Source organism: Bufo bufo, chromosome 2 (assembly GCF_905171765.1).
Source record: "Bufo bufo chromosome 2, aBufBuf1.1, whole genome shotgun sequence".
Lineage (NCBI taxonomy): Eukaryota > Metazoa > Chordata > Amphibia > Anura > Bufonidae > Bufo > Bufo bufo.
In genome coordinates this window covers 549,565,181-549,853,538 of record NC_053390.1, presented here as the reverse complement: position 1 = coordinate 549,853,538, position 288,358 = coordinate 549,565,181, and the positions used below count along the sequence as shown (strand labels likewise).

At 44.4% G+C, this 288,358-nt stretch overlaps 2 protein-coding genes and 1 long non-coding RNA gene across 4 annotated transcripts; 2 read left to right on the top strand and 1 right to left on the bottom strand.

Moving 5' to 3' along the window:
- Positions 1-66,280: 66,280 nt before the first annotated feature.
- On the top strand, positions 66,281-126,774 carry PKD2 (polycystin 2, transient receptor potential cation channel). The gene is given in 15 exon segments (XM_040418095.1): positions 66,281-66,979; positions 73,800-73,913; positions 82,129-82,262; positions 83,129-83,379; positions 95,143-95,367; positions 96,772-97,000; positions 97,707-97,874; positions 98,929-99,110; positions 101,034-101,154; positions 103,340-103,438; positions 106,300-106,421; positions 110,026-110,143; positions 119,331-119,494; positions 123,985-124,132; positions 125,706-126,774. Coding segments are annotated over 15 exon segments (2,823 nt in total). The 5' UTR covers positions 66,281-66,471; the 3' UTR covers positions 125,946-126,774.
- A 362-nt stretch (positions 126,775-127,136) lies between these two features.
- On the top strand, positions 127,137-146,921 carry LOC120989779. The gene is made up of 3 exons (XR_005776320.1): positions 127,137-128,207; positions 137,773-137,783; positions 146,911-146,921. It is a non-coding gene; the product is annotated as an uncharacterized LOC120989779 (long non-coding RNA).
- Positions 135,689-255,890, bottom strand: ABCG2 (ATP binding cassette subfamily G member 2 (Junior blood group)). Of its 2 annotated transcripts, none has more exons than XM_040418096.1 (16): positions 255,771-255,890; positions 182,551-182,765; positions 166,132-166,191; positions 165,928-166,042; positions 163,944-164,096; positions 162,243-162,400; positions 160,007-160,158; positions 159,445-159,549; positions 158,802-159,043; positions 155,389-155,471; positions 155,182-155,271; positions 154,454-154,578; positions 150,215-150,369; positions 149,779-149,868; positions 147,807-147,892; positions 135,689-136,101 (listed from the first exon to the last, which is right to left on the bottom strand). In XM_040418096.1, exons 1-16 carry the CDS (start codon positions 255,819-255,821, stop codon positions 135,954-135,956), a joined length of 2,028 nt encoding a protein of 675 aa, XP_040274030.1. In that variant the 5' UTR covers positions 255,822-255,890; the 3' UTR covers positions 135,689-135,953. The 2 variants fall into 2 exon arrangements, with proteins under 2 accessions (XP_040274030.1, XP_040274031.1); XM_040418097.1 differs by lacking the exon at positions 255,771-255,890 and adding an exon at positions 189,347-189,388.
- Between the last annotated feature and the right edge of the window lie 32,468 nt (positions 255,891-288,358).

Here is a 288,358-nt window from a genome sequence, read left to right as displayed (position 1 = left end):
TCCCAGCCTGCCGTCCTGCTGAGTGCATGAAGCGCATGGCATCATTGGTTGCTATGACGCCGTACCCTTCGTGCACTCAGCAGGACGGGATTTCACGGACCATGCTCCATGGATGTCTGCATGATGCCTTAAAGTGTCATTGGATCCCCCCCTTTCCCAATAAGTACGGTACCGTATGTCAGCAGAATATCCCCCCCATAACATTGTGTTAGTGGCAGATCCCCCCCATAACATTGTCATCCACTGATGTTCTTAGCTACAGTACCCCCATAATTGTAGTGCTAACAGTTCTTCCATTACTGTATTCTATTGCAGAAAATTACCGTAGTCTCCTGCTACATACTGTACATTTCTGAGCGATGTCAAAGCAGAAAAGGCTTTCTTATAAAATCCCTTTTAAACTAGAGGTGATAAAGTACGCCAAAGAGCATGGAAACAGGGCAGTGGAGACATTTTGGGCCGCCTCCAACTGAAAAGATGATTCGTGCATGGAGGAAACAAGAGGATCAGTTGGAGAAAGCAGAGAAAAGTAAACACACTTTTCGTGGGTGTGCTGCAAAGTGGCCACAGCTAGACGTGGACATGAATGAGTGGATCACATGTCACAGGAACAACAGCTTCCCAGTATCCACAAAAATGATCATCTATGAAGCCAAACGTCTTGCTGCAGAGAAAGGCATTGACGACTTCACTGGATCGGCATCATGGTGCTACAGATTCATGAGAAGATGTGGCCTTGCTATGCGCACCAAAACAAGAATTGCACAAAAAATGCCCAAAGAATATGAGTCCAAGATTCTTTCTTTTCATAAATTTGTGCTGGATTCCAGAAAGAAACATGGCTATGAAATAGGCCAGATTGGGAACATGGATGAAGTTCCGTTAACCTTCGATGTTCCATCGAATAGGACCGTCGATGTGAGAGGCTCAAAAACCGTAACTGTGAAGACCTCTGGACACGAGAAAACGCATTACATGGTTGTCTTGTCCTGCTGTGCAGATGGCACCAAACTGCCACCAATGCTGATTTTTAAAAAGGAAGACCATGCCAAAAGAGGTGATCCCACAAGGAGTGATTGTCCATGTTCACGAATAAAGGGTGGATGGACAAAAATGGCATGAAAGTATGGATCGAAAAGGTGTGGTCCAAACGCACTGGAGGACTTCTGAAGAAACCTGCCCTACTAGTGCTTGACCAGTTTAGGGCACATATCACCAAATCCACAAAAACAAGATTTAAGGAAGTGAACACCCATCTAGCGGTAATTCCTGGGGGGCTTACCAGCCAGCTACAACCTCTGGACGTTTCCATTAATAAGCCATTTAAAGTGTTCATGAGGGAGGAATGGAACAAGTGGATGGCAGCCATGACCTGACTCCCACTGGACGGATGAAGAGGCCCACCATCACCCAAGTCTGTGAGTGGGTGAAAACATCATGGCAGGCAGTCAACGATGAAATCGTCGTCAGATCCTTTACAAAGTGTGGCATTAGCAATACCTTGGATGGCACTGAGGACAATATGCTGTACGACGAATCTGAAGGCAGCGATACTAGTGATACTGAGCCACAGAGTGCGATTAACCTGGACAGCAGTGATGAGGAGTTTTTGGTGGTTCCCTGATAGAGGAGTACTGTACCTGGACATTTAAGTAAATAATGGTTATTAATGCTGCTGGTTACTACTGTTAATGTTTACATTGTTAAAATATTGGTCTGTTATTTTATTAAAAGTTTTGACACACCTTTTGTTCAAATTTTTTTTTTCCTATTTTCACCCTCTAAAACCAGGTGCGTCTTATGGGGAGGTGCATCTTATAGGGCGAAAAATACGGTACTATGTTACTATGTTAATACTTGAAGTCAATCTAGCTTGAGTCTGGGTCAGTGTACTTTGCACATTGTCTAAAAATAAAAATGAAAAAATCTGAAATTTTTTTTATATAAATTTTTTTTTTACTCCAATAACTTGTCCATTGGGTAATAGGTGGCACCTTTACACCGCCAGATAATCGCTAACGAGCGTTTGTATGATTAAATGACAAATCGTATGATTGACGTTTGATCCTGTGTTGTGTCCTGGTAACCATGGAAATATTCTCAGGCTCCTCCCTCAGCTATAACCTCTTGCCTGACACTGGATGATGACATCAGTAGTCCGTAAAGTCAGAGCACAACAGCCATATTGGGAAGGTCAACGCACCAGTCAGTAAATTTACATAAAAAGCATTAATTGGGTTCCTGCTTTGGATATTTCCTACATGCTAGAATAACAACAAAAAGCTGACCACAAAGCGCTCCCTGCTGGTATTCCCAGCAATCAACTGCAGCCTATGAGGAAACAGCGGTAAATGTTCACTTTACCTGCAGTGCGACCACAGGAGAAATAAAGCATTACTTGTGTGTAGGACAGGACAGGTCCTCTACGCTTTTTGTAACAGCTCTCCACTCTGGCTAGCAGATGAGTGTCCTGAACTGGGGACCCCTCTCTATTAACAAAAATTTTCTAACTACAGTATATAATATCAAATAGATGACTACACGTATAACAAAAATATGCTATATTTTACAGCTATTGAACTGAAAATGAACACTGTATGTCATGAAACAAAAAGAATAATGTCTGGACAAAAGCAGCCAAGAAAAAATTCCATTCACTCAAGAATAACGCTTCACGCACACAACCATGTCTGTATTTTGGGCCACACACCACGGATCCGCAAAATACGGACACGTTCTGTGGACATTCCTCAGTTTTCTAACTCAGATCAATAGAAATGACTATTCTCATCTGCAAATAGGACATGTTCTATAAATTGCAAAACGGCCACGTGGATCCACAAAAAATACAGACCTGTGCATGGCGCCATAGAAATGAATGGGTGAATGTGCTGTCCGCAAAAAAATGGATAGAGCACATGGATGAAAAATACAGTTGTGTACATGAAGCCTAACAAATAAATATAGAAAAACAAAAATATATCTGGGATCAATTTTGGTCATAAGGACCTGAAGAATTTTTACATGTTGCATTTTTGCACTCTGGGAGCTTGTAGCTTTTTAGCATTTTTAGGTCATTGTATCAGAATGAGAACTTGTTTTACAAAAACAGTTTTACTTTTTATAGATGACACTTTGTGGTACATATACAATGCATTTAGAAAGTCTTGAGACCCTTTCACTTCTTTCACATTTTTTATGTTGTGGCATGGACATAAGTATTAAGACGACCCTTTGGTATGACTCTATAGTTAGCTCTGTGTGCCTACCATTTTGGGATATGTTTTTTTATATTTTAATAATATGGGTGTTTTTGCACATGGTGATGCTCATGATGTTATTTTTTTAATTGTCTATTTATTTTTATTTTGGGGAAAGGGGGCGTTAGAATTTTTAGTCACATTTCTCCACAGCATCTGAGAGTAGAGTTGAGCGGACACCTGGATGTTCGGGCTCGGCAGGTTCGGCCAGCCAGCGGTAGCAGTCAGGCCAGGAGTGACGGCGGGCACGGTGCTGGAGTGCCTCAGCAGGGGACGAGCCTTTGACTCACCTCGGTCTCCAGTGGAAGAATGGAGCCAGCAGCAGGATCGTAGCAGGGGAGTGCAGGCGGCCTTCAATGCGGTAGGCCAGAGCGGCAGGCAGCAGGAGCAGGAAGAACTGGGCGCGCTGAGGCCCCCTAGTGGGCCCTGGAGGCAATTGCAGCATGGGAGCAGTGAGTGGCAGGTGGCTCCGCCCCCTAAGAGGGCATCTGCGGAGGGTGCTGCATTTAGAGGACTTGTTCCTGGTGACGGCGCTGCAGCGGTTGGTGCGGCGCAGCCACCGTCCGGTGGGCCTGGACGCAGTGCGGATGTCGTCGCGGCAATGGATCCTCGAGTACCTGCTTCCGGTTTTCCTGCGGAGGGGTCGGAGGAAGAAGGGGGGCTTGCTCAAGAGTCCACAGAGGAGGAAGACGTCCAATGTGATTCGGCATATTGGTAGGTGGGAATCCGCTTGTTTCCGTTCTTATGTTCGGCCTCATTTACTGTGACAGGGTGAGCTGTTGGATAGCCGGTTGGTTAGGCTCGGTGGGGTTCAAGTATGATGGGTTGCGCTTTGTTAACTGCTGTTTTGTTCATTGGTTGTTCTTTTCTGTTTTGTAGTGCCCTCCGCGTGCCTGGCTCGGATTTTTGGCCACTCATATGTTTATTGGGGAGCCCAGAGAGCGGATGTGCGTCGGAACGGCAGGCAGTTGGGTTTTGAGTCCCATGAACTTCAGGTCCGCTGGATTAGATTGCGAGGTTTGTTGTGGGGACGGGTGTTGCCGGAATTCAGTTTTTATGTTTCTCTTGATCGCCCTCCGGATATAGTGGTCAGGTCATTCATGCTGCAGGGAATGATTTGGGTGTTCGTCGTTCCAGAGACGTCATTAGGGACATAAAATTGGACTTGCTGCGGTTGTGGGCTGATTACACGTCCTTGGTGGTGTGGTCGGATATAGTGGCAACCTTAGCGGATGGCGCGGTCCGTAGAGAAGTTGAACAGGGCTAGGGCCAAGGTCAATAGGGAGGTGGGCCGATTTGTGAAGCGGTATGGTGGGTTTGTGGTTCGACATAAAGATTTGGAGGATGCTTCCTCTTTGTTTTTGAGATCTGATGGAGTACATCTTAATGACATTGGAATTGACATGTGGATGTTAGGCCTGCGCGATGGTTTGGAGACGGCTTTGAAGGTGTGGAGGGACGAGCATAGGTGAGGTGACACCTATGTCGTCTGGTGGCAGTAAAGAAGGGAATCCTGGGAGGCAATATTTTGGTATAGGTGCATGGCTTTATCTTTACGGCGTGCATCTATGAGGTTTTGGTGGTAAATGGAAAACTGGGGACCCTGATGGGGCTAATAGCCTTGCAGGGATATAAATCGTGGATTTTGGGCCCTTGGGTCGGAGAGTGCGGCCGAGGGTAAAAAGTGATTTAAAAACATGGACCGGATACTCAGATTGCCTTCTAGGATCCCTCGGTGTCTTATGGTTATAATATATCTTAAAAGTATTAAGTTTAAAGTAGTTATAATATATGTTAAAAGCATGGTATTTTATTTATAGTTGTTTAATAAATTGCCGCTACGGCCTTTACACCAAGTACGGTTGTTGTGTTTTATTGACCAGGGTGGGGGGTAAAAGGGTAGGAGCCAGAATCTCTTCCATCCCATGAAGTCAGAAAAGCAATGGAGCGGGGAGCAGCCGTAGCGAAATGCGGCTTGACTTAGGGGGAAGTAAGTGGCGGATAGGGTTAATTATGTTATGAGGGGAGTGTTCCGGTAGGAGAAAGGAAGGGGTGGAGCGGGTTATGGGATGTGAGTTTAGAGGATATTGGGGTGGGGCTTATTCAGTCAGAGGAAAGCGGGGGTAGAAGTTGCCCACCCGCCCTCCCATATGTGTTGCTTATTTGTCGCAGCAGGCAGTAAAGAAAGGGATCCTGGGAGGCAATATTTTGGTATAGGTGCATGGCTTTATCTTTACGGCGTGCATCTATGAGGTTTTGGTGGTAAATGGAAAACTGGGGACCGTGATGGGGCTAATAGCCTTGCAGGGATATAAATCGTGGATTTGGGGCCCTTGGGTCGGAGAGTGCGGCCGAGGGTAAAAAAGTCATTTAAACACATGGACCGGATGCTCAGATTGCCTTCTAGGATCCCTCGGTGTCTTATGGTTATAATATATGTTAAAAGTATTAAGTTTAAAGTGGTTATAATATATGTTAAAGTATGGTATTTTATTTATGGTTGTTTAATAGGCCTTTACACCAAGTACAGTTGTTGTGTTTTATTGATCAGGGTGGGGGGTAAAAGGGTAGAGGGTAGGAGCCAGAATCTCTTCCATCCCATGAAGTCATCCTCTTTCTGAGCCACAGGCCTGAAAGTGCTAGAGATGACCCCTCTTCCTCGTCCTCGTCCTGGGCCACATCCTCTTCCATCATCGCCCTAAGGGTTTTCTCAAGGAGACATAGAAGTGGTATTGTAACGCTGATAACGGCGTCATCGCCACTGGCCATGTTGGTGGAGTACTCGAAACAGCGCAACAGGGCACACAGGTCTCGCATGGAGGCCCAGTCATTGGTGGTGAAGTGGTGCTGTTCCGCAGTGCGACTCACTCGTGCGTGCTGCAGTTGAAACTCCACTATGGCCTGCTGCTGCTCGCACAGTCTCTCCAGCATGTGCAAGGTGGAGTTCCACCTGGTGGGCACGTCGCATATAAGGCGGTGAGCGGGAAGGCCGAAGTTACGCTGTAGAGCAGACAGCCGAGCGGCGGCAGGATGAGAACGCCGGAAGCGCGCACAGACGGCCCGCACTTTATGCAGCAGCTCTGACATGTCGGGGTAGTTGTGAATGAATTTCTGCACCACCAAATTCAGCACATGCACCAGGCAAGGAATGTGCGTCAAACCGGCTAGTCCCAGAGCTGCAACGAGATTTCGCCCATTATCGCACACCACCAGGCCGGGTTTGAGGCTCACTGGCAGCAACCACTTATCGGTCTGTTGTTCTATACCCCGCCACAACTCCTGCGCGGTGCGGGGCCTGTCCCCCAAACACATCAGTTTCAGAACGGCCTGCTGACGTTTACCCCTGGCTGTGCTGAAGTTGGTGGTGAAGGTCTATCGCTGACCGGATGAGGAGGTGGTAGAAGAGGAGGAGGAAGCCGAGTAGGAAGTGGAGGCAACAGGAGGCAAAGAATGATGCCCTGCAATCCTTGGCGGCGGAAGGACGTGCGCCAAACAGCTCTCCGCCTGGGGCCCAGCCGCCACTACATTTACCCAGTGTGCAGTTAGGGAGATATAGCGTCCCTGGCCGTGCTTACTGGTCCACGTATCTGTGGTTAGGTGGACCTTGCCACAGATGGCGTTGCACAGTGCACACTTGTTTTTATCTGATACTTGGTTGTGCAGGGAGGGAACGGCTCTCCTGGAGAAGTAGTGGCGGCTGGGAATGACGTACTGTTGGACAGCAAGCGACATTAGCTGTTTGAAGCTGTCCGTCTCCACCAGCCTGAATGACAGCATTTCAAAGGCCAGTAGTTTAGAAATGCTGGCATTCAGGGCCAGGGATCGAGGGTGGCTAGGTGGGAATTTACGCTTTCTCTCAAAGGTTTGTGAGATGGAGAGCTGAATGCTTCCGTGTGACATGGTGGAGATGCTTGGTGACGGAAATGGTGTTGTTGGTGACACATCCTCTGTTTGCTGGGCGGAAGGGGCCAATGTTCCTCCAGAGGCGGAGGAAGAGGCCGAGGCAGCAGCAGAAGAGGGAGCAGGAGGGGCCTGAGCCCTTTCTTGGTTTTGAAGGTTCTTACTCCACTGCAGCCCGTGTCTCGCATGTAGATGCCTGGTCATGCAGGTTGTGCTAAGGTTCAGAACGTTAATGCCTCGCTTCAGGCTCTGATGGCACAGCGTGCAAGCCACTCAGGTCTTGTCGTCAGCACATTGTGTGAAGAAGTGCCATGCCAGGGAACTCCTTGAAGCTGCCTTTGGTGTGCTCTGTCCCTGGTGACGGTGGCCAGTAGCAGGTGAACTGTTTTGGCGACGGCTGCTCTGCTTTTGCACCCTGCTCCCTCTTTTGCTACGCTGTTGGCTCGGTCTCACCACTGCCTCTTCCTCCGAACTCTGAAAGTCAGTGGCACGACCTTCATTCCATGTGGGGTCTAGGACCTCATCGTCCCCTGCATCGTCTTCCACCCAGTCTTCCTCCATGACCTCCTTTTCGGTCTGCACACTGCAGAAAGACGCAGCAGTTGGCACCTGTGTTTCGTCATCATCAGACACGTGCTGAGGTGGTATTCCCATGTCCTCATCAGGAAAAATAAGTGGCTGTGCGTCAGTGCATTCTATGTCTTCCACTCCTGGGGAAGGGCTAGGTCAATGCCCTTGGGAAACCCTGCCAGCAGAGTCTTCAAACAGCATAAGAGACTGCTGCATGACTTGAAGCTCAGACAGGTTCCCCGATATGCACGGGGGTGATGTGACAGACTGATGGGCATGGGTTTTAGGCGCCACCTGTGCGTTTTCTGCAGAAGACTGGGTGGGAGATCATGTGAACGTGCTGGATCCACTGTCGGCCACCCAATTGACTAGCGCCTGTACTTTCTCAGGCCTTACCATCCTTAGAACGGCATTAGGCCCGACCAAATATCACTGTAGATTCTGGCGGCTACTAGGATCGGAGGTAGTAGGTTCAGTAGGACGTGTAGCTGTGGCAGAACGGCCATGTCCTCTCCCTGCACCAGAGGCTCCACCAACACCACCACCACGACCGCGTCCCTTAGTAGATGTTTGCCTCATAGATAGCATTCACAAAGCAAAGTAAAAAGTGGTTAAGTCTGTTAAAAATAATTAACCGCCAATAAAAACCCTGATGTAGGGTATTGCACTCAATTTTTTTTTTTTTTAACTCTATATGACAGCGGTATTTGTGGCCTAAATTTCACAGCAACTTATGCACGTCTAATCCCAGATGTGCAGTATATCAGAGGGTTTTTTCACCCCAGTAACCAAAAAGCTGTATTTCTGGCCTAAATGTGACAGTCACTTATGCACGTCTAATCCCAGATGTGCAGTATATATCAGAGGTTTTTTTTTAACCCCATTAACCAAAAAGCCGTATTTCTGGCCTAAATGTGACAGTCACTTATGCATGTCTAATCCCAGATGTGCAGTATATCAGAGGGTTTTTTCACCCCAGTAACCAAAAAGCTGTATTTCTGGCCTAAATGTGACAGTCACTTATGCACATCTAATCCCAGATGTGCAGTATATTAGAGGGGTTTTTCACCCCAGTAACCAAAAAGCCGTATTTCTGGCCTAAATGTGACAGTCCCTTATGCACGTCTAATCCCAGATGTGCAGTATATCAGAGGTTTTTTTTTACCCCAGTAACCAAAAAGCCGTATTTCTGGCATAAATGTGACAGTCACTTATTCATGTCTAATCCCAGATGTGCAGTATATTAGAGGGTTTTTTCACCCCAGTTACCAAAAAGCTGTATTTCTGGCCTAAATGTGACAGTTACTTATGCACGTCTTATCCCAGATGTGCATTATATCAGAGGGTTTTTTCACCCCAGTAACCAAAAAGCCATATTTCTGGCCTAAATGTGACAGTCACTTATGCATGTCTTATCCCAGATGTGCAGTATATCAGAGTTTTTTTCACCCCAGTAACCAAAAAGCCATATTTCTGGCCTAAATGTGACAGTCACTTATGCACGTCTAATCCCAGATGTGCAGTATATCAGAGGGTTTTTTCACCCCAGTAACCAAAAAGCCGTATTTCTGGCCTAAATGTGACAGTCACTTATGCACGTCTAATCCCAGATGTGCAGTATATCAGAGTTTTTTTCACCCCAGTAACCAAAAAGCTATATTTCTGGCCTAAATGTGACAGTCACTTATGCACGTCTAATCCCAGATGTGCAGTATATTAGAGGTTTTTTTCACCCCAGTAACCAAAAAGCTATATTTCTGGCCTAAATGTGACAGTCACTTATGCACGTCTAATCCCAGATGTGCAGTATATCAGAGGGTTTTTTCACCTCAGTAACCAAAAAGCCGTATTTCTGGCCTAAATGTGACAGTCACTTATGCATTTCTAGTCCCAGATGTGCAGTATATTAGAGGGTTTTTTCACCCCAGTAAGCAAAAAGATGTATTTCTGGCCTAAATGTGACACTCACTTATGCACGTCTAATCCCAGATGTGCAGTATATTAGAGGGTTTTTTCACCCCAGTAAGCAAAAAGATGTATTTCTGGCCTAAATGTGACACTCACTTATGCACGTCTAATCCTAGATGTGCACTATATGAAAAAAAGTGTTTTTTTTACCCCAGTAAGCAAAAAGCTGTATTTCTGGACTTGCAGACATGCAGATAGCCTGTGCTGGTGCACTATCGTTACATAAAATGGCTGCCGATTATGTGTAACGCACCTAGTTGATCAGTTAGGATCTCAACTGCGGAAGCAATGGACATGCACTATTATCCCACTGCCCTTGTTCTTGGCTGTGGGATTCGCGGTTACTCAGTATGTACCCCAGGCGTCTCTCTCAGTCTTGGGCGGAGAGTTTGGGGTAACAAAATCATTTACCGCTATCCATCTATTTAGTATTACTGCTGGAGAGGAAGATCTCCCAGTATTACAGGAGTCACAAGTTAGTATAAGCTTGTGCACAGTTCAGAGTTAGTATCTAGTATGCAATAGGTTCAGGGTTAGTATATAGCATGTCCTCAGTTTAGTATATTGCATGCCATAGGTTCAGAGCATGTCCACAGTTTAGTATATAGTATGCAGTAGGTTCAGAACATGTCCACAGTTTAGTATATAGTATGCAGTAGGTTCAGAGTTAGTATAGCATGTCCACAGTTTAGTATATAGTATGCAGTAGGTTCAGAGCATGTCCACAGTTTAGTATATAGTATGCAGTAGGTTCAGAGTTAGTATAGCATGTCCACAGTTTAGTATATAGTATGCAGTAGGTTCAGAGCATGTCCACAGTTTAGTATATAGTATGCAGTAGGTTCAGAGTTGGTTTGGGAGTATCGTCTCACACCAGTCAGGAACCACCCCACTCAGAGTTCCAGGACATTAATCAGAGCAGGTAACAGGCATATACTTGCGGTTAGTTGGTCCTGGCTAGGAAGCCAGCAGTGGGGAAGCCAGTGGCAAGAAGGTAGACAGTCCTTCACGCTGTTGTTAGGGATCCAGGTCTGGATATGTGGACAGAGTCCTCAGATGCAGTGGAGCTAGCAGGGTGCGCACTCCATTAGTGGAACACCCTGCTTAGCACCTGTCTTCTATTTAAGGGCCGGACGGTAAATGGGCGGAGTCACAGGAGGGCCCAGCAGCCACTGCGTTCCACGCTGGAGCGCAAGCCAGCGTAACAACACAGGCGGTCGCTGCGTTCCACGCTGGAACGCAAGCCAGCGTATCATCGCAGACAGCCGGTGCTTTCTACGCTGGAGCGCAAGTCAGCGTATCGTCACAGGAAGCCGCTGTGATCCAGGCTGTACTGTTACAGTACCCCCCCCCCCCTTAAGGGACCCCTCCGGGGTACCCCACTAGGAGAGGGTCAGTTGGGAAATCTTCTATGGAACAATCTTTGGAGTCTGGCAGCATGAACGTTTTGCACATCTTCCCAAGAGTCATCCTGGAGAAATGAGCAGTGACATCTGAGATACTGTTCCAGACACTGATTCACCCTTTCAGTCTGCCCATTAGTTTGGGGGTGATAGGCGGTAGACATTCTGTGGTCGATTTGAAGTCTGGAACAAAGTGCTCTCCAGAATTTGGATACGAATTGCGAACCCCTGTCTGATATGACCTGGCTAGGAATTCCATGTAACTTAATAATATTAGACAGGAATACCACGGCCGTTTCCTTGGAGGAGGGTAACTTCTTGAGGGGCACGAAGTGTGCCATCTTAGTCAGCAAATCCACTACCACCATGATGGTGTTGTTTCCTCTGGAAAGGGGAAGTTCAACTATGAAATCCATCGAGACCCATTCCCAGGGTCTGTTGGCGATGGGAAGACTCATTAGGAGACCATAAGGTCGGTTTCTGTCAGTTTTACATGAGGCACAGGTCTCGCACGTGGAAACGTATTCCTCAATTTGTTTGGTCATCTTTGGCCACCAGAAGTTCCTGCGTATCAGGGTTGTGGTTTTAGCAATGCCGGGATGTCCCGCGAGGGGTAAATCATGGCAAAGTTTGATCACCTGATTGGTGAGGGAGGGTGGTATGTACAGTTGGCTGTCCTTGTAAAGGAGACCCTGTTGGTTCTGCGAAAGACCAGGGGGGGTATTAGCATGGTCATTAATTAGAGCATCCTTGAGCTGGGTTTCCAACGTTATGGTGGCAAGGACGAGTTTCTTCGGTGTAATGATCCATGTGGGGGCCGTGTCTGAGGTGCGAATTTCAGCCAGTCGTGACAAGGCGTCGGTCTTCCCATTTTTTGAGCCTGGTCGGTATGTAATTTGGAAGTTAAACCTGTCAAAAAAAAAACTCCACCGTACTTGACGGCCTGATAATGTTTTATTGGTTTTCAGGTATTGTAGATTACGGTGATCCGTATAAATTGTGATGGGGTGTATTGATCCTTCAAGAAAATGCCTCCAATTTTCCAGGGAGCACTTTATGGCGAGGAGTTCCCTTTCGCCTATGGGGTAATTGAATTCGGCGGTATTTAGCGTCTGGGAGTAGAACCCGATAGGATGTAACGGAGTTGAAAAAGAGCTTCGCTGGGACAGAACAGCTCCTATGGCTGCCTGGGAAGCGTCTACTTCCAGCACGTAGTGATGGTTCGGATTTGGGAGAGTCAGTATCGGTGCCGTAGTGAACCTGTTCTTTAATAACTCAAACGCTGATTGGGCGTCCTTGGACCAAACGAACTTCGTGTTGACACTAGTTAAGCGGGTTAGTGGTTTAGTGGTAGCGGAGAAATCTTTAATGAATTTCCTATAGAAGTTTGAGAACCCCAGGAACCGTTGAAGAGCTTTCCTGGAATCCGGAATCGGCCAATTTTGGATGCAAGTGATTTTTGAGGGATCCATCTGGATACCTTTGGGTGAAATTATGTATCCGAGGAAGGGAAGAGAGGTAGTCTCGAATACACATTTTTCCTGTTTGACGTATAAGCGATGAACACTTAACCGTGCGAGAACCCAACGGACATGTTTCCTGTGATCGTGTAAGTTATCGGAATGCACTAGTATATCATCAAGATAGATGATTACACATACGTCCAGTAGATCCCTAAAGATGTCGTTAATAAAATTTTGGAATGTGGCAGGGGCGTTGCACAACCCGAAGGGCATCACTGTATACTCGAAGAGACCATACCGAGTGCGGAAAGCTATCTTCCATTCATCACCTTTTCTGATCCTAATTAAGTTGTATGCGCCTCTCAAATCCAGCTTGGTGTAGATTGTTGCTGTTTGTAATCTTTCTATGAGTTCGGATATTAGTGGCAAGGGGTACCGATTTTTGATTGTTACTTTGTTCAAGGCTCTGTAATCTATAATGGGCCTTAGGCTTGAGTCTTTGTTTCTCACAAAGAACATCCCTGCTGCTGCCGGGGAGGTTGAAGGCTGAATAAAACCTTTTCGTAAGTTCTCTTCTAGGTACTGTTTGAGGTGAACAAGTTCTGGTTGTGCCAATGGATAAATTCTACCCGTGGGTATCTCACTAACCGGCAGCAAGTCTATGGGGCAATCGTAAGATCTATGGGGCGGAAGAGATTCCGCCTTCTTTGCGCTGAATACCTCAGCAAAGTCTGCGTATTGGCTGGGGACCTGGTTCACTCCCACGTGCATGAGAGATTTGAGAGGAAAGCAGGTCTCCATACAATAAGGTGACGTAAACGGAACTCTCCCCTGTTTCCATAGGAGGGTTGGCTGGTGTATTTGTAACCATGGCAACCCAAGAATCACGGGAAACAATGGAGAGTGTATGATATCAAAGGATAAGAATTCTGTGTGGTTATTTTCACATGTCACCATGAGGGGTTGAGTCTGACTGTGGATAGGACTAGAAGTGGTACCGTCAATGAAACTCACGGATATCGGAACGTTTTTTCTCATGTGGGGAATTTTATTTCGCTCAACCAGATGCATATCGATAAAATTCCCCGAAGCTCCCGTGTCCACCATGGCTTCAACGATAATCCGGTTTTGGTCCCACTGTAAGGTGAGAGACGTGTATATGTAACCACCAGTACTATTTTTTGTACTGCCTAAGGTACAAGACATGCCGCTCTTACCTTCGCACTTCTTACGTATCGCGGGGCATCCGTCAACGGTATGGTCAGCAGACGCACAATATAAACAGAGGTTGAGGTTACGTCTCCTGGCTTTCTCTCTCTCGGTCAGAGGACCTCGGATCGCCCCAATCTCCATCATCTCTACAGCAGGACCCTGGCTGGACGGTCTTGGGTTGGGTGTGAAGCATGAGACTCTCTCGGCTCTGCGTTCCCTCAGCCGTCTGTCAATGGTGGTGGCCTTCTGCATCAAGGCATTAAGTGTAAGTGGGAATTCTCCTCGGGCTAATTCGTCCTTCAGGGCCTCGGAAAGGCCTAGGCGAAACTGATTCCTAAGGGTGAGGTCATTCCATTCAGTCTCCCGGGCCCAGCGAGTGTATTCCGCAATAAAGTCCTCTACAGGTCGTCTCCCTTGTTTAAGGCTGCGTATAGCGGTCTCAGCGGTCAGCTGTTTACTATGGTCCTCGTAGAGAAGGGCCATTTTTTCAAGGAACAGAGGGAAGGATTCCAGGACTGGGTCTTCTTTTTCTAAATAAGTATTGGCCCATGCTCTGGACTCCCCCCTGAGGTATGAGATCATGGTAAGTACTTTTGTTCTGTCAGTTGGGTAAGTCCGGTGCTGCAGCTCAAACATTAGTTTGCACGCGTTCAGGAAATCCCTGAACTGCCTTCGGTCACCCGCGAATATCTCAGGTGGGCTGACCTTGGGTTCTGGTCCATCACGGGGGTGTCCTGGCCCCTGAGTGACAAGTTGCCGTATTGCCTGGTTTTCTAGCTGGAGATGTTGTATAGTCACATTGAGGGTCTCCACCCTCTTAGTGAGGGTGACGAGGTGACCTGCAACCTCCGCTGGATCCATGTGGGTTCCACTAATATGTAACGCACCTAGTTGATCAGTTAGGATCTCAACTGTGGAAGCAATGGACATGCACTATTATCCCACTGCCCTTGTTCTTGGCTGTGGGATTCGCGGTTACTCAGTATGTACCCCAGGCGTCTCTCTCAGTCTTGGGCGGAGAGTTTGGGGTAACAAAATCATTTACCGCTATCCATCTATTTAGTATTACTGCTGGAGAGGAAGGTCTCCCAGTATTACAGGAGTCACAAGTTAGTATAAGCTTGTGCACAGTTCAGAGTTAGTATCTAGTATGCAATAGGTTCAGGGTTAGTATATAGCATGTCCTCAGTTTAGTATATTGCATGCCATAGGTTCAGAGCATGTCCACAGTTTAGTATATAGTATGCAGTAGGTTCAGAACATGTCCACAGTTTAGTATATAGTATGCAGTAGGTTCAGAGTTAGTATAGCATGTCCACAGTTTAGTATATAGTATGCAGTAGGTTCAGAGCATGTCCACAGTTTAGTATATAGTATGCAGTAGGTTCAGAGTTGGTTTGGGAGTATCGTCTCACACCAGTCAGGAACCACCCCACTCAGAGTTCCAGGACATTAATTAGAGCAGGTAACAGGCATATCCTTGCGGTTAGTTGGTCCTGGCTAGGAAGCCAGGAGTGGGGAAGCCAGTGGCAAGAAGGTAGACAGTCCTTCACGCTGTTGTTAGGGATCCAGGTCTGGATATGTGGACAGAGTCCTAAGATGCAGTGGAGCTAGCAGGGTGCGCACTCCATTAGTGGAACACCCTGCTTAGCACCTGTCTTCTATTTAAGGGCCGGACGGTAAATGGGCGGAGTCACAGGAGGGCCCAGCAGCCACTGCGTTCCACGCTGGAGCGCAAGCCAGCGTAACAACACAGGCGGTCGCTGCGTTCCACGCTGGAACGCAAGCCAGCGTATCATCGCAGACGGCCGGTGCGTTCCACGCTGGAGCGCAAGTCAGCGTATCGTCACAGGGAGCCGCTGTGATCCAGGCTGTACTGTTACATTATGTATTGATATTGACAAACTGAAGTAAAAAAAGTTCGTTTTCAGCAGTAGTTGGCTCAGGACAGGCTTAAAAAAATAGTGCACAGCACCCACAAAACACATTTGCTGTAGATCGCTGAGTAAAAAAAGCAGTTCTTGATAAGATTTCTCCTTGATCTCTCCCTCACAGCACCTGCAGCCTCTCCCTACACTAATCCGAGCAGAGTGACGGGCGGCGCTACGTGACTCCAGCTAAAATAGAGGCTGGGTCACATGCTGCAGTTGGCCAATCACAGCCATGCTAATAGTAGGCATGGCTGTGATGGCCTTTTGGGGCAAGTAGTATGACGCTTGTTGATTGGATGCTGTGCAGCCTTTCAAAAAGCGCCAAGAAAGCGCCGAACACCGAACCCGAACATTTACGTAAATGTTCGGGTCCGGGTGCCAAAAAACCTAAAGTTCGGGTTCGCTCAACTCTAGTAGCCACCGCTCTTGTTGAGTGAGCCGACCATCCTAGGAGAACCGGCTTCTGCAGGGAAACATAAGCTAAACAGATAGCCTACCTTATCCACTTGGCTTGTAAGGAACTCTTACTAGCTGATTTCCCTGTATTGGGGCCTGCAAACTGTATAAACAAGGAAGTTCATTTTCTCCCCCCTTTAGTAGCCTCCAAATAAGCCAACACACATCTCCTAAAGTCCAACTGATTGAATTCAACCTCCTTCAGATTTTTTAGGATTATTACAAAAGGAAGGGAGAACCACTTCCTGGCCCTTATAAAAATCTGAAAACTACTTTGGGGAGAAATGCTGGATCGGGACAAAGGGTTATCCTATCCTCCTGAATGGACATATAAGGAGGGTTAATGGAAAGAGCTTGAATTTACCTAATCTCCTGGCTGATGTGATGGCCACTAAAAAGACACATTTTAATGTCAGGATCTTGATGGAGACATCGGAGACGAGTTCAAAGGGCGCCTTAACAAGGGCCTGAAGAACAGGCCAAGGTCCCAAGGAGGGACTCTTGCAACTCTAGCCGGGATGTTCCTAGTAGCAGCCTTACAAAACCTAGCAAATAGAGGATGTGCAGCCCAACTTGAATCGAACAGGACACTTAAGGCCAACCCTCTATTTAACCCCCTCTGGAGAAATTCTAAAATCCTTGGAATGCTAAGCTGACAAGAAGGGGAAGGAGGGACCCCCAAAAACTTAAAGAAAACAGACCATATACTAGCATATATGCCAGTAATTACTTCCTTCCTACTCTTTAATAAGGTAGAGACTACCAAATCCGATAGCCCTTTTCTGAATTAGAAGAGACCTCTCAAAAACCCCACCGTCAACTGTAGACCTTTGATTGGCGGATGTATTACTGGGCCCTGAGACAAGAGATCCAGGACTTCTGGAAGCACCCATGAATCCCTTACCGACAGTAGTCTTATCCAGGTGAACCATGCTCGACGGAGCAAAAATCACAAATTAATCAATCAAAAACACAGAAACTCTGTCCTCCCTTATCTTATTTAATACTCTGGGAATTAACTGCAACGGAGGGAACACACACAGAAGACCCCTGCCCCAGGGTTGGAGGAAGGCATCTACTGCTGTGGGAGAATCCTCTGGACAAAGGGAAAATAACCTTTCCACCTTCCTGTTCCCTTTCGTAGCAAAGAGGTCTATATCTGGCAACTCCCACAGACTTACTATTTTGGCAAAGACCTCCTGATTTAAGGACCATTCCCTCTGGTCTAGCCTGTGTTGACTCAGGTAGTCTGCCCTTCAATTGTTCACACCTCTGATATGTAGGGCTAATAGTGACCCTGGCCCTGAATGCCAGCATTTCTAAACTACTGGCCTTTGAAATGCTGTCATTCAGGCTGGTGGAGACGGACAGCTTCAAACAGCTCATGTCGCTTGCTGTCCAACAGTACGTCGTTCCCAGCCGCCACTACTTCTCCAGGAGAGCCGTTCCCTCCCTGCACAACCAAGTATCAGATAAAAACAAGTGTGCACTGCGCAACGCCATCTGTGGCAAGGTCCACCTAACCACAGATACGTGGACCAGTAAGCACGGCCAGGGACGCTATAACACCTTTCCCTTCAACAAAGAGAAAATCTGACTCGCAATTCCTACCAATTCTTTGGACCAAGTTCCCCCCTGATGTTTCAAGTAGGCTACCACGGAACCATTGTCGGACAACATTTTTAAATGTCTGTTCTGAAGCCAAGGCAGAATCCTCCACAAGACCTTCAGAACCGCCGCCAATTCCTTTGCGTTGGAAGAAATCTCCCAATTTGAACTGTCCCAGGATCCCTGAAAAATTCTGTCCTAAACATGGGCCCCCCAACCAGTCGGAATGGCATCTGTACTAACTACTAGATTCGCCTCCAACAGGTCACTCCAGCGACTGATGGGTCTCCCTGGAGATGAGAATTTTGTTGTCCAACTCCTCCAGTTTCCCTGACCAAGACTGGAAAATCTCCCACTGGAGACACCTGGAATGAGCCTGCGCCCACAGAACTTCCGGAATGCAAGAAGTTAAGGTACCTAGGATGGACATAGCTTTCCTGACTGAAACGTAAGGATACAGAATCAGATCCTGCACCACTGACCTTACTTTCTCCAAGTTCTGTAAGGTCAAAAAGGATTTCTGGGAGGTCGAGTCCAACAATATCCCCAGGAACCTCTGTATCTGCTGCGTGATAATTCTGGATTTTTCCCTGATCACGATCCAATCCAATCCAATGATTCCAGGATCTGAATTACTTGATTTACCTGCGAAAGACAAATCTGCCTGGATGGGGTCACTTTTAAAAAATCATCCAGGTATGGGATAAATAAAATTTCTTTCTCTCTTATGTGAGCAGCCATCTCTGCTACCAGCTTGGTAAATATACGGGGAGCGATAGAAATTCCCAACAGAAGCACCTGGAACTGAAAGTGTCTTACTCTGACGGAGGGTGTGACCCCGGGTGGGACTCAAATTAAGGGCCACTAAATTATCTGTCTTAGTGACAGAGGGTGTGGCCCCGGGGAGTCCTGGCAGGACTATAAACTATCTGCCTGGAGTGGCGGAGGGTTAGTACTGGACTGGCTGACCAGACGTGGCAGCCAGGGAACAAAAATATTCTGCACAGGGGTGAGCTCTGCTTGGTGGAAAAAAGGGGAAGGTGTCGGTTGTTTTTGTCTTGTTTGTGATTGAGTGGTTAAGCTCATTGATTGTGTGTCTCCCCTGAGAGGAAGTACTGTCAAGAGTTGAGTCCGGCCCAGGTGCTTTTAATCAGCAGGAGACTGCATAAGGGCATAAATTCCTACCTCTCAGTTGGAGTTCCTAAGAGTATGTGATAGGGTGAGTTCCACACCTGTTCACATGGTGCAGTACTACACGGTGTCCATTGTTGCTTTGGTGCTGTCCTGGTGGGTTGGTGGGGCCCAGTGCCAGGGTGGCTTTGCCAGACAGCGAGGGCGCTGTTTGACTGCTGGGTCCCACTGCCTGCTGGGGTGGTGCTGCGGCATCGGTGGTCGCCATGCATTGCTGCACCAAATTTAGAATAGGGTCCCATTCAGGGAGGCAACCTTGTCCTGGTCAGTGGGCCTACGCTTTTTGATCAAATTGTATACTAATGCCTCATGTACAGCATGCAGCATAGGGGTAGGTATACGACAAATTGTGCAGAGAAGCGATGTTAATTATGCTGAGAAGCAGTTACAGTTGCAAGAAAAAGTATGTGAACTCTTTGGAATGATATGGATTTCTGCACAAATTGGTCATAAAATGTGATCTAATCTTCATCTAAGTTACAACAATAAACAATCATAGTCTGCTTAAACTAATAACACACAAAGAATTAAATGTTACCATGTTTTTATTGAACACACCATGTAAACATTCACAGTGCAGGTGGAAAAAGTATGTGAACCCTTGGATTTAATAACTGGTTGAACCTCCTTTGGCAGCAATAACTTCAACCAAACGTTTCCTGTAGTTGCAGATCAGATGTGCATAACGGTCAGGAGTAATTCTTGACCATTCCTCTTTACAGAACTGTTTCAGTTCAGCAATATTCTTGGGATGTCTGGTGTGAATGGATTTCTTGAGGTCATGCCACAGCATCTCAATCGGGTTGAGGTCAGGACTCTGACTGGGCCGCTCCAGAAGGCGTATTTTCTTCTGTTTAAGCCATTCTGTTGTTGATTTACTTCTATGCTTTGGGCCGTTGTCCTGTTGCAACACCCATCTTCTGTTGAGCTTCAGCTGGTTGACAGATGGCCTTAAGTTCTCCTGCAAAATGTCTTGATATGCTTGGGAATTCATTTTTCCTTTGATGATAGCAATCCGTCCAGGCCCTGACGCAGCAAAGCAGCCCCAAACCATGATGCCCCCACCACCATACTTCACAGTTGGGATGAGGTTTTGATGTTGGTGTGCTGTGCCTCTTTTTCTCCACACATAGTGTTGTGTGTTTCTTCCAAACAACTCAACTTTGGTTTCATCTGTCCACAGAATATTTTGCCAGTACTGCTGTGGAACATCCAGGTGCACTTGTGCAAACTGTAAACGTGTAGCAATGTTTTTTTTGGACAGCAGTGGCTTCCTCTGTGGTATCCTCCCATGAAATCCATTCTTGTTTAGTGTTTTACGTATCGTAGATTCGCTAACAGGGATGTTAGCATATGCCAGAGACTTTTGTAAGTCTTTAGCATACACTCTAGGATTCTTCTTCACCTCATTGAGCAGTCTGCGCTGTGCTCTTGCAGTCATCTTTACAGGACGGCCACTCCTAGGGAGAGTAGCAGCAGTGCTGAACTTTCTCCATTTATAGACAATTTGTCTTACCGTGGACTGATGAACAGCAAGGCTTATGAAGATACTTTTATAGCCCTTTCCAGCTTTATGCAAGTCAACAATTCTTAATTGTAGGTCTTCTGAGAGCTCTTTTGTGCGAGGCATCATACACATCAGGCAATGTTTCTTGTGAAAAGCAAACCCAGAACTGGTGTGTGTTTTTTATAGGGCAGGGCAGCTGTAACCAACACCTCCAATCTCATCTCATTGATTGGACTCCAGTTGGCTGACACCTCACTCCAATTAGCTCTTGGAGATGTCATTAGTCTAGGGGTTCACATACTTTTTCCACCTGCACTGTGAATGTTTACATGGTGTGTTCAATAAAAACATGGTAACATTTAATTCTTTGTGTGTTATTAGTTTAAGCAGACTGTGATTGTCTATTGTTGTGACTTAGATGAAGATCAGATCACATTTTATGACCAATTTGTGCAGAAATCCATATCATTCCAAAGGGGTCACATACTTTTTCTTGCAACTGTAGATAAAAGCATAGTATTGAGGATGTGCGATCCAGTTCTTTTTTTATATTTTACATGAGTCCAGTTGTGGTCCTCAGGGAGTGTTATGTCTGTCTGTCTATGTACCATGGGGCGTACAGCTTGCTGGAGTCCCCTGCCGCTAATGTGAAAGTACCCTAACAGCTTCAATTGCACTCTTTTTTTCTGGGCATAATTCTTCCACTACAGCCAAGATGCACTTTTTCATACAATAGTTTGCCTTCCTTACTCAATATATGAGCCACCCAAAAACTTGCATGAACTGCTGCTCCATTTTCTTTTCTCTTTTTATTGAACATTTTTGTTAATCCATCAACTTCTTCACGCCATTTGGCAATTTTCTGTTCACGGCATACACCAACATATTGGTCATATGTTATCTTGTGTTTGCTGTCATAGTGTTGTTTGATATTGTGCTGCTTTAACACTGAAACAGTGTCCTTACAAATGAGGCATAACGGCTTCTTGTCTTGTTGCACAAAAAAGTACAAATTTGTCCACTTCTCGTGAAAATTTCTGCACTCAGAATTTTACGTTTCTTCCCTTCTGCCATTTTCTACAGCTGCTGCTGCTCAAACCTTCCAAATTGAGTGCCAACACTTTTTTTGGAGCACCTTTAAAAAATTTAATAAAGAAAGAAATATTTTGCATTATATTGGAATTCCATGGTATGTGAACTACCCAACAACAAATTATGCCCCTATTTTGGTGCTGTTTCACATAGCGGCCACTAGATGGTGATGGGGCACAACTTAAAAAAAAGTATGCCCAGGAAGACTTATATAGATTTGTTCTATATACTGTATGCAGCACAGAGAACTTGTATGCATACCTCCAAACCGTCCCAGATCTGGCAGGACAGTCCCTAATCGTAGTGGCTGTCCCACTGCCCAGAAACGGCTGAGGTATGTCCCACTCTCAGCTGTCTCTGCATTCATAGGGTGTATAGACAGCCTGTAACGGTGAAGCAGGGAGCCATCCGCTCCACCGTTCAGTGTAGTTGCTCTCTCAGCTGTGTGATGCAGTCAAACATCCCACTGCCGGGCTGTGCAGGAGACACAGACCAGCAGCGTAATGTGTCACAGTATCCTGCTGCTGAGGAGCGCAGATCATCAAAGGAACTAGGTGAGTATTTACAGATTTTATTTTATTTTATTCCTGTGAAGGGGGCACGTGTGAGCATTACTACTGTGAAGAGGGCACATATCTGGCCATTATTACTGTGAGGGGGCACATGTGAGCATTACTACCGTGAAGTGGGCACATATCTGCACATAGCAAGACTAAGGAGTGGAATGCAAGAAAATCTCTCCACAAATGCCTTTGGGTGCAGCATTATGAGTTCTCTCTCCCTCATTAATATTGCTAAGTTGGTGAGGAGTGCTCCCTGAGGAGCAACCCAGACAGCCCACACAGGCACCAGACTAAGGGTCCATTCATATGTCTGCACTGTTTTGCGGATCTGCAAATTGCGTATCCGCAAAACACTGGACCGGCACCCCAATAGAAATTCCTATTCTTGTCCGCAGCTGCGGACAAGAATAGGACATGTTCTATTTTTTTGCGGAGCGGAAGTTCGGGGGTGCGGACCGGAAGTTTGGGGCCACGGACCGGATATGCAGATGCGGACAGCACACTGTGTGCTGTCCGCATCTTTTCCGTCCCCATTAAAAATGAATGGGTCCGCACCTATTCCACATAATTGCGGAACAGATCTGGATACAAAGTGCGGACGTGTGAATGGACCCTTAGTAAAGAAAAAGGCTCAGGTCCAATCACTTCCCACATATCTGGGCATTACGACTGTGAAGGAGGCACAAATCTGGGCATTATTACTGTGAAGGGGCACATATCAGCTTTATTACTGTGAAGGGGCACATGGGAGCTTTATTACTGTGAAGGGGCACATGGGAGCTTTATTACTGTGAAGGGGCACATATCTCTCCCTCATTAGAGCTAGTGAGGAGCGCTTCCTGAGGAGCAACCCAGACGTCCCACACGGGCACCAGACTTACCACCACTACCACATCTCGCCAATCACATCTGCTCCCTTCTGACTCGTCCTCACCTTCTCCGACGTGCTCTGATGAGATCTGTACCGACGGGTGTGGGGTCTCCAGTCTCTGCAGAAAATAATTGTTCTGCACCACTGCAGCGGCCCAGGCGTGTCCCTTCTTCTTCTTCAACTCAGCGCAAGCTCCGCCTTCGGTTACGCTGGGTTCACACTTGAGCGTACTCTGTATGCGCTCTATATGCGCGATTTTATCGGGCGTTTACATACGCGGGAGGGAAACAAGCAAACGCCCATTGCCTCGCGTTCCCGGAAGTCTATGGGCGGGAACGTGCGACAATACGCCCCAAAGAAGCTCCTGTACTTCTTGGGGCGTAGGGCGTTTTACAGCGCGTTCGTACGCGCTGTAAAACGCTCAGGTGTGAACCTAGTCTTACTGCGCGGGCAGCATGATACAGCTTCACGGGCCGGATGCTGTCCGCGGGCCGTAGGTTGGGCATCACTGTTTTAGAGGATGCCTTTTTTGGTTTATCCTGAAAAACAATACACTGCCATAAGCCAGTATTCAATAGAACAGAACATATCACCGTACATACCCTACATCCATACCACAGGCGCAGGGGTAGACGGTCAGCAGTTCTCTAGTCTCCATGACCTTTAGTAGCCTGGATCCGGACCTTCCCAACAAGGATCCTTGGCCTTTAACTGGGCATTTAAATTCAAAACAGTTTTTCCCGCACTTTCTGGGTGCAGGGACAAAATCTTGCAGGATTTCTGACGTTACAGGCCATCCTGAGCGCCCGCGAGCACGTGATGTAGCCCTGCCCCCCTTCCCGGCTTCTTGCCCTGCCGCATGAGAGACTGCCGCCGGCCCTCTGCTGAAGGCGTCCACAGATACCTGGACCTCCCCGCATCTGTAACACCGGTTAGTAAGGGAACCTCCAGGTTCCCTCTTTGCAACTCACTTCAGCACTTCCTGCCGATACCAGCAGCGCACCCTTTAGACGCACAGCGTCGTCCAGCTGCTTCAGCTTGCGTCTTCTGGGTGTGTGAAGCAGGGAACTCACCCGGCGCGCACACCCCAGCTGAAACAAAAACACTCGCTGCCAGGGAGAAACTACTCCCCTCTATGGCACAGACCTGTAGGATCCACTTCCTAGGACAGGAAACCACTGAGGAAGGGAGAGGCTCCTCCTTTTTTTATACCTGTGGGTTTCCTGTCCTGGGAGGAGGACCCTCTCTCCTGGTGCTGTCATGGACGATTGGGAAAAGATGGAATCTGATTGGTTGCTATAGGCAACTAAGCCAGTTCTACTTTACACCAGTTTGATAAATCTCCCCCAATGTGTTTGGAAAAGGTCATGGTTTGGTGTGGTATTTGGGGGACCCGTATCAGGCCTATTTTTAATGACGGATCACTTCATGGTGACCAGTAAGATGGATAAAACCGCAGCACTCCAACGATTCCAAAATGTCAAGGATTTATTCTTCACCGAATGCAGCAAAGTTTCGACCACACAGGTCTTTATCAAGCTCACACAATAATACACCATAGTGAGCATCTATAAATATACACAGTCTACATCTGATTGGATACACCAACAACCACCACCTTGCATATCCCCTCGCCTCAATTAATCACATATCACCTGTTCCACATACATCATATCATCAATGTTATATTAGAGTTCACTTCATAGTGAGATGTATCTCCAGATGTTACAGGATACCATATTACCATCTGTACTCAATGAGAATAGCGAGTTCTCACGTTACTTTCCACAGGGTGGCACACCTCTGCACTTTGCTGTGGCTGTACGTAGATGGCTGGATGTGCAGTTCCCTGGGCACTGGATCAGGCATGGAGATCCCATAGAATGGCCCTCAAGGTCGCCTGACTTTTGTCTCTGGGGTCATTTAAAATCCCTTTTGCATGCGGAAAAATCTGCAATATGGCTCGCCTGAAATGGCTAATCCAACAGTGATGTGAAGAAGTATCACCTGCGGTTCTTCTGCATGTTCAAGAAGACTGGATTAAACGTGCATTTGGCAGAACTGTGGATACATTTAACACATCATATAAAGCATTTTAGGAAACTTTGACCTCACTTAATGCCCAATCATGTAAAGATAGGTCAAAACTGACATTTCCAGTGTGTTTCTGAGTAAATTCTAGCCAAGACTGACATATCACATGACCTCCTTCCCATTGGGAAAAACAGAGCTTACGAGTAATTCAAAACCGCGGATTTCAAAATGGAGGCTAAAAGTGTTTCCTCCACAAAACAATGCAGACTTCCTACTTTTATACATTGGAAGTCAATTTTCTACAAATTATATCAGTTAAAGGGTGCATCTTTTGCCTCACCCTATATATATATATATATATATATATCTATAGTACAACTGGCTGAGTTGCCTATAGCAACCAATCAGATTCCACCTTTCTTTTTTTTTTTTAATAGCGTTTATTTAACATTTTTCAAGGTAATACAACAATCCCATAGGGAAAAAACAATTCTGCAAGACAGTCACACACGTAAGCAAGACCAGACAATTCCATCAATGTCATAACATACGACAGTAAGAGACATAAATGTATTTAGTTACAGAACATCCTTGTTGTCGCAAAAAAGGAAGGGAAATAGAGGTCTGTACACACTTACTCACATCCGCACACACAAACACACACTTGGGTGACACAGTCCCAACCAGTAATGGGCCTCAAACTGTACCCTCCGCCTGCACCCATATACCCCAGATTTTGTCAAAACGACCAGGGGTCCCTCTCGCTTCATAGGTCAACTTGTACATCTGAAGATCTTTGTTAATGTTGTACCCATTGGTTTACCGTGGGACACTTGGGAGGTTTCCAGTTCAAGAGTATGTTCTTCCTACCATACAACATTAAGAGTCGTAGCAGTATTCTACAATATTTGGATGGAGTCGCATCAGCAACTAGCCCCATAACACAAACAATAGGATCACAGATCCCTGGTAGACCCAGTTTAACATTAATGAAATTGCACACCCCCTTCCAATAAATTTGAAAAGACGGACACGACCAAACCATGTGGAAAAAGGATCCTCTATCGCTTTTACACCTGTCGCATCCAGGATTTGGTATCTGCCGCATCTGATATAGACGCACCGGAGTCAGATATACCCTATGCATCCATTTGACCTGAATGAGTTGATCTCGAGAGCTCACGACAGACCTCCTCCACCCCAGACGCCATTCCTCCAAATGAGAGTCCTCCAACTCTGGGATATCCGCCGACCATCTAACAAATGATCGCTGGATAGGAGAGTCCTGCATCTTAATGATTTCACCATAAAAGGAAGAAATTGGTTTATATGGTTGTTTCCTCCTAGCTACCGATTCCAGAGGACCACACTCCAAGCTCAGGGTCAAGGAGTGGAACTGTTTCTCACACGCGTGTCTCAGTTGGAGGAACCGGTAAAAACTCGTCCGAGGTAACAGGAAATCCGACCGCAAACCCTCAAAGGAGCGAAAGACCCCATCCTGGAATAACTGCGTCAAATATTTAAGCCCCTTCCTAGGCCAAAATTCAAAATCTGGCAAGTGTAAAAGCTCAGGGAGATGCTTGTTACGCCATAGTGGGATATACGGAGACCAAATATCCCCTGCTTGAGTATCCATATGTGTATTCACAAACCTCGCCCAAGCTTCTAGGACCGTCACCATAGCTTCTGTGTATCTCCCACTCACCAGAGTTCCACCTCCCCTATAAACCAAGTTTGTTAGAGCTTCATATGAACCAACTAACGCAGCTTCCAGCACCACCGCCGGATTATTGGAATCTGCTCTAATCCACCAGGAAGCATACATCAGGCGTGTCGCTATATAATAGACATATAAGTCAGGAAGTTGCAAACCTCCCTGCAAGTAGGAGGCCTTCAACGTCTTCCTTGCTATCCTAGGGCTCCGATGGCACCATAGGAATCGGGACATAACTTTATCTATGACATCAAAATGGGATTTCGGGACCCTCACTGGAGCCGCTCTATATACATATAACAGTTTCGGTAGCAGCACCATTTTGAAAATGTTGATCCTGCCTATTAAGGTCAAGGGGAGATTTTCCCAGGCTTCCAACTTGCGTGTGACATATTCCATAGTGGGCCTCAGATTCAGATGGCAGAATTGCCGAGGGTCTCTATGTATGTGAATCCCCAAATAAAGAAAGCTGTCTACCACCTTCAAGGGGGATACCGGAGAGATATCCATCCCTTCCTCCATGTCCACTATACATAAACTTGATTTAGCCCAGTTCACTCGTAATCCTGAATACCTACCATATCCATTCACCACGTCTAGCAAGGTTTCTAAGGAGGGGCCAGGGTCAGCTAAGTACACCAACAGGTCATCCGCGTATAGCGAAACTTTCTCTTGTATCCCAGCTACAGTCCACCCCTCTATCAAGGAGCTATTATTAATCAATTGAGTAAGAGGTTCCATTATCAGAGCGAACAACAACGGGGACAGGGGACAACCCTGCCTTGTACCTCTGTATAACTTAAATGGTTGGGAAAGAGAGCCATTTACTCTGATGCGCGCTGTAGGCGCCTGATACAATAATTGGACCCATTGAATGAAGGAGGGAGGGAAGCCAAGGCGGGACATTGTCTCCCAAATAAAGTGCCACTCTACCGAGTCAAAGGCTTTCTCATTATCGAGAGATGCCAGGACCCTTGACCCCGCATTATCATGCCTGACCTGCAAGTTCGTAAATAACCTCCTAAGGTTGATATCAGTTGTTTTCCCGGGCATAAAGCCAGATTGGTCAGGGTCAATAATGGATAAGACTACCCTACTAAGTCTCTTGGCTAAGATTTTAGCCAAGATCTTGGCATCAGTGTTCAGAAGGGAAATAGGTCTATATGATGCACAGTGGTCCGGAGACTTCCCAGTTTTATGAATTACCACAATGGTAGCCTCTCCAAAGGATAATGGCAACCCACCGGAGTCATATGCGTAATTAAAAAGATTCAGTAGACGTGTAGAGTGCAACTCAACATCTAATCTGTACCATTCGACTGGGAACCCATCCGGACCAGGTGATTTCCCTACTGCCATATCTCCGATCGCAGCTTTAATTTCTTCCACATCAATAGCTGCCTCTAAAAACTCCTGCAATACCAGAACGTCAGGATTATGATTTCGTAGAAAATTAAAGACCAGAGATCGTTTAATTTTGTCATTGAGACCCCTGACATTCCAGGAGACAAACCGACAAACCGACATTATGGTGGTCTATTGAGACAATAATCCCAGAAGTAACTGCACCACCCAAGCCATACACTCACACATCCATACCAACTTCCAAACTTTAGAGCAAGAGCTCCTGAATACGCCCGTAACATCAGGCAACACCCCCCACCCTGCCCAGATGACCCCAACATATCCAAGCCTAAAAACCCTCCCCCCATTTGCCTCTTTAGTAGAAAAAGGGGAACAGCAAACCCGTTCTCAACCCCACTGCTCTAGGTAAACCTAAAACTGAACCTATGCAGCAGGTTGCCACAACCATCACTCATTCAGCTCCGTTATTATTACGATCATCTGAAACACATGGTGAGACACCCAAAACATTAGATATGCGGCTCTCAGCCTCTGCGGTCTAGCCAGTCCGATGCCTCTTCAGGGGTGGCAAAGAACTTCACCTGCTCTCCCTCCTGGACTCTGAGCCGTGCCGGATACATCATCACATAGACAAGTCCCTTCTCTCTTAGCCGGGTTCTCACCGCCGTGAACTGTCTACGTTGCTTCTGCACTTCTGTAGAAAAGTCCGGGTAGAAGGAGATCCGGGTATTATCAAAATGAATGTCCTTTAGTCGGCGAGCTGCAGCCAGAATAGCATCACGGTCTCTGTAATTTAGGACCTTAAAGATGAAAGGACGAGATGGGGCTCCAGGAGGCAGGGGGCGGGTGGGAATCCTGTGAGCACGTTCAACTGCAAAAGTCCCTGATAGATTTATAGGATTAAGGGCTCTTTCACACTTGCGTTGGCCGGATCCGTCGTGTAGTCCATTTACCGGAATTACATACCGGATCCGGAAAAACGCGCGAGAACGCATCATTATTTCATTCCGGATGCGTCTTTCCGCTTTTTTTCCGAACAAACGGATCCGGACATCCTGAATGCAACCGTTACAGTTTTTTTACGGATCCGTCCTACGGATCCGGTATGCAGCCGGATCCGTCCTGCGGATCAGTATAAACAGCGGATCCGTCGTCTATTTTTGAGCGGATCCGTTGTGCAAAATAATCCTATCAATAAAATTATCAGAAACTAATCTAATCACAACTAATCTTATCACTTTATAGTTGTACAACAATAAAATATGCAAATATTAAGGTCTCACTGTTGAACAACAATAAAATATGCAAATAATTTGGTCTATAAAAAGTAAACCTTTAGGGACTAGCTCAGATTCTGCTTTGGATTGTCGCCAGGATGATGCCTGAACAAGAGTTTGCTTTCAAAGCCCTGATTTTTGTTTCAAGATGGAGGAAACAACAGCGAGATAGACGTCGGCGTTGTCTTCGTCGGTATTGGGTTCATCCAATTTCGTCTGCACGGATTACCGAAGGAGCATTTGAAGTCCTGTACCCGGAATTGCGTCATTATCCAGAAAAATTTAATAATTTTTTTCGCATGAATATGGCTAGCTTTGATGAGCTCCTAGACCGAGTATCACTGAGACTGGCCAGGATGGATACGTATTTCCGCAGCAGTGTGTCACCTACAGAACGACTCATGTTGACCATCCGGTAAGATTATGAGATATAGATATATTAATTTTACTTATTTATATGTGTTGTTTACTATTTATACTTCATTAACAACTTTTTTAGAAGATTTTTAGAGCAGCTATACTAATAATCTGTATGTATTTTAATATTACAGTTGTTAAATATGTATTGATTCTTTCAAGTATAGAGACATTTTACTCCTAACGATATTTTAGATAATTATATTGATTTAGGCCATATCAAATTTGACAAATCTATATTCTTAATTTTTTAAGTATTTCAAATTACTAATCTAATATTTTATTTATATTTTTTCAGGTTTCTGGCTACAGGTGACAGTTTCACCTCGCTACACTACCATTTCCGGCTTGGGATTTCAACGATTTCGACAATTGTAAAAGAAACCTGTAAAGTTTTATGGGAGGAACTGCATGAGGAGTTCATACCTACTCCGAATCACCAGAGATGGCTTAAAATTGAAAAAAAATTTTCTGAGGTGTGTCAATTTCCGCATTGTGTTGGCGCAGTGGATGGAAAACATATCCGTATTATAAAGCCACCAGGTACCGGATCAGAATTTTTTAATTATAAAAAGTATTTTTCAATTGTTTTAATGGCCATCGCTGATGCTGAGTACCGGTTTGTGGCAGTTGACATTGGTGCATATGGCCGCACCAATGATTCAATGATTTTTAAAAGCTCTTTCATGGGACGGAGCGTTTACAATAGGCAATTTGACTTTCCTCCTCCTGAACCTATGCCTGGAACCGACAGTCCACCACTGCCATACGTCTTGGTGGGTGACGAAGCGTTCCAAATGTCTGGAAATCTGATTAAACCCTACTCCAGCCGTCGATTGGATGCCACAAAACGGATTTTCAATTATCGGTTAACAAGGGCACGACGAATGGTCGAGTGCACATTTGGGATCCTTGCCTCTAAATGGAGAGTTTTTGCTAAACCGATTCAGTTGAAGATTGAAACTGTAGATGAAGTGGTAAAGTGTGGTGTAGTTCTTCACAATTTCATACGGACTAAAGAACCCGCCATTGAAAGAATAATCGAGGACAGCGAAATGACTAGTATTGAAACTTTTGGACCACGTGGTACTGTGGCGGTGTCCGCCATGCGTGACTCATTTGCTGCCTACTTCAGCTCAGATGCTGGACGTCTACAGTGGCAGGACCAGAATGTTTAAAATTGTAATTGTAATAAAATTGTGATTTTTTACTGCTGCTTTTTTTTTCTCCCAAAAATTTATTATTAATAAAGTTTAATAGCTTTTTCAAATATAGTAGTATGGTGTTTTTTTTAAAATAATTTTTATTATTTTTGTAAATAATTGGCTGGCTGCATTGGCTGGCTCCACAAGCGGTGTGAGAGCATGTCATGCCTTTATCCACCACACCCTCTCCCACCGCCAGTAGAGCGACAGTTGCATTGTCGCTCCCCAAGCGGTGTGACAGCATGTCAGGCCTTTATCCACCACACCCTCTCCCACCGCCAGTAGAGCGACAGTTGCATTGTCGCTCCCCAAGCGGTGTGACAGCATGTCAGGCCTTTATCCACCACACCCTCTCCCACCGCCAGTAGAGCGACAGTTGCATTGTCGCTCCCCAAGCGGTGTGACAGCATGTCAGGCCTTTATCCACCACACCCTCTCCCACCGCCAGTAGAGCGACAGTTGCATTGTCGCTCCCCAAGCGGTGTGACAGCATGTCAGGCCTTTATCCACCACACCCTCTCCCACCGCCAGTAGAGCGACAGTTGCATTGTCGCTCCCCAAGCGGTGTGACAGCATGTCAGGCCTTTATCCACCACACCCTCTCCCACCGCCAGTAGAGCGACAGTTGCATTGTCGCTCCCCAAGCGGTGTGACAGCATGTCAGGCCTTTATCCACCACAACACTCTCCCACCGCCAGTAGAGCGACAGTTGCATTGTCGCTCCCCAAGCGGTGTGACAGCATGTCAGGCCTTTATCCACCACACCCTCTCCCACCGCCAGTAGAGCGACAGTTGCATTGTCGCTCCCCAAGCGGTGTGACAGCATGTCAGGCCTTTATCCACCACACCCTCTCCCACCGCCAGTAGAGCGACAGTTGCATTGTCGCTCCCCAAGCGGTGTGACAGCATGTCAGGCCTTTATCCACCACAACACTCTCCCACCGCCAGTAGAGCGACAGTTGCATTGTCGCTCCCCAAGCGGTGTGACAGCATGTCAGGCCTTTATCCACCACACCCTCTCCCACCGCCAGTAGAGCGACAGTTGCATTGTCGCTCCCCTAGCGGTGTGACAGCATGTCAGGCCTTTAATTTATAGATCAGTAAAAAAAAAAAAAAAAGGACACATAAAAACTTTTAAAATAACTTTTACTGAATATTATAAAATATATATAAATATAACAATATTAATATAAAATTTGAAAGCAAAAATTTTTACAAATCCTGGTATTGTGGATTTGAAGGAGGAGGTTGGGGGGTGGAAGGCAGTGCACGGCTTGATCCCTCTCCACCTTCGTAAGTTCTAGTGGAGACTGAAATGTGCGATGTGGGAGGAGAGACAGCGGGAGTATGTAAACGGGATGGGGGATTGGGTGAAGGAGTTGTCCGAGCCAGCGAAGAAGGAGTGGTGAAAGTTGGTTGTTGGAAATAGTTAGGAGGAGAGAGAGAACAGTGTTGAAAAGACTCGGGGGTTGTAGAATGGGGAGGTGGTTGAGGTGGACGGGTTGGAGTTTGCGGAGGTTGGAAGGGGTGAGGAGGTTGGAAGGGCTGAGGAGGTTGGAAGGGCTGAGGAGGTTGGAAGGGCTGAGGAGGTTGTGGTGGGGGATAGGAATGGGAGGGGGGATAGGAATGGGAGGGGGGATAGGAATGGGAGGGGGGATAGGAATGGGAGGGGGGATAGGTTGGTGGTTGGGGGACGGAAGTCGTGCGGTGTCTCAAATCCCACACCGCATCCTCCACCCTACGTCTCAACTCCAACACCTGGTCGGGTGCAAAGTCCGCCACCAGCTGATTAACTGACAGCCAATAGGGTTGTAGCGGGCCCGGCAGAGAAAACTGCGCCATAAACTCCCGCTGACTTCTCTGCTCGGCCTCCAAGGCTACAATCCTATTGCTGTAACCACACAAGGTCTCATACAAGAGCCTTGTGAGGTCTTCATAATCAGCTTGGCGGCTTCTACCGGCCCTCTGGCGACGCATCAACGCCTCAAAAAGTGGCGCCATAACGGCCATTGTTGCGTCACCAGAGGGCACCAGTAGAGGACGATTTGGGTCCTGACCAGGTGCTGGAACAGGTGGAGAGGGATCCGCGGATGGCAGCTCAGCAGGGACCGCCTCTTGATGACCTTCACAAGGAGGTTCTGGCGCCCGAGTACTGCTAGTTGTTCTGTAAAAAAAAAAAAAAAAAAGAATTTGCATGTTTTTAGAATTAAACATTTTTCCTTTTTTTTTAGGGATATTTTTTACTTACCTTCGCAGCTCTAGGGTTCTACGTAGGAACCCTAGGGCAGCCGCATAGCGGTACGGCTGCCGGCGGGTTCCGCCAGACCCACTCGGGCGATTGACCTCCTCATTGTAATCCTTTTTGTAGCGGTCCCTTATTGAGCGCCATCGCACCATGACTGCCGTCTCTGAAAAATATAACAATAAACATTACTCTCAAATTACAGGCATTTACCAAACTGCAGCCCTAATGCTGTTTCAAAACTACTACTCCCAACATGCCTGGATAGGGCATGATGGGAGTAGTAGTTTTGTAACAGCTGGAGGGCCACAGTTTGGATATGACAGAACGAATCAATTTAAAAAATTTAAGGATACTTACTGCAATCTTCCTGTTTGCCTTCACTGAGGTCGTCCCAATCGGTCAGCATTTTGCCACAAATCTCCATCCACAGACTCCGGGTCAGGTGATGGTCTGCATGGCGGCGGTCGGTATGGTCCCAGAGTGGGACGCGTTCCTCCACCAGATGGATGAGGAGGTCATTGTCTATATAGAAACCGGATAATTCCTCCTCATCCGTTCTGGCAGAGGCCCTTGAACCTACAAAAAAATTGGAAAATTTTTTAATTTTAAAAAATAATTTAATAATTTACACATATGATATAACAACATTCAATACTGAGATATACTCACACGTCCCCGACCGCCGCGTGCTCCCCGGCGCCTTGTGGGTGGTTGCTGACGACCTCTTGAGGCAACAGTAGGATTAGACTAAAATAAAAGAATATAAATTTAATAACCATAAATTATAAGAATTATTAAAAAAAAAAATACATCTTTTTTTTTTTATAATTACCGACTCATGGTGTCCACCCCCGACTTCCTCCTCTTCCGCTGTCGGAGCTGGGCCAGAATACCTCTCCTCCGTTGACGATTGCTGTAAAAGAAAAAAATAATAATATTTTGGACATGGATGGGATAATAAAATAAAACTTTAAAACATGACATACCGTTTCCAAGCGAACTCGTCGCCTTGGAGGAGAGTTCCCGGACTCACTTGAATAGCCTATTGAAATAATTAAAAATAATTAAACAATTTATTTTGAATCATTAGAAAAAATACATAAAAAAAGATACTTACTGGACATTTTTTTTTTAATTTATTATTTCTGGTCTTTCTCCCAATACAAATAACCTAAAAGAAAAATGAGAACAAAAAGATAAAAATTTTAACACATTTATATTAAACAACAGTACCACCTTACTACCACTCACAACATCCACCACGCAGTCACCCCAGCCAGCTGCAGTCCCAAAGAAAAAGCACTTGGGACTGAAGCTGGGGTGACTGCATGCTGGTAGCTGGGGTGACTGCATGCTGGGGTGACTACTACCCCCAACATCCACCACGCAGTCACCCCAGCCAGCTGCAGTCCCAAAGAAAAAGCACTTGGGACTGAAGCTGGGGTGACTGCATGCTGGTAGCTGGGGTGACTGCATGCTGGGGTGACTACTACCCCCAACATCCACCATGCAGTCACCCCAGCCAGCTGCAGTCCCAAAGAAAATACACTTGGGACTGAAGCTTGGGTGACTGCATGCTGGGGTGACTACTACCCCCAACATGCACCACGCAGTCACCCCAGCCAGCTGCAGTCCCAAAGAAAAAGCACTTGGGACTGAAGCTGGGGTGACTGCATGCTGGTAGCTGGGGTGACTGCATGCTGGGGTGACTACCACCCCCAACATCCACCACGCAGTCACCCCAGCCACCTGCAGTCCCAAAGAAAAAGTACTTGGGACTGAAGCTGGGGTGACTGCATGCTGGTAGCTGGGGTGACTGCATGCTGGGGTGACTACCACCCCCAACATCCACCACGCAGTCACCCCAGCCACCTGCAGTCCCAAAGAAAAAGCACTTGGGACTGAAGCTGGGGTGACTGCATGCTGGTAGCTGGGGTGACTGCATGCTGGGGTGACTACCACCCCCAACATCCACCACGCAGTCACCCCAGCCACCTGCAGTCCCAAAGAAAAAGCACTTGGGACTGAAGCTGGGGTGACTGCATGCTGGTAGCTGGGGTGACTGCATGCTGGGGTGACTACCACCCCCAACATCCACCACGCAGTCACCCCAGCCAGCTGCAGTCCCAAAGAAAAAGCACTTGGGACTGAAGCTGGGGTGACTGCATGCTGGTAGCTGGGGTGACTGCATGCTGGGGTGACTACCACCCCCAACATCCACCACGCAGTCACCCCAGCCAGCTGCAGTCCCAAAGAAAAAGCACTTGGGACTGAAGCTGGGGTGACTGCATGCTGGTAGCTGGGGTGACTGCATGCTGGGGTGACTACCACCCCCAACATCCACCACGCAGTCACCCCCGCCACCTGCAGTCCCAAAGAAAAAGCACTTGGGACTGAAGCTGGGGTGACTGCATGCTGGTAGCTGGGGTGACTGCATGCTGGGGTGACTACCACCCCCAACATCCACCACGCAGTCACCCCAGCCACCTGCAGTCCCAAAGAAAAAGCACTTGGGACTGAAGCTGGGGTGACTGCATGCTGGTAGCTGGGGTGACTGCATGCTGGGGTGACTACTACCCCCAACATCCACCATGCAGTCACCCCAGCCAGCTGCAGTCCCAAAGAAAAAACACTTGGGACTGAAGCTGGGGTGACTGCATGCTGGTAGCTGGGGGCAGCATTCCTATGGAGACTACTACCCCCGAAATTAATTTACTGCCTCCTACATGCATCTACTATGTCTAGGACATAGTAGATGCATGTAGTCCATGTATTTAAAAAACAAAACACACATTGAATACTCACCTCCTGGAGCTGATGACACGACCTGTCCTCTCCCGCACGGGTTGTCTGTGCAAGTTCGCGGCAGCCAAGGCCTTCCTACTTCCTGGCGCAGGCGCAGACGCAACTTCCGGATCCGTTGTTGCGTCGTAACAACGGAAGATTTTAGGACGGATCCGGATCAATGCCTTTCAATGGGGTATTGATCCGGATCCGTCAATGCGGCAAGTGTTCCGGATTTTTGGCCGGAGCAAAAAGCGCAGCATGCTGCGGTATTTTCTCCGGTCAACAAACGTTCCGTACCGGAACTGAAGACATCCTGATGCATCCTGAACGGATTTCTCTCCATTCAGAATGCATTAGGATAATCCTGATCAGGATTCTTCCGGCATAGAGCCCCGACGACGGAACTCTATGCCGGAAGACAATAACGCAAGTGTGAAAGAGCCCTAAAGATTTGTTTTATAAGACGTTCCACAAACTCTTCAGGAGAGGGCCCCTCTGCTCTTTCAGGTAAACCCATAATGCGGATGTTGTTCCGTCTGTTACGGTTCTCGGCATCCTCTACCTTCGCCATCAGGGTCTTGACTTGATTCTGTAGCGCATTTATTGCAGAGTCATCACGCTGAACTCTGTCCTCCACATCACTCACTCTCCTTTCCACCTCAGTTGTTCTCTCTCTAATCTTATCAATATCATGTCTGAGAAGAGTAAGATCAGCCTGGACATGGTCGATTTTGACCGTAAGCGCCGTTTGGCAGTTAGTGATGGCCGCCATAACTTTTGCAAGGTCCACTTCTGGGCGCTCAGAGGAGGTCGCAACCTCTCGATCCTCTGTCTGGCTCATATTGTCCAGCATTAGTTTAGGTGGATTAGCTGGCCCTGAGGTGCCCGTTTTTCCGGCCCATAAGGTGATCTCCCCTTCACCAGTAATAGGAACACTGGCCCTTTAATTAGCTCCCTCACTCAGGGGCAACAGAACAGCAGTGGCACCACTCTCAATTAGATTCTTTTCCAGGATGTACTTGCCCTACTCAGTTGAGGCGCACTCACCACCCAGTATAGTTGCCAGATGGATGCAGACAGGAGAGCCAAGATCCCGCTTCAATCCTGGGGCATGAAGACGACTGCTCACAGCGTCGCAGGTAAGATGGCGCCCGCACCGCCAGACACGTGGGGGACTTCAAGCCGGCAGCCCAGCAGTGAGAGAACCGGGGGGATCACACCGATCAGCAGCTCCAGGACTCACCCGACCACCACCACCGGTGAGTAAGATGTTCTTGCGTCCCCACCTCTCCCGCTCTCACCGAGGGGCCCGCAGTGCTGGACAACGCTCCGCTCACAGGCCTCACTCAAAAGGATCCAGCAGACAGTGACCGCAGCAGACACAGAGCAGAAACTCCGGTTACCGGTAAACCGTGAGTTGCGGACCACGTGGGGGTGTCTCTTTCAGGCCAAACGCTCAGACAATCAGGATACTGCAGGATAATGTCGGAGCTGAAACGACTTGCTTCCTCACACCATGACGGCTAGGCCACGCCCCCCACCTTTCATTTTTGACTGCTCCTTTGGAAGGAGGAATCTGACTGGTTGCTATGGGCAACTAAGCCAGTTCTACTTTACACCAGTTTGATAAATGACCCCCTATGTCTTCTCCCATTTTTGCCCAGAAAGACATAGTTTTGCCAATATCTCCAAATCTTTTAAAGGCGATTCACATTCAGCCCTTCTACTCCAGAGTTCCCATGAGTATGTCATCTGCTTTATTTCGGAGCTGCTTTTAATTGGTACCATTTTTTTATGACTTTTTATTCAATTCTTTTAGGGGCCAGATGACCTAAAAACAGCAATTCGGGCATTTAGATTTTTTTTACAGCATTCACCATGCTAGATAAATACTTTTCTATTTTATTAGTTTGGATGTTTTTGAATGTGGTTATGCAAATTATCTTTATTTATTTATTTATTTTTTTGTTTGTATTTTTTATAACTAGAATACAACTATACAACTATATTTTTTAACAACTTGCACACACAAACAGCCCCCGGTGCTTGAGAACCCATTGAGCGCTGCAGGTTCCGGGGGTCAGCCTGATCTTATTGATATTGATGACTTAACCTGAGTATAGGTCATAAATATTAAAAAAGCTGACAACCCTTTTAATTAAGAATGGTGTAAACAGCAAATGTCCATATCACTTGGTTTAACCCCTTACCAGAGCTTTTAGTTTTTGCATTTTAATTTATCTTCTCTATCTTCTTGGAGCAATAATTTTTACGTCCACATATCCATATAAGGGCTTGTTTTTTGCGGGACAAGTTGTACTTTCTAATGCCACCATTTAATACGGCATGCAATGGGGTGGAATTGTAAACAAAAAACGCAATTCCTCAACCATTTTATGGTTTTGTCCCTATGGCGTTCCCTTTGCGGCAAAACAGACCTGTGCCCTTCATTCTCTGGGTCAGTACGATTACAACTATACCACATATATATAGGTTTTTTTTATGTCTAAATACTGTAAAAATAAATTAAAGCTATGAGAAAAAAAAGGTATTACCCCCATAACTTTTTTATAGTTATATTCACTGAGCTATGTGGGGGATCATTTTTTGCCCTGTCATTTACATTGATAACATTTTGGAGTGTGACTTTTTGATAACATTTTATTACATTTTTTGGGGAAGAGAAGCAATAAAAAAATTGTGAATCTGCTATTTTAACTCTTTTTTTCCGTTATGCCATTCGCCGCATTGGAAAAATATTTTTATATTTTAATAGTATGGGCGTTTTCACATGCGTTGATACCCATGATGTTTATATTTTTTGTTATTTATGTATTTGGTTTACAGAAAAGGAGGTGATTAAATTTTTTAAACTTTTTTTATGTTTTTGTAGCGTTCGAGCTACAAATTTTCTTTCTTCAATATTACTATGTTCCATAGAGAAGCCTGCCACCTGCTGGCCAAGATAAAAATGTCAGCTCTAATAAGATGGGTCTCTTTAGAGAGACACAACATATTAAAGTCAATTACCAGCATCCCCATTGGCTGCAGGAGATGCCAGTAAGGATCCAGTAGCGCATGCTTCAGAATTTTTTAGCTTTTAGATACCGTGATCACACTTGATCACAGCCTCTAAAGGCTTTAATGACCACAATCAGCATCATTGCTTGTCACGGCCAATAGCCGCTGGTCTCTTCTATTTGAAACAGTGGATACCCGCTAGCCATGGTGCCTGCTGCACGTGCGAGTGGGCGCCATGTTTACCCATCACTCCAGCGCCATACATGTACGGATCTGGCGGCGAAAGGGTTAAAAAATATGCCTACATCCACCTGAAAAAAGATGGAAAGTCATGGCCACAAGGGGTCTCACTTCCACATAAGTTGCAGCCCACTGCCTGTTGTCAGGCAAGATCTGTCCCTGTAAGGCTACTTTCACACTAGAAATTGAAAAATGGAAAAAGATATGTGGATAGCTCACCACCCTCCTCAGTAAGGTCGGGGTGCTCTAGCCGAAAGACTGCTCACTCAATCAGTCCAGAGAAATAAATAAAATGGGAGAAAAACGGCTGGCACTCGCTATGTGGTTTCACATCAAACAACAATTTATTATACCTATACCGCTAATTCAACAGTAAAATACATGTTATCTAAAACATAATAATTAAAAATCCCCCTAAAAGATAAATAATAAAATACAATATACTGTTATATTGGGTCATAAACCGCACAAGAATGAAGTCTCTTGGAAAAATGTGGTATTTCTTTGCCTGTTTGGGCAATGTGTGTCCAATTAGATATAACAAGGATACTGTCACTTTAAATGAAATGAAAAAAATGCAGCCAAGTCCACAAGCTGTATTAGGTACTGCTGGGGGATAATATCTCCCTCTCTATGATTCTCTTCAGCAGTTCTTATTTAGGTAAGTCTTGTAGATTTCAGTTTTTGGATATGTGGAGTCATATCGAACTAAAGAAACAAAAAGTGGACACCTTCTTATTTGAAGTTCCACTATTTGACAATACAGAAACCAAATCCGTACAGGATACATTTAGAGAATTAGAACATTTGGTCATTAAACAACTGAAACATAACTGGGAGATCAAATCCCTACGCCAATATCTAGACCAAGATAGGATCCCAAAAGGCTTACAACTATTGAAAACTCCAGCACAGGATTTATATGGGGAGGAGTTTAACCTTGAATGGGCTAACCTCCTGCATATGCAATCAAGGTCACTAGTTGAATTAATTATAAAAAGGAGAGCACAAATTTTGGGAAATATCACAGATGAAATTAACAAGATGAAAATTAAAATAGATCAATTACCTAAAGACAGTGTTCTAGATTTATGGCAGGACAGAATATGTAAGAGTTTGGATCGAATCGAATCCGAAATAATTACAAAAAAGAGTAAAAAACATAATTTTGTCCCGAAAATAATACAGAATGATTATAACAAAGTAGACAACAGAATTAGATCCCCTGTGGAACAAATAAAACTTACAATACCAACTAGAAATAGGTTTAAAACATTAGCGCAGCAGCCTTTTTTAGATGGGACCCCACCTCACCATTCACCAAGAGTAAAATCCAGACACGCACGGACACCAGAACACAACAGGAGAGCACAAACACCACAGAAACACCAATACAATTTGAGACACCACAACTATCACAGACAGGAGGAATCCTATTACACACCACACCAAGCACGTCCATCAGGACAGAGGGATCACCAGAGAACACCACTAATATACACACAGAGGGAAGGTCAGAAACAAACATATCACAATCACCAATTAGAAACAACAAGACACGAAGGGGGAGGAAAAAGAAGGGTTCACAGGTAAAGACACATAGCACAGAATTGGACAACATTATCAATTTGAGTAACACGAGTTTAACACCAGCACAAAGTTCCCTTTTAAATAAAGGATTAAAATTCGCTCCTAGCGCACAACTAAACAAATTTGATACCTACATCGGGATCCAAAAATTTATGAGGAACATATGTCTGAAAAAGTATTTTATTAAAAATCCGATCTCTACAACTGTACAGGCAGAAGCTAGATTCAAACACACGAATTTAAAGAAAAAGTCAAAAAAATTTCCTAGAAATGAAATTGGCCCAGAAATGGGAAGCTTCCAGAAAAATGTTGAAGTTGATCTCAGAAGAATAAAAGAAAAGCAATTATACAGAAAAAATTTAACCAATGGAGAAGTATCCGCAATTAAAGAATTCCAAAAAAATGAGAAAATTACAATTCGCCCCGCAGACAAAGGGGGGGGGCGATCGTAATTTTGGATACCGCTAAATATATACAGGAATGCTTGAGACAATTATCTGACAAATCGACATATAAAAAGCTGGATACAGACCCCACAAAAAAATTTAATGACAAATTAGAAGAATATTGCCAGAAAGGTGCCCAGACGGGCATCTTGTCTCAACAAGAATCTGATTATATTATGGGGACGCCGGGAAGACTCCCGGTCTTTTATTGCCTTCCGAAGGTACACAAGGACATGGAGAATCCTCCCGGCCGCCCCATAGTATCAGGTATCGGCTCTTTAACATCGAATTTATCTAGATACATCGACACATGGCTACAACCCATGGTTAAAACCACCACATCATACTTGAGGGATACTACACAAATTATCCAGATATTAGAAGGGTTAAATGTGGGAGAGGACTGGATCATGACTACACTTGATATCCAGTCCCTCTACACAGTAATAGACCATGAAGCTGGAATAAGAGCCATTAAAACCCAATTGGAAAACAGTAAGACAATAAAAAAACAACAATCAGATTTTATTTTAGAAGGTATTAAACACATCTTACAACATAATTATTTTTATTTTGAAGGATGTTTTTATTTACAGATTAGAGGAACAGCCATGGGCACCAGGTTTGCCCCCAGCTATGCAAACCGGTTCCTAGCACAATGGGAACAGGAAACTATTGATTTGCATAGAGGGGGTGACCTGGTGCTCTGGCGTCGTTATATTGACGACGTTCTTTTAATTTGGAAGGGAGATCAAGATAGTCTTAATAATTTTTTAACAGAACTCAATGCAAACAGCTTGAATTTAGTTTTTACCCAAAATATTAGGACGACAGAAATAGAATTTTTAGATCTGGCAATTACGAGGGTAGTGGATAAATACATTTGCAAGACATATCAAAAACCTTCCGCCCGGAATGCGTTTATCCTGCATTCTAGTTGTCATCTGCCCAATTGGCTGTTAAATGTACCCTTCGGACAGTTCCGTAGACTAAAACGGAATTGTACCGAAGAGGCCCAATTTGAATTAGAAGCAATGCACCTGAGGGATAAATTCCTGGCTAAACAATACCCAACCAATATACTAGAAGGATCATTGGAAAAAGTTAGGAAACTACCGAGGAGCTCATTATTAACTGTTAAAACAGCAGAGCAAAATGATGTAGATTCCCAATTCAGGATTATCCTTCCATATACAACACAAAGAAGGAAGGTGGAAGAAATCATTAAACGGCATTGGCACCACCTACTACAAGATAAAACAATAGGTAGGATGATACCAATCAGACCACAAATAATATATACTAGAGCAGCCAATTTAGGGATAAAAGTAGCTCCATCGATTAAAACTAGAAAGAGAGCTACATTGAATACCGGGAGACTAACTAATTTGAAAGGTTTTTATAAATGCGGACAGTGCATCTGTTGCAAAACTACAAGAATTCCCAGGAATACTAAGACGGTATCTTCCACACAAAATTCTTTTGTGTGGGAGATTGAACAATTCCTGACATGCAACTCTGTGAGCGTGATCTATTTAGCACAATGTCCGTGCTCAAGACAATATATTGGACGGACGAAAAGGGCCTTGAAAGTGAGGATATCGGAACACATTTCCAATATTAAGAAAGGGTACGATAAACACTCACTCTCAAGGCACTTTAAAGAAGCTCATGGACAAGACCCTACAGGTCTGTCCTTTGTAGCTCTAGAAAAAATTGATAAACACTGGAGAGGTGGAAACCACATCGAGCGGATGTCCAGGGCAGAATCCAAACAAATATATAACTTTGGAAGTTTGATACCAGTTGGCTTAAATGCAGAACTGGAAATTTTTGGATTCCTATAGATTAGGTGGTGTGCCCCTCATTCAATTGGGAATCACACGGTTGGCCGTTTAGCGGCACTGTGGTCCCCTCTTGTTTGATGTGCACGCCACCATCTACGTTATTCTCCAAGATTAATACCAACATTGCAAGATAGATAAGAACAGAATTTATGGAGGATGAGGCCCTTTACCACATAGACGTAATTTATAAGCTAGTATCTGTTATATACTATCATGTAGTTCTTGATTATTTAAAAAGTACTGATCTCCTGGGATATATTGTAAACTGTTTTTAATTATTTTTATAAATTTTATATATTGATTATTATTATGTGTTTTTACATTGGAGAATAACTGTGTTTGGGTAGACTTATACTAAACAAGAGGTTGCGGTTTCGATGCCATAAAAAACGCATATGCGATTTTAAAACCGCAACAGAAACGCACTAAAAACCGCATTAGGAGGAAAAGTGATTCCAGCCCAGATTTTGGGGATTGCTGAGGATGATATAAAAGGAGGGGATTCAAGAACAGGGATATAGCTACTGAGGAAGAGGATTGAAGTCCTCGAAACGCGTTTAGCGTTATATCCCTGCCAACAAGAAGCTTCTGGATATGACCGACGAAATTTGAAGTATTTTCTACAAGTGGAGCGCTCCATTCTTATACTTACTCTGCAGCTCTCACCAGATCTTCGGATTGAAACTTTCAAATCCCGCGATAACTCAGGCACATCACGTGCTAAACGCCGGAGAGCGGGGGACGCCGAGAGCGAGCAGCAGCGATCTAAGCAGACGGCCGGAGTTTCGTCTGGGTGGGTAAGCTGTACAATTACCCTGCAAATCAATTACATATCCAAAAACTGAAATCTACAAGACTTACCTAAATAAGAACTGCTGAAGAGAATCATAGAGAGGGAGATATTATCCCCCAGCAGTACCTAATACAGCTTGTGGACTTGGCTGCATTTTTTTCATTTCATTTAAAGTGACAGTATCCTTGTTATATCTAATTGGACACACATTGCCCAAACAGGCAAAGAAATACCACATTTTTCCAAGAGACTTCATTCTTGTGCGGTTTATGACCCAATATAACAGTATATTGTATTTTATTATTTATCTTTTAGGGGGATTTTTAATTATTATGTTTTAGATAATGTAAAGGGGGAATATTAATCACCAATATTTATGTAAATATCGGTAATTAATATTCATAAATAGGAGGAGTCAGCTATTGATAACTCCGCCTATTTATGCCTTTATATAACAATAACAATATTTTCACTATGCCTTACACTGATCACTACACTAGCTGCATGCGCCTTACTAACTATTGCCAATAACTACACGTTACACAGATAGATACAAATATAACAGTATTTATTAACAATACACTGCGCAATACACTAACAATACAGCACTAATTATACAGTACTCAACTACACTACACGTTCCCAATTCCACCCATAAACTAACTATACGATACACACATTCAATATTAACAGCCCACCCACCTAGTACTATAAACTGTCCCTATGGGGTAGACGAAGGTTGACGGTGGTCTTACACGGGTGTAAGCCGACCTCAAAGCATTAAAGGGTTATTAGGGGTATATAGGATTACCAGGGGAGGATAGGGTTACCAGGGGAGTATACCAGGGGAGTATAGGGTTACCAGGGGAGTATAGGATTACCAGGGGAGTATAGGATTACCAGGGGAGTATAGGATTACCAGGGGAGGATAGGATTACCAGGGGAGGTTAGGATTACCAGGGGAGGATAGGATTACCAGGGGAGGATAGGATTACCAGGGGAGGATAGGGTTACCAGGGGAGGATAGGGTTACCAGGGGAGGATAGTAGTGGGGTATATATATAGTAGTAGTGGGATATATATATAGAGTGGTAGGGGGTATATAGGGAGAGAGAATCATAATAGGGGGGTATATAGTGGTGAGAGTGGTATGGTGTATATAGGGAGAGAGAGTAGTGGGGTATATAGTGGGGTATATATAGTAATAGGGGGGTATATAGTGGTGAGAGTGGTAGGGGGTATATAGGGAGAGAGAGTAGTGGGGTATATTGCAGGGGGGTCCGGAGGGTAATGCAGGGGGGTCCGGAGGGTATATGGATACTTAGGATTGATGCTCGTTGGTCCAGGGGTCGCTCGTTCGTCTAAGGGGGATCTCCTTCAGCGGCGGGGGGGGCGGCACGGCTCTTCTACCCCAGTGCTGGGTCCGTGGGATATTTATATCCCACGGCCCGCACTGCCGCACCGCCCACAGGGTGGCGCGCGCGCGCACGCGCGCACACCACTATTGGAGACACGTGGGCCGGCGCAGTGAGATGATGTCACTGCGCCGGCCCGTGCGTCTCCTGAACGAGCGCATCGGGGCTGCGCTTTCATACCAACAGGCGGGGGAAGCCTTTGATCTCCCGCCTGTGGTATTTAGCATTCCGGCCAGCGAGATGTTAATTTCGCTGCCGGAATGCGCATAATAGAAGAAGGGGAGAAACCTCCTCTCCTTCTATCATGCATAATTGTCTCCAGCGGCGCTGGTGACAATTATATCAAAGGGCTCAGATTCTGTGGAATCTGAGTCCTTTGAAGTTATCAGGATGACCAGACCTTAGTCTGGTCATTCTGATACAATCAACCAGATTGCATCTGTGTGAATGCTTGGGGGACATTCACACCGATGCATCTGGTTTCAGATGTATGGAGGGGGGGAATATCATATAATATATATCTATATATGTGTATGGATACATGGGGCACATCCATACACATGTATACACCAACATAGGGGACAAATACACACACATCAGGGGGCATAAGGGGCCCAGTTATATACATGTATACATATCCTAATATGTATACACATGTATACAAGGGGCCACTGCCCTATACATATTATAAAGGGGGATTATGGAAATACATATACATATATATATAGAAAAGGGGGCCACAGTATATATGCTAAGGGTGCATATATTTCCCACAGGGGCCACCATGAGTCCCTGTGGGCACCCATGGGCAAACGCGCACAGATGCTTGGCACATCTGTGCACATCATCCCAGGATGCGGTAGTACATGTATGCATATATACCATACATGGCCGCACGTGATTGCATGCATGTATGGGTATATATGCATACGTCTCAACCCTTCCTCAACAATCCCCCTGTTGTCGGGAATACGACAATATCTTGGGAGAAGGGTTGAGATGTATTTGCCTCCCCTTCCCCCTCAACCCCATCTTCAGTGATAGTTCAGGAAGAACTGTAGTGTCCAACAGGGTCTTAGGTACCTAGACATCACCCCTCCAGGTTTCCTCTGACCTGCCGTTCACCGTAACCTACTCCTCCATCCACCGGGCACACCATCTTCTTCTTTAGAACTTTCTTGACCTCTTTTATCTTGATCAGTCCCTCCTACTGTCATCTTGGACTTCCGGAGCGGCTTGACCCTTGCAGTCTTTGACTGGTCTTCCTTATTGGTGACTGTCTTCCGTTGTTAGCCACCCCTGGGGTTGGGGTGACCACACTCTTACTGTCTCTCAGCAATGCTGCCGATCTTCAAGTCCATCCCGCCCCAAAGGAATCTGGAGCGGGTTGACCTTCGCAACCTTAGTCTTTTACTGCGCCAACCTTCAGGTACGACTTTTGCCAACATCTTGTGTTCAGTCTGGGTAGGTGCGGTACTCCCATGGACAGGTTAGTAGGTCTTTACTAGGCAGGTCAGTTCTTCCATAGAGCGGGGTGATGTCTCGGAACCCAAATTCTAACGGTGGAGAACACCTCCGCCACACTACACATCCAGCCCTTCCCTTATGAACTTCACTATTCCAGGGTTCAAGGTGGCAAATGACAAACAGAGGGGCCCTGTCCCTGTCGTGTCCTAATCTAATCCCCATTCATACAAAACATCTATCACAATTCCCCTTCCCCTCCTCCAACCCACCCACACCCAAAAACATTTATATGCAATACTATGAGGTCTCAGGATGGGCAGGGTGTACCTCCCAAAACCTCATACGCACCAGTCCAATATACATCACATAGGGTCTCAAGATCAATTAGAGATTTTCCATCCTGAATCCCCCCCCCCCCACATGAATTGTCCTGTCTTTAGAATCTTCCTCGGCTTCAGGGTTTGGTGAAATCAAGTCCTGAGCCTCCGGCGATTGTGTTCGTGAAGTGCTGTCTGGTTCTGGCTTAGTTGGTCCGTTAGTCTCTTGACCCTCCGGTACATCCACCCCAGTCCTATGTACATGAGACCGACCAGAACCAGTAGCACTATCACCGGGTGTATCAGCAAATTAAAAAACGAGGTTGCCTTAGGACTGTATCCAAAAAGACTCTCCCACCATGAGATCTTTGAGTCCTTGTCCAAAGCTGTGGCAACTGCGGTAATTTTCATTCGGTCATGGGTAAGTCGAATAGTGGCCTGTTTCTCCGTCTCCCGAAGATGTTGTAAGATTTCTTCCTCTTGGCTGAAATCCATCAGGAGCTGTTTAAGTTCTTTGCCGAGGCCAAGGGGAATCTTCTGAAGTCTCACGGGAACATCGGGGCGGATGTCGAGTCTTCTTTCCGGGGTGATTGGGGTTCTTCCTTGCTGTCCTGCGACGTCCAGACCTAGAACGGGGCTAAGGGTACAGTACGCTCCGGGGAAGAGTGTTCCTCGCTCGGTACAATTGAATCCATAAATTGTATATGACCCATTATTCCCTTGGTACCAACACCAGTATCCCTGTCCCAAGTATTTTAAAGAGGATGAAGGTATTGGGTTGACCTTCATCTCACAGGTCCCCTCGGTGTTCCAACACTGGTGCCCAAGCACCCGATCTCGACCACCCTGACATAGGATGGCATCCTCTCTCAACCAACATCCTTCTGTGTCAAACAAAGAAGGATGGCCTTCTTCATAGGTTAGAACGCTCGAGGGGAGCTGGGGATGAAGTACCGTTCGGTTGTTCATCACCGTACCTAGATTGATGACACTGTATCCCTGTCTAGTGCGACCGGACACAGGTGCCAATGACGAAGCAGTACAGGTTGAATTTCGACACCCATGCCACTGAACCGCCCACCAGTTGGTATGGTTGATGGCGAAAGGAGAGATCAGTGGACTTATTCGCTGGCGGAGGTTGAATGGGAAGTGGCCGTTGTGTAGTGCTGAGACAATATGTTTAAGGTTGTCCGAGAGTTCGCTTTGGACCTGCGTACACGCCAGAGCAAGCTGAGCCCGATCCTGCTCCTCTAACAGACCCACCACTAACCTCCTAAACTTCTCACGTATAGCAGAAGATAGAGAGGTGGTGGCATCAATGTGCGAATGCTGTAAACCCTCTAGGACGTGGTTTACATCAAGCTGGGTCCTGAATCCTTCCCCGGCATGTCGCGCAACTTCTCCAAGCTTATTTCTCAGGACTTCCATATCCATAGTGTTCAGGGCGCCCACTCCCAAAGCGCCTCCGCCAAGTCCCATAGCCACTAGATCTCTCCTCCCCCTGTTCTTCCTGCGTGGGGGGTCGTCTTTTCTTACCTCTTGTCCCGCCTCTATCCAACCTCTTACCATGTCAATTTGGTTCCTGACGAACTCCTCACACCTGTGATCCCAATGGTCAACTCGGAAGTCATCTACGGAAATTCTCCAGGTAAATAGGATGAATTTGGCGTCCGTGATGATTTTCCAGGGGGATGACAGTTGAGGAGCTACAGGATCTGCCAATTGATGGATAGGGGCGGTGCAAGAGTCGGAATGTGGTTTTACCGGTTGGAGATCTTCTGTATCGTAGGGGACCCTCACCACTGTTGTACAGATCTGTCCCCTTCCTTTGAAGGGGTACCACTGATCGTTTTCTCCAGCCTGTAACACTAGCTTCCCTACAGGTTTTGTTTGGGACAGATAGACCCACTGAGTAAAGGTCCAGCACCCCTCGTCTGCTGTCTCACAAAAAGGCCATTTAAACGAACCATCTATATTGATGTCAAAGTTAATATCTCTACCCCTGGGGTCCTTCCAATCGGAAGACACATACCTCCCCCGGTATTCTTCAGTCATAGGAGTACCATCCATCCATACATCCACCGTAGGGGTGTCTATCCCGTTGCACACCAAATCCCAACTCCAGGGATTAGTGTCCAACATCACCATCTGGGTTTCTTGCTCCCAGTGAGCATAGGTGACAAAATAGTATCCTGTCACCTCAGAAACACAGTTGTCTCTCATGATGGTGATCATGAAAGACCGTATGGATGGAGATCCCCTTAACCGAGCATACCTGGGGTCCTCTGCGTCGGTCCGTACCTTTAAAACTGTGGCTCGATATAAGCCTTCCAGTTTCACCAGACCACTCTGATCGTTCCAGATGGCTTGACCAGAGTCACTGCAGTTTAATTTTAACATCATTATATTGGTTCGTAAATAATCAGTGGACACATGTCCCTGAACGTAACTGGATTCCCTGGTGATAATCATCTGGGAATCTCTTAACATGCAATAAGCCTTCAGGGTGCCTTTTACTGGAATGGGCCAATCAAAATATGTCCTAACCCTTAACCTGTCTAGGCTATCCTTCTCCAGGAAGGTAGCCTTCAGGATGTGCCAACCGCTGTACTCTGCCCCAGTGACATCTTTAGGACTCAGTATTCCCTTCTTAGTGCATAACACCGTAGTAGTGTTAGCTCTCACTTGCTGGTATGGGTGCAAGTGTGGGTCTTTAGATACCCATCTTAAGGATTTGATAGGTGTAGGGTCTGAGTCCTGAAAATGCCTAAATTCCTTGAGACAGAGGGCGTGTAAGTCATGTTGAATGGCAGACACATTCTCCACTGGGGTATAATGCTGAATTACACCGTTGGCAAAACCCTCTCTTTGGAAACCATACAGATACCACTGACCTGAAGTAAAGGCGAAGTTCTCGTATGGTTTCCGGATTTTGCCACCCAAACATTCCACCATTAAAAGGCCGGGTCCATTAAGTGATATGTTTGCCATATCAATGTTAGTCCCCAGGCCCTCCCCTGAAGAGGCCGACCCTGCCGTCAACATGCTTACCGCCAGTGTCACAAGCTGGAGACATATCCCGTTCAGAGAATGCCTAGCTCTTCCCTGGTCAAGTGGTCCCATGGCGTGTCTCCCTCTTGTGTTCTGTAATTAGATGGAGTGTGATCAGTGGAATGGATTTATCATCGACCCACCAAGCCCTATTACCCCTCCCCCCCTTCACCCAACTCAGAACGGTATATGTTATTGAGTTGGGGAAGCTCGGGTGGCTTTGGCTTGGTCGATGTGAATCCACAAGAGTTCCTGCCGTCTATGGGATTTCTTTTTGTTGGTGATTGGCCTTTGCACTTTCAGCATGGTGTCTCCCATTACTTCAAGGACCTTGTATGGTCCTTCCCAGTTTGCGTCCCAGGGGCCAGCCCGACGGAATACTTTTACCATCACCATTTCTCCTACAGCAGGCATTGGCGTTTCCCCTTGTAGATACGGTTTGTGTAGCCGTATTGCTGCGTGAGGCAGTAGCTCTTTCAGGTTCTGTTGAACCTGTTGGAGAAACATGTCTCTGGCGATGGCGTCTTTCGTGGGCTCTGACACTTGAGGTTCGTTGGGGAGACATAGGGGCATCTTACGTCCGGTCATCAGTTCATACGGGGAGATACCGGTACTGGAGGCTTCGGTGGCTCGAATACCCATCAGCACTGCTGGAAGATAGGTTACCCAAGAGGAACCCTTCTCCAGCAGCGCCTTGGAAAGCCGGGTTTTGATGGTCCGGTTCATCCGTTCCACGATACCCGCTGACTGAGGGTGGTAAGGCACATGAAACCTTTGCTTTATGTCTAAGAGACCACAAAGCGCTTTCATTACCTTACCCGTGAAATGTGTCCCTCTGTCTGATTCTATCACTCTGGGGATACCCCATCGTGACAGAACCTGTTCCCAGAGAACCCGGGCAGTCGTGGAAGCCGTTTCATTGACCGTGGGGATGGCTTCTACCCATTTCGAGAAGACATCCACTATTACCAATGCGTAACGGCAGTTACGACTTCCGGTTGGTAATGGTCCAATGAAATCGATTTGTATCGCGGACCACGGACCATCCGCAGGTGGAACCCGTTGCAACACTGGTTTCAGGGCGGATGCCCTTGGGTTGACTTGAGCACACACCAGGCACTGTTGGGTAACCTCCTCTACTGAATGGGACATCCCTGGCCAGTATAATTTGTCTCTCAGGAGAGGCAAGAGTTTATTCCGGCCAAGGTGTCCAAACAGTTGGTGGTTCAATCGCGTCAGTTCTGCTTGCAGATGTTGCGGGACCACCGGAAGAGGAAGTTGCTGAGTACCGGTATCGTAACACAGGATCCCTTGTTGTACAGACCAGGGGTGTTGAGGTGATTTGATGTGTGTCATTAGAAGAGGATCCTTAGATTGTTCCTCTTCAAATGACACCGGGCCGTCACTCAGATGGGTACGTGCTGCAATCCGGTGAGTTGGTAGCGGCACCATGCCCGGTTCCCGGAGGGTACCAGACACTGCCGCTAGTTTAGCCAACTCGTCTGCCTTGTTGTTTCCCATTATCAATGGTTCATCGCCTTTTTGATGTGCCAGGATTTTGATAATGGCTGCTTCCGTCATATGTGCCATGCCCCACTCCCACAGCTCTTTCAGGACCGACACATGAGCCAGAGGTTTGTTTTGGCTGTCTACAAAGCCTCTCTTCTTCCATATGTCAAGATGCAGGGTGAGGGAGCGAACTACATACGAGCTGTCGCTGTATATAGTTCGTTTCCCTGGGGGCTGAAGAAGCAGAGCTTCTTTGACCGCCTCTAGCTCTGCACGCTGTGCTGACATGTGACCCGGTAGCCTGACAAGACTCTGGGTACCAGTGGTCTCATCCAGTACAGCAAAACCCGTGACATATTCTCCTTCCAAATAGAATCGAGAGCCATCAACAAAGATGACTCTGTCATCTGGACATCTGTCGGTTCTGAACATCTGTGGAGAGTCGTCCAGTTCGGGTTGGCCACAGTCATGTTCGGTTCCAGTCAGGTTTAGCAACTGAGACAGAACATACTTGGCCTTATGGTCCACCTGCAGATTCCGGCCACTGAGATCCATGATCCATCTCCCGAATCTCTGTTGGGAGACTCCAGGGAGAGTATCACGGAGCAAGAGGGCTAAAGGAGAATGTGGAGTCTGTAAGGTGAGGGGTCGGAAGCCTACAATATGCTCGGTAGTCTTGACGGCATAGTGTATGGCTGCCAATTGTTTGGCACATTCATCGAACCCTCGTTCGACGGGTGAAAGTAGCCTGGAGAAATATCCCAGCGGTCGGGCCTCATACCCTACTTTCTGAAGAAGGACCGCTGCGATAGACTCCATCCCTGCATGCGCCTGTATGGCCATTTCCCCATCTGGATGTGGAGTAGCCAACACAGGTGCAGAGGATAGGTCCCTTTTCAAAATTGAAAAGGCCTCTTCCTGTGTCTCGGACCAGCCTTTGATTGAGGGTTCTTCCCCTCTAAGGAGCTCATAGAGAGGTTTTGCTTTGGCAGCAAAGTCCTCTATGAATTCCCTCATAAAGTTGGCCACCCCCAGGAATTTTCTCAAATCCTGAAGAGTGCCGGGTCTGGGTAGCTTCACCATGGCTTCCACACGGGCTGTCATGATTCCTTTGGTTCCAAAGGAAATTTGGACCCCAAGGAAGGTTACCTCCGCTTTGGCCAAATTTGCCTTATGGGGACTCAGCTTGAGTCCTGACTTTGTCAGGAGTCCCAGCAGCTCTTTCAACAGAACCAAATGTTCCTCTATGGTTTCTGTATGCAAGAGCAGGTCATCCACGTATTGTAGAAGGCATTCCGGTCGTGAGAACACACTCAGTACGGCCGCCAATGCCTGATGAAAATACGTGGGGCTGCTGTGTAACCCCTGAGGCAGTACAGCAAACATGTACTGTTTGTCCCCCACCGTAAAGGCAAATTTGTACCGGCATGACTCCGTGAGTTCGATAGAGAAGAACCCGTTAGCAACATCTAGAGTCGAGAATACGCGGCTTTTGCCGCTTATTCTGGCCATGATGTCGGGAGTCTGGGCCACCACTGGAGCTGACATTGGGGTGTATTTATTGAGGATCCGGAGGTCTATGCTGAGCCTCCATGCACTAGTGTCCTTTTTCTTGACTGGCCAGAGGGCATTGTTGCATTTTGAATTACCCTCAATAACCACACCCCTAGTCTTCAACTCCTGGACCGTGTCCATAATTGAATGGGTGGCTTCTGGTGGAAATCGGTATTGGCGTTGAGGTGGAGGGTCAGGACCCTGAATGTCCACCTGAACTCCAATCAGTCTGCCACAGTCATTTTTGCTCTGGGCCCACAGTTCGGGATGCTCGTACACAATAGGCTCCAGGTCTAGATTATGTGAGACCTCAGGCCACTTGTGTTCGAGTATGTCAGTAGAATTTTCTACTGCTTGCAAAGGTGGTCCCAGACAATGGCGTTGGATAACAAACACCTTAGCTCGTCTGGGACCCTTCCACACAATGCAATTTGCCAGATCCAGGATCCACCCATTTTGTGTCATTACATCGGTTCCGATAATGTTGTCAGAACCGGGGTAATACCACATGGGGATCCTAAGGGTCATGTAACTGGTGATCTGGACCATTACTTCCTCTATTCTGTGGGCCTTCACTCCCCCTTGTTGGTGATCAAATCCGATCACCACACACTGAGGGCTGTTGGGATGTAAATCATGTTTGACATTGGTAATGGAGATTTCCGCACCAGTGTCAAGCATGATTTCAGTGTCCTGATTCTTTATTTTGGCTTTTATGTGGGGTCTTCCTGAAGAATCCAGTATGATAGGACATACTGGCGCCAGATCTTTAGGGATCCCTGATCTTCAGTCAATTTCCACCAGACTCCCCGTAGGTACCTGTGAGGTACATACTGCCACTTGTGGGTTCTTGCTATGGAACCTTGGTGTGGATTCCGGGGATTCCACACCCGTTACCGAATGTGCTGGAACGTTCGCCACAGACACACGTTTTGGTGTCTGGACCTGTGAATATCCCAGATTTCTCTCAACATATTCCCCCCCTGATTTGGCATAATTAGGTTTCATCTTGAAACCGTTATTATTGCCTGTTCTCTCAGAATTAGTCCGGTTATTACGTGACCATTGTGGACAATTCCTCTTTATGTGCCCATATTGCAAACATAGGAAGCATCGAATGCCTCCCATCCTTTCCAATGGCGGGGCTGTGGGGCGAATAGCCGAGTTACCTTTTGTGTGCTGTACCCGTTCATCCTGAGATGAATCGTGTACCGGCGCACGCTCCGTCACTTTGACAGATTTCTTATTGAGCAGTGTATCCTGTCTGCACTGCTCAATAATCATAGCAGCATCCGTGAGGGATGGCTCCCTAGCTGCACTCAACCGGATTGCAGTGTCAAGGTATGGGAATTTTTCCACAAACATACGTATCATACCCTGTGGAATTCCGATACCGTGATCTTTTGTAACCCTTCTGTACATTGCTTCAAACCGACTACACATAGACAGAGGTTCGTCATGTATAGTGGGTTTGAACTTGGACAGGATATCCGGAGTGACGTCCCAATGGCCCGTTGCCAGTCTCATGAGTATGGAGAGACGTTCCTCCTTGTCATAAAACTGTCCATTCATGGGTTGCGTCCTCCCCGTTACCTCATACCTTTGGTTTAGGTGTGTAGGTAACCATAACTTGAATAACTCCATGCGATATTCGTGAGCCACTGAATACTTGTTACAGTGACCCTCGAAGATATCACATGAAGTAAACGGATCTACACTGGGATCATATTTTGGGATCTCCTTGCAGATCCGTAACAGGAAGTTTATCCTTTCCATACTGGAATGGTTAGGATAAAAATCTTCCTGTCTTTCCGGACGCGTTGGCGGATTGGAAGTGGTAAATGGCCAACCACTTTCCTCTCTCCAATCGTTGCCCTGTTCCTGGGATCGGTTGCTACTATTCTCCCTGGGTGTGTGGGTGAAATGTATCGTCCGTTCCACCCGTCCCCTAGTGTCTACTGTATCGGATGTTTGATCCGTGGAAGATCTTGGCGCTGTCGCCGCTATCTCCCCCTGTGCCATTTCCGAAACACAAACCTGTTTCGTGGGCACCATACTGTTAGCACCAGGCCGTGACAGATTCGAGATGACCTGCTGCAAATCCGCAATGGTTTGCGTTTTTGCAGTCAGGTCCTCTCGAAGTTGAACAATCATGTTATCCATAGATACCGTATTGTTCCTGAACTGGTTTATCTCAGTGTACAGTCTGAGCAGTTCCTTATCCATGTCAGAGTAGAAACTCTCCTTGTCCGAGAGTCTAGACTCTAACACGCAAATTTCCCTGCCCCTCTCGACCGTACACTGGGATTTCTCTTGTAGTTGTGTTTGTAATGTGTGTAACTGTTTAATGTTCTCAACACAACAATTGCAGTGGAAGTTTGCAGTGTTGGAAACTTCCTCTGCCTTTGACGTGCTGTTAAGTGTTTCCAGATGTTCCGGCTTCCAAATGATATCCTCAAAGGTGTGAACCAATTTGGCTAACATTTGGAGCCGTTTTTTGTTTTTTTTAAACATGCTGCGATTAATGCAGAGTTTGTCATGAGCGTATGCCTGGTCCAATAAGGTGGACCATAGCAGCTCAGTGGATTTGTACGTGGTGGGGATGATGGGGTTGTATGTGCTATGTTTGCTGAGGTGTTGCAGTGTGGCGAAGTTCATACTTACTTTTTGACGAGAGGCCATCTTCATTGGTGTCGTTGTTGGTTGTGCTGTTTTGCTGCGTGGAGGAGGTCCTTCAATATTCGGAACGCCTTCTCCCGACCAGCCAGACGACTTCTGTTCGACTTCAATGACGATGGTTCTCTCTTCAGTGGTGTAGGTGATGACTTCTCCCCAGTGGGCGTGTAAGGGAATCAGAAAATATTAATACGGAAAAATCAGAAAATATTATAGATTCTCTGCTGTAGAGATTGCTCTGTGTCTGGTTCTGATTGAACAAACCGCTTTACCTGTACGAACTATCAGGCAATGGACGCTCAGAATCCACTGACCGCGTCCCTCCTGTCTGACTAGTTTACAGCGTAAGCGATTCTCCTCACCAAACCAAAACCCAGAAAACAAACTCTTAGCAGTGGGCCTGGCTCGCCAATGTAAAGGGGGAATATTAATCATAATAATAAATTAATATTTATGTAAATATCGGTAATTAATATTCATAAATAGGAGGAGTCAGCTATTGATAACTCCGCCTATTTATGCCTTTATATAACAATAACAATATTTTCACTATGCCTTACACTGATCACTACACTAGCTGCATGCGCCTTACTAACTATTGCCAATAACTACACGTTACACAGATAGATACAAATATAACAGTATTTATTAACAATACACTGCGCAATACACTAACAATACAGCAATAATTATACAGTACTCAACTACACTACACGTTCCCAATTCCACCCATAAACTAACTATACGATACACACATTCAATATTAACAGCCCACCCACCTAGTACTATAAACTGTCCCTATGGGGTAGACGAAGGTTGACGGTGGTCTTACACGGGTGTAAGCCGACCTCAAAGCATTAAAGGGTTATTAGGGGTATATAGGATTACCAGGGGAGGATAGGGTTACCAGGGGAGTATACCAGGGGAGTATAGGGTTACCAGGGGAGTATAGGATTACCAGGGGAGTATAGGATTACCAGGGGAGTATAGGATTACCAGGGGAGGATAGGATTACCAGGGGAGGTTAGGATTACCAGGGGAGGATAGGATTACCAGGGGAGGATAGGATTACCAGGGGAGGATAGGGTTACCAGGGGAGGATAGGGTTACCAGGGGAGGATAGTAGTGGGGTATATATATAGTAGTAGTGGGATATATATATAGAGTGGTAGGGGGTATATAGGGAGAGAGAATCATAATAGGGGGGTATATAGTGGTGAGAGTGGTATGGTGTATATAGGGAGAGAGAGTAGTGGGGTATATAGTGGGGTATATATAGTAATAGGGGGGCATATAGTGGTGAGTGTGGTAGGGGGTATATAGGGAGAGAGTGGGGTATATAGTGGGGTATATATAGTAATAGGGGGGTATATAGTGGTGAGAGTGGTAGGGGGTATATAGGGAGAGAGAGTAGTGGGGTATATTGCAGGGGGGTCCGGAGGGTAATGCAGGGGGGTCCGGAGGGTATATGGATACTTAGGATTGATGCTCGTTGGTCCAGGGGTCGCTCGTTCGTCTAAGGGGGATCTCCTTCAGCGGCGGGGGGGCGGCACGGCTCTTCTACCCCAGTGCTGGGTCCGTGGGATATTTATATCCCACGGCCCGCACTGCCGCACCGCCCACAGGGTGGCGCGCGCGCGCACGCGCGCACACCACTATTGGAGACACGTGGGCCGGCGCAGTGAGATGATGTCACTGCGCCGGCCCGTGCGTCTCCTGAACGAGCGCATCGGGGCTGCGCTTTCATACCAACAGGCGGGGGAAGCCTTTGATCTCCCGCCTGTGGTATTTAGCATTCCGGCCAGCGAGATGTTAATTTCGCTGCCGGAATGCGCATAATAGAAGAAGGGGAGAAACCTCCTCTCCTTCTATCATGCATAATTGTCTCCAGCGGCGCTGGTGACAATTATATCAAAGGGCTCAGATTCTGTGGAATCTGAGTCCTTTGAAGTTATCAGGATGACCAGACCTTAGTCTGGTCATTCTGATACAATCAACCAGATTGCATCTGTGTGAATGCTTGGGGGACATTCACACCGATGCATCTGGTTTCAGATGTATGGAGGGGGGGAATATCATATAATATATATCTATATATGTGTATGGATACATGGGGCACATCCATACACATGTATACACCAACATAGGGGACAAATACACACACATCAGGGGGCATAAGGGGCCCAGTTATATACATGTATACATATCCTAATATGTATACACATGTATACAAGGGGCCACTGCCCTATACATATTATAAAGGGGGATTATGGAAATACATATACATATATATATAGAAAAGGGGGCCACAGTATATATGCTAAGGGTGCATATATTTCCCACAGGGGCCACCATGAGTCCCTGTGGGCACCCATGGGCAAACGCGCACAGATGCTTGGCACATCTGTGCACATCATCCCAGGATGCGGTAGTACATGTATGCATATATACCATACATGGCCGCACGTGATTGCATGCATGTATGGGTATATATGCATACGTCTCAACCCTTCCTCAACAGATAACATGTATTTTACTGTTGAATTAGCGGTATAGGTATAATAAATTGTTGTTTGATGTGAAACCACATAGCGAGTGCCAGCCGTTTTTCTCCCATTTTACTTTCACACTAGCGTTATTCTTTTCCGGCATAGAGTTCCGTCCTAGGGGCTCTATACCGGAAAAGAACTGATCAGGCATATCCTCATGCATTCTGAATGGAGAGTCATCCATTCAGGATGCATCAGGATGTCTTCAGTTCAGTCATTTTGACTGATCAGGCAAAAGAGAAAACCGTAGCATGCTACGGTTTTATCTCCGGCGAAAAAAACTGAAGACTTGCCTTAATGCCGGATCCGACATTTTTTTCCATAGGAATGTATTAGTGCCGGATTCGTCCTTCCGGTCTGCGCATGAGCAGACCTTTAAAAATGAGAAGAAAAAAAATACCGGATCCGTTTTACCTGATGACACCGTAAAAACGGATCCGGTATTGCAATGCATTTTTCTGACTGATCAGGCATTTTTCAAACTGATCAAGATCCTGATCAGTCTGAAAAATGCCTGATCAGTCAGAAAAAATGACATGCGTTTGCATACAGTTTGCCTGATGGAATCAAACAACGCAAGTGTGAAAGTACCCTAAGGCTAGTTTCACACTTGCGGCAGGACGGATCCGACATGCTGTTCACAATGTCGGATCCGTCCTGCGGCTATTTCGCCGTGCCCCCGCTCTGTCCCCATTGACTATAATGGGGACGGGGCGGAGCTCCGGTGCAGCACGCCGAAAGCCGCCGGACTAAAAAACCTGACATGCAGTAATTTTAGTCCGGCGGCCTTTCGCCGTGCACCGCCGTGCTGCGACGGAGCTCCGCTCCCGTCCCCATTATAGTCAATGGGGACGGAGCGGCGGCCCGGGGGCACGGCGAAATAGCCGCAGGACGGATCCGACATGGTGAACAGCATGTCGGATCCGTCCTGCCGCAAGTGTGAAAGTACCCTAACAGAGACTCAAAGATGGCTGAGAGGAAGTGGGGGCATGTCAGAGCTAGCTGAGCACCTGAGCCTGATAAAAGAGCAGTACAGTGCTCGCAGATTTCACAGAAGAGATATGTCTCCTGCTTCAGAGTGAAATGCATCTATCTGTGCAGCTGAAACATAAAATAATATGGTTGAAAAAGACTTTAGGGAAGACCAAACATAACTATTCATTCAAAGCTATGATTGTGCAAAGAAACACAGCCATTATGCAAACTTTTTTTTTAAACTCAGGTAACGCTTTAAAGGGGAATTCCCCTTTGGGAGATTGATGGCATATCACTAGGATATGTCACTGATGTCAGATAGATGCAGTTCTCCCATGGCGCTTGCACAGTCACCCTCTGTTCACAGTTATGGGAGTTCCGAAAATAGCAGAATGCTGGCTCTGCTATTTTCAAAAATCCCATAGCGGAGAATTAAGAGGTGGCCGTGCACGTGCAGTGAGATCTCTTTCACTTTCAAGATCCCATTTTGGAGATAGCAGTGGGTCTCAGAGGCGCAAACTGCACCCGACACTGACTGCATATCCTAGCAATAAACCATCAATGTGCCAAAGGGAATACCCCCAGTTTACTATGGAAGGCCAATCTGTAACTTGTGATTTCACCATGCGGGGGCTGATGGGATGGGGGTCAGAGGGAGTCCACTCTCTCAGACTAAGGGCTCATTCAGACAGCCATAGTGTTTTGCGGTCCGCAAAACATGGATACCGGACTGTGTGCGTTCTGAGGACCGCACATGGCCAACACTATGATAGAAATGCTTATTCTTGTCCGCAATTGTAGACTGATTCCGGTCTTGGTGGCTGGGGGTCAGTTGTATTACACAGCTATCACCCGCTGTGTATGGAGCAGGCTCAGCTTGTCAGCCCACTCCAGACATATTTTTGTGGTGCTGTAGGGAAGGGGTTAATAATGTTTGTTGTCTCTTGTGCTGGCCTGAAATCTACCCCTGCCCCTGATATGAGCTGGCTTAGGTTTCCCTTACAATTACAGAAAAATTATAAATGTGTGCCCCCTCAACCACTTTTTTTTTTTAATATATATATATATATATATATATATTAAATTTGTTTATTGTTTTTTTTCTTACAATACAAAATTGGAATAAAATGTAAAAGTGCTGAGTCCGAGTACAACAATGCACAATCTGCCAACATTGCAAATATAAAGAGTTATATCACATTGAACAGACAGAAACATACAGATCTAGTGCATAATCTACACTATTTTAGGGGGTTCCACAAGCTCCCTAATCCCTTCTGTATTACTTTTGACTTGGATCATCTTCTGTTTATCCAACCTTATCGCCCATCTCTCCCCCCCCCCCCCCCGATGGTCATTTCGGTGAACTTCGCTGGTAGCTGCTCCGATCCCTCTCCCCCCCCCCCCCCCCCCCCCCCCCGAGACAAAGATAATACTCATTCAGGACGTACCACACATTCCTCATATCTCTCAATCAATGCAAGAAGATTTTCCATTGCCTAATATTCGGTACTCTTTTTGATCCCCATTCTCTAGCTATAATCACTTTTGCCGCCATGAGGCCTCTTGTCCAGATTATTTTCTTCTCTCTTTCCCTAATTGGTGACGGGAAACAACCTAGGAGAGCCACCTCCGGTTTATATGGAAGGGATATTGAAGACTCTGCACTTAGAGCTCCAAAAACCTCTCGCCAATACGATTGCATACTTGAACAGATCCATATCATGTGAATATAATTGGCAGACTCTTCACTGCATCTCCAGCATTTTGGTTCTCGTTCCTTATAAATCTTACTTAGCAATATTGGGGTCAAGTATATTCTGTGAATAATATTAAAACAGATAATCCTAAAAATTACTAGAAATCGTTGTCTTTTTTTATATTTTTGTATATATTCCCCTATTCAATTGTGTTTAATCCAATGTCCTTTACTCATTTTTCCTCACTGTAACGGAACGCCTAGCACCCCGACCGGGTACCTCCGTTAATAGATGCTCTTAGTGCTTCCAGAGGACTCCAAGCACTCCACTTGACACCGTCAGCACTGCAGACCCCACGAACCGCCGAAGCTTGGTGGAGGTCTCGCCGTCTCCTACCCACCCTGGACCTACAACAAGGCTCCAGGCTCCAGTGGGTGAACCTCTCCTAAATGCAGAAAGCAGGAACCATGAACAAGCTCTTACAAGGGCTTATACTCAGGGGAGTATTGTGATATAGCAATCCCCAAGAGTGTAGTTATCCCATTCCCCAAACATGAGCCAAAACTTCATGAAGGTATAAAAACAGGAACTATCTTTATTTGAACACACAAGCATTGATTTATACACATCTTCCAACAAGGTTACCACCCACAGGGTTTTGTAAAATCAGCCAATCACATGCATTTACAGTATTCAAACCTTCCCAGTAATTGTACACAAAATCCCCTTACCTCTGTCTGTAACGCAATCAACAAAATACAATGAGCATTGTCTGAGACGCAATTAACTAACACACTTGCATTGTCTAAGACGCAATCAACAAAATACAATTACCAAACGTAATGGGCTAACTTAATCACTACCAGACAGAAAAAAAATTTTTTTCCCCAAAACACAGAAAACACCCCAAAACCCCACATATCCCCATAATGTATACATCCATGGATAGCTCTGATCTGGGTGAACAACATATCCAAAAATCACCCAGATCCGAGCAGGGGTTCCCGAATTCCATGGAAGTCACATTTGGCCGGCCGCAAGCATGGCTTTCCTGCCCAAAACAGTTCCACAGATTTAAGCTGTGCGGCCGGTCTGCCTTCTCCTTCAAAGTTAGTATGGGCCATAATCCTGGGGCAGGAGGCTGGCAAACAGCCCCCTCCAAAACACTGTGGCGACGTTGGTTTCGCCACACATCTCCCCCTCCCAGGGAAGACTAACCAGATACCTGACCTCACGGTCAGTACCTGAGTTAGTCTGGCAGTCCAACCACAACCCAATACTGGACCTGTTGAATTTTAGGGCCTGGCTCTGTTCTGTATGTCCCCAGCTGTTGAGTGGGCATCTGCGACTCCTTGCGGTTCTCTAGCTTGGAGCTGTAGGTACTTTGTGGGCAGAGGCTGACTGCGCTCTGCCCAGATGCCAGCTCTTTCGCTGGGGTAGCCTGGGGGAAGTCCGGCTCTGGAGAAGAGGATAGGGGAGGGCAGAGGCCAGCGGCGCTCTGCCCTGATGCCAGCGCTTCAGCTGGGGTGCATGGTGCCAACTCCTGCTGGGTAGTAAATGAACGGTTAGGGCAGAGGCCAGCGGCGCTCTGCTCTGATGCCAGCTCTTCTGTTGGAGAGGGGTCAGTGGGGTTTAAAGCCTTACCCAGTACCCTCAGTATTGGGCTGGGAGAGAGCTGTGGAGGGGGGCTATCACTTACCCCCTCCTCTGGATACCCCATCTGCCGCTGGGGAGAGAGACCAACTGTCTCCTCTCCCTGTAGAGTATACTGCCGCTGGGTAGTAAGACCGACTGTCTCCACTACCAGTGATTCTGGTTGTTGCAGAGATGAGGGACCGACAATCTCCTCTCCCTGTACTCCCAGTGACAGTTGGGGATCTGGGCCGCCTGCCCAGCCACCCTGTTGGGCCGGTGGAGTGACTACAGTCTCATCTTCACCTGCCGACTGGGGTTCCTCCCAGTACCAGTCTATGAAGTCCCCTACCTCCACAGTTGGTGAGGAAGTAGGGGATACCTCAGCTGTGACTTGCCAGGGGAAGGGCTGCAGGTCTGGGCCTGGTATCCAACTGTCTTGTATCTTGCGCTGGGCTTGAATGGAGCGAAACAACTGTTGATAATCCTGCTCCAGCTCCCACTCCCTTTGGACCAGAAAGGTCAGATCTGCCCTCACCCCACTAGTTGTAGGCCAATTGTGCAAGTCCCACCTGTAGTCAGTAATGTCCCAAAATCTAGACTCTTCTGTGCTCCCAAAGTCAATATCTTCAAAAGACTCCCACAATAAACCAGGGCAATTATATTCCTCACCTTCGGGCTTGGCGTACTCCTCCATCCATGAAGACTGTCGTACTGTGTCCCACCATAGTGCTTGGTAAGCGTCATCCAGCCAGGTTTCCTGCCATACCAGTGTCTCAAGCTCTGACACCCACTCCATCAATGGTTGCTCTCCCAGTAGAGGTAGTCACAGCGCCAATCGCATTCGTAATCTCTGCTCCTCACTGGGAAGACTCTCACCCCTCCGACGCTGCACGTCCTCCAGGACCTGGTGCCATACGCCTTTCCGCTCGGCATCCCTGTAATCCGGGTGATCTTCCTCATGGAATGCTGTGCAGGAACCAACGGCATCCATATTGCTGTAGCCAGAGGCGCTGTACGGATACTAGCGTTGCCCTCAATTGTAAAATCCACGAACGGTGTCTCCGAGCCTGCTTCTCCTCTCACTAGGACACCATTCCCACTGCTTGCGACCAATGTAACGGAACGCCTAGCACCCTGACCGGGTACCTCCGTTGACAGATGCTCCTAGTGCTTCCAGAGGACTCCAAGCACTCCACTTGACACCGTCAGCACTGCAGACCCCACGAACCGCCGAAGCTTGGTGGAGGTCTCGCCGTCTCCTACCCACCCTGGACCTACAACAAGGCTCCAGTGGGTGAACCTCTCCTAAATGCAGAGAGCAGGAACCATGAACAAGCTCTTACAAGGGCTTATACTCAGGGGAGTATTGTGATATAGCTATCCCCAAGAGTGTAGTTATCCCATTCCCCAAACATGAGCCAAAACTTCATGAAGGTATAAAAACAGGAACTCTCTTTATTTGAACACACAAGCATTGATTATACATCTCTTCCAACAAGGTTACCACCCACAGGGATTTGTAAAAACAGCCAATCACATGCATTTACAGTATTCAAACCTTCCCAGTAATTGTACACAAAATCCCCCTTCCCTCTGTCTGTAACGCAATCAACAAAATACAATGAGCATTGTCTGAGACGCAATTAACTAACACACTGGCTTTGTCTAAGACGCAATCAACAAAATACAATTACCAAACGTAATGGGCTAACTTAATCACAACCCCAGACAGAAAACACACATATCTTCCCCAAAACACAGAAAACACCCCAAAACCCCACATATCCCCCATAATGTATACATCCATGGATAGCTCTGATCTGGGTGAACAACATATCCAAAAATCACCAGATGCGAGCAGGGGTTCCCGAATTCCATAGAAGTCACATTTGGCCGGCCGCAAGCTTGGCTTTCCCTGCCCAAACCAGTTCCACAGATTAGGCTGTGCGGCCGGTCTGTCTTCTCCTTCAAATTTAGTATATGGGCCCATAATCCTGGGGCAGGAGGCTGGTAAACAGCCCCCTCCAAAACACTGTGGCGAGGTTGGTTTCGCCACACTCACTTTTAAATTTTTGTATTTTCCCCATTCCCTTCCTTATTATCCTGTAAACTTGAGAAATGGTCACCCGTGTTGTCATGTGTTGGTGACAGAAATCTATAAATTCGTGTTTTATTGTGGTAAAATATTCCCTATTTTGTGTAGCATCAAATGCGTGTTTTATTTGATAATAGCGGTATTGACTCATTACATCTGTATTTTTACCAGGACATAATTCTTTACTAACTCAACCACTTTTCTTAAAACGAAGTCACACACTTCAGACGTTTGTGTAAAAATTTGCTATTTTTATATGGCAGAAATCTGACCTACAACTTAGATAAATGTGCCTCTTTGTGTGAATGATGCCAGGGGCGTAACGATCGCCGAGAGTGCGACCGCGACTGGGCACCCGGCGGGGGGAGGGGGCCCGCTGAACTCACATGTAATGGGATCGCTCTAACGGGGCTTGGCATGAAGTACAGTGAGAACGCCGGGCCCCGTCAGAGCGCCCTTCAAACATAAGGGGATGCAGAAGCAAGCTTACAGCGTTCGGGTGTCCGCCTGGCCGTGCGGAGCCAAACGGATCCGTCCAGACTTATAATGTAAGTCAATGGGGACGGATCCGTTTGACGTTGACACAATATGGCTCAATTTTCAAACGGATCCGGTCCCCATTGACTTTCAATGCAAAGTCAGGACGGATCCGTCTGACTAACTTTCACACTTAGATTTTTTGGTGAAATATAATGCAGATGGATCCGTTCTAAACGGATCCCATCGTTTGCATTATAGGAGCGGATCCGTCTGTGCAGACACCAGGCGGATCCGCTCCGAACGCAAATGTGAAAGTAGCCTAATCCGCTGCATGAAGACAGCCAAGCCCCGCTCCGGACAGCAGAGACACGGAGCAGTAACATGACTGATAAATGCTCTTTGCCTCTCTGATCTTTTTACTACAAAATCACGGTGACTACTTTATCTCACTGTGATTTTGTAGTATAAAGATCACAGAGAGGAGAAAGAACATTATCAGTCATGTTACTGCTCAGTGTCTCTGCTGTCCGGAGCGGGGCTTGGCTCTCTTTCACGCAGCGGATTACCCGCACGGCATTCCGCCGGGGGGCGATCCAAAGCTTGCACTGGGACCCATAACACTAGTTACTCCCACTGAATGATGCCCACAGACTTCTCAAAAATTGAAAACGCCCTGGAAAAAAAATAAAAAACCTTAAGAAAAAGAAAACTTGGCATGACTTTTTTTTTTGTCTTTGTAACTGGATGGAGGTAGGTTTATTCTTGTTATATACAAGGCAAACCCCCAGGAGAGAAGGAAGCTGAGGTAAACGGTTACTTATCAGCTGCCCTCCCCCCACTAGGGGGGGGCTGTATTTGCCCTGTTGTTGCCTGGAGACCAGACTCACAAACATTCCTCCGGGGCTGCCATGTGGGGGGCGAATTCCCCGCCGGCTACGGAGGGGTTAACGAGCTCGTGTCCAGGAGCTGCGGCAGTGACGGCGGGAGCGCAGCCCTCTCCTGCCCCCGGATAACGGACGGAGGGCGGAGATACGCCGAGGGAAGCAGCGGAAAAGAGACCCCGAAGAGCAAAATGGCTGCTGCGGCTGAGAGCAGCGAGAGGCTCCCGTGCAGCATGGTGAACCCCAGCAGAGTGAAGCCTCAGCCGGAGGGAGACGACAGGAAGGCAGTGCCAGCTATGCTGGAAATGGATACCCTGCCCCCAGCAGCAGCAGGGCTGCCCCCTGGTGGATCCACCCCGTCACCGCTCTCTTCCTGCTCCCGTCAGGCGTGGAGCCGGGATAACGCGGGCTTCGAGGCTGAGGAAGACGGGATGGAGGAGGAAGAGGACGGAGAGGAGGGCATGGTGGTGGAGATGGACGTGGAGTGGCACCCCTCTGGAGCGGGCAGGAGGTCTTCCTCCCTGGTGTCCCTCCAGTAGGCGGGGGCAGCACAGGGCTGGGGGGGTATCACCCTCATCAATCCCCAGGGCCAGAGGGGCCGCAGAAGAAGGGGCGATGCTGGAGGGGGCAGAGCTGGCCAGGGCACGGAGCAGCCCCCGGAGCTGCAGGGAGTTGGCAGAGTCCTGCACTGTGTGAGAGGTAAGCCTGGCACCTGCCCACAGCAATGGCATTTCCTGCGCGCACATCTGGCGAGGGCCTGTCCTTTAACCCCTTCTAGACTGGACCAGCTTTCCGTTCTGTTCCTCCTCTATAGAACTTTTTTTCATTTTCCATTCACATAGCTGTATTAATATATTTTTTTCTAGTTTACCATTAGTGTTGAGCGAACTTGTGTTTTAAGTTCGGCATCTAAAGTTCGGGTTATCGAAGAATCGCGTTATGGATTCTAAATAACGCAAACCTGAACTTTAGACGCCGAACTTAAAACACACTATTTACCGTGGCTTGTATTGGAAAACGGGGGGAAAAAAGTTCTTTGTGGGGTGGAAAAAAACAACAACAATATCACCGCCATGGTTTTTGGGTTTTTATGGCGTTAACGGTATGCTAAAACATGACATGGCAGCCTTATTTTCTGGGTTAGTACCGTTACGGTAAGAGCACATTTATGTCGTTTTTATTATGTTTGTTTTTTGCTCTTTGCCTCACCATATACAACCATAACTTTATGCTGTGTGAGGGCTTTACTTTTATTTATTTTATTTTTTTAGTTTTTATTGTTACCATAAATCCTGATCCATTCATTTCAACGGGTCTGTGTGCATGAGACACGTTTTTTTCACCCATCTTTTCTGCGTTGAGATCGCAGGATGTCTTATATTCTTAGTTTTTTCACGCAGCCCTGGCCCCATAGAAGTGAATGGCCTTCAGGGAAGAACGCATTGTATCCGGATGGGATGCGTTTTTATTGATGGTTGCTAAGAGATGATGTTTGTAAACCTTCCGTTTTTTTTATCACACGCGTGAAAAACGCATCAAAACACATTGCACCCGCCCGGAAAAACCATCCAGTTTATGTGCAGAGGCCTTACCGCCACACAGTACGAGGACGAGCCGCATTGTTTGTGGGCAGCAGATCACACAGCGCCATCCACTCCCCGGAAAGGAAGATTGAGGTGTCCACACCGACAATGATTTCCCCCGATGAACAAGCGCTTGTGATCTGTGGCGCCTTAAGATGGGCAGATTATCGAGAACACGTGTTTGAAGGAATGTTTGTAGTGTAAGGCTCCATTCACATGTCCGTAGTGTATTGCGGATCCGCAATACACTCGGCCGGCACCCCCATAGAAATGCCTAATAGGACATGTTCTATTTCTTCCCGGAGCTGCGGACCGGAAGTTCGGGGCCGCGCTCCGCAGATGCGGCATGTTTGGTATCCAGACCCGAACCCGGACTTCTTCACAGAAGTTCGGGTTTGGGATCAGTATTCTGTAGATTTTATTATTTTCCCTTTATAACCTGGTTATAAGGGAAAATAATAGCATTCTTTATTACAGAATGCTTAGTAGGTGGTCAATTGAGGGTTAAATAAATAAACTCGCCTCCTCCAATTGATCGCGTAGCTGCCGGTGTTCTGTGAAATTATGGTACCTGTTAAAATCTGGTAGCCTCGTCACTTCCGGTAGTGACGTAGGTGCACCGGAAGCTTCAAAAGGAGGTGTGATCTTAGAGCCCGGCACCTGATTGGCTGAAAAGAAGGCGTGTTGGTGCCTGCGCACAACCAACCTGGGTACCGTCATTTTACATGCAGCGCCTGTGAACGCGCACAGGGAGGGAGGGTACTTTTAATTTACGGGCCACCGCGCATGCGTGAACCAGATTGCCTTGTGAAGCAGACAGGGTACTGAAATATTACAGCTCGTGCTTGTGAAGCCCGTAAATCATAGGTACTCTCCCTCCCTGTGCGCGTTCACAGGTGCAGCATGTAAAATGACGGTACCCAGGTTGGTTGTGCGCAGGCGCCAACACGCCTTCTTTTCAGCCAATCAGGTGCCGGGCCTCTAAGATCACAACTCCTTTTGAAGCTTCCGGTGCGCCTATGTCACTACCGGAAGTGACGAGGCTACCAGATTTTAACAGGTACCATAATTTCACGGAACACCGGTCTCCTGTTCTTTCTTCAGGACCTGACAAAGGACCTGTGGTGACGTCACTGAGCTCATCACATGGTCCATCACCATGGTGATGGATCATGTGATGTATCATGTGATGAGCACAGTGACGTCACCACAGGTCCTTTGACGCAATAAATTGGAGGAGGTGAGTTAAAGGGGTTCTGCACTTTCATTTAACTGATGATCTATCCTCTGGATAGATCATCAGCTTCTGATCGGTGGGAGTCCGACACCCGGGACCCCCGCCGATCCGCTGTTTGAGAAGGCAGCGGCGCTCCCAGCAGCGCCGCGGCCTTCTCACTGTTTACCGCCGGCCCACTGACGTCACGACTAGTATCAACTAGCATGGGCGGGGCTAAAGCTCTGTTCACTTGAATGTGTCGGACCCCGCCGATCAGAAGCTGATGATCTATCCAGAGGATAGATCATCAGTTAAATGAAAATGCAGAACCCCTTTAATTTTTTATTTTTTTTAACCCTCAATTAACTCTACTAAGCATTCTGTATTAAAGAATGCTATTATTTTCTCTTATAACCATGTTATAAGGGAAAATAATACAGTGATAGACTTTCATCTTAGCAACCATGCGTGAAAATCGCACCGCATCCGCACTTGCTTGCGGATGCTTGCGATTTTCACGCAGCCACATTCACTCTATGGGGCCTGCGTTGCGTGAAAATCGCAGAATGCTCTATATTGTGCGTTTTCTCACGCAACACACAAGTGATGCGTGAAAATCACCGCTCATGTGCACAGCCCCATAGAAATGAATGGGTCCGGATTCAGTGCGGGTGCAATGCGTTCACCTCACGCATTGCAACCGCGCAAAAATCTTGCCCGTGTGAACCCAGCCTAAGGGTACTTTCACACTAGCGTTATTCTTTTCCGACACTGAGTTCCGTCCTAGGGGCTCAATACCGGAAAGTAACTTATCAGTTTTTATCCCCATGCATTCTGAATGGAGAGCAATCCGTTCAGGATGCATCAGGATGTCTTCAGTTCGGTCTTTTTGACTTTTCAGGACGGACATAATACCGCAGCATGCTACGGTTTTATCTCCGGCCAAAATAACTGAGCACTTGCCAGATGGATGGAGAGACGACATGTTTTTCTGACCAGCTACTGCATGCAAGAAGATGTAGGCCCCTTTCACACGGGCGAGTTTTCCGCGCGGGTGCAATGCGGGAGGTGAACGCATTGCACTCGCACTGAATCACGACCCATTCATTTCTATGGGCTGTTCACATGAGCGGTGATTTCACGCATCACTTGTGCGTTGCGTGAAAATCGCAGCATGCTCCTCTTTGTGCGTTTTTCACGTAACGCAGGCCCCATAGAAATGAATGGGGTTGCGTGAAAATTGCAAGCATCCGCAAGCAAGTGCGGATGCGGTGCGATTTTCACGCACGGTTGCTAGTAGAGACGATCGGGATGGAGACCCGATCTGTATTATTTTCCCTTATAACATGGTTATAAGGGAAAATAATAGCATTCTGAATACAGAATGCAAAGCAAATAGCGCTGGAGGGGTTAAAAAAAAAAAAAAAATCATTTAACTCACCTTAATCCACTTGCTCGCGTAGCCCGGCATCTCCTTGTGTCTGCTTTGCTGAAGGACCTGTGATGACGTCACTCCGGTCATCACATGGTACGTCACATGATCTTTTACCATGGTGATTCACCATGGTAAAAGATCATGTGACGTACCATGTGATGACCGGAGTGACGTCATCACAGGTCCTTCAACAAAGCAGACACAAGGAGATGCCGGGCTACGCGAGCAAGTGGATTAAGGTGAGTTAAATGATTTTTTATTTTTTTTTAACCCCTCCAGCGCTATTTTACTTTGCATTCCTTATTCAGAATGCTATTATTTTCCCTTATAACCATGTTATAAGGGAAAATAATACTATTTACAGAACACCGATCCCAAGCCCGAACTTCTGTTAAGAAGTTCGGGTTTGGGTACCAAACATGCGCGGTTTTGCACTCGCGCGGAAAAATCGCGGGTGTTCCCGCAACGCACCCGCACATTTTTCCGCAACGCCCGTGTGAAAGAGGCCGTAGTGTACAGCTAAGGCCTCATGCACACGGCCGTTGTTTTGGTCCGCATCCGAGCCGCAGTTTTTGCAGCTCGGATGCGGACCCATTCACTTCAATGGGGCCGCAAAAGATGCGGACAGCACTCCGTGTGGTGTCCGCATCCGTTGCTCCGTCCGTGGCCCTGCAAAAGAAATATAACCTGTCCTATTCTTGTCCGCATTTGCGGACAAGAATAGGCAGTTATATTAATGGCTGTCCGTGCCATTCTGCAAATTGTGGACTGCAAAACACACAACGGTCGTGTGCATGTAGCCTAATAATACTGTTCCTCCTGGCCTCGCCACCCCCTCTTAAAGCTGCACATGGCTGGCAAGTTGCACAATAATTCCCAAACACCAGTGAGCTGGCTCTGTGCCCTCGCTTGCACCCAGGACAGGTTGGCATGACCCCATGCCGTGTTCAGTTTTTCCTGAGCCTTTGTTGCGGTAGTTGGTGTCCATTATCAGATATCTCGTCCTGTTTGATGACTTTATCTTTACAGATAACATTTTAACAAAAATCCACACCCCTAGTGGGGTGAAATTGTATCTTTTAAAAAAAAGTCGTGGTTAATATTTCCGCCATACATGTAATTAATACAGCTAACCACACCCACTTTTCAGGAATATTGAGAGCGGTATAAAATGTCATACATTTTTGGGCAAAAATGGCGTGCACCAAAACTTGCCAACTTTTTCCTACAGAAGACTGTGCAAATCAGATTGTAAATCCCCTCCAGTGTTGTGGCATACATTTAGGTAATGCTATCTGTTGGCACTACGGACTGGTCATAGACCCTACAGGGAAATTCTCCTCGCTGGTGGAGTACATAATGATTTCATGCTGGAAGAATCAGGTACCTGGCCGGGATCCACAAGTGTCCTCCTGAATTCAATGGTATGGTTGTCCTAATTGAATACTGTGGTAGGATATGAAAGCCCTGCCCTGACGTTCACCCTCATAGGCCACTATATGAGGCCGTGTACAAGTGTCGCAGGGACACACGTCACAAGCTGTAGGCTGGAAGAGGCCTGTGGCCTGCACAGCGGATGGTTTCCTTGATCGCTTGGGTAGCATATAACTGGGGGCACTATAGGGGCAGACCGGACAGCATGCTGAAGGTAGGGCTGGCTTGGTGCTGTGGCCCGCATCTCACCTTCTAAGCCCCTGCTCCATATCTTAGAGAAAACTGGAGAGTGAAAAGGAGGACGGAAGGTGGCAGCTGTTGATGACCGCCATAGAGGGACAGCTTCTGGGGCAGTATATTGTGCTGCACTGTGGTATTAGGTTCTGCTGGGGCAGTATATTGTGCTGCACTGTGGTATTTGGTTTTGCTGTGGCAGTATATTGTGCTGCACTGTGGTATTTGGTTCTGCTGGGGCAGTATATTGTGCTGCACTGTGGTATTTGGTTCTGCTGGGGCAGTATATTGTGCTGCCCTGTGGTATCTGGTTCTGCTGGGGCAGTATCTTGTGCTGCACTGTGGTATCTGGTTCTGCTGGGGCAGTATATTGTGCTGCACTGTGGTATTTGGTTCTGCTGGGGCAGTATATTGTGCTGCACTGTGGTATTTGGTTCTGCTGGGGCAGTATATTGTGCTGTACTGTGGTATTTGGTTCTGCTGGGGCAGTATCTTGTGCTGCACTGTGGTATCTGGTTCTGCTGGGGCAGTATCTTGTGCTGCACTGTGGTATCTGGTTCTGCTGGGGCAGTATATTGTGCTGCACTGTGGTATCTGGTTCTGCTGGGGCAGTATCTTGTGCTGCACTGTGGTATCTGGTTCTGCTGGGGCAGTATATTGTGCTGTCCTGTGGTATTTGGTTCTGCTGGGGCAGTATATTGTGCTGCACTGTGGTATTTGGTTCTGCTGGGGCAGTATCTTGTGCTGCACTGTGGTATCTGGTTCTGCTGGGGCAGTATATTGTGCTGCACTGTGGTATCTGGTTCTGCTGGGGCAGTATCTTGTGCTGCACTGTGGTATCTGGTTCTGCTGGGGCAGTATCTTGTGCTGTCCTGTGGTATTTGGTTCTGCTGGGGCAGTATATTGTGCTGCACTGTGGTATTTGGTTCTGCTGGGGCAGTATCTTGTGCTGCACTGTGGTATCTGGTTCTGCTGGGGCAGTATCTTGTGCTGCACTGTGTTTTTTTTCTTGCTTTACGTTCTGGGCTGCTGTAACGGAGTGATGCTTGGCATTGTGGTCAGTACGTTGTCTTGCAGTGTTACACAGACTTTCCATCTCCCCTCAATAATATGGCTGCCAGTGAGCGCTGTGCAGTTCTTTTCCATTATGTGGTCACATTCCAGAAAGCCAAGAACATTTTCTGTGCTGTGCCTCACTTACAGGGTAGGTGGCGCTGGAGAGCCAGTTTTTCTGCTGTGAGTAATGAGCTCCAGGCATCTGTCAGTGGACTGTGTACCGCTGGTATGTTAACGGAAATGTTGTCATAGCGGAAAGCTTTAAAGCCACATATATTATTACCCTCAGCCGCTTCACATACATTGCAAGGAGGAATTTGATGCTCTACCTTGAGTAGCTGGATCACTAACCCCTGGAGGAAGCATCTGTAAGCTTCCGAGATCTAACTAGTCTATTAACCACATAATGTTGGCCTCAGATGTCATCTGTCCTATAGTAGCTGCACATGCATGGTCACTTTTCTTTATAGTCTATAAAAACTTTACAAGAAAATAAATTCTTTTGATTTTGCTTATTTTTTTTTTTATTACTTATTTTATCTATTCTGTATCTTTCTACAGGTCTTTGGGGTACAAGATATACAGCAGACCGAATAACTACAAGGGAAAAATACTTAAAAACCATCCTCCGAGAGCTGGCCACTTATGTTGTGTTTCTGTTTCTTTTATGTGTTTGTAAGTACTTTTCCATTTATTATATTATTCAGGTATTCTCACGTATAAATGCAATGGAAGCAAGGTTCTTGTATTGTAATGCCTTCCTAATGCAGTTAGGGGAGCTACTTTACTCTGTAAGGCTACATGCACACGACCGTATGTGTTTTGTGGTCCGCAAATTGCGGATCCTCAAAAAAACCGGATGACGTTTCGTATGGCATCCGTTGTTTTTTTTTTTTTTTGCGGATCCATTGTAATGATGCATATCCTTGTCCACAAACTAGAAAAAAATAGGACATGCACTATTTTTTTTGCGGAGCAACGGAACGGACATACTGATGCGGACAGCACACGGTGTGCTGTCCGCGTTTTTTGCAGACCCATTGAAATGGATGGGTCCGCATCCTATCCGCAAAAAAAAGCGGAACGGACACGGAAACAAAATACGGTCGTGTGCATGAGGCTTTAGGCTGATTTTACATCTTCATTGGATATTCCATTTTTCTGTTCCGTCATAAGAGCAGAAAATAAGAAATTAAACTGTGACAGATTCGTCACACAATGGACACCAAAGACCCCATTGTCTTTCATCGAGTCCCTCATTTTATTTTTTATATTTTGTGACAAATCTGTGTTGGAGCCATGTGCTTTCTGTTTGTAGTCTACTTTCATTTGTATTTTTGGTAATGACAAGTTTGTTAAAGAGGTTATCCCACAAATTATAAAAACAACTGGAGTAATGCACACCATTATTTTAGGGTACTTTCACACTTGCAGCAGAGTAATCCGGCAAGCAGTTCCGGCAAAACGTAATGGCATTTGTAAGACTGATCAGGATCCTGATCCGTCTTACAAATGCATTTAAATGCCGGATCCGTCTTTCCAGTGTCATCCGGAAAAACGGATCTGGCATTCATTTTTTAATTTTTTTTTTTACCGGTAGGACGGATCCGGCATTGCGGTATATTGAATGCCGGATCCGGCACTAATACATTACTACGGGAAAAAATGCCGGCATTCAGGAAAGTGTTCAGTTTTTTTTGGCCGGAGATAAAACCGTAGCATGCTGCGGTTTTATCTCTGTCCTGATCAGTCAAAACGACTGAAGTGATGGATCCTGAACGGAATGCTCTCCATTCAGAATGCATGGGGATATGCCTGATGAGTTCGTTCCGGAAAAGAAAAACGCTAGTGTGAAAGTACCCTTAACTACCGTATTTTTCGCCCTATCAGACGCACCGGCCCATAAGACGCACCTAGGTTTTTGAGGAGGAAAATAAGAAAAAAAATATTTTTAACCAAAAGGTGTGCTTTTGGTGGGTTTAAACTAATGGCGGTCTGTGCATGACACTATTATGGGGGATCTGTGGATGATGCACTGTTATGGGGTGGGGGATCTGTGGATGGCACTGTTATGGGGGGAGCTGTGAATGACATTATGATGGTGGGGGGGATCTGTGGATGGCATTATGATGGTGGGGGGGATCTGTGGATGGCATTATGATGGTGGGGGGGATCTGTGGATGGCATTATGATGGTGGGGGGGATCTGTGGATGGCATTATGATGGTGGGGGGGATCTGTGGATGGCATTATGATGGTGGGGGGGATCTGTGGATGGCATTATGATGATGGTGGGGGGGGGGGGATCTGTGGATGGCATTATGATGGTGGGGGGGGGATCTGTGGATGGCATTATGATGGTGGGGGGGGGGATCTGTGGATGGCATTATGATGGTGAGGGGGGGGGATCTGTGGATGGCATTATGGTGGTGGGGGGGGGAGAGTGTGGATGGCATTATGATGGTGGGGGGATCTGTGGATGGCATTATGATGGTGGGGGGGGGATCTGTGGATGGCATTATGATGGTGGGGGGGGGATCTGTGGATGGCATTATGATGGTGGGGGGGATCTGTGGATGGCATTATGATGGTGGGGGGGATCTGTGGACGACACTGCTATATGTGTCATCCACAGATTCCCCCCCCCCCCCCCCAAACAGTCCAATCCACAGACGACCCCTCCATCATAATGCCATCCACAGACCCCCCCCCCTCCCCCCCATCATTATCCCATTCACAGATTCCTAGGAAGGGACTGTAGTAGGCGGGGAGAGCAGCGGGCAGTGCAGGCACTGTACTCTGGCCCCGCCGCTCAGTATGTACTGTATACATAGTGTTAATCATCATATCTAAACTGCGCTCCCCCTGCTCCCCATGTGTACCGTACTTACCGGTACACATGTCACGCTCCTGTAGTAAGCACTAGCAGCTAGCAGGCAGGCTGGGCGGCCGTAACTCACTGAGGTCATGTGCCTGCTCCGCCTGCTTCATTCATAAAGTAGGTGGAGCAGGCACGTGACCTCCGCGAGTTATGGCCGCCCGGCCTGCCTGCTAGCTGCTAGTGCTTACTACAGGAGCGTGACATGTGTGTATCGGTAAGCGCATCATCATTATTTAGTTTAGATATGATGATTAACACTACGTATAATACAGTACATACTGAGCGGTGGGGCCAGAGTACAGTCCCTGCACTGCCCGCCGCTCTCCCCGCCTACTACAGTCCCTCCTCACTAATACATTGCAGACTGCGATGCTGCAGCATCGCAGACTGCGATGTAAATTGCCAGCATTCCCCCCATAAGACGCAGGGGCACTTTCCCCCCACTTTTGGGGTGAAAAAAGTGCGTCTTATGGGGCGAAAAATACGGTATATCAATGTAAAAAACAGTGCTCTCTAGTGTAACTCTGAGCCTTTACTCACCTCTCTGTAGCTCTGGTCTCTTAACTTTCTGTGGGCTCATCCCATGTGACTATCAAGAACCTGCATCTCCCAGGAATGCATTGCAGACAGCCATTTCTAACCCCTGCCCCCACCATTCCCAGATCCTATTCTCCTGTCTTCCACCCCTGCCTAGGACACACAACCCCAGTGATTCCACTAATAAATAGCACTATAGTATGCAATGCCTCCGAATTTAGAGGGGTTATTCTATGTGTAATGTAAAAAATTCTAATCAGACATCATACAGGACATGCCAATCTCTTTGTAACAAAGCTAGAACCAGCCCTGTACCTCACATGGATCCAGAGATCTCCCCATTCAATGCTCTGCTAGATTTATATCAAGATGGCCGCTCAGGGGATGTGCACTCTCAGGGGGTGTGTCCTTTCTTTGCAGCTGGTTGTGGTTGAAGGATGGAACTGAGCATGTATGTCAACCTCAGTGAGCTGGACAGAGAATTTAGATAAAGAGCAAACAGTAGGTGGCGCTATACGGATAGATTTCAGTGAATAACTCGGTGGCTGTACTACATTTTGAACTACATGCAATTACAACAGTATTCAGATGTAGAATATTTTTTGTGACCAGCCCCTTTCATTCTCCACTGTCTAGAGAGAAAGAAAGCTATACATGAATTTAGAAGTAGGGATGGATGAATAAATTAAAGGTATCTGGGCTGGGTCACTGGCTTGACTATGACATCACTGAAGGGACGGAAGGGGAGCAGGGAAGCTAATGAGTTTGTTAGTCCACTACAGAATGCAGGAAGAGGTGGGCAAGAAGGATAAACAGTAGGGGGCGCTACCAGAGAAGAAAATGGAATGTACATAAAATAAACCTATTATTGTCGGATGCCCCATTTAACTTCATTCCAAAGTAAAATGCATACTACAACGGGGTTGATTTATGACTCGCTGCACAGCTTTCATATTTTAAAGGGGTTCTCCAGAAATTAAGAAAATGAGAATACTTAAATATTACTTCATTATAAATATGTTACCAAATATCTTTCATTAGTTGTAATGGCTTGTTTGTCTGGGAGCATTCATTAGGAAAAATAAAATGGCCGCCGTCCTACTAGTCCACACAAAACCTGTCCTAATTACACAGGAGGACAAGTTAAAGAGCTGCACCATCTTTCTCTCTTACTTGTCAAGGATTATGATCCCTAATACCGTTTAATATGATCTTCACCTAAATCTCTGTAGGAATGGAGTTCATTAGGAGACATGAAGTACAGAGAGGAGGTGGGGGTGTAGATAATGGGCAGCAGCTCTTGTATGCAGTCTCCATTACCACAGCCTGTCCTGTCCGTCCTCTCTACACTGCGTGCAGAATTATTAGGCAAATGAGTATTTTGACCACATCATCCTCTTTATGCATGTTGTCTTACTCCAAGCTGTATAGGCTCGAAAGCCTACTACCAATTAAGCATATTAGGTGATGTGCATCTCTGTAATGAGAAGGGGTGTGGTCTAATGACATCAACACCCTATATTAGGTGTGCATAATTATTAGGCAACTTCCTTTCCTTTGGCAAAATGGGTCAAAAGAAGGACTTGACAGGCTCAGAAAAGTCAAAAATAGTGAGATATCTTGCAGAGGGATGCAGCACTCTTAAAATTGCAAAGCTTCTGAAGCGTGATAATCGAACAATCAAGCGTTTTATTCAAAATAGTCAACAGGGTCGCAAGAAGCGTGTGGAAAAACCAAGGCGCAAAATAACTGCCCATGAACTGAGAAAAGTCAAGCGTGCAGCTGCCGAGATGCCACTTGCCACCAGTTTGGCCATATTTCAGAGCTGCAACATCACTGGAGTGCCCAAAAGCACAAGGTGTGCAATACTCAGAGACATGGCCAAGGTAAGAAAGGCTGAAAGACGACCACCACTGAACAAGACACACAAGCTGAAATATCAACACTGGGCCAAGAAATATCTCAAGACTGATTTTTCTAAGGTTTTATGGACTGATGAAATGAGAGTGAGTCTTGATGGGCCAGATGGATGGGCCCGTGGCTGGATTGGTAAAGGGCAGAGAGCTCCAGTCCGACTCAGACGCCAGCAAGGTGGAGGTGGAGTACTGGTTTGGGCTGGTATCATCAAAGATGAGCTTGTGGGGCCTTTTCGGGTTGAGGATGGAGTCAAGCTCAACTCCCAGTCCTACTGCCAGTTTCTGGAAGACACCTTCTTCAAGCAGTGGTACAGGAAGAAGTCTGCATCCTTCAAGAAAAACATGATCAAAACACTGACAGAATCCATGGATAGCAGGCTTTTGAGTGTCCTTGCAAAGAAAGGTGGCTATATTGGTCACTGATTTGTTTTTGTTTTGTTTTTGAATGTCAGAAATGTATATTTGTGAATGTTGAGATGTTATATTGGTTTCACTGGTAAAAATAAATAATTGAAATGGGTATATATTTGTTTTTTGTTAAGCTGCCTAATAATTATGCACAGTAATAGTCACCTGCACACACAGATATCCCCCTAAAATAGCTAAAACTAAAAACAAACTAAAAACTACTTCCAAAAATATTCAGCTTTGTTATTAATGAGTTTTTTGGGTTCATTGAGAACATGGTTGTAGTTCAATAATAAAATTAATCCTTAAAAATACAACTTGCCTAATAATTCTGCACTCCCTGTATACTTCTCCTCATGATCTCCATTCTTACAGGGATTCAGCTGAAGATCTTTTCAGCTGCTGTATTCAGGATCATAATCGCTGACAAGCAGAGCAGAGAGGAGGATGAGGCAGCTCTTTAGCTCAGTGTTATGAAGTAACTTGTTCTCCTGGGTGATTAGGACAGGTTTTGTGTGTACTAATAGGACGGTGGCCATTTTATTTCTCCTAATGATTGCTCCCTAGACAAAATGAACCATTTTAGCTAATGAAATGTATTTGGGAATATATTTATAATAAAGTAATATTTAAGTATTTAAATTTTCTTAATTCCCGGAGAACCCCTTTTAAGAACACTAAATTATTGTCTCGTTAGTCAGTCAGTTGTATATTTATTGTATGGATGTAGCCTGCCACGTGGCATGCTTGGAATTCGTGCTCTCTTCAGCCATATGTTATCAGTGTGTTTTACATAGTATCCTTCTGGGGCACATATAATGCAGTATCAAAGAGTTAAATGACAGCAACAACTCTGCTTCATCTGACATACTGGTAAGAAGAATGTGCTGCCCCCAGGAAGAGCGCTGGTCACTCTCTGGTGCTCCGTGCTCTCCCGCTGAGCTGGTTAGCGAAACAAAGTCCACAAATAAGTTGTACAGGAAGGTCGGCTTTGAGCGGGAGTGGCAGGATAAGGCTTTTCTCTAGGCAGTCTCCTTTCTGAGTATTCAGTACCAAAGATGGGACGCAATCGGTGATCTCCATCAGTGATCATGAGCCAAAACCAAAGCCTACACAGGGATGAGGTATAATGGAAAGACATTTCGATCTACTCCTGGTTTTGGCTCACTATTACTGATGGACATCACTGATCCAATACTGACTGTGTGAATTAGGCCTAACAGTTTTTAGTGTTGTAACCTTTGTGGTTAAGGTCCTGGTAGTGGTCCTAGGAGTAGTGTGGATGCTTATCTGGGCCTATACCCATACCTCCTGGAGCACTATCCATGCAGAATGGTCAGATGGAAGTATGTTATTGTGTATGGAGCTGGCCCACAGCACGCATAGTTACAGCAAATAATGCCAGGACTGCTAATCTACAGTCGTTCTATTGATCTTAATGGGGCTTGCAGACATCCTATGCCTGCCAGGCTGCCACCAAAACAATCTCATTAAAGGGGTTTTCTGAGATTTTACTACTGATGACTTGTGTTGAGCGAAGCGAGCTTCGGATGCTACATCCAAAGTCGCTTCGTTCAAAACCTCAGAATAATACTGACTAGTACCTCGGAATCGAAGCAGAGTTCGGTTTCAAGTTTCGGCTCATCGGAGCCCGTACATTTTAATACTGCATTTTAAGATAGATCTTCATACAGTATTATTCCGAAGTTTTGAACGAAGCGACTTCAGATGAATCAGTATCTAATTGGTAGTGGTGCCACACCTGGGACTCTCAGCTTTTTGAGAAGGCGCTAGTGCTCCTGTGAGTGCCGCAGCATTCACACAGCTTTTCCTAGGCCAGTTCATCGGTCATGTGGCCTAGGTGGCTCAGCTCCAAAGAAATGAAAGGGGCTGAGCAAGATACCAAGCACAACCACTATACAGTGTATAGCGCTGTGCTTGGTAAGCTGCGAGAAGGCTGCAGCACTCACAGGAGCATCGGTGCCTTCTCAAACAGCTGATCAGTGGGGGTCCCTGATGTCAGACCCCCACCAATCGGTTACTGATGACCTATCCTGAGGACAGTGTAAATAGCAAGTGTAGAGCAGCACTCACGGACATCGTGACCACACTGGAACGCAACAGCCGAGCCTCGACCGCAGATCCTCAGCAGTCTAACGAAAAGAGGCGACAGCAGCATCTTCAGTGCATTCTTTATTGGACGAGCTTCACAGAAAGTGTACCATAAAAACCAGACAACAACGTTTCGGCTACATGGTAGCCTTTATCATTCACTTTGTCGCCTCTTTTCATTCACTATCCTAAGGACAGGTCATCAGTAGTAAAGTCACGGAAAACCCTTTCAACATGAATAGAACTGAGGTTCAGGTGCAGAAACTTCTGTAAGACGTCTTCTCCATGTGACTGTACAGACTAGGTCCCTTGTACCCTCTGGAATATGGAGAACATAAACTAGAAAAGAACGCTGATAAAGTAGTGTGTTTTGGGTGCCTTGTCATGGAAAACCCTCACAGTAGTAGCCTGCGATCACGCTATAATAGCACAGGCACCAAAATATAAATCGGTGTCCATACACGCAAGTTGGATAGGGGTGCAGCACAAGAGAAGTTCTGTCTTTTTTTGGCTCTGCACATTGCACTTTTTACTCCCAACTATTAAAAAAGGATTTGAAACATTGTATAGGTTTCACAAAATGGTAGCAAGGTCCCCCACTGCAAAGTGGTTACACGTCACCCGAGGCCACCACTGCACCATGTTATTCCTCCATGGTGACAAGCAGTGAGGGTCCCTGGTAGGGGAACTACATTTTTTTTTGTTTTTTTAACAGAAAGCAATTTTTAACACTTAGTTTAGTTTCACATTTTGAAGGAGCAAAGGTGCACAGAGTGTGTTGGGTCCACCCTCAATGCACTTAAAAGTTCATTTGCATAGGAGTTAAAAGTACTTTTTGTCCCGAATGAAACATCGGATCACTAAGTGAAAGGTATCATTGCATTCATCTGATTAGTGAATTATCTGACAGACTCCCTTTTCAATTTCCATTTTATTTTGCCTGGCCATAACCCATTGGTGGCATATTAAATATTATTCTAAAATATTAGGAAGCTACTTATTGTCTTGTAAACTGATCTGTTTTGTGTTTTTTGCAGTAACGTATGGCATGGTGAATTCCAGCATGTTTTATTATACTAAAGTTATGACCCAGCTTTTTCTGGATACACCTGTGTCAAAAACTGAAAAGACCAATTTCAAGACCCTGAGGACAATGGATGACTTCTGGAAGGTAAAAGATTGCATAGTAAAGAGATAATGTGAGCACTGATATAAGTTCATAATAGTTTTACTGCCTCTGAGATGAACTGAATCAAAAGTTACACGTTTTGTGTAGAACGATTGCGTTGTGTAATGATCAGGCAACGTATGCGGACCCTTTACAGGTAATTTAAGCCCCTTACATGCGGTGGACTCCCCCTGTCTCCCATTGGCACCCCACAGTGCAGACAGGCCCGGGTCTAGTGAAGGCGCAGTCTGCTTTTGAATGTCGGTATAGCACTGACAGCAAACTACATTGCGCTACAGGAATAGTTCAATGTACTTTAGAAGCGATCAAAAGATCGCCTATTATAGTCCCTTTGTCGGACTATTAAATGGTTAAGGCTACTTTCACACTTGCGTTCGGAGCGGATCCGTCTGGTATCTGCACAGACGGATCCGCTCCTATAATGCAAACGATGGTATCCGTTCAGAACGGATCCGTCTGCATTATATTTCCGAAAAAAATCTAAGTGTGAAAGTTAGTCAGACGGATCCGTCCAGACTTTGCATTTCTCCTAAGCAGCATAAGCAGTACAGTGTGTTATAGAAGGGATGCCAGGATCTCATATTAAAGTCCCATTGTGGCACTAAGTGGTAGAAAAAAGTTTAGTGAAGTTTTATTTGAAAAAAAAAAAAAATCTCAAAAATCCTCCCCATATATTTGGTATCGCTGCGTCCGTAACTACCTTCACTATACAATTATCATGCAGAATTGCTGGTTTCTGCTAATTTGCCACCAAATAAAAATTTCTTGGTCACTAAAGCCCCAATTACATACAGGTGGGACGGATTAATTTTAAGAATTGCTTAACTATTTTTCCCTTTATATTGCAGTTTGCTGAGAAGCCTCTTGTAGGTGGCCTATACTGGGACATGTGGTACAACAACAGGACACTAGCAGAAAACCAAAGCTTTATCTACTATGAGAATTTGCTGCTCGGACTACCTCGACTGCGTCAGCTGAAAGTGAGGAACGGCTCCTGTTCAGTCCCAGAAGATCTGAAGGATGAAATTACAGAGTGCTACGATATGTATTCAGCCAGGAATGAAGATACTGCCCCCTTTGGACTACGCAATGGAACTGCGTATGTACAACTTGCATAATAAAATTCTATAATACTGCGGCCTCGCGGTATGGTAGGTTTCCTAGATGGAATGACAGGGTTATATAGACAGTGTCATACCGGTTCAGGTTTACGCACCATGGACACATGATGGTGGAGACTCACCTGTTGTCTGTATTAATCTACCACATCAGGTGCCACAATAATGGTGCCGGTTCTGGTAAAAAGGTGGGTAGGAGTTAGACAAAAGGGACCAGGAATCAGGAAAGCACCATTTTTACTGGTTTGTTGTCAGTGTTGACAGGTCCTCTTTGAAGATGGAGCTATGTCACAAATGACATTATAGCAGGACGTAAGCTTTTAGTATTTGGATTGATAATGGAACAAATTGCTTATTGATTGGTTATGATTAGAATTATGTTCAATATGTGTAATAAGGTGGATACGGTCTTCCTGTTTAGAGTAAATCTAATATATAAAGCTTGTGTGTGTGTCCACTAAAGGAATCCGTACCGTTGCATTTACAAACACGAAATTTGGCACACAGGTACATCAGGTGTCGGGAAGGTTTTAGACCGGATCTCAGCTCTCTATGGCGTACCCTTCCTGAGAGATTCCCAAAAAATGCATTAGCTAATAGAAGCCTGGTCACGTGACCCTTATCGGCCAATAGAAGCTCGCAGGCCCTTAGTCTCCACATATACACAGTTTTACACCAGGTTTCCATAACAACCCAGCCATTTATCTTCACTGCTGTAGGAGAGCTTTAAGGAAATCTGTCACAAGGATAATTGCTATTGAAGTAAAGCCATGGCCTAATAGTACTTAGTACCTTATTTCAAGATGTGCCTTTGTTCCAGCAATAGATGTTTTTTATCCTCTGAAAATCCAGTTTATTTGATATGCAAATGAGCCAGTAAGGTGCCCGGAGGGGCGTCACTCTTGCAGGAAGGAGCCCAGGCACGCCTCCTGCCACAATGTGTCCACTCACCCTTCCTACATCACATTCAGGCTAGGGCTGAAACGATTACTCGATTGAATTGAGTAATTCGACACAAAAAAAATCCTCGATGTAAATTTTTTGCATCGAGGATTCGTTTGTCTCATGTGACCATGGAGCAGGAGTGAGGCACTTGCTATTACTTACGGCTTCGTGCTCACCCGCCGGCCCTCACCGCGCAGCACTTTCAGCCCTGACACATCATCAGGACATAGTGCACGCATATGTGCACTATGACCCGACGCTGTGTGACGTCAGGACTACAATGCAGCGCGGGGAGAAGAAGACGGAGGAGTTATGGAGCGGCGCCCCTACAGGAAAGGTAAGTACTGGCACTTAGGGGGGCACGCTGGTGGCACTACTTAGGGGGGCAAGCCGATAGCACAGGGAAGATCTGAAGGCACTGGGGGATAGTGGAGCTGATGGCACGGGGGGGGGGGGAACTGATGCACTTGGATTTCGCACAGGGGGGAACGAAGGGTGTTGGGGACTGAAGGCAGGGGGTCTGATGAGTTTTTATAAAGGAAACAGTCTATTTATTCATTTTTTTTCTTATTAGAGTACTCGATTAATTGTAAAAAATAATCAGTAGAATACTCTATTACTAAAATAATCGTTTACTGCAGCCCTAATTCAAGCCATAACTCTGCCCCCTTTTTCCCTGCTCCCAGCATGAGGGCGGGCTTGGGCACTAGCAGGAGGCGTGCCTGGGCTCCTTCCAGCAAGAGTGACGCCCCTCTGGGCACCTTACTGGCTCATTTGCATACCCAATAAACTGGATTTTCAGAAGATGGAAAACATCTATTGCTGAAACAAAGGCACATCTGGAAATAAGGTACTACGTGCTATTAGGCTAAGGCTTTACTTCAATAGCCATCATCCTGGTGACAGATTGCTTTTAAAGGGGCAGGGTGCTTACTGACTTGATATGTACTATTGTAATGCCCACAAAATACATATACTCAAATGTAACTAGCTCATACTGCATATTTTCAAATGTATATGGTTTTCAATAAAAACAAATTGAACCATAAAGGGGCAGGGTGCTGTGGATGACAATGTTAAGGCTCCATTCACACGTCCGCATTCGTTCCGCAATTTTGCGGAACGGGTGCGGACCCATTCATTTTCTATGGGGACGGAATGGATGCGGACAGCACACAGTGTGCTGTCAGCATCCGCATTTGCGGTCCGCGGCCCCGATCTTCAGGTCCGCAGCTACGCAAAAGATAGAACATGTCCTATTCTTGTCAGCAGCTTGCGGACAAGAATAGGCATTTCTATAGGGGTGCCGGGCGGGTGTGTTGCGGATCCGCAATTTGCAGGTCCGCAACACAACACGGACGTGTGAATGGAGCCTAAGGGAGTGGAGTGCTGTGGAGGTCACAGTTCAGGGGGGCAGGTAGGGTGGCCATTCAGGCCACCCTCAAAAGACAGACTTAAAAGCCCTGACCAACAGCGACGATGTAGTGTAATTACAACTACTCACTCCATTCAAGTGAATGGAGCGAATACATGTGTCCCGCTAAGACACGCCTGACCCGGTTAGGCCCCACCCCCTTCCACGGGGATTGAAAAAATAAAGGTAAAAATCAACTTCTGTCAGCTGCAGGGGTGGGGAGGTGACTTTCTCCCTGCAGCTCATGCTTAGACAGCACAGTGCTGCTGTCTGAGAGTGAGCTGTTCAAAAGAACATCCCTGTGTTCGTCCAGGCCCTGCGCCAGATTGAGGACAGGGGGTCTGAAAGCCGGACTGTCCTGCCTAAAACCGGACCCTGGCCACCCTAGGGGCAGGCTGCTGTGGAGGTCACAATTAAGGGGACCGTCCGCTATGGAGGTCAGTGTTAAGGGGCAGATAGCTGTAGAGGCCACTGTAAAGGGGACAGCATGTTGTGGAAATCACTGTTAAGGAGACGGGCCGCTGTGGAGGTCTCTGTTAAGGGGGCAGGGAACGGTGGAAGTCACAGTTAGGGGACATTCCCCTGTGGAGGTCAGTGCAGTGGCGTAACTACCAGGGAAGCAGGGGAAGCGGCTGCTTCGGGGCCCGGGCTGACAAGGGGCCCGGGAGCAGTGTCTCACACACACACACTTACTGTGTGTACATAATTTGACGTTTTCAGGTCGGCCCCACCCCCGAAAACAACACCTCCAAATCCCCTCCCCTTTACATTTGGTGCGGTCACATAGGGGCCGCCCCCCTCCCATCCATCCTACTTCCCCATTCATTAACACAGGGCTTGCTTCGGCGGGCGACTCCGTCCATGATTATCTGCTGACTCGCTGCCTCTTCTGCCTGCATAGTGTGACACTTGCCAGAGAACAAGTCGGCAGCACACTATGCAAATGAATCTCTTCAGGCAGCACAGTGGCAGCCCGCCCCCAAATGAAGTCCTCCTCAAGGGGCGGGGAGGCTGGGAGAAGAAGCACAGCAGAGGGCGGAGGGAGGCACAGCAGGCATGCACAGCACTCGTTTTTTCAGGTATGTGCCTGGGCCCCCATGTTCCCCCCCCTCCCCCCCCTTGCCTGCTGCAGCTGCACCTGCACTAGTGCACAGTGGTGGGGGGCCTCTCTGGGCATGAGGAAAGAGGAGGGCAGGGCAGAGTCAAAGTAGTTAACCCTTTCCTCCTCTCCCAGTCTGTCAAGTTCACAGACTGGGAGAGGAGGGGAGGTAAGACCAGGTACAGCAGCAGGCAAAGTTCTGAGTGTGCAGCCATGGCAGGCTGCAGCATGTAGCTGCCACAGGCTGCCATCCCAGTCCCACCAGCCTCCTATATAATAAAATGCATGCATCTGCTTCTGTTATAGTACAGGAGGCTGGCAGATGCTGGGATCGCCACCTGGCAGCTGCATGCTGAAGCCTTCAGCATGTAGCTGCCAGGTAGCCAGATCCCAACCTCTGCCCACTCCTTCCTCTGCCAGCCTCCTGTACTATAGCATGCAGGACATGGCAGCCTCCCCTCTCTGCCTCCACTGCTCTGCCATGTACTAGTGCTTATTATGGCACTCTCTTAAGTTACATATACACAAATGTGATGCCAGGATGGTTCTGGGCTGGCATCGGGTGCATGCATATGTGTGTCATAATAAGCACTAGTACATGGCAGAGCAGCGGAGGCAGAGAGGGGAGGCTGCCACGTACCGCATGCTATAGTACAGGAGGCTGGCAGGGGAAGGAGTGGGCAGAGGTTGGGATGAAAGTTCCAATCACCCCCTTTCACAGTGTTTTAAATATAGGTAAATAAACATAAAAAAAAAAGCATTGCCATGTCCAAAAATGTCTTCACAATTAAAAAATATATAAATAATTTTAATTCAAAAAGGGTACCAATAAAAACTACAATTCATCCACCTGAAAAAAAGCTTCAGCTCTTTAGGCAGAAATCTAAAAAAAGTTTTAGCTGTCAAAAAATGGTGATACAAAGACAAAGGTTTTTTGAAAGATTTTATTTTAAGTAAGGGTCCATTCACACGTCCGTTGTTCTGGGTCCGCATCCGTCCCACAATTTTGCGGAACAGGTGCAAACCCATTCATTTCAATAGGGCCGCAAAAGATGCGGACAGCACACCGTGTGCTGTCCGCATCCGTAGTTCCATTCCGCGGCCCCCGCAAAATAAGATGGAACATGACAAGAATAGGCATTTCTATCATAGGGAACTATCAAAATGCGAAACGCACGCAGCTGGTATCCATGTTTTGCGGACATTTTGTGGACCGCAAACACTTGCGGACGTCTGAATGGACCCTAAGGGAGGGGGGCCCTGTAAAAAATTTGCTGTGGGGCCCAGTCAGTTCTAGTTACGCCCCTGGGTCAGTGTTACGGGGCGGGGTGTTGTGGAGGTCAAATTTTTAAGGGAACGGAGCTCTGTGGAGGTCATTGTTAAGGGGGCGGGTTATTGTGTAAATCACTGTTAAGGAGACAGGGTACTGTGGAGGTCACTAATAAAGGGGCAGCCACTGTGGAGGTCAATGTTAAAGGGGCGGTGACTGTGGAGGCCACTGTTAAAGGGAGCGGGGTACTGTGGAGGTCACTGTTAAAAGGGCAGTCGCTGTGGAGGTCTCTGTTAAGGGGCCGGGAATGGTGGAGGTCACAGTTAAGGGGACTGTAACCTATGGTCAGTGTTAAGACCCCTGCCGATCTGATATTGATGAACTATCCTCCTGAGGTCATCAATATGCTAAGGCTTTTGCAGCAGCGGCGATGTAGTGTAATTACAACTACTCACTCCATTCAAGTGAATGGAGCAAATACATATAAATACACAAAAAGAGATTTGTGAGACGCACAGGACTGAGGAAAAGTAAGGAGGAGGTGCTGCCAGTAAAGAGGATCCGCCCTTCCTCTAGGAGTGTATAAATAATGATAAAAAGTATACTGGGCACACTCACTTATGCAGAATCATACACTTTATTTATACACATAAAATACAGTCAATTGGTCTAAGAACGTATTAGCACAATAAAACCATATAAGATACAATCAATTGGTCTATGAACGTATTAGCACAATAAAACCATAAATGGATAAAATGGAATAAAATATATAACACCCTAAAATCACTAGATTTTCGACAATAAATACAATGAATATAACCAGCCGTAGTAGGACTAAAAATGGAGGGTGATCAGTCCATGCAAAGCGAAAAATCGGGAGATCCCGACTGGTGGCTTATGCTAGTCTGGTAACTAGCCTCGCAATGTCATATAAGATTCACAGTCCTGACTCGTTGGAGGAGAGTAAAAATACTGTGGTTAGAGCAATTCACTTAGGTGAGTGTATTCGCGGCGTCCCGCTTGTACTCACTGTGCAGTGCGGTTCTTTATGCTGGTAACCTTGGAGACCAAGAACGCTCTCGGGTACTCCTGTCGTAGCTGGATAGTGCTGTGGCTTTCTTCCCGTGTCTTTACAGTCCTCTGGCTACCGCTCCGTAGTGGCAAAGAGCCGGCAAGCACTGGGACTCAAAGTTGCTTTCCCCACGTCGGCTGATCTGCGACACACTCCTGTGTATCCTCGTGTGTTGCGCTTGTAGCCGCCAGCGTGTCAGGGTTTGGTAAGACACGGAATCGTCAATGGGTTTTATTTACCGCACAGCTTTTTATAATTCCAGCATATCCTTCTTTGAGATTAATCTGGGGGTCTCTTCACCAAACGCGTTTCGGGGTACTTGCCCCTTCCTCAGTGGTAGTGACTCCCCCGCAAGTGTCTGCTTTTATAGTGCCATACAAATTATAATTATTCAAACAGGTGATGATCCTCCTCATTTTACTCAAAAGCTGATACGGAGTTGAAATCCATTCCATTCGGAGTTCAACCCAATTGTCCACAGTAAAACTTAAGTTTCAGCTTACATGCTACTTAATGCACATTAATGTTCGCCGGTTCCTATATATAATACATTCCTGTATATAAATATTATAATGTTTAATTTCCACCAAAAAATATATATATTTCGTTGACTTTATTTACTTTCAATCAAAAAAAATCCCTTACGGTATCTGTGCAGTATTTATTTAATAATCGGGGGGTTATAGGTAGCAAATTAAATAGCGGTCATTCTTTTCTATCCCCTGTCAGTTACATGTAACTGCAATTTGTAAGTATAAAATACACCAACAGTGGGATAGTCAGATGACCCTGGTCGGTTCCCAGGGATTGGTACAGGGGCGTTAACCCCCTAGTAACCTAGTAACCAAATCTGATGATGGTTTCATATCACATAATTTCATCTTCCATATCCCACTGTTAATACTCCCTGTGGGGACCATATACGACATTCCCAACGGAAAAAACTTTTTCATTTTTAAAATATATTAGTTTATTTAATTTAAAAACACTTCCATTCTTCTTCATCATTTGGAAACCAGGGTGGATTGAATCTTCCCAAAATTGGGGACTTTTGACATTGTCATATATATTATCGAGTGCCCATGTGGACGTCAATATGTTGGGAGAACGAAGAGACTTTTAAAAAAACGTATCTCCGAACATATTACTAATATCAAAAAGGGCCTAGAAACCCATACACTGTCCAAGCATTTCAAATTGATGCATGATCAAAACCCGACAGGTATGAAATTTGCGGCAATCGACAAGGTAGAGAAAGGATGGAAGGGAGGGGACCACATAAGTAAAATGTCCAGACTAGAGTCCCAACGAATATATGAACTGAATACATTGATGCCGGGCGGATTGAACGCAGAATTCGAGTTATTCGGATTCCTGTAAATTGGTGGATGTCCCCCGCGGACGGCAAAACCCCTGCAGGTTTTTTCCTTTCCTGGGGGGTTCGGCCCTTCGTGGGGGACCTCCACCCAACATCTTATTCCCCAATTTTGGGAAGATTCAATCCACCCTGGTTTCCAAATGATGAAGAAGAATGGAAGTGTTTTTAGTTAAATTAAATAAACTAATAAATTATATACTTTAAAAATGAAAGTTTTTTTCGTTGGGAATGTTGTATATGGTCCCCACAGGGAGTATTAACAGTGGGATATGGAAGATGAAATTAAGTGATATGAAACCATCATCAGATTTGGTTACTAGGGGGTTAACGCCCCTGTACCAATCCCTGGGAACCGACCAGGGTCATCTGACTATCCCACTGTTGGTGTATTTTATACTTACAAATTGCAGTTACATGTAACTGACAGGGGATAGAAAAGAATGACCGCTATTTAATTTGCTACCTATAACCCCCCGATTATTAAATAAATACTGCACAGATACCGTAAGGGATTTTTTTGATTGAAAGTAAATAAAGTCAACGAAACATATATATTTTTTGGTGGAAATTAAACATTATAATATTTATATACAGGAAAGTATTATACACTGCTCAAAAAATTAAAGGGAACACTTAAACAACACAATGTAACTCCAAGTCAATTACACTTCTGTGAAATCAAACTGTCCACTTAGGAAGCAACACTGAGTGACAATCAATTTCACATGCTGTTGTGCAAATGGGATAGACAACAGGTGGAAATTATAGGCAATTAGCAAGACACCCCCAATAAAGGAGTGGTTCTGCAGGTGGTGACCCCAGACCATTTCTCAGTTCCTATGCTTCCTGGCTGATGTTTTGATCACTTTTGAATGCTGGCGGTGCTTTCACTCTAGTGGTAGCATGAGAAGGAGTTTACATCTCACACAAGTGGCTCAGTTAGTGAAGCTTATCCAGGATGGCACATCAATGCGAGCTGTTGCAAAAAGGTTTGCTGTGTCTGTCAGCGTAGTGTCCAGAGCATGGAGGCGCTACCAGGAGACAGGCCAGTACATCAGGAGACGTGGAGGAGGCCGTAGGAGGGCAACAACCCAGCAGCAGGACCGTTACCTCCGCCTTTGTGCAAGGTGGAACAGGAGGAGCACTGCCAGAGCCCTGCAAAATGACCTCCAGCAGGCCACAGATGTGCATGTGTCTGCTCAAACGGTCAGAAACAGACTCCATGAGGGTGATATGAGGGCCCGACGTCCACAGGTGGGGGTTGTGCTTACAGCCCAACACCGTGCAGGACGTTTGGCATTTTCCAGAGAACACCAATATTGGCAAATTCGCCACTGGCGCCCTGTGCTCTTCACAGATGAAAGCAGGTTCACACTGAGCACATGTGACAGACGTGACAGAGTCTTGAGACGCCGTGGAGAATGTTCTGATGCCTGCAACATCCTCCAGCATGACCGGTTTGGCATTGGGTCAGTAATGGTGTGGGGTGGCATTTCTTTGGAGGGCCATACAGCCCTCCATGTGCTCGCCAGAGGTAGCCTGACTGCCATTAGATACCGAGATGAGATCCTCAGACCCCTTGTGAGACCATATGCTGGTGCGGTTGGCCCTGGGTTCCTCCTAATGCAAGACAATGCTAGACCTCATGTGGCTGGAGTGTGTCAGCAGTTCCTGCAAGACGAAGGCATTGATGCTATGGACTGGCCCGCCTGTTCCCCAGACCTGAATCCAATTGAGCACATCTGGGACATCATGTCTCACTCTATCCACTAACGTCACGTTGCACCACAGACTGTCCAGGAGTTGGCAGATGCTTTAGTCCAGGTCTGGGAAGAGATCCCTCAGGAGACCATCCGCCACCTCATCAGGAGCATGCACAGGCGTTGTAGGGAGGTCATACAGGCACATGGAGGCCACACACACTACTGAGCCTCATTTTGACTTGTTTTAAGGACATTACATCAAAGTTGGATCAGCCTGTAGTGTGTTTTTCCACTTTAATTTTGAGGGTGACTCCAAATCCAGACCTCCATTGGTTGAAAAATTAGATTTCCATTTTTTAATTTTTGTGTGATTTTGTTGTCAGCACATTCAACTATGTAAAGAACAAAGTATTTCAGAAGAATATTTAATTCAGATCTAGGATGTGTTATTTTTGTGTTCCCTTTATTTTTTTGAGCAGTGTATATAGGAACCGGCGAACATTAATGTGCATTAAGTAGCATGTAAGCTGAAACTTAAGTTTTACTGTGGACAATTGGGTTGAACTCCGAATGGAATGGATTTCAACTCCGTATCAGCTTTTGAGTAAAATGAGGAGGATCATCACCTGTTTGAATAATTATAATTTGTATGGCACTATAAAAGCAGACACTTGCGGGGGAGTCACTACCACTGAGGAAGGGGCAAGTACCCCGAAACGCGTTTGGTGAAGAGACCCCCAGAGTAATCTCAAAGAAGGATATGCTGGAATTATAAAAAGCTGTGCGGTAAATAAAACCCATTGACGATTCCGTGTCTTACCAAACCCTGACACGCCGGCGGCTACAAGCGCAACACACGAGGATACACAGGAGTGTGTCGCAGATCAGCCGACGTGGGGAAAGCAACTTTGAGTCCCAGTGCTTGCCGGCTCTTTGCCACTACGGAGCGGTAGCCAGAGGACTGTAAAGACACGGGAAGAAAGCCACAGCACTATCCAGCTACGACAGGAGTACCCGAGAGCGTTCTTGGTCTCCAAGGTTACCAGCATAAAGAACCGCACTGCACAGTGAGTACAAGCGAGACGCCGCGAATACACTCACCTAAGTGAATTGCTCTAACCACAGTATTTTTACTCTCCTCCAACGAGTCAGGACTGTGAATCTTATATGACATTGCGAGGCTAGTTACCAGACTAGCATAAGCCACCAGTCGGGATCTCCCGATTTTTCGCTTTGCATGGACTGATCACCCTCCATTTTTAGTCCTACTACGGCTGGTTATATTCATTGTATTTATTGTCGAAAATCTAGTGATTTTAGGGTGTTATATATTTTATTCCATTTTATCCATTTATGGTTTTATTGTGCTAATACGTTCATAGACCAATTGATTGTATCTTATATGGTTTTATTGTGCTAATACGTTCTTAGACCAATTGACTGTATTTTATGTGTATAAATAAAGTGTATGATTCTGCATAAGTGAGTGTGCCCAGTATACTTTTTATCACATGTAAATACACTGTGCCTCTGAGATGACGGGCAGGGTGGAGCACCGCATTCTCTTCAAACTGTTGATCAACTGGTCAGATATTGATGACCTATCCTGAGGATGAGAGGGGGGGCGCCATTTCATTTTTCGCCTCGGGCAGCATAAAGGTTTAGTGCCAGCTGTCAGAGGGGTGCTTGATGCAATGAGCATTTCCGTCAATACAGAAGCACTCATTGCTAGAGCGCAGGGGAGCTGGCGGTCCTTACTGTCTGCTCAGCTCTCCTCGCTCCTTCCCTCCTCCAGACAGACTGCTTCACCATTCAGCCCTGCAGGCACAGATCGCACTGCCGGATTGTGTAGGAGGATTCAGAATGCATTAGGGCAAAACTGATCCGTTTTGGACCGCTTGTGAGAGCCCTTGACTGATCTCACAAACGGAAAGCCAAAACGCCAGTGTGAAAGTAGCCTTATAAAATTCTTTAAGGAATATTTTATATATACTGAGAATCTCTTAGGCCTGTTTCACACGGGCATCCCGGATTTGCTCTGGATGCGTCGCGTGTGCATTGCGGGAAACCCGCGTGAGTGTACGCAATTTGTCAGTTTTGATTGCGTTGCGTTCAGTTTTTTTTCAGCGCGAGTGCAATGCATTTTGCACGCGCGTGATAAAAAACTGAATGTGGTACCCAGACCCAAACCCAGACTTCTTCACTGCAGTTCGGGTTTGGGATCGGTGTTCTGTAGATTTTCTTATTTTCCCTTATAACATGGTTATAAGGGAAAGTAATAGCATTCTGGATACAGAATGCAAAGTAAAATGTGCCTTGAGGGGTTAAAAAAATGAATAAAAATCACTCACCTCATCCTCTTGTTGGCGCACCCGGCATCGTCTTCTTTCTTCTTCTTTCAGGACCTGCAAAAGGACCTTTGATGACGTAATCACGCTCACCACGTGGTGAGCTCGGTGACGTCAGCGCAGGTCCTGCTGAATGAAGATAGAAGATCCTTCTATGCGTGAAAAACACAGCTCATCTGCACAGCCCCATTGAAATGAATGGGTCCGGATTCAGTGCGGGTGCAATGCGTTCTAAGGGGCCTTAGAATATAAATCCAATCAGGCATTCTGTAAGACATCAGAATAGGCTTTACTTTAGACCACCACGTAATTTATAGGTCACATTCTAGTATGAAACCAAAGAACATATATAGATGGCCATGATGGCAACTTGGTCATACCTGGTAAATCTAATGCTTTTTTTTTTTCTCTGTGATTTTGTATCTATTTCTAGTTGGTAATGTGATTACTAGTTATTAGTTCGGCCATGATGTTGTAAGTGCTCTGTGTAATCTATCTAATCGTTTGTACAGGTGGACATACACCAAAGAGAAGGATTTAAATGGCAGCAGTCAGTGGGGCCTCATATCCACGTATAGCGGAGCCGGGTACTACATAGATTTGTCCAGGAACAGAGAAGAGGCGGCTGCTCAGATTGGGACCTTGAAGGATAACCTATGGCTGGACCGGGGCACCCGAGCAGTTTTCATTGACTTCACAGTTTACAATGCAAATATTAATCTCTTTTGCATTGTCAGGTATGTCCTGAAAGTAAGCTTTAGGTTCTGTTCACACTAGCGTCATTGCACTCACAAAGGAGACATAACTGCTTTGACTGTGACTGGTCCAGTTTGCTTTTAATGAGATCTGTCACACTGTGTTATTCTTATAATGAAAGGGCAAGTGTGTACAGGGTTGTAAATCGTATTTTTATTTTTGTTAGAATAATTTTCACGTTCTAAGAAATCTGTCGGCATGAAAATGTCAATGTAATCTATGGGCAGCATGCTCTGAAGCAGAGGATGCTGAGCAGATTGATATATAGTTATGTTGGAAAGGATTAAAGGGGTTGTCTCACTTCAGTAAGTGGCATTCATCACGTAGAGAGAGTTTATACAAGGCACTTACTAATGTATTGTGATTGTCCATATTGCTTCCTTGATTCATTTTTCCATCTTATTGTAACACTGCTTGTGTCCAGCTTTGTATAACCTTTCTCTACATGACAAGTGAGACAACCCCTTTAAATCTCTGCTCTTTCTGTGCCTAGGAGTAATGTGGGTGGCCCTACTCAGTAACTGATGGCTCTGCGTGACTAAACATACAAGCCAGGTCTCGGTCATCGAGTAGAACCTCCCACTGGACTCTTAATCATAGAGCAGAATAAGTTACACGTGAATATTTTCCAACGATAGTATATATCACTCTGCTCAGCACCTTCTCTATTCTGTGGAACCTCTAAGAGTAACTGAGTTATCCGGACTTGGAGCCGACTACCCCTGTGCCACTGAACATGCCTGCTGTCTGACTGCTGCAGGACCAAGAAGCGGCTTGGCCTCATGACCACTGAGACCATTCACAGGCCTCAGCAGTCGCATCAGCTTGAATATGTCACACTCTTATAATGAAAATCTATGATTAATGTAAAAGCTACTATTTTCAGAAATGTCCCAGCAGCTATGAATGCGTATGTCGATGGTATATTCTTTCTTATTAGATAAATTATTTGAAGGGGTTGTCAGAGTTCAATAAAAAAATAAAAAATCCGGGAGTCTCTGTATATGTGCCAATACGCCGTTTCTCCCCTTCTGCCTCCAGAAATGAGCTTCAGTTCTCCCACTGCTGCTTACCACACTTTCTTGGCTGCAGCCATTAGTGGACTCTGTATACAGAAGGTCACTGCTGCCGCCAGGAAAAATTTCGTCAGTGGGAAAGACTGGAAGAAGCGGGAGAGAAATGGGTAAACTTGTTTTATTATTTTACCTCAACCCCTTTTAAGAATGATAAAAATGTTCTTCATTCACTTTGGTATTGAGCGGCTGAGAAATAGATGATGGGTGGGCAACTTGAGTATGGAGCTTCCATAGCAGTCACTTCTGACAGATTATACATGGATGTGCATTGTGTTCTTGTTTTGATGCTGACATTATATACCTTTTTAGGTTGTTGGTAGAGTTCCCAGCCACTGGAGGACTAGTTACCTCCTGGCAGTTCCAGACGGTAAAGTTGATTCACTATGCTACTACATTTGACTATTTCTTGGCTGCCTGTGAGATAGCATTCTGCATCTTCATCCTGTATTACGTAGTGGAGGAATTCCTGGAGATCCGTAATCACCGCCTGCACTATTTCCACAGTCTGTGGAATTGCCTGGATGTTGTCATCATTGCGGTACGTATCTGTGCATACTAGTGTTACATTAACTGGATGTCAGGCCTGGGGTGTAGTTGGGGGATTGGAGAGCAGATGTCGGCAGCATTTGTTGCTTTTTACTGGGCAGTTTTAGTTTGTGGCCTTTAGAGTGCCATATACATACAGTATTTAAAGGGAGATTACAATACAAAATGTCTTCCCCCTAATCTCCCATTTTTCTTTTGATCCTATTTTATCTCATTTTACAGTTATAACAGAGAAATATATAAAGACTTCTTCTTCTGAGATCAGTCATGCCTCCATTCCTTCTCTATCATGTGTCGGGCTGTAAGATAACTGCCTGCAGCAGTAGCCTCGCCCTGTCTGCAGTAAGGCACAGACATCATTAACATTACAACCAGGGGCTACAGACTGACAAACAGTATGGGCACGGATATATCCTGGCAACTCCTCTTTCATTTATAGGTTGTGGGCAAAGATCCCAGACTTTTGTTGCATGCTATGCTGTAATGGGGGTCTATAATATCTGCTAACAGGGGATACCTTGGTCAGACTGGATGCATTTTCTTGTCTGATCACTTCTGGCAGCTGCTCATCTCTACGTCTGCTGTTCATCAAACTCATTTAGCGGCCCCCTGTAATCTGCTGTAGCCGTGACTTCCTTGCCTGCCTGCAGGAAGACAGAGTTGATCACTTTTATGATTGTAGTTTATTTTGCTTGCAGCTCTCAGTGGTGGCGATGGCCATCAGCCTACACAGGATGTCAATGGAAAGACCTCTGAGCAAGCTCCTGGTGGACTTGAATGTATTTCATAACTTTGAAGCTGTAGCTTACTGGCAGAACCAGTTTAGTAATGTGGCTGCAGTTACAGTATTCTTCGCTTGGGTTAAGGTAAGAGGTCCCAATATATTTCTGCTGTTCCTAGTAGAGCTGGAATGACTTCCCCTGTAATACAGTATTTTTTATTATTTTTTCTCTCATTTTAAGAGAACAGCTCGCTGGATGTAACCGCAATGCCTGCCGGCCCTATTGACTATAATAGGTACCGGACGAATCCCGGTGTATTTGCCAGGTAGCGGCTAGTTCCCATTATAGGTAATGGGGTTGATGGGTGTTACGGTAACATCCGGCATGTCTGATCCATCGAGCTCCAGCGGGCTGTTCTCTGCCAGAATTAATAACGCTAGTGTAAAAACTATCCTTATTTTCTTATGTTACAACTGTAAGAAGTCTTAGGCCACATTCACACAGCCATATCCATTTTGCGGTCCACAAACCACAGATACCGGCCATGTGCATTCCGCCCTTTCCGCGAGCACTATTGTAAAAAAATACCTATTCTTGTCCGCAAAATGGACATGTTCTATAATTTACAGCATTGATGTGGACAGCGCATGGATGACATCCATGTGCTGTCCATATTTTTTTGCAGCCCCATAGAAATGAATGGAACTGCGTATGATCCACACGGACATGGACCAAAATTATGGTTGTGTGACTGAGGCCTTATCGAGTAATATATAATATCAGTGCACAGAAGTTTGTAATATGACACCCACAGGCTCCCATGTTTAAAGGGGTATTCCAGTCAAAAAAAGAAAACTGCAGATGTAAAAAAATTAACAAAACTTATAATCGCCTAAGTTCCAGCAGTGTTGGGGTTCCCGCTGTGCTGTGTATCAGCAAGGCAGGGAAATGGCTGGGATTGCCTCTGAGTCAATCGCAGGGTCAGGCATGGTGCATTCACAGTCATTCCTTGCGTTACGAGAGAGTAGCGGAGAGCAGCGGGACCCTCCACACCGCCAGAATGGCAGCTGAAGGACAAGGTGAGTGTAAATTGTGTTAATTCTTTTAGAGCAACATCTCTAAGCTCCCCGCTGATTGATAAACCGCTAATGTCATGTTACTCACTGTATACTAAAACATCTTATTTTGTTTCTAAAAGCTCTTTAAGTTTGTGAACTTCAACAGAACCATGACTCAATTATCAACCACCATGTCTCGTTGTGCCAAGGACATACTAGGTTTCTCCATCATGTTTTTCATCATATTCCTTGCCTACGCCCAGTTTGCCTACCTTGTGTTTGGTACTCAGGTTGATGACTTCAGTAGCTTCCAGGATTGCATGTAAGTATCTAACCCATCAGACTTTAGTTATACTTATCAGATGCCCGGACGTTTTTTTATCCATCTCCAAAGTTAGGTACAGTTTAGGTGTTTTGGATGGAGTTTATACGTGGACATGGCCTCGTTTCTCTTTCAAATTATATCCGTGTATTAGTTAAGGGGTTGTCCCAGTTACTACAGGTGATCCCCTATCCACTAAATAGGGCAAGACTAACTGATCAGTGGGGGTCTGGAGATCCGGAGAACAGGGTCCCCATTCCGCTTAGGAGGTTATCATTGACCTTGATGGGCAGATTACTGTTGTCTACTAGGGGAGCACCGAAATTCCGGCAGCCGAAAATATCGGCCGAAAATGTACCTAATCCATTTCGGCCGATATTGTTACATATCGGCCGAAAATATGGGGTTTGGGATTTGTCACCCACCAAGTAGCTCACCATCTGCGGGCGGGCGGTTTACTTTAAGTCACTGCATCTTTATTTTACCTTACAATCGTGACGCTCCAGTAACAACTCTGCAGGCAGAGCGGAGGGCGGCGTAACGTCACTTACTCACGTGACGCGCCTGCTCCGCCTCCTTCATTCATAAAGTGGGCGGAGCAGGTGCGTCACGTGAGTAAGTGACGTTACGCCGCCCTCCGCTCTGCCTGCACAGTTGTTACTGGAGCGTCACGATTGTAAGGTAAAATAAAGATGCAGTCAGTGATTAGTCTGCTGTGAGCAGCAGCGCCGGGGCTGTTATGGGTAGGGGGATCGGTCTATGGCACTGCTATGGGGAGGGGGGATCTGTGCACTGTTATGCCCATAACAGTGCACATATCCCCCCCTCCATAACAGCGCCACCCACAGATCCCCCTCTCCATAACAGCGCCACCCACAGATCCCCCTCTCCATAACAGCGCCACCCACAGATCCCCCTCTCCATAACAGAGCCACCCACAGATCCCCCTCTCCATAACAGAGCCACCCACAGATCCCCCTCTCCATAACAGAGCCACCCACAGATCCCCCTCTCCATAACAGAGCCACCCACAGATCCCCCTCGCCATAACAGCGCCACCCACAGATCCCCCTCTCCATAACAGCGCCACCCACAGATCCCCCCCTCCATAACAGAGCCACCCACAGATCCCCCCCTCCATAACAGAGCCACCCACAGATCCCCCTCTCCGTAACAGAGCCACCCACAGATCCCCCTCTCCATATATAATATGATTTATTAAATTCATGAAAAAGAATTATTAATAAAATCATAAAAAAAAAAGTATTTTAAAAGTATTTGGGCAAAAAGGCAGTTTCAGTTTTCGGTCAAGGGCATCCAGAAGTTTCGGTTTCGGACCAGAATTTTCATTTCGGTGCACCCCTATTGTCTACTGCACTGTTCTGCCTGGAACACAACTGGAAATCTGATGGACCCATTTTAAAAGTCAACTGTATTCATTAAATGAACCTGTTGTGAACCTTCTTGTAATGGAACCCAGGACATTAGTGTGAGCAGAGCTTTAGTCCTGTCTTACATTTGCATTTAAGAGATCCGGCAGGCTGTTCCGGCATTGCCGGAGGCAAACACATCACTATAATGGGGACTGGCGGCGATGTGGCCACACGTGCTGCGGCCGCTTCTCTGCATGTTTCCCTGGTTGCGACTGGATCTCCACCGGTCCCCATTATAGTGAATTGGGCCATGGGTGTCTGGATCCGGCACTGCCAGAAGCTACCGGACATCTCCAGCAGGCAGCTCCCCTGCTGAAACAGCCTGCTGGAGATGGTAAACGCAAATGTCCAAGTTTTGAACCCCTAAAATGGTGTCCTCTCACTAACTGTGTGGATTCTTTGTACGTTTAGAACCTTTTCATTATCTTTGTGCAATCAATAACCGTAATTAACCATGCATTTGTTGTATTATATTGGTTCTTCATTTCAGTTTTACTCAGTTTCGTATTATTTTGGGAGATTTCAACTTCACTGAGATTGAGGAAGCAAATCGAATATTGGGTCCCATATATTTTACATCTTTTGTGTTCTTTATGTTCTTCATCCTTTTGGTATGTGATTCATATTATATCATATTTTCTCTCCCTTTTATTTTTTTTTGTTAAATACTTTTGTTTATTACCCTATACTGGAATACCTCTATCAGTTGAATATACCATGTTGTATAGTACTTGTATTCTGCCCTGAGCTTTGGCAGTGAAGGTACACATACACCTCTGTTCACAGGGGATGTTTTATGATGGCCACATATGCAGAGTTACTGAATAGGATCCTCATTGGCATGTTTTAGGTCTAATATTTAGTGAACTGCTGGATTTTTTCCTTCACATACATTTTGTGTCTGATAATGGTGAGATTTGCAGCTTTACTGTTTCTGCCCAAATAGATTTAAAGTATGTGACATTTTACATGTCGGCTAAGTCTGCCGTAATCACCACTAGTTGAAGATTGGTGTAGGCCCCAGATGCTTTTTCAGATTTACCTCAGATGTACAGAAGTATTGGAACACCTACCGGAATTGTATGACATCCCATTCTAAATCCATAGGCATTAATATGCAGTGTGTGTCCTCCCTTTGCAGATAAAACAGCCTCCACTCTTCTGGAAAGGCTTTGTACACGATTTAGAAGTGTCGGCCTTTGTGAGGTTAGACACTGATGTTAGAGGGCCTGGCTTGCACTGTCCGCTCTAGTTGAGATCAGGGCTGTGGAGGGACCAGTCAAGTTCTTTCACGCCAGACTAACTCAACCATGCCTTTATAACCTTGCCCAGGGTCAGAAAAGTTAGAAACTTAAAATTCTCCAAAACGTCTTGTTATGCCGAAGCATTAAGATTTCCCTTCTCTGGGACTAAGGTACTTAGGCCAACCCCTGAAATATACAACCCGACAGCATTATCCCTTCTCCACCAAACTTTACATTTGGCACACACCAGTCAGGCAGTTGACATTCTCTTCTCCTGGCATTCACCAAAACCAGACTCGTCCATCAGAGTGTGAGATAGAGAAGCACAAGTGGCAGAACTAGAAATGACTGGGCCCCCAACCCTGAAACGTCTGTGCAACCACCTCCTCCCTTTCCAATTCCTGTGGCTAGTCCAGATAGCTCTCGCAGACGAGGCCGGACAGCCACTCCCCCCGTTTTCTACAGTCTGTATGTAATGTAATTGTATAATACAGTTGAGGAGGCCCAGACAATACAATCTTTTAGTCCTCCTCCTGTATGGGCCCCTTCAGAGTTTGGTCCCCAAAGCTATGCTTATGAGAAGCACAATTCATCACTCCACAGAACACGTTTCCATTGCACCAGAGTCCAGTGGTGGCCTGCTTTACACCACTCCATCTGACACTTGGTGATGTATGTAAGTCTCGCATGTAGCTACTCAGTCATGTCATGAAGCTTCTGCCACAGTTTGTGTGCTGATTTTAAAGGGGTTGTCTCAGTTCAGTAAATGGGATTTATCATGTAGAGAAAGCTAATACAAGCCGATTACTAATGTATTGTTACTGTCCATATTGCTTTCTTTGCTGGCTGGATTCATTTTTCTATCTCATTATACACTACTCGTTTCCATGGTTACAGACCACCCTGCAATCCATCAGCGGTGGTCGTGCTTACACACTGTAGGCAAAAAAATCAGCCTCTCTGGTGGCAGGGACCATGGGAGCGCACATAGGCTGGTGCCTTTTCCTATATTGTGCGAGCATGACCACCACTGATGGATTGCAGGGTGGTCTGTAACCATGGAAACGAGCAGTGTATAATGTGATGGAAAAATGATGGCTGCTCTCTTCCCCCCCCCCAACACCGGATGGGATGTTTTGATCAGTGTGCAGGGAGAAGCGGTGGTGCGGGACCAGGAGCGGTGCTGGGAGCGGGGTAAGTATATTGCATGACTGGGTGCTGGATTTTATACACCTGTGGCAGTGGGACTGGATGAAACCTGAATTCTATGATTAAGTGGCGTGTCCCAATACTTTTGTGCATATAGTGGATACAGATTTTGCTCACGTTTGTACTTTTTGGCATTGTCAGGGAATCTATTATCTTTTATGCTGAGCGATATGTTCTACAGCAATATTCTTGTTGTGAAAGATAGGAGAACCCTGACTTCTGTCAGAATTTGTTGCCATCAGATCTGTCATAGCTGTAATGACATTCGTGTTATTTTGTGCCTCTGTGTATGAAAAGCAATCCCTGTGCATGTGTTTTTATTAATACAATTTTTATTTAACAGAACATGTTTTTAGCTATCATCAGTGACACCTATTCAGAAGTCAAAACTGATATGGCTCAGCAAAAGAGTGAAATGGAACTGGCCGATCTCATTAAAAAGGTTAGCCTTTACTATGGAATTGTTCACCATTACTCTGCTGGAATAATGTTTAGTGGACTGGCGTGACTGGAATTACAGCAGACCTCCATAGTTAGGGAGCTCTATCATTAAGGGGGTGTGATGGTTATCAAGTTATCCCTGATCTACAGGATAGGAAATAACTATTACATTGGAGGAGGGTTAACAGCAATGAATTGAGCGTCAGTTCAGCATGCATGCTGCCACGCTGTTCATCTCTGTGAGACTGCTGGAGATAGCAAAGTACAGCGCGGTACTATTTCCAGAATCGCATAGAGATGAATAGAGCAGAAGTGCATATGCACAACCTGCTGCCTCATTCATTCTCATGGTCGATGGAGGTCTCAGTGGTCAGGCCTAGGGTTGGGCAATATCAAAAATATTCCCACGATAATCATATTAAGAAATTTATCGCGCTAACGATATATTTCGCAATAAATGCCCATTTAGAATAAAAAACACTAATCTGATGGAGCAGCTGGTCGGGCATGTGCTCTGCTGCTCCATTCATTCTCTGGGAGTGCAGGAGATAGCAGCCATCAGCTAGTTTTGGCGCTCTCATAGAAAATGGGACATGCTAGCGGGAAACACTGACAAATGGGTTGTTCAGACTGTGCCCATCATAAGTGCACACTGGCAATATAAACATGCCTTTCAGTCAAATAAAACATTGGGGGTCATTTACTAAAGACCGGTGCTTCACATATGGGTCTTATTCCCTACACACTGCAGCCATATTACCCCAGCCCTGGCCTTTGAGTAGCAGCCCCCGGAGTGCAGTGACTGTTATCTCGGCACCGGCCTCTCCGCGCAGCAGGAGGCTCCAGTGGTTTGCAGCTGCTGAATGCCATTTCTTTGTGAACTAAAGGACCTGATATTACGTTATGCCCCCGTGACTAGGGTTGTCACAATACCAACATTTTTATTAGATTTCGATCCCATAAAAAAGTATTGCGATACTCAATACCATTTAATACCGCGCAAAAGAAAAATAAAACGCCAAAAAAGCTGTGTGTGTTCCGCATTTTATGGAACATCCAGCCCATAATAGAACAGTCCTATCCTATTTTTTGAAGGGGGACAAGGTGTCTAAAAAATGGCAAATTGTGTGTTATTTATTTATTTTTTAATATCTGTTATGCGTCACCGCAAAGGAGATATTATTATTTATTTTTTTATATTTTAATAGTTTGGACTTTTTGGGATGTGGCTATACCTAATATGTTTGTTGGTCACTGCCCCAGGTGCAGCACCTGAGGGGTTAATTGACGTGTCCTCTAGGGTAAGAGCAATGACAAAATGCAAAAGTGACCAAAACAGCCAAAAAGGATGACAATGAAATGGTCTGTGGTCACCACCTGGACAGGTTAATTTCACAGAAGTGTGATTGACTTGGAGTTACATTCTGTTGTTTAAGTGTTCCCTTTATTTTTTTGAGCAGTGTATTTTATTTTTATTTTTTCTCACTCCTATTACAAGAAATGACTATTCTTGTCCGCGATACAGGCAAGAATAGGACATGGTTTTAGGGCTGTTTTACATTAGCATATTCAATTTTGGAAACACGCTCCATGTAAGAGCAGTATTCTGTGGGCTAAACGCTGCTCCTACAACATGAACTGACAGCATTATAATGATTTATAGTACTGTGGGTTCCTGCCTGACCTTGGATCTGCTGAACTGTACTCTCATAATGCCATGAGTACAATTCAGTATATAAATGGTCAGGCTGGAATTCACATTGTTATAAATCATTCTAAAGCTGTAAGCTTGTGTTATAGGAGCAGTATTCAGCCTAGGAAATGCTGCTCTCACATGGAGCGTGTTTCCAGGACTGGAAACGCTTGTGTGAAATTGCACTTAAAAGAAACGTTCCTCTTATTTCTGTGATTTCTGGTTACTATCTGTTAGCTTCTACCAGTTGCTCCTACTGCTTGCATACAAACTGATTAGCTCAGTCTCAGCAGGATCGGATATAGCCTGTGGCAGCAGCCAATACCCACTGTCCTCTGTGTCCATCAGTGAACACGAAGAACAATATTTTAGTGGTAAATAAGGCTACTTTCACATCTGCGTTTTTGCTGGATCCAGCAGGGAACAGCAAAAACGCATCCGTCATGATAATACAACCGAAAAAAAAGGAAGGCAGGACAGCACGCCAGATCTAATTAGTTGTGGGTGCATGTCTCCAGGGGGAGTGGCGAGTTCCCCCACAAGGATCAGAAGATTAGGAACACGGAAAGAGTCTGATGGAGACAGCACGTCCTCAAGTGAAGCTTTATTCCAGATGCTACGTTTCGGCCTAAGAAGCTTGAAAAAGGCCTCTTAGGCCGAAAGGTAGCATCTGGAATAAAGCTTCACTTGAGGACGTGCTGTCTCCATCAGACTCTTTCCGTGTTCCTGATGATAATACAACCGGATACGTTCATAACGGATTCAGAGGTTGTATTATCTCTTATCTAAGATGGATCCAGTACTAAAACCACCGTAAATCAATGGGCGCCGGATCCGTTTTCTTTTGTGTCCGAGAAAACAGATCCAGCACCATTGACTTACATGGTTTTTGAAGCCGGATCCTTCTTGATCAGTATCCCATGATGCACACAAAAAGGCTGCTTGCAGCATTTTTCTGTCCGGCATGGGAATGCAACAAAACGGAACAGAATGCACTCTGTTTCGTTCAGTCTTGTTCCCATTGACAATGAATGGGGACAAAACTGAAGTGTTTTCCTCCGGTTTTGAGATCCTATGATGGATCTCAATACCGGAAAGGAAAAACACAGATGTGAAAGTAGCCTAACTAGAAATCCTCCTGTTCACACATATGTGTTTAATATTTCCAGGGTTGTAGTAAAGCAATGGTGAAACTGAAGCTCAAGAAAACTGCAGTGGATGATATATCCGAGAGCCTCCGTCAAGGAGGTGGGAAGCTGAATTTTGATGAACTAAGACAGGACTTAAAAGGGTAAGATTATTTCTTTACTAAAATGCATGTTTACTCTACTGTCACATTTGGTAATGCAGTAGCCTCATTTTTTGGACATTTTAGTGTATATTCTAGTCTGTATTGGAATTCTATTTTGGGATAAATGTTTAGTTAAGTTTACAAACTTGTGTAGCAAACACACCTGCTAATATTCCCTAAAAATGTAATATTAAAAAGACTGGTCTTAAAGAGGTTCTCTTGGATTTTGATATTGATGGTCTATACCCAGGATAGACCATCAAAATCGCATTGGCAGGGGTCTGACCCTCCGCACCCCTGCAGATCAGCTGTTACATAGAAACATAGAATGTGTCGGCAGATAAGAACCATTTGGCCCATCTAGTCTGCCCAATATACTGAATACTATGGATAGCCCCCGGCCCTATCTTATATGAAGGATGGCCTTATGCCTATCCCATGCACGCTTAAACCCTTCACTGTATTTGCAGCTACCACTTCTGCAGGAAGGCTATTCCATGCATCCACTACTCTCTCAGTAAAGTAATACTTCCTTATATTACTTTTAAACCTTTGCCCCTCTAATTTAAAACTGTGTCCTCTTGTGGTAGTTTTTCTTCTTTTAAATATGCTCTCTTCCTTTACCGAGTTGATTCCCTTTATGTATTTAAAAGTTTCTATCATATCCCCTCTGTCTCTTCTTGTGCCAGAGTTACCTTGTAACTCTGGCACAAGAACTACACAGTCCCATCCATTGTGTAGTGGATGAAGCTGGTAACTGCAGCGCTGCTCCCATTAACCACCTAACAGTTTTGCCCGAGTTCTGGATTGGTAGCAACTAGAGCAGGCATCCTCAAACTGCAGCCCTCCAGCTGTTGCAAAACTACTACTCCCAGCATACCCGAACAGCCTACAGGTATCAGCCTACAGCAGGGCATTGTGGGAGTTGTAGTTTTACAACAGCTGGAGGATCGCAGTTTGAGGATGCCTGGACTAGAGACATGATCCTGGTATTGTTTGAAAGCTGACATTCCATTCCCAGCATTAGCACAACATTAGCAGGAGATATTGCTATTAGAAATCGAGTCAGGAATAACCCAGTAAAATTTGCTTTTACTTTCACTTTCAGCTGCATTCACTGCCATCCCGATTTCTTACAGCGATAGCTTCCTATGTAGTAAAGATAATGATGTGATTCTGGTAATGTTTGAAAGCTTGGAATGTCAGCTTTCACGCCAGACAAAGCCTGTATCATAACTGCTACCTATCCAGAGTTATGAGTAGCTAAAACAGCACCCCCTTCAGTCTGGAGAAGGAAGGGGGGCGGTTGGGGAGCTGACAGCCTGCAGGAGGAAGGAAAAAAATATATAGAAATGTGGTATTATCATCAGTGTACTGACCCACATAATAAAGTTATTTTATTTATACCACACAGTGAACGCTGTAAATAAATTCCACAAAATAATGTTAAAATTGCAGTTTTTGTATCTTTCCCCCTAAAAATAACATAATAAAAGTTAATATATATATATATATATATATATATATATATATATTATATTATATTATATTATATTATAACCCAAAATGGTTCCTAATAAACTTGCAACTAATCCTGCCACATAAAACATTTTGAAGAAAAAATTAAAGTTATGACTGCTGGAACACAAAGGGGGAAACATGTTACTGGTCCTTAAGACTAAAATTAGTTATGTCACTAAGGGGTTAAAGATGTAATTACCCCTGCGCTGCCGCTCTTACAAATGTCACTTGTGTCTTTTTACTCAGGGAGCCGCTGCTGGTTCTCCGTGTGAGGTCCCTGCCTACTAGAATTTACAAGGATAATTGGATCCCCGGGCTGGACAAGGCACTTGCGATGTAGTAGAGTTAACACTCATGCTTTGAGACGTGTTATCTAAACTAAATGCGTTAAGCAAACGCCTTCAATGGCTTTTGTCTCAAGATAACGCGATAAGTTAAGAAATTTGAGTTAAGAACTTGAGTGCTAACCCTGCTACATCTGTAGTAACACTTTAGTTATACTCTCTGACCTGTATTGTACATATAAGTATAGTCTCACCATCCTTTTCTTTTCCGTTGATCCAGTGTATTCGGCTGCCATTTCAGGATTCAATGTAGACAATAAAGCGTATTCTTTCTGCTCCACAGCACTCTGTTCTGCTAAAGATGCAATTGTTTCCCCATAGCTGTGACCAACAAGATTAACATCCATAGAAAATGCAAATATCACTTCACTTCTTTATTAAATCCCACTTTAAAGGGAACCTGTCACCAGGATTTTGTGTATAGAGCTGAGGACATAGGTTGCTAGATGGCCGCTAGCACATCCGCAATATCCAGTCCCCATAGCTCTGTGTGCTTTTATTGTGTAAAAAAAACTATTTGATACATATGCAAATTAACCTGAGATGAGTCCTGTCCCTGAGTTGAGTCTAGCGTGAAGGAGCACCGCCCGCATCCTCAGAATCTCCTCCTTGCTCCCCGGCGTCAGAAAGCTAGAGCGCCGTAATCTTGTGATGCGCGAGCTAGCGCATGCGCAGTTCGTTCCCTGAGGCTGATGCCAGCACAGGGAAGGAACACTGAGGACACTGCACATGCGCTAGCTCGCGCATCGCGAGATTGCGGCGCTCTAGCTTTCTGACGTCTGGGAGTAAGGAGGAGATTCTGAGGATAAGGGGCGGCGCTGGGCTCCTTCACGCTGGACTCATCTCAGGGACAGGACTCATCTCAGGTTGATTTTCATATGTATCAAATCGGGTTTTTTTACACAATAAAAGCACACAGAGCTATGGGGACTGGATATTGCGGATGTGCTAGCGGCCATCTAACAACCCATGTCCTCAGCTCTATACCCAAAATCCTGGTGACAGGTTCCCTTTTAAAGGGGTTATCCAACCCCTATAATAAAAAAAACTAGCTAGAGAGGCTTGTCCTAATCACTGCCTGCTATTGGCTGCTCACCCTGTCGCCGGATGTTTTGATCGGAGTGACGGGGCGATGCAGCGGCGGCCGTGCAGGGATCCGGAGCGACACATATGCCAGGGAGCAGGTAAGTATAATGTATACAAGGGGGTCAGTATAGGGGTTGGATATCCCCTTTAAAAACTTATTGTGACTGTTGTGCTTAGAGTGTGTGTGTGTGTGTGTGGAGGTTCATGTGTTGCCTAATTCGTATAAGTAGGCAAATTATACCACAAATCCCCTTTTTTTGCGAGAATTTAAAGTGGATCCTTCGTGTAAAGTATACCTGATGAGTAAAGCGTACCTACAGAGCTCTGATTTTGTACAGAGCTATTTTATTCTCCTACGTTGCTGCCTATTTTTACCCGAAGGAACACTGCCCATACACTGCTGTATATAGTTCCCACTTCTCATCCTCCTAGTGCTGGAAGCCACCAGCATTTATAAAAGTATTGGTTTGGGGCAACAGAGGAACGCTGCTTTGTACTAAGTGACCTCAGCTCCATTACCGTATCTGGTCTGTCAGGAAAACAGTCTGACCCATTTATGTAGCTTGTTTCTTGTAGACATTTTAGTGCTTGTGCATTCTTGAAGGATTGAAATGTTTGCCGTTTTTATCTGTTCAAACTTTGTTTTCTTCCAGAAAAGGCCACACTGATGCACAAATTGAGGCTATTTTTGCCAAATATGACCAAGATGGGGACCAGGAGCTTACAGAACATGAACACCAGCAGATGCGGGATGATTTGGAGAAGGAGAGGGTGAGCATGAGCCACAGTGTTTTTTTTTGTTGTTGCTTTGCCCTGACAAAAATTGGATTATAGTTACCTATAGTATAGCTTCACCTTTAGTGAACCTTTGTATATTTAGTGGAATATTATGGGATCTATATATGGAGGTTATTATTAAGGGCTACTTTTTAATTTTGATCAGTGGGAGTCTGGGTACAGATGGCTAAAACAAGGGGGCAGAAGCGCACAACTGAGCTTCTTTACGTCCGCTCCACTCTGCGAGCATAGACTTTCTGTGAACACTGCTCCCTCCTCTCTCTGAGGAGCAGTTCCTCACCCTTATTTTAGGGTGGCATCGGGACAATCCCTCAGCTCATCAAAACATCTGACGTGTCACTACACTATGTGAGTCCAAGAACTCACGTAATGGAATTGCAGTCACAGAGAAATCACATCTTTGTATACAGAATACAACCATCTTTTACAGAACAACTTCCCCACATCCGCTCTTCCCTATAAATGAATCTCTTCTGTTAATAAAGGCACATAGTTCACAAATCTGTGGACATATTCTGCTATCTTTCATTTGACTGTAGCATGGATATGCAGCTGCACATTACTACTGCCTGCCTATCGGTGTTCCAAGTCAACCTGCCTAAAGAGGTGCCCAGAATTAGATGAACATGGTTGCTTTCTTCCCAAAACAGCGCCATCCCTGTTTTTGTGTCTGGTATTGCAGCTTATCCACCATTTATTTCAATAGAGCAGAGCTACCATTAGGCCATAGACAAGTGTGGCGTTGGTTTTGGAAGCAAGCAGACATGTTTTTCTTAGCCTGTACAACCCGGTTACATGCAGCTTGATCTCATCAGGCTACACCAGTGTCAACTCATGACCATACAGTAGACACATTGTGAAACCAAGCACCGTAGTTTGGAGGCAATGCTGCAGGCTTGTAAACATACAGGTTTAGGCCTCATGCACACGACCGTTGTCCGCAAATTGCGGATCCGCAAAACATGAATGGCATCCGTGTGCGTTCCGCAATTTGCAGAACAGCACGGACAGCCATTAATATAACTGCCTATTCATGTCTTCAAAACGCGGACAAGAATAGGACAGTGTATATATATATTTCTCGCCCAATTCCTTAGGGGACACAGGAAACCTTGGGTATAGCTCATCTCCATAGGAGGCGTGACACTAAGTGAAAGACTGTTAAGCCCCTCCTCCAGCAGCTATACCCTCAGCCTGGAGCGAGCGACTCCCAGTTTTTTGCTTAGTGTCAAGGAGGCAAGACACTCTCTGCACTGCAGAGCTGTCTTTGCTAAAGATTTTATTTTTTCTCTTTTTATTATTTTCAACTTTTTTCCTTTTTTTCAACAGGGACAACAGAGTCGCAAAGACCTCTCTGTTTTCCCGGGGTTGAGCTGCGCCAGTGCCGGCTATCCGCACTGCTGCCTCCCCCACAGAAGAAAAGGAGGACCAGGGCAGCCCAGCTCCCCTGCATCCCGCCAGCACAAGGGTCGCCCGCCTGCAAGCCCCTCTCCAGCTTCCTGCCACTTCGGTGCCAGTGGCTGAAGGGGCGTCCCTGCTGGATGGACTGAGGGTGAAAACGTCAACTGGTGAGGTGGCTATGCAGCCGTTCCCCCCCCTGTTAGGGTTTTAACTTCTGTGTTCCCTCTGCCTAGCCTTGTCACATTACAAGGCTTACTGTCGGCTTCCCCCCCCTTGTGTGTGGAGCAGGACGGAGCAGTGCTCGTGGGGGAGGGTTTACTGCACAAGTTTACCTCAGGTGCTGCGGCCTTGTGGGGCCGCCTTTTGTTATCTCGGCCAGTGCTGCCGCTGTGTTCAGCTGCCGGCTGACTTCTCTTGCCGGCTACCGGTGTGTCATTCGCCGCCGGTGTATAAGGAGGTGGTCGGGGGGCAATATTTTCTCGGCGGCATATTTGTTTGAATCGCGCGCGAAAGTTCCGGCGGGGGGCGGAGCTTCGTTCCGCTTCTCCTGTACATGTTAGACATTCAGTCGGGGGGGCGGACGTCTTTCTTCCCGCTCCTCGCTGGCCCCGCCTCCTCTTCGTGCCTGCTCTCAGGACGGATCGTTTTTACCTCAGGTTTTACCTCAGGTTTTACCTCAGGATTTGCCGCTGCTGTTGCCGCTGCTGTTGTCGTCCGCTCCCACTCTGACCTGGTAGGACTGTTGACCCTTTCTAGCTCTGCAGCCCTCTGGCCTGGACGCTTTTATATTACTTCAGCCAACATGTCTGACCCCTCAGCGCCGGCCGGTCCTTGGTATCACACCTGCACCGCATGTAAGGCGCCCCTCCCTCAAGGGCAGCCTGACCCGCATTGCTCGGCTTGCAAAGCCCCATTACAGGGTCCGCCATCTGTTGTCACCCCCTGGCCTATTGGATCCCCCTGACTGGGCTAGATCCCTTTCCCAGGCTGTGGTCAGCCTCTCTAACGTTGTGGGCCGCCTTGCAGAGGTATTGCCCTTATCGCAGCCGGATATTTCCCCTGCTGGGCCCTCCGGGTCCGCTATCTTAGCTGACCCGTCTGAGTCCCTCTCTCCAGGCGGCACCTCCAGAGCCCGTCAACCCCAGAAGTGGTCTAGGGCGGAGCGCCTATCATCCTCGGATGCTTCAGTATCACCCCCAAGGGTGCGCTCTCAGTCGGGCCCTTCCTCGATACAGGATATGCCCTCTGAAGGGGAACTAGTTGATTCAGATTGTGATATGGACTCGGCCTTGCCTTCAAAACTGGCTTCTGCTGTGGGCCATCTTATTAACAATATTCGTGATACCTTTAAGATTCACGATGATCCTCCTAATTCTGAAAAAAAACAGTGTTTCCTTTTTTCGCCAAAAACAGACGTCTGCAGTTTTTCCCCTCCACACTGACTTCTCGTCGGTGGTTTCCAAGGCCTGGGCCCGCCCTGATGCCCGTTTTACCCCGCCTAAGAAGTTGGATATCTGTTATCCATTCCCGGCGGATGGCATTACAAACTGGGCGTCACCACCCAAAGTCGACCCCCCGGTGGCCCGTTTGGCAAAAAGCACGGCTATTCCCGTTGCTGATGGCTCTTCCTTACAATCCACTGAGGATCGCCGTATAGAGGCCATTACCAAAGGTATCTTTGCAGCCTCCGGTTCCGCCCTCCGGCCGGTCTTTGCTTCCGCTTGGGCTGGAAAAGCGGTTTCAGAGTGGGCTTCTTAGCTGGATCAGGAGCTTGAATCCGACGTCCCTATTCAGGACCTCCGTGCTCTAGCCCAACTTATCGTTCAAACCGGCAAATTCGTCTGTGAAGCATCCCTTGATGCGGGGGCTCTCATAGCCCGTTCGTCTGCCCTGGCCGTTTCGGCCAGGAGGGAGCTTTGGTTAAAGGTTTGGACGGCGGACTCCACGTCAAAGCGGTCTCTTACTGGCCTTCCCTTTACTGGTTCTCGATTGTTCGGGACCCGCTTGGATGAAATCATATCCGAAGCCACGGGGGGGAAGAGTACGCATCTTCCTCAATCTAGGACTAGGACCACCACTCGAGGCCGTCCCATTTTTTCTCGTTTCAGGTCTTCCCGCAGGGCTCCCGCACCTCGCACCTCTTCAGGTCCATCCCCTAGCTCTGTCCAAGACAGACGTAAGAAACCTTTTTTTCGGACCCAGCCCTCCTGGCGCAAGTCACAGCCTGCTCGCCCTCCCGCGACCAAGCAGAACACTACCTGAAGGTGCGCCCCCACCCGCCCGGGTGGGGGGACGTCTTTTCCTGTTCAGGGACTTCTGGCAGGCGCACGTCTCCGACGCCTGGGCTCTCGAAGTTGTGTCTTCCGGGTACAAACTCGTTTACGTCCCTCCCCCCAGTTCGGTTCTTTCGCTCCCGGGTTCCCCGGGATTCCCAAGGGGCGGCCGATTTCTTTACTGCCACTCGCACCCTTCTGGACAAAGGGGTCATCGCTCCGGTTCCCATGGAAGAAAGATTCAAGGGGTTCTATTCGAACCTTTTTGTGGTCCCCAAAAAAGAAGGCTCGGTTCGTCCCATTCTGGATCTAAAACGGTTAAACCGTTTCCTTCGTCTTCAGCGATTCCGGATGGAGTCTCTCAGGTCGGTGGTGGCCTCTCTGGAAAAAGGGGAGTTCCTGGCCTCTATCGACATCCAGGACGCCTACCTTCATATTCCAATCGCTCGGTGTCATCAGTGCTTTCTGCGCTTTGCAGTGGGGTCCGACCACTACCAGTTCGTTGCCCTCCCCTTCGGGCTGGCGACGGCCCCTCGCGTTTTCACAAAGGTCCTAGCCCCTGTCCTCGCCTTACTTCGTTCCAGGGGAGTTTTTCTTCTTCCATATTTGGACGATCTCCTTATCAAGGCACCCTCTGTCACTGACATCCGCCAGTGTGGACCTCTCGCTACAAACCTTACGCCGGTTCGGTTGGATTATCAATCTTCCCAAATCCGCTCTTGTTCCATCCAGGCAACTGATCTTTCTGGGGATGCTGCTGGATACAGATGCAGCGGAGGTTCGGCTTCCGTCAGAGAAGCGCCAGCTCCTTCATCGGTCGGTTCGGAGCCTTCTGACCCACCGCCGTCCTTCCTTCCGGTTCAGCATGCGGGTCTTGGGACAGATGGTGTCCTGTTTCGAAGCAATCCCCTACGCGCAGTATCACTCCCGCACCTTTCAGACTGCCATTCTGTCCGCATGGGACAAGTCCCAGGAAAGTCTGGATCAGCACTTTCCCCTTCCCCCCCCCAGGTTCGCTCCTCTCTCCTCTGGTGGTTACGGACCCCTCTCCAAGGGAAGTCCTTCCTGCCGATAACTTGGTTGGTGATTACCACCGATGCCAGTCTGCGGGGTTGGGGGGGGGTGTTTTCTCCTCGGTCCGTACAAGGCACTTGGTCTCCATCGGAGTCCAAACTGCCGATCAACGTTCTGGAGCTGAGGGCGGTTCTCCTTTCACTCCGGCATTGGACTTCGCTGCTTCAGGGTCACCCTGTTCGTGTCCAATCGGACAATGCCACGGCTGTGGCATACATAAATCATCAGGGGGGCACTCGCAGCACGGCAGCGATGAGGAAATTCGCTGGGCGGAAATTCATGTTCCAGCCATTTCGGCCATTTACATCCCGGGAGTGGACAATTGGGCAGCGGATTTCCTCAGCCGGACGACGATCGACCCGGGCGAGTGGTCTCTGCACCCCGACGTCTTCGAGTCTCTTTGCCTCCGTTGGGGTCGTCCGGACGTGGATCTCATGGCCTCCAGATTTAACCACAAGCTTCCCACCTTCATGGCCAGAACCAAGGACCCGGACGCTTACGGCGCGGACGCGCTCGTCCTTCCCTGGACGGAGTTCTCTCTCCTCTACGTTTTTCCGCCCCTGCCTCTTCTTCCACGAGTCCTTCGGAAGATCGCGGCGGAGGGCACGCCTGCGATCCTAATAGCCCCGGATTGGCCTCGTCGTCCTTGGTACGCCGACCTTATGTTGCTCCTGGCAGACGCCCCCTTGCCTCTGCCTCTAAGAGAAGACCTCCTCTCTCAAGGGCCGATCTTCCACCAGCATTTAGGGTCGCTACGTTTAGCGGCGTGGCTATTGAAACCGCGGTCCTAACGCGGCGGGGGTTTTCTGCTGACGTGGTCCGTACCATGATTCGTGCGCGTAAACCGGCTTCGTCCAGGATTTATTACCGAACCTGGCGGGCCTATTTGAATTTCTGCGAGACCTTAGATGTTCATCCCCTTCGGTTTTCTCTCCCCACGATTTTATCCTTCTTGCAGTCTGGTCTGGACTTGGGTTTAGGTATCAGTACCCTAAAGGGTCAGATCTCAGCGCTTTCGATCCTTTTTCAGCGACCTCTGGCTCCGCTCGGTCCAGTTAAGACTTTTCTTCAGGGGGTTGCTCACTATGCTCCCCCGTATCGCGCTCCCGTTCCATCTTGGGGTCTTAATGTTGTGCTGACGGCTCTCCAATCTTCTCCTTTCGAGCCTTTGCGCAGGGTTTCCCTTCGCTTGTTGTCTTGCAAAGTTTTTTTCCTCGTTGCCATCACGTCTCTTCGGCGTGTGTCTGAATTGGCGGCACTTTCTTGCGTAGAACCCCTCTTGGTTTTTCACCAGGACAAGGTCGTTCTCTGCCCGGTTCCGGATTTCCTTCCGAAGGTGGTGTCCGCTTTTCACCTGAATGAAGATATTGTCCTTCCTTCTCTGTGCCCGTCCCCGTCTCATCCTCGGGAACGGGATCTTCACCGTCTGGATGTTGTTAGGGCTCTGAGGATCTACTTGGATGTAACTAGACCCTTTCGGCGCTCGGATTCTCTATTTGTGGTTCCGGAGGGTCCGCGCAGGGGGCTGGCGGCATCTAAAGTGGTTATTGCCCGCTTCATCAAGATGGCTATTGCTGAGGCTTACCGTGCTAAGGGCAGGGAACCGCCCTTTGGTGTTACCGCTCATTCTACCAGAGCGGTCGGGGCTTCCTGGGCTCAGCGAAATCGAGCTTCGGCTGAACAATTGTGTAAGGCGGCCACCTGGTCTTCTTTGCACACTTTCACCAAGTTCTACAAGGTGAACACTTATGCATCGGCGGATGCTGCTTTGGGCCGCCTGGTCTTGCAGGCGGCGGTGCCTTAATGCCTATGGTGCTTTTAATTCATCTTGGGTTGTGGTCCCTCCCTATTTGTGGACTGCTTTTGAACGTCCCAAGGTTTCCTGTGTCCCCCAAGGAATTGGGCGAGAAAACGAGATTTTTGTATAACTTACCAGTAAAATCTCTTTCTCGCTCTTCCTTGGGGGACACAGCACCCACCCATTGTTTTGGTTGCCCTGACGGGAGTTTTGACTTGTTGGTGTTAATTTGGTTGATCCTTGCCTTTGTTTTAACTACTTGGGCACATAACTGGTAGTCGCTCGCTCCAGGCTGAGGGTATAGCTGCTGGAGGAGGGGCTTAACAGTCTTTCACTTAGTGTCACGCCTCCTATGGAGATGAGCTATACCCAAGCGGCCCCTGGAACGGAGCAACGGATGCGGACGGCACACGGAGTGCTGTCCGCATCTTTTGCGGCCCCATTGAAGTGAATGGGTCCGCATCCAAGCTGCAAAAACTGCGGCTCGGATGCGGACCAAAACAACGGCCGTGTGCATGAAGCCTTATTGTGTAGGCCCTACCTTAGCTATTCATGTTACCTTGTTGTACACAGTTGTACATTTCCATGGTGTGCTAATTAAAGCAGTGCCTTATTGCAGCTCACATAATTCTGTACGTGCTTGTTTCATTCTGCAAGGTTTCCTCTAAAAGCTGCAATACTTTGTGTGCAAACCACTGTATTGTGATGGAGGGTATGCATGGCCACATTGAAAAGCATTTCCCTACAATATTAATGATTCCTGTAATACAGATCCCAAATATCCTTGCGTGCATGAGGCCTAAAAGGTGTATATGCCTCCTGGCATACTGTATATACCTGTATGACTCCCAAACACTCACCTATAATGGAGATGGTTCCAGAAGTGTATGGAGATACAAATAACATAATCACAATCTGTTTTCTTTACACTATATACTGCCTCATGTAGTTTGAGGGTATTGCAGAGCAGACATATTCCATTAAAGGGGTTATCCTGTGATTAATGACAATCAGACTCCATATAGTACATGACAACCCCTTTCTAACAAAGCCAGAACCAGCCCTGTACCTCACATGGATCCAGAGATCTCCCCATTCATTGCTCCAATTGCTCTGCTTGATTTATTTCTGGCTGGTACCTCCAGGGTGTCTTTTCGCAGGTGGCGTGTCCTTTCTGCTGCAGTTTGCAAGACTCTTACCAAAATGTTGAAATGAAAATGTGACACGAGTCTCCATTGCAGTAGAGCTTTGTTTCATATGCATTTGTTCAATGATCAAAAAGTACTTGTAATAGCCATTTTCACATAATAGGTGGCAGATGGCTTTTAAATACTGTAGCTGGTCAGAAATATATTGCAGCTCAGTACTTGTTTGTTATAGCTGCATTTACACTATGTTGCAAACTGAAATATAGACACTATAATAGAAAGCAGCAAAGCCCTAAGGCTTCATTCACACGTCCGCAAAACACGGAAAGCGGCAATGTGCGTTCCGCATTTTGCGGACCGCACATTGCCGGTACTAATAGAATATACCTGTTCTTGTCCTATTCTTGCCAGCAATTGCGGACATGTTCTATTTTTTTGGCGGAACGGAAGTGCGGATCCGCACTTCCGTGTCCGGGCAGCACATCGCGCTGCCCCATAGGAATGAATGGGTCCGCAATTCCGTTCCGCAAATTGCGGAACGAAATTGCAGACGTGTGAATGGACCCTTAAAGGTGTTCGGGTTTAGAGCTGAACCTGGATATAAGTTCCCCTTCATTCATTTACAGTGTCCGAGTGGAGCATTTCTAGGACAAGGATTGTTTGTTTACTGCTGGTGACGTACCCGGCCTTTTCTCAGTATGCTAGGCAGAGGCTTCTGCCTAGCTGTGATCCCAGTGACGTCACCACACCAGCACTAATGTAAAACAGCCTAGGGCAGCGCTAAAGACCACTCATTTGTGCCGGTAATGGCATCTGGCTCACTGCTAGGCTGAAGTCTCCACCTAGCATACCCATGGGAAGCCCGATACATCACCGGTAGTAATGAAAAAACGCATTGCGCAGGGCAAGGGGAGCATCGGAGCAAGAAATGGTAAATGAGTGAAGATGTTATGTCTGAACCCAAACAACCCCTTTTAAAGTGTTTTTCCCATGATTAATATAAAAAAAATTAAAAGCAAACATCAGTACATGACAATCTGTAGCTAGAACCAGCCCTGTACTGCACATAGGTCCAGAGATCTCCCCATTCACTGCTCCAATTGCTCTGCTAGCTTATCTTCAGCCTGGCAGTTGAGGGATGTGTCCTTTCTGCTGCAGCTAAGGGGGCATGTCCATGCTCTCCCTATCCCAGCTCAGGAGCCAGTTGAAGGATGAAACTGAGCATGTGCGGCCATCTCAGTGAGCAGGTCAAAGAAATAATAAAATAAAAAAACAGCAGGCGGTGCTACACAGATACATTTTATTAAAATAACTCGTTGGCTATACAAAATTATTTAGATCCAGGTGCTGGTTTTCAAAACTGTCAAATATTTTTAATGGGAAAACCGCAGAATAAAGCTTCAGTGATAGGTCTGCTTTATTTTCTATGATCAGCCATCAGTAGCTGCTTGTTTGTTTCCTACAAGGAGGACCTGGAGCTGGACCGGGGCTCTCTGCCTCGTCCCATGAGCAGTCGTAGCTTCCCACGCAGTCTGGATGACTCGGAAGAGGATGATGATGAGGACAGTGGACACAGTTCTCGCAGGAGGGGTAGCAGCTCAAGTGGGGTCTCTTATGAAGAATTCCAAGTGTGAGTGCACCTTACCTATTTGGGTGATCATTTTCTCTATTTAAAAAAAGTTTAAAGTATAACTGTTGTTCAGGTCATTTTTCAGAATAACCTTTCATCTGTAAGTACATGAGAAATAACACTTTCTGGTCAATTATATGACTTGAATTTTGCACTTTAGCAGTTCTTCCCTTTGCGATGTGTCTAATTATAATTTTTTTTCTGAGCTGATGGGTGGAGACTAGCTGGGATCATGTCTGGCCAGACACTATGCATGAAGAAACATGGACTTGTTCCTAACTCTATATAGCACACACTCAGAAGCAGCAGCAGCAGTAATGGAGTACATTACCCGGCAGTACTGAGCAGTTTAGATGTAAACCTAGCAGTAGTGAGTACCTGGTAAACAGCAATCTCTCTCTATTTGTGTGCCTCTGCCTGTCTCCAGCAGGTCCTCCCTGCTTCTCCTCCCTTTTACACTCTTCATAGATTTCTATACAATCTGATCCTTCAGTGAGCAGGCAGCCCATCTTCACTGAAGACTAATTTGAGCAGTGAAGGAAAAGAGAGGAAACTATCTTTGATAAGATATACAGTTGCAAGAAAAAGTATGTGAACCCTTTGGAATAATATGGATTTCTGCATAAATTGGTCATAAAATGTGATCTGATCTTCATCTAAGTCACAACAATAGACAATGACAGTCTGCTTAAACTAATAACACACAAAGAATTAAATGTTACCATGTTTTGATTGAACACACCATGTAAACATTCACAGTGCAGGTGGAAAAAGTATGTGAACCCTTGGATTTAATAACTGGTTGAACTTCCTTTGACAGCAATAACTTCATCCAAACGTTTCCTGTAGTTGCAGATCAGACGTGCACAACGGTCAGGAGTAATTCTTGACCATTCCTCTTTACAGAACTGTTTCAGTTCAGCAATATTCTTGGGATGTCTGGTGTGAATTGCTTTCTTCAGGTCATGCCACAACATTTCAATCGGGTTGAGGTCAGGACTCTGACTGGGCCACTCCAGAAGGCGTATTTTCTTCTGTTTAAGCCATTCTGTTGTTGATTTACTTGTATTCTTTGGGTCGTTGTCCTGTTGCAACACCCATCTTCTGTTGAGCCTTAGCTGGTGGACAGATGGCCTTAAGTTCTCCTGCAAAATGTCTTGATAAACTTGGGAATTCATTTTTCCTTCGATGATAGCAATCCGTCCAGGCCCTGACGCAGCAAAGCAGCCCCAAACCATGATGCCCCCACCACCATACTCCACAGTTGGGATGAGGTTTTGATGTTGGTGTGCTGTGCCTCTTTTTCTCCACACATAGTGTTGTGTGTTTCTTCCACAGAATATTTTGCCAGTACTGCTGTGGAACATCCAGGTGCTCTTGTGCAAACTGTAAACGTGCAGCAATTTTATTTTGGACAGCAGTGGCTTCCTCTGTGGTATCCTCCCATGAAATCCATTCTTGTTTAGTGTTTTACGTATCGTAGATTCGCTAACAGGGATGTTAGCATATGCCAGAGACTCTTGTAAGTCTTTAGCTGACACTCTAGGATTCTTCTTCACCTCATTGAGCAGTCTGCGCTGTGCTCTTGCAGTCATCTTTACAGGATGGCCACTCCTAGGGAGAGTAGCAGCAGTGCTGAACTTTCTCCATTTATAGACAATTTGTCTTACTGTGGACTGATGAACAGCAAGGCTTTTGGAGATACTTTTATAACCCTTTCCAGCTTTATGCAAGTCAACAATTCTTAATCGTAGGTCTTCTGAGAGCTCTTTTGTGCGAGGCATCATTCACATCAGGCAATGGTTCTTGTGAAAAGCAAACCCAGAACTGGTGTGTGTTTTTTATAGGGCAGGACAGCTTTAACCAACACCTCCAATCTCATCTCATTGATTGGACTCCAGTTGGCTGACACCTCACTCCAATTGGCTCTTGGAGATGTCATTAGTCTAGGGGTTCACATACTTTTTCCACCTGCACTGTGAATGTTTAATGTTCAATAAAAACATTGTAACATTTAATTATTTGTGTGTTATTAGCTTAAGCAGACTGTGATTGGCTATTGTTGTAACTTAGATGAAGATCAGATCACATTTTATGACCAATTTGTGCAGAAATCCATATCATTCCAAAGGGTTCACATACGGTACTCTTTCTTGCAACTGTATTACAAAGTTTCTTATATTTGCCTGTACTATTCATCTATGAAAAAATGAAATGACAGTTACCGTTTAAAGGGAACCTGTCACCGGGATTTTGTGTATAGAGCTGAGGACATGGGTTGCTAGATGGCCGCTAGCACATCCGCAATATCCCGCCCTCATAGCTCTGTGTGCTTTTATTGTGTAAAAAAAACTATTTTATACATATGCAAATTAACCTGGGATGAGTCCTGTCCCTGAGATGAGTCACTTACAGGACTCATCTCAGGTCAATTTGCATATGTATTAAATCGTTTTTTATATACAATAAAAGCACACAGAGCTATGGGGACTGGGTATTGCGGATGTGCTAGCGGTCATCTAGCAACCCATGTCCTCCGCTCTATACACAAAATCCCGGTGACAGGTTCCCTTTAACACTTTAAAAGCTAGCGTGATCATTGATGGGAATTGTTGCTTTGTACAAAGGTGCAATAATATTAATTATACCACCACACTATGATGAATGTGTAGTGGTATATAATCACACCCAAATTAAAGCAGAATTAATTTGTGAACTGGGAATCATAAAACATAACGTTTACTAAGTCATTTAAAATATAAAAATACCACTGGGTGAGAGACAACAAAATTCATATACCTCCACTATTTCAAATCACAATTGGGGCTCTTTCACACTTGCGTTGTTCTGTTCCGGCATAGAGTTCCGTCGTCGGGGCTCTATGCCGGAAGAATCCTGATCAGGATTATCCTAATGCATTCTGAATGGAGAGAAATCCGTTCAGGATGCATCAGGATGTCTTCAGTTCAGGACCGGAACGTTTTTTGGCCGGAGAAAATACCGCAGCATGCTGCGCTTTTTGCTCCGGTCAAAAATCCTGAACACTTGCCGCAACGCCGGATCCGGAATTAATGCCCATTGAAAGGCATTAATCCGGATCCGGCCTTAAGCTAAAGCTGAATGGTTACCATGGCTGCCAGGACGCTAAAGTCCTGTTTGCCATGGTAAAGTGTAGTGGGGAGCGGGGGAGCAGTATACTTACCGTCCGTGCGGCTCCCGGGGCGCTTCAGAGTGACGTCAGGGCGCCCCACGCGCATGGATGACGTGATCGCATGGATCACGTCATCCATGCGCATGGGGCGCTCTGACGTCATTCTGGAGCGCCCCGGGAGCCGCACGGATGGTAAGTATACTGCTCCCCACTACTACTATGGCAGCCAGGACTTTAATAGCGTCCTGGGTGCCATAGTAACACTGAACGCATTTTGAAGACTGATCCGTCCTCAAATGCTTTCAGTTCACTTGCAGTGTTACGGATCCGGCGGGCACTTCCGGCAAATGGAGTGCACGACGGATCTGGACAACTCAAGTGTGAAAGAGGCCTAAGTGAAAAAAATGGGTGGATCTTACCACGTCTTGTGAGTTCCACAACCAATGGAGGGACGTCCTGGCAGTTGGTGATACCTGGGACCAGCGTGACCAAGGTGCTTGTGTCAGGTGGCAGTTATAAATCTCCTAGTGAACCTTATTATGGCTTTCCTGCCTATATAAGGGCTAGGGGCTGTTCTTATTGCCTGCCTAACACACATGGAGCCCCCCCCCCCCGACAGGGGCAACCCCATACCGAACCTATCCCTCAGTATGGGTCTAGTACTATACTTAACCCTAATTACAGAGCCCTACATGCCATGTTTCAGTCTTGCTTTTCAGACATCATCAGGGGACTTCACAAAAGTATTCAGGGATAGTGAAAGATTAAGGTCGTTTTAGCCTCGTGCTTTCACTCTGGATAGTGGGTAAATCTTATCCATGCCACATCATGGGAAGTGTCCCATGTCAGCTTGTGTCTCACCTCAAACAGTGGTGATTTTGGTTCACCCAAATCACCACTGTTTGAGGTGAGACACAAGCTGACATGGGACACTTCCCATGATGTGGGGGTCACGCTGTGGGGGTCACGCTGGTCCCAGGTATCACCAACTGCCAGGACCTCCCTCCATTGGTTGTGGAACTCACAAGACGTGGTAAGATCCACCCATATTTTTCACTTATTGTGATTTGAAATAGTGGAGGTATATGAATTTTGTTGTCTCTCACCCAGTGGTATTTTTATATTTTAAATTACTTAGTAAACGTTATGTTTTATGATTCCCAGTTCACAAATTAAGCCTCATCCACGAACAGACCCCCTGAGATGTCCTCTAAGCAATGCTGATTATTTAGTGTTGGACATCTTTACCTTTGCAGGTCTCATTGTTGCACCTAATGCCTGTGATGTAGGCCCTGACTGCACATGATGTATAGTAGACGGTGTAATGCTTTCCTTTTAGTCTGGTTAGGAGAGTTGATCGGATGGAACACTCTATTGGAAGTATTGTGTCCAAAATTGACGCAGTGATTGTTAAGCTGGAAGCCATGGAAAGAGCCAAAATGAAACGCAGAGAGGTCCTGGCAAGACTTCTGGATGGAGTCACAGAGGTATGCATTTCATCCTATTTTGTGTAAGTAATACATACTGGGAGGATTTATCAAAATCAGGGTATGTTATGTACCTAGCAGCAATACCACTTCATTTTGGTGATATTGTGTTTACCTTGTCATGTTCTGTATTCAACTGTCCACAAATTTAGATTTTTTTTTTTTTTTTAATTGGTCTTTTTTTTTTTTTTTTTCGTCTGTGTCTATGAAATTAAGTTACAGGTAGTGTTAGTTTCATGACTTGGATCCCTGGTGGGGGATAGGAGTGATAGCCCTGGCCCCTAACTAGGCTTCTACTATTAATATTGTTAATGGTAATACTAATATTAATGTTACCTGATACTCTCAACCCTCTAACAATGACACGAGACCCTTCCTACACCTTTATTCCAACCTTGATTATTTTTTTTTAAAGGCAAGCTATCTGGAGCTTCATGCTGCAGAGTCACAGGCAGCATAAAATCTCAAAAAGCTCCCTCATTAGGCCTCATTCACACAATCGTATTTTCAGTCCACATTTTTTGTGGATTGAATGTAGATCTGTTCATTCCTATGGGGCCACAAAAAATGCTGCAAACTATGCATCATGTCCTATTCTTGTCTTTTTTGCAGACAGAAATAAGCATTTCTAAAATGGGGCTCACCAACCTCATCCTTATTTTGTGGATCCGCAACTTGCAGACCACAAAACGGATACGATCGTGTCCAGGAGGCCTTACAGAGAGCTATGTTTTATTCTGACACACTGCAGCATTTCAGAGAAAACATGGCTTAAAAACAAGTCTGAAATGGAGAGAAGAGTAATCTAGGCGGCCACCTGCTAGCTTTGCATGATAGGTCTACCCATATATGCAAAAAAAAGTAAGACCTGTCAATCAAGCCAAGCTGCGTGGGGAGAAATCAGCAGGGAGACGTCCTTATGGCTCTACTTTTAACTCATTATTTCAGCGAATATATTTCAGAGTTATAAAAGTCACCTAAAAGGAAAAGAGAAGTAGTAACCTGATTTGGTGACTACATTGCCGTTACACCTAGACGCTATGCTCTCTCTGCAACTGCTGCGCCCTCCACTTTAATTGACATGGCCAGGCAGTGTAAATTTGATCACCCCTGGCCCGTCAATCAAAGGGAAGGGGGGGGGGGGGCAGCAGTTGCAAAGAGAGCATAGCATTTAGGTGTAATGGCAACGCCCCCGTTGCTCTTAGAGGTGCATTTGCATATATTAATAGATAATTTTTCTCAATGTGGACACATATGAACATGGGACCAACACAGATGTCGTCAGCTGCCCAAGTACACATGTAACAGGTCAGTTTCATAGGTACATCTACTGACAGATGCCCTGTAATGGGAGGCCGCACTGCTGTTCTTGCAGTTGCTGATTTTTGCCAAGAACGGACATGTCCATTCTTGGCGCGGTCATGGCAATAAACCGCGGCCTCCCTTTGAAAACAAAATGAGGCCAATTCTCTAGGGACACCTGAATGATTTTTGGCTCAGAATCTGTGCTAAATTCTTACATATAAGATGCTACATGAATTGATCCCAATGTTCCTGTTTCTTTACCATCTAGGATGAAAGGCTTGGCCGAGATACTGAAATGCATAGAGAACAAATGGAGCGCCTGGTGAGAGAAGAATTGGAGAGATGGGAATCCGATGACACTGCGTCCCAAATGAGCCACCGTTTGGGGACTCCTAGTGAAACCAATGGCCAGGCACGCCCCAGGAGCTCACGCCCTCCCTCCTCACAGTCTACAGAGGGCATTGATGGCGGAGGAGTGGCCACCAGTGTTTCAAATAGCCAGGTCTAGAATAACATCTGATGCACAGCTGGGTGTGTAGGTTAGAGGTACTGAATTATGGCTTCTCAGTTTCAGGCCAACAGATAGAGAACTGCAGTTTGCCTTAAGGCTAGGGCGACACTGGTCGCCGCCAGGATCGCTGAGCAGCGGTGATCCCATAGAAATGGGATTTCTTGTGACTGCCATGGCCATCCCATTCAGCCGCGGCCATCCCATTGATTTCTATAGGATCACTGATGCCCAGTGATCCTGGTCGCGACAGCTGTCGTGCAACTGGTGTCACCGTGTAGCCCTAGCCTAAGGCCCCTTTACACATTGGACTATTTCCAGCTGAACCCACTATTTTTGTCAGAATCAGCTGACTGTGTGTGGGGAGCTTTCAGTTCTGCCCAAACGGATGAATTCAGATGAGAGGAAACGGGCAGGTTGAATTTCTATTCCCGATCCTTTTGTCCTCCTAGGAGATAAGCTGCCACCACAGGTGTATGGCAGTAGCTTTCTCCTCTCTCCCCACTGAAAGCACATACAGTCAGGAGAGATAGTTGTGGGCTGAACAACCTACAGACTACAGCTATTGAAGGCACATGGGCACCCTAAGCCAGACCTGATCAGTATCTTACTAAAGTGGTACAACCAAACGCACAATAGTCACCGGGTCTTCAGCACAGTAGATGATCTCGATCACCACAAATAAAAGGCCCAATGTAAAATGGTGATGTGCGATTCAACCTCATGCTTCCCATCTAGATGAATACAGAAATGATACAGTGCTTATGTAAATGTGCAGCTTATGTTCTCACCTTGCACACCAATGATTTCATTGCACTGAGTAAACCACTTAAGGGAACCTGTCACCGGGATTTTGGGTATAGAGCTGAGGACATGGGTTGCTAGATTGCCGCTAGCACATCCGCAATACCCAGTCCCTATAGCTCTGTGTGCTTTTATTGTGTAAAAAAAAAAACGATTTGATACATATGCAAATTAACATAAGAGTCATATCTTGTGTGACCAGAGAAGAGTCATATTTTCAAGCTCTGACTCATCTCAGGTTAATTTACATATGTATCAAATCGTTTTTTTGACACCATAAAAGCACACAGAGCTATGGGGACTGGGTATTGCGGATGTGCTAGCGGCCATCTAGCAACCCATGTCGTCAGCTCTATACACAAAATCCTGGTGACAGGTTCCCTTTAATTTTATAGAGAATACTAAGCCAGGGCAGGATTGTCAGTAACAGAAAATGACTTGTAGGTGTCTCTTTCATGCTGCATGTTATAGGTTTAGGGATATGAGAGAGTTGCGTTTCAGATCCACTCTCTTCAATTTCATTATGCAAAGTGTGACTGCAGCAAGCCTTTACAAAGAACGGACAAAACAAGGCCATGGTAAATATCTAAGTGCATAGTGTTAAAAATGACTGGGAAATAGTACCTTTTATGGCCACGTTCAAAATTATGGCCAGCTATCTCCATGGGTAAGAGATGTAGCAGAACTGAATATGGCATTGGGCAGAACCCATCATGATAGTGTTATCTGTGGTTTTCCATATGAAAAAGTAAGCCCGAGATACTGGGGCAGATTTGCTAATAATGTTGTGCTTTGCACAGTTTAAATAGGATATCCTGGAAAAGATCATGATGACTTATCCTCGAGATAGGACATCATTATCACATCAGCGGGGGTCCAAGTCCCAGCATCCCCGCCGATCAGCTGTTTCAGGGAACCGATGCACTCGCTGAAGCTATGGTGAGCGATGCAAGGCTCCTGTCAGCTTTCCAAGGACAGCGCCGTTCATTGTATAGTGGTTGTGCTTGGTATTGCATCTCGGCCCCATTCACTTCAATGGGGACTGAGCTGCAACTAGGCCATGTGACCGATGTACAGTGCTAGGAAGAGTCTGCGTCGCTCAAGGCCTCTTCGAACAACTGACTGGTGGGGGTCCCGAGTGTTTTACCCCCGCAGATCTGATACTGACGATTTATGCCTCATTCACACGTCAGTGATTGTGAGCCAAAAGCATCATCTTGGGTTCTGTGCATGAGCTATATACTGTATTTAGTACCATGGATGGTCTGATCCTCTCCTGTGAGATCAGGAAAGCCTTTTGGGAATACTTTCCCGAGTTTGCAAGATTTAAGGTTCATATGTAGAAGTGTATTACAGCCTTAGAGTGGATTCACACGTGGTGTAATTTTACACTATAGAAACATTTGGCGCGCACACAATGTTATCTCCATATGGGCTGTTCTAAATATGGAACAGATAGTGGTCACTCCTCCTCTTGCTGCATGTAATGGCAGTGGTCTCCTCTGCTAGCAAGCAGGTTTTAGGACCGGTGGGAGTCTCAGTAGTTGGACCCCCACTGATCATTTACTTATCACCTATCCTCTGTATTTGTAATAACCAGAATACTTCTTTAAAGTAGTGAAAGGTTTCTTTAGGTGGATGCCTGTTGTACATTTACACGTAGCAAAGCTGTTGCAAAGACTTCGGAGACCAAAAATTCTTTCAATATGTTGTTTTTTTTACATTCTTTAAATACCCTCTTCAGATGTAAGGAACATGTCTTCAGGGATAAAGTGTACTGGCATGAGGATTACTGACACCATTAGACGGAATGATTTTCACATTGCCCAGCGGCCACAGACATTGTACTAATTGTGTAACACGTTGTTACTATTTTATTTTATATTAACAAACTTCATCTTGAAGTGCTTAAAGTTTCATGGATATCCGTGTAAGTTTTACCATTCTGCTCAAGTGTGAGAATTAGCTATATATATATTAAACTAGAACTTTCTGAATCACGTAAGCTAGATTGTATCTACGGTACTTGCTAATCTGCATTGTATTGGACAGTTATTCATAAAGTGTGTATTGTCACATGAAGGTGTCCAAGTGGCATACATGGAAGTTAGGGGGACCCCTCCTGGTGTATATTCATAATATGCACCCATTTCTCAATTTTCTCTTGAAGTCATGAAAGAGGATGTAAACCTTCAGTCGAAACACAGAAAGTGCGGCGGTGCTTCTCAGAGCACTCTGCATTTTTGGCTTGCCTTGGCTCTGCTTTTGCAGCATACGGAGTACAGATCTATAGTAACTTGGTTCCTAGACAACCATTATATGTTGAAACCATTGTAACTTGTGCCCATAACTGACAACCTGGTAATTTGTTCCAGAGCCCCAAAAAGTCATCCCAAGATAATAGAAAATAAATAATAATAAGCAGATAACGAAGACACATAAAGAAAGTCCTTACATATAACAGACATGAATAGATGAGGGAAGCTGTAAATCACTTTCTATGACAGGAACTTCTTCCGAGGATTTCGTAGTGGAGTAGCTGCTGAATCGGTGTCCAAAGGAGCAGCTCATCCCGGCACAGACAGGGGGCAATACAGAACATTTAGTACCGCAGAGGAGCTACTGGACAACCAATGCAGGTGGTTTACCAGTGAAATGTCCATGATTGGCTGAATCAGAGTCTAATATATTGTATATATGGAGTCTAGTTTCAATTTACAATGGCCCAGAAGAAAAACATTGTATCTTAAGGGATCACTTGTATATAGGATACATAAGGAGCCAATGGAAGCCAAAGGTGCAGAACACTCTCTGAGGAGCACCGCTGCACCTTCTGTGCTTTGAGGGAAGGTTTAGGAACCCTTTAGTGACCTTTGTTCTGTCCCCACTTTGAAGGTCCACAATGTCCATAGAATAGAGGGACAAGGCTTAGGCCCTGTAGGGCCTCTACTTTCACTAAGCCCATAGCAGTTGTTTGTATGTCATTGTCTGCTCATGTTGGCAACAGGTTCAGCTTTTGTCAAAGGTTTCAGTGTAAAGTACAACTGAATAAGGCCTCTTTCACACAGTCAGTGATTGTGAGCCAAGAGCTGGTAAAAAAAAAAAACACAGAACAGGTACAAATCTTTCCATTGTACCTTATTTCCATGTAAGCTTCATTCCTGGATCACAATCATTGATGGAAACCGCTGATCAAACACAGATTGTGTGAAGGAGGCCTAAATGTCACATTCCTTGGACAAGAGGTTGTGAAGTGTATGCTTGTACACACTTTATATGCTGTAGAACCTATAGGTACGGTATGTTATATCACACACATTTTACAGTAATAAAAACCCTTTTTGGAAATGATCAGGTCTGCTGTTTTTTGTCTCGGTGGTTACAAGTAGAATTAAGAACTACAGTACAATAATGATATGAGTGCATTTTATTAGGAAACCAACTCCAGACTATACCCTCTTACACATGGCCGCTCAACGAACAGGCACTATCCTTGCGGCGGCTGCTGCTACGGATCCAGACTCATTCAACTTGTTCTATTATTTTGCAGTGCAGAGGCACGGACAGAAACATCACGGAAGCACTCCATAGTGCTTCTGTGGGGTTCCGTTCTGCACCTTCCGGATTGCAGACCCATTCAAGTGAATGGGTCAGCATCTGTGATGTGGTGAGCACGTGGCCGGTTCCCGCATATTGCGGGCTGCAATACGAACATGGCCAGGCAACAGCCGTGTGCATGTGGCCCATGGCTGGGAAGGCTCAAATGATTGAAGCTAGGTGATTAGTGAGCTTTCTCCACCGTTCCCTGCTCTCTATTTCTCATTCACATTATACACTGCCTGCCACCTGGATTTAACTAAGCAAATAGTTATGAGCCTCCTATTGGATGATTACTGCATGGGCGATTATCTTTCAGCTGGCAATAAGTTATATAACCCCAACTGCTGCAATGAGTTGCTTCTCATTTCTTAAACAACCATGTCGAAAGACACATCTCGTGGTTGTGGAAAAGATGTTAGTCTGTTTGAGAAGGGTCAAATCATTGGTATGCATAAAGCAGAGAAAACATCTAAGGATATTGCAGAAACTACAAAAATTGGGTAAAGAACTGTCCAACACATTATTAAAAACTGGAAGGATAGTGGGGACCCATCGAATTCGAGGGGGAAATGTGTCGGGGGGGGAATCTTGAATGATCGGCGATCACTTAAACGTTTGGTGACATCAAATCAAAGAAAAACAACAGTAGAACTCAGGGCTATGTTTAATAGTGAAAGTAAGAGCATTTCTACACGCACAATGCGAAGGGAACTCAAGGGATTGGGACTGAACAGCTGTGTAGCCGTAAGAAAACCACTAATCAGTGAAACAAACCAGAAAAAAAGGCTTCAATTTGCTAGGGAGCATAAAGATTGGACTCTGGAGCAATGGAAGAAGGTCATGTGGTCTGAGGAATCCAGATTTACCCTGTTCCAGAGTGATGGGCACATCAGGATAAGAAGAGAGGTAGATGAAGTGATGCACCCATCATGCCTAGTGCCTACTGTACAAGCCTGTAGGGGCAGTGCTATGATCTGGGGTTGCTGCAGTTGGTAGGTTCTAGGTTCAGCAACAGTATGTGCTCCAAGAATGAGGTCAGCTGACTACCTGAACATACTGAATGACCAGGTTATTCTATCAATGGATTTTTTTTATTCCCTGATGGCACGGGCATATTCCAAGATGACAATGCCAGGATTCATCCGGCTCCAGATTGTGAAAGAGTGGTTCAGGGAGCATGAGACATCTCCCACCACAGAGTCCAGACCTTAACCCCATTGAGAATCTTTGGGATGTGCTGGAGAAGGCTTTGCGCAGCAGTCAGACTCTACCATCATCAATGCAAGATCTTGGTGAAAAATTAACGCAATGTGAGAGATGTGTATGTGGTGTAAACATTCTGTAGTACACATTTTTGTCCACAAGATGGCGCAAGCCAGATGTTTGAGCCATGTGTGCATTCTTTTGTTTAAGGTAAAAAGGGGAGGGGGAAAATGGGGATTACATTACAGTTTTCAAATCTACCTATGAACTCAGTTGAAGTTGCTGAAACCACTCCTATCAGGTTAAGGAGCCAATAGTCTCTTCTTAAGGAACACCCTTTTTGTGATGTCATGTCTGCTATATATGTGAATGTATTTTTAAATAAACGAGGGTCTTGCTCAGGGGGATGAGGAAGTGCTTTCCCATGAAACCCCCTAGTGTGTCTGGTCTCATTATGAAAGCTGTATGGCATGCACATACTTATACTGCTAATTGATTTGGCACCACCTAAAGAAGAAGGAAATCGTATGAATTGCGATGACAGCAACACTGGATGAAAATAAATCTTGTGACATTGCAGAAGATTATCGAAACAATTCCACAGTGAATGCGTGCCATAATCAAAGCTAAAGGCTTTTTTCCTGTGGGGATTAAATTATTTTTGGACAGGCAGTGTATTTGCTCTAGAAGCATAATACGCTGGGTTGTGGAAGGACTGGTGGTCCTGGTAGCAATGTGCTGTAATTGCTCTTCACTCATGTGCTGTCTGTCAGGGTGTTATGTGATCTTTAGCCTTTGCACTCTTTCACAAGCAGAGTATTGGCTCGTGCACATGACCTCTGGATTGTGGATCACAAAACACTGATGCCGGCCGTGTGCATTCCACATTTTACAGAATGGCCAGCCCCTAATAGAACAGTCTTATTCTTGTCCGTAATGTGAATAATAATAGGACATGTTCTACTTTTTTTCAGAACGGCCATAAGGACAAGTAATGCACACAAAGTCGTTTTGTTTAAGTGAACGAGCAGAGACGAAAAAAATACGTTTGTGTGCATTTTTTAAGCGATATCTGTAGGGGAAAAACTGGCATATGCAACATTAATTGTGAACATAATAACAATGTGAAAATAAAGGCATTTTCCACGATTGTGATATTGATAGCCTATCCTCAGCAATACCAAGCACAGCTGCTATCCAATGGACGTGCTTGGTAAGCTGCAAGGAGGCCAACAGCTGATGGGTGGGGACCCCATGTGTCAGACCCCCACCGATCTGATATTGATGATCTTATCTGATAGGTCATCAATATCCGAATATTTTAAAACCTCTTTAAAGGGGTCATCCCACAAAACGTATTTATCACCTATTCATAGCATATGTGAGGAATATAGGATTGTGGAAGGGGGCTAGCACCTGGGACACTCCCCTTTCCTCATGAGAGCCTGAGAACGAGGGGTCCCCAAATCCCCCTACATGGAACAGTAGTGCATGTGTCAGTTCACTGCTCCATTCACGGCACAGTCCCATAGAATTGAAGTGAAAGGTAAACTAACATGCACATTCAGAGGAGGGGTCCTAGTTGTTGGCCGTCCTGTGATCTGATATGTATCAAGTACGTGTATTCTTTAGCTAGAACATACAATTTTGTGGAATGTCCACATCTGTGTACAAACTTTTTGTTGATACCTTGGTTTTAGAAGAAGGCACTACACTAAGGCTGGGTTCAGACCTGAGCGTCTTTGATATGCGCGTTTAACGTGCGTTTTTGACGAGCGTTTTTTGCAATAGTAAACGCGCGTTTGTGTGATTGACTGCAATGTCCTATGGCCACAAACGCGCGTCAAAAAGCCCCAAAGAAGCTCAAGTACTTGTTTGAGCGTAGGGCGTTTTTCAGCGCTGTAAAACGCTCAAGTGAGAACCAGGGCCATAGGGAAGCATTGGTTTTCATGTGTTGAGCGTTTTACAGCGCGTTTGAACGCGCTGTAAAACGCTCAAGTGTGAACCCAGCCTCAGTATTTGGCTGAATGGCAAGATACCCTCAATCAATGAGCCATCTATGTAAGGTGCAGCTGAGATTTGTCCTACTGCTTTTTGTAGCCCCCTCAGTTTTGGCTAATAGAATAGGTTATTGCAGTCCCAGCCTTTTAAGTTTCACTGCCTCAGTACAACTTATACCTTGGATTTAATTAAATTCAAATGATACCATATGTCTTTAATACAGTGCAGAAGGAAGAGTCATACAGCAGCACAAGAATGTATATGGCTATGTAGTAGCCTTTGGCTCCTCATACACATCAAATCCAGTAACCTTGTACAAAGTATGAAAGAAGACAGAAAAATTCGTATTGGGTACATAGTTACGGTATATTTGAAATCCACAAGGCAGTTCTTCTGTAACCCATACCCCAAACAGATTTAAAGTAGCACTGTACTTTCAGTAAACTGAATGTCAGACATATCAAAAGTTTAGATCAGTGGGAGTTTGAGCGCAGAGACTCCCACCAATCTCTGGAAGGAGGGGAGATAAGTGCTCTTAGCGTGCTCTCTCCTCGCTGCAGGACAGGAAGTGAGGCGGACTTAAAGTCTATGGGCCCCTCTCATGCAACGAGAAAAGACAGCTCATCCTCCCACTCGTTCTAGAGATTGGTGGGGTCTCAGCGCTCAGACCCCACTGATAAACTTTTGATAGGTTCCTAGGTACAGTGCCACTTTTAGTGCATCTGTCAGCAGTTTTGTACCTGTTTGAAACTGGCTGACCTGTTGCATATGCGCTTGGCAGCTGAAAGTATTGGCCCCATGTTCCAATGTGCCTGCATCGCTGAGAACATTTTTTTTATATAAGCAAATAGGTGTCTAAGAACAAAGGGGACATTACCTTTACACCTGGAGGCTCTGATCTCTCTAGAACTGCTGCGTTCTCCCCATTTTGATTGACAGGGCCAGATGTGATGACATTTACACTGCCTGGTCCTGTCAAAGTGCAGAGGGCACAGCCTCTAGGTGTAATGGAAACGCCCCAGTTGCTCCTAGAGGCTTATTTGCATATATTAACATGTAATTTTTCTCAGCAATACAGGCACATATGAACATGGGACCAACACAGATGCCTTCAGCTGCCAAGTGCACATGTAACAGGTCAGCCAGTTTCATAGGTACAAATCTGCTGACAGATGCCCTTAAAAGTGGCACTGTACCCTTTAAGTGTCACATTAAATAAAATAAAAATGCCACTACTGTGCAAACACTGCATAGCATTTCACTTGAATTTCAACATTCAAACTTTTGATTTACAGCAGTCGCAAAACAATTTAGTTGTCTCAACATAAACATATAAAAATAGAAACTAAAATTAGAACATTAATAAAGTACATTACAAACAGTCATAAATAATTCTTCTCAACTTTACATTACTGTATAAGAATACTTATGAAATGGAACATAGGGAAGATGATTATGCCCCCTCCTGGAAATGTAAACCATCTTGTGGCAAGGAGCGACATTCACATGGCATTGGTGGCTTTCATATTCCCATCAGATTACATTTGCAGCTCTCTTGGCACACTGGGTAGGTTTGCTGCAGTCTGACCAATGTCTCTCATAAGATAGGGGTGGGCTTACAATGGCAATATTATACCACTGAACCTTAAATGGTTCCAGACGTTAGGACTGAGAGGTCACTTGGTAATTCAGCTTCAAAAAAAGATTAAAGGGAGTCTTTCACCTAAACTGACCATTATAGAACACTAACACTATGATCTGCATTATAGTCCCCATATTGGAATGCTACTTACCGTATAGCTGTCTGTCGCTTATTTTCGCAAAAAAACACTTTTATCCAATATGTTAATTAGGTTCTGTAGGTGCCCAGGGGTGGCGTTCATGCGGCCGGTGCCCAGGCCCCTCGTCACTTTTCATATGAAACCCCTACTCTTTCACCCCTCTGGCCCGCCCTAGGTTCTTCAGAAATTCAGTGCCGTTCACAAGATACACCGTGTCTGCGCACTTCATTCCACATTATAAGCAGAGGCACAAGGCCGGCACATGCGCATTAAACGCTCTTGTGCATCTGCCCATAATGGGGAATGAAGTGCGCAGGCGCTGGATTTCTGAAGAACCTAGGGCAGGCCAGAGGGGTGAAAGGGGAGGGGGTTTCATATGAAAAGTGACGAGGGGCCTGGGCATCGGCCGCATGAACGCCGCCCCTGGGCACCTTCAGAACCTAATTAACATATTGAATAAAAGTGTTTTTTAGCGAAAATAGGCGACAGACAGCTATACGGTATGTAGCATTCCAATATGGGGACTATAATGCAGATCATGGTGTTAGTGTTCTATAATGGTCAGTTTAGGTGAAAGACTCCCTTTAATGGCAAGTTAAAAGGCTACTGTTGGTTCAGTCTATGTGAGCTTCTTCATGAAATTCAGCTTCAGGTAGGCGATTAGGAGGAATATCAGGGTCATGATAGCCAGTGCTAAGTGGTTCTGCCACAAGCCCCAGGGGGTGTAGTCAATGCCTTGATTGTAAAGATAGTTCTCTCCTGTGGTCCTGAAGAATAGACAGAAAGCACAATTACACAAGAACTGACCTGAGAAGGTTCATAGACAATTTTGTGGAAAGAACATTTAGTATAACTTGTGATATTTGAATTTAAAATCGGCTCATTCTAGTATTGGGCATCCAGATGGCAGTGTTATTATTAGACCTCTATCTGTAAGACTTTTTTTTTTAATCAGATAATTTTTTATTAAAGGTTTTACATACAGCCAATTATTCAGATTAACCGTACATTATATGACAATAGGATATCAATACATTTAAATCAATCATACTTTATCCAAATCAGCACGTCAATAACACTGCATCAAATAAACCTTTATTAAATCTCCCAGTCCCCCCCAACTCCCTCCCGACCTCCCCCTCTCCGTGTGGTCATCTCCTTTAGGCCTCATACACACGGCCGTTGTTTGGGTCCGCATCCGAGCCGCCATTTTGGCGTTGTTTGGGGCCGCAAAAGATGCGGACAACACTCCGTGTGCTGTCCGCATCCGTGGCTCTGTTAAAAAAATATAACATGTCCTATTCTTGTCCGCGCTTTGCGGACAAGAATAGGCATTTATATTGCCGGCGCCCGTTACGTTAATTGCGGAAGGCAACACGGGCGGCTTCCATTTTTTGTGGATCCGCGGTTTGCGGACCGCAAAAAACGGCACGGCCGTGTGCATGAGGCCTTAATATGGACAAAAATGCTCCAATTCTCTTACATCTTAACTTCCAAATCCCCTTAGGACCATTCCATTCCAAATATGCATCAATCTCTGAGACTTCCCCCCAGGTCCAGCCAGCCACACCTGCCATTGCTTCTTAAATTTCTGTACAGTGCCTCTTTTAATATAGATGCCACTCTCCAAGGATATGATATGATTGACCATATTTATCCACTCTAATTCAATCGGAGAGATCGGCTGTATCCAGTGTTTTGCAATGGATTTACGTGCAATGTACAATAATTTAGCAATTGCTAATTTATAATCATTGGTGGTTGTTAGGTCCTTTAAATACCCAAGATACCCCACCAGTGGAGTCTTTGGTAAAATAACTCCATAGCTGTTTTCTATTTGTCTATACACTCCACACCAGAAACGCTCCAGTTCTGTGCAGGACCAAAACATATGAGCCAAGTCTGCATCCGGGGCAGCACACCTAGGACAGTTAGAGTCCGCACGTAGACCCATCTTAAACAGGAGTCGTGGCGTCTTGTATACCCTATGAATAAGGAATAATTGCGATCGCCTATGTGCCACACTCATAGATATCGCGGGTACTGCCCCCAAAACAACCCTCCATTTTTCCTCCGACAATTCTTCTACATCCCTCTCCCATTTAGTCTTAAGACTGGTTAATGGATCACGTACTACTTTATCTAGTAGACTGGCATAAGCCATAGAGATAATCGTGCGCGATAATCTAGCCTGCACCACTGAATCAATCACCGGCATGGAGTGCACAGTCAAAGGAGGAGAAACTGCAACAGGACCCCAAATGGGAGATTGCCAGAGAGGTGACGAATATTGTTGATACAGCATTTGCATGGGGTATCATTGATTCAGATCTATTTCAGTTCCTCAAGGTACCTTTTCCCATCATTCGCTGATCTATGTTCTCCCCAAAATACACAAGCGGTTGGTAGATCCCACGGGCAGACCCATGCGACCTCAGCTCCCTCCTATGTCAGGGATACGGGACATTTTTTAACCAAACTAAGTGGGGTTATTTTACCCACCCATTTCTATCTGGTGAGTTTTGATGTGGTGTCTTTGTATACGTCTATCATGCATGACTATGGATTAAATGTCGTCGATGTGGCCCTGGCCGGCACGGGACTCACTTCTGATGCGCGCCACTCTGTCCTCGATCTCCTAGAGTTGGTCCTCAAGAGGAATTATTTTCTCTTTGGCAACACCTTTTACCAACAGTCACGCGGTGTGGCCATGGGGTCCAACGTGGCACCTACTTATGCCAATATTTTCATGGCGGAGGTCGAGGACCAACTGGTATACACATCTCAATATCATCAGTGGGTGCTGTGCTGGTGGCGCTACATCAACAACATTTTTATGATTTGGAGTGGTTCAATGGAGGCCTTGAATGAATTCCATCAACATCTCAATAATGGTGTACCCGGGCTTCAATTTACTGTGACTTCCTCTTCTGAGGAGTTACAGTTTCTTGATGTCAGGGTATACCTAGAGGGAGGCCAATTAAAAACGGATTTGTATAAGAAGCCTACAGATAGGAATAATCTTTTAAGATATGATAGTAACCATCCACGCCGTATGCTTGACTCCTTACCTTGGAGCCAGATGCTACATGTGAGACGAGTAGTATCAGATGATGACGTGTTCGCAAACCGCATTGATGAGATGTGCAATAAATTTGCTAACAGAAAATATCCAGGCAGGCTGCTACACAGATCGAGGGCCCGGATCTCCTTGGCTGACAGGGTGTCCACTTTTCAGGCTTCTCCTAGAAACAGGAATATGGGACGGATCCCGTTTGTATCTATTTATGGCCACCAGGCGTGCCGCTGACCCGAACGCCCACATATTGTATTACTGCGGTGGGGCACGGGAGCGCATAGCTCCCTCTCCCGTCGCCTATCACCGCCATAGGCTTCAGGCCTTGTAGGCCTGAGGCCTATGCGGTAGTGAAATCCCGGCGCAGGCGTGCGTGATGACATCATCGCGCGCCTGTGCCAGGACGCAGCACTGTGACGTGCCTGACTCATCCCGCCTTCCTCTGCGAGCAAGCGCCTGGCCCTGGACATAGGTGAGTATTTAGCTTTAAATTTTTTGTTCATTTTTTATTTCATGTGCCTACTTTGGGGAAGGGGGGGACACACAGGAGGACATATTAGGGAAGATAAATCGAGTACATGATGGGGGGGGAATGTGGGGGCTGTATGGGGCCAAATTATTATGGGAGGGAATACTATGTGGGGGCAAATTATTATGAGAGGGACTACTATGTGGGGGCAAATTACTAGATGGGGCAGTGTAGGGGCAAATTGCTATGTGGGGGCAGTGTGGGGGAAAATTATTATGGGAGGGACTACTATGTGGGGGCAAATTTCTATATGGGGGCAGTGTGGGGGAAACTATTGTGTGGGGGCAGTGTGGGGGTAATTGCTATGTGGGGACAGTGTTGGGAAATTGCTATGTGGGGGCAAATTACCATGTGGGGGCAGTGTGGGGAAATTGCTATGTGGTAACAGTGTGGGGAAATTGCTATGTGGGGGCAAATTACTATGTGGGGGCAGTGTGGGGAAATTGCTATGTGGGAACAGTGTGGGAAAATTGCTATGTGGGGGCAAATTACTATGTGGGGGCAGTGTGGGGGCAAATTACTATGTGGGGGTAGTGTGGTGGAAATTACTATGTGGGGGCAGTGTGGAGCAAATTACTGTGTGGGGGGCAAACTACTATATGGGGGCAGTTTGGGGGAAATTACTGTGTGGGGGCAAATTACTATGGGGGGGGATTACTATGTGGGGGCAGTGTGGTGGAAATTACTATATGGGGGTGTTGCTATTGGGGAGACACTGTAGGGGCAATTCTATTATTTCTGGGGACACTATACAGGGATTATTGCCTGGAGCACAATAGAGGGTGTTATTATTACTGGGGGCACTCTAGGGGACATTATAGCTGCTGTGGACACTATAGGAACATTTGGGGTAATTTATCAAACGGTTGTAAAGCAGAACTGGCTTAGTTGCCCATAGCAGCCAATCAGATTCCACCTTTCATATTTGACAGCTATTTTGGAAATCCAGTTCTACTTTACACCAGTTTGATAAATTACCCCAATTATGTCTATTAGGGTCACTATTTTTTCAGCAGTATAGTACCTGGGGCATTGGGGGGCACAACCGGCACAGTATTGGGGGTGGCAGGATGACACTGTGGGGACACCAGGATGAGGAGGTTGATGGAAACATTGAGAAATCTAACGTGTCTGTGTTACAAACTGTAGAGACGAGATGCGGCTGAAAGAATTTGCCATGGTGGTCTGGGTTAAATGGAGGAGAAGAGGAAAGAGAAGGTCTACATGACAGGAGATGTCACTGGATGTAAGAGGTATGTGGTGCTGTATTCTCCTCTGTCTTTTTTATTACAATTATATGTATTTTAAATTTGGCGACCACATTTTTCAGTTTAGAACCCAATTTGGGGTATTTTTTTTTAGTCTGAAGATGTCATATGGCCTAAGAAGAGACTGTGGCGCTCATGAAGCACCGCAGCCTCTTCATACAAAAAAAATAAATAAACTAAAATGGAGAAGGGGGGGGGGGGGGGCCCAAGTTGGGTAGACAGCCCCGGGTCTATCATGCACTTAATCCGCCCCTGGGCAGCATAGGCGTGCGCACGGGGTGTGCCGGGTGTGCCTGGGCACACCCTAATCACACCCCTGTGCTCCGCCTCCTGCACTGCCGCCTGCCAGCCCCGCACTAGTGTAATTTGAGAAAGCTGAACCCCCCCCCCCCCCCCCCAGGAAAAAAAATTATCTACGGCCCTGCACCATAGTACAGATATTGCACAGATCTTGAGAAAGGAATGGCATATTTTACATAGTGGCCTCCCTTCAGTGAGTGAATTTGAAACAGTCACTGATGGCATACAAACGTGGTGATTTACATGACAAGCTGATTAAGGCCTCTTTCACACGGGCGTTGCGGAAAAATGTGCGGGTGCGTTGCGGGAACACCCGCGATTTTTCCGCGCGAGTGCAAAACATTGTAATGCGTTTTGCACTCGCGTGAGAAAAATCGTGCGTGTTTGGTACCCAAACCCGAACTTCTTCACAGAAGTTCGGGCTTGGGATCAGTGTTCTGTAAATAGTATTATTTTCCCTTATAACATGGTTATAAGGGAAAATAATAGCATTCTGAATACAGAATGCATAGTAAAACAGCACTGGAGGGGTTAAAAAAAAAAAAAAAAAAATTTAACTCACCTTAATCCATTTGCTCGCGTAGCCGGCATCTCCGTTTGTCTCTTTTACTGTATAGGACCTGTGGTGAGCATTAACTATAGTTCAAGGACCTGGGATGACGTCACTCTGGTCATCACATGATCTTTTACCATGGTGATTCACCATGGTAAAAGATCATCTGACGTACCATGTGATGACCGGAGTGACGTCATCCCAGGTCCTTGAACTATAGTTAATGCTCACCACAGGTCCTATACAGTAAAAGAGACAAACGGAGATGCCGGCTACGCGAGCAAATGGATTAAGGTGAGTTAAATAATTTTTTATTTTTTTTTAACCCCTCCAGTGCTGTTTTACTATGCATTCTGTATTCAGAATGCTATTATTTTCCCTTATAACCATGTTATAAGGGAAAATAATAATGATCGGGGCTCCATCCCGATCGTCTCCTAGCAACCGTGCGTGAAAATCGCACCGCATCCGCACTTGCTTGCGGATGCTTGCGATTTTCACGCAACCCCATTCACTTCTATGGGGCCTGCGTTGCGTGAAAAACGCAGAATATAGAACATGCTGCGATTTTCACGCAACGCATAAGTGATGCGTGAAAATCACCGCTCATCTGAACAGCCCCATAGAAATGAATGGGTCCGGATTCAGTGCGGGTGCAATGCGTTCACCTCACGCATTGCACCCGCGCGGAAAACTCGCCCGTGTGAAAGGGGCCTAAGACCGACATATGTGATGTCAACAGAGGAGGCCAGACATATTTACAGCCCAGAAAGACAGGCAATTTCCCATGTTTGGGTTGTTGCAACTGTGAAAACATGTTGAAAGGGAACACTTTTGTTCATCCATACAGTGGTAAGAAATTTAATATTAGGGAGTACTACACATGTCGATCTAAGTTTGTCATCCACATGATTGTCTGTCCCTGCAGTTTAATCTATGTGGGAGAGACGACCATGGAAGTTAGGGAGCGCATTAACAAACACAAAAGTACTATAAGGAAAAAAATGCTGGACAAGCCAGACACTCTGTCAGCCAACTGAGATTCCGGGTCATCAACTCGGTGCAGGAGGAGACAGGGAGCGTATGCTAAAGAAAAAAGAGTTGAAATGGATTTTCACTTTACAATCCTTACAACCCCAGGGATTGAATATTGAGTTTAATGCAAACAACGTAGATAGGTAAAATACTCTTATATGATGATGTCCGATTCAGTATATCATGTTTTTACTTGGTATTTTAAGGTTTAAATATATATTTTTTATACACCCCTTCATTTACATGAATTTTTCTTAGTACATTTTTTTAGGATAGTCTGCTCCCTAATATACACTGATACTCATTGTCTTATGTATAGCCTTCTTCATCCAAGTTTTGGAGACATTTGTGGACAATAATAGTGTCATTGTTCCCTTATATGGATTCAGTGACTGTGTATACCGGTGCTCTGTTTAATAATCTACTCTATGTTTAAATCATGAATTGACACACATGGGACGTATTGTTGGTCCTTTTTTGTGCTTTAAATATAATATATAGCAGTGATTTATAGAGTAGATTTATTATTATTTTTTCATATACTTATGGTGCTCTACGACCTTTTGCGGGTCATGTGATGATCACGTGATTGTTGACGCGCTCGACATGTGACCAATGATAGTAGTGTCTATTGGTGCACATGCAGTGCATTCATAGAGATAGGTGCGGCCTTCCTACTGACGTTGATGATGGCGGCCCGCCCATACACCAACCCGATGACATCACTGACATGCGCAATGGACCTGTGGAGACGCCGATATATGTCACCAACACGATGAGACAGGTGGAGTCTTTCTAATGAGTATCAGGTATATTTGGCTGCTTAATAGTATTTCTATTGGTGCAGAGGTCATTTTAATTAACACACAGGTGGAATTAAGAAGTTGTTTTTGCCTATTGGTTTTACCATGTCACATGGGGGGCCTATTGGGGTATTTATATTATTGATCACCTTTTGTATCAGTATACTTGAGAAAGGCTACTGCGTAGCCGAAACGTCGTATTGCTGTGTGTGCACTCTTGGTTCCCAATAAAAGTCACACATGGACATGCTGCTGTGAAATCTTCTGTTATCTACTACTACACGTCGGAGGAGCCTTCCATTCCCGAGTCTGCATGGCATGTCTCAATTGTAAGTATTGGTAAAATACACGGTTCGACAATTGAAATTCTGTCTGTAGTTGTTGAAAGGATTTAAGATTATTCTCTAAGTACAGATGTGCTATTCTTGTTACCCCAGCTTTTTCCCAACTGTCCAGCTGGAATAGTTCCCCCAACCTTTCATTCCTCCAAATAGGGGTATATTTTGTACATCCAGTAACTCCTATTAACTCCTTTGCTTTCTCACAAATTTTATGTATCAGGAGCATAGTAGGTAGGCCCGGTGATCTCAGTCGAAATTGATAGGCCTCCATCAAAGATTTGTCAGACAATAGGGACTGTATAATTAACCTCCTAGAGTCCAATACAATACTGCCATCCTCTATCATCCATCCTTGCATATGCTGCAATTGTGCAGATATATAGTACACCCATGGGTTGGGCAAGGCTATACCTCCCTCTGTCTTAGGTAGCTGTAGTTTGGTTAGTGCTATTCTGGCGGTCTTTTTTCATATTAAATCTCTAAATATACCATCTATTCTGTGGAATAGGTACCCCGGAACCCATATTGGTGCATTATGTAAGACATATAATAATTGTGGCATTAAAATCATTTTGGCCAGATTAGCCCGTTCCATCATTGAAAGAGTCAGTTTGAGCCAAGACTGTATCTTTTGTTTCATTTTTCCCAGTATCGGAAGAATATTAGAAACACAGTAATCTTGTGCATTACGGGTTATCCAAATGCCTATATATTTAAAGGTATCTACACTCGGGATTGGGATCTTCTCCACCCACCTCTTATCTTCTTGCGGAGACATCAACATAATCGCCGATTTGGTCCGGTAATAGATAAACCTGAGTAGCTGCCAAACAGATCTATAATCTTCATAACCCGACACACAGAGGTTCTCACATCATCCAAAAATAATAGCATGTCGTCGGCATATAATGCCAGCTTTTCCTCAGACTCTGCGTATTTAAAGGCCTTAATCTGAGAGTCCTGCCTAATAAGTGCAGCCAGTGGCTCTATAGCAACTCCAAATAGGGTTGGCGATAGCGGACACCCCTGCCTTGTCCCTCTCTCCAGGTCAAAGCTATCCGATATTTCTTACTCTAATTTTGGCTCTAGGCGCCACATATAATAACCAAACTCATGAAAGGAATACTGGCCCAAATCCCATACGCCGCAGAACAGCCCTCAAGTATCCCCACTCAACACTATCGAACGCTTTTGCAGCATCCAATGTCATCACTGCCTTACCCGCTGGGCCCCCTGGAATTGCCTGCATATTAAGGAACAGCCTTCTCAGATTAATAGCAGTAGATTTAGACGGTATGCACCCTGATTGGTCTGGGTGTATAACAGATGTAATTACCCTCGCCAGCCTATTGTCAAGAACCTTTGCCAGGATCTTTACATCTGCTGTTAGTAGAGAAATAGGTCTATACGATTCTGGGAGATCAGGATCCTTCCCTGGCTTAGGAATGACTACTATGATGGCATCATAAAGGGAGTCTGGTAACTGACCTACTTCTAGTGCTTTTTCATAGACATTTAGCATTGTTGGCAGTAATTCCTCTCCCAGGGACTTGAACATTTCCATCGGCAGTCCGTCTGGATCAGGTGCCTTTTCATTTGCCATACTACTTAAGGCTATTTTCAGCTCCTCTAATGTGATGGATACTTCTAGACTCTATCTCTCTCCTCCTCCGATAGTTCTGGTAAGGGCACATGACTCAAATATTGTATCAGGCCTTCCTCATTATATCTACATTTTGAAGTGTAGAGCTCTTTGTAAAACTGCTGAAACACCTTTAGAATGTCCACGGTCTTAGTAACCACCATCCCTGACCCGGTTCGCATCTTGTGCGCATATGAAGACTCTGACTGCGCCCTAGCTATTGTTGCCAACATATGTCCTGCCTGTTCACCTTCCTCAAAATATTTTTGCCTCATGAAGAAGCGTCTATTGCTCGCCTGCTCTAAACTGTATGCATTAAATGCCTCCTGTGCCTCCTTCCAATTCGCCATTGATGTTGGAGTAGGGTTTTGGACATGCAGCATCTCTTTTTCCGTCAACCTGCGGCTAAGCTCCTCCCCCATGGATTTCGTTTGGTTTTTTTAATCTTGGAGATCTGTGCAATAAAGATGCCTCTCAAAAACGCCTTTAGGGCACCCCACAACACCCCCATGCCAACTGGGCCCTCATTAATCCTCAAAAATTCTTCTACCTGTGTTCGGATCTCCCCTATCTTCATGAGTTTAAGAATGGGTTCATTTTCCAACCTCCATTCATCCATCTTCTCCCCCCTCCATACACAGACTTACTGACAGGATAGAGTGGTCTGAGATCACCCTAGGGGCATACGACACCTGTCCCACCCATGGCAGCATTACATGATTACTTAAAGCTAAATCAATACGCGAGAGAGAAGCGTATGTCCCCGAAGCACAAGAAAAACATCTCTCATCTGGATTCCTGATCCTCCAAATATCTACCAACCCCAGCTCGTCCAATGGCCTGCCAAAGGGAGTACTTGGGTCGCCAGGTGGCCCCCTGCCTCTCAGGAAATTTATCCAGTACTTTATTTGCAAAGTTATTAAAGTCTCCAAGCATCAGTATAGGTAAGTGCGACAGTGAAGACGTAAATGCAAGCGCCTGAGTCAGGACAGTGCTAGAAAATGGTGGAGGAATATACAGGAATAACAGTACACATTCCACGTTAAAAATAAAGCAATGCAATCCTACATATCGCCCCTCCTGGTCAACCTGAGATTTGCATAGCCTAAAGGGTACACTCCTATAAATCAGGACACTAACTCCTCTGGAATAAGAGGAATGAACCGAATGATACGACCATCCAATCCAACTCCTGTTCAACCAGCGAAGAGTCTCCTGCTTTCACGTGTGTCTCTTGCAAACCCACAATCGAGGGCGGCAGTTTTTTTAACCTGTCAAAGACTGCGGTCCTTTTAAGAGAGTCCCCAAGGCCTCTAACTTTCCATGATATCAGACTCACAGTCCCCATAGTCCCAAAGTATACATCTCCTGTTGAATAATAGGTCTCATTTGCATCCTTCCTTTTCCATTCAGGCATCCATATAAATAGCTGAGAACCACACGAAGAGTCACTCCCTGTCCCACCCCCCACCCAAAGAAACATACCCCAATACCCTTCCACTTCTATCTCTCACATGAGGAGGGTTCGAGAAATTGTACCCAGCAAGTCAGTGAGAGAGTGAAGAAGAAATTAACATAGAGATAGCAATATGAAATATACAATACCATAACTTTTTTCACTTAACGTCCCTGAGGAGCCATCCCTGAGTACCATCTCTCTATACTCAGTTCGCCGCCTGCAGGATATTCGCTCCCACCTTCCTCCTACTTCACTATTATGAACCAGCTTTGATCGTAAACAGAACTGTTCCCTCTTCCCTCACCCTATATGAACCCTCTATCTGTAAGACTTTAGCGCTGGAAATAAGCAGTGTATATGGACAATCACAATACATTAGTAATTGGCTTGTATTAACTTTCTCTACATGATAAATGCCATTAGCTAAAGTGAGACAACCTCTTTATTGAGAAATGTATCAACATAAGTACAGTATGCCCCTTTTCCGGTGTGCAGCACAAGCAAATTTCTGCATGAACTGCATTTTGGCAAAAAGAAAAAAATTGCAACTAGTGTTGAGCAAATCAAAAGTGCTTTGTGGTAGCAAATAGATTTTCCCCAAAATGGTGTAAAAAAACAAAAAAGATCATACTTCCTAATACTGATTGAAGATCTCACACAAAATCCAGTGCGCGATGACGTATGACATCACCACGCTGGCTGACGTGATGACATCACTGGCCGCGTGAGATTTCGCTTCAGATCTTCAATCAAGATGGAGGTGGCAGGCCCGTCGTGAGCAAATGGAGGAGGCAAGTATGATGTAATGTTTTATTTTTTACTTTATGTTACAGTGTATTATTACTGTCAGATGCCGCGATCAGCTATGAATCCAGCATCTGAGGGGTACAATGATGGGGAGCGGGACAATTGTAGCTATTTACAAAGTAATGCGCTTCGTGATGAAGTAATTCGTCACAAAGCAAATGTTTTTTTGTAAAATTCGATAACGCAGCAATTTTTGAATATCTCTAATTGCAACTTTTTTCAATTTTATGCTGCTCTTACCACGTTAGAAAAAAGTGGGCAGGATACAGCTGGAGGTGGCCACCCACAGCCCAGCAGACATATTTTTTTTAATTAAATTTTGTTTTCTCCAGAAACTGGTGTAAATTATAATGTAAATCTACAGCTTGAAGCTGCCATAGATTTGTTTTCCTGGAGCTGGGATCGGAAGATGAACCAAATTTAAGAGGACTGCGCGTCTTCGTAAATTTGGTTCATGTTACACCAGCGCACATCTTAAGATGGACAATGAAATAACAGTCCTAGTAAGTTCTCCCAATGTTTTTTTTATCCACTTCGACAGAAAACAGTGCAATCTACTTAGCTTCATGTTATCTGGAAGATCCGGTACATACAGTACATAAAATTGCTCTTTTTATAGAATAACTACCATTACTTCATATAGAAACAGGGGCACTTACAAGAGAAGAGGGCTGCTTGCATTGCACGTATACTCTGTGATATTTCTGCAGAAAAATTGCCCTGGAAATTCGTTTGCTTGCAGAGCCTGGTGCGAGACAGAAAAAATAAATAAAAAAATAATCTATTATTTCTCTAATATATATACTCCTTAGTTCAGAACGTTAAAATATTGTATCCAATAGAAACCCTCAGGGTCCTCTGACAAATATGTATTGCGTCTAACCACCATTAGATGCTTCACTAGTGATACACACATTGTCCTATGGCAATACATTGCGCTCAATAGCCTGCTCTGAATATAAATCACATACATAAGACTATAATTTTGACTAAATGAGCACACAAATACTACAGCACCTGAACCACCAGATGGCAGTAAAGAGCACAGGACATTGAAAAAAAGATATAGCTTGCCTTTATATAACCATTTAGTAGACGTGTTACATTTAGGATAGGGCCACATGGCGGCTGAATTTAAAGGGTAAAATCCGCAACATAAATTTTCATGAGTTAGGTCGAAAATCTGTACCTCTGGTCAATTCCTGCTGTGGATTCCTTATGCAGCGTGTAGATGAGATTTGTTTAAATCTCACCCATTTTGGTGGTACAGTAAAACATATGCAATTCCACTGTGTGTGGCTGTACCTAAATATCGATTTTTTTTAATAATGGCTTATACCTATTCATTAATTAAGCCCTCATGCACATGTGGTCCGCAAAATATGGATACCGTCCATGTTACATACGCATTTTTTGTGGACTCATTGACTTCTATGGGTCCGTGTTCTGCATTTTGCTGTCAAGTGTAGGACATGTTCTATCTTTGGATATATGGATGAAGAAAGCGCACGCATCATCCAAAATGCGGACCATGGACCTATTGAAAAGGTGCTCAAAAAAAAAGTAGACGGCACCCAGACCGCATAACAAAGGTGGATGGTGAGAGTAGTTCTTAAAATATGCAAATAGCCAGTTATATTGGATGAGCTGGCCAAATCTATATAGGGTACTGAGAACTGGGACCTTCAGGGAATCCTTACAATGGGTTAGGCATCTAAAGCCTCATGCACATGGCCATATGTATTGTGTGGTCCGTAAAACGTGGATCTGAAAATCCATGTGATGTCTGTGTTTCAACCGTGAACCACAAAATGCATATGGTTGTGTGCATAAGGCCTAACTAAAATCTAAGCACCCAACATACAAACATCTGAGGACCTTAAAAAATAAGTATGGATTCAGTTTTATGCAAATAAACTCTATCTTACACATGAAGAAATTTGGCATATTATAATTTGAATTAATGCATTTCCTGCAGTACAATCGGGGGATCATCATCTTCACGTACTTTGAAGCCAGAATTGTTGCATTTCTACGCACTCCACATTAGCGACAGCATCTTGTATCCCAGATAGTACCATTTCAAGTAACTACTTACTGTATAAAACCTAACCTATAGCTGTTAACACTATCAGAGTTTCGCGGCAAACTTTGCTAGTTCGCTGAACATATGGCGATATTCGCGCCCGCCATGTTCGTTTACATTGTAAAGAACCAATAATATACTTTCTATAGTTGCTGCAGTAGGCCGCGCCTATTTTGCGCATGCGCAAAAATGACATTGCCGATATTTCGCATTGAAAAAAATAATGAATGGAGATCGCAAATTCGAATAATACATCTGATATGTCACTGTCCATGTTCTGGGACTATTTGTGTACTTCTAGTAATTATTTGGTGGCTGCAAATATGACCTGAAGGTTTTTCAGGTTCGCCTGCCATTCAAGTCTATGGGGCCCGCTGCGGACACACGGTTCGCGAACATTTGAGCGCGAACGCGTATTCGCAAACCATCCCGGCCAATGTTCGTCCATCACTACAGAACATACTGTAAGAAAATAAAAAATGAGGAAAAGAATAAAAGTGATATTATCTAAAGAAGGTATGCTGATCATTTAAAATGTGACTTACAGTCAGACCATAACGAGGAATGCTGAAGTACTTGAGCCAAGACAGCCAACTCATAATGGAGGTTACGTTCACCAGTAAGCCTGAAAATATCTAAAAGCAGATTGTCAAGTTAACTAGTGGTATGGTTGTAATACAGCACAATATATTAATTTAAAAAATTTCTGCCTTCATACATACTCAGTTTGGTAGTTAGAGGGTTAGAGGATATGTACTATATGTATACACTGGCAACTGTGATCAGTGGGTTCACATTTTAAGAACTTAAAATCATTAGAATTCCGTATGAATTGAGCATGATGTACATACTGTATAACTGAATTCTTAGATAGCCCGAACCTTGTACGCTCAACTTGAAAACACAAGTTCGCTCATCCCCATTCACAATAAATAGCTGCAAGTTCTCAAGAAGGAAAAACATTTCATGTGCTGTACTCACAATCATGAAGACAAAGCTTATGGTCATAAGAAGATTAGCGACAGCAACCACATCCTGACCAGCTGCAATGGCTAAAGCCATGGAGGTAGCGGTGTAGGAAATCAACATCAAGGTGAACATCATAATGAAGAAACATCCTGCTGTAGGCTTGAAACCTAAAATGTAGAAAGCCAATATATATTAAAAAAAAAAAAAGTTACCATGAACTCGACTGTCCATTGAGGCAACACTGATATTTCTCCATATATGCACTTCTCAGGTCCTCTGGGATTCTTGGAGAAAATGAGTTAAAGCACGCCCATCAGAGCCGGTGACGTCACCGAACACACTGCCAGGCGGAAGCCTCCGCCCAGCAGGGTGTTATTGTAAACAAAAGGGCCTTTACCCTGCGCGATCTGAAGGAGATTCCCACAATAAAAATGTAACAATAGCATGATGGCGGAAACAGGATACAAAAGTATCCATCCCTAAAGCCTGCAACATAAAAACAACTAATTGGTAAAAGATATCAAAACATAATGCCATTGCATAATGTTTGAGCTTATAAAATGTCACACTATCATATGCTGCTCAGGTTTTCCTAAACTACCACTAAGGCTACATGCACACAAACGTTGTTTGTTTCAGTGTCCGTTCAGATTTATTTGCAGATAGGATGCGGACCCATTCATTTTAATAGGTCCGCAAAAAATGCGGACAGAACACCGTGTGCTGTCCGCATCAGTATGTCCGTTCTGTAGCCCCGCAAAAAAAATAGAACACGTCCTATTCTTGTGTGTTTTAGGCATTGTTACATTGGATCTGCAAAAAACAAACAAAAAAAAACTGATGGCATACGGATGTCATCCTTTTTTTTTTGCGGATCTGCAATTTGTGGACTGCAAAACCCATACGGTCGTGTACATGTAGCCTTAGCTCCATTCAGACGTCCGTAAGTGTTTTGCGCTATAGACGGATCCACAAAACAAGGACACCGGCAATTGCACATTGCCGGCACTAATAGAATATGCCTATTCTTGTCCACAATTGCAGACAAGAATAGGACATGTTCCATTTTTTTCGGGAACGGAAATGCAGACCTGGAAGTGCGGGTCCGCATTTCCGGATCCGGGCCGCACATCGTGCGGCCCCATAGAAATGAATGGGTCCGCAATTCCGTTACGCAAAATGCGGAACGAAATTGCGGACGTGTGAATGGGGCCTTAGTCTGGTTTAATGTGCACAGCATTATAGTAATCTGGCACTACTCATTATGGTTGACAACACACGTTCATGTAACACCACCATATAAGTGCTCAAAGGCGACTGATGTTTCAGACCCAAGAGACAGGATTACAGAAAACACGTATAGGATATATGATCATTGAGACCCTTCGGCCGTACAGTACTCAGTGGAAAGGTCCACTGTGCCTCCTTCTGCAATACCAGTCTATCAAAATCACCCCCACGTGGTGAGGGTCGAATGATTTCAATGCCCTGGAACTGAACTGCATGACATTCAGCCACATGTCGATCCACCGGGGTATCCGCTTTGTAATTCCTGATGTAATTTAGGTGTTCCCCAATGCGCCTCCTGAATGACATCAGGAATGAAGCAGATACCCCGGTGGCGCGACATGTGGCTGAATGTCATGCAAGGAGCCATTCAGGGGAGGCTCCTGATGAGGCAGAAACACGTCGAGCCTTTGATCTATGAAATAAGTGTAGCTTGGAAGATGATCTATGAAATAAGTGTAGCTTGGAAGAGCAGAAAGGGCAATTTTTAGAAATAAGCGGTTTCTTTTTGTCTTTTAATAGGAGACTGGGTTGGCTGTTTTCCAGCTGCATGAACAAGCAGCAAGAGTGATTTTTCAGCCATAGCCCACGCCATTGGCTAGAGAGGTGTGGGCAAAGCTTTCTAGGTACCAGCAGAAGTCTCCATTGAAAGTAGTCTTTGTCCTGGCAGTATTTTAGGGGCCGCTGGGTCTGGGAAATAATCAACCCCCATTGCGGTTCACCGTCAGCCCCTGAGCACTGGTGTATGGTATGCCAAATTTATTAATGGGTGCACACATTTTAAAGAGGTGTACGCTTTTTTTTTATATATATATTGATGGCCTATCCTCAGGATATGTCATCAATATCAGATTCGGGGGGGCAGCTCTTTTCTATTCAGGTGAACAGGAAGGAGCCGTCCCATAGAGGTGAATGGGACAGCATAGTTGTATTACACCTGCTCACCACTGTTGCAAGGACAAAGAGGTAAACAGTGAAGAAAAGGCAGCACTTGTACAAGTGCTGCCTTCTCTTTAGACAGCTGATCTGATAATGATGACCTATCATGAGGATAGGCCATAAATATTTAAAAAAGCAGACAACCCCTTTAATTGTGGCACATCTCTGGAAGTCTGTGTGCCAGAACTGAAATCTACACCAGCTCTTGGTGTATACCAGTTTTATGCCATAAGTAGGGAATCTGTCATTAACCTTATGCCGACCTCTGGATGCAACAATTTCAGCAGTTTGTAAGTAAGTGGTTGCAGAGAACCAGCATCATGATCATTGCAGCACAGGCCTGGAAAAAGGTCACAGCTACATGAGAAGAGTCAAGGTTTTCCATGAGCTCTTGCTTTCCCTGCCCACCTGCTGATGATTAACAATCTTCTCCTTTGTTTTCTTCATAGAAGACTGTCAATCATCAACAAGTAGGCGGGGAGAGCAGGAGCTCATGAATAACCATGACTCTTCTCAGGCAGCCGTAACTCTTTTGCAGGCCCGGGCTGCAACGATTATGATGTTGGTGCTCATCAACCACTTCCTTTTAGCTCATGAATGACATACTGCTGAAATCAGCTCATCTGTCACCACTTTATGCTGCCCACCGTGAAGTCCGCATAAAGCTGATGACAGCTTCCATTTAAATTTGTTGGGCTACGTGGGCCAGAAAACCTCCCAGATCCCATAAAAAATAAAAAAATAAAAAAACACACACATTCTGTGCTAAAGGACGCTGGAGGGAAACATTTCAACCTTCTGCTGCCACTTTCCCTTGCAGAGGGCTTGATAAACTTCTCCATTGTATCCAGTCCGTTTGTTTCATGCATTTGTATATTGATTCTTTTGCCTTGGCCAATACCAATAACTCCAAAGTTTCTACTTTTATTGACAACTAACAGGACATTGTTCAGCAGCTGGATTCATAAGATAGAATCTGGAATAACGTGAGATGAAGTGCTTTCTTTGCAGCCACCTATTACATAAATGGGGCATTAAAGGGAACCTGCCACCGGGATTTTGTGCATAGAGCTGAGGACATGGGATGCTAGATGGCTGCTAGCACATCAGCAATATCCAGTCCCTATAGCTCTGTGTGCTTTTATTGTGTAAAAAAAACTATTTGATACATATGCAAATTAACCTGAGATGTGAGTCAGGGACAGGACTCATCTCACGTACAGGATTTTATTTTTACACAATAAAAGCACACAGAGCTATGGGGACTGGGTATTGCGGATGTGCTAGCGGCCATCTAGCAACCCATGTCCTCTGCTCTATACACAAAATCCAGGTGACAGGTTCCCTTTAAGTGAACGGCAACTGGCTTAACTAATTAGATTTTTCTCAGGAAGCCAATCTCACCAATTGTGACCGGTCTGATGGTCCTCCAGTGACTGTAAAGTCAGAGAATCACAGATTGGATAGAATGGATAGAGCAAATTTTAAAAGGTAACCTGTCATCAACTTTATGCTGCCCATACTAACGGCAGAATAAAGTAGAGACAGGTGAGTTGATTTCAGCGGTCTGTCATTTATAAGTTAAAAGTAAGTTGTTGCCGAGAACCAACATCACAATTATTGCAGACCGGGCCTGGAAAACAGTGACGGACACCTGAGAAGAGTCATGGTTATTCATGAATTCCTGCTCTCCCTGCCCACCTGCTGATAATTGACAGTCTCCTACTTTACCTAGTTTACTCTAGGAGAGAACTGCCAATCATCAGAGTGCAGGAGATTATGAATAACCATGACTCTTCTCAGGTGGCCGTAACTCTTAATTCAGGCTTAGTCTGCAATGATTGTGATGCTGGTTCTCGGCAACCACTTACCTTTAGCTCATCAGTAACACACCGCTGAGATCAGAATTTCTGTCACTATTTTATGCTGCCCTCAGTGAGGTCAGCATAAAGTTGATGACAGGTTCCCTTTAACTTCAAGCAAACATACAGAAAAAAAAATTATGGCATTTTGCAGTACACTTACCAATCATGAAATAGATAATGCATGTAAAAATAATGCTTGGCATTGTCCTCATGGGAAGCAAATCTGCAAACAGCTTGGAGATGAAGTATGCGGACAGTCTGTAGTATCCACTGATGTACTCATGTCTGAAAGAAATCATTAAAATAATCATTAGCCGGAGCTGCCTGAAAATGACCGAATAAAACAAGCTAGGCTCATATAGAACCAACCAAAGATTAGGTAATAAGTTTATTTTATGGCCTAGGCCAGGGATGGCCAACCTGAGGCTTCCAGTTGTTGCAAAAATACAACTACCTACAGCAGGGTATGGTGGGAGTTGTAGTTTTACAACAGCTGGAGAGCTGCAGGTTGGCCATGCCTGGACTAGGCGTTGAGGACCATGTATAAAATGTTCAAGTAAACAAGGCTGGTAACAACTGAATGGTCAACAATCACCAAAAGAGGAAGCAAATCTGGTCCTGCAGTTGGAAAGTATTACTACATGCCAGCCACTCAAACAAATGACTGACAATGCCACTCTGAGATTCTTCTCTCTGGGAGCCTCTTCTGATATCCATATGTCCCATAGAGCTAAGGATATTATAATGTACTAATACGGTATGTACTGCTCTGTTTCTCCAGGTTTATAGGTCATCTTAACAATTCATTATGATCAGAGTCCTCAGTATATAACCAGCAAATGCTGGATCATCATCGTTCTATGGTCATTTTCTTAAAATGATACCCACATGAATAATTTCTTCTCCACGATGAAGAGCTCAATGGCAGATACACTGCTGAAACACTGGTTTGTGGTTATGAAGAACAAAGATCCAACTCTGTGAAGAAAGCACAGGTTTTATCTGAGAGAGTCTCCTTCTTTCCAGATTATATAGAAATAATGTGATGCCTTGCCTTTTACCACTTTCTATCGATAACCGATCTCATGCACTGACCTGTTTTGGATTCCGTTCTCATCATCTTTTACACCAAAGAAGATGGCTCCAACAATGAGCGCAAGAATAAGACTAACCATTATCTGTGAGAGGGAAAATGTATATATATTTTATGAAGCTGTGGGTACATTCTGTCATAATTGTTTATGTGACCATTTCCTTCTCCATATTGACCAAAAGCATAGAATATCAGCTCATGTAACAGTCTAAGGCCTCTTTCACACGGGTGTTGCGGGTACGTTGCGGGAACACCCGCGATTTTTCCACGCGAGTGCAAAACATTGTAATGCATTTTGCACTCGCGTGAGAAAAATCACGCATGTTTGGTACCCAAACCCGAACTTCTTCACAGAAGTTCGGGCTTGGGATCGGTGTTGTGTATATGTTATTATTTTCCCTTATAACATGGTTATAAGGGAACATAATAGCATTCTGAATACAGAATGCTTAGCAGGTGATCAATTGAGGGTTAAAAAAATTAACTCACCTTCTCCTCTTGTTCGCGTAGTTCCCGGTCTCTTCTTTACTTCTTTAATGATGAGCTGTGGGCTAAAGGACCTTTGGTGACGTCAGATCACATGCTCCAATCACATGGTCCATGTGATTGGAGCATGTGATCTGACGTCACCACAGGTCCTAGCCGGTAGTTCATCATTAAAGAAGTAAAGAAGAGACCGGGAACTACGCGAACAAGAGGAGAAGGGGAGTTAATTTTATTTTATTTTTTAACCCCTCCAGCGCTATTGTACTAAGCATTCTGTATTCAGAATGCTATTATTTTCCCTTATAACCATGTTATAAGGGAAAATAATACAGTGAATAGACTGTCACCTAGCAACCGTGCGTGAAAATCGCACCGCATCCGCACTTGCTTGCGGATGCTTGCGATTTTCACGCAACCCCATTCACTTCTATGAGGCCTGCGTTGCGAGAAAAACGCAGAATATAGAGCATGCTGCGATTTTCACGCAACGCACAAGTGATGCGTGAAAATCACCGCTCATGTGAACAGCCCCATAGAAATTAATGGGTTGGTATTCAGTGCGGGTGCAATGCGTTCACCTCACGCATCCGCACGGAATACTCGCCCGTGTGAAAGGGGCCTAAGGAGGAGTCATTTTCCACAATTCTATTCTCCTAACAAACCTTCACATTTTGGTTTTAATACAAAAATGGCAAAACTGAAAAGATGTTTAGTAGAAAAAATAACAGAAGTGTGAAGTAGTTTTACTTTAAAAAGGAGTTGGCTGGAAGTCAAGAGTTTCCCACAAATGGTCAGTTCGGTGTTCAAAAACAAAATTAACAATATAGTCACTTCACCAATCCCCTGTTGCTTCCGTTCCAGGGCTTCCAAGCTCCCTCACTGGCGTCTGCCTCCAGTCCGTTTTGACGCACAGGAAATGACCACACAGCCAATCACAAGCTCAGGCGTGTCACTACTGAGGCTGGCGATTCATTGAGTGGTCCTTTCCTACATGTTGAGAGGAACAGCAGCATCAGGGATCGGTAAGGTGAGTAGTACTTCTTTTATTTATTGACTTTTTACACCAATCTGAGTCTTTTGTAGGAATCCTAACCTACGGCAACCCCTTTAATGGCGGCAACCTGCATTTTGCACACAAATGAGTGAGATGTTGTCAGAGCTACACCCTCTGTTTTTCTCATACCTCAAGATTATGTTGTCCAACATTTTTTAAAGTGATGACCTACCCTCAAGATGGGCCATGACTACCGGTAGCTGAATGGCAGAGGTCCTATTAAAGTGAATGGGAACAGCGCTGCAGTTGAGAGCACTGTCCACTACAATGCTGACTGTGCTGTGTAGTTCCAGTGATGGAGCTACATAAAACAGCTGATAGGCGAGGGTGCAGAGTGTCTGACCACTGTCGATCAGCTAGTGATGGCCTACTCTGAGGATACACCATTATTTAAAAAAAACTGTTGAACAACCTCTTTAACAAATATATATAATGGAAGGATAATCCTGGACATCCTGTATTAGTTCTTTACAGCAACCTATGAAAGTTCTCCAAAGCATCAAAGAACATACATTAAGTATATTATGCACTTTCAGGATTTTATTTTCAGCACTGCTGAGGCAGGTTTGCAAGCTCTTGAATTGCAAAATTTGGAAACAATACTGTGAAAATCCTACAAAAAGCTTAAACTCTTAATGAAAATGGCTCACAGCAAAGCATTGTCTATATGTGATCAAGTGGCAATGATACAGAGAAACTAGTAAGGAGATTAGGAGATTATATTAAACGCTTTGACCTTTTCTGCCAATTCTATCGTACAAAGGTGGATAAAATATTTTCAAATTATTGGTATCAGGCTGATCACTTAAGTGGAAGCTGTAAAGATGCATTAGCTCCTAATGCTATAATCGCTGCAGATAAGGGGACTGTATTACTAAGAACCCACCAAAAAGATCAAGGGGCACAGATTACTTAGCTATTAAGCTAGTTGTGGTGGAAAACAAGGATCATATCAGAACTGATTTAAGTCGGATGAAGTGAAATGGTTTTAATGAACTGTGTACCACGCATAGAGAGGACTGGAAATCCAGCACTAATGAGGTGTCGGGGACATTAAAGAAGGAGAGAAGTGCACACAATGCAAAAAGAGTCAAGACAATTAATGCCAATTCTGTGACAGCTAATTCGGGTCACAAGGTTGATATTGTTCAGAGGAGATTTTTTTTGGGGAAAAAAAAGACCCACGTGCTTTCTAACAAAGTGGTATGTATATCAAGTCAAGTGCGAGTGTCCAAAATTGGAGGCCATCCATGTATGGCATACAGACGTCGAAAAGCAGGCTTTTGGGACATCCTACCCCCCACCAATATGTGAACAACTATGTAAGAATAACTCCCACTTTGGGCCCCATTTATGCATTATTTAAATAAAGACATATAATTCCATATTCCCCCTGCATAGCCAGATGTGGCTTTCCGAATGACAACAGCTCATCACTTGGGGTCAGAGGTTGGTCGTCTTCACGAGAACTACTTTAAAGGCTTTATCCCACAAGAATCATTTAACACCTATCCATAGGATAAGTGATAAATAACAGATTGCTTGGGGTCTGACCACTGGGACACTATGCAAACCCTAGAACAACAATTTCCAGAGTTCCTTCTCTGAATGGAGAGGTAGGGTCCATGACAGTCCGTGAGTCCTTTCACTTTAAAGAGGCTGACAGAGTGCCGTCTACATCAGCCCCATAAAAGTAAATGGAGTGGTGGACCAACATATGCACTTCTCCTCCATTCAGAGAGCAGACTCGGGACCCCTCAATCTCAGGATTTTTCATAGGATAATCCCAGTTGCCTACATATAAAGCAGGTTCGAGCTGGTTCTTTTGGGAGCTGAGTGAAAGATGATACAAAGCCATCATATCTCCAAACGTACCTGGGCGACTGAAGCCTGAGGATTACGCACAAGGTTTTTAGAGGACCTCTTACAGAGCCATTTTATCTGATGGAAGACAGAAGTGTTGTATGTGATTTGCCGGGAAAAGAAATTAGTCTTCACTTTTTCCCCACTTGACATTTTCTCCAGCTCAGCTTTAGTCTCCTTATAATAACTGGTATTGCAGAAATCATTTGCCAGTTTATCTACCACTGTTGGATTGCCACTGTCATTTGGCTCCTCTGTACCAAAGAGACACAAAGACATAGATTTATTATAGCGCAGAATACTACTGTATGTTCTTCTGTTAGCTAAAAAACTTTCAACTTCCAATAAACATCATTGGACTACAACTGTGGGAGAGGCAAGAAAGTCTCTGCCAGACATCTGGCAGCAGCATATACCCCTGAGAACAAAAGGACTGGGCATATTGAAATCCAGCCACCAGATCCTTATCTCCACTGACATCTGCCAGTGAGGTCGTCTCTAGAGGCCACCCACTCATTATCTGGTCAACCGATTCCTCCTTGGTGGGTCTGTGAGACCAAAGTGTGAAATTACTGCAAATAATCATTCTGGATATAATTCCTACAAAAGATTACATTAATGTGGTCTAATAGAGAATCTTATGTATTCTGCATACCTAGATTCACATCCTCAAGTTTGTTTAAGGCAACTGCTGTTGAGTCTCCATTAATAATATCAAGGAAAAAGTCGGCAGGATTATTGTGCTCTTCGCAGTTATATCCTAGAAGAGGAAAAAATATATTATGACAAATGTAGACTATGAGTAGTGATGTAGACTAGCTCTGTGTTTAGCACTGCTGGATTTCGATCTGGGTGACAAGTGTGGAGCCTGTATCCCCCCGCCCCCCCCTTCCCTTTGTATTTAAGGGAGTTCTTTTATAAACACTGCAAATGGCTCCCTATAAGATTGTGTATGTGAGAGGGAAATTAGATTGTGATCCTCAGTAGAGCAGGAACTAATATAAGTAAAGAAATATCTGTACAGCGCTGCGGTACATATTGGTGCTGTATCAGCAATATTAAAGAAAATGAAAACATCAGAAAAACACACAATCCTTTATTCATTAATCAGACTGCTACCTTTGGAATTGTTAAGGTGCTTTTTTTAAACAAAAGTTAGTTTTGAGTTTCTGAAAATATAAAACAAATAAAAATAATGTAGAGTTATTAATTGTTACCTAGTTGTGAAAAGTAATCCAGTGCATAGTCAGAAGGCCCATGGTACAGCATTTTACCCCCAGCCAGCAGGGTCAGGGTATCAAACAGTCTGAAGATGGAGTAGCGAGGCTGGTGTATGGAGAAGATTATAGTCTTGCCTTGCCTTGACATCCTGCATGGTACAATAGTGAAAATGTCAACATATAGTATTTCATGTGATCATTTCAATAACGGTATGTATATGTATTTAACATTTCATGAAATCCTGAAACAACCTTACAGGTTTTCATCTACATAAACCTAAAAGAGCTGTATGCAAGTTGAAATAAATAGCTGTTTCCTTATTCTGGTGTATCTGTGCTATACACCAGTGGTTTTCGAAGCACAGTAGGCCATTAGGTGCTGAAAAAAAACAATTTGCCTACTATCCCTAATTGAGAATTCTTTACCTTTTTGTGCAGATACGTTATGGAAGGGAACATATCAAACCCTCTGTGCCTCATCTAAACAATTCTTTATTCAATGCTTCCCTACACCACAATCAGATAGGAGCTTACTGAAACATAAGATGTCTTATAGGCCGGATCATGGAAACTTCATAGACATCTCTATAAAGTGGCAGACATTTTTTTTCCAGACAGTCAGATGCATAACAAGTACAATACTGTATATAGACAAAAGTATTGGGACACCTTCATATTACATCTACATGAGCTTTTATCACATCCCATTCTAAATCCATATGAAGTAATATAGAGTTGGTCCCATTTTTGCAACCAAGACAGCTTCCATTATTTTGAAAAGGCTTTCTGTAAGATTTTGGAGTTTGCCTGTGGGTTTCTGCCCATTCATCCAGAAGAACATTTGTCTGGTCAGACACTGATATTGGACAAGAGGGCCTGGCATGCAATCTCCGTTCTAGTCCATCTCAAAAGGTGTTTGATGGGATTGATGTCAGGGATCTGTGAGGGTCAGTCAATTTCTTCCACACCAAACTCACCCAACCATGCCATCATGGACCTTGTTTTGTGCACTGGGGCACAGTTATACTGGAAAAGAAAAGGGCCTTTCCCAAACTGTTTCCACAAAGTTAGAAGCATACGATTGTCCAAAATGTCTTGCTATACTTAAGAATTAAGATTTCCCTTCACTGGAACTAAGAGTCTTAGGCCAACCCCTGAAAAACAACCACTTAGCATTATCCTTCTTCCACCAAACTATACAGTTGGCATAATGCAGTCAAGTAGGTAATGTTCTCCTGGCATTCGCAAAATTCAGACTCATCCATCAGACTGCCGGATTAAGAAGTTTGACTCGCCACTCCACAGAATACTTTTCCACTGTAATAATATTACAGGCTATAGCTACTAGAGAGGGGTCGTTGATCCAGGGAGTTATTCTGATTGCCTGATTGGAGTCGGGAAGGAATTTTTTATTCCCCTAAAGTGAGGAAAATTGGCTTCTACCTCACAGGTTTTTTTTGCCTTCCTCTGGATCAACTTGCAGGATGACAGGCCGAACTGGATGGACAAATGTCTTTTTTCGGCCTTATGTACTATGTTACTACTATGTTACTGTACCAAAGTCCAGTGGCGGTGTGCTTTACACCATTCCATCTGACTTTTGGCATTGTGCTTAAGGGTCTAAGATTTGCATGCCGCTGCTTGGCCTTGGAAACCCATGCCATGAAGCTCCTGGTACCCAGTTTTTATGCTGATGTTAATGCCAGAGGAGGTTTGGAACTCTGCAGCTATTGTGTTAGCACTGTGTTGGTGATTTTTATGCACTATGCGCCTCAGGAACTGGTGACCTCACCCTGGTACTTTACATGGTCTGCCATGTGAGTTGCTGTGGTTCCTAAACCCTTCCAATTTGCAATACTTCCACCTACAGTTGATCATGGAATATCTTGGAGGAAAGAAATTTTATGAACTGACCACATTGGAATTCAGTGAGCTCTTTAGAATGAGCCTTTCTAAAATGTTTGTAAAGGCAGACTGTACGGTCAGGTGCTAAATTTCTAGATCTGTGGCAATGGGACTGAATGAAACACCTGAATTCAATTGATATGTCCCAATACTTTTGTCCATATAGTGTATGTCGCCTTCCCAGAAGTTCCAGGATACATGACTGGGAAGGCCCTGGAAACAGAATATTTGTTAAAAGGGTTCTCCGTGAATTATTTAAACAGGCCTGAAGCAACCTGGCCATTTTAAATATTTGCAGAAGAACCCCTTTAAGGGAAAATGTCCTCACCTTTTCAGCAGCAAAAGAACAGCATTAGCTGTGCTGGCATCCAAACCAGTAGTAGGTTCATCCAAGAACAAAATTCCAGGATCAGTGATGAGCTCCATACCAATGTTGGTTCTTTTTCTTTCTCCTCCAGACACCCCACGAATCAGCTGGGTACCAACCTAATATAAAACACACTTGAGATAAGTGAACTACTTGCAATTCATTTGAGTTCAATTAACAGAAATTGTTTGTCGTATTTGTTTCTGAATAAATCTGACCCTAATTGAAAATGCCCCAATTTCCCTGAAAAGTCATGTAAGACTTTGAGGTCTCCTAAGACCATATCCAACCCCTTTCAAGCTCTTTTTAACACCAAGAAAGCATTAGTAATGTTGACGTGACAGTAGCATATATGGCAATGGGTAAATGGATGTTAGCTAAAACAGTATGTTTAAAAACATACTGCACAGGCCAGACTTTTTATTAATAAAACACTGTCTAAAAAATTATATATATATATATATATATATATATATATATATATATATACACACAGTACAGACCAAAAGTTTGGACACACCTTCTCATTCAAAGAGTTTTCTTTATTTTCATGACTATGAAGGCATCAAAACTATGAATTAACACATGTGAAATTATATACATAACAAACAAGTGTGAAACAACTGAAAATATGTCATATTCTAGGTTCTTCAAAGTAGCCACTTTTTGCTTTGATTACTGCTTTGCACACTCTTGGCATTCTCTTGATGAGCTTCAAGAGGTAGTCCCCTGAAATGGTCTTCCAACAGTCTTGAAGAAGTTCCCAGAGATGCTTAGCACTTGTTGGCCCTTTTGCCTTCACTCTGCGGTCCAGCTCACCCCAAACCATCTCGATTGGGTTCAGGTCCGGTGACTGTGAAGGCCAGGTCATCTGGCGCAGCACCCCATCACTCTCCTTCATGGTCAAATAGCCCTTACTTTCAAAGTTTTCCCAATTTTTCGGCTGACTGACTGACCTTCATTTCTTAAAGTAATTATGGCCACTCGTTTTTCTTTACTTAGCTGCTTTTTTTTTGCCATAATACAAATTCTAAAAGTCTATTCAGTAGGACTATCAGCTGTGTATCCACCTGACTTCTCCTCAACGCAACTGATGGTCCCAACCCCATTTATAAGGTAAGAAATCCCACTTATTAAACCTGACAGGGCACACCTGTGAAGTGAAAACAATTTCAGGGGACTACCTCTTGAAGCTCATCAAGAGAATGCCAAGAGTGTGCAAAGCAGTAATCAAAGCAAAAGGTGCCTACTTTGAAGAACCTAGAATATGACATATTTTCAGTTGTTTCACACTTGTTTGTTATGTATATAATCCACATGTGTGAATCTACAATTTTCATGGTCATGAAAATAAAGAAAACTCTTTGAATGAGAAGGTGTGTCCAAACTTTTGGTCTGTACTGTATATATATATATATATATATATTATATATAAATAAATAACTTTGTAGCAGATGACTTCTTAATTTTTCTGACCTATAAAATGGTGGCTGCCAATAGAGCAATTTGTCTGAAATAAATGGTAAATGTTTTTGAAAATCTTGTACCAAATTTCTTTAGAATCGATTCCCTCATCTCTAAAATACACGTTTCAGGTCATATGAATAAGGTCATACAGTTGGCAAGCATTGATAGAACATTGCAGGCAGAAAGCTCAGTTACCTTGGAGTCAGCCACTTTAGTCAGTCCCAGTTCCTTGATGATCTGATTGATACGCTCATCCTTATCCTTCTGCTTCAGTGATCTGGGTAACCTCAAGGCTGCAGAGAATTGCAAGTTCTCTCGAACAGTCAAAGTCCCCATCACAACATCATCCTGTATGATACATAAAATTAGAATTACTGAATTTACCATGAAGCAATAGAAACCAATCATAACACCAGATATTTTACAACCAGTCCCTAGTATCAGCGGAAAATGCAGTTAACCAGACTGAAAATGAGTATAAGGGATACTCGGACATTATTTTCATTATTTTTAGAATTAAAAAATGATAATAAAATAAAGGGAAAACGGCAAGCACTACTTTTATGCTAGATTCAGTGTGTCTTCCACCGGAAGGGCACTGCTTCCTTTTTATAACCTGATCTAGACAGCTGGAGTGTCTGAATTTTATAGCCAATACCACATATGGTTGATCCCACCAAATTTTACAAAGCACAGCAGTATGTATACCAAGCACTTAGGAGGGACATTTTGTGCATCTGATTTACCGTCCATACATAATTGTAAGTATTCACAGCCTATTAGTATATGAATTTTCGTGTTGAATTTTCGACTCTAGTGCATAATAAGGAATATGGTCTGTTTAGGACAATACCTTGTTGTATGCCCTATTAGGAATTTAGAATTAAATGGGTACTTCGGGACCCTAATGCATTTTTTAAACTGCATACCCCAAGCCAAATTGCTTATCGATATCCTGCATATCTTATATGGATATCAAACCCAGCATGCCTGGATCTGGATTCTTTTCCTTCCAAAGCTCCCAGACTACAACATATGTGACGTCAGTGATGACGCCTGTGCAGAGCCAGGTTCATAAGAGAAGATACTGGATCCAAAAACGCACATTAGCTGAAGTCCCGGAAATTGAGTCTGAGGCTGTCACGTGAAAGGAACTAGCAGCATTTAGGAGCAGAAAGTACGTTCAAATGGCTTTTATTTTCACAGGTACAAACCAACACTTGCATTTTATAGTTGTCCCTTTTAGGCCCCTTTCACACGGGCGAGTATTCCACGCGGGTGCAAAGCGTGAGTTAAACGCATTGCACCCGCACTGAATACCGACCCATTGATTTCTATGGGGCTGTTCACATGAGCGGTGATTTTCACGCATCACTTGTGCTCTATATTCTGCGTTTTTCACGCAACGCAGGCCCCATAGAAGTGAATAGGGTTGCGTGACACTTGCAAGCATCCGCAAGCAAGTGCGAATGCGGTGCGATTTTCACACACGGTTGCTAGGTGACGATCGGGATGGAGACCCGATCATTATTATTTTCCCTTATAACATGGTTATAAGGGAAAATAATAGCATTCTGAATACAGAATGCATAGTAAAATAGCGCTGGAGGGGTTAAAAAAACTAAAATTATAATTTAACTCACCTTAGTTCACTTGCTCGCGCAGCCCGGCATCTCCTTCTGTCTCCTTTGCTGAACAGAACCTGTGGTGACGTCACTCCGGTCATAACATGATCTTTTACCATGGTGACGTCACCACAGGCCCTGTTCAGCAAAGGAGACAGAAGGAGATGCCGTGCTGCGCGAGCAAGTGGACTAAGGCGAGTTAAATTTTTTTATTTTTTTATTTTTTTAACCCCTCCAGCGCTATTTTACTATGCATTCTGTATTCAGAATGCTATTATTTTCCCTTATAACCATGTTATAAGGGAAAATAATACAATCTACAGAACACCGATCCCAAGCCCGAAATTCTGTCAAGAGGTTCGGGTTTGGGTACCAAACATGTGTGATTTTTCTCACGCGAGTGCAAAACGCATTACAATGTTTTGCACTCGCGCGGAAAAATCGCGGGGTAACGCACCCGCACATTTTCCCGCAACGCCCGTCTGAAAGAGGCCTTAAGGAACACGGATACTTAAAAATATAACCTTCTTTAAAACAACCTGCATATTAAATACCTGTACTACGTAGCCAGAGAGGCACTTGAAGTTTGGTGGTTGTGGATTTCCATCTATTAGCACCTCACCAGAAAGCCCACGCGGATCCTTCCTGGCAGCAAGAACATCCAAAAGCCTTCAGAAGGAAGAGAAACAGGTCATGTCTGTTCATACAGGGGTGGCTTGGTCTACGTAAAACTGGCTTAGAAATGTGATACTACTTACGATGATTTCCCACTGCCAGTAGGACCCAAAATTGCATTTAGACCAGGTCTCATAATCCCACTAGAAATATAAAGAACATAAATAATATCAGAAAATGTATAGATAGATTTATATACTGTACATATGTATAATTTTAACATTGGAAGTGTCTGAACATATACTACAAACACTCAGTAGAACTGTATAAACCCCTCCACACCACCTCTATCTCACAGGGATACAGTCTACCTATGTATCAAATGTCTTTTTGTTTTGTTTTCAACCTGGCCAAATCAGTCCAAAAAATGTTATGGTCAAATTGAAAAATGAAACCGAATGATAAAGATAACTATTCAATGTGTATAGCTCAGATACTAATAGGAACACATCTATTTTTTTTATCATAAAATTTAGCTCTATGGAATATGTAGACCATGAATGCCATATGAAAACACTCAATCATCCCACAATAGGTCCCACCATTGCACAATTTCATAAGGTCAAAGAATGTCCCTTGATCTCACCCTCTCCCTCTCCGATGCTCCCAATTCTAGGAAATCCCAGCTTCCCGGCGAGTTGTTGGGGTGGATCGTTTCTGCATTGGTGCGTTAGTGGTAGGTCTCGCGCCCCCTTTTTTAGAACCTGTCTTACGTATGACGAGTTATTGAATTTGACGGATCCTTGTCCCCTGGGACTTTGGAGATCCAGACAACTGGCACATTTCCTCTCCTCAATTCCGACTTCCGCAGGGTATGACAGGTCACTTACCGTATTTGAGAAAGCATGTGTTGGCTCGGGCGCATACAGACATTCCTTATCTGAGTGTTATCAGACATTAGTGGCTCCTCGTCAGGACTATCTTCCCCCTTATGTGACAAAGTGGTCGCATGATCTGGGAGTTGAGGTCCCCACTGACCATTGGCCCAGACTGTTCTGCCTGCTCTACAAGTCATCCATTGCGAGTAGATTCCAGGAAGCGGGGTATAAGATAATGTCCAGATGGTATTATGTCCCGGTCAGATTACATAAAAATGAAAACACTCAAAACACACAATTTTTTTTTTTTTACAAACAGCTTACCTTCTCAGCTTTCCTTATCAGTTTCTGCTTTTCTGGCCTAAGTGATACCGTATAAACTCAGCATGTGACCATACAGCCAATCACTGGCTGCAGCGGTGACCCCAATGGTATTGTTCACTTCACTGCTACAGCCAATGATTATTTACTGGGCTCCAGCAAACAGAGACCAACGAGGGACAAGGGAAGTGTTGGCACATAAGTAACATGGATTGGTAAGGTCATTATTACTTCAATTGTTATTTTATATCCTGATAAATGATTTAAAGTAGTTATCCCTAAAATTATAAACTTTTTTCACATGCTTATCTGGAGGACTTGTTTCTTGCCTTTCTGTGGGTGGGCAACAGCGTGCCAACTCATTCCTCAACTGCACGGAAAATGGACCCTCACATATAGCACCAGATATACATATACAGTCCTGATCAAAAGTTTAAGACCACTTGAAAAATGGCAAAAAATCCTATTTAGCATGGCTGGATCTTAACAAGGTTCCAAGTAGAGTTTCAACATGCAACAAGAAGAAATGGGAATGAGACAAAACATTTTTTGAGCATTCAATTTAATGAAAACAACGAATAAACTGAAACAGGCTGTTTTTCAGCTGATCAAAAGTTTAGGACCACACCTCCCAAAAAAAACTAAACCCCCCCCAAAACAGAAATCCAACTTCCAAACATGAACTCAGTAATGAGTAGCTCCGCTGTTATTGTTTATCATTTCAAAAATTAGTTTCGGCATGCTTGATGCAGGCGTTTCCATGAGGTGAGTGGGAACATTTCTCCAAGTGGTGAAGACGGCCACACGAAGGCCATCTACTGTCTGGAACTGTTGTCCATTTTTGTAAACTTCCCTTGCCATCCATCCCCAAAGGTTCTCAATTGGATTTAGATCAGGGGAACACGCAGGATGGGCCAAAAGAGTGATGTTATTCTCCTGGAAGAAGTCCCTTGTCCTGCGGGCATTGTGTACTGTAGCATTGTCCTGTTGAAAAACCCAGTTGTTACCACACAGACGAGGGCCCTCAGTCATGAGGAATGCTCTCTGCAACATCTGGACATGTCCAGCGGCCGTTTGACGCCCCTGCACTTCCTGAAGCTCCATTGTTCCACTGAAGGAAAAAGCACCCCAGACCATTATGGCGCCCCCTCCACTGTGGCTGCGTAGAAAACATCTCAGGTGGGATCTGCTTGTCATGCCAGTAACGTTGGAAATCATCAGGACCATCAAGGCTACATTTTTTCTCATCAGAGAATAAAACTTTCTTCCACCTTTGAATTTCCCATGTTTGGTGCTCTCTTGCAAAGTACAAACTAGCAGTTCTGTGGCGTTCAAGGAGACGAGGTCTTTGAAGAAGTTCTTTTGTTTTTAAAGCCCTTCAGTCTCAGATGCCGTCTGATGGTTATGGGGCTGCAGTGAGCACCAGTAAAGGCCTTAATTTGGGTCGACGATCGTCCAGTGTCTTGACGGACAGCCAATTTGATCCTCCGGCTCAGTGCTGATGACATTTTTTTGGGTCTTCCACTTGACTTTTTTGTTCCATAACCCTCAGGATTATTTAAGAATTTAAGAAATTCCAAATGACTGTCTTACTGCGTCCCACCTCAGCAGCGATGGCGCGCTGTGAGAGACCCTGCTTATGCAGTTCAACAACCCGACCACGTTCAAAAAGGGAGAGTTTTTTTGCCTTTGCCATCACAACGTGTGACTACCTGACAGAAAATGACAATAAATCCACATCTTTGCACAGATTTGGCCTTTTAAAGGCATGTGGTCCTAAACTTTTGATCAGCTGAAAAACAGCCTGTTTCAGTTTATTCGTTGTTTTCATTAAATTGAATGCTCAAAAAATGTTTTGTCTCACTCCCATTTCTTCTTGTTGCATGTTGAAGCTCTACTTGGAACCTTGTTAAGATCCAGCCATGCTAAATATGATTTTTTGCCATTTTTCAAGTGGTCTTAAACTTTTGATCAGGACTGTATTTATATATATGTCTCTGGTGAGTCTTGAGCAGAGCAATGATGTCATCATGACCACTCACACAGAGATCAAGCCACAGCCAGAAAAGGCTTGTTGGCTGCATCACAGGCAGTGAAAGCGAGGTGAGGATTTGTTTTTTCTAATTCTGTCACTTTTACTGGGAGAATAATGGGGCAATTTGAATTATTAGTGGCCCCACAGGGGGAATAAGAATTTTTAAGGGCAATACTGGGGCAAAAGGAACTACTGGGGGCACTCTGGGAGAGAATTACTATTGGTGGGACTTTGGATAGCACCATTATTATGGGGAAACTATGTGTATGGCAGTATAATGTCTGCTGTATAGTGTTTGGGGGCATTGGGGAGCACAGTGTGCACAGTATTGGGGGTAGCAGTAGGATAACAAAGATGGGGCACTAAGAGGGGGAGGATGAAGGAACCTAAGATATCGGTGTGGGAAAACTCTAAAGAGATGAGGCTGAAGGATATCTTAAAAGGGAAAAAGGAAGCCAAAATCAAACACAAAGCATGACTGTGCAGAAGGCTGCATGACACAGCACTAGTGAACCTTCATTTAGAAAAGCTTGCAACAATAAAATCTACGTCAGTAAAGTGACACAGGCGCCATTCATGGGCCACTCGTTTGTGGTGGTGAATTAAAGAAATATGGAAAAAAAGGCTGGTTCTTAGGGGTTTGTGAACCCTTCAGAATGTTCAATATAGCTGCATGAATTTTACCTAAAACCAAAAGTAGATAAAAGATAACCAAAACAAACAAAAATATTAGACTTATTTATTGAGGAAACTAATCCAATTTCAAATGTCTGTGAGCGGAAATAGTAAGGCCTCTTTCACACAGGCGTGTTCGGATTAGGTCCAGATGCGTCCCGGTGCATTGCAGCAAACCCGCGCGAGTAGGAACACAATTGCAGTCAGTTTTGACTGCGATTGCGTTCCGATGTTAAGTTTTTATCGCGCGGGTGCAATGTGTTTGCACGCGCGTGATAAAAAACTGACTGTGGTACCCTGACCCGAACTTCTTTACAGAAGTTCAGGTGTGGGTTAGTTGTAGTGTAGATTGTATTATTTCCCCTTATAACATGGTTATAACGGAAAATAATAGCATTCTGAATATAGAATGCATAGTACAATAGGGCTGGAGGGGTTAAAAAAATATATAAAAATTATTAAACTCACCTTAATACACTTGTTCGCGCAGCCCGCATCTCTTCTGTCTTTATCTGTGAGCAATAGGACCTTTGATGATGTCACTGCGTTCATCACATGGTCCTTCACATGATCCATCACCATCCATCAAAGGTCCTATTGCTCACAGATAAAGACAGAAGAGATGCCGGCTGCGCGAACAAGTGGATTAAGGTGAGTTAAATTTTTATTTTTATTTTTTTAACCCCTCCAGCCCTATTTTACTATGCATTCTGTATTAAGAATGCTATTATTTTCCCTTATAACCATGTTATAAGCGAAAATAAGAATGATCGGGTCCCCATCCCGATCGTCACCTAGCAACCGTGCGTGAAAATCGCACCGAATCCGCACTTCAATTTTCACACAACCCCATTCATTTCTATGTGGCCTGCGTTACGTAAAAAAAAAAACACAAAGAGGAGCATACTGCGATTTTCACGCAACGCACAAGTGATGCGTGAAAATCACCGCTCGTGTGCACAGCCCCATAGAAATGAATGGGTCAGGATTCAATGCGGGTGCAATGCGTTCAACTCACGCATCACATCCGCGCGGAATACTCGCCCGTGTGAAAGGGGCCTAAGTTAACCATTAAGATTAGCAGAAAATTTGAAGGTGAAATTAGAGTGAGGTGTTTTCAGTCAATGGGATGACATTCAAGTGTAAATTGGCAATCCAACTCTAAAGAGATGAGGCTGAAAGATATCATCATGTCACAGTGCGGTTCACTGTGACAGTTTTGGCCATGTAGACTGGCTGCATGCCCTCTCGCGTACTGGCTGCAGGCTGTCTCCTGTGTATGCTGGTTGCTTGGGGCTGTGTGCTGGCTGTGGTGTTTTGTGGAATTGCTGCCTGTGAATGTTTGCTCTCCCCTTGTCTGCTTCTCTGTGCAGTTCTTATCACGGTTGCTGTGCAGGCTGGCTGCAGGCTCCCTCGTGTACTGGCTGCAGGCTGACACCTGTGTAAGCTGGTTGCTTGGAACTGCATGCTGGCTGCAGTGTTGTGTGTGAACTGTGACCTGTGTTTGTGGATTTTCGTGTCTGCATCTCTGTGGCGCCGTGCAGGCTGGCTGCATGCGCTTTGTGTACTGGCTGTGGGTATCCCCATGCATGCTGGTTCTGCGATGCGTGCTGGCTGCGGCCTTGTGTATGAACATGGCATTAGTATGGATGCATTTCTGTTGTGTCACGGGTTGCTTGTGCTCTGGCGTACTGGCTGCGGTGGACTCAGTGTATGCTGGTTGCCAGGGGCAACGTCCAGTACTGCAGCCTGTGTGTTCACTTCCCTGTTCATGCAGGCTCCCCTCCCTGTTTGGTTCTGTTGGGGTTAACTTCCCCTGGTTCGTTCCTGGGTGTGGCTTATCAGGTGCCCTCATTATGCAGCTATATCTACCTGTGAGCTGTGGGGCTTGGTGTCAGTCTATCTTCTGTCCTGTGCCTTACTGGGTGTAGCCCCTTGCTGCTGACCCATTTTTTTTTTTTATATATGCTCTTGTTTGTGGTGTCACCTGGTAATGCATTGTTGCTGCCTTGTCTGATGTTGTTGGTACCTGTTCTGTGATGGTGTTTGATGTTATGTCTAGTGTTGAGCGAACTTGTGTTTTAAGTTCGGCGTCTAAAGTTCGAGTTCAGGTTATCGAAGTATCCAGTTATGGATTCTAAATTCCGTTATGGTCCATGGTAGCGGAATCCATAACGGGATACTTCGACAACCCGAACCCGAACTTTAGACGCCGAACTTAAAACACAAGTTCGCTCAGAACTAGTTATGTCCTTGTCTGTTCTGTTTGATGTTGTTGTTACTTGTTCTAGGATGTTGTTATTGCCTTGTCTGATCTCCTATTTCTGTTCTGTGATATGTTAATGTTTCCGTTTCATGTTTTGCCTAGCAGTGCTCTTACTGCATCTGATAGCTTGACAGTGCTAAACTGCTTCTGTGTCTGCCTGTCCTTGTCCAGCCTGGCAGTGCCTACTGCTTCTGATTTAGTCAGTCCCTTGTCTGTCCTGCAGTGCCTTTCTGTTCCTGTTCCATGTTTGTCCTGATTTTGTGAGAGGGCCCCTGGGTTCTCCGGAGGGAGGATCTCTAGTCTGTGCAGCTCTGCCTGAGACCACCATGCTTCCATTCTGCATGGGGTCCAGACATTTTCTTCTGTGCTGGTTCCCATTTGTCTTGTTGTCTGTTCCATGTCCTGTGATTGCTTGGGTTCCAGTTCTGTTGTCTGTTTCCGCTAGTGGGTTCACCAGTGTGGTTCTCTACAGTTAGGGGCCAAGTGTACCGGGACCTTCCTGGAGGTGCGACCAGTGAGCCCTCTGCCCAGTTCATCCCCACCACCAGTGGCTCTGTGAAGAACTCACTGGCTCTCCGCTCTGGGTTTTGCCTCTAATCTGCTGGTGCACTTGCTTCTATGGTAGTGCTACTACCACTATTGTCTAACCTGCTTACTGTCATGTGCTTTTATTACACTTGTAATAAAGTTCACTGTGGGTCATTGGCCTGATTTGCAATGTTCATCTAAATAGGTCTTAATCACTAGGGTTGGGGAGGAGGGATATAGTGTGCAGTATATGTTGTTGTTTTTTTAACTCATGGGGCCAGAACTCCATGAACAGCCTAGGTTCTTTGGGCCACTCAAAGGGGTTGTCCGGGTTCAGAGCCAAGCCTGGGCATACCCACATTTTCACCCAGGCAGGCCCCCTACTTTCAGCATTGGAGCATTTCATGCTCCACTGCTCTCCCTGGATCGCACAGGGCAAGGGCTTTTTTGTTTAGGTGTTTACACTGCTAGATGGAGACTTGATGTCACTGGCTCTGATGGGTGGGCTTTAGCGCTGCCCTAGCAGTCATCGGATCTCCAGAAAATGCCTTTGCCCTGCGTGATTCAGCGCAAGTTTCATGCTCCAATGGTCATATCAGGGAGACCATCTGGGTGAAAATGGGGATATGTCCGGGTTCAGCTCTGAACCGAGACAACCCCTTTAATCCTCCCATGTATATATTTCTATGGATGTATAAGCAGGAATGAATGAAGGGTGTCTGAGCTGCTTCAGCAGCTTCTCTACGAGATCACTTACCCAGCACTGAGGGGAGAGAAAAGTCGCAGGGAAGCTACTGAGCGTGTTGGTCTATCATTGAATGCAGAAGAAGATGAACCAGAGGGATAAACAGCAGTGGGCGCTAACAGAGAAATTTTTTTTAATGCACATAAAAAAAAAAAAATAATTACTACTGTATTTATACTGCAGTAATACTTCATTTGAAATGCCCTATTTACTGCATAGTAATGTTTTTTCGTAGGATAACCTCTTTAAAGAGGCTGGAAAACATCTTTTTTGTATAATTTTAATTTTGATCTTTTAAAGTTTCTTCCACTCAAACCAAAAAAACTACAAATGTCCTTATCCGTCTGGTATTTACATTGCAGTAAAAAAGTGTTATAAGTTAATGCATTTATAGTGTTCTGCTCTGCATGACAGCTTGAGGTCTCCTCCCTGTCATAAACATAAGATTGAAAGGTCAAAATTCGAAAGCTGATTACAGCATTGATAAGATACCTCTGACCCAGTGACAGTCACTAATTGGTAAACCACTGAAATTATTTGCTAAGTTAGGCTACATTCACAGCTCCCATCTAATGGCCTCCACTTGCTGCGCACTGAAGGCAGCAGGACCTGCCCTCCCAGCATTGTGACTTCAAGCCGCTGGGAACGTCAGGTCCTAGTTGACACCAGAGCAGAGCGAATGTTCCTTCACATGCAATTGGATGAGATGATTTTTTTTTTTTATGCCAGTACTAGTGGGGATGTGGGCACAACTGGGGGCCAATATCGGCCCCCAAATTGTTATCAATGAATCACAATCTGTACCCTTAAGCGGTACCACAGAAATCTCTGTAGTCTCTACAGTTAGCAGTGACATTAGTATTGCGTACTCTGTAAATTAGTAGCATTAGCCATCTAAGTCAAGAGCTACTAAGGAGCAACTCATGAGATGCAATGAAGCAATAAAAGTTATACTAATGAATCAATGTCTGCAAGATACTTCTATAAAGGCTTATTCGAAGACCATTATCTTAAACATAATGGAACTGTAAGAGTATATTCACAGGAGGTGTAAACGCTGTTTATCGAAACAGGTGTAAAGGAAAACTGGCTTAGTTGCCCATAGCAACCAGATTCAACCTTTTTTACTTTTCAGAGGTCCTTTGGAAATGAAAGGTGGAATAGGATTGGTTGCTACGGGCAACTAAACCAGTTTTCCTTTACACCTGTTTCGATAAATCTGCCCCTGCGGATTTGCCGCCACAAATTTGCATGTGGCAGATCTGCATCATTTTACAGTACCAGCTAATTGGATGTTTAAAAAAAAAAGAAAAAAAAAAAGAGTTTTGGACCCATGTGGTCATGCCCATAGACTGGATTTACAACTGCATTTTGTTTCAATTTTTAGAGGAGGAGTGGACACAAAAGTGATGTTCAGGGAAAAAGACGGCAAAGGGTAGAATCTGCAATATAAAATCCCTGACACTTCAGCAACATAACGAGCATGGATTTATAAAATTTGCAGCACACCCTAAGGGTACTTTCACACTAGCGTTTTTTTTCTTTTCCGGCATTGAGTTCCGTCCTAGGGGCGCTATATCGGAAAATAACTGATCAGTTACAGTGGGATGCGAAAGTTTGGGCAACCTTGTTAATCGTCATGATTTTCCTGTATAAATCGTTGGTTGTTACGATAAAAAATGTCAGTTACATATATCATATAGGAGACACACACAGTGATATTTGAGAAGTGAAATGAAGTTTATTGGATTTACAGAAAGTGTGCTATAATTGTTTAAACAAATTAGGCAGGTGCATAAATTTGGGCACTTTATTTTATTGATTCCAAAACCTTTAGAATGAATTATTGGAACTCAAATTGGCTTGGTAAGCTCAGTGACCCCTGACCTACATACACAGGTGAATCCAATTATGAGACAGAGTATTTAAGGGGGTCAATTGTAAGTTTCCCTCCTCTTTTAATTTCCTCTGAAGAGTAGCAACATGGGGGTCTCAAAACAACTCTCAAATGACCTGAAGACAAAGATGGTTCACCATCATGGTTTAGGGGAAGGATACAGAAAGCTGTCTCAGAGATTTCAGCTCTCTGTTTCCACAGTTAGGAACATATTGAGGAAATGGAAGACCACAGGCTCAGTTCAAGTTAAGGCTCGAAGTGTCAGACCAAGAAAAATCTCGGATAGACAGAAGCGACGAATGGTGAGAACAGTCAGAGTCAACCCACAGACCAGCACCAAAGACCTACAACATCATCTTGCCGCAGATGGAGTCACTGTGCATCGTTCAACCATTTGGCGCACTTTACACAAGGAGATGCTGTATGCGAGAGTGATGCAGAGGAAGCCTTTTCTCAACCCACAGCACAAAAAGTGCCGCTTGAGGTGGGCTAAAGCACATTTGGACAAGCCAGCTTCATTTTGGAATAAGGTGCTGTGGACTGATGAAACTAAAATTGAGTTATTTGGCCATAACAAGGGGCGTTATGCATAGAGGAAAAAGAACACAGCATTCCAAGAAAAACACCTGCTACCTACAGTAAAATATGGTGGTGGTTCCATCATGCTGTGGGGCTGTGTGGCCAGTGCAGGGACTGGGAATCTTGTCAAAGTTGAGGGACGCATGGATTCCACTCAGTATCAGCAGATTCTGTAGACCAATGTCCAGGAATCAGTGACAAAGCTGAAGCTGCGCCGGGGCTGGATCTTTCAACAAGACAACGACCCTAAACACTGCTCAAAATCCACTAAGGCATTTATGCAGAGGAACAAGTACAACGTTCTGGAATGGCCACCTCAGTCCCCAGACCTGAATATAATTGAAAATCTGTGGTGTTAAAGAGAGCTGTCCATGCTCGGAAGCCATCAAACCTGAATGAACTAAAGATGTTTTGTAAAGAGTAGTGTTGAGCGAACTTCTGTTTTAAGTTCGGCGTCTAAAGTTCGGCTTCCGGTTAGCGGAGAATCCCGATATGGATTCCCGAATTCCGTTGTGGTCCGTGGTAGCGGAATCAATAAATCGGCTATTATTGATTCCGCTACCACGGACCACAACGGAATTCGGAATCCATATCGGGATTCTCCGCTAACCAGAAGCCGAACTTTAGACGCCGAACTTAAAACAGAAGTTCGCTCAACACTAGTAAAGAGGAATGGTCCAAAATACCTTCAACCAGAATCCAGACTCTCATTAGAACCTACAAGAAGCGTTTAGAGGCTGTAATTTCTGCAAAAGGAGGATCTACTAAATATTGATTTCATTTCTTTTTTGTGGTGCCCAAATTTATGCACCTGCCTAATTTTGTTTAAACAATTATAGCACACTTTCTGTAAATCCAATAAACTTCATTTCACTTCTCAAATATCACTGTGTGTGTCTCCTATATGATATATTTAACTGACATTTTTTATCGTAACAACCAACGATTTATACAGGAAAATCATGACGATTAACAAGGTTGCCCAAACTTTCGCATCCCACTGTTAATCCCCATGCATTCTGAATGGAGAGTAATCCGTTCAGGATGTCTTCAGTTCAGTCTTTTTGACTGATCAGGAAGGAGCATGCTACGGTTACATCTCCTTCCAAAATTCCAGAACACTTGCCGCATTTTTTCCCATTGACATGCATTAATGCCGGATCCGGCCCTGAGTGTTCTTTTGGCAAAACAGATCTGGCATTGCGGTCTGCAAAAAATGTGAAAAAAAAATAAAGTGCCGGATCCATTTTACCGGATGACACCAGAGAGACGGATCCTGCATTTCAATGCACTTGTCATACGGATCAGGATCCATGCATTTTGACGGATCCGGCAGGCAGTTCCGGCAACGGAACTGCCTGACGGAATCCTCTGCCACAAGTGTGGAAGTACCCTAAAACTTTCACTTTTATTCTACATGTGTAACCCTATTGATAGGTATAATACTGTAAATGGTCACCGAGTTTTCATGTAGAAATAGAAAATATCTGGCTTTTCTTCAAATAGCTTCTGAGATATTTAACAGATAAAGTCTAAATTCAAAACTTATGCAAGGTAGGCAAAAAATAATAAAAAAGCTATTTAAAAAAGGAAAAAGGGTAGTCACATAAGCTAAATCACACACAAATCACGACTGTGCAGAAAGCTGCATGACACAGCACTAATGAACCTTCAATCGAAAAAGCTTGCAAAAATAAAATCTACGTCAGTAAAGTGACACAGGCGCCATTCATGGGCCACTCGTTTGTGGTGGTGAATTAAAGGAATATGGAAAAAAGGTTGGTTCTTAAGGGTCTCCCACCCAACTTGCTCACCACACAGTGCTGTAGTTTGTGCCAAAATGCCATGCCCCATTCCCTAAGGCTGGGTTCACACTTGAGCGTTTTACAGCGCGTTCAAACGCGCTGTAAAACGCTCAACACATGAAAACCAATGCTTCCCTATGGCCCTGGTTCTCACTTGAGCGTTTTACAGCGCTGAAAAACGCGCTGTAAAACGCCCTACGCTCAAACAAGTACTTGAGCTTTTTTGGGGCGTTTTGACGCGCGTTTGTGGCCATAGGACATTGCAGTCAATCACACAAACGCGCGTCAAACGCGCGTTTACTATTGCAAAAAACGCTCGTCAAAAACGCGCGTTAAACGCGCATATCAAAGACGCTCAGGTCTGAACCCAGCCTAAAAGACGTGCCCACTTTGCAAGCTACGTGCAGTGGATTTTAAAAAAATATATATTAAATTTTACAACAAAAAAGAAGTATCATATTCTGTCTAGGAACCAATGTGGTTTGGCTGGAGGCGTTTCCCGTAACTCCCTGTTGGATTAACAGGATGCAAAAAGACTCTTCCTTTCAACATGTAGCCCCTCAAAGGCATCTCCACCATACCGTGACTATGCTTTCATAGTAACCACCACCCTATACATTTTTTCTTGCAGTTTGTCTACGAAGGTCAGTATTATTTGAAATGCTTTATAGATTGCTAAAATGTTCAGGTTTAGGCCTCATGCACATGGCCCTATCCTTTTTTGCGGTCTGCAAATCGTGGATCCGGAAAACATAAATAATGGCCATGGACATCCCGCATTTTCCCTTCCACAGGTCTCTCAGCAGGTTTCAAATGCCTATTCTTATCCGCAAAATGGATCAGATGCGGACCGAAACTGCAGTCGTGTGCATGAGGGCTTAGAGCAATTCCACATAGGCACTATTCCTGCCCGAGTGCTGGCTGTCCTGTTTACAACAGACACCACTCGGACTGAACACTGAATCAGTCACATGAATAAGTATGTTCACATGAGCGATTTTATCTCTTGGCCCAATACAGTGAAGGAGACCGCCACATGTAAATGCAGTGGTCTTCACTGAACGAGCTGCCAACTGTCGGGAAGGAACACTTTTTTCCCGACAATTGGCCGCTCAGTCAGCCCCTGTAAGTCCAGCTTTAGAATCTGACTCAGCCAGACTGGACAAGATCTACTAGATGTATTCAGAGGGAAAAGATTTTTTGTCTTCCCTGATGCTGGCTGTTGATTTAGGCCTCTTTCACACGACCGTTCCCCCCCCCCCCCCCCCCCCCCCCGTTTACGGACCGTTTTTTGCTTTCCGTATACGGTACCATTCATTTCAATGGTTCCGCAAAAAAAAAAAAACAGAACACATACGGAAATGCATCCGTATGTCTTCCGTACCCGTTCTGTTTTTTGAGGAACCATCTATTGAAAATGTTATGCCCAGCCCAATTTTTTCTATGTAATTACTGTATATGCCATACGGAAAAACGGAACAGAAACAGAAACACAATGAAAAAAATTAATAAATACGGAACGGATCCGTAAAAAACGGACCGCAAAACACTGAAAAAGCTATACGGTTGTGTGAAAGGGGCCATTTTTTACTCTGCGATTACCCCTTGGACATACTCCGATTATTGGTAAAGAACAGGATATCTAATTCCACATGCCAGGCCTTATGGATAAAAACTTGGCCTGGTGGGGGTTTCTCACCAATGCTGCATTTTTCATTACCAGTTTACTTGCCCTCCTTTTGCTCCTCAAGGGGTTTACTAAACTCACCACTATTTTGAACACAGCTTTGAGACTTCAAGAGATTCAAATAGTCCCATATCTAGATGACTGGTTGCCTGTGGCAGAAACCAAAAAACTTGTATGTCACCAAATACAGACAACAGTTTGGTTTCTTCAGCTTTATGGATTTCATATCAAACGGACGAAATCCACTCTGCCCCAACATCCAGAGTACAGATTCTGGGGTCTATTCTCAACTCCAAAAGCATGCCAACTACTCTGCCTCCAGGGAGGATAGCCCAAATCAGGACATCAGTAACCCAGCTTCTGCATACCACCAGCACTACAGTAAGGAAAGCCATGAGGGTCTTAGACCTAATGACTTCGACAATACATAGCTCTACAGAAGAACATATTTTTACATTGGAATAAATTACCAGCCGTACTGGACAGGAAGCAGACATTCAACTAAGTGACACTCACCAGTCTCAGATGGTTGGTTGTGAGGTACAACTTCTCAAAAGAGAAGTCTCTGGAGACTGTTCATCATCAGATTCTAACTATAGATGCCTCATCCCCACGAATGGTGGGCCCACCTAGGTCATATATGGCATCAGGAGTTTTGGTGCAAGACAAACCACATCACCACAGTCTATTCCAATGTAAGAGAAACTAGGGCAATATACCTGGGTCTGAAGTATGTCCTTCCAGAGCTTTACAGCAACAGTGTCTAGATACAATCAGACAATCTACAGTATGTATAGATTCTGGACCTGGGACTGTCATAGGATTTCTGGAAAATAATTTCCAGGATCTCTCCTCAGTCCATATAAGAGGATCACTGAACACCAGAGCAGATCTATTCTCTCTAGATCTAGTCTCTCTTCTCAAACTGGGAGAATGGGCACTCAAACCACAAGTGTTTCAGCAAGTGCTCAATTTGTTGCAACTCAGATCTCATGATGACCAGACAAAATTCTAAATTACCAATGTTTGGCTCTCTCTACAATAAGGATCACCCTTACATTGGATGCTCTCTCCCGTCAATGGAACAACCAGTTTGTTTACTTATTTCCTCCCCTGCCCTAAATCCAGAGGATAGCTGTCCAACTTGAAAGTGGAATGTCCAGAGGCCATTCTGACAATGCTACCGTACCTTAAAGGGGTTGTCTCACTTCAGCAAATGGCATTTATCATGTAGACAAAGTTCATTCAAGTTCATTGCAGGGTTATCATAACCCTTGGATACAAGCAGTGCATAATGTGATGGAAAACTGAATCCAGCCAGCAAAGGAGGCAATATGGACAATTACAATACATTAGTAAGTGTCTTGTACTTAACTTTGATAATTTTTTTTTAATGAAACGAGGCAACCCCTTTAAAGGAAAACAGACACTTGTTTTTAAACATGGCAAACATAGGGACATACTGTGTTCTAAAACTACCCCAAAGATAGTTAAATGGGTTGTCTCACTTCAGCAAATAGCATTTATTATTATGTAGAGAAAGTGAATACAAGCCACTTATTAATGTATTGTTACTATTCATATTGCTGCTTTGCTCGCTGGATTCATTTTTCCATCACATTTTACACTGCTCATTTCCATAGTTACGACCACCCTGCAATCCATCAGTGGTGGTCGTGCTTGCAAACTATAGTCAAAAGTGCTGGCCTCTATGGTGGCTGAGGCCGTGAGTGCACATAGGCTGGTGCTTTTTCCTATAGTGTGCAAGCATGACCACCACTGATTGATTGCAAGGTGGTCATAACCATGTAAATGAGCAGTGTATAACGTGATGGAAAAATGAATCCAAATTTTGTATATAGCGGCTCACCAAAAGGCACTAACCACAGGTATGTGGGCACACAAAATATCTGGATGACACAGGGAATATTCAGATGGCAATATAAAAGATTTTTAATCCTAAAACAACTAGTATATAAAAACATGTATAAAACCATATATAAAAATGCTTACATTCACACCTCTTAATAGAGTATTAATTAATACAAATAGTCGCATCAATATACGTAGCACTATGCACTCAATCCAAAAATGTATATAAAATCTACATCACCTTGAAGAATGAAGAGTATGTAGATTAATCAATAATATATTCAAAATATTCAAAAATGTTCAAAATATTTAACTGAAAGGCATGGAGTTTTTTTTTTATTATCCCCTTCAATGTTGAATAAATATAGATCACGCTCCTTGTTTGTTCACAGGTATATCAAAGCTGAACCCACAATTTGCCCTTAAATGGCAGCAAATCCTAAATCCAATACAGTATTAGTCTGCAGGTAAGTTTCTATTTACGCCGCTTCTCCATTTATGTTAGAAAGTGCATGGATTGTAGGTTACATTACCCATCCGTTGACCCGGAATACCGTAGAAGGTATATAGATGTATCATGGCTGTCTTTATATATTAATGTTGTGATGGTACGTTGTGGCCAAAATATGCAGGTAGATGTATTACCGCGGTCCTTAGATGCGCTGTATCAGAGATGAAGGTAGCCGTGACAGGTGGATAACTAGCCGCCGTCTTTCGATAGTTGCGCTAAGCCGGCTTTCTACGTGGCATCCCACGTGTTAATATGTTCACCGGAATATCCTGCGCTTGGAAGTAATCAGCTGTTGATGACAGCGGGGCGCTCCCGTTGCTCAATAGAATAATTTCATCGGAACTGGTCCTTGGTGTTATTTAAGGGTACATTGCATAGTGCTACGTATATTGATGCGACTATTTGTATTAATTAATACTCTATTAAGAGGTGTGAATGTAAGCATTTTTATATATGGTTTTATACACTAGTTGTTTTAGGATTAAAAATCTTTTATATTGCCATCTGAATATTCCCTGTGTCATCCAGATATTTTGTGTGCCCTCCATTTCCTTCAAAAATGAATCCATCCAGCAAAGGAATCAATATGGATAATAACAATACACTAGTAAGTGGCTTGCATTAACTTTCTCTACATAATAAATGCCATATGCTGAAGTGACACAACCCCTTTAACAGTAATAATTCAATAAAACGTAGGTGGTGATATTAATAAGATGTTTCTTCGGTCTACAAGTGCAGGTACAGATCAACAGGGACTTACTTGGCATCAGTTAGAATCTGTCTCTTGACAACTTTTCTTCGGCATATCAGTCCAGTCTTTATCTTGACATTGTAGTTGACATTATGGAAGCTCAGGGTAGAACCTTGTAAAGATCTCTTTGGATTATCTGATCTGCCGAGGCCATTTTGAACCGGATCTATCACTTGAACCATTGTATGAGAATTCTTTAGCGCCATGGCAATATGATCACCTTCCTGTAGATAAATGAAAAAACACAGATGAAGTGACAATAGATAAAAAAAAAAAATTCATTAAGGAGCATTTCTAAGGAAAATAAAATACACATATTGAAAACATCCCAGTTCTCCATTTGTTCTATTCAATCATGTAGACTGGCTAAATAATAAAATCCTCAGCAATGCATATTTATGGGGGTGATTGTATGGGACTCAAAGACGCACTCCAGGTTGTTTCTTTGGCCTATATAGAGCAAGATAGCCCATTATTAACACTTTCATGCCTGCGCAATCTTCCCTCTGAATAATATTGCACACAAGTGGGAAGCTGGAAAATTAAAAATGGGGTAGCATTGGAAAAAAAAAAAAAAAAAAAACACAAACCTATCAGTTTTAGGAGTTATGCTTTTAAAGTGTTCCTTGTGCGGTAAATTCTCCAGATCAGTACAATTACAACGATACCACATAATGGCAATTGACAATTTTTTCCTGTTACAGCTTTCACTGTACAGAATAAATATGTTTATATTTTAGTAGTTCAGTGTTTATTTTTTTCTATTGTTTATTTTTATTATGGGGGGGAGGGGCATGATTTGAAGTTTTAAAAAAAAAAACATTTTTAAAACTTTTTAGCCCCTCCTAGGAGCGCCTGAACATGTGATCTTCAGATCACTTCAGCCTGGCATTGGAATGAATTACCACTCCAATGTATTGCAGATTCGCTATGTTCTTAAGAAGCCCCGCCACCTGCAGGTCTCCATAAGAAGTACGGCTGTAATACCATGAGTTTCTTCAGAAAGACCTAGGCTATTGCAGACAAACATTGGCTCCCTCAATCCCCACGCAGAGTAACTGTTTGAGTCCTGGGAGGGCAGCGCTCCTGGGAACTCTTTATCAGATAGCGTGGTCACAATTGACCAAAGCACTTGAGGGTTTAATCTTAGTTGCCCATAGCAACCAACCAGATTCCAACTTTTATTTTTCACAGCCCCTTTGGAAAATGAAAGAGAGACTCTGATTGGTTGCTATTGGAAACTAAGCCAGTTCTACTTTACACTACTTTGATAAATCTCCCTCTATGTGTGCTCTAGAGGCTGCATTTTTCCCCCCTCAATGACTTCGAGTGCCTAGAGGCTGTTAAAAAATAAGCTTGAAGATGGAAGCAAATAACATAAGTGCTGTGACTTATAAGCTGTACAGTTCTGAGCGTCCCTGCCACAAGTGTGATCTCAGTCCAAATTCCACTCTGGAGTCCTTATACAGGTGAAACTCGAAAAATTTGAATATCGTGCAAAGTTCATTTATTTCAGTAATGCAACTTAAAAGGTGGAACTAACATATGAGATAGACTCATCACACGCAAAGCGAGATATTTCAAGCCTTTATTTGTTATAAAGGTAAAGAAGTGGAATAGACGGCTCTACCGCTCAGGTAAATGGTAGAGGTGCAGAGCTGCTTGATCTGACTCACCCAGTCAGAGGCATGAAATTACAAAAAGATAAAAGGATAAGAAGGTGTTAATTTATTTATATTCTAGTGTTTGTGAGATCTGGTAGATAAATATAAGATGTGAATAAAAAGTTATCCCTTTTATTAAATGTAAAAAATTTGTGATAGATGATCACCACTAGGTGAGAGGTGATAGATGTCCTGGAAAAAATTGTCCTAGAAAAAATAGTAGATAAACAATATATAAAAAAAATATATAAAAAAATATAGAGGATACCTAGATAAAAAGTAAAAATATCTAGATAAAAATACTTAGAAAAAAATGTTCATAGAGTCTTTCATAAACAGATAAAATACCTAGAAAAAAAATGTTCATAGAGTCTTTCATAAACAGTTTTCATATAGTGGTGGCCACTGATCAGAAGATAAAATCAAAGAAAAGATGTATGGGATAGTCTTTCATAATCGCTATATAGAGGATTTATATCCAATGTTGCCCCTTTGTGCAATTGTAGCTCCGTTTATGGGATATATTATAGAAAGCAAATCGCCGCTCAGCAGAGGATGGTGCGCCTTTTCAATGTGTTTGCAAAATGTAGTTTGCAAATATGGCAATTTATGACTGTTAGTAGTAATATTCCATATGTCAAGCTGTGGAGGAAAGGGGTGCTCTGTGCCTGAGTGCGGCGTCCCGCACTGTCTCTGGCTACAGAGGTCACTTACCCTTCCCGACGCTTGTTCTCTTGGATCCTCTGATGGTAGTCGGCTGTTCCTGGGAGGCTGTTACGATCCAGTCTGATTCTCAGGAGTCGGCGGCGTTCCTCGTGTTGCCTAGGACGCCGGGGGGCGTGGTTCGCGCGTCTGGAGAGTGATGTAAGCGGTCACGTGATCGCGAACCTTCTTTCAAACTTGTTCACAGTGTTTCTCCTACTCTTACGAGTAGTGAATATTCCAGTAATCCTCAGCTTCTTTTTTCCAGGACATCTATCACCTCTCACCTAGTGGTGATCATCTATCACTCTCCGATTTTTTCATTGTTTACATTTAATAAAAGGGATAACTTTTTATTCACATCTTATATTTATCTACCAGATCTCACAAACACTAGAATATAAATAAATTAACACCTTGTACCCAAATTAAGAGTGTGCCTGCTTATCCTTTATCTTTTTTTATTTGTTATAATTTGGATGATTATGGCTTACAGCTTATGAAACCCCAAAGTCACATTTTGAGGTCCCCTTTGCTCAGGGGGTATGGATTAATTAGCTGACTAGAGTGTGACACTTTCAGCCTAGAATATTGAACCTTTTCACAAAATTCAAATTTTAAGTTGCATTCATGCAATTCCTGACTTTTGCACAATATTCAAATTTTTCGAGTTTCACCTGTATGGCGTTCTCACATGCGGAAGATTTTGTTCAGAAAAATCTGTTCCATTGACCCGAATGGGGATTGCAGAAATGCCTGTGCTGGCCGCCAGAATAACCCCATTCAGACCAATGGAATTGATTTTCAGTTGCAGAAAATCTTCCAATAAAAAATCTGCTGCGTGTGAATACATCCGCATATTTTTAAAGAGAAGAAAATCTATAGTTAGCGTTTACCAAAAGTAAACCATTAACCATTTACTATGTGCATGTTCTGTCCCTCAATAAAATACGATTGCCTTTACGTACACAAGTGGACAACATGGAGGCACATTACATCCACAAGGCTTAACTTAAGCATAACTAAATAATAAAGACCAAGACCCCTATCTGATGGAAGAAATGGCCGCAATGCTTTATTATGAGTTACCCAAAAAATGTATAATTAATCAAGAGATCAGAATAAATAAATAATTAACCCGTAAAAACCAAAATCATTAACCATTAAAGACCACAATCCACTCCACTGAGTGATGAATCCCACTAATAAAGCATGCGACAGAAAAAAAAAAATCTAAAATTTTAGGGAGGGAGGGAGGGCGGGCAGCGCAGATCAGGTCCTCTTCAGACTGGCACCCCAGCTCAGTCAAGTGGTGCCATATAAAGGGGTCAGTTTCCCGCCGCAACCTGCTACAACAAATCAACAGCTTGGATTTCTCCCCCAGCAACTCCCCCTGGTCATCTTCTCTCAGGTAATTCTCCTGAGGTAATTTTATCTGTCAAATATAAAACAGACAAAGAGGCGGGGGGGGGAGAACAAACAAACCCTAAAAAATCTAATGCCCTACCCTAAAGGTGTATGTGCCCCCATGTGTCCCCCAAGCTAAACGCTCTAGTCTAGGGCCTATCCTTTCTAGTTTGTATGATATATATACATATAGATGGGCCAAATGGTTCTTATCTGCCAACACATTCAATGTTTCTATATATTACACACACACTGTATATACTGTACCGTTATTCTAGACGCTAAAATAAAATGTGAAAAATGTGTAAAATAATGGAATGGCTTTCTGAACCCGGCCTAAGCGAGGTCAAAGTCTTCTAAAGTACTTTACATAACGGTGATGTTTGAGGTGTCCACCATTCTGCTGGATGCACATCGTTAAACATTTAATCCGATCTTCGTGAACACACTGAAGAACTGCAGAGAATTTTCCTCACAGCACTGTAGGATTCGCCATTTCAGGTGAACTCTATTGCACAATATGGCTCAACCTCAAATAGCAAAGACGTTCCTTTTCTTCACGCATGTGAAGAAAAACTGAAGAATAAGGGATTGTTCACACGACCGTGCCGTGTTTTGCGGCCCGCAAATTGCAGATCCGCAAAACACGGATGCCGCCCGTGTGCCTTCCGCAATCTGAGGAACGGAACAGGAGGCCCATGATAGAAATGCCTATTCCTGTCCGCAAAACGGACAAGAATAGGACATGCCTCATAATTTTTGCGGGGCCACGGAACGGAGCAACGGATGCAGACAGCACACGGAGTGCTGGCCGCATCTTTTGCAGCCCTGTTGAAGTGAATGGGTCCACACCCCAGCCGCAAAAAATGCAGCTCGGATGCGGACCAAAACCATGGTCGTGTGAACGAGCCCTAACACACAGCATCTCCTAGTAACCATCAGAATGACGCGTGTCCGTTTTGACTTGTAATACAAAACTCGTGTGCACAGACCCATTGAAATGAACGGGTCAGGATTCAGCACGGATGCGATCCATTCACAAAACAGACTGCATTCAGATGGAAAACTCGCTTGTGAAATTAGCCTTGGGATACCTGCACAAGGGAGCAGGTCAATGTGAAGAAGATCTGCACGAATTTCTGTGCATTTCTGCCCCATAGCCGCACCAAAATCTGCAATTTCTAACAGCGGCTTTGGTGCGGTTTTGCAGCAAAAAATAAAAAGTCAACATAAGGCTTCCTGCACACGAACGTGCGCGCCCCGTGGCCGTGCTGCGGGCCACAATGCACGAACACCGACGGTGGGGCAGCCGCAGCGGATCGTGGACCCATTCACTTTAATGGGTCCGCGATCCGGTCGTTCTGCAAAAAGTTAGGACATGTCCTATCTTTTTGCGGAATGGTTGTACGGGGCGAAACCCCCCAGAAGCACTCCGTAGTGCTTCCGTAGGGTTCCGTTCCGTGCTTTTGTTCCACACCATTCCGGATTTGCGGACCCATTGAAGTGAATGGGTCCGCATCCGTGATGCAGAATGCACACAGAATGATGCCCGCATATTGCGGAGCCGCAAGTGCGGTCTGCAATACGGCAACGGGACACCTACGGTCGTGTGCAGGAGGCCTAACTGACATGCTGTGGACAGCTCAATTTCCACACAGAAAAACTCCACAAAGTGTACATGAGATTAGTGTCATACACTTTGCTGGCACTGTAATATGCTGCAGTTTTTCCATACGGAATCCACGTGGAAAAACCCTAACATAGTCCACAATGTGTGCAGGTGGCCATACGGTGCCTGCACAGGGTGCAGATTTAGGGCTCATGCACACAACCGTTGTTGGCCGGAGCCCATATTGCGGCCTGCAAACCCCCATTCAATTGAAAGAAATAGAACTTGTTGCTTTGCAGTCTGCAAATTGCGGATCCGCAAAACACGGATACTGGTCATGTGCGTTTCGCATTTTGCGACCCCTAACAGAACAGTCCTATCCTTGTCCGTAATGAGAACAATAATGGGTCATGTTTTATTTTTCTGAGGAACAGACATGCGGACATATGGACAAGGAATGCACACTGAGTAATTTCCGTTTTTTTGCAGCCCCATTGAAGTTAATGGTTCCGCATCGGTTCCAAGTGGTACGTGCCATGTGCAAAATTATAGAACATGTCCTATTCTTGTAGCAACGGTGTTAGTCCCATACCTTTCTTTACAGGTAGAGAAAAAAAAACAAAAAAAAACGCCACAGTAAAACTGTCATAAAAACACGGTGGCAAAACTATAAAAAAAAAAAAAAAAAAAGAAAAAACACTCAATTCTAAAATCTATTTATCTGTGTAAAAGAGCGAGTTCACATATAAGGGGGCCCTCACACATGGTGGAATTTTCCTCCAGAAAACCTGCAATATCAAGACTTATCCCCCCTCCCCCCATGTTATGGGAAATTGATTCCGCAGATTTTTCTAAAGCATTTTCTACTGAAGAATACATTTCTCGATTAAATTTAATGGAAAAAGATTCCATAACAAAATTCACACCAAAAAAATCTGCTGATTTTCTAGTCCAATTTTCCACCACATGTGAAGGCACCCTAATGGGTAAGAGTGGGTTGATACTTGATAGATCTTTGCAGTAAGTTATCTGAACGTATATGGGAAATATGAAATATAGGATATGCTACTGATATTTTATGTGGAAAAAAAAAACGACAGGGGAAATTTAGGCTCCTTAGAGACAATTGGACAACCCGTAGCCGCAGCTTCCCAGCTATGGGCTGTTACAAACCAGCTAGGAGGGGGCGACGGTTCTTTTAGCACTGAAGTCACTCAGCATCACATATGATTAACTATACAAGTCAAATCTACTAAGTACACAAGTCAAATTCATCAGGAACTGATAAATTCAGAAGAAAAAACAAGGCATCCTTACCTGTACCCATTTTTTCGGCTAGCTTGCGCATCAGAGACATTGTCAGTGTATGGTTACATAAAAAAGGATGGTCACAAATATCTAAGTCAGGCAGCAAAGTACTTACCTAGCATAAAAAGCCGGCTGGTGTGAGACAGCTCTGCTGTTCTGCTCTGCTGTGTGAAGACACAGTGCAGATAACCAGGGTCATAGACATGTGTGGGGTGGAGACTTCCCCTGCCTTCACATGAGGCACCACCAGAACACATCCCATTGCTTATACAAGCTGGGAGGAGGGGAAGTCAAGTTTCATAAGGTCACCGCTGACAAAAAAAATACTGGGGCACATTTACTATAGTGTCTGTGTTCATGAGTAAAAAGCCTGTTATTGACTTACCAACTGATTTTGCAAGTGGCTGATGCGCTAGGGACAGTGTTGCTGCAAACTGTTAACAAAGGGTGTAGGACAATATTGGAGAGGGAGAGCATAGGAGACTGCTACAATTTATCGCTGTGTACATAAGGCCCCTTTCACACGGGCGAGTATTCCGCGCGGGTGCAATGCGTGAGGTGAACGCATTGCACCCGCACTGAATCCTGACCCATTCATTTCAATTCTGTGTTTTTCATGCAACGCAGGCCCCATAGAAAGGAATGGGGCTGCGTGAAGATCGCATAGCATCCGCAAGCAAGTGCGGATGCGGTGCGATTTTCACGCATGGTTGCTAGGAGATGATGTTAGTAAATAGGGATGAGCAACCCCAGACCCCATTAACCCCTTCCCGATACATGACGTAGAATTACGCCATGGAAGCCACTGCTTTCCCGCAATTTGACGTAATAGTACGTCATGGTGATCGGGCGGGCACCAGAGCGGTGCGTACCCAATCACTGCAGCGCGGTCCGGCAGTCCCTGATAGCCGGGCCCCTGCTGTATCTGCCGGCATCGCTGTAAAAGCCGATGCCGGCGGATTAACCTCTTCTATGCCGCAGTCCGCTGCTGTGGCGGGGACTCGATGTGTCAGAAGGCAGCCCGATGCCTTGCACAGCATTGGGACCTGCCTTCTACGGGTGCCTAGGAGATCCAGCCCCAGGCTGGGTCTCCTAGGTAACCTGTTAGTGTACTACTCACTGTAGTACACGAACAGGCAATATATTACCATACAGATGTATTGCTCTGCTTTGCAGAGGGGATCAGACCTCCAAAAGTGAACGTCAGAAAAATAATAAAAAATAGTGTTTTTTTTATAAAATTAATAAACTTTTTAATTAAAAAAAGAAAAAAACGCCCCTTTCCCCTTATGTTATAATAAAAAACAGGAGAAAAAAAAACACATATTAGGTATCGCCGTGTCCGTAATGACCAGCTCTATAAATAGATCACATGACCCACCCTGTCCGATAAACACCATTTAAAAAAAAAAAGTTTACATCACAAAAAGTGCAAAACCAAGCGATAAAAAAGGCGTATGTCCCACAAAATGGTATCAATAAAACAGTCACCTCATCCCGCAAAAAATGAGCCCCTACCTAAGACAATCGCCCAAACAATAAAAAAACTAGAGCTCTCAAAACATGGAGATGCTAAAACATCATTGTTTTGTTTCAAAACTGCTATTATTGTGCTAAAGTGAAATACATAAAAAAATATACATATTAGGTATCGCCACGTTCATAACAACCATCTCTATAAAAATATCACATGACCTAACCCCTCAGGTGAACACTGTAAAAAAAAAATTAAAATTAAAACAGTGTTTTTAAAAAAGCCATTTTTGTCACCTTACATCACAAAAATTGCAACAGCAAGCGATCAAAAAAGGCGTATGCCCCCCAAAAGGTACCAATCAAACCGTCACCTCGTCCCGCAAAAAATGAGATCTGACCTAAGACAATCGGTCCAAAAATAAAAAAGCTATCACTCTCAGACAATGGAGACACTAAAATATGTTTTTTTTCTTCAGAACTGCTATTATTGTGTTAAAGTGAAATAATAATAAAAAAGTTGACATATTAGTTATCGCCATGTCCGTAACAACCTGCTCTATAAAAATATTACATGACCTAACCCCTCAGGTGAACACCGTAAAAAAAAATTTGCAACACCAAGCATATACCCCCCAAAATAGTAACAATCAAACCGTCACCTCATCCCTCAAAAAATGAGATTTACCTAAAACAATCGGTCAAAAAATAAAAAAGCTATAGCTCTCAGACTATGACATCATTATTTTGGTTTCGAAAATGCTATTATTGTGTAAAACTTAAATAAATAAGAAAAAGTAGTCATATTATCTTATGCCACGTCCGTAACAATCTGCTCTATAAAAAAAGTCACGTGACCTAATCCCTCAGGTAAACGCTGTAAAAATAAATAAATAAAAACTGTGCCAAAACAACAAATTTTTTGGTCACCTTGCCCCATAAAGTGTAATAATGAATGATCAAAATATCATATGTACCCAAAAATTGTACCAATAAACACGTCAACTCTTCCTGCAAAAAACAAGCCCCTGCACAAGACGATCGCAGAAAATAAATAAATAGGGCGTTCAGAAAATGGAGATACAAAAACATAATTTTTTTTTCAAAAATGCTTTATTATGTAAAACTTAAACATAGAAAGTAGACATATTTGATATCATTGCGTCCGTAACAACCTGCTCTATAAAAATAGCACATGATCTAACCTGTCAGATGAATGTTGTTAAAAAAAAAGGGGAATAAAACTGTGCCAAAACATCAATTTTTTGGTTACCTTGCCTCACAAAAAAACGTAATATAGAGCAATTAAAAATCATATGTACCCCAAAATAGTACCAATAAAACTGGCACCTTGTCCTGTAGTTTCCAAAATGTGGTCACTTTTTTTAGTTTCTACTGTAGGGGTGCATCAGGGGGGCTTCAAATGGGACATGGCATCTCAAAACCAGTTCAGCTAAATCTGCCTTCCAAAAACCATATGGCGTTCCTTTCCTTCTGCGTCCTGCCATGTGGCCATACAGAAGTTTACAACCACATGTGGGGTGTTTCTGTAAACTGCAGAATCAGGGTAATAAATATTGAGTTTTGTTTGGCTTTTAACCCTTGCTTTGCTACTGGAAAAATTTTTTAATGTAAAATCTGCCAAAAAAGTGAAATTCTGAAATTTCATCTGCATTTTCCATTAATTCTTGTGGAACTCCTAAAGGGTTAACAAAGTTTGTAAAGTCAGTTTTGAATACCTTGAGGGGTGTAGTTTCTAAAATGGGGTCATTTTTGGGTGGTTTCTATTATGTAAGCCCCACAAAGTGACTTCAGACCTGAACTGATCCTTAAAAAGTGAGTTTTGGAAATTTTCTGAAAAATTTCAAGATTTGATTTTAAACCTTCTAACGTCTCCCAAAAAATAAAATGTCACTTTCAAAATGATCCAAACATGAAGTAGACATATGGGAAATGTAAAGTAATAACTATTATATGAGGTATCACCATCTATTATAAAAGTAGACAAATTGAAAATTGAAATTTTGGGATTTCTTAACAAATAAAGGTGAAATATATTGACTCAAATTTATGACTATCATGAAGTACAATGTGTCACGAGAAAACAATCTCAGAATGGCTTGGATAAGTAAAAGCTATTACCACATAAAGTGACACGTCAGATTTGCAAAAAATGGCCTGGGTAGAAGGGGTTAAAGTAAATTCACTGTATTATTTTCTCTTCTAACATGGTTAGAAGGGAAAATAATAGCAATCTTAATACAGAATGCTAACTAAAATGTCCATTGAGGGGTTAAAAAATAAAAAAAATACTCACCTCATCCACTTGATCGCACAGCCAGTATCGTCTTTCTTCTTCCTGCAGGACCTGCAAAAGGACCTGCGCTGACGTAATCACGCTCACCACGTGGTGAGTGTGGTGACGTCAGCGCAGGTCCTGCTGAATGCAGTTCCTGCAGGAAGAAGAAAGACGATACTGGCTGTGCGATCAAGTGGATGAGGTGAGTTTATTATTATTATTTTTTTTTAACTCCTCAATGGACATTTTAGTAAGCATTCTGTATTAAGAATGCTATTACTTTCCCTTATAACCATGTTAGAAGGGAAAATAATACAAATCAACAGAACACCTAACCAAAACCCGAACTTCAGTGAAGAAGTCTGAGTTCGGGTCTGGATACCACATTCAGTTTTTTATCACGTGCGTGCAAAACGCATTGCACTCGCGCGGAAAAAACTGAACAACGGAACGCAATCGCAGACAAAACTGACTGAAATTGCTTGCCTACTCGCGCGGGTTTCCCGCAATGCACCCTGAACGCATCCGGCCCTCACCCGCAACGCCCGTGTGAAAGAGGCTTAACTGTGAAGTGCACCAAGAGTCATAGCTTATCCATTCTGTAAGGCTACTTTCACACTAGAGCGTCTATTTTCCCGTATTGAGATCCATCATAGGGTCTCAATACCGGAAAAAACTGCTTCTATTTTGTCCCCATTCATGGTCAATAGGGACAAAACGTAACTGAAGAGCACGGAATGCTCCAAAATGCATTCCATTCTGTTTGGTTGTGTCCTCAAAACGGAGAACAAACCGCAGCATTTGCAGAGCAAGACGGATCCGTCATGTCCCACAGTGCAAGTCAACGGGGACGTTTAAGGGCTTATTCACACTGCCGTTGTGCAGCCATTCCGTGCACTGGGGACTGCAATTTATGCAGTAGTGCTTACGTGGGGTTCCGATCCATGCTTCCGTTCCGCATCTCCGTGACTGCAGACCCATTCAAGTGAATGGGTCCTCATCCGTGATGCGGAGTGCACACGGGCTGGTGCCCGTGTATTTGCGGACCCGCCTTATGCAGCCCGCAATACGGCCACGGACCCACAAAAGGCAGTGAGAACAAGCCCTAACTCTGACACTATCTGACACAATAGAAAACGGTTCCATCCCCCATTGACTGTCAATGGAGTTCATGACGGATCCGTCTTGGCAATGTTAAAGATAATACAATCGGATCCGTTCATAACGGATGCAGACGGTTGTATTATCAGTAACGGAAGCGTTTTTGCTGAGCCCTGCTGGATCCAGCAAAAACGCTAGTGTGAAAGTAGCCTTAGGCCTATTGCACACGACCGTATGGCTTTTTCAGTGTTTTGCGGTCCGTTTTAAACGGATCCGTTGTTCCGTTTTTTGTTTCCGTTGTGTTTCCGTTTTCGTTCCGTTTTTCCGTTCCGTTTTTCCGTATGGCAAATACAGTATACAGTAATTTCATAGCAAAAATTGGGCTGGGCATAACATTTTCAATAGATGGATCCGCAAAAAACGGAACGGATACGGAAGACATACGGATGCACTTCCGTATGCATTCCGTTTTTTTGCGGACCCATAGACTTTAATGGAGCCACGGAACGTGATTTGCGGCCAAATATAGGACATGTTCTATGTTAAAACGGAACGGAAAAACGGAAAAACGGAAACGGAATGCATACGGAACACATTCCGTTTTTTTTGCGGACCCATTGAAATCAATGGTTCCGTATACGGACCGTATACGGACCGCAAAAAACGGCCAGTAAACGGGAAAAAAAAACGGCCGTGTGAAAGAGGCCTTAGCTGTAGAGTTTTCCCTCAGTATTAAAAGGCAAGTCTAATTTATCGCTGTGTACACAAGTGTGCAGTGTACCAATATTTATAGATAATCCGTTCTATTAGCTGTAGAGTTATTGTGCGTCAGTATCACAGGCCGCTGTTACTTTAGACATATTGGCCTGGGTATATCTGATTTATAGCGATTCATGACAAATGAATTCATAAAAAAATCTAATTTCTTGTCAGGCTTTGACGAAGCTGCTAAAAAGAATTTTTCAAAACTTCGCTCATCTCTACTATTTATGTTAGGTGCACCTTAATTTGCGTGCCGATTTCAGCGTAAAAACAGTCTAATTTCTACTCCACTCCAGGGCTGAGTGGTGAATTGCAGCACATTTTCCCTACTTTCATGGAGACATGCTCCTAAATTCAGTTCACTTGCGCCACATTTTTATTCGCATACTAATTAGACCAGTATTACACCAACAAATTATCTGACAGATTTTATGACCAATCATTGGTCAGATGGCCTATTACACACACACATCTTTTGTTATACACACCAACTATTGGTCTGATTGGACAGATAGTCAAAATAAAGTAGATAAACTGTTGGTTCAGATAATCTGATTGGTTGGTAAGACATGCCTCCCAACTTTTGAAAAGGCTAAGGCCTCTTTCACACGAGCGAGTTTTCCGCACGGGTGCAATGCGTGAAGTGAACGCATTTCACCCGCACTGAATCCAGACCCATTCATTTCTATGGGGCTGTGCACATGAGCGGCGATTTTCACGCATCACTTGTGCGTTGTGTGAAAATCGCAGCATGTTCTATATTCTGCGTTTTTCACGCAACGCAGGCCCCATAGAAGTGAATTGGGCTGCGTGAAAATCGCAAGCATCCGCAAGCAAGCGCGGATGCGGTGCGATTTTCACGCACGGTTGCTAGGAGACGATCGGGATGGGGACCCGATCATTATTATTTCCCCTTATAACATGATTATAAGGGAAAATAATAGCATTCTGAATACAGAATGCATAGTAAAATAGCGCTGGAGGGGTTAAATAAAAATAAATAATAATTTAACTCACCTTAATCCACTTGTTCGCGCAGCCCGGCTTCTCGTCTGTCTTGTTCTGTGAGCAATAGGACCTTTGATGACGTCACTGCGTTCATTACATGATCCATCACCATGGTGATGGATCATGTGATGGACCATGTGATGAGCGCAGTGACGTCATCAAAGGTCCTATTGCTCACAGATGAAGACAGAAGAGATGCCGGCTGCGCGAACAAGTGGATTAAGGTGAGTTAAATTTTTTTATTTTTTTATTTTTAACCCCTCCAGCCCTATTTTACTATGCATTCTGTATTCAGAATGCTATTATTTTCCCTTATAACCATGTTATAAGGGGAAATAAGACAATCTACACTACAACTAACCCAAACCTGAACTTCTGTGAAGAGGTTCAGGTCTGGGTACCACAGTCAGTTTTTTATCACGCGCGTGCAAAACGCATTGCACACGCGCGATAAAAACTGAACAACGGAACGCAATCGCAGTCAAAACTGACTGCAATTGCGTACCTACTTGCGCTGGTTTGCCACAATGCACCGGGACGCATCCGGACCTTATCCGGACACGCCCGTGTGAAAGAGGCCTAAGGCTAAGTTCACACGAACGTGTGTGATCTGTGGCCGTATTGCGGCCCGCAATACACGGCCACAGTTCCGTGTGAATTCCGCATCACGGATGCGGACCCATTCACTTCAATGGGTCTGCAAATCGGGAATCGCGGAACGGCCGCACGGGACGGGACCCCTCGGAAGCACTACGGAGTGCCTCCGTGGGGTTACGTCCCGTACTTCCGTTCCGCCAAAAGATAGAACAAGTCCTATCTTTTAGCGGAACGGCCGGATCGCGGACCCATTAAAGTGAATGGGTCCGCGATCCGATGCGGCTGACCTACGGCCGGCGATCGTGCATTGCGGCCCGCTATTTGCGGGCCGCAGCACAGGCACGGGTCACACACGTTCGTGTGAACTCGGCCTAAGGTGGGAGAAAATCTTTATAATATTAAGCCACTCCTTTAACTCCGGCCTATTTCTACCTTCCCAATTCCACCTGGTCCCCTTTTTGCCCCCTTAGGGGACGGCGACACTGCTGAAAGCTTTGTTTTGTGAGCTGACAGGGAGAAGCCCTCCAGTAGGTAGACAGGGACGTCGTATGTATAGTAAGTGCCGGACAGGCTAGGTTTTCTTTTGCTGTTTCGTTATATTTTTTTTTATCTGCAACCTATTAATAAACCTGGCTACAAGTCAGCATAAGGCCTATTGCACAAGACCGTAAGGCTTTATCAGTATTTTGCGGTCCGCAAAAAACGGATCTCATCCGTGTGCATTCAATTTTTTGCAGAACGGAACATCTTGCCCCTAATAGAACAGTACTATCCTTGTCTGTTATGCGGACAATAATTGGACATGTTCTATCTTTGAACGGAAATACGTCTTGCGGACCCATTGAAATGAATGGTTCCGTGTACGGAACGCAAAAAACGGAACGGAAACGGAAAAAAAAACGTTTGTGTGCAGACAAGTTACCTTTGACCCCAGCAAAGGCGATCCTGAGCATAACCCCTCACAATATTAAATGTGGCAATATTTATTTTTTAACACCCTGTTGTTAGGATCTGCAGTTAAGCATCTATTGTGTGTCATTGCAGACCCATCCACTATTGAGAACATCCAGGATACTTTGTCTGCAATAAGTTGATTCGAATATTACAAAACTACTACCATTGTTTAATTTATTTTATGTATTTTATTGTATTTTATCATATTTTATCAAACGTAGTTATAATAAATTGTTTCAACTCCGTGGGGCTCCGCATGTTTTGAGTGTGCCAATCCTACATTGACAGTTATACAATTTGAAGGGTGAATTCATCAGATTGTGCACCTCTTATGGTTGTGGGACTAGTGAGCTATTTCCAATATATTTACTAAAATAGATCAAAATCTGAAGAAATGACACATAATATTAAACATCCAAAAATCACAAAAGACACATACATGTTATCTAAATATAAATTGTTTTCAATATATGATATCACAATAAAGTCCAATGTATGCAATAGTCCTGTTGGTGCTGGGCCTGGTAGGTTGTTCACCTTCTGTAGGTGTAGCACCGTTATTGTCCCATAGGAGAGATAAGTGTCATAAATAATACAGTAAACTGGCAAATATTGATTTAAAATGCTGCAGCACAGAATGCAGTATGAGTATACTCACTCTCCTGAAACAACTGGACGTGTGTCTTCCAGGCTCTAGTACAGCTGTGCAGTCAGCGGGCAGTGGCCAGTAATGATAAGTGCACCGATAACTGTCACAGGTGCACCTCACTGCAATGTCTTGCTTGCCTGTCAGCGGAGCGCCTTGATGTTAATGGACATCTGTAGTGGAGAGCAGGTAGCAGTTCTAGGGTCCACTTCGGATGCAAGAGACAAAAGTAACTTTTCTGTGCTGTACGAAACCGTATAAGACACCTAACTGTCTGAAATGCGTAGACCTGCTGCAGGGTTCGTGTGTGGATTATTTTTCATCTGGATTTAATAAAGTCTTGAAGGTATTTTAACTAGAATTGCTTTGGGAATCAATTCTGGTGCTGGATTCCACAACCTTTTCAGCTATCCGAGCAGAGCAAGATTCATTCGGACAGTGGAGTGGTGAGCTTATATTATTAAGGCCTCATGCACACGGCCGTTGTTTGGGTCCGCATCCGAGCCGCCGACAAGAATAGGCAGTTATATTAATGGCTGTCCGTGCCGTTCCACAAATTGCGGAACGCACACGGACGCCATCCGTGTTTTGCGGGCCGCAAAACACACAACGGTCGGTGGCATGTAGCCTAAGGCAAAGATAAACTATTTGTTCCCGATAATTGCCTGCTCCTCACAGGAGATGAGAGCTGAATTGCAGGCAATCACCTTCACTGTACAGGGGCGAGCGATTACTACTGCAATCAATTTTCCCCATACAGATTCATTGTTTCTAGGCAGCAGATCTCATGCCCAGAAACAATAATCAACAGTTTTCACTCACTCAATGAACATTTGCTTATTCATCGAGTGATTGGTGACACCTTTCACGTGGTAATTACTGGGAATGAACCAGATAATTGTTGTATGTAAATAGACATCTATACATCTACTTTAGTAAGCTGTACTGTAGTCTGCTTACCACTCCCGGAACCTTTGTGAAAATATCTTGTCCTTGAAACAACTGTTCAGAACAGCTAAAAATAAAAAACAATTCACAGACACCATTTGATGTTGCAAAAAAATCGAACTGCTGGATTCTTTGTGACTTTGGGCTTCTGTGAACCCATTAATTGCTATGAGATCACTGCTACTCTGTGATCCTGGCTGCGACAGAGTGGCCATGTAGCTGTACCGTGAATGGTGAGCAGCTCCAGCAAGACTTCAGCACTAAAGTGCCTGCTGAATATTAAGCATGTATTTGGGGGTCCTCATACTCAAGAGCTCCTGACTGCTCCAACCCTACCACTGATTGGTAGCTTTTTTCTATATATACAATATATCCATGGAACATGGGGGGCAGATGTAGCCACAGTAGTTATGCCCCCCTTAGTGCCCCCGTACAGTAGTGCTACCCCCTTAAAATAGTAAACACCATTTAACTTACATTTGTCCAGTTACTGTTAGATTTGTCCAATTACTGAATCTGTCACACCAATCTAGTGAATTATCTACATTAAAATGGTTTTCCATAAGTTTCATACTGGATAGGTCATCTGATCGGTGAGGGTTCGACACAGCTGATTGAGAAGGCACCGGTGCTCCTGTGAGCACCATGGCCTTCTCCTTGCTCACCAAGCACAGAGCTGTACATTGTATAGAGGCTGTGCTTGGTATTGCAGTTCAGTCCGATTCACTTCTATAGGGCTGAGCTGCACCTAGGCCTTGTGACCAATGGCGTCACTATGAGCGCTGCTGCCTTCTTAAACAGATGATCGTCAAGGGTCCAGGGTGTCAGACCCCCACCGATCAGATACTGATGACCTAGCCCAGCATTTAAGTAGAAGCATGGAATGGTGATTTCCTCATCTCAAACAATTTATTGAAACAAAAGCAAACAACAGTGGTCGGTATACCCCACAAAAAATGTAATTGCCTCAATAACTTGTCATGTGACCTTTAGCATCAATTACAGCTTGACAATGACGTCTCCTGCTGTTCACAAGTCAACTTATTGTCTGCTTGACATTCCACTGTTCTTGAAGGGCAGCCCTCAGGTCATTGAGGTTCTGGGGTACAGAGTTATGAGCCTTTACATGGCAACTCAGCTGATCCCATAGGTTTTCAATGGGATTTAGGTCTGAAGAAAGGGCATGCCACTGAATTTGAGGTACCCCAGTCTCCAGCAGCCGTTGCCTAATGATGTGACCTCGATGAGCTGGCGCATTGTCGTCCACAAAGATGAAATTAGGCTTGTGTCGTTCATGCAGAGGCACAATGACTGGATTAATGAGGTTATTCAAGTAGTATGGCCTTGTCACTGTACCATTGACAAAGTGTAGGGCAGTTCTGTATTCACTAGACACACCTACCCACACTGTAACACCACCACCACCAAAGGCTCGTCTGGTGACAACAGTTGGCGCTCTCCTTGACATCTCCAACATCGTTGGCGGCCATGATTTCTCCTCAGTGTGAATTGACTTACATCAGTGAACAGCACTGAGGCCCACTTGTCCCTCATCCAGTGTAGATGCTCTCTGGGCTATGCAAGACAATGTCGCCTGTGGCTGGTGGTGTGGTAGGGTACCCTTGCAGGTCTTCTAGCATGCAGACCACGCTGAAGTAAATAGTTTCAAATGGTCTGATGTGACACGTGGGTGCCTCTCACCTCCCATAAATGTGCCTGGAGTTGTGTGGCATTCATCATCCGGACACAATGAACAATGAAGCAGTCATCAGTGTGGGATGTGGCCAAAGGACGTCCACTTCAATGCCTTTCTGTGACTCTTCCAGTTTCTCTGTATCTCTGTTGCAACAGTCTGATGACACTCTGAGACTCTAAGCTCAGTGGCCACTTCTGTCTGAGAACATCCTGCTTGAAGCCTCGCAATGGTGAGGTACTGTTGATCAATTGTTAGGTGTCGTCTTGGTCTCATGATGCCAAAATGTAAACAGCATAATGAGGAGGACTGTTAAAATACCAAGTCTAATTGAACCAAGAAATTTGTTGGTGATTCATGGATCAAACACCTGTTGTGAATTTTGCTGTTAAGCTCCTTGTTGTGCTGAGTTCACATAAGCGTTCAGCCTTTCCGCTCTCCTGCTCCGTTAAAGGAGCAGGAGAACGGAAAGGATGGTTTCGGCACTTAACTGCACCAAACGGAGCCTACGGAACCTATAGACTATAATGAGGTCCGGAGACAAAAGTAGTGCATGCGGGACTTTTGTCTCCACTTCAAAAATCTTCCTCTGAGCTGAAACCTAACAGACCTCATTATAGTCTATGGGGTCTGTAGGCTTCGTTTCGCTAAGTTATGTGCCGAAACCGTCCGTTCAGAGCAGGAGAACGGAAAGGCTGAACGCTGATGTAAACTCAGCCTTAGTGAACAGCAAGTTGTGCAAAAAGTACTGAAACACTGAACAGTTGGACATGTGCATTCAAAAGTTTAGAGAAAGTTACATTAAGTTCACTTGTAAAGGTTAGAATGCATTTTAGGTTCATCCTGAAATTTCACCCACAAGCCAAATATCCCTAACTTTTTGTGAGTATATTGTATATACAAACACATTATTAGCCACATTTGCTTAGTATCCAGGGAGGGCAGGAAAGGTGACAGCTGTGTGTGGTGGTGTAGTCTAAGTAATGTATTGTATTTGTAGTATCTGTATCTTCATGTGATGTCTATTGCATTGTCACCTCTATGTTATCAGTAAAGTATTTTTATATATAAGTATCTGCGAGGGTTGTATGTTACCAGGGGAGGATTGGGAACTTGTGGCCCTGGAGAAAACGAAAAGTGGCCCCATGTTGTTAGGTGTGACTAAATTGATAGAAGATGGGGCAACATAAGTAGGCGGGGACAACAGAAGTAGACAGGGCCTGCAATACCATTTTGCAACACAAAGTAACGCCGACCTCTCGACAGTATTTAAAATGTATCACCGTCCTGAGGATGGTAATACATTTAAGTTCAGGAGGGCAACTGCAGCCATTGAGCTTCAGATCATTATGTACCTGGCCTGGGGCCATCAGGAGAGCTTGGGTGGCCCCCTGGGCATTGGCCCACAGGGAATTTTCCCTGTAGGGTCTATGGCTAATCCGCCCCTGTATGTTACTCCTGGGGTGTATGAAGGACTGGAGGGTGTATATATGATACAAATAATAAGTGGATTATATAGAAGACAAAGACAACAGTTTAGGAACAGAATAAACAGGACAGAATGTGGAGATAAATAAATCTCCATTTTACAATAAGCAAAATTTCCCTTTTTCACTAAACATTTGCCATGGTTGTGTAAACTATTTTTCAATGAAGTGACAGCAGTAAGGCAGAGGTGAGTCAAGTGTTATGCACTTTACTTACCTCTCCCAAGACGGAATTATCTCTCTAGGAATCATTGTGCTATATATGCTTATGACACAGCTGAAGGAAAAACATACAAATACCAAACTTTTACAGATACCCTTTGGCATATTAAACTAAGCAGACAGGTTTAAAGGTAAATCTCCGCCAGGTTGTTGTCAAAGGTGGATTAGAGCGCATTAGGCTAAGGCTAGGGTTACACGGCGACATGTGCTACGCAACATATAGGGTACAACTGCATTGCAACAAGTGTCATGCGACTTGTATGGATTTTTTGCGACTGTCGTATCGCAGTATGTTGCATGTCGCAGTGCAACACCATTGGCTATCATTATAAAAATTGTTGTGAGACTTTTGAGCGACAGGAAGTCACGCGACAAGTGTAGCCCTAGCCTAAAAGTCCTTAACACCTCACAACTACCTTGCGTAAATAGGATGAATAACCAAATTCAATAAGTTAAAATGCTCATTTTTCACTTGTTAACCTAATTGTAAATAAAATTGAGAAGTAAAGCGATAAGCAGGCACACTCTTATATGGGTCAATCTATTTTAGTTTATTTATAGTATTTAAATAATGTTGTAATGATAGAATAATTAGTATTAAAATAATGTTGTAATGATAGAATAATTTAAAAAATATATGTTAAAAAAATATATAAATGCTGGTAGTAAAATATGAGATAAATAGGATCAATAGTCCAAAGATGAAAGTCAATGAAAATGTCCTTTGGAGTAAAAATAAACAATAAAAAGTAAAAAAAATGGATAATAGCCACGAGGTAAAAGATTGGATGCAATGGATGATGCACCTTTTATAATAATGCTCCTGTTTGTGGAATAGTCTTTCATAAATCGAATGAAGATATGCGGTGATAGTCTCTGGTCTTGTATTGGACCAGGAATGGTCTTCTTTGAACTAAGACTTCAAGGTGTAAGGAACAGTATATATGTAGTACAAATAGCTGTATTATTGTACAGTACTGTGGGAAGAAAAGATCCTCTGTGCCTCAGTGCGGCGTCCCGCACTGTCTCTGGCTGCAGAGATCACTTACCCACCAACCGGCGCTGTTGTGACAGATCCTCCAATGACAATCAGCTGTTCCTGGGAGAATTTGCGGAGTCCAACACGATTTGGTGTAGTCTTCGGCGTACCTTGTGTTGCCTGGGGCGTGGTTCGTGCGTCTGTAGTGTGATGCGGGTGGTCACGTGGTCTACTTACTGATGAAGGGAGAGTCTCCCGAAACGCGTTTAGGAAGCCTATAGAGGATTGTCACAACACTAACTACGGTGTACCATCTTAACTATACCAAAAGGAGCGCTCTGAAAAGACCGCGATCAAGTGACCACCCGCGTCACACTACAGACGCGCGAACCACGCCCCCGGCACCCCAGGCAACACAAGGTACGCCGAAGACTACACCAAATCGTGTTGGACTCCGCAAATTCTCCCAGGAACAGCCGACCGTCATTGGAGGATCTGTCACAACAGCGCCGGTTGGTGGGTAAGTGATCTCTGCAGCCAGAGACAATGCGGGACGCAGCACTGAGGCACAGAGCATCTTTTCTTCCCACAGTACCGTACAATAATACAGCTATTTGTACTACATATATACTGTTCCTTACACCTTGAAGTCTTAGTTCAAAGAAGACCATTCCTGGTCCAATACAAGACCAGAGACTATCACCGCATATCTTCATTTGATTTATGAAAGACTATCCCACAAACAGGAGCATTATTATAAAAGGCGCATCATCCACTGCATCCAATCTTTTACCTAGTGGCTATTATCCATTTTTTTTTTTTTTTTTTTACTTTTTATTGTTTATTTTTACTCCAAAGGACATTTTCATTGACTCATCTTTGGACTATTGATCCTATTTATCTCATATTTTACTACCAGCATTTATATATTTTTTTATATATATATTTTAAATTATTCTATCATTACAACATTATTTAAATACTAATTATTCTATCATTACAACATTATTTAAATACTATTAACAAACTAAAATAGATTGACCCATATAAGAGAGTGTGCCTGCTTATCTCTTTACTTCTCAATCTCCACTACTCTGACTGGGTGAGTCAGATTTAGCAGCTCCTGCACCTCTATCATTTGCTTGAAAAGTAGAGCCATGTACCCCACTTATCTCAATTGTAAATAAAATTGTCAACCGTATACTATGTCTGAGTAATAGGGTGTTCAGGGGCGGACTGGGAACTTAAAGTGGCCCTGGAAAAAATACTAAAAAAGTGGCCCCGTTTTGTAGTCGGTCCAAATTGATGGAAGGCAAGGCCAGCAATACCATTTCGTGGCACATTATACCACTGTCACGCTTCGATGTGGAAGGAAAACACCACACCAAGCATAAAAGAGGGAAGGGGGGAACAGGGAATCAGGCCTGAGAACTAGGGAAGTAAGATGGACACCTTCTAGTAAATCTCTAACCAAAATACTGACTGACTACCAGTATGAACAGACCCCAGAGGTAGGTGTGTTCATACGCAGGAATACCTAGAGTCCTATCTAGCCCTATAGGACCCTGGTGCTAATGGCACGGACAAGACTACCTGTTCCTCCAACAGGAAGGACGAACAGGAGTCTCCTTCAGGCCTAATACAATCAAGAGGGAAAAGCCACACACAGAACCCAAACAAAATACAAAAGGGAAAGGAAAGACTTAACTTCAAAGGGACTAAGGAAGCACCAGGAACTCCGCCGAGATCCATACACCAGCAATCTACAACTGAAACTATAAACCGCACAGCATAATGGGAGAAGCAACTATAAATAAGGAAGGCTAAATGACCACATTAGCAACACCTGAGGCAAGGGGTGTGGCCATTACCAGCAACAACACAGACGCCTATATATCCACAAGGAAAACCTGTCCGATCAAACCACTTGTTGCCAGTCTCACCGATCTCCTGCCACCTGTCGCGGGAACGTCCATGACAGTACCCCCCTTCTCCTTCTACGGGTGACCTCCGGGCACCCAGGAACGACTTTATCCAGGTGAGACCTGTGAAAAGCTTTCACCAAATGACTGGCATTCACGTCAGATGCAGGTACCCACATCCTCTCCTCTGATCCATAACCCTTCCATTGAACAAGATACTGAAGAGATCTACGGAGAACTCGAGAGTCAATTATCTTGCCAATCTGAAATTCCAAACTACCGTCCACCATGACAGGAGCGGGTGGCAAGGAAGACGGCTCCAAAGATTCAAAATATCTCTTCAACAAAGATTTATGAAACACATTAAGAATTTTCAGGGCCTGAGGAAGTTCAAGTCGAAAAGCTACAGGATTAGTAATGGCAGTGATCTTATACGGACCAATAAATCTTGGACCCAACTTCCAAGAAGGTACCTTCAACTTAATGTTTCTTTTGGACAGCCAAACAGAATCACCCACTCTTCCTTTCAATCATAAGATTGATAGGACAATCACATTCCAGATGCGGAGGTAAATCCTGGCATTCAGTCTCAGGAAACACGTCGGCAAAATCAGATATAAAAGAGGTTAATGTCTTAGTAGCTAAAACAGAAAAAGATGTATTCAGACAACTGTCAATACAATAATCATCCAAATCCAGAATCTGTCTATCTTGCCAATCAATGGTTGGATTGTGCTTGTTTAACCACGGTAAACCCAGAACCACCAGTACAGGAAGAGATAAATTCTTGATGAAAGTCACCCACTCTTAATCTGATATCATGCACCACTTGAGATAAACACTTCTGAATTAGAGGTGCAGAATCAATAGCAAAAACTGAGATTTTTTTTTCTAATGCACTCGGTGACAACCCGTGCATACGGACAAACTGAGCATCAATCAGGTTCACCCCAGCCCCGCTGTCGATAAACACCTCAATCCCCACAGTTTTTTACTCTAGTGCCGCCTCAGCAGCCAGGATAAATCGGGTACTACCAGTAAAAGACAAATGCACATTTTCTGACTCTCCTCTCACCCCTCCAAGAGTCAAATGGGAATTAAATGTCCGTCTTTTTTCTTTTTGCCTTTGAATGCATGGACATACAAAACTGGCTACGAAGAGCAGGATCGTTCTACTCCGTATCCGTAGCCCACCTCCTAAACTCAGAGCAATAAATCTTAGCAGAACGATCACCCTGACTAAGGTCACACAGCTTGGTTTTGGCTACAGAGGTCTGATCCCAATCATCATAGATAAGACCCAAAGCTTCGAAGAATTCATCTACCGACCGGAGAGACTGAGATACTGTCGTCAGAGAAGAAGCCCATGACTGCGTATCATCCTTAAGCAAGGAAATAACCACACCGACTCGCTGTTTCTCATCCCCAGAGGAGTGTGGATGTAGCCTAAAATACAGTTTGCACACCTCCCTAATCAAAATGAATTTATCACGTCCCCCAGAGTATCTGTCTGAGAGGGCAACTTTAGGTTCAAGACAGGCCTGGTAACCACCACCACCACTAGGACCAGCAGCCTGTAGTCTCTGCATCTGCGAGACGGTCGTGTGGAGGTCAGCTACCTCCAAAGACAGCCCTTGCAGCTGACCTGCCAGTGCAGCGATAGGATACATGGATTCACGCAAACAAAAAATGACGGTTTTGGTGGTTTATAATGTCACGCTTCGGTGTGGGAGGGAAACAGCAAACCGAGCATAAGAGGGAAGAGGGGAACAGGGAATCAGACCTGAGAACTAGGGAAGTAAGATGGACACCTCCTAGTAAATCCCTAACCAAAATCCTGACTGACTATCAGTATGAACAGACCCCAGAGGTAGGTGTGTTCATACGCAGGAATACCTAGAGTCCTATCTAGCCCTATAGAACCCTGGTGCTAATGGCAGGGACAAGACTACCTGTTCCTCCAACAGGAAGGACGAACAGGAGTCTCCTTCAGGCCTAATACAATCAATACGGAAAAGCAACACACAGAAACCAAACAAAATACAAAAGGGAAAGGAAAGACTTAACTTCAAAGGGACTAAGGAAGCACCAGGAACTCCGCCGAGATCCACACACCAACAATCCACAACTGAAACTATAAACCGCACAGCATAATGGGAGAAGCAACTATAAATAAGGAAGGTTACATGATCACATTAGCAACACCTGAGGCAAGGGGTGTGGCCATTACCAGCAACAACACAGACACCTATAGATCCACAAGGAAAACCTGTCAGTTCAAACCATGTGTTGCCAGTCTCACCGATCTCCTGCCACCTGTCGCGGGAATGTCCGTGACAACCACCCCATCAGGGCCAAATACCACAGTCGATCACAAAATACTGCCGCCAGCAGCACAAAATCTATCCCCAAAATCTTCCAATATCCGGCCATGGGGAGGGCTCAGGCGGCCCCCAGGGAAATTTCCCTGTAAGGTCTATGGCCAATCCGCCCCTAAGGCTGTTAGGGATTCACTCAAGGCTTTCCTGAGAGGCATTCTCCTTAAAGGGAACCTGCCAGCTCCTATGCCTGAGGGCAGTATAATGTAGTGACAGACCTGCTGATTTCAGTGGTACTTTTAGAGTACTGACCTGCCAAAGCATGCAATGCATGGCAGTTCTCCAAGAGGGATGAGTCCAATGTCATATGCTGCCCCTGCCCTCCACCCCCTCTGGACAATGATTGACAAGTTTCTTTTCTATGCACACCAGGAAAGTAACCTTTGGTTTTTTGTCGCACATGCTCAGTTCCATTCTCCAGCTGCAAGCAGTCATATCCGCTGTTAGAAGCTGTGACAGTTACATGGGACAGCAGAAATGACACACCTCTTGTAAAAGGACACACCTCCAGAGCTGCCACCCTTAAAGGGGTTCTGCACTTTCATTTAACTGATGATCTATCCATTCAAGTGAACAGAGCTATACCCCGCCCACGCTAGTTGATACTAGTCGTGACGTCAGTGGGCCGGCGGTAAACAGTGAGAAGGCCGCGGCGCTGCTGGAGCGCTCTGCCTTCTCAAACAGCTGATCGGCGGGGGTCCCGGGTGTCGGACCCCCACCGATCAGAAGCTGATGATCTATCCAGAGGATAGATCATCAGTTAAATGAAAGTGCAGAACCCATTTAAATACATATAGCAGAGCAACAGGAACAGTGAAGCAGGTGAGCTCTGGATCTATGCGATGTACATGGTTCTATTTCTAGCTTTGTTAGAAAGAGATTGTCATGTATTACATATGATATCTGAGTTTTTTTTTTTTTTACATTAATCATGAGATAAGCCCGTTATCGAATGCAGTTAACCCCTTTCTGCTCTGTGCCATAATTGTGCATTGCGGCATGTAGTTAAGGCAGTTAAGGCTGAACTACGTAATATTAAGGAGCATTAATACCGCAGGCTCAGAAGCTACGCCATCATTTGTGGGTGCTGGCTGCGTTACACAGCTGCCACCTTGCTATAATGGCTGAGATCAGAAATAAATAAGATCCTGATCATTTAACCCCTTAGATGCGATGGTCAATGCTAATAGTTAGAGAGTGGGAGGGGCTCCCTCTCACCTCACCAGCCCCTCCGCAATGTGACTGTGGGATACCAAAGGGTTGGTATGGCAGTCAGGGACCTAACAATGGTACCTAGGCCTGCCATGTACAGATGCCTTTTCAGCCCTGTCTTTAGCATAGTACAATGCAATACAGAGGTATAGCAGTTTATAATATGGGTAATATGGGATGACAGGATCGTATGTTCAAGTCCTTTATTGGAATGTAAAAAAATAAATAAAAGTACAAAAAAATTCAATTTTCTTTGTTCACAATCACTAGAGATGAGAGAATTAAAAAAAATTTGGTTCGCCGAATCTTAAAAAAAAAATTTGATTCCATCCGAATATATTCGTGGCGAATCGCGTAAAAAAACTGCTATTTCCTGGCTGCAGAGAGCCTTTATAGTGGTGTAGTACACTGTGCCTTGCAGTTATACGCATATGGAGTCTGCTTTGGTAGTAAAATAATACTGTGAGTTCGTATGACATGCAGATGACAGGCGTCAATCTTAGAATCACTGCACACTTGACTTATTTGGGCAGTTATTGGGCCAAAACTAACCAAATAACTCAAGTATGAACTCAGCCTTACAGGTCGATGTTAGCGCCAAGAAGAAGAGCACTCCTTTTACACCGTCGTCAGCTGATTCCACATAGATGTCTACAGAACCTGTTCTATTAAAAGCTTATACAAGTAGAGGCCCCTGACAGAGTGGAAAAGGTGTCAGCAGTAAGTTTGTGTTGACGTCACTGATTATTTTGCCCTTCCTCTGATCCGTCAGAACAATAACCCACAAAAAAACGGATCCTGTCTGTGGAGCATCCGCCTTCACTCGGTCAGCATTTGGTCAGTAATCCATCAGTATTGCTAATGCCAAAAAAAAATCCAAAACAGAGTGGATCCAAAACAGAGAGGACACGTAAATGGAATATTTGCATGTCTTCTGTGTTTTATACCCACTACTGCTTTTCGCTACAAAATCACAAGCCAATTCTGATGGGACCATACAGGCCTTACAGCTGCTACACAGACAGGATCTGTTGTGCGTCTCATTTTTCCTTCCTTCTGACAGATCAGAAGAAGGGTCACAGAAAATAATGCACTATAATAATAAATGCAAGCATAACATAAGGACTAAGCCCTCACTCTATTGATAAAATCTGAGACACTTGGTCAATACATTTTGATCAAAACACATCTAAGCCCACCTACCAAGAGACAAGGTGGTCTCAGTTCAGGCGGTTCCTACGCTAAACCTGCTTGTGACTGTATAAATGTAGTCATGTACATCCGCAACATTCATTATCATATCGTGCAGAATGTTTTATATATTTTTCCCATGATTTGTTTAACTTGTCTTGAAGGAGTGGCACCTTTATTTGTGAATACGCTCCTATCTTGGGAGTAGTATTCATGTGCACTTTTGCCCCACCTATCTAATAGGCGACCTTGATTAACCTGTTACGGACACCTGTACGCCCTGTGTATTTTCCGATCACCGTAACGACATCACCCCTGTCCCTGTGCGAGGTACCGCGGCAACGGTCCTGAAGCCCGATTGTATCGCCGACTAAAATCGGTATATGGGAGGAGTTGATCTCTCTGATCAAGTCCTCAAACCATAAAACGCCATGCGCAAAACCCGGGCATGGTACAAAAAAGTTGCGGTCTACTTGGTACAGGTTGCCTTGTACAACTCTTTTGTGCTGTCCCAGAGCGCTGGCAACACAGGGAAATTCCTGCAGTTCTATGAGGCAGTTCTCAAGGCCCTGATCTTTTCTGACCGGGAAAGAGCAGGCCGGAGTACCTCGGGAACTAGAGGCGCCCGGATCGTCCCTGGCCAACACTTTCCAGGTGTGATCCCCCATACTGTAAAGAAGGGACGGTCCCAAAAAAAGTGCAGAGTGCGTCACAGGAGGGGGATACGGAAGGACACCACCACTCAGTGGGACACGTGCCCAGATCATCCGAGCCTCTGCATTGACGGCTGCTTCAGGGAGTACCACACTTCCATGAAGTACAAAATTTATAATCCCCTTCCCCAATTTTAATTCCATTTAGCCACTGACAATAAAAAAAAAAACTATGGTTCTCACACTTGAGACACTAAAACAACAAAAAAAAATTCAAAAATATTTAGTAAAACTAAGATAAATAAAAAAGTTGACATAATAGGTGTAACGGATCTCCTGGCACCCCGACCGGGTACCTCCGTTGATAGTTGCTCATAGTGCTTTCCGAGGACTCCAAGCACTCCACTTGACACCGTACGCACTGCAGACTCCACGAACCGCCGAAGCTTGGTTGAGGTCTCACCGTCTCCTACCCACCCTGGACCTACGACAAGGCTCCAGGCTCCAGTGGGTGAACCTCTCCTAAAACCAGAGAGCAGGAACAGCTCTTACAAGAGCTAGTAGTAAAGCCAGGGGAGTATAGCAAATCTTCAGCGTATAGCAATCCCCCAGTGTTGATCAGTTACCCAAACACCAGCCTCAACATGATGAAGGATAAAACAGGCACTCTTTATTGAGGGCTACCCGCCCGTATTTATGCAGGTCCCCATCTGGTGGACACGCCCCTAGGGGACCAGAAGGAAGACTGTGACACAGGACAGATATGCAGCAATTCAGGATACACAGACACAATACATCCCCACAATGCATCATGGTTTCCTCCTCTCTGCCCTGGAGACACTGGAGGAGTAATTCAATTATCTCTATGAGCTGTGCGCTGCGATTGGCCAGCGCTGCAGCAAGGGACACGCCTCATACAAAAAATCAGTCCAGTACAACAGAGGGAGCGCAGACACCGGAGCCTATACCGGGCGAACGGAGCGGCGCCCAGACATACTAGTAAGTGCAGGGGGACCCCTGGGCGCCGCTCTGCCCACTGATATAGTTAGTTTTTAGTTTGTACACTAGTGAAAGGTCCTCTTTAAGCTGTGCGGCCGGTCTGTCTTCTCCTTTAAAGTTAGTATGGGCCATAATCCTGAGGCAAGAGGCTGGTAGCCAGGCCCCTCCGAAACCCAGTGGCGAGGTTGGTTTCGCCACAATAGGTATCGCCGCATCCGTAAGAATCTGCTCTATAAAAATACCCCATGACCTAACCCCTCAGATGAACACGGTCAAAAAATTTAACTAAAAACGGTGCCAAAACAGCTATTTTTTGGCAAATTTTACATTTTAATCTGTTTTTTCCAGTAACAAAGCAAGGGTTAAAAGCCAAACAAAACTTAATATTTATTACCCTGATTCTGCAGTTTACAGAAACACCCCATATGTGGTCATAAACTGCTGTATGACCAAACGGCAGGGCGCATAAGGAAAGGAACGCCGTATGGTTCCTGGAAGGCAGATTTTGATGGCCTTTTTTTGGCTCCATGTCCCATTTGAAGAACCCCTGATGCACCCTAGAGTAGAAACTCCGTAAAAAAATGACCCCATCTAAGAAATTACACCCTTTCAAGGTATTTAAAACTGATTTTACAAACTTTATTAATCCTTTAGGTGTTCCTCAACAGTTTATGGCAAATGGAGATGAAATTTCTGAATTTCTATTTTTGGTAACCTTGCCTCACACAAATGTAATATAGAGCAACCAAAAATCATATGTACCCTAAAAATAGTCCCAACAAAACTGCCACCTTATCCCGTAGTTTCCAAAATGGGGTCACTTTTATGGAGTTTCTACTCTAGGGGTGCATCAGGGGGGGCTTCAAATGGGACATGGTGTAAATAAACCAGTCCAGCAAAATCTGCCTTCCAAAAACCACACAGCGCACCTTTCCCTCTACGCCCTACCGTGTGCCCGTACAGTAGTTTACGGCCACATTTGGGGTGTTTCTGCAAACTACAGTATCAGGGCAATAAATATTGAGTTTTGTTTGGCTGGTAACCCTTGCTTTGTTACTGGAAAAAAATGGATTAAAATGGAAAATTTGCCCAAAAAAAACAAAACACGAAATTCTGAAATTTTATCTCCATTTGCCATTAACTCTTGTGGAACACCAAAAGGGTTAACGACATTTGTAAAAATCAGTTTTGAATACCTTGAGAATTTCTAGAATTGGGTCATTTTTGGGTGGTTTCTATTATGTAAGCCTCACAAAGTGACTTCAGACCTGAACTGGTCCTTAAAAAGTGGGTTTTTTGCTTCTAAACTTCTAAGCCTTTTAACATCCCCAAAAAATAAAATGTCATTCCCAAAATGATCCAAACATGAAGTAGACATATGGGGAATGTAAAGTTATTACTATTTTTGTATCTATTACTATGTATTATAGAAGTAGAGAAATTGAAACTTGGAAATTTGCTAATTTTTCCAAATTTTTGGTAAATTTGGTATTTTTTTATAAATAAAAATGATTTTTTTTTACTCCATTTCACCAGTGTCATGAAGTACAATATTTCATGAGAAAACAATCTCAGAATGGCCTGGATAAGTCAAAGCGTTTTAAAGTTATCACCACATAAAGTGACACTGGTCAGATTTGCAAAAAATGGCCTGGTCCTTAAGGTGAAAATGAGCCCGGTCCTTTAAGAGTTAAGGTGGTACATATAGGTGTGTGTGCTCCTCCTCCCACCGGTTGCTGCTGCACATGGAGGTAACTAGGAGCAACACACTATATCTGTGGGGTCTGCACTCCTGAACATAAATGCATAACTGCATAGGCAGGTTTAGCGTAGGACCTGCCTGAACTGAGACCACCTTGTCGCTTGGTAGGTGGGCTTAGATGTGTTTTGATAAAAATGTATTGCCCAAGTGTCTCAGATTTTATCAATAAAGTGAGGGCTTAATCCATATGTTATGCTTGCATCTATTATTATAGTGCATTATTTTCTGTGACTGTATAAATGTAGCCATGTACATCCGCAACATTCATTATCATATCGTGCAGGATGTTTTATATATGTTCAAATAAATGATGATGTCAGCCAGGCCTAAAGGCAAAATAGTGGCCCAGTCATGAAGTGGGGAGGGTGGTAACAGCATGAGAGGTCCACAAAGTGGCCCTATGACATAGTGGTGAGGTGGAAGCAGCATGAGGAGACCACAGAGTGGCCCAATGACAAAGTCTGGAGGTGGCGGCAGCATGAAGAGGAGGCCACAGAGTGGGACAATGACAGTGTAGAGGTGGCGGCAGCATCAGGAGGCCACAGAGCGGCACAATGACAGTGTGCAGGTGGCAGAAGCAGCATTAGGAGGAGGACACAGAATTGCACAATGACAGTGTGGAGGTGGCAGCATCAGGAGACCACAGAGTGACCCAGTGACAAAGTGAGGAGGTGGCAGCAGCATCAGGAGACCACAGAGTGCAAGGTGACATAGTGTGAAGGTGACAGCAGCATCAGGAGATCACAGAGTGACCCAGTGACAGAGTGGAGAGGTGGCAGCTGCATCAGGAGGCCACAGTGTAGTAAGGTGACACAGTGTGGAGGTGGCAGCAGCATCAGGAGGCCACAGAGTGGCAAGGTGACAGTGTGGAGGTGACAGCAGCATCAGGAGACCACAGGGAGGCAAGGTGACATAGTGTGGAGGTGGATGGCAATACCAGTTCCAGCTGAAGATTGTGAGTGAAAGAAGGAGCTCTTTGCATAAGATGTGTGGCATCAGGTGGGTGGCAGCATCAGAATAGTAGCTGAGGCAGGTCTCTTTTGTCAAAGTGTTGGTGTGGCACCATGGATGATCTAGTCTGATGCATCAGGCATTGGTGGGTGGAAATTCTGGCTGATCCATGCCTGATTCATCTAGACAAAAGGTCAGTCTCTCCACATTTTGGGTGGACAGGCGAGTTCTTCTTGGGGTAACTATGGCCCCCGCCGCACTAAACACCCGCTCTGATGCCACACTACTGGCTGGGCAGGACAGCTTTTCCAGGGGAAACTCGGCCAGTTGTGGCCACAAATCCAGTTTAGCGGATCTTCAATGTGGGGTTGCAGGGTACTGTCCAAGTATGCCACCACCTGCTAGTTCAGGTCCTGCTCCAGGTCTAGATGCTGCTACTGGTGGGTAGTTTCTTCCCTAGACGGGTGAATAAAGCTGCTCATCAGCGACTCTAGACTCAAGTTGCTGCTGATGGAGCTGGTACTGCTCCTACCACCCACCCTGCCACAACAGCCATGGCAGAGGAACGTGAGTGCAGAGGGCCCCCCCCGGTCAGACCTGCGAGAGGATGGACGTTGGCACAGATAGGCAGCAGCCAACTCACTACATAGGATGTCTCTATAGTAGTTCAGTTTGTCCTCCCTCTCAGCAGGTGTAACAAAAGCCCCTATTTTGGATCTGTAGCGAGGGTCCAACAAGGTGGAGAGCCGAAAGTCATCCCTCTGCCGAATGGTGACAATTCGGCTGTTACTACGCAAGCAAGTGAGAATGCATTGGGCCATTTGTGCAATTGACTCAGAGGGACTCCCTGCCTCTATCTCTACTGCATACTGCCATGGTGTGTCTGGGTCCTCTGCCTCATCTTCCTCAGTGCCCTGTAGCTCCTCTAGCTGCTCCTGCTCCTCCTTTCCTGTCACCTGTGTGTAAAAACCATCCATTTCGCTACACATTGCTTGTGCTCCAATGTCGTCCTCCTTCTCCAGTTCAGCCCCCACAGAGCTCATGTGGCCATGAGATCTAGGTGCCACGTTTCCAGTACCCTGACCAGCCAGATTTACCAGCATCTGTTACAGGACATGAAGCAGTGGAATTGACGTTGTTGATTCCGTAGTGCTGGCAACTGACAAATAACATGGCCTCCTCAAAGGGCCTGAGCATATGGCAGGTGTCACGCATGAGCTGCCACTGGCTGACATCGAAGTCAAACAGAGTACTCCTGTCCGCTTGGATCATCAAGAAATCGTTTATGGCCTTTCTCTGTTCATATAGTCGGTCCAAAATATGGAGGGTGGAATTCCAACGGGTGAAAACGTTGCATAGCAGCCTATGGTGGGGGATGCCGTTCTGCCGCTGCAGCTCAAGGAGGGTGTGCTTTGAGGTGTACGAGTGGCTGAAGTGCATGCAAAGTTTCCTGGCCATTTTTAGGATGTCTTGCAGATGGGTGGAAGACTTCAGGAGCCACTTGACAACCAGATTGAACACATGTGCCATGCAGGGTGCATGACTCAGCCCTCATTGACGCAGCGCCGACACCATGTTCTTCCCATTGTGGGTCACCATGCTTCAGATTCTGAGTTGTCACGGAGAAAGCCAGGATTCAATTTCTTGCTAAAAGACACACAGAAATTCCTCCCCTGTGTGACTCTGTTCGCCCAGGCAAACGAGGTGCAGAACAGCGTGACACCGCTGTGCCCTGCACATGTGGTATGCTGGAGGGGCACTGGGAATTGTCCCTTCAGAGAAGGCTGAGGACATGTGGAGGATGAGGAGGGAGAGGTGGACATTGTCGCAGGACCAATGGTGTGACAACGTGGAGGCGGAAGCAGCTAAGTTGCTGGTGTGGCTGTGCAGGAACCACATTCACCCAGTGGGTCATAAAGGATATGTATTGTCCCTGACAGTAGTCACAGCTCCACACTTTGGCACTGCCGTGCACTTTGTCAGACACCGACAGGCTCAAGGACTGGCCCACCTTCTGATCTACATGTGTGTGCAGGGCTGGTACTGCCTTTTTGGCAAAGAAATGACGGCTTGGGACTGTCCACCTCGGCTCGGCACAAGCAATCAGTTCTCTGAAAGGTGCAGAGTCCACCACTTGGAAAGGGAGGGACTGCAGCACCAGCAACTTTGACAGGAGCCTATTCAGCTTCTGCGCCGTTGGATGAGTGCACGCATACTGTTGTCTCTTGGCAATCGCTTTGGTGATTGATTGCTGACAGAATGACTGCGGAGGAGGAGCAGGAGCATCAGGGCCAGCAGATGATGCTCTTGGTGATGTATCGGTTGCTGCGGCAGGCTGGACCACCACATCGGAACCACGGTTCTCCAAGGCCACTTTGTGGTGAAGCTGCATATGTTGACACAGGGCCGTGGTGGCAGATTGGCACCCTGGCCACACTTCACCTTCTGTCCACAGATTCTACATATGGCCATGTTCTCCTCCTCCGGCGGCTTAACAAAAAACTGCCACACCGCCGAGTGATTTTACCCCCAACACCACGCACTGACTGACTGCTACCACCGCTGTTTCTGTATACCAGTGCACCACTACTTTCCGGGCAGGTAGGCTCCTGCAAAGCGTGTGGTCTACCCCGGGCACGTTTGGCTACCGACCTCCCACTGCTGCCACCCTGCTGACTCCCGGGCACGCTAGCGACTTGCTGGCTCACGGGCAAGCTGCCACCCTCTTCTCCCGATGATGATGAAGCCCCAAATTCACCCGGCCCCAAGTGAGATCAGCTACAACATCATCATCGAGTACTGTCTGCACGTCACTGATGTTCTCCTCAACGGTCTCTGGGTCAGGAGCCTCACCGCTCGCAACACTAGCTCCCACGCCACTCTCCTCATCACTACTTGCCCGCCTAGCGAAGGAAGCGGCGGATGTCTCCTCTACATTTTGGCTGGCCAGTAGCTGCTGACCTATACTAGCTCGTCCTCGCTGTATAGTGGGCTGAGCCCACAGCATATAATACTTCTCTGGCTGAGGGAACAGAAAAGGACAGAGGCAGGTTGAGAACAGGTGAGGGTGCAGGGCCTGCTCCCAGGCCATGCCAACTAAGCGTTGTGTCAGAGGAACCCACCGACTCCTGGCTGGGGGTGTCTGATGTCACTTGGGACAAAGTGGATGGCCAAGTCAGCCATTCAAGAACCGCTGGGTTGCTGGTCAAGACACGACCGCTAGATGATACCGGGAGCTCAGGCCTCTCTCTGCGACCCCTTCTGCACGCCCACTTACTTTGCTGCGACCTGTTCCTGCGCCAGAAACATTTAGGCCTCTGCCACTCCCCTCTGCAGGGCCTGGCACTTCTCTGTCTGACATACTGTTAGATCAAATAAATAAATTAAAATGAAATTAAAACACTCCAAAAAAGTCTGTATTTTTCACACTTCACCATACGACGGCTAATAAGCTCCTTTTTTCACTAATACACGCCAAAAAGGGCTGTAATTCTCACTTCACCACACAACAGCAAATACTTATTTTTCATAAAACTGCATCACTGAACAGCAAATATATTTTTCTTTTTTCCTCTTATACACTCCAAAAAAGGTTTTAGAACATATATATTTGCCGTTTAGTGGTGCAATTATATGTTCTAAAACCTTTTTTGGAGTGTATAAGAGGAAAAAAGAAACATATATTTGCCGTTCAGCGGTGCAATTATATGTTCTAAAACTTTTTTTGGAGTGTATAAGAGGAAAAAAGAAATATATATTTGCCGTTTAGTGGTGCAGTTATATTTCTTTTTTCCTCTTATACACTCCAAAAAAGGTTTTAGAACATATAATTGCACCGCTGAACGGCAAATATATGTTTCTTTTTTCCTCTTATACACTCCAAAAAAGGTTTTAGAACATATAACTGCACCGCTGAACGGCAAATATATATTTCTTTTTTCCTCTTATACACTCCAAAAAAGGTTTTAGAACATATAATTGCACCGCTGAACGGCAAATATATGGTTTCTTTTTTCCTCTTATACACTCCAAAAAAGGTTTTAGAACATATAACTGCACCGCTGAACAGCAAATATATATTTCTTTTTTCCTCTTATACACTCCAAAAAAGGTTTTAGAACATATAATTGCACCGCTGAACGGCAAATATATTTTTCTTTTTTCCTCTTATACACTCCACAACGGTGCTTTAGAACATGTAACTGCACCGCTGAACGGCAAATAGGCCCTTATTTTCTTCCACTTATACACGACACAAAAGGCTTTAGGACATAACTGCATCGCTGAACGGCAAATATATTTTTCTTTTGCACTAATACACGACAAAAAGGGCTTTAGAACATATAACTGCACTGCTGAACGGCAAATAGGCCCTTATATTTTTCCACTTATACACGACACAAAAGGCTTTAGAAGATATAACTGCACCGCTAAATGGCAAATAAAAAAAATGTTTGTGCCACTAATACACGCAAAAAAAGGGCTTTCATTTTCGCACTTCACCACACAACAGCTGATAAGCCCTTTTTTTCCCACTAACACAAGTCAAAAGATTATTTAGAACATATAACTGCACCGCACAAGGGCAAATAAGACGTAGAAATATTTCCTTGTAATAAACCCTGTTAATGGCTGTATCAAACAGCACTTACACCCCAATAACAAAAACGGTTTGCTGGAATTACAGAGCTGTATAATGGCAATTTGGATCCACAGTCAGTGCAGCAAGGTGTAATAGGATTGTTCCTAATACCCAACCTGTAACTACCCCTACTGAACCCTGTTCTACATAAATGCTGTGGAATGATTCCTCCCTATCCTTTCCCTACACCTTGAATAATCTTTCCCTGTACTTGTAGCACAATGAAGTCTTTTAATAGCACAATGAAGTGTTTCCTAGCACTGTCCCTAGCGCCTGCTGACGTCTCTCCCTGAACTAAGTACACTGGAAAATTGCAGAATCCAAGATGGCTGAGGCCATTTATAGGGCTGTGACATCACAGGGCTGGCTGCTGATTGGCTGCATGCATGGCATTATGGGCGATCCCGCGTTCCTAGAGTTCCTTGCTCCATGTTCTCACACGTGCAGCAGACATTTTAAGAAAAAATAGATTCGTTACTATGAAGTGCGAGGAAATTCGGATTCGGTGTGAACTAAATTTTTCCTGAAATTCGTATCGAATTCCACTTAGTCAACTTCGATTCGCTCATCTCTAGTATTGATGTCAATTATACCACATGGTAAACAACATAAAAACAAAACCCCAAAAACATTGGCAGAATTACTGGGTCACAAACAAACAAGCTTTTTAAATGTGGAGATGAAAAATGTCCTGAAGTAAAAAAGGTGCTGTGTTCTTAACGGGTTAAAATAAGTCATAAGGATAAATCGATGGACTGTTATGGACATCTTTTAGTTGCAAGGAACATTCTACTTCTATTTCTTTCGGAGGTCTTCATTTACAATTTACTATTGCTCATTATAGTCATATTTCTTCTGAAGAAGGGAATGAATTCACACAGGTTGTCATCCTTTATGATGTTTACTAGAATGGGGCCCTGTGCTCACCCGTTTAAATGGAGTGGTGGACACACGTGTGCCTGCTGCTCCATTCAAACGGGGGAATACAGTCCTCTTCTAGTGTTCAGGGGCCCAGGGGTTTGATCTCCACCTAATTCTCTATCCTGTGAACAGAAGATAAGTTTTTGTCATGGGACAACCCCTTTAACTCCGATTATAAGATGTTGGAAAGGTTCTGGCGAGGAGATTGGAGGGTGTTATGGAGAGTATGATTTATATGGATGAATCTGGTTTTATGTCAGGGAAGTTAACAGCTCTAAATATCCATCTCCTGTTCCTGCACTGCAGGTTGGCCTTGAAGTCGTGGTGGGCTGACAACAGTCGCATCTTCAAGTCCCCTAGTGGGATGTGAAAAAAAAGTTAATACAATTTTAAAATAGAAGGAAAATCAAAAAATTTAAAACTGAACTCAGCACCTTTCCCAGTTTACCATATAAGATAATTATAAAAATAAACATAATTGGAATTGCTGTGTCTGAAAATGTCTGAACTTGTAAAATATAAAACTATTCATCTTACACAGTGAACGCTGTAACAAAATCAAAATATACAAATTGCTATTTTATGGAGGGGAACATTTTACATAATGGCACTACACTGGGTGGGCATTATAATACAGGCCGGAGAACTACAGGGGGCATTATAATACAGACTGGAGCACTTCAGGAGGCATTATTGTACAAAGGGCAGTACAGGGAGACATTATAATACAGGGGCCACTATAATATAGGCCAGAACACCACACAGAAGACTTTATAATACAATAGTACTACAGGCGGCATCAGGGCCGGCCTTTGGGGTGTGCGGGCTGTGCGGCCGCACAGGGCGCCATAGTAACAGGGGCGCTGGGCAGCCGACAGCTCGCAATGTAATCTGCGGCAGGCGAGGCTGTACTTGTGTTCTCCCTCGGGGCGCCCCCTCCATCTCCCCCTCCCCTGTCTGACCTGCCTGCTGCCCCCGCCGCTGCCAATAAGAAGAGAGGCAGGAGGAGGAGGGGAGGGGCTGTGGCCACTGCGCCACCAATGAAAAAAACTGACCTGAAATACAAATACAGGAGGCGGGTGCCGGAATCAAATAGCCGGCACCCGACCTCTGTGACAGGGAGCTGCCATCAGCTGCAGTTGAGTTAACCCTTCAGGTGCGGTACCTGAGGGGTTAACTGCCGCTGATCGCAGCTCCCTGTCACAGAGGTCGGGTGCCGGCTATTTGATTCCGGCACCCGCCTCCTGTATTTGTATAAGAAACGTTGGTGGCACAGTGCGCCCCCCCCCCCCCCAACACCCGAGTATAAGAAACGGTGGCACAGTGCGGCCCCCCCCCCCCCCCAACACCCCAGTATAAGAAACGGTGGCACAGTGCGGCCCCCCCCCCCCCCAACACCCCAGTATAAGAAACGGTGGCACAGTGCGGCCCCCCCCCCCCCAACACCCCAGTATAAGAAACGGTGGCACAGTGCGGCCCCCCCCCCCCCAACACCCCAGTATAAGAAACTGTGGCACAGTGCGCCCCCCCCCCCCCCAACACCCCAGTATAAGTAACATTGGTGGCACAGTGGGGAGGGCCAGTGAGGGTTAAAAAATATTTAAAAAAAATTAACTCACCTCCTCCAGTTGATCGCATAGCTGCCGCACTGCGCCACCAATGTTTATTATATTGGGGGGGGGCGCACTGCGCCACCAATGTTTATTATACTGGGGGGCGCACTGCGCCACCAATGTTTATTATACTGGCGTGTTGGGGGGGGGCGCACTGCGCCACCAATGTTTATTATATTGGGGGGGCGCACTGCGCCACCAATGTTTATTATATTGAGGGGGGGCGCACTGCACCACCAATGTTTATTATATTGGGGGGGGCGCACTGCGCCACCAATGTTTATTATATTGGGGGGGGCGCACTGCGCCACCAATGTTTATTATACTGGGGGGGCGCACTGCGCCACCAATGTTTATTATACTGGCGTGTTGGGGGGGGCGCACTGCGCCACCAATGTTTATTATATTGAGGGGGGGCGCACTGCGCCACCAATGTTTATTATATTGGGGGGGGGCGCACTGCGCCACCAATGTTTATTATACTGGGGTGTTGGGGGGGCGCACTGCGCCACCAATGTTTATTATATTGGGGGGGCGCACTGCGCCACCAATGTTTATTATATTGGGGGGGCGCACTGCGCCACCAATGTTTATTATATTGGGGGGGCGCACTGCGCACAACGATGGGTTAGGGAAATTTCACAGCAGAGTGCGCATGCGCTGGGAGCCTCGCCGGCGGTTAGGGTAGGGAAAAATTATGGGCCAGTGCACAGGTGCGGTGATCGGATGGATGTTCTCAGCTGGACACCGGCCGACACTGCGCATGCGCTGGGAGCCTCACCAGCGGTTAGGGTAGGGAAAAAGCACTGGCCCGTACGTAATTTTTCCCTTCCCTAACCGCTGGTGAGGCTCCTGGCGCATGCGCACTCTGCTGTGAAACTTCCCTAACCTGTCGTTGTGCGCCTGCGCGGCGCTGCACACCTCCTCACGTCATGTCCGGTGCGACTGGAAGTGACGAGGGTAGGGAAATCTCACGAAGTAGGGAAGTATAACATTACACCGGCCTTTGGGGTGTGTGGGCTGGTAACTACTTGGTTGGATAGTCAGCCAGCCTATGCCATGATGCCAGCAACAAGCAGTGTTTTTTTTTTTTTTTTTGGGGGGGGGGGCGCCACAAGGTTAGCTCGCACAGGGCGCCTGAACACCTAAGGCCGGCCCTGGGCGGCATTATACATACAGACACTACAGGGGCCATTATACATATGGGCCCTTTTAACTAATGTGGGCTCTATAGAGGTGCCTCATAGATCGGCTTTATTACTACTGGGGGCTATAAAGGGTTGCTTTATAGAAGGATCTTGTTACTGCTGGGGACACTATAGAGGGCCTTATTTCTACTAGGAGTCCTGTCAGGGCACTATTAATATTGGGGTTACTGTAGTGGTATTATTGGGAACAATATGGAGGGCATTACTTCTATTTGGGTTACCCTTGGGGAGCATTCTTGCTATTGGGGGTACTGTAGAGGGCAGTCTGGAAGCACTCTTATTAGGGTGGGAACTATCTCTAAGGCACAGTTTTTTCTGTAGTATAGTACAGTCCTGATCAAAAGTTTAAGACCACTTGAAAAATGGCAAAAAATCATATTTTACATTGTTGGATCTTAACAAGGTTCCAAGTAGGGCTTCAACATGCAACAAGAAGAAATGAGAGTGAGAATTATTTTTTTTTGAGCTTTCAATTAATTGAAAATAACGATTAAACTGAAACAGGCTGTTTTTCAGCTGATCCAAATTTTAGGACCACATGCCTTTAAGGCTCCATTCACACGTCCGCAAATGGGTCCGCATTCGTTCCGCATTTTGCGGAACGGGTGCGGACCCATTCATTTTCTATGGGGACGGAATGGATGCGGACAGCACACAGTGTGCTGTCAGCATCCGCATTTGCGGAGCGCGGCCCCGATCTTCAGGTCCGCAGCTCCGCAAAAGATAGAACATGTCCTATTCTTGTCCGCAGCTTGCGCACAAGAATAGGCATTTCTATAGGGGTGTCGGGCGGGTGTGTTGCGGATCCGCAATTTGCCAAATCTGTGCAAAGATGTGGATTCATTGTCATTTTCTGTCAGGTAGTCACACATTGTGATGGCAAAGGCAAAAAAACTCTCCCTTTTTGAACGTGGTCGGGTTGTTGAACTGCATAAGCCAGTAAGACAGTAATTTGGTATTTCTTAAATGATCCTGAGGGTTATGGAACAAAAAAGTCAAGTGGAAGACCCAAAATAATTTCATCAGCACTGAGCCGGAGGATCCAATTGGCTGTCCGTCAAGACACTGGACGATCCTCGACCCAAATGAAGGCCCTTACTGGTGCTGACTGCAGCCCCATAACCATCAGACGGCATCTGAGACTGAAGGGCTTCAAAAACAAAAAACGTCTTCAAAGACCTCGTCTCCTTGAACGCCACAGAACTGCTCGTTTGGACTTTGCAAAAGAGCACCAAACATAGGACATTCAAAGGTGGAAGAAAGTTTTATTCTCTGATGAGAAAAAATTTAACCTTAAAGGGCTTCTGTCAGCCCACGAAACCGTTTTTTTTTTTTTATAATAATCCCTACACTGCGATCTCAGCATACATAAGTAAAATAATCATTTTCGTTCAGTAGAATTTGATAAAACGCTATTTTTATAATATGTAAATTACCTTGCTACCAGCAAGTAGGGCGGCTACTTGCTGGTAGCAGCCGCATCCTCCGATCCTAATGACGCCCCCTCCACATTGTGATTGACAGGCGCAGGGAACAGAATCGTTCTCTGCTGGCCCTGCCTGTTTTCATTCAATATCTGGCGCCTGCGCCGCGGCCGTACCCATCTTCAATCTGCGCAGGCGCACTGAGAGGCCGCTCCATCCTCAATGCGCCTGCGCCGATGACGTCACATCTACACCCGGCACAGGCGCATTGAGGAGCGAGCGGCTGAGTGAGTGGCCGCCTCTCAGTGCGCCTGCGCAGATTGAAGATAGGTACGGCCGCGGCGCAGGCGCCAGATATTGAATGAAAACAGGCAGGGCCAGCAGAGAACAATTCCGTTCCCTGGCCCTGTCAATCACAATGCGGAGGGGGCGTCATTAGGATCGGAGGATGCGGCTGCTACCAGCAAGTAGCCGCCCTACTTGCTGGTAGCAAGGTAATTTACATATTATAAAAATAGCGTTTTATCAAATTCTACTGAACGAAAATTATTATTTTGCTTATGTATGCAGAGCTCGCAGTATAGGGATTATTAGTAAACAAAACAAAAAAAAAACATTACTGCCATGACAAGCAGATCCCACCCGAGATGTTTTCTACGCAGCCACAGTGGAGGGGGCGCCATAATGGTCTGGGGCGCTTTTTCCTTCAGTGGAACAATGGAGCTTCAGGAAGTGCAGGGGCGTCAAACGGCCGCTGGCTATGTCCAGATGTTGCAGAGCATTCCTCATGACTGAGGGCCCTCGTCTGTGTGGTAACGACTGGGTTTTTCAACAGGACAACGCTACAGTTCACAATGCCTGCATGACAAGGGACTTCTTCCAGGAGAATAACATCACTCTTTTGGCCCATGCTGCGTGTTCCCCTGATCTAAATCCAATTGAGAACCTTTGGGGATGGATGGCAAGGGAAGTTTACAAAAATGGACAACAGTTCCAGACAGTAGATGGCCTTCGTGCGGCCGTCTTCACCAGTTGGAGAAATGTTCCCACTCACCTCATGGAAACGCTTGCATCAAGCATGCCGAAACAAATTTTGGAAGTGATAAACAATAACGGCGGAGCTACTCATTACTGAGTTCATGTTTGGAAGTTGGATTTCTGTTTTGGGGGGGGGGGGGGGGGGGTTAGTTTTTTTTTTGGGGGAGGTGTGGTCCTAAACTTTTGATCAGCTGAAAAACAGCCTGTTTCAGTTTATTCGTTGTTTTCATTAAATTAAATGCTCAAAAAATGTTTTGTCTCACTCCCATTTCTTCTTGTTGCATGTTGAAGCTCTACTTGGAACCTTGTTAAGATCCAGCCATGCTAAATAGGATTTTTTGCCATTTTTCAAGTGGTCCTAAACTTTTGATCAGGACTGTATTTGTGGGCATTGGGAAGCACAGTGAGCATAGTATTTATTTATTTTATGCACTTATATAGCGCTGCTATATTCTGCAGCGCTTTACAGACATTATGTACAGTATGTATTTGGAGTGTGAGAGGAAACCGGAGTACCCGGAGGAAACCCACGCAAACACGGGGAGAACATACAAACTCCATGCAGATGTTTTCCTTGGTCGGATTCAAACCTAGGAAACCAGTACTAACCACTAAGCCACCGTGCTGCCCATATAGTATTGGAGGTAGCAGCAGGATAACACTGTTGGGGCAGGATAATGGAACAGTGAGTGTAGAGGGAAGTGACAGGTGTGTATGTATAATATATATATATATAGAAAACGAAAAGAAGGCAGCACTCCAGGTGAACTTGAAAAAAGTGGACGGTTTATTCACTCATTCAGCGACGTTTCAGCTCTCTCAATGGAGCCTTTTTCCAGCTGATTAACATGTGCACAATTACATATATAAATAGTGCAAGTAATTGCCAAAATACAAATTGGTATATCATATAATAAAGTGCAAATGCATACAAATTACAGTCATATTGCAGATACAATTAATCTGGTGTCATGATACAGTGAAATAATAATATAGATAAGGTCATAAAAATTCATACTGTGATATCTCCGATGTATAATCTTCAAAATACCATAATTGTCAATCAAGCATGTGAAGGTGAACACAAGTGTACAACATAATATAGCAATCAAAATTTTTAAAAACCTTTGAATGAATCACTTGCGGCTGAATAGGCATGGTGGAATCTGTTGGCGTCCGGACAAGACAACGGCGCATGCGCCACTTCATCTGCTATCGCGAGAGTCACAAAGATAATGTGTGGTATAGCAACCACAGCTAAAATGGCCGCTTGAGACCTTTTCTCTAGGGCGCATGCGCATGCCAGTAATCACGCCCATAGGAATTTGACAGACACTTATGCAGTGTCAGAGCGCCGCAGTGTATAGCAGAAAGCTGATCCATATATCGGAGGCCGGCGTATCAACATCGGTCGCCAATAGGATATCTGTAACAGCAGGACAATACGGTTTTCACACCGTTGGTATCCCGCTGTCCAGAATGACAGCAAATCCGCTCCCTGTCCCTTACAGCTGCACAATAGATATCCACTGTGAATCAACGGAAGGGACACGGACAGAACTGCATCGGGGCTCATCATAGTATTAACAGTAAATATGTCAGTGCCCACCGTCTATGCAGGTGCCGCTCAAGTCCCAAAAGGGGCTGGAGCCGTACATATAATAGACAGAGGCTGACCTCAAACACTCATTATACATGTAACAGAAAATAATTGAAAGAGGGATCGCCAACATAGTTCCTCCAGTATTAGCCTTACGTGAACACTCATACTTTTATGCTTCAATATAATATCCTATGAGGAAAAAGAAAAAATGGTTAATATATAGCACATGTTGTTTTCCATACACGCCATCAAACTTGGAGAAAGCATACATAAAATCAATAACTAGACGACCCTAAATTCCACATTAAGACCTTGAGGCCTTAGAGTGCCAAGTGTATAGATCCAATATAGCTCACGTTTTTTCAGTATTTTTATCCGATCACCACCTCGCCTTGAAGGAGATATTTGTTCTAAAATTCTGAAGCGTAAGTCATCTTGTGTGTGTTTAGCTTCAGTAAAGTGTTTGGACACTGGGAGATCCAATTTTTGCTTTCTAATCGAATATCGATGTTGATTGAGGCGAGTTTTAACATCCCATGTGGTCTCCCCTACATATAGGAGACCACATGGGCATACCAACAAGTAGATGACATAAGAAGAATCGCAGGTTAAATATTGTTTAATTTTAACCCTATAACCTGTAGTAGGGTGCATGAAAGAATCTCCCCTCAACATTAGTTTGCAATTTATACAGTTATAGCAGGGATAACATCCTTTGCGTGTAGAGCCAAAGTAGCCCTCACATGTCTCCCTGGTAGAACCAATATCTGATTTCACTAGTTTGTCACCCAAATTGGGGCTGCGTCGATAGGAGCATAATGGTGGTGATTTAAACTCCTGTACCGTCTCAAAGTTGCTACTAAGGATACGCCAATGTTTTTTAATTATAGCTGCAATCTTGCCACTATTAGTACTAAATTCCGACACAAAAGGGATTCTCGCCTGGGAACCCTTGTGATCACCTAATCCCTTTCTGATATTATCAGTAGTGAGTGGTTTAATTCTGTTCAACTGTTCTTGAATCAATTTTTTAGGGTACCCACGTGTCCGAAATTTAGACCCCATTTCCTGTAGTCTATTTTCCACTTTTACCGGATCCTGAACAATTTTTTTGACCCTGAGGAGCTGGCTGAAAGGGAGAGACCTAATCATAGGTTTGGGGTGGTGACTCTCGTAGCGCAGTAAAGTGTTTTTGTCTGTAGATTTTACGTATAGGTCAGTAACTAACCTATCTTTCTGAATAGTGACTTGAGTGTCCAAAAATTGTAAGGTGGCCTCAGAATATATCAATGTGAATTTAACACTGGGATCAATGGTATTAAGAAAACCATGGAACGCGATGAGGTCCTCCGTGGCACCGACCCAAATCAGGAAAATGTCATCTATGTACCGCCACCACCCCAGCACTTGGCTGAAGTGGTGGCTTCCATAGATGACAGACTCCTCAAGGTGTGACATGTAAAGATTTGCATAGGTCGGCGCCACGTTGGACCCCATCGCGGTCCCCCGCAACTGTAAGAAAAAATCATCCTGAAAAAGGAAATAATTCCTGGTCAGGATGAATCTCAACAAAGCGCTTAAAAATCTCTGACAATCATGACTATAGTCTGTTTTTAACAAAACCTGTTCAATGGCTTATATGCCCAATTCATGTTCAATCGAAGTGTACAGGCTTATTACATCAAACGATGCCAATAGTGCCCCCTTGGGGATGGAAAGACCATCAATTTTAGACAAGAAGTCACTAGTGTCTCTGATGTAAGATCTTGAGGATAGCGCAAAGGGACGTAAAATCTTATCAAGAAAGATGGCTACCTTGCAGAACAATGAGTCCATCCCTGAAACGATGGGTCGTCCCGGGGGTGAAGTCAATGACTTGTGTATCTTGGGTATGGTGTATAGGATGGGGGTGGCAGGCTTATCACAATATAGAAACGAAAAAAAAATTTCATCAATTATATTTTCATCTTTAGCCCCATTCAGTATTTCCTTGAGTTCCCTCAATAACCCAAACTTGGGATCATTGTAGATCCTCTCATATACATTTGTATCTGCAAGTTGCTGTCTGATTTCAGCTACATAGGATCTGGTGTCCATGACCACAACCCCACCACCCTTATCAGCAGATTTGATGGCGAGGTGGTGATCGGATAAAAATACTGAAAAAACGTGAGCTATATTGGATCTATACACTTGGCACTCTAAGGCCTCAAGGTCTTAATGTGGAATTTAGGGTCGTCTAGTTATTGATTTTATGTATGCTTTCTCCAAGTTTGATGGCGTGTATGGAAAACAACATGTGCTATATATTAACCATTTTTTCTTTTTCCTCATAGGATATTATATTGAAGCATAAAAGTATGAGTGTTCACGTAAGGCTAATACTGGAGGAACTATGTTGGCGATCCCTCTTTCAATTATTTTCTGTTACATGTATAATGAGTGTTTGAGGTCAGCCTCTGTCTATTATATGTACGGCTCCAGCCCCTTTTGGGACTTGAGCGGCACCTGCATAGACGGTGGGCACTGACATATTTACTGCTAATACTATGATGAGCCCCGATGCAGTTCTGTCCGTGTCCCTTCCGTTGATTCACAGTGGATATCTATTGTGCAGCTGTAAGGGACAGGGAGCGGATTTGCTGTCATTCTGGACAGCGGGATACCAACGGTGTGAAAACCGTATTGTCCTGCTGTTACAGATATCCTATTGGCGACCGATGTTGATACGCCGGCCTCCGATATATGGATCAGCTTTCTGCTATACACTGCGGCGCTCTGACACTGCATAAGTGTCTGTCAAATTCCTATGGGCGTGATTACTGGCATGCGCATGCGCCCTAGAGAAAAGGTCTCAAGCGGCCATTTTAGCTGTGGTTGCTATACCACACATTATCTTTGTGACTCTCGCGATAGCAGATGAAGTGGCGCATGCGCCGTTGTCTTGTCCGGACGCCAACAGATTCCACCATGCCTATTCAGCCGCAAGTGATTCATTCAAAGGTTTTTAAAATTTTTGATTGCTATATTATGTTGTACACTTGTGTTCACCTTCACATGCTTGATTGACAATTATGGTATTTTGAAGATTATACATCGGAGATATCACAGTATGAATTTTTATGACCTTATCTATATTATTATTTCACTGTATCATGACACCAGATTAATTGTATCTGCAATATGACTGTAATTTGTATGCATTTGCACTTTATTATATGATATACCAATTTGTATTTTGGCAATTACTTGCACTATTTATATATGTAATTGTGCACATGTTAATCAGCTGGAAAAAGGCTCCATTGAGAGAGCTGAAACGTCGCTGAATGAGTGAATAAACCGTCCACTTTTTTCAAGTTCACCTGGAGTGCTGCCTTCTTTTCGTTTTCTATGCAATTTGGGATCTTGGTCACAGGTCCCCAGGAGGATTTTTTGCACCCACTTACTTTGTGTGCTGCTTTTTTCTTTTTCGCTTCTATATATATATATATATATATATATATATATATATATATATTTGATATGTATATATCTATATATGTATATATATTGGCCCTGAATGGCCAAGTGGGATATGTATATGCAGAGGGAAGGGTATTAAATATTCCCTATCAACTCTTATACAGGCCCACGTTTTGCCTGTAGGCCATGGCTTGCATTGTTAGGTTTATAACAGCTGTTACAAGGCCAGCAGCCATGTTGGGGGTAATAGATTTAAGGCTGCATAGAGAGTCGAGCTGTCTGCCTAGTACCTGGGAAACAGGGGGCTTCCTAACCAGAGATCTAGTCAGACCCCAAACAAGACATGCTAAACCTGTTTTTATAGCATGGGTTATCCACACCTCTGCCCCATGGCCAAACACCTTCCCTCCTACTTATGACAGATAAATAGTCCAGCATTTGGGACTAGGGGGAGAGGGCTTTCATGACCACAAACAGAAAGACAGATGGAAGAGAAAGAGATGGACCGAGCAGCTCCATGAAGGAAGACCGGTTGAGCCGTGCATCTCCTGCATTAACCCCTGGAATGGCTAAGTAACCCTATACCACCAAAGATTATACCCCCTGCCCTGTATTACCCCTCTGATCATGTATCCCTGGCCTGCACCGTATTAATCCTTGCAGTGCCACTCCCTGTAGCCCACAGCTACATCCCTGCCTATACCCCTGGCCTGCATCGTATTAACCCTTGCAGTGCCAATCACAACTGTGTTAACCCCTTTTACCCTGTAGGGACAGTGTGTATAGCTAGGTGGTTGGGTGGGAGCTGCTAAATAACGTGTGTGTATGCAAGTGTGCTATTTATATCGTTTGTGGGGTGGAATTGTAATTGTGTATTGTATTGTGTTTAGTGTAGTTAGGCGTATTATTATAGTGTTATTATAATATATAATTGCTGTGTTGTAGTGTTGGATGTGTATTACTGTGTGCGACTAGAAGTATATATATATATATATATATATATATATATATGTGTCCATTGATATAAATATATATAGTTATAGCAATAGTAGAATGTAGACTTGTATTTGTTTGAATAAATATGCTTTATTGTTCAACATACAGTGTATAGTATTTTTGGTAGGCACCGTAGTATATAACATAGTGAACGACGCACGTAGTTCAGGGAAAGTGTAAGTGTAACCAAGGAAGATAGGGAGTTCGGTAACTAGTATAGTTAGTCTAGTTAATATTTATAGTATAAATTAGCGGTGTCATCAATAGAGGACTCACTCCTATTTATGAATATTAATTATTGATATTACCAAAATATGAATAATTAATATTTCCTTTAAGGCCTCTTTCACACGGCCGGTTTTTTTTTCCGTTTTGCGGGCCGTTTTTTGCGGGCCGTATACGGAACCATTGATTTCAATGGTTCCGCAAAAAAACTGAATGTACTCCGTATGCATTCCGTTTCCGTATTTCCGTTCCGTTTTAACATAGAACATGTCCTATATTTGGCCGCAAATCACGTTCCGTGGCTCCATTAAAGTCTATAGGTCCGCAAAAAAACGGAATGCATACGGAAGTGCATCCGTATGTCTTCCGTATCCGTTCCGTTTTTTGCGGATCCATCTATTGAAAATGTTATGCCCAGCCCAATTTTTTCTATGAAATTACTGTATACTGTATTTGCCATACGGAAAAACGGAACGGAAAAAACGGAACGGAAACGGAAACACAACGGAAACAAAAAACGGAACAACGGATCAGTTTAAAACGGACCGCAAAACACTGAAAAAGACATACTGTCGTGTGAAAGAGGCCTAACAGTGAGGAATCTAAGATGTCTGTGTGGTAAACTGCAGAGACACGGCTGAAAGTTGTCAAGGCAGTCTGATCTCCAAATGTAGAATTTGAGGAAAGAGAACATCTACATCAGAGGAGAAATCACTAGATGTAATAGGTATGTGTTGCTGTATTCTCCTGTATGTTTTGTAGCTCTGTATGTAATGTCCATCAACAAGTCTTTAACAGTAGGATTATGGGCATCGGTTGAATTGAAGCTATGGCACAAGAGGGGTGCATTTTCAATTTGTCTAGGTGCACCCCTATAAAAATGAAAAACAAATGCCAAAGTCAGATTTGTGATTTTTATTTTTCAGTTTCACACCACAAAAATAAGGATGCTACATAAAATATAGACAACTAAAATTCACGTCACTTAACAAACCCCGTGTAGCCTACACATCCTTATATTAGTCATACACATAATGTAGGAATAAACCACCTTTGGATACACTTATCTCCCAGAGGAGCTACAACATTAAAATCTAACAAGCATGATACTGGTTTGGCCAGATTAAAGGGGATTCCCACCATAACATTGAGTATTTGATTGTGGGGGTCTGGCCATCCTTAGTCCCCAGAGTGAATGGAGACATGGTTACTCATGTGAGCTGCCACTCTCTCATTTATCTCTTTGGAACTACCAGATATTGACATTGGCTTCTCTTGGGCAGTACCATACAGTTAAATTGCACGGCAGCGAACATGACTGACTGTTCTCATGAGAAGTGGGGGTTCCAGCAATTGGAACCCCATCAATAAGACATTTACAATACCAACTATCCTGTGGATAGGTGATAAGTCGTTGTGGTGGGACCACCACTTTTACAAGCTCTTTCAAATCTTGTGTGATGTGTGAATAAGGGGGAAACTGAGCATGGAAAGAGCTGGCTGTATTCCAAATATAGATATACGGTAAGTAGTTTTAATATGTAGTGTGCAGATTAAGTGTGCCTTCAACATTTCTAAACAGACTCCAAAATTCCAAAATGACCTAGATACAAGAAATCCACCTCCTAAGGTAATCAGGTTAAATGGGTTTTGGAAGATTTTTATACTGATGACCTATCCTCTGGATAGGTGGCAATTTTAACTTTGCTTTGGACCCTTTGGTTGCAAATTCTCTGAGACCTCGATGTCAGGTCCTTGGATATAAACTCCTGTTTTGACGGTGCTGCAGCCAATTGCTGGATGCAGTGGTGACCTGCTTCCCTTGGGTCACGTGACCATTTTGTCAGGATGCAAGGGGAGCAGGTTACCACTGCGAAAAGAGATTGGCTGCAGTGGCGTAAAAACTGAAGTTTTCATCTATTGACCTGACTGGAGCAACAGAGGACGGAGAATGCAAGAGCCAGCATCGGAGAAAGTAAGTATGCTGCCCATTGTGGGTTTGCCAATCCCCCTCCCCAAGAATGCACAACCCCTTTAAAAGGACTTTTTTTTACTCTCACTAGTTTATGGACATATGATGCTCTGTTCACCCTGATGGTCGTGACTACGCATTTTATTCCCCTGTCAGAAACATGTATTCTAAAATTTATTTCTGTTTTATTTGACACTGCGTTGCCCCTCCTTCACTCTACTAGTCTAGTATTGCGCGTATAACATTTGCAGACAATGCCATGATCCATGTTTCCTTGGCATCCCCCTATCCATGCCCAGATCTTGGCACTAGCATCTCAATGTAGCCTCACTGACCCATACCCTCTGGGCTTCTGGAGAACTACACATTTGTCCTATTTTTGGTCTACTCTTCCCTCACAGAAGATTGAAAGGGCCTGTACTGGTTCTGGACTTCTTTGACATTATTTGTCAGAATTCTACCACCTACGGTATTAACTACACCTCCCTTGGGTTTAAGGTCGCCATACATCAATGACTGGGCATCTGACCTTGGACTTACTATCTTACCAGATCAATGTTACATACAGTATGTCTTTCACTCCTAGTAAATACCAAGAAGCTTTTTATAAATTACTGACTAGTTGGTCATGTTCCATCTTGACTGCACAGGCTGTTTCCTACATCCTCTCCATTTTGCTGGCATTGTGGATCGGGGGAAGGAACAATATTTCACGTTTTTTAGCAAGGCCAAAACTGAAGTCATTTTGGGAAGTGGTTTATCAGAGAAACGGTCTTCTGTTCTTCCCATCTCCCTCCCCTATTTTTTATCCTCTCCCTCCCCCCTCTTCTACACTTCTATCTACCATTTACCCCCTTTCTTCTTCTTCTTCTTCTTCTTCTTCTTCTTCATTTTATAGGGTCTGTAAGTTGGGGTCCTTTAGTTACAGAAAACTGGAGCTCCTTATCAGGTGCTCACACTACAGTTAGAGTGTTCGTACACAACAATTTGAAGAATTGTTTATTCATCTGCTCATTGGTTATACCCATTATTACTCATGACAGAATTCTCCAGTCTTTGTAGTTGTTTGTGTGTATTTTTACTATTCATGTACTTTACCTACAATTCTTTTATGTTTAATGTGTTAAAAAACAAACAAAAAATCTGATTCTGTTATTTGAAAATTGAAAAATGAAAAATAAAGAATTTATAAAAAAGAATTAAAAAAAAAAAAAGTGTTCCCTGTTCAGAAGCAGAATACAGAGCGAACCAAACCAATGACATATTTCATTACAATGTATTTTACAAGGTAAAAGGGGTTTTTCTGGTTTTGATGTGGTGTGTCAAGTGTCAGGCTTTGTGTTTTTGTAGGAAAGGACGATCCAGCTATATATATACACTGACCATCAAGTTTTACAAGATTATTTATTATGCTATCCGTTTCACAGAAAACTACAGTGTATAAAAGTACAGTGTACAGCAGTAAGGCAAAGGTAAGACCTTTACCTGCACTTGTATCACCTCTTCAATGCAAATTCCTGTATATACTCCAAAGAAGTAATATGTTTGAGATGGGAGTACATGCCCTATAGATTCCTTTTGAGATCCTTTCAAACAATTCAACCAATTGCTTTTTTTTACTCCCCTCTTGTTCTGTATTTCCTTTTTTATTCCTCGTCTGTTTTTGTACTCCAGTACAAGGCAGGGCTCTCATCCAGTTGTTGCTGGCAAAGCCCAACATGGGGATGCTTTTCATAGACATTTATATGAGGTGCGTTCATACTGTCATTATAGCCCCTCTGATTTGTGAGCACATGTTTTGCAGGTTCATTGTTACTTGTTTGTAGCGTTAATTCTTTTTCAGCTTATAAAGTCCTTCAAATTTTTGAATAAGAAAAATCATGGGGTTCTGGACCAATGGGGCACTATAAAGTAGGCACTGCCCACTGCTGACATATTGCATAGATGGAAGACAAGGGCTGATGTTTTATTCCTATTAGATTCTCCTACTCTACATATAACCAAATTATCTGTGAGTAACAGTATTGGGGGAAAGATCTGCCAGAAAATACGCTACATAAAAACTTCCCTATGTTATCACTGGCTTTTTATGCCAGTCTTAGATTTCCCTCTGCGCTGCTGTAATATTCGGGTAATTTATGACGAGGAGTGCGCATCTATGGCAGCCTTGCACCTTGAGATAAAAACCACTCCCTGTGTGGAGTCTTTTTTCGTCAACATTTATGACTGGAAACAGACGTAAATGTTGGTAAATTTACCAGGAAGTGGTGAAAATGGCGCAAAGAAGGGATTTGCAACTTTTTTAATGGCTAAAACAACTGTAGTGCACTTCGTGAATGACCCCCAACATCTCCATTCATTTCAGTTGGGGATTTAATTCCCAGAAAAATCTGCATCTTAAAAATCTGCGACAAAACCTGTACCTGCGTCATTTCTGGCTGTTTTTTCCGCCACGTGTATAGGCTCCCTAAGGCTACCTGCACATGTTGCGTATTCGAATGCAGAAAATCCACATGAAATCCACATCAAAACTGAATATAAAAACTGCACACAAATCTGTATTATTTATCAGGATTTTATTGCAGTTTTTTTATGCACTTTTTGTTGCAGATTTTCTTTCCATTTTAACAACACTATTGAGGTTTATGGGGAAAAAATTACTCTACGTAAGGTGCGGAATTGACAATTAACATGCTGCAGATTTTAAAATCCACGCAGCAGCTCAATTTCCGGTTGTACAAAATATGCAATGGAGGAATCATTTATGATGAGGGAAATATTTGAAGTCAGTTTTCTTTGAGTCTGCGTTTGTGTAATTTATGCCACATTTATCAAATGTCACATGTTGTTTGATAAATTTGTCTTAGGGTCCATTCACACGTCCGTAATTTCGTTCCGCATTTTGCGGACCCATTCATTTCTATGGGACCTTACGATGTGCGACCCGGCTCCAGAAATGCGGACCCGCACTTCCGGGTCCGCATTTCCGTTCCCGAAAAAAATAGAACATGTCCTATTCTTGTCTGCAATTGCGGACAAGAATAGGCATATTCTATTAGTGCCGGCAATGTGCATTCCGCAAAATGCGGAACGCACATTGCCGCTGTCCGTGTTTTGCGGATCCGTGGATCCACAAAACACGTTACGGATGTGTGAATGGAGCCGTAGGCAGGGTTCACATCATCGTTTATTTTTCCGTTCATCTGATCAGAACAGAAAAAGAAAGAAAAAAAATCTGCAAGGAAAAACCGCATGTAATCTGCATGTGCCCTATATGTGCTGCGTAGACTGCTGTATGACTTCCCTCAATTTTAAAGTACAGTATGGGGGTTATTTATTATGATTATTTATCAAAGCGCCATTCATTCCATAGCGCTGTACTACATTTTTAAAATGTTGACTGGCAAACATATTGCATCACTTGGTCTATGTTCTGATCCTTGGGTGCAATTTCATTGTTTAATGATTGCTGAAGTAGGTAGAATCTTATCTTTTGATTATGTCTCTGACCGTCCTAAGGCACTGCCCAACCCAGGTGTGAATGACTTATCTAGCTGTATAATGGTGGAGCGTTAAGCAGATAAGCCTTGGGAAATGACCCGAGAGCATGATTATAAAAGTACACTAACCTGGTGAAGTGGAATGTGTCAACTCAATAATGTTTTGTAAGAGAAGTGAATGATCACGTGGTGCACTGACAAATTCTTCAAAGAAACTATAAGGGTTTGGCCACAGGGTCAAGTTTTCTGCATGCAGTTTTGAAAGCCAAAATCAGCAGTGGATCATAAAAGGAGAGAAAGTATAAAGGACAGATACGACTCCTCTTTCTTGCATTCACTCCCGATTTTGGCTTCCAAAACTCCTGACCGAGAACGGATGCGGCATGGATGCGGACTCATTCATACGGTCATGTGAATGTAGCTGTATAGACACAACATGGATGGCATCTGTGCAGCATCCGTGTTTGGTCTGTTTTTTCACTGACTTAGGCCTCCTGCACACGGCCGGTATTTTTTCCCGTTTACTGGCCGTTTTTTGCGTTCCGTATACGGTCCGTATACGGAACCATTCATTTCAATGGTTCCGCAAAAAAAACGGAATGTACTCCGTATGCATTCCGTTTCCGTATTTCCGTTTTTCCGTTCCGTTTTAACATAGAACATGTCCTATTATTGCCCGCAAATCACGTTCCGTGGCTCCATTCAAGTCAATGGGTCCGCAAAAAAACGGAACACATACGGAAATGCATCCGTATGTCTTCCGTTTCCGTTCCGTTTTTTGCTGAACCATCTATTGAAAATGTTATGCCCAGCCCAATTTTATCTATGTAATTACTGTATACTGTATATGCCATACGGAAAAACGGAACAAAAACGGAACAGAAACGGAAACACAACGGAAACAAAAAACGGAACAACGGATCTGTGAAAAACGGACCGCAAAACACTGAAAAAGCCATACGGTCGTGTGCAATAAGCCTAATAGGAAATGTTCTGGAAATTAACTTTCAGCTGACCAGTGTCCATGGAATATGGATGACACACGGAGGGCAAAAAACGGACACACAGACCAGATACGGATGAAACACGTACTGATTTTCTCATGGATGTCAAATGGACACAAAATGTGAACGAGGCTGAATGGGGGTTTTACGATAGAACCAGCCCTGTACCTCACATGTACCTGCTCTGCTAGATTGATATCAAGCTGGCAGCTCAAGGGAGTGTCTTTTCTGCTGCAGCTAAGGGGGCGTGTCCATGCTCTCCCTATCCCAGCTCAGGAGGTGTGTCCATGCTCTCCCTATCCCAGCTCAGGGGGCGTGTCCATGCTCTCCCTATCCCAGCTCAGGAGGTGTGTCCATGCTCTCCCTATCCCAGCTCAGGAGCCAGTTGAAGGATGAAACTGAGCATGTGCGGCCATCTCGGTGAGCAGGTCAAAGAAATATGAAAAAAATAAATAAAAAACTAACAGCAGGTGGTGCTATACAGATAGATTTTATTGTAAAAGTGGCTGTAATTGCAAAAGTACTGAAATCCAGGTGCTGGTTTGAAAACTGTAGAATATTATTCATGGGACAACCTCTTTAACACTGACCAGCTATCTTTTAGCCGCTCCCACCCAGCTAGTTACATAGACATTCCCCTATCACTGCTCCTGTAGCTTTCACACGCCCATGGTCATGTGACCACAGCTGAGAACAGAAGATAGACATAATAAAAGTAAAAGAAATACATTACAAAATTACAGCTACCCCCATTAAGGATTTTTATTAAAGAATGCTGAATCACATTGGGGAAAAACCCCGTTAAAGTTTAGGTAATTAAACTTTAGATAGACCGCTATGCTCTGAATCCCGCATCTGTGGGTACTGCATCAATGGCCTAGTGGTCAAATGTCACATACAGCCATAGACTTTGCTTTACATATTTAGTGTACCTAGCTGATGGTGAGATAGCAGACATAACATTAAGCCCTGTCTTTAGGTTATTTATTATTTTTAGGCAGGTGGAGAATCCTAATTCATTGTTTCTGAACATGCACATTTGGGCTGGCACAGACCTTGGACTCCTTAGTGCACAGGAAATAAGGACTGCAGGAGACTTCCATCTCCTGTGTTCTCTGCTTATCACCATATTTTACTTAAAACATACATCCTGTTCACATTGTAATCCTGACAATAGGAATATGGTTATGAAACAATCTTCATTCTTCATAAACAACTCAGAATATTATAGGAATATTATAAATATTAGGCCTCATGCAAACGACCGTGGTTTTGGTCCGCATCCGATCCGCATTTTTTGCAGATTGGATGCGGACCCGTTCATTTCAAAGGGGCCCCAAAAGATGCGGACAGCACACCGTGTACTGTCCGCATACGCAATTCAGTTCCCCAAAAAAAAAAAAAAAAAACTATCCTATTCTTGTCCATGTTGTGGACAAGAATAGGCATTTCTAACAGAGGTCAGGACGTACCAATCTGCAAAATGCGGAACGCACATGGCCGGTATCCTTGTTTTGCAGATCCGCAATTTGAGAAAGCAACATTTTTTGGGCGAATTTGGCATCAAAATACTGCCATGGCTACTTTGACTGCCATTTACCAACTGTTTTACACACTTTTTTAAGCATTTTTGGAGTCGTTTATCAAACTGGTGTAAAGTAGAACTGGCTTAGTTGCCCATAGCAACCAATCAGATCCCACCTTTCATTTTTCCCAGCTCCTTTGGAAAATTAAATGTGGAATCTAATTGGTTGTTATGGGCAACTAAGCCAGTTCTACCTTACACCAGTTTGACCCTTGCCTTTCTGGGAAGTAGCATGGCTTTGCAGGGAAAAGGGGTGTGGCTTAAATGTGCCTCTGTGCACTAAAAATGTACCAATTTTGGCTCATTTTTGGAGAAAAACTACGGCAACTTCTAGGTGGTGTAAACTTAGACTAGACAGTTTTTTGTGCAGGGACATTACCTTAGTAAGAGTATTAGTAAACTGCATATAGTGCTGTTTCCTGCATATCAGTAAAAATAAACTTGTGCCACTAATCACAATAATAATATCCACAGGATAGGGAAAAAGTGTTAGATTGTTGGGGGCTCGTCCTCTGGGACCCCCAAAGATCATGAGAACGGGGCAATTGTGTGACCTTCTCTCCATGTGTGTTTTTAGTGGCCCATCCCCTTTAGCAGCCAACTCCTTTAAGCAGTGGCCCTAAGTATAACATAAAGAGGTTGTCTCACTTCAGCAAATGGCATTTAACATGTAGACAAAGTTCATACAAGGCACTTACTAACGTATTGTGATTGTCCATATAGCCCGCTTGATTCATTTTTCAATCGCATTATACACTGCCATTTTCCAGGGGTCAGACCACAACTGCAATCCAGCAGCAGCCATGCTAGCGCACTATAACACTAGTGTCTCTGGTGGCCAGGACTGTCCATATTATTATTTATTATTTTACTTACTTATATAGTGCTGACATATTCTGTGGTGCTTTTGTCACGACCGCTATCCCAGCAGCAGTCGTGTCGCACCAGACGGAGGGGAAGGGGGACCCTTATCTACGGATGGGAATAGTATGGCCACCCCTGACTAACCCTAAGCTGGCACCTGTCTGCCCTGATACCCTAGACGGGGTGTGAACCCGTGCGGCGAGCAGGATGCCTAAACCCTCAGTCACCCTAACAAGCCTAGAGTGGGGAAAGGCCGATGGGAGCACTAGTCACCATCACTCATGTCTAGGAGAACAGCAGGGGAAGACAGCAACAAACAAACTATAGCAGAGATAGACTTATCCAGTCACGAGCAGAGAAGGCGATCCCAATCACGACAGTCCACGCCGGACAAGAGCTCCACAGCAACACCATCAAACGATCTCCTTTAAAGGTCAGAATAGAACTGGAAGTAAGGACTATATCTGGCAATGACTGCAAGTGAAACTGAAACTAATATAGTAGCTGGGAGTGGCAGACAGGACTCACCTGAGAAGGATGCCTACAAACTCCCAGTCAGGACAAAAAGGTTCACAAGGCAAAACCCGGATGACATACCCTGAACCATGGAGCAAACTCACAAGCTATCGCGAGTAGCAAGTCGCTGCGACCTTCTCCTCCCAGACCTGTCTGGATCAGTCACAGTCGTGACAGCTTTACAGACATTATTATTGTTTGCTGTCCCCCTGGGGCTCACAATCTTAGTTCAATGCGTTTTAATAGACCGCGCGATTTTCATGGTAACCACTCCAAGTTAGAGTTATCCACTCCTACGTGTATGGGTAAAATATTAGTCTCCACAGGAATCTTTCCTCCTCCAATAATTCCTATGGGATGCCAAAAATCACACTGATAGTGAAGAACTGCTGTTGTTAGTTATATGCACACCTGATATTATACTCGCAGGCGCACAGTAGTATGTAGGCACCTCAAACAGGCGCTATAGAGACGAGCACATTAAAGTCCTCCTTCTCGATGTTGATCCTATAAGGAGTTTGCTCTAATAGTGAAGCACCGTCTCCAATGTATATAAAAACATTTATTATACTCACAAAATTCCATAAAAGTATAGAAAATTCAAAGATAAAACACAGCAGCCTTTTGCATGCCCGACCCGGGTTTCAACTCAAGCTTCGTCAGGGGCATAGATCTCAATCATCCACACTTGTGTTTAAGTATCCACCCCAAACTCCTCCTTAGTTGCACTCCGTCTAAATGCTGCTCAGATTCACATTAAAAACATACATTCTCTTTTTAAAATTATTACAAACAATCAAACAAGTCCAAAAGGGTTAAGTTGTAATGTTACAAATTCTCACTAAATGTATTTCAATACTCATCTACAACTAGTATGGTTCCATTCATAAAGTCACTCCACCACGCAACACATCACATGACTATTTATCCACCAGTAATGATTTAGATAGGTCGATATATTTTAAGCCCTTATTTTTACTACAAAAATCGGGGAATACTCATACTTTAAAGATAGAATCACACATCCTTCTTCTAAAGCTAATACATAATCATATACTCATGGTTACTGCTCGATACATTCTACTACTATAGACCCATTCATAAATACATTCCACCACGTGATCCGACACGTAGTCGGTCATATGGTTTTGCACCGACCAATCATACCGTAGTTCCAATCCCCCGATCAGGTACGCTGAGTAGTATATTCTATTTTCCAGTGTAGGGACACATTTTACTAGCCAGTCAGACAAGGTTTCAAATCAAATTCCACATTTAATCCACGAGGTTGGATCGTGTCAAGATCATAAATCCACTTCACCTCCTTACGGTCAATCTTGGCCACAACATCTCCCACCCGCCAATTCGCCTTCACCAATTCAATCCCCATAGAGGTAAGTCCCCTCGTTTTTTTTTTGATGGACTGTTTTAAAGTGTGGTGATACTCCATGTGTCTAGACCTTTTTTGATGTTCCTATTATGTTCTTGTATACGTGTCTTCAATTTTCGCATGGTGCGGCCCTCAGACTGGAGGCCGCACGGACACTCCAGCATGTAGACTACTCCTGCATCTTCACATGTAATATTCCCCTTGATCTTAAAATCCTTATCCCTTTTCATAGAATGGACAGTAGTCACTCTACACTGTCTTTCACTTTTGTCCCTATTTCTACATGGGAGACAAAACCCGCACCAGGAGAATTTATCTCCTGCTTTTCTAGCATTTTCAGTGTGAATAGCGCTGTGCACCAGATTATTTCCAAGGTTGGGTGCTTTTTTAAAAACAATATCCGGGCGGTCAGGGATTTCTTTACCTATTATCGGATCATTTTTTTAGCACCGCCCAATTTCTTCGAATAGCGTTTCTAATGATACCGGCCTGCGTATTGTATTGTGTAAGGAATGTGAAACGGAAGTCCTTTTTTATCCTTTTTTCCTCCTTTTCTTTTTAGGATTCCTCCTTCTTCAATGTTCCTACTGGTTGGCGAAACTGGGGGCGAATCGCTGTCCCGACCCTCTGTAGATAATAGTCATTTCCAAACCAGAAGTAATTATGATCCAGACAGTATGCAACACATTCTAAAATGAATGCACCTTGTTTTTCAGACATCGCTGGATCGCTATTCAGTTGTCTTCTAATAGCTTCCATACCTAATTCTTTTGGGATAATGGTGTAGAGTGAGGTTACATCCACAGTTGCTAACCACTTGTTCTCTTTTTTTCCTTTTGTCCGATTGCTTCCCTGTTGTCCATTTGCGTCCCCCTTATCGCCTGGTGAGGAAAGTTTTCTGTGTTTGTAATAGTTTCTCTCTGTATACTAGGACTCCTATTCCTTCGGGTAGGATCCTGATTATATCTATTTCAGTCCTAGTATACAGAGAGAAACTATTACAAACACAGAAATTTTTCCTCACCAGGCGATAAGGGGAAAGCAAAGGGACAACATGGAAGCAATCAGACAAAAGGAAAAACTGAAAAGTGTAAACCAAACACCACAAAAAAGAAGCCACAGAGGGGAAAAGCGGAGGGAGAACGCACAGGTCCAAATCCAAAAAAGAGCAAGGGGGAGTGACCGGCATTTTTAACCTAAGAAAGCATGTCCCTACTGAACAAGAAGTTAAGGTGCTAGGGAAGGGTCTCAAGTTTGCACCCACTAAGGGGTTAAATACATTTGAGACATTCCTTGATGTTCACAAATATGTTTGGAAGTTAAACATTGCCAAATATTTTATCAATAACCAGACACCTATGTTGAAGAATGCTGTACAGGATAGTGAAATTATTAATACACAGTTGCAGGAGAAAACTATGTTTTTTCCAAAAAATAAAAACAGTGAATGCATAGATGCATAGTAATAAAACCGGCGGACAAAGGGGGAGGACTTGTAATAATGGATGTAGATAAATATGAAGCCGAACTAAGGAGACAACTATCGGATAAGGAGACATAAATGGTCTTAAAGAAAAATCCATTGCCAGAATATAAAATTGAGCTGGATAGGCTTCTTCTGAGGGGGCATAAAGAGGGAATTATAAGCAAAAAAGAATATGAATATTTACCAATAAAAGCTCCAGTTACACCGGTTATTTATCATTTGCCAAAAATTCACAAGAGTCAAACAGACCCCCCAGGGAGGCCTATTGTTTCAGGCATTAATTCATTAACCAGCAGATTTTTTTTTTGCAAAAATATGTCATTAAGGCCTCTTTCACACGGGCGTCATGTTTTTGGCCCGAATAATATGCGGGTGCATTGAGGGAAAATGCGTGATTTTTCCGCGCGAGTGCAAAACATTGTAATGCGTTTTGCTTGCGCGTGAGAAAAATCGGCATGTTTGGTACCCAAACCCGAACGTCATCAAAAGGTCGTATTCCTCAAAGAAGAAGACAGAAGAGATGCCGGCTGCGCGAACAAGTGGATTAAGGGGAGTTAAATAATTTTTTATTTTTTTTAAACCCTTCAGCCCTATTGTACTATGCATTCTGTATTAAGAATGCTATTATTTGCCCTTATAACCATGTTATAAGGGAAAATAATAATGATCGGGTCTCCATCCCAATTGTCTCCTAGCAACCATGCGTGAAAATCGCACCGCATCCGCATTAGCTTGCGGATGCTTGCGATTTTCATGCAGCCCCATTCACTTCTATGGGGCCTGCGTTGCGTGGAAAACGCACAAAGAGGAGCATGCTGCGATTTTCACGCAACGCACAAGTAATGCGTGAAAATCACCGCTCATGTGCACAGCCCCATAGAAATGAATGGGTTCGGATTCAGTGTGGGTGCAATGCGTTCACTCACGCATTGCACCCGCGCGGAAAACTTGCCCGTGTGAAAGGGGCCTAAGACTCCCTCCTTTTTAAAAGACTCAGGAAGAGTCATCACCTTGGTGAAAGACCTAGGTCCACATAAAGAAAACATGTGGTTAGCGACTGTGGATGTAACCTCACTCTACACTATTATCCCAAAAGAATTAGGTATGGAAGCTATTAGAAGACAACTGAATAGCGATCCAGCAATGTCTGAAAAACAAGGTGCATTCATTTTAGAATGTGTCGCATACTGTCTGGATCATAATTACTTCTGCTTTGGAAATGACTATTATCTACAGAGGGTCGGGACGGCGATGGGGGCGAAATCCGCCCCCAGTTTCGCCAACCTGTACATGGCATTCTGGGAGGAAGAGAGGATTAACGCATGTCTGGCGAAAATCACACCATTAGTTACACTGAGTACATGGCGGCGGTATATTGACGACTGCTTACTCATGTGGGAAGGGGAAAGACAGGGACTGGAAGAATTCATTAGAGAACTAAATAGGGATAACTGGAACCTAAAATTTACCAGCAGTATTAGTAATGAAGCAGTTAACTTCTTGGATCTCACGGTCTTCTTTGAGGGAGGAATTGTGAAAACAAAAACCTTCTTCAAGGAAATAGATTTGAACGGTTATATTGATATTCATAGCTGTCACTATAGCCCCTGGCTGAGGAACATCCCGAAGGGACAAATGAAAAGGATCCACCGCAATTGTACAGATCTTAAAACATATAGGGAACAGATCATACTAGATAGATTTGTTGAAAAGGGTTATGAAAGAGAGGAATTAATTAGTTGCAGTAGGAACATTGAAGAAGGAGGAATCCTAAAAAGAAAAGGAGGAAAAAAGGATAAAAAAGGACTTCCGTTTCACATTCCTTACACAATACAACACGCAGGCCGGTATCATTAGAAACGCTATTCGAAAAAATTGGGCGGTGCTAAAAAATGATCCAATAATAGGTAAAGAAATCCCTGACCACCCGGATATTATTTTAAAAAAAGCCCTCAACCTTGGAAATCATCTGGTGCATAGCGCTATTCACACTGAAAATGCTAGAAAAGCAGGAGATAAATTCTCCTGGTGCGGGTTTTGTCTCCCATGTAGAAATAGGGACAAAAGTGAAAGACAGTGTAGAGTGACTACTGTCCATTCTATGAAAAGGGATAAGGATTTTAAGATCAAGGGGAATATTACATGTGAAAATGCAGGAGTAGTCTACATGCAGGAGTGTCCGTGCGGCCTCCAGAATGTGGGCCGCACCATGCGAAAATTGAAGACACGTATACAAGAACATAATAATAGGAACATCAAAAAAGGTCTAGAGACACATGGAGTATCACTACACTTTAAAAAAGTCCATAAAAAAAACCTGAAGGGACTTACCTTTATGGGGATTGAATTGATGAAAGTGAATTGGCGGGGGGGAGATGTTGTGGCTATGATTGACCGTAAGGAGGTGAAGTGGATTTATGATCTTGACACGATCCAGCCTTGTGGATTAAATGTGGAATTTGATTTGAAACCTTGTCTGACTGGCTAGTAAAATGTGTCCCTACACTGGAAAATAGAATATACTACTCAGCATACCTGATCGGGGGATTGGAACTATGATTGGTTGGTGCAAAACCATATGACCGACTACGTGTCGGATCACTTGGTGGAATGTATTTATGAATGGGTCTATGGTAGTAGAAGGTAACGAGCAGTAACCATGAGCATATGATTATGTATTAGCTTTAGAAGAAGGATGTGTGATTCTATCTTTAAAGTATGAGTATTCCCCGATTTTTGTAGTAAAAATAAGGGCTTAAAATATATCGACCTATCTAAATCATTACTAGTGGATAAATAGTCATGTGATATGTTGCGTGGTGGAGTGACTTTATGAATGGAACCATACTAGTTGTAGATAAGGATTGAAATACATTTAGTGAGAATTTGTAACATTACAACTTAATCCTTTTGGACTTGTTTGATTGTTTGTAATAATTTTAAAAAGAGAATGTATGTTTTTTAATGTGAATCTGAGCAGCATTTAGACGGAGTGCAACTAAGGAGGAGTTTGGGGTGGATACTTAAACACAAGTGTGGATGATTGAGATCTATGCCCCTGACGAAGCTTGAGGCGAAACCCGGGTCGGGCATGCAAAAGGCTGCTGTGTTTTATCTTTGAATTTTCTATACTTTTATGGAATTTTGTGAGTATAATAAATGTTTTTATATACATTGGAGACGGTGCTTCACTATTAGAGCAAACTCCTTATAGGATCACCATCGAGAAGGAGGACTTTGATGTGCTCGTCTCTATAGCGCCTGTTTGAGGTGCCTACATACTACTGTGCGCCTGCGAGTATAATATCAGGTGTGCATATAACTAACAACAGCAGTACTTCACTATCAGTGTGATTTTTGGCATCCCATAGGAATTATTGGAGGAGGAAAGATTCCTGTGGAGACTAATATTTTACCCATACGCGTAGGAGTGGATAACTCTAACTTGGAGTGGCTACCTTGAAAATCGCGCGGTCTATTAAAACACATTGAACTGAGTGTGAATTGTACCCACATCACCTTCAGACCTGCTGCGGCTAATCATCCAGGCAACCTATCAGAAGATTTTGTTTTTATATATTACTCACAATCTTAGTTCCCTATCAGTATGTTTTTGGAGTGTGGGAGGAAACCGGAGTACCCAGAGGAAAACCAAGCAAACATGGGGAAAACATACAAACTCCATGCAGATGTTGTCCCTGGTCAGAGGACAAGGCATCAGTGCCAACCGCTGCACCACCATGGTGCCCACACGCGCAGCAGCTCCTGTCCTGGCCACCTCGTATCTGTGATGCAGGGTGGCCGCAACCCCTGGATAAGAGCAGAGTATAATACGATTGAAAAATGAATGAAGTCTGCAAAGGAGACAATAACACAGTAGAAGCATATTAACACATAGAGTACACCCATAAACTGCTTCTGACAGGGTTCTCTATTATTTTTGATCATTCTTCAGGTGACAGTGGTTACAGATGCAGTTCCAGTGGACAACGCTACAGGAAACACAGTCATACCCGCACACGTGGCGGTTAGTAGAGGTCCAGTTGGAGGTTTTATGTTTCTTATCCAGGCAGCCATTCCTCTTCTTGCAGCCCATATACATCTAGACGGAGCTCATGGCATATGGTTGGTCTTACATTTCTGTTGAGGCAGTTGTTGGCGGGTCATGACAGGCTTCTTCTTTTGCGGTTCAGCTGTAAATGGAACATCACTTCCTACTACAGATCCACTTCCAACTCGCAGTGCTAATGCCTCCATCAAGGATGGACCTGGGTATTAGGATTGTGGATGTTCACAAGAGAGGAATTAGAGGACTTCGCTGGACACCAGTTCTCCCAGAGGTGGCAACAATCAGGTCAGGGTTGTGGCCTAGGTATTTTACTAATTTCCACTGGTGGGAACAACTTGGGAAGCATTAAATTGGAGGAGCTTATTTCATTGATAAAACAAGACTTCTCTTGCTTCCGGGAGTTTCTATACCGAATTGTGTTTGTGTAGTCCCGTGAAAATTTTGGAAAGGGGCTCGCAATCCAGCAACTATAGAAATATCCAGGTGTCTACTGATTGTTCGTGTTTCCATACATGTTCGATCTTTGGGAAGTGTAGTAGTATGCCATAGTGAGTTAGAAAGTGATAATGGTGAGTTGTTGTTCCGGGATGAGGTACACCTGAACCCGACTGCTTTAGATATATTTTTGTCCAGGTTACAGGCCTGTTTTTTGTTATGTGGGGCTGGTCAGAGATTAGCATACGTTTATATTGCTTCCAACATGGGGGGGGGGGGGTGGATTCCATGACCTCAGGTGACATAGTAGAGGTTCTATATGCTGGCTGCCCCAGCAATTTCAGCATTTGGGCTAGGTAAAGAGTTATCAAGGCTCAATAGAAAAGTCAGGCATGGAATGTTGATACTAAATGGTTCATGTTAGATGGTGTTAGTCAGTAAAGGTACCTTTACACGAGGCGATTATCATGTGTATCGTTAAATCGAGCGAAACTGCAAGATTATCGAGCAGTGTAAAAGCAATGAACAATAGAGCAACAACTGACGATCAGTAGATTTCTCGTTGATTCGATAGTTTGTGTTGGCACAAAAACCATCATTGGACGTTAACGATTCATACATGTAAACAGGAATCATTCACTGCATGCATGATTACAGACGATTACAGGTGTGTTTAAGCTTGCCACTCAAGTTATCGCTTTGTTTAAATACAATTGTCTGCTTTACAAACTATAGAATATGCAATCGAAATTACGATTTTGTGAATGATAATCAGCGCATTTAAGGGTCATTCTTGAAGCGTTCACTACTACACCAAGAAACAACTCGCTGTCGCTCAATCGTACCAATCATCTACTGTACTCGTGTAAAGGTATGTTTAAGCTGTGGCCAACCGCACTTAACCCAGGTCAACTGTGTGGTGTTTTATTTGGTATGTGATAGGATTATACTCTGAGATTTGGTAATCTTGGATATATTTAGTCATTGGAGGTACCTGCAGTCATGTAATGCATGGACACAGCATAAATATATTTAGGTTACTGCACACATCTTCCCAGTGTCATACTGTACATGGCAGGAGAAGTGACCAGTGGCGGATTATAATAAGGGCGTTCGGGTCATTAGCCCCGGCATCTCTGGGGGGCCCCCAACACCTACCCAAACGCCCACATACTGCAGCGGGGCACGGGAGCAAATAGTTCCCTGCCCCGCCGCCGATCACCTCCATAGGCTTCAGGCCTAGTAGGTCTGAGGCCCATGCGGTAGTGAAATCCCAGCGCAGGTGTGCGTGATGACGTCATTGCCTGCCTGTGCCGGGAGGGACGCAGGACAATGAAGAATGCGCGTCTGCCTCACCATGCCGGACACAGGTAAGTATTAGCTTTTAATTGTTGTTGTTTTTTTTTTTTTCTGTGTGCGCCAACTTTTGGGGGGCAGAGGAGGACATGGGGCAGTGTGGTAGGAAATCAGTTCGGTGGGGGCAGATTATTAAATGGGGGCAAATCACTATATATGGGGCAGTGTGGTTGCAGATTATTACTTGGGGGCAAATTACTTTGTGGGGGGCAGTGTGGAGGCAAATCACTTCAGGGGGTGCAGTGTGGTGGCAAATTACTTCATGGGAGTGCAGTGTTGGGGAAATTACTGTATGGGGCAGTGTGGGGGAAATTACAGTATGGGGCAGTGTGGGGGAAATTACAGTATGGGGGCAGTGTGGGGGAAATTACAGTATGGGGGCAGTGTGGGGGAAATTACAGTATGGGGGCAGTGTGGGGGAAATTACAGTATGGGGGCAGTGTGGGGAAAATTACAGTATGGGGGCAGTGTGGGGGAAATTACAGTATGGGGCAGTGTGGGGGAAATTACAGTGTGGGGCAGTGTGGGGGAAATTACAGTATGGGGGCAGTGTGGGGGAAATTACTGTATGGGGGCAGTGTGGGGGAAATTACTGTATGGGGGCAGTGTGGGGGAAATTACTGTATGGGGGCAGTGTGGGGGAAATTACTGTATGGGGCAGTGTGGGGGAAATTACTGTATGGGGGCAGTGTGGGGGAAATTACTATATGGGGCGGTGTGGGGAAATTACTATATGGGGCGGTATGGGGGAAATTACTACATTGGGCAGTGTGGGGGAAATTACCATATGGGGGCTGTGTGGGGGAAATTACTATTAGGGGATATTATTTTTGTAGACTCTATACAGGCATTATTTCCTGGAGCACAATATAGGATGTTATTATTACTGGGGGCACTCTAGGGGACATTAGAACTGCTGTAGCCAGGGACCTTTGGGATAATTTATCAAACTGGTGTAAAGTAGAACTGGTTAAGTAGCCCATAGCAACCAATCAGATTCCACCTTTCATTTTTGACAGCTTCTTTGGAAAATGAAAGGTGGAATCTAATTGGTTTCTGTGGGCAACTAAGCCAGTTCTACACCAGTTTGATAAATGACACCAATTATGAGAAATCTAACGTGTCTGTGTAACAAACTCTGCAGAGCTGAAAGAATTTGTCATGGCGTTCTGGGTCAAATGGAGGAGAAAGGGAAAGAGAAGGTCTACATGACAGGAGATGTCACTGGAAGTAAGAAGTATGTGGTGCTGTATTCTCCTACATGTAGAGCGGGCTAAGATTTTAATTTGTAGATGTCACCTGCACTCCTATGTAACAGCCCAGATAACAGTGCTAACTTTCTGTGTGCAGATAATGTAGTACATGTTCCCTGCAGTCCTATGTAAGACCCCACATAACACAATAATTCACTGTGTTATGTGGGGTGTTACATAGGACTGCAAGTAACACCTATGACATCTGTACTCAGAGAGTTATGAGATGGTGGGGGTCAGACTCCTGGCACCCCCGCCAATCAGCTGTTTGAGGAGACGCCGCAGCCTCTTTGCTCCTTACCAAGCACAGCTCTGTCCATTTGATAGCACTGCGCTTGGTATTGCAGCTCAGCCCCAATCACTCAGATGGGATTGAGCTGCACCTAGACCACATGAACGATGAATATGATGTCATATGGCCTAGGAAGAGACTGACGCGCACAAAGCACCGCAGCCTCTTCATACAGAAAAAAATTAAACTAAAATGGAGGCAGGGGCTCATGTGGGGTAGACCGCCCCGGGCCTTACATGCACTTAATCCGCCTGTAAGTGACCATAAAAATATCTTGAAGGGTACTCAATTATGTTGCCTGATTTTGCAATGCATGACAGTAGGGAACTTTGTTTCCTTCTCCACGCCATCCCTTATTACTAACAGCTCCTTTGGAGAGGAGTCCTGCACATTTTCTGGCCACTTAATAGCAAACGGAATGGAATCAACCAAGAATGGACTTCCTTTATCCAGGGGCCTCATAACAGCAGCGTTGGCTGCCTTGCAACCTAGTAAGAGATTTCCACCACTAGTACTAGTGACGTTTTGCTAACATAGAAACATCATTATGAATAGACTTCATAAGAGGCAACGTATGGTAGATAAGAAAAACAGAAATCATTGTGATACATGGAATAGGTGGAAAGGAAGGAAATCAAAGGGTAAAAACATTGAGAGATTAGGGTTGTATATAGAAATAAAAGAAAACTTTAGGGGATGCCGTTTTGGACTGGAACTTTTAGGGCTAGGTGAAGAGTTATCAAGGCTCAATGGAGAAGTCAGGCATGGAATGTTGATACTAAATGGTTCATGTTATATGGCGTTAGTCAGTAAAGGTACCTTTACACAAGGCGATTATCGTGTATCGTTTAATAATAATGCATGCGCAGTGTCCTTCCCTGTGCTGGCATCGCGAGATTACGGCACTCTAGCTTTCTGATGTCGGGGAGCAAGGAGGAGATTCTGAGGATGCGGGGCGGTGCTGGGCTCCTTCACGCTGGACTCATCTCAGGGACAGGACTCTTCTCAGGTTAATTTACATATGTATCAAATCGGTTTTTCGACACAATAAAAGCACACAGAGCTATGGGGACTGGATATTGCGGATGTGCTAGCGGCCATCTAGCAACCCATGTCCTCAGCTCTATACCCAAAATCCTGGTGACAGGTTCCCTTTAAGGCACAGTCAGTGCAAAAACTAAAAGAATAAAATAAAACAAAATATTACTACCCTGGCACCCACATCCATTGTCTATGGAAAGGAGTCCAGTTTGATTACTGAAAATCAATTGGCATACCTTACCAGTGCATGAATTATTAATACGAGGTGTCAATAATGGTGCAGGAAATATAAGAATGTCATCTGTGGGCCATAAGAGCTAGTGACGGGCAGTGTTCCCTCTAAGCTGTGCGCTCTAGAAAGTAGAGGGTTAAAACAGCATACTAATATACCATGTTTTGCGGTCCTCATATTGCGGATTAGCAAAACACGGATGCTGCTCGTGTGCATTCCCATTTACGGAACGGGCCACCCATAATAGAAATGCCTATTTTTGTCCGCAAAACGGAACGGAGCAAAGGATGCAAACAGCATATTTTGCGGCCCCATTGAAGTGTATGGGTCCGCATCCGAGCCGCAAAAAATGCAGCACGGACGCGCATTGGTGTGAATGAGGCCTATAGAGGATTTACCAGCTGCAGAGTTTGAGTTTTTAACTCTTTCAATTCCAGAGAATGCAGCTTTGAGGGGAAAGTGGTGACTGGGATAAACAACATAAGCAGTAATGTGAATAGAGAGATATGTGAATCACTGAGAGGAGGACAGTGAATGCCGTACTGCAAACTATAAAATCCCCACAGATAGAAACTATATTTCAGACTGGGGTAAGGATCTGACAACCACATGGACGCCTCATGAAATCAAACTGATTTATAGGAAATCTCATGGCATCTCACGATGTATCCGACTACAAGAAAACTCTTTTAAGGTTATCTCTAGATGGTATCGTAGCCCGGTTAGGGTTAAACAAATGGGATGCCTGGACCTAGACACATGCTGGAAGTGCAACTCTGCACAAGGCACATACTTCCAGATGTGGTGGTCATGCCCTGTATTAACTCCCTTCTGGTCAGAGGTATTGAACCTGACCAAACAAATAAGTTCTTTGACCTCAGACCCCACCTCAGTCTCCATCCTCCTCAACATTAGACTTGAAGGAATCCCCCCTGAGAAAATGATCCTTTTCCAACACCTCATGGTCGCTGCGAAATCTCTTATCCCACAACAGTGGAACCAACAGAAAGCCCCTAACATAGCTCAATGATGGAAGAACTATCAGCGTGGGAACTACGCTCTCACGCTAAATTTCAAAAGATCTGGCATGACTGGATTGCGTTCCGGTCAACTCCTCAGGTATTACAACAGATCGCTTCATTGTCACAAACTACTTCGGACTGATTCTAAAACACAAAATCCGAACCCTGCCCCCCTTCCATCTCTACTCCCCTCTCTCCCCTTCTCTCCTCCTATCCCACCCCCCCCCATTTATAACTTTCATAAAACTCCTATTAAGGAATTATATTCTTTATTTAATATTTACATGCAAGATACCTCTATAGTAGAATGATATGCATCTACCTGTACATTGTGATTGTCCAACTTATATCACAGTCTTTCTCTGATTCTGTATCTTGTGTCACAATTGTTCAATTGATTTTCCGTATTTGTTATGGACTTTATTATAAAATCAATAAAAAGAGAATTGAAAAGAAAAGAAAAAAGAGAGGAGGACAGTGAAGGCACCACTAAGCTGCCCAGCAGACACATCTGTCAGTCTATGTCATTGGGGAGAGGGCTTAGGCTGCATTCACACGTTCGTGGTGTGTTGCGGACCCGCAAATTGCGGGTCCGCAACACACCCGCCCGGCACCCCCATAGAAATGCCTATTCTTGTCCGCAAGCTGCGGACAAGAATAGGACATGCTCTATCTTTTTGCGGAGTTGCGGACCCAAAGATCGGGGCCGCGCACAGCAAATGCGGATGCGGACAGCACACTGTGTGCTGTCCGCATCCATTCCGTCCCCATAGAGAATGAATGGGTCCGCACCCGTTCCGCAAAATTGCGGAATGGATGCGGACCCATTTTGCGGACGTGTGAATGAAGCCTTAGGGAGGGTGCGGAATCCCCTTAACACCACCTGCACACGTTGCGGAATATGTGCGGTTTTTCCATACGGATTCCAGTGCAGAAAAACCGTGGCATAATACAGTACCAGCAAAGTGTATGAGATTACTCCAATCTCATGTACACCTTGCAGATTTTTTCTTTGTAGAAATTAACCTGCATTGCGGATTTCACCTTTTTCCAATGAAGGTTGAGATCTGCACCAAAACCGTATCAAATCTGCACCAAAAATCGTCGTTAGAAATTGCGGATTTTGGTGCGGATATGGTGTAGAAATGCACATAAATCCGCACAGAAATTCATGAGGATCTTATGTGCGTTCACCCGCTTCGTGTGCAGGCGGCCTGTAGAGACCAGTCCTGTGTGGAAGTACTCCATGGTATGCTTCATGGGAAGCAAATATGCAAAGAGGTATCTCCCAAGAAAGAGAACCGCCAACATCAACTATTGAAATTGGCATCCCTATAAGTCAAGATCCAACGTTCCAACAAGCCTTGGGAACTGACAAGGGAATCTAGCCAGACCGGATGTTCATACATAGACAGCTATTTGGGGTGCATGCCCTCATCAATACGGAGTAGGACTCTGGCTGGCTCAGTGCAATTCCTTGAAAGCAAAGGAGACCAGCCCTGTATGGAGACATACTGTAAGTATTCCATGGTATGGAGACTTATTGCCAATAATAACCCACTGCCACAGTATGTGGAAGTGGGTTACTTTCTGTGGGAACAAATGATCGGGCAAGTCTTTCTTTCCCCAGATATCTGCCACTGGGGGACAATCAGGGAGCCCACACACATTAGTTCATCAGCTATAGTGACAGGTTCTCTTTAGAGGGAATGTGCCACCTATGAATAATTTTTATGCCACTTAAACCAGATGGTGACACATATCCTGTTTTCTAAACTGTAGAGGTAGTTAAGCCTTCATGGTCACCTACTGTGAATGGTGGATCCTGTGTTATCTATATACAGGTGATATTTGCCATTGTAATCCTGCCTTTGATGATAATGAGATGACTGCTGAAAAGCAATCTGTATAGGCCAGGTGGTGGCACTAATTAGGCTTAGTGGCTAGTGTTAAAACTGTATGATTTGGGATTTTTTTTTAACATAGAGACACTGAAAATGAAAAATAACATCACAAAAAAACCATAAGAACTTGAATTAAACAATAGGTCATTTTCTGATGACCCATTCCCTTGCAACAACATGATTTTGAGGAAGATAAATGAAATTGAATGCAGAAAATTTGCTCAGATGCAATTAAGATGCACTTACTGTTGAATCCGTGGTACTGCATGGCTGGTACTTTACATCTGGGTCGTACATGATTTAGAAGCTGTATCCTTCCTTTGTAATGTTCTTACAATTTGCAATGTAATGTACTTTGCAATTTAGCTAGAGAGACAAACAAACAAAAAGTTAATGACCAAACAGCAAAAATATGAACAATTTACATGTTTACAGCATTTAAACTGGAATTTCAAGAAACGTGATACAAATAAAAGCAGACAGCATTGTCTGGAATCCAATACTGTTTATCTAATTAAAGATCCATAGGTCATGAAGAAAAAGCTTGAATCCATGATCTCCATGACCTGCAGTCAAGTGCAGTCTCTGTAACAATACATGAACCCTACAGCTCATCTTAGGAGGGAATTGGTATTTGGGCAAATCAGGGTGTGCACACAAGGGAATCTTGTAGAACTGAGTCAAAGTGTGTCTGAGTAGGGGAAAAAAAATCACCATTTTAGGAGCCTATTTAACGTATGTCCAGGGAGCTTTCCTGCTACATATAGCAAATGGCACAATAAAGCCTCATTCACACGTCCGTATCCGTGAAAAGGTGGTCAGTGATGCCTCCCTGAAGATGTCCGTGATGGATCCATGTTGGGTCAATGTGTCTGCTTTTTGCCATATGTAACGCGCCAGAGTGGCATTACCACTTCTGCACCTCGCTACTATCTCCTATGGTTAACCTAATGTCATCACATGTATTTATCTCCAGGTCTTACATAATGTGCATTTCCTATTTTGCAACTGTTATGTTTAAGTGTAATGTGCCTGGTTCACCAGTAGGTGGCAGCAAACACAGCAGAGCTATCTCCCAGAGAATGGAACTTTTCCTTCCATTCTAGCACCCCTTCAGTGGTGTGGTGGGCGTATCCCACTTGCTGCAGGGAGGGAGGAGTGTTAGTCTAGCTTACCCCCTGCTAGGGGAGAGTTGTAGTTTACCCCCCGATAGGGGAAGGCAGCAGGTGCACGTCCCTGTTGGACGAGCCCTGTCTGGACCAGCTGGAGTACCTTCAGCTCAGCTGGACATGGAGGCAGAAGCCTGAAGCCTCAGAGACCAGGAGTAAAGTGTTCCCTGGACAGAGCTTGATACAGACCAGATTACAAAGTGAAGTACAGCATAGAGAAGAAGCTGAGTTCTATAGTCAGCCTGTCAGTACAGCAGAGTCAGAGAGCAACTGATGTAGCAAAGAGGAGTTTGCCTGCCACCGTTAATGCCAAAGCCTGCTGGAAACCAAGATAAAGCCTGTAAATCGTTTTGGATAAACGTTTATTGAGAGTAAAGCTGTTATTAAACTTCATCACAAGGTCTGTACTCAATTTTTTTTTATCATCCCCTTCATCAACAACCCCCTTTTTATTGCTTCGGAGCCAATCCCTAGGGTCCAGCGTATCCAGGTAGGAACACTGTGACACGTGCACCATTATTAAGGGACATTTAGGCATTCCTACACCTGGGTACCATCCACAGTATCACTAAAAAGGGGCCCTGAGCCCTTGTTGCTTCACTGCAACTGGCGTCACGAAAAACAATTACTCTTTTCCCACTTAAAGGGCCCTGGACGGAGGCGCCTGCCACACATCCATGTGTCAGCCGTGTTTCACCGACACTGCACAGCTGAAAAATAAATTTCAAAGCATCTCTTCCTAATGATCCATGACACACTGATGGCATCTGTGTTCCATCCGTGGTTTTCATGGACCCATAAACTAATGGGCATGATGTATCCGTGAGCATGGACAAAGTAGAGCATGATTTTGTGGTAAAAACACGGACCCGCGGATCGTGGCATAAAACTGATGTGTGAATACACACATTAAAATGAATGTATACATGTTGTGTCCGTGGATAAGTCCGTGGAGAAGCTCTTGTGCAAACTATAAAACGTGCAGCAATGTTTTTTTTGGACAGCAGTGGCTTCCTCTGTGGTATCCTCCCATGAAATCCATTCTTGTTTAGTGTTTTACTTATCGTAGATTCGCTAACAGGGATGTTAACATATGCCAGAGACTTTTGTAAGTCTTTAGCTGACACTCTAGGATTCTTCTTCACCTCATTGAGCAGTCTACGCTGTGCTCTTGCATTCATCTTTACAGGACAGCCACTCCTAGGGAGAGTAGCAGCAGTGCTGAACTTTCTCCATTTATAGACAATTTGTCTTACCGTGGACTGATGAACAGCAAGGCTTTTGGAGATAATTTTATAACCCTTTCAAGCTTTATGCAAGTCAACAATTCTTAATCGTAGGTCTTCCGAGAGCTCTTTTGTGCGAGGCATCATTCACATCAGGCAATGCTTCTTGTGAAAAGCAAACCCAGAACTGGTGTGTGTTTTTTATAGGGCAGGGGAGCTGTAACCAACACCTCCAATCTCATCTCATTGATTGGACTCCAGTTGGCTGACACCTCACTCCAATTAACTCTTGGAAATGTCATTAGTCTAGGGGTTCACATACTTTTCCCACCTGCACTGGGAATGTTTACATGGTGTGTTCAATAAAAACATGGTAACATTTAATTCTTTGTGTGTTATTAGTTTAAGCAGACTGTGATTGTCTATTGTTGTGACTTAGATGAAGATCAGATCACATTTTATGACCAATTTGTGCAGAAATCCATCATTCCAAAGGGTTCACATACTTTTTCTTGCAACTGTATAATCAGAGACACCATCTTTTTATGTGACTTTCATATGTGTGTATATAATTTTATTTGCATAGTCCCTTCATTCAGAGTATCTATTATGGACTGAATATCCATTGCTGCCAGTGTATGCCATTGCTGCCAAGTTCACATTATTTGCTGCTAGTCTTCATCAGTGCTGCTATTATTCATCATCAGATTGAACTGATGCTGGTTTTGATTACTGGATTCTCCATTTTACCTTTGGATTCAATTGCTTTTTATTATTGAATTTGCCCATATTTTTATTATTGAATTGCTGATCTGATATTTTTATTATTGAATTGCTGATATGATATTTTGATATTTTAGTATTGCTGATACGATATATTATTATCAAATTACATTTCTGTTATATTCTCCAGAAGGTGGTTGTGCCTGCTGCTTGCCTTATATTAGTTCCTCTTTTTTTACTGGGTAGGTGACCCAGTGAGCAGAGCACCCGCCGTTATCTATCCATCTAGGTGTCGAGCCTCTCATCCATTTATTCCAATGAAACAAATAGGCATTCATACAATAGATGTTCACCAATCAGAGATAAATGGAGGCTCACCTTAAGGGCTCATGCACACGACCGTATGTATTCTGCGGTCCGCAAAACACGGATCCGCAAAAAATATGGATGACGTCCGTGTGCATTCCGTATTTTGCGGAACGGAACAGCTGACCCCTAATAGAACAATTATATCCTTGTCCGTAATGCGGACAATAATAGGGCATGTTCTAGTTTTACGGAGTAACTTCCATTTATTTAAAATGGAAAGGACGCAGAAAGAAAATACTTAATTGCCTATAGTAACCAATCATTTTTCAAAAGAGCTGTCAAAAATGAAAGGTGGGATCTGATTGGTTGCTATGGGCAACTATGCCAGTTCTATTTTACACCAGTTTGATAAATGACCCCCTAAGTCCATGATGGCACTCCAGCTGTGGTAAAACTACAACTCCCAAGATGCACACTTGCTTCGCTGTTCTCAGAACTCCACAGAAATGAATGGAGCATGCTGGGAGTCGTAGTTTCACCACAGCTGGAGTGTTTATCCAAAAATAAACGGCACTCAAATTAATTTTGGAGAAATGTTTGATGACTGACAAGTACTTCACAAGCACCAACTCAGACGAGACCTTACTTCTATTCATATATACAGTAGGGGGACACAGCAGGTGCAGTGTGAAAATACACCAAACCTGGAACAAAGTAGAATACATTTACACACATGCAGAATGTAAAAGTAAATTCCCCATTAAAAGTGCCAGGACCAGATGGCATACACCCCCGTATCCTAAGAGAATTAAGCCTGACCTAGATGTGCACTGGTAGGGCTAGCAACGTGCTGTGGGAGCTCCTGCCTGCACTCACTCTACTCTGCTAAAAGCACAGATATACAAAAAATAAAAAAATAAAACATTTTTGGGCATTTAGAATAGGTTTTGATAAACTTTATTTGAAAGTTTAGGTACACTTTAATTTAAAGTATATACAGAAAGGCCATAACAAGCCAACATGTTAAAAACAATAAAAAAAAATGCAGAGAGGTGTTGGGACTGCGTACCACCAAGACAAATGTATTAACTTTAATGTGCTCCAGGTATAATAAAAAAATAAAATTATGAAAAAAGTTCTTTCTCAAGATGGACCGGGTCACATGCGCTGCTGCAGCCAATCACTGACCCAGCAGAGACGTGTCACCAAATGGTATGTCACTGCTGGTTCATGTTCCCCTTAGGGACACGTCACTGTGTGTCAATGTCCAACAAACTTAGCAATACAAAGATATACCACCGGCGCTGATTACAATATTAAAGCAGCAGTGTCAAAAACAGCTCCGCAATAGCTGTTATAAACGGGTTATACAAATAATTTATAAAAAAGAGGGAGACACCGCGCTAAACCTAATTCACCTGACCCTTATTAACCTCTGGTTCCGTTCGTGTGAACCTATCCACCTCAGTTAGCAAATAGCAAGATTACCTTGGTTCTGATGTGTGGGATTAAGGGACCACCTTCTCGGGCGTTCCGATATACACGTTCTCTTCTGCGCAGAGGCAAATAGCAGGTAGAAATAGGCTGTATGGAGTTCGCCCTGGCCGGTAGCGAAACTCCGTTTGTACTTACGCTCACAAGGGGAGCTGGTGACGTCACCTGTTGAGCTACGGGCTGCTGTAAGCACCAAAAACCTTCCTACGCGTTTCGAGTGCACGGCACTCTTCCTCAGGGAATCACTCTAGTGCCTCCAGTAGCTTCCTTTTATTCTACCCGCTCATGATCTTAATTAGCTCCAGCTGCAGAAGTTCAACGATAAAAATATATTTGATATATTTAATCGAAACCAAATAACTCAATTTCTGAGTTTAAACCATTTGGGACCAGTGTGTTCATATTAAAAATCCATTGGGTTTCTTTTTTTGACATATTTTTTATAAAGTCGCCTCCCCGTATGTCCATTTTAACTGTTTGTATACCAAAAAAGGAGGATCCATCAAATTTTCCATTGTGCTTTGCTGTATAGTGTCTGGACAGAGGGTGCCCTTCAGATTTTTTATTTATATTATATACACTCACCTAAAGAATTATTAGGAACACCTGTTCTATTTCTCATTAATGCAATTATCTAGTCAACCGATCACATGGCAGTTGCTTCAATGCATTTAGGGGGGTGGTCCTGGTCAAGACAATCTCCTGAACTCCAAACTGAATGTCAGAATGGCAAAGAAAGGTGATTTAAGCAATTTTGAGCGTGGCATGGTTGTTGGTGCCAGACGGGCCGGTCTGAGTATTTCACAATCTGCTCAGTTACTGGGATTTTCACGCACAACCATTTCTAGGGTTTACAAAGAATGGTGTGAAAAGGGAAAAACATCCAGTATGCGGCAGTCCTGTGGGCGAAAATGCCTTGTGGATGCTAGAGGTCAGAGGAGAATGGGCCGACTGATTCAAGCTGATAGAAGAGCAACGTTGGCTGAAATAACCACTTGTTACAACCGAGGTATGCAGCAAAGCATTTGTAAAGCCACAACATGCACAACCTTGAGGCGGATGGGCTGCAACAGCAGAAGACCCCACCGGGTACCACTCATCTCCACTACAAATAGGAAAAAGAGGCTAAAATTTGCACGAGCTCACCAAAATTGGACTGTTGAAGACTGGAAAAATGTTGCCTGGTCTGATGAGTCTCGATTTCTGTTGAGACATTCAAATGGTCGAGTCCGAATTTGGCGTAAACAGAATGAGAACATGTATCCATCATGCCTTGTTACCACTGTGCAGGCTGGTGGTGGTGGTGTAATGGTGTGGGGGATGTTTTCTGGGCACACTTTAGGCCCCTTAGTGCAATTGGGCATCGTTTAAATGCCACGGGCTACCTGAGCATTGTTTCTGACCATGTCCATCCCTTCATGACCACCATGAACCCAACCTCTGATGGCTACTTCCAGCAGGATAATGCACCATGTCACAAAGCTCGAATCATTTCAAATTGGTTTCTTGAACATGACAATGAGTTCACTGTACTAAAATGGCCCCCACAGTCACCAGATCTCAACCCAATAGAGCATCTTTGGGATGTGGTGGAACGGGAGCTTCGTGCCCTGGATGTGCATCCCTTAAATCTCCATTAACTGCAAGATGCTATCCTATCAATATGGGCCAACATTTCTAAAGAATGCTATCAGCACCTTGTTGAATCAATGCCACGTAGAATTAAGGCAGTTCTAAAGGCAAAAGGGGGTCCAACACCATATTAGTATGGTGTTCCTAATAATTCTTTAGGTGAGTGTATATGCTCACTCAATCGTTTTTTTAGTTGTCTCTTAGTGCGCCCAATATATAACTTTTCACAAGGACATTTTATTGCGTAAATGACTCCTTTGGTACTACATGTTATATAATCCCGGATGTTATATTCAAAGGTACAGTCCTCATTTCTTATTTGACTCATTTTGCTGGTATGTTTCTGCGATATTTTACATACCATACATTTTTTACAAGGAAAGAATCCTTTTAACCTCTGCTTGTCATTCACTTTTTTGGTATTCATTATAGCCGCACATTTTTTCGTGGGTGCGATTATATTCCCAATATTTGCCGCTTTTTTATAAACAAATGCTGGATCTTCATTAAAGAGATGTCCAATTATCTTATCCTCCTTTAGTATGTCCCAATGACGTTTTACAATATTCCTAAACGTCCGTGTTTGTGCATTATATGTGATGATAATGGGTGGAATTTTTTCTATTTCTCTATCTTCCTGTTGTGTCTGTGGCACTTTTTCCACCACTACGTTATTTAGAAGGATGTCCCTCTCCATAGATTTAATTTGATCTTTCTGTTCCAAGAGTTTATTCACATTATATCCCTTTGATGCAAATTTATTTTTTAATCTATCTGCTTCTTTGTCATACTCTGTTAACTCAGTACAATTTCTCCTAATGCGTAAAAACTGGCTCCTGGGTATATTGTCGAGCCAACAGGGTAAATGACACCTAGTCCTGGAGATATAACTATTAGAGTCAGTTGGCTTTTCGTACATTTTTGTGCATATTTCTTCTCCCCTTATATAAATAGTTAAGTCTAAAAAGTTTATTTCCCTAAAACTATATGTAGGAGTGAACTCCAAATAAAAATCATTTTTATTAATATCAATTAAAAACTCCTTCAAACCTGTTTCCCCCCCCTCCCAAATAAAAATGACGTCATCTATGAAGCGCCGCCAGAGGACGAGGCCCGCCCGGAGCTCGTTGTTGGGGTGTATATTTTCCATCTCCCACCTCCCAACATATAAATTAGCGAACCCCGGCGCGAACCTCGTCCCCATAGCGGTCCCCCACGTCTGGAGATAAATATCGTCCTTATATCTAAAAAAGTTTTTTTCTAAAATGAATAGAATTCATTGGGGAATGTATTTCATCTGCGGGTTGAGCAGTTCTCCTTTTTGGTGCAAAAAGTATTGTGCAGCTTCACGGCCTTTATTATTTTCTATTACCGTGTACAGTGACTTCACGTCTAGCGTACCTATTATATAGTTCTCTCTCCACTGTATTTTCTCCAAAATTTGGAGGATGTGCTTGGTATCTTTAAGATAGGTGGGTAGGGACTGCGCACAAGGTTGTAAATATTGGTCAACGTATTTGGATAGTGCACTAGTTAGGCACTCCACCCCAGATACTATAGGCCTACCCGGAGGCCTATTAGCATCTTTATGTATTTTGGGGTTTTGATAGAAGATGGCCATTTTTGGATATCTATTATCAATGTAGAAGCTCTCTTGTTTGTGAAGGATACCTTTATCTCTGGCTTTACATACCAATTCTTTTAGTTCTTTTTTAAAAATTTCTGTCGGATCCTTTCTTAATAATTTGTACGTTTTGTTGTCCAACAAACTGATATACAGTCAGGTCCATAAATATTGGGACATCGACACAATTCTAACATTTTTGGCTGTATACACCACCACAGTGGATTTGAAATGAAATGAACAAGATGTGCTTTAACTGCAGACTGTCAGCTTTAATTTGAGGGTATTTACATCCAAATCAGGTGAACGGTGTAGAAATTACTACAGTTTGCATATGTACCTCCCACTTGTTAAGGGACCAAAAGTAATGGGACATAATAATCATAAATCAAACTTTCACTTTTTAATACTTGGTTGCAAATCCTTTGCAGTCAATTACAGCCTGAAGTCTGGAACGCATAGACATCACCAGACGCTGGGTTTCATCCCTGGTGATGCTCTGCCAGGCCTCTACTGCAACTGTCTCCAGTTCCTGCTTGTTCTTTGGGCATTTTCCCTTCAGTTTTGTCTTCAGCAAGTGAAATGCATGCTCAATCGGATTCAGGTCAGGTTATTGACTTGGCCATTTCATAACATTCCACTTCTTTCCCTTAAAAAACTCTTTGGTTGCTTTTGCAGTATGCTTTGGGTCATTGTCCATCTGCACTGGGAAGCGCCATCCAATGAGTTCTGAAGCATTTGGCTGAATATGAGCAGATAATATTGCCCGAACACTTCAGAATTCATCCTGCTGCTTTTTTCAACAGTCACATCATCAATAAATACAAGAGAAGCAGTTCCATTGGCAGCCATACATGCCCACGCCATGACACTACCACCACCATGCTTTACTGATGAGGTGGTATGCTTAAGATCATGAGCAGTTCCTTTCCTTCTCCATACTCTTCTCTTCCCATCACTCTGGTACAAGTTGATCTTCGTCTCATCTGTCCATAGGATGTTGATCCAGAACTGTGAAGGCTTTTTTAGATGTCGTTTGGCAAACTCTAATCTGGCCTTCCTGTTTGAGGCTCACCAATGGTTTACATCTTGTGGTGAACCCTCTGTATTCACTCTGGTGAAGTCTTCTCTTGATTGTTAACTTTGACACACATACACCTACCTCCTGGAGAGTGTTCTTGATCTGGCCAACTGTTGTGAATGGTGTTTTTTTCACCAGGGAAAGAATTCTTCGGTCATCCACCACAGTTGTTTTCCGTGGTCTTTTGGTGTTGCTGAGCTCACCGGTGCGTTCCTTCTTTTTAAGAATATTCCAAACAGTTGTTTTGGCCATGCCTTATGTTTTTGCTATCTCTCTGATGGGTTTGTTAGTTTTTCTTCAGCCTAATGATGGCTTGCTTTACTGATAGTGACAGCTCTTTGGATCTCATATTGGGAGTTAACAGCAACAGATTCCAAATGCAAATAGCACACTTGAAAAGAACTCTCGACCTTTTATCTGCTCATTGTAATTGGGATAATGAGGGAATAACACACACCTGGCCATGGCACAGCTGAGAAGCCAATTGTCCCATTACTTTTGGTCCCTTAACAAGTGGGAGGCACATATGCAAACTGTTGTAATTCCTACACCGTTCACCTGATTTGGATGTAAATACCCTCAAATTAAAGCTGACAGTCTGCAGTTAAAGCACATCTTGTTTGTTTCATTTCAAATCCACTGTGGTGGTGTATAGAGCCAAAAATGTTAGAATTGTGTCGATGTCCCATTATTTATGGACCTGACTGTATCTGCAAATTCATGTCTCCCGGGAGCCAAACTTCAGTGTGAATAAAAATGAATCTAGTAAACTAGAGCTAAGCAATCTAAACCACTGGACACCAGCACAGATGGTTTAATAACAGTGTATGACTAAGTGCCTTCATATGTTGTTCCCAGCTCATGTGCAGAATTAAAGATATAGAAGGACATTTATCAAACTGGTGTAAAGTAGAATTGGCTTAGTTGCCCATAGATTCCTCTTTTCATTTTTCAAAGCTCCTTTGGAAAATGAAAGGTGGAATCTATTTCCATGTATTCTACATGGATGAATCTGGTTTAAGCTACACCTTCAGAGTCCAAACACATTTCCGTAGTGTTGTTTGATGAGTAAACAGACAAGTCGCAAGTTTTGTTCCTGAAATGCCATAATTAGGGACATATTTTAGCAAGGACGTTAATCCAGAAATTGAAGGTCGTTGTCGTTGTGGGCAATTGTGTCTCCATATTACCTGTAAGTAGCACTGCTGTTGTAGGGTATCAGTAGTAAGTTAGAGCAAACTTGTATTTTTTTTTTATTGAAGATGTTTCACTAGTGATCCAATTGGCTTTCTCAAGTAAAATGACATGAACAAGAAATCTCTGGCATTAAATACTTGTGACTCATGCGTCAGTCAGCAATAAGATCAGGTAAGATGTTAATTGCAGGTTGCATGACTATAGCGATTAGGTGTGATTAAAATGACACTTCTTTTCACGCTCGATTTCCCCAGTCTGACACAAATTGCTTATTTCACACCTCTTTTGAACCAGTCCTCTTATGTTTCTAAGGTGCAAATCGTACGGTCATCAAATGAGTGTCCTTTGTCCTTAAGATGCAGGTACCCAGATGACTCCTGACTGCAGGTGTTGGCTCTTCTGTGCTGGGCTATACATTGGTTTAGCTGCTGTTTGGCTTCCTCAATGTACAATTCTTGGCACTCACTGCACTGGTCTCCATATACAATATTGCTCTTCTTGTGTTTCAGTGTTGAGTCTTTTAGTGAATTAGTTGCCACCTCAGTGTGTTGCCAGGTCTACAGCAGGCAGGGATGTGGTTTATTAAAAATTCTTCTGATTTGTTCAGACACCCCTGCTATATACTGAAGAACTAGTTTTTTCCATCTGCCCTGCTCCACACCTTCACTGCCAATCTTGACGTTTTCTCCGTTTTAACAATCACACAATCTGGATACTCACAAGAGACTTTCTCAGGTTTGTGATCCAGAGGATGGTGGGAGTCAATCAACAGGTACTGGTGCATATGAGTAGATTTCCAGTAGACTCCAGTTTCCAGCTTACCTCCCTTGCCAACTGTTACCAAACCAGTGTATTGTTCTAACCATCTATCCTCATAAACTGTGTGTTTTGGTGCACTGCAATTATGTGTTCAGTGAACGTGGTTTTGGATTTTAACCTAGGGGTCATGAACATATCTGAACCAGTGACTGGGTGCAATTTTCATGAAGGTGCTTAAAGCTCTCCGTTTCAGTTCCTCCCTGTACAGGTTAGCCACAATGGGTGAAACTGGTAATTGTATTGCACAGTCATGTTTCTGTCTGTAGAACTTATCCTTGTACTTAAAATAGGTGGTGGTCAGACATAGGTCCAACAAGGAACACACTTGATCTGGATTAAGATATGTTCTGCTGCTGAGGTTGTTGTTTTGTATTAACCCTGTCCTCGCCATTTGAACAGCCTCTGTGGTGGGTATGCATGTGAAAAAAAAGATATGACTCTGTACCCAGTATGGATTTTAGATGTGAAGTCCTTGAGTTTCTGGATGTGATGCCCTGTATTTCCCACCAAATGGACTAGGATGTTGGCTAAGTATTTGACCATGCTGTAGGGGTCCTTTCTTTATGTAGCTTAGGATCTCAAGATATACAAGGAGGGGCCTCACCAGGGTTGAGTTGATAATACATGACCCAATCAATAGCTGGGTCCTTTTTCTTGTAATTGTGGATTAGGTTCTGTCGTGGAAAAATTATTGTTCGCCGTATGGTCGCCATCTATCCTATGGAGATGCGCAGATTCGTTCGCGTTCTTTCGCACGATGGTCTGGTCGTCCCGACCTGTAGCTGATTTGTGCCCAGCCTGGTATTACTGCAGGATACCAGTGTCATGGCGCCGGCTGAGGCGGAAGGGATGGGGACCGTCGAACAAAGGTTTCTTCATCCGCGAGGATAAGCGCGGCAACGAAAAGGGCGCGAATAAGTGTGCGAACGCGCAAACATCAGTTTGCGCGATCATTCACATCTTCGCCAGCCAATCACTTCATACCATAACCTGTCTCCCCATTGTTCATGATTATAAGACCACCTTCCAGCCAATCACCTGTCTCCCCATTGGTCATGATTGTAAGACCGCCTTCCAGCCAATCACCTGTCTCCCCATTGGTCATGATTGTAAGACCGCCTTCCATCTTCTGGTATAAATAAACCTCGCCTAGCTGTTGGAAGCAGGCACATTATTGGATCCTACTTGAGAACGCCTCTGTGATGTTATTTTGGAGGAATTGCGCACACATCGACGCACACTACACCAAGGATTTCTCGGTTGTACTTCTGGCGGTCGTCTTCGGTTGTGAGAACGAGACAAAGGAGCAAACGGCGCTATCAGTTCCTACTTAGGGCTAATGCTGGAGATAGAATGAGTTGTACAAGCAAAGGGTGCATTCATACAACGGTGTCAGTTTTTTCAGATACCGGCTGTGTGTACCCCGCACAGCCACGCTGCAAAAGATAGGACGTGTCGTGTCTTTGACCGCAGCATGAGGACCAAGGACCCATTGAAGTCAATGGCTGGTGTTTGTGTTTTGCAGATCCGTGATTTGCAGTCCGCAAAACAAACACGGTCGCGTAAATGTACCCTAAGCCAGTCAGATGACTGGCAAAATATCTTCAAGAAAAAAAAAAAATACAAGTCCAGTTGCTCTGACTTCTTACTACTGATATACCATGACCTGGATAAATGAAAGCCTTCACAGACCTTTTATTTAGGATTATGGATTTCCAAAATTGGTGACTTCTACTACTGCATCTCCATGGCTACGTTACTAGACCGAATAGAAAATAGACATTTCACAGAGAAACAATAATGAAAATATGCTATGTAGGTGCTCTTCCTTACATTACTAAATATTTCACTCGCCAATCATCTGAGACAAAACACTTTTGGAAAAATGTTAATGAATTAAATCTGGAATTATTAGCCAATAACAGTGACAAGGAGAAAAAAGGATGTCTCAGTCAATTCACGATTTGCATAGAATTGAGTAACTTAAAAGATATGATTTACACAGCAGATGTAGTTCTGTAAGGTACAGTAACTGCAGGGTGGAAGTCATGTCACAACCTTAGGATTCTTATCATTCTTTCAACCAGTTAAGTCGTCCGTTGCGTGCAAAGAAAAAAAAACAAGCGACACCTATAGCCGAATGCAGGCAGCAAAGTCACTGTTACAAAACAGGTAGTCAGGGTAGATACACATCATTGGGTGGCAGACTGCCTGCGTGCAGGTCTGTGTACTCTGTGACCTGTGAAATGACATGTTTCAGCACTGTTTTATTGTCCATATGGCATCAGGTTACACAACTGTAGTTACATCAGTAGCAGGGCTGGGTGTTTTAGTATCTAAAGAAGGCTTGACAAAAAAAAAAGTTGGTGGGTACATGGGAACCCACTTAACAAGATTTGCTTATCACATGCTAATTAAAGGGGTTATCAAACCCCAAAAAATGTCCCCCCCCCCAACCGCCCGGGCCCCTCACACAGGTTGTACTTAACAGGCACCTGCTTCGCTTCTGACACCCATACGGCCGCCGCTGCATCTCGCCGTATAGCGGCCCGCGACGGGAACAAGCCTCCCTAGTATCGCGGGTGACACTAGGGAGGCTTGTTCCTGTCATGCCCTGCTATTGGCTTCAAACCCAACCCTGCCCCATCTATCGCCAGACGTTTTCCTCGCGACGGAGAGATGCAGAGGCAGCCAAGTGGGTGTCAGAAGCGACACGGGTGCCAGGGAGCCATGTAAGTATAACCTGTGTGAGCGGCCCAGGCGTTTGGGGAGGCATTTTAGGGGTTGAATAACCCATTAAAGGCTACTCATTGAGAAGAATATAATACATGAGGTACTGTACGCTGAGACTTGTATTGATTTTAAACGGTTCAAGACCATCCATTATTCCGTCCATTGCTACATGGCACACAAGTGTGGGTTAATGGTAGTATTTAAAAAAAATTTTTGCATTTATTTTATGATGACTAAGTGAAAGATATCATTATTCACAGCTCAGCTAGCCTTACAAGCATTGTGCCTGGTTTAACTTAATTTCCTGGTGACAGATTCCCTTTATACTGTATTAAAAATTATTTTTATTAAGTAAAAAAATTAAACTATACAATACATATATTTGGTACCAGCGCAACTGTAATGACACATAACACAAAACATAGTATTTACAATATAAGCAATGCGCCGCACAGACCTTTCACTTACCAGTAGGAGGAGCGCCCGGCCGGTCACAGACATCGCAGCTCGCAGGTAAGTATAATGCTTCTGAAAATTGCTAAGTAACCATGGCAACCAGGACTGCAGTAGCGTCCTGGTTGCCATGGTTACCGATCGGAGCCCCAGCGATTAAACTGGGACTCCGATCGGGACTCTCCACTGCCACCAATGATGGGGGAACGTGATTTTAACTAGGGGGGGGGGGGGGAGATGTGAGGCCGCACTGGCCACCAGTGATTGGGATTCTGAACGTGATTTTAACTAGGGGAGGGGGGGAGAGGTGAGGCCGCACTGGCCACCAATGATGGGGGATTCGGAACGTGATTTTAACTAGGGGGGGGGGGGGGGAGAGGTGAGGCCGCACTGGCCACCAATGAATGTAATACAGGGGAGGGAGGGGGGGGTCTGCCCCCTCCTGCCTGGCAGCACCTGATCTCTTACAGGGGGCTATGATACGCACAATTAACCCCTCAGGTGCGGCACCTGAGGGGTTAATTGTGCGGATCACAGCCCCCTGTAAGAGATCAGGTGCTGCCAGGCAGCAGGGGGCAGTCATGTACACAGTTCGTAGGATATTCTTACTTGAAGCGTCCCCATCACCATGGGAACGCCTCTGTGTTAGAATATACTGTTGGATATGAGTTTCACGATCTAACTCAAATCCGATGGTATATTCTAACATAGAGGCGTTCCCATGGTGATGGGGATGCTTCAAGTTAAAATATACCATCGGATTGGAGAAAACTCTGATCCTATGGTATATTAACTCCTGACTTTACATTGAAAGTCAATGGGGGACGGATCCGTTTGCAATTGCACCATATTGTGTCAACGTCAAACGGATCCGTCCACATTGACTTGCATTGTAATTCAGGACGGATCCGTTTGGCTCCGCACGGCCAGGCGGACACCAAAACGACTTTTTTTTCATGTCCGTGGATCCTCCAAAAATCAAGGAAGACCCACGGATGAAAAAACGGTCACGGATCACGGACCAACGGAACCCCGTTTTGCGGACCGTGAAAAAATACTGTCGCGTGCATGAGGCCTTTATGTTGTGGGCATGTGCTAAAATGAAAATCAAGTTTTTTCCTCATTTTGAGATCAATACCCCATAATGACAAAGTGAAAACAGAATGTTTGAAATCTTTGCTAATTTACTGAAAAGGAAAAACTTAAATCTTGCATTGACATAAGTATTCACACCCTTTACTTAGTTGAAAACTTTTTGCCAACCATTACAGCCTCCAGGCTTCTTGGGTATGATGCCACAAGGTTTGCACACCTGGATTTGGGGATTTTCTGCCATTCTTTTCCACAGCTCCTGTCAAGCTCTGGCAAGTTTGATGGCGACTGTTGGTGCACAGCCATTTTCAGGTCTATCCAGAGATGCTCTATTGGGTTCAAGTTAAGTTCAAGGCCGAGGTAGGCTGGCCTGGGGGGGGGGGGGGGGGGGCAGGGTGGCATATGCCCCCTAAGACAGGTCCCCAGTAGATATTTAGGGCTGCTGCCAAGAGGCAGACCAGGCAGTCAATATGGGTCCTGTGAGGGGGTCCAGGCGACCTGCCTAGCTGCCTCTGAAGGGATCCTCAATTTATAGTGGGGCACGGGAGCTCCGCTGTCCAGCCCCATAGGTCCCAGGCCAATTACCACTGACCTCTTTAGAAAGGCAACTTCGGTCAATGCTTTGCTATCGCCCAAATCTGCACATCCCAAAAAAAACTCATTGATAGTATACCCATAGGTCAGTTTTTGAGGGCGAGAAGGATCTGCTCTACTGATCAGCTTTTTGAATTACAGGCTAATGATTTACGGGGAGGTTTCATGAAAGAGACTGCACGACATATCCGCTTCATTACGACCTTTAATAAGAGCCACAATCAAATTGGTGAGATTCTGTCTAAATATTGGGATATACTGCAATTGGATCCTCAATTGGGTGATGTGATCACTGATCACCCACAGATTACATATAGACGGTCTAAAAATTTGAGGGACCGTCTAGTATGTAGCCATCATCTGACTAAAACTTCTGGTCTATTTGGATCCAAGGGCCCCAGATGGGGCAACAAGCAGTGTGGCAAATGTGTGGCATGCCCTAATATGGACAGAACAAATGTCTTTTGGGATGCCACACACTAGAAAGAATATCAGATCACCTATCCCATTGATTGTACCACAGAAGGGGTGGTATATTGGGCTATATGCCCGTGTAATAAGATATACGTGGGGATGACTACCCGCCAATTTAAAAAACTGATTTAAGAGCACGTTTTGGCCATAGAAGCGGCCACAGATACGGCAGACTTGGATGGGTTAACAACGGTAACCCAGACATTTTCCGGCAGCACACAATTGTAATGGCTCCCTATCACGGTTTAGGGGTATCGATCACCTGAGGGTATCCCCGATGGGCAGGAACTGGAAAAGGTTTCTCGCACAACGTGAAACACGGTGGATCTATATCCTGAAGTCGGTGACACCACTTGGATTAAATTACAATAATAGTTTTGCTTCCTTCTTGTAGGTCTTCCTTGTGCTCCGCTCCCATGGATCTTTGATGACCACTGGGTAAGATTCCAAGTGATTTTAAATTGTTTTTAACAGTTGTCTTATTGTGTTATGTTTTTTTTGATTTGTCATATATTTAGGTTTTAATGATACCTGGTTATCATCTTATACTTATTTATCCTTTACCTCTCCTAGTTATTGCTGAATAGCCTCCTGGAATTATACTGTACTATGGAATGATGTTCTCTACAATTATCCTGATGGAAGCATGGCATTTGTGACACAGCACACGGACACTTAGATCGGAGAACATGGACTTCTAATTGAATGGTGTATTAATAATTAGAGCCCCCCCCTTTTTTTTCTCCCCCCCCTCTCTGTTACGTCTTCTTCCAATTGGAGGATGGACTTGACTTAGTATGTCGATTACATATTATGTTTTATTTGTGGGATAGGATGCAGTAGTCATTTATTTGATATTATATTTGTGATCATGTATCTTTTGGAATAGTGCAATAATTAATCATGTCTTATGTACATTTTTGTGCAATAATTAATTATGTCTTATGTCAACTTTTGTACTCCATCCCGTGGTTGGAGGGATTTTTTCCTCACACTGACACTCCTTTAGTACATTTTTTTTTATTCTTTATGTATTTGTCCTCATGTTGGATCATTATTAAAGTCTTTTGCTTATTATTTCGTGTGGTGTTTAGTGTATTTATAGGAGTTCATGGTATGGTTCCCCATGCGTGACATTTTGGTTTGATATATACATTGGAGTTAATAGTATGATAACTGTTGTTGTCTGCTTCTCTGCCAGAACAGACTACCAGAATTACTGAATGCAAATGTGAACCTTAGGGTGTGCCCCCGGAGTCATTCCTACTGATGTGCCTTGGGCACCTCATTCCGACACTGTTCTCAACTAACTCTCTATTCATTTTCCATGCACAGCCACCTCTTCATTCATTCAGTTCTACAGTTTTTTTTTCCGTTTTGCGGGTCCTTTTTTGCGTTCCGTATACAGAACCATTCATTTCAATGGTTCCGCCCAAAAAATGGAATGTACTCTGTATGCATTCCGTTTCCGTATTTCAGTTTTTCCGTTCCGTTGAAAGATAAAACATGTCCTATTATTGCCTGCAAATCACGTTCCATGGCTCCATTCAAGTCAATGGGTCCACAAAAAAAAAAAACAGAACACATACGGAAATGCATCTGTATGTCTTCCGTATCCGTTACGTTTTTGCTGAACCATCTATTGAAAATGTTATGCCCAGCCCAATTTTTTCTATGTAATTACTGTATACTGTATATGCCATACGGAAAAACGGAACGGAAACAAAAAAACTGAACAACGGATCTGTGAAAAACAGACCGCAAAACACTGAAATAGCCATACGGTAGTGGGAAAGAGGCCTTAATGGAACCCCTACCTAGAGATATGTGCAATTTGCACCAAACAAACTGCTTGGATAGCAGACACTTTTTTCATCTTGTCAGACAAGGGGGTATGGCCGACTGGGCCCCTGGCAAGCATTATCCCTTATACTGTGCATCACAGTGACGACTGCACTGCTGTAAGACTTCAGGACCAGGTGTGAACAAGTCTACACGCCTGGCTCCTTTCAGACGAGCGAGTTCCATGCTTTTTTGATGCTATGTAACCCTTAGGCTGGGTTCACACGAGCGTGTCCGGATTAGGTCCGGATGCGTCCCGGTGTGTTGCGGCAAAACCGCGCGAGTAGGAATGCAATTGCAGTCAGTTTTGACTGCAATTGCGTTCCGATGTTCAGTTTTTATCGCGCGGGTGTAATGTTTTTTTCACACGGGTGATAAAAAACCGACACTGGTACCCAGACCCGAACTTCTTCACAGAAGTTCAGGTTTGGGTTAGTTGTAGTGTAGATTGTATTACTTTCCCTTATAACATGGTTATAAGGGAAAATAATAGCATTCTGAATACAGAATGCATAGTACAATAGGGCTGGAAGGGTTTAAAAAAATAAACTCATTAACTCACCTTCTCCTCTTGATCTCGAAGTTCCCGGTCTCTTCTTTACTTGAGTTGTGGGCTAAAAGGACCTTTGAGTTGAGTTTACTGATGAGTTGTGGGCTAAAGGACCTTTGGTGACGTCAGATCTCATGCTCCAATCACATGGTCCATCACCGTGGTGATGTACCATGTGATTGGAGCATGAGATCTGACGTCACCAAAGGTCCTTTAGCCCACAACTCATCAGTAAACTCAACTCAAAGGTCCTTTAGCCCACAACTCAAGTAAAGAAGAGACCGGGAACTTCGAGATCAAGAGGAGAAGGTGAGTTAATGAGTTTATTTTTTTAAACCCCTCCAGCCCTATTGTACTATGCATTCTGTATTCAGAATGCTATTATTTTCCCTTATAACCATGTTATAAGGGAAAGTAATACAGTTTATAGACTGTCACCTAGCAACCATGCGTGAAAATCGCACCGCATCCGCACTTGCTTGCGGATGCTTGCGATTTTCACGCAACCCCATTCACTTCTATGGGGCCTGCGTTGCGTGAAAAACGCAGAATATAGAGCATGCTGCGATTTTCACGCAACGCATAAGTGATGCGTGAAAATCATCGCTCATCTGAACAGCCCCATAGAAATGAATGGGTCCAGATTCAGTGCGGGTGCAATGCGTTCACCTACCGCATTGCACCCGCGCGGAAATCTCGCCCGTGTGAACGCAGCCTTACAGTTCTGGAATGTATTGCATAACACTGACAGCATTATGTCAGTGTTATACAATACATTCCAGAACTCTAAGGCCTCTTTCGCACAGGTGAGGGCCGGATGCGATGCAGGTGCGTTCAGGGAAAATCGTGCGAGTAGGCACGCAATTTCAGTCAGTTTTGACTGCGATCGCGTTCAGTTGTTCAGTTTTTTTTGCACAAGTGCAATGCGTTTTGCACGCGCATGAGAAAAAAACGAATGTGGTACCCAAACCCAAACCCGGACTTCTTCACTGAAGTTCGGGTTTGGGTTAGGTGTTCTGTAGATTTTATTATTTTCCATTATAACATGGTTATAAGGGAAAGTAATAGCATTCTTTAATACAGAATGCCAAGTATAATGTCAATTGAGGGTTAAAAAAATAATAAAAATATAACTCACCTCATCCACTTGATCGCGCAGCCGGGATCCTCTTCTTTGTGGTGAGCGCGGTGACATCATCGCAGGTCCTGCTGAATGAAGATAGAAATACCTCCTATAACCATGTTATAATGGAAAATAATAAAGTACATGGGGTCCCAGGTCATACAGCCCTCGTCTCCTTAGCAACCATGCGTGAAAATCGCACCGCATCTGCAAGCAAGATGGGATTTTCACGCAGCCCCATTCATTTCTATCCCATTCATTTCTATGGGGCCTGCGTTGCGTGAAAAACACAGAATATAGAACATGCTGTGATTTTCACGCAACGCACAAGTGATGCGTGAAAAACATCGCTCATTGTGCACAGCCCCATTGAAATGAATGGGTCCGGATTCAGTGCGGGTGCAATGCGTTCACCTCATGCATTGCGCCCGCGTGGAATACTCGCCCGTGTGAAAGGGGCCTAAGGGTTACACACCGTTGTTGTGTTCCGTGTCCGTTGTTCCGTTTTCCGTGATTTTCTGCGGACCCATTGACTTTCAATGGGTCCGTTGAAAACTCTGATAATGCACCGTTTGTCATCCGCCTCCGTGATCCGTGTTTCCAGTCCGTCAAAAAAATATGACCCGTCCTATTTTTTTCACGGACAACGGTCCGTGTCCGTTTTTTTCCTATCATTTGCAAGGCAAACTTGACTTAGATTTTTTATTCACTTTTCATGTCTGGTGATCCTCCAAGAATCAAGGAATTCACACGAAAACAAAAACGGAAACGGATCACGGAACAACTTTTTGCGGACCGCAAAAAAATACTGTCATGTGCATGAGGCCTAAATCAATATAATGCTATGTGCCCCAGTCAGTGTAGTACTAGGAGGAGAGGACTGGAGTTGTCTTATACTCACGCTGCGAGTCCGGAGGATGGAACTCACTCGTCTAAAAGGGTACAAAGAGGTGGGGGCGGTGTTACATGTAGAGAGTGAGCAGTGCAACGGCAGCAACCTCATTGCACTCTGTTTTCTCTGCAATAAGGCTCCATTCACACGTCCGCAAAATGGGTCTGCATCCTTTCCCCAATTTTGCGGAAAGGGTGCGGACCCATTCATTCTCTATGGGGACGGAATGGATGCGGACAGCACACAGTGTGCTGTCTGCAGCCGCAATTGCGGAGCGCGGCCCCGATTTTGGGTCCGCAGCTCCGCAAAAAGATAGAGCATGTCCTATTCTTGTCCGCAGCTTGCGGACAAGAATAGGCATTTCTATGGGGGTGACGGGCTGGTGTGTTGCGGACCCGCAATTTGCGGATCCGCAACACACCACGGACGTGTGAATGTAGCCTAAGACTATAAAGCAACAGGGGACCAATAACAGATTCAGCTGGCAAGGGCTTATCAGACATGTGAGCTGGTTTTCATAGGATGGATTTGATGACAAATTTCCTTTAATGGTAACTATAAATTCTTATGCAATAAGCTCCCTTTAGTGGTGGCTGCAAGCACACAGGGCACCGTAGGTGAAGTGAAGGGCAATTTTTTTTTTTTACAATTAATTTAATTAAAATTTCTTCTGCTTGATAAAAAAAAGTTGTACATTTTTCAGAAATCTGCTTCGCGTTTTGTGTTGCCTGGGTGTTTTTGACCCGCACATACTGGGGAAACTGGGTGGGACGGAGGAGCTATACAAAATTTTGCTGTGGGACACCATGAAATCTGTGTACACCCTTGGGGCTCATGCACATGGCCGTTGCCCAGCCATGGCCGTATTGCAGCCCGCAAACAGCGGGTCCGCAATACACGAGCACTGGCCGTGTCCACCGTTAACTTGAATGGGTCCGCAATCCGGGAGATTCGTTGCGGAAAGGTGGCACGGATTGGAAGCCCACTGCTTCCGTGGGTTTTCTGTCCGTGCCTCCGCACCGCAAAAAGTAGTGCATGCGCTACTTTTTTGCAGTGCGGACAGTCGAAAGTGGACCCCACGGTCGGTGTACACAGATTTCATGGTGCCCCACAGTAAAAAAAAAAACAGTATAGCCCCATTCCCCTTTCCCAGTATGTGTGGGTCAAAAACACCAGGCCGGCACACGTTCGTGTGTATGAGACCTTGGTCTAAGTGCCCTTAGGGTAATGATCGGGAATGAACTGTTAGGCGTCTTTCACACGGGCGAGTTTTCCGCGCGGGTGCAATGCGTGAGGTGAAACACATTGCACCCGCACTGAATCCGGACCCATTCATTTCTATGGGGCTGTGCACATTAGCAGTGATTTTCACGCATCACTTGTGCGTTGCGTGAAAATCGCAGCATGCTCTATATTGTGTGTTTTTCACGCAGGCCCCATAGAAGTAAATGGGTCTGTGTGAAAATCGCAAGCAAGTGCGGATGTGGTGCGATTTTCACGCACGGTTGCTAGGTGACGATCGGGATGGGGACCCGATCTTTATTATTTTCCCTTATAACATGGTTATAAGGGAAAATAATAGCATTCTTAATACAGAATGCAAAGTAAATTAGTGATGGAGGGGTTAAAAATAATAATTAAACTCACCTCATCCACTTGTTCGCGCAGCCCGGCTCGTCTTCTTTCTTCTTCTTTGATGACCTGGGAGGAAAAGGACCTTTGGTGACGTCACTGCGCTCATCACATGGTCCATCACCATGGTGATAAGCCATGTGATGGCTCCGCACTCAGAAGAAGAATGAAGACGAGCCGGGCTGCGCGAACAAGTGGATGAGGGGAGTTTAATTTAAATTTTCTTTTTTTAACCCCTCCATCCCTAATTTACTTTGCATTCTGTATTAAAGAATGCTATTATTTTCCCTTATAACCATGTTATAAGGGAAAATAATAAAATTTACACAACACCGATCCCAAACCCGAACTTCTGTGAAGAAGTCCGGGTTCGGTTCTGGGTACCAAACATGCCGTTTTGTCTCACGCGCTTGCAAAACGCATTAAAACGCTTTGCACTCGCGGGGAAAAATCTTGCATTTTCCCGCAACGCACCCTCATCTTTTCCTGCACGTCACCCGCAACGCCCGTATGAAAGAGGCCTTACTGCCCAGTTGTTCAGCTGCAGCAGAGATGCGGTTTTCCCCTCTGTATGGGAATCTGTAAGATCATTATTGCACTCGGTCATCCACATAAGGATTCATGGTTTGTCAGCAGTACATCCATGTTTACACATGCCCACGTCACGTTGGCAAAGTAATGATTTTATGTGCCACATGAAGGTTACTGATTAATGAGTAACTGATTAAAATAAACATTGGGATCAATTGACTAATGTCATCTAATTTTTAGACAGCGTAACAAGGTGTCGGCTTTATCACAGTGGCTGATGCATCTTTAGACTGTATAGTATTAGTTTATAACACCTATTATGGTAGGTTCACATCTCTGCTAAGGTAATCTGGTAGTCTGTTCTGGTAGAGTACCGGAGTTACCGCATCGGACATAGCCAAACACCGCTGCACACTATACTGGGATTCAACAGAGATCCAGCGGCTTTCCAGCTTCAAAGCTATTTTTCTGGGGACGTGGGTGTGGTTAGATATGTTAAGTGCACTTCAGGCTTATGGACGCTTTCAGACGAGCGTATTTGCAATCCATACATGGTCCGCATTTTATGTCCCGGAATCTGCTGCTAATGTAAATGAATGGAGCTATTCACATGGGCGTATAATTTCTGTCAGTATTTAAAATCCGCAGACTGTCTGAGTTTTGTGCGGATTTGTTTCCAAATATGCACATTACATTCTGTGCAGTGCATAAATAATGAAGGAATGAATAAATACGCATGTAAATCCTGAAGCAATACTGATGGTATATCATCAGGATCCTGAGCCAGAATACTGACGGATCTCAATACGCTCATCTGAAAGCGGCCTATCACTGTGACTTTTTTTAAAAAAAGTTGTGAGTCACAATCTTATTCCAGTAAGCGGGTGGCGTAAAAAAAACTAGAGTAGTATTTTTATACTAAAGTGTTATTCTTCAAGATGCGCCAGAAGTATTCTACAATGTAGGACAATGGCAAAATTTGGCAAAAAGTACACGGATGTCAAAAGAAACAGACTTGAAATATTCCCCTCATGATAAATTCCCTCCAAAGTTTAACAGTAACAGCAGAAGCACCAAATTTAACAAACATTGGGCAACATTTGATACATTTCGTGCACGTTACAGCAACACAGACTCCTGTAAAACTCTCAAAAAATTCATGATAAATCTGCCCCATGTGTATGCCAGAATAAACACGGAGAAAAAGATGGAACCAATTCCATCCCAGCATATAGAGGAGTCTTTCAGTAGTAAAAGACAGTACTACCCATACCATGTGTATGCCAAAGAGCTATCCTTTTGGCATACATTTGGCCAGTATATATTGGGATCCCATTGTCCTATCTGCGCTTTTTAATACAACTGAAATGTCCTTTTAGTTGCATGGGTGGTTTTATGCTGTGTTCGACAATTAGGCAGGACGGGGAAGAGTGGGGGGGGGGGGGGGGGGTGTTCACTTACTAACATTTACTCCTGGAAACAGCGTAGAGTAGCATTTCACTAGATGCACAGACTACCGTAGATGCGTCCAATTTATGATGAGATGCCCACGGCCTCGTCAATAATTACCTTTTTTTTTTTTTTTGCATAGTTACACCATTGTCAGGATTGCTTCAAACAGTTTTCTAGAGACAATCATCAAACCAAGTGTGGCTCTAATGAAAATGATCAATCGACATTTGAAAACGTCCTTTGGCGCAGCACAGCGGCCCTGTAGTTAGCACTGCTACCTTGTAGCATAGAGCGCCTAAATTCCGACCAGGGGAAACATCAGCATGAAGTTGGCATAATCTATTTCTGTTTGTATGGGTTGTCTCTCACATCTGAGAACATAACCCTATAAAACAAGCCCCAGTCAGTGGGGGTCATTTACCAGTTTTTTTAATAAACAGAGTCGCAAGACCCCCTTTTTGCAACTTTTTAAGTGAGCTTCGTCATAAATTAGGTGCTTTCTCCACCAGCGAAAGAGGGAAACAATGACCAACGGAAAAGGCAGATCTTTGTAAATGGCCCCATTTGGGTTTGAAATTGTGGTTGTAAGTGGTCACAAGAGAATTACAGCCTTGTTAAATATCTTATCACTATATAAGCAAATAAATACTGTGATTTCCTGCCAATCTCCATCAGCTCCTGAACTACCTCAGTTCTCATGTAATTACAGCCTGTCCTTTGGACACCTTATCTAGGAACATGCCATGTTTTGATCACAAATCAAAGGTCCCATTAGGTTACACACTGTTAGGTGTTCCTTTTCTCTTTTACTTAAATGGGCTTTAAATGTAATCTTACACAACTTTCTAATCTAGGACAGACTGGGAATAGAAAGTGGCCCTGCAAAAAAAAAAAATCTTAAAAGTAGCCCCATGTAGTAGGCGAGTCCAAACTGAAGACAGATTTACACTCACCTAAAGAATTATTAGGAACACCTGTTCTATTTCTCATTAATTCAATTATCTAGTCAACCAATCACATGGCAGTTGCTTCAATGCATTTAGGGGGGTGGTCCTGGTCAAGACAATCTCCTGAACTCCAAACTGAATGTCAGAATGGAAAAGAAAGGTGATTTAAGCAATTTTGAGCGTGGCATGGTTGTTGGTGCCAGACGGGCCGGTCTGAGTATTTCACAATCCGCTCAGTTAGGCTGGGTTCACACGAGCGTGTCCGGATTAGTTCCGGATGCGTCCCGGTGTGTTGCGGCAAACCCGCGCGAGTAGGAATGCAATTGCAGTCAGTTTTGACTGCGATCGCGTTCCGATGATCAGTTTTTATCGCACGGGTGCAATGTGTTTTGCACGCGCGTGATAAAAAACCGACTGTGGTACCCAGACCCGAACTTCTTCACAGAAGTTCAGGTTTGAGTTCGGTGTTGTGTAGATGTTATTATTTTCCCTTATAACATGGTTATAAGGGAAAATAATAGCATTCTGAAAACAGAATGCATAGTAGGTGATCAATTGAGGGTTAAAAAAAATAAAAAAAATTAACTCACCTTCTCCTCTTGTTCGCGTAGTTCTCCCGGTCTTTAGTTCTTTAAAAGATAAACTATGGGCTAAAGGACCTTTGGTGACGTCAGATCACATGCTCCAATCACATGGTCCATCACCGTGGTGATGTACCATGTGATTGGAGCATGTGATCTGACGTCACCAAAGGTCCTTTAGCCCATAGTTCATCTTTTGAGAAGTAAAGACCGGGAGAACTACGCGAACAAGAGGAGAAGGTGAGTTAATTTTTTTTAACCCTCAATTGATCACCTACTATGCATTCTGTTTTCAGAATGCTATTATTTTTCCTTATAACCATGTTATAAGGGAAAATAATACAGTTTATAGACTGTCACCTAGCAACCATGCGTGAAAATCGCACCGCATCCGCACTTGCTTGCGGATGCTTGCGATTTTCACGCAACCCCATTCACTTCTATGGGGCCTGCGTTGCGTGAAAAACGCAGAATATAGAGCATGCTGCGATTTTCACGCAACGCATAAGTGATGCGTGAAAATCATCGCTCATCTGAACAGCCCCATTGAAATGAATGGGTCCAGATTCAGTGGGGGTGCAATGCGTTCACCTACCGCATTGCACCCGCGCGGAAATCTCGCCCGTGTGAACGCAGCCTTACTGGGATTTTCACGCACAACCAATTTCTAGGGTTTACAAAGAATGGTGTGAAAAGGGAAAAACATCCAGTATGTGGCAGTCCTGTGGGCAAAAATGCCTTGTGGATGCTAGAGGTCAGAGGAGAATGGGCCGACTGATTCAAGCTAATAGAAGAGCAACGTTGACTGAAATAACCACTCGTTACAACCGAGGTATGCAGCAAAGCATTTGTGAAGCCACAACACGCACAACCTTGAGGGGGATGGGCTACAACAGCAGAAGACCCCACCGGGTACTACTCATCTCCACTACAAATAGGAAAAAGAGGCTACATTGCATGAGCTCACCAAAATTGGACTGTTGAAGACTGGAAAAATGTTGCCTGGTCTGATGAGTCTCGATTTCTGTTGAGACATTCAAATGGTAGAGTCCGAATTTGGCGTAATCAGATCATGTATCCATCCTCTGATGGCTACTTCCAGCAGAATAATGCACCATGTCACAAAGCTCGAATCATTTCAAATTGGTTTCTTGAACATGATAATGAGTTCACTCTAATAAAATGGCCCCCACAGTCACCAGATCTCAACCCAATAGAGCATCTTTGGGATGTGGTGGAACGGGAGCTTCGTGCCCTGGATGTGCATCCCTCAAATCTCCATCAACTGCAAGATGCTATCCTATCAATATGGGCCAAAATTTCTAAAGAATGCTATCAGCACCTTGTTAAATCAATGCCACGTAGAATTAAGGCAGTTCTGAAGGCAAAAGGGGGTCCAACATCGTATTAGTATGGTGTTCCTAATAATTCTTTAGGTGAGTGTATATGGCAGCTCTGAGCTGCCGTAGATTTTATTCTGGCCATTGGACTGCTGGAGAATATGCCTAATTTATAACGTGGCCTGTGCCTTGTAATAAATTAGTCGGCGCAGAAGATTTTCAAAGATTGGGGTAAAACACAGCACTTTGATAAATCTCCCCCTTTGTTGTAATTCTTCACCATATTCAAGATATTTGTCTACAGTCAGTGAAAGAGAAACACCCAGCTCTCAGGTGAGAAGTTTTGTATCCAGTCTATGGATAAGGACACAAATTGAGTGTTCCTGATGCAGTTTAAGAAGCCAAAACCAGGAGTGGAATCAATAAAAGAGAAGCTGTATCTATCCTTAAAGGGGTTGTCTCCCCTCAGACATTTGGGGCATATCGCATTCATTTCAATAGGACTGCCGAAAATAGCCGGGTGCGCTGCTCGGCTATTTTTGGCACTCCCATAGGAGTGAATGTAAGAAGGCTGCGCATGTGCAGTGTGCCCTCCTTCACTTTTGCGGGCTCCATTCTAAAGATAGGTACAGGTCCCAAAGGTGGAAACTGAACCTATTAGACATTGGTGGCATATTCCAGTGATATACGCCCAATGTCTGTGGTGAGACAACCCCTTTAAGGACAGATACACCTACAATATGTCTCTAATATCTGATAGTTGCAGATCCCACCTCTTTACAATGGATTTGCAAAGTAAAGGAGGGCGCACCACGCATGCGCAGCCTTACTCCATTCATTCCTCTGGGAGCACCGAAAATAGCCAATCAAGCGCGGCCACCACTCCATTCATTTCTATGTGGCTGACGGAAATAGCCGAGCTAACGCTTGGCTATTTTTGGCACTTCCATAGGAATTAATGGAGGGTGGTCGCGCATGCACAGTGCACCATCCTTCACTTTGCAGGTTCTGTTCTAAAAATAGGTACAGGTTCCAGAGGTGGGACCCCCACCTATAATACATTAGAGGCATATCCTAGTTGTCTCTTTCCTTAAAGGGGTTGTCTCACCTCAGATACTGGGGGTATATCGGTAGGATATTGTCACGGTCCCTCAGGTGACTGGTGTCAGGAGATCAGAGAGACTGGCTGAGCGTGGAGGAATCTAACTGCCTCCTTGATTTCACTTTATTCAGTGTAAATAGAGTTAGGGACCACTTCCCTTTTCTCAGCTGTTGCTCAGTGGTCATCACTTCTACCTTTATAGTCTGACCCCACCCAGGGAAATTGTTTGTTCCTTCAGACTTACGTCACAAGGTATTTGAAAAACATCACTGTACTGTCTTGGCTGGACACCCTGGGAGTAGATACACAGTTGATCTCATCTCGCGCAGATTTTGGTGGCCGGGGCTGCGTAAGTGTGTTGAGGACTATGTGTCAGCCTGTTGTACCTGTGCTCGTGCTAAGGTGACACATACTCGGCCTTCTGGATCTCTTCTTCCGTTACCCATCCTGTCCAGACCTTGGACGCATTTATCACCGATTTGCTGAATTCTTTGGGTAAAACCGTGATCCTGGTGGTAGTTGATCGGTTTAGTAAAATGGCGCATTTTATAGCATTGCCTGCTTTACCTAATGCCAAAACTCTTGCACAGGTGTTTGTCGATAACATCGTAAAACTACATGGCATTCCATCTGATGTGGTGTCTGATCGTTTGTTTCCAGATTCTGGAAAGCGTTCTGTACTCGACTGGGGGTACAGTTGTCCTTTTCTTCGGTTTTTCATCCTCAGTCGAACGGACGGAGCGCACCAATCAGAATCTGGAGACTTACTTGAGATGTTTTGTTTCCGAGAATCAAGAGGATCTATCTTAGTGGTCTTCATTCTTGTCGTTAGCGGAGTTTTCCATTAATAACCGTAGACAGAAGTCCACTGACAAGTCGCCGTTTTTTGGGGCATATGGATTCCATCGGTAGTTTGGCACATTTTCTGGTTCTGAAACTTCCAGTATTTCTGAGGAGGAACGATTTTCTTCTTCTTTGTCTTCAATTTGGCGGAAAATTCTAAATAACCTGAAAAAGATGGGCAACAGGTATAAGCGTGTGGCTGACAGGAGACGTATGAATGGTCCGGACCTGAGAGTGGGTGATTCTGTGTGGAGTCTAAGCTTAAGGTACCTTCTTGGAAGTTGGGCCCAAGATCTATTGGTCCATATAAGATCACTGCCATTGTTAACCCTGTAGCCTTCAGTCTTGAACTTCCTCAGGCTTTGAAAAGTCATAACGTATTTCAGAAGTCATTGTTGAAGAAATGTGTCGAACCTGTTGAGCTGTCCTCCTTGCCTTCCGCTCCTGTCATTGTGGACGGTAATTTAGAATTTCAAATCAGCAGGATTGTGAACTCCCGAGTTCTCTGTAGATCCCTCCAGTATCTCATCCACTGGAAGGGTTATGGACCAGAGGAGAGGATGAGGGTTCCAGCGGCCGATGTTAATGCGAATCGTCTGGTGAAGGCCTTTCACAGAGCCCATCCTGACAAGGTCGGTCCTGGGTGCCCAGAGGTCACCCGTAGAAGGAGGGGTACTGTCACGGTCCCTCAGGTGACTGGTGTCAGGAGATCAGAGAGACTGGCTGAGCGTGGAGGAATCGAACTGCCTCCTTGATTTCTCTTTATTCAGTTTTGATAGGGTTAATGACAACTTCCATTTTCTCAGCTGTTGCTCAGTGGTCATCACTTCTACCTTTATAGTCTGACCCCACCCTTCTGACTATGTGGTAGATAGCTTCATTTGCGTTTGGCTGAGCTGGTGTGAGGTCGTCTCTGGTTTTTCTGTTCTTCCATCTCTACAGAAGTTAAGTGTCGCGTTTGTTTGTATTGGTTATATTCCCTGTTGTTGTATCTGGGCCTGAGACAGAGACTTCCATTCGTCCATCTGGGGAGGAATGGGTTGTCTCTGGTCCTAAACTTATTCCAGGGCCTTATAGGGAAATCAGGGCCTAGGTATTCTGCATAGGACTATTCATACCTTCAAGGTCTATTCATATTGTTAGGTAGTCGGGGCCCGGAGTAGGGTTATCTAGGAGGTGACCTGTTTCTTCCCTAGTCTCCAGGTCCAGTTACTGTTCCCATTTCCTCCTGTGTTCAGCGTCCCCCCCACACACACTGATCATGACAGATATGCCCCATTCTCTGATTAGGGACATATCCTAGTTGTATCTATCCTTAAAGGGGTTGTCTCACCTCAGATATTGGGGGTATATCGGTACGATATGCCCTATTGTCTGACAGACCTGCACCTATCTTTAGAATGGTGCTCTAAAAGTGAAGGTGGTTGCACCGCTCATGTGTGGCTGCTCTCCATTAATTCTTATAGGAGAGCTAAAAATAGCCGAGCGGTGTGTCCAGCTATATTTAGCAGTCCTATTGAAATGAATGAGATATGTCCAGGCTCAGACTGGCCCACAGGGGTAGAGGTGAATCCCCCGTTGGGCCCCTAGTCTCCCACCCCCTGCACAAGTGGCCTCAACCAGCCTATGTTAATATAAAAAACTGGGTAGAATATTTAAAGGGTTTCTCAGGGAATTAAGAAAATGAAAATACTTAATTACTTTATTTTAAATATATTCCCAAATACTTTTCATTAGTTATAATAGCTCGTTTTGTCTGGGGAGAAATCATTAAGAGAAATAAAATGGTTGCCGTCCTATTAGTACATTGAACCTGTCCTAATCACACAGCGGGACCAGTTACTTCACAACACTGAGGTAAAGAGCTGCCTGTAGCTGGCCAGCTAAGACCTGCCCTAGGTTGCTAATATGGCTTACATGATTATATGACTAGACTTGCCAATTTTTTTTATATATTTCCTATGTTTATATATTAGAGACAGAAACAGTTATGTACAGTGACTTAATGTTCTGGATGTCATATACCTGTAACAGTTCTAGATTGTGTTCACAGAAGCAGAAAGATAATATACCTTTAAGATTCAGTAAGTGAATGTAAGGTAAGCTCAATGACACAGCAGAATTAACAACAGAAAGCATAGAGTTAGGGCTTGTTCATACGAACGTGCCGTATTTTGCGGTCCTCAAATTGTGGATCCGCAAAACACAGATGCCACCTGTGTGCCTTCCGCAATTTGTGGAAAGGAACGGACAGCCCTTTATAGAAATGCCTATTCTTCTCTGCAAAACGGACAAGAATATGACATGACTCATAATTTTTGTGGGGCCACGGAACAGAGCAACGTTGCTGTCCACATCTTTTGCGGCCCCATTGAAGTGAATGGGTCCGCACCCGAGCTGCCAAAAATGCAGCTCGGATGCGGAACCAAACCACGGTCATGTGAATGAGCCCTTAAACTGTTGTTACTGCCCAGTACTCTTGACCAATCACAGCCAACCTCATACTGAGTATGAGTGGGAAACAACCTAGTAGAATTTTATGGAGTTAGTATAGACCACAGAAGAGGAGCTGAACAGTCACTTCCAGTCAAAGCTGTGTTTTATGGGAACAAGAGGCCAAATAGGTATTTAGAAAGGTTATATGATGTTCATATTGTTAATACTGTGATCAGAACGGTATACCGAGACCAGTTGTATATGTTTATTTACAGTTCCACTAAACTGCGCAAATCATATCGCAAACCTCTCAGAGTGATTATAAAGTGCTTAAATAACTTAAAGCGAAAGTACGGATACTAAAGAGAGAAATATATCCACCATTTATATTGAATGACAAGATTGAATAGTTAAACCACCATTTTGTGCATACTGCCATTTTGTGATACTTTATGCAACATGTGTTTGTATATGGACTATCTGCTGCAGAGGTGGCAGTGTTATATATGGAAGAAAAGTTGAAGTTAATAAAGAACTTATTTTAAGCATTTTGTGTGCTCTTTAAGCCTACCGTTTCCATAGAACCATAGAACGGCGCTATAAGAATTGGCCTAAAAGGAAACAAGACTGTCGCAGAGTAACACACAGTCTGGTTGGTCTAAAAGTTAGAGATATCAAATTCTTCTAATGCCACAGCGCAAAAGGCACTTTATAGTGCTGCGCCTGTCACACTGCCTCATCCACCTCTCTGCTATACTTGTCAGGGATTATAATCCTGAATACAGATGATAAGATCTTCAGTTGAATGTCTGTAAGACTGGAGTTCATGAGGAGACAAAGTACAAAGAGGAGGTGGGGATGTGACTGATGAGCAGCAGCACTTGTATGCAGTCTCCATTACCACAGTCTGTCCTGTCCATCCTCTCTGTACTTCATGTCTCCT

What these genes read in the sequence shown, in the direction of transcription:
- ABCG2 (XM_040418096.1), bottom strand. Translation starts at nt 255,821, where the DNA reads ATGTACGACCCAGATGTAAAGTACCAGCCATGCAGTACCACGGATTCA. An exon ending in GTTCTTTTGCTGCTGAAAAG is followed by an intron (nt 160,159 to 162,242) that starts GTGAGGACATTT and finishes TGTACCATGCAG; the next exon opens with GATGTCAAGGCAAGGCAAGA. An exon ending in GAGAACGGAATCCAAAACAG is followed by an intron (nt 155,272 to 155,388) that starts GTCAGTGCATGA and finishes CTTTCTTCACAG; the next exon opens with AGTTGGATCTTTGTTCTTCA.